Consider the following 288,358-nt stretch of genomic DNA (forward strand, 5'->3'; position numbering starts at 1 on the left):
CTCCATGTCTATCGACGATGCTTCCCAGATATGTGAAGGATTCTACATCTTCCAGAGTTTCGCCATCAAGGGTGATTGGATTGCTGTTCTCCGCTTTGAATTTGAGGACCTTAGTTTTCCCTTTGTGTATACTGAGGCCTACTGATGCAGAGACTGCTGCTACATTGGCTGTCTTTATCTGAATCTGTTCACGTGTACGTGATAGGAGGGCTAGGTCATCTGCGAAGTCCAGATCGTCTAATTGGTTCTGAGCTGTCCATTGTATTCCGTGTTTTCCTTCAGATGTCGAGGTCTTCATAATCCAGTCGACCACCAGAAGAAAGAGGAAGGGAGAGAGTAAACAGCCTTGTCTGACTCCGGTCCTTACTTGGAATGCATCTGTCAGCTGTCCTCCATGCACTACTTTGCACTGTAGTCCGTCGTATGAGTTCCGGATAATATTGACAATCTTCTCAGGAACTCCGTAGTGTCGAAGAAGTTTCCATAATGTCCTCCTATCTACACTGTCGAATGCCTTTTCATAATCAATGAAGTTGATGTATAGTGACGAGTTCCACTCAACTGATTGTTCGACGATGATCCGTAGTGTTGCAATTTGGTCTGTGCACGACCGATCCTTTCGGAATCCAGCTTGTTGATCTCGAAGTTGGGCATCTACTGCATCCTTCATCCGGTTCAGTAACACCCTGTTGAAGACTTTCCCTGGTATTGACAGTAGTGTAATGCCTCTGTAGTTTTCACATTTGCTCAGATCTCCTTTCTTTGGAATCTTGATGAGGTGTCCTTCTTTCCAGTCCATTGGCACTTGTTCCTCCTCCCAAATCTTTTTGAATAGAGGGTAAAGCATGCTTGTGGTTACTTCGACGTCTGATTTCAGTGCTTCAGCTGGTATGTTGTCGGGTCCTGCTGCTTTCCCGTTCTTGATTTGTCTGACGGCCATTCTAATTTCTTCCGTCGTTGGTGGGTTGACATCTATAGGAAGATCTGTGTGTGCTACTTCGATGTTCGGTGGATTCATTGGAGCCGGCCTATTCAGGAGTTCCTCGAAGTATTCTACCCATCTGTTTCGCTGTTGTTGAATTTCAGTGATTGGCTTGCCTTCTTTGTCTTTGACCGGCCTCTCTGGTTTACTGTATTTCCCTGATAGTTTCTTCGTTGTATCGTAGAGCTGTTTCATATTTCCTTCTCTAGCAGCTTTTTCTGCCGTCGTTGCTAATTCTTCCACGTATTTCTTCCTGTCGGCTCTAATGCTCCTCTTCACTTGTTTGTTTGCTTCTATGTATTCAGCTTGTGCTTGGACTTTCTCTGCTCGTGTTCGGCTGTTGTTAATTGCTGTCTTCTTGTTCTTCCTTTCTTTGATCTTGTCCAGTGTTTCTATAGAGATCCATTCCTTATGATGGTGTTTCTTTAGGCCCAGAACCTCTTGACACGTTGAAGTCAATGTTTCTTTGATGCCTTTCCAGTTGTCCTCCATACTAGTTTCTTCTCCCTTCAGTAGATCTTGCAAGGCTTGGAATCTGTTGTTGAGAGCTATCTTGAATTCATTGAGTTTGTCAGTATCTCGAAGGAAGGCTGTATTGAACCTTTGTAGTTCTGTTTGTCCACTTGTCCAGTTCTTTTTTAGCTTCAGTTTTAAATTGGCTACAACTAGGTGGTGATCTGAAGCTACGTCAGCTCCTCTCCTGGTTCTCACATCTTCCATTGTCCTTCGGAATTTTTTTGATGCAAATATGGTCTATTTGGTTCTCTGTAGTGTGGTCCGGTGAGATCCATGTAGCCTTGTGTATACGTTTGTGTGGAAATATTGTGCCTCCTATGACTAATTTGTTGAATGCACACAAATTTGCAAATCTTTCTCCATTTTCGTTCCTCTCTCCCAGTCCATGTCGTCCCATAATATCTTCATATCCAGTGTTGTCTATTCCGACCTTGGCATTTAGATCTCCCATCAGAATGGTGAGGTCCTTTCTTGAGCATTTCTCTATGATTGACTGCAGCCGCTCGTAGAATTGATCTTTAATGTCGTCGTTGCTATCATTGGTGGGTGCATAACATTGGATAATATTCATTAAGATCCCCTCCTTCTTTGTTTTGAATGATGCTTTGATGATTCTGGATCCGTGGGATTCCCATCCTACAAGTGCATTTCGTGCTACTTTGGACAGCATTAGAGCAACTCCCTGTGTGTGTGGAGCATTTTCCTCTTCGTGACCGGAGTATAGCAGCATCTCTCCCGTAGCTAGCCTTTTCTGTCCAGCTTGAGTCCAGTGGGTTTCGCTGATTCCCAGTACTGCCAAGTTGTATCTCCTCATTTCCGTTGCTATTTGGCTGGTCTTCCCGGTTTCCCACATTGTTCTAACGTTCCATGTACCTATAAAAATTTTTGCTCTGGTTGTTAGAAGGGGCATCGGCCTCGTGGCTTCCGAAGGAATTCGGCTTTCACCATGAAGCGTCATAATTCTTCTAAATGAAGACCTTCTAACTCTCAGGGCAGAGTTAAAATGGTTTGAATTATTTTTTCTGGTAAGCGTTTTTTTAGCGAGTTAGTTTTCTACGGGATGGGGACGCTAACCCCATGCCCAACCCTCCTCCTTTACCCGGGCTTGGGACCGGCAGTAACTGTAGAAGAGCTACAGGCGGAGTTAAGGTCAATGTATGGCTCAAGTAAAATGAATAGAATGGGATGTCCGAAAGCTAGAATAAGGTATATGGGCTTGGCATAATAACTGACACTACAATCTAATACTAATCATAGATGCCATTCCGTTTAGTAAAAGTTTGACAATATCTCCTCTTAAATAAGAAAATGATGCTGATTTCAAAAGCTAAGTTTCCCGATGACTAACTGACTGACTGGCCATGATTTTAAAACAATACGTGAAACTCTTGTCTAGACAGACATCTATAACCATTATTATAAAGGGTTTGAATAATCCTGTTGTTGGTATTTTGGACTCAATTTTGTTGGCTTATATGCATCTGATGAAGCGTGCCTCAAAATAACTATTTTGTAACAAGTTTTAGAGAATAGATGGATTATAACTAACAGGGAAATCCAGGACAGGTGCCTTGTTCGATTCAAGACTTTTCAGCTTTGTATATCCACATCCTGGTTTTGTTTTTCATACTGAGACAAGAAACAAGAACCTTTCGGTACAAAGGCGTTATCAGCCGAGCTATTAATTCTAGATAACCACTAACTTGTTTAATAACTTTGATGTTGAAATCAGTAATTGCGTACTGGTGAATGTAGCTGATGAACCCTTAATGAGACCGAACAGGTGTCCTATATTCCACTACTGACTATAACCAACCTATTTTATAGGAAAATATCTTTGATGTGTAATGATTAACCAAGCTTAAATTACCATTTGTCGTGATGTGCACTGCTGAGGAGTACCACAATAGGACGGAACGATCGTTCAGTGCTTCCAGGTTTTCCATGGTAGTCTAGCTTCAATTGACTCATGATCTCAACTATTAAAAGTTACTATCATAACCACAAAACCCCTTCTCATAATAATCATCGTATGCTCACTAGTAACTGGCTTCAAGAGGTATTTTCTTGAGTTCTAGTAAGAAACAGTAATCAGTCTGTTGTCAGATAGTAACTCACTGATGACAATGGTGGATGTGTCGCTGAATTTCGTGGATTAGTTGATGTTGACTCAGTGGTGTAGAGTTTAAGCGTTCACATGTGAGACTAATAGGTCCTGATTTTGAATCTCGTGGGTGGCGGGATCGTGGATGTGCACTGTTGACGAGTCTCACATTTGGATGAAACAGCCGTCCAGCGTTCTAGCTTCAATTGACTCATGACCTCAACTAATAAAATTATTTGAAATATATTAATTTTTAATTTATTTTTCTCTTATTCTAAATTTTATTTAATATTTTAGTGTATAAACATAAATTATGAAAATCTAATCAAATCAATTCATCACTGTTGATTGATCTTCTTTAGAAAAGTATTTATAATCATAGATCATTTCCCATTCTTTTTCCTTACTATAATCATGTAACATCATTCTATTTTGATGCCAAATTGATATATGAAATTAAAATCTAATTTAACTCATAACATAACGAATATCAAAATTAATAAATAAAATATATTGAATGTTGTACACATAGACACACACACATACACATACATACATACATACATACATACACCAGGTCCAAACGCGCATTTGTCAATTTTTCTCCGTTTTTTTTCTTTAATGTTTCGTTTTGTTTTTCTACTTCTCCTTTTTTTTCAACTTTATCTCTAGGTAAGTAACACTAGTGATAACAACGAAAGAATTTTCAAAGGAAAAAAATTCTAAGAATAAATAAAAATATTGAAAAGTTGAATTATATCACACTTTTTAAATGAGCCAAGTAACAATAATCAATAATTTGTTACATAGTTTCTAAGCAAACTTTTAGTTTTATTAATAACCAGTTTTTTGTTGTTTTTTTTTATTATAAAAAAAGTATGTTCCTGTTGAGTTTTCCATTCTTTGTCTCTTTTCCTTCTTTTTTTTTGTTTTTATTGAAGAAAAAGCAGTACATACTGCTATGGTTTTATTATTTCTTCTCTTTAAATTAATGATGATTCAGTTGTTTGGAATCTTATCTAAAAATGAACAATTTTTTTTGTTTTTCATTTAGGAATTATTTATATTGTTGATAATCATTTGAATGACTACTTTTACATTATGTTTAATGATGATATGGGTAAATTGTGATTTTTAATTATAATAATAAAACAAAACAAAATAAACATTTATTATGAAAATATGTAAATGTGATTTTATATTATTTTAGCTTAATAGTAATGAGGTAATAATATTGATATAATGAGTTTAATTAGACTGATATATCTTGCGGATTGAACGCTATATTCGTTTCCTAAGCTCTTCTGTAACCCCCAAGCTAGAACTATACAGCGACCTGAACACAGAAGAGAAGACGCAAAATATGCAAGAAATACTTTACTCCAAGGTTCATTTTTGTACAGAAAAACACGGGTATTTATAGATGTTAACATTTATTAAATCAACATCATATTTTGGCCAATCCGCTAAAAGACATATTATGCTATTAACCAATAGTAGCACGCCATGTGGACATTCTAGAAAGCTCCATCATGCCCTGATTGGCTAGGACTCTTCGGCTCCTTTAGGGTTTCTGGAGGCTCCGTTGCAGTTCTCAGAAAGCCCACTCAACGTAGACATCAATCAAATGATAAGCGTTTGTTATTGTCTGAAATTCGATTATCTTTTCTAAAAAATGAGACACATAACATTGGTTGGACGTGTGGCTTAAAATTCCAAGGTATATATATATATATATATATATATATATATATATATATATATTCAGCCAATGAAGATCTGTTTTCACAATTATCGGGCTCCACACTGCTATGTTTGAAGTGATTACGAGTTCATCTAATCTGCAAATGGAATAAACACTCTATGACCAAAGACCAAATAAGCTAGCTATTTTGATGTATCCGAGTCTCGTTAATTAGAGAGAGAAGTTCAAGTTCGAAACGGGAAAATATATTCCACAAGTAGCCAGAAGTACAAGCAATCATGAACAAGTTTAGTTGGAAATACACTCATTTATATATTGGTTTGTACATGCATTTTTGATTGGTAAGGAGAGTAAATAACATATATGAAAAATAATCCATACAAGATTATCGTATATTATACAAAATAAATTGTCATACAGGGAAAACGAAACAAATACTATACTGAGTGATTATCAAATTGAATGAAATGGAATTAATGTTGAATAAAAATCATAATGAGTAAGTCAATCTAATTTTCACTTTTCATCCTGACATAATACTCACTCAAATACTCATTTGAACTTGTATATTGAAAGCTTCTGTATCAGTTTTAGAACCGGACATGAAGACGATAATGGACAATAGATATAAATACTAAGTGAATATTTCGCAAACTATTGAAATAAGCGATAAATTGGTCCTTAAAAATCTCGAAAACGTGATACATCAAATATAGTGACTGTTACCGTAATCAATGGACAACAGTCTAATTATGTCGCTTTTAGTGGTGTAAACCACGATAATTTTAAAGCAGCAACGTGGACTATTAAGCAATACAAGTGAACACTCACGTTAAGTAAAAAAGAGCTCTTACAGCCATATAATAATATATAACATAAATATAACTGGATCTGTTATAACTGTCCAGGTGTTAAAAATATTTTGGATTGGTCCATTGTCCATCCCTTTTTCGTGTATCTGCTATACTACTCAATAATATTCAACAGCTTATGTTTTAATCAATCATTCTTGGAATTTGTAACGCATCGTTTCTGTGCTGCAATATACTGCTACTCCTAAAAATTTGGGTATACTCCCTATGTTTTTACCTATTATTCTATTGTAATAGTATCTCCTTCTCACTTTTTTCGTTTGTTTTCCATTTTGTGTATTATTTATTAAAACTCCCAAATTTTGAGTATTGAAGCCGTCCACTTCAGTTTTGAAATTTCTACTGGTTGCTTATGGTAGTAATTTACAGTATATGTTGTTACTCTGTCTTGATAAAATTGTTTAAAAGACTCATTTTCTTATTGATAATTCTTCCGACACATTTACAGTCCATGCACTACTCATGAGCCTTGGTCTGTGAACTGTTTTGTTCACGTTTTGTTCCTCTAGTAGTATCGTCTTCTAGAAAAAAACTATCTTGAGATTTCCCCATTGCACGAGCTAGTGGCTATCTGAACTCAGTAGCTAAGTGGATGGTGTGATAGCGACTCATCAGCTGGATGTACCAAAGAGGTTGAAATGAGTTTCCTGGATTTCACTGCTAACCACTATCCATCTCTGTTTATAATGCTTGTGACTTAGTGGCAGTATCGAGACAATCCGAACAAGATGTACATATGTCAATAAGAAACCGATCAGTTACAGTCCTAAATATCAGTGGTAAAATCCAAACAACCAATACAAGAATGAATTAAAAGTTTATTTGATTTGCCTAAATACTCAATTGATATCCAATCTGAATGATGAAGTAATTAACTATACAAACACTTGTTTTATGACAGATTCAGGAAATCGATATCAAGTAATGATCATCTCTACAGGTGAATTCAGATCACTTCATTTACCATGTATCTCACATAATCAGGATAGAAAATTTTATTGGATCAATTTGATAAGCTCTGCACAGATTGCGTTATGTTTTGGATGAAAATTTAATTAATGGTTGACATAATTTAATCTAGTACACCGGTTTCTAGGCTCTTATGAAATTACAACCGTTGAATTCAAAACTTACTCGTAAACCTACATGACATTTATTTATGAGACCAGTCAAAGAGTATTTATGCAGTCACCAGTATACATGGGTTTTGGAAACTTTCACAAAAGATATCAACACTAGTAATAGTTTAGAGTCTGGTTCAATCATGTTACGAACGTAAATAAACCAACCTATGAATTTTATCAAGAATTTTCAAAATACCTTCGCTATGATAAGTGTAGGGTACTTTTCAGCTTCCCTTATGACAATTTGGTAATCAGAATAGGCTTTTGGATATACTACAATAACCAGCGGTGTTTTGGATAGCCAAGTACACATACTCTATATATTTTTGAGATCACAAACCGATGTAAGTTAGACATCCATTGGAAAACTAGGCGCATCGGACAGCTATTTCTCCACAGTATGAGACTTTTCAGTAGTACCCATCTACGACTCCAACACCAAGGATGGAACCAAAACCCTCTGGTCTCATGGTGAGACCATATCATTTACAACACTGGTCTACATGATTTCCATTGTCTTCAATGAGTACCTTCCTCACATTCGATACGACTGGACTCCATCCATCATGGTTTCTCATTAGAACTCTGGAAATTCCCTTGCTAAATTAGCCACTAGTAGGCAAGTAATAATAATCATTACTTTTCTGCACATTATAATAGTGATCTTACTTTTTTATAACTGAAACCTTGACTTTCAATTTGATGGATTTGTTATAACTTGTGACGTGTGTGCCCTGTTAATGTATAACGTGATGATATCGCCAATTGGAGAACAGTAATTTGTCGATCGAACCAGTGGAGCATACAAATCCATACGAGCGGTCTAGAGTCCTTATCGGTTCTGCTTCCCGCCTAGCCCAGCCAGTTAAGTCCAGAACACCAATCTCAGCCTCTGCGATATGAATCATTTATTTCAAACACACTGGGTTTCTATACCAATCAAACAGACCACATCATGCCATAAAATAGGAAATACACATTTGTATAAGATTTAGCCAAAAGTGGCAGTGAATGTGGGAGGTACTAATTAATAGACTAGACATAATTCAAGAATGGCAAATCGTATAATAACAGTTCATAGGTTAAAATAAAACTCATAATAAGAAGAATATGAATATGTATAGTTTAGTTATTTAACAATTATACGATATTGGTATTGGTCTATAAATTGGTCCCAAAAGTTACCATTCATTATTCTCATCGGGATATAACGGAATTAAAATAAAACAGTATATGAATCTTCTATCGTAGCCATCATAAACTACATACTGTATGAGCTTTGACATATATATATATATATATATATATATATATATATATATTCAGTTATTTTTGTTACAAGACAATATCCATTGTGTAGTGAATTGAATTCATTTTAGTCTGTTCTTTTATATTGTTTAATATTTGTTCTATGGCAACTCGAACTGATGTACGTACGTACGAAGTTCTACGTTGCTACTGACTGACTTACTAATATTTATCCATCTATCTATCTATCAGTTTGTTTCATTTTTCTTTTAAAGTCCGATAATAAACAAATTGTGTTCACTGAACTTGTTGGTTTATTCACATTTTTTAAAGTGAAATTGTATAGGAATAACACACTTTTTTGTGATTATGTGTATTGTTACCGTAGTCACTTTTTACTTTTAATTCATTTCTGATCTTGAATATTTAAATGGAAGTTAATATGCTGATATAAGAAATTTTTTTCAGTACTGATATTCAATAAAATAACAATGACCTATTTGATTAACACGGTCTAGCTTATACTCTATCCAATGAACATAGAGCAACTCTACTACAATCAATTTGGATTATGGTTAATGTTGATTAAGCACTTTATATTAACTTACTTAACAGACAATGTTATTTAAACAGTAACAATTCACAATTCGTATATATCTCTCTCTAGCTTAAGTGTTGATAGCTTAAATATCGCTCAATGAATCATTCTCTTCCCCACGTATATATGTACTCGAATCCTTTTAATAGCCTTTGCCTTATCTTATGTGCCCTTATTCGATTTGATTATAAATTCGCTTTTGCTTCAAACTCGCTAGATGTGCTCGTAGGTTTGTGATCCGTGCTATCTGCTACCTGTAGTCACCGCTTCTTATTGCCTTCTGATTTTAAAAACCGTTGGGATTTATGTAATAACGGTTATCGAGGAGATCGGTTAACGAGGCTAAGCCACTACAAACATGTGACATGAATAACTGAAGCTGTTAACTATGATTATGATTGAAAAAAATAACGTCACATTGTAGTTAAATGTGAAATCATTTTGATTCAGTCTGACCTTGATGTTATACCTTTACTCAATTAACAATTGATGAAGGTTGTAATTTGTAACTATATTCAATAACTACGAGAACTAAGATTATACAAATTTCATTTTATAAAATATGCAAAGGTTCGTTCATCATGGTGGATTATCTTCTTTTCTCACCATACATAACTCCCCGTGTGAATAGACAAGGAATCTGAAGAAGCCAGTTTATGGATAATTCGACCTTAGTTTTTGTACAACAGCTTTACACAATGTTGGTTCGAGTATTATTTTGAACAGAATGGTACTTTGATTCAAAGAAAAGAATTTTAATTCATATACTCATAACACATCTTGGGTTTTTCTACCAGTCACTTACTTGGTATTATGTTCTTCAGTCTGTAGCAGCGTTACCACATGCTCAACATAATATATATACTACTTGTATACTGAAAGGGATAACTCTTGAGTTTTTCATTCCTTGTTCACTTTTTGAGTTTATACTAAGTCAGTTAGTTGTTTAGTGATCTTTAGCTCAGCTTTCGAAATTCTCCCAGCAGATATCAGCTCATAACGGGAATCACTTTTCAAATATATTTTAAAAAAACTCCCCTAAACTATCTAATTAAGTATATTTGATATTAAACTACGTTTGTGCAAAATTTGTAAGTGGTATTTATCATGAAACGATCTCAGCTGGAATACTAGGAATCATTAGATAATTGTTCCATCATAGTATATGACTATATAGTAGTTCACAAACGTGACCCCTTTCAAGGTTCAAACTCACGACATCTGAGAGATCATATATGGCAAGCGCTTAATCACTGAGTTATAGTCCAACAGTACAAACTTCGTATATCTATCATTTCACAAAATAATATAATGAACATTTGGTAGAAATAATGGCGACTATCTTATTATCAACTTATCGGATCTACGCGGTTATAACTACTCACTAAAACTTCAGGAAATTATCTCAAAGTAAATCAGTTTTGTGCTCATAATTATGATATAAATTGTTTACTAGTGAATAAAGTGTAAGCGTGTGGTGTGTATTACTTATATCCATACAAGTAGTATATAACGGTGGTCAGGCATAGAATGTATTTCAATAGAAGGTCGATGAAGAATGAACTGGGACGTAGAGCAATCGGTATGAAAAAGTATGAACAGTGAAATCTGAAATGATGGACTGATGTTTGCAACAGGAACAGTCAAATTTGAGACGATGGATTGATATTTTGCAAATTAACGATTTACTATATGGCTCTCAGATTTTATTGAGATGCTCTGTAATTTTGTGCTTAAGTACATCCGTTTGTCCCCACTGGTGTTCCGTTCGCTACAAGTGAAGAATAGCTTTCTGTTCACTTATACTCAATTTGGTTTTCATATAAAACATTGTTCTATATAAGTGTTCGCGTTTTTATGATTTATTGATCGAACAAAAATGTGAATGTACGAAATCACAGATTTGTGTCATATATATAGATAATTTATTGTTTCATTCACCGAATCGCTTACTGTCCATCGGACCTTTATATTCCAACCGTACTTTATAATCGAATATTGTAAAACAAACAAACAAACAAACGAGCACAATAAACAATTTTATTTATTCAATAAATTATGTGCTAAACTAGTGACTTTTAAGTGGTCAATTTTTTTGTTTAATAAAAAGTATAGATATTTTGAATGAAATGACTCATTTTCATCGGCATAAAAGGAAATAGTAATTTTATTTGTTAAGATCATGAATTCATTGAAGCTAGACTGAAAACATTGGACGGCCGTTTCGTCCTATTGTGCGACTCCTCAGCAGTGCGTCTCCACTTAGTGGTGATGATCGAGCTTCAATTGACTTGTGATCTCAACAATTAAAAGTAATTTGTCTATTGATAAGGTTGAATTGTGGCTATCAATGTTATTGAGAATGCATTTCGTATTAATGAAGACTCATCAGAATGACATATTAATTCATCTCTCAGTGTTGATATTCAAAATAATATCAAGCCAGTGTAATAAGCTGCTTCAGTAGACTCCTATATTCTGAATAATATCATTGTAATGATCAGACACTTATAATTGGCGGTCTTAGCTGATATCGTATAAAAAAGCAACTATATCGATCCCTTTGTAAAATATGGAAATCATACATTAAATAAATCATTTGCATATAACCCTTCAGTTATCCTCCACATACTCATAATGAGTATACTGAACTAGGCAGTACTTGGCATAAATTGGTTAATAACTCAATGGATGTAAGTAATTTATAGCAACCGTGGGTCAAACTGACCTAAATACTACTAGTACTCCCACTTCTACTACTACTACCACTAATAATAATAATAATAATAATAATAATAATAATAATGACAGTAACACTCGTACAAGTACTAGTATCACTTTTTTGGTATTGTTTATTACTTTAAGTCCTTGTTTTTTCACCTCATCATTTCCTTATCCATCTGAGTAGACACCAGACTTTTTATAACTAGTCTACCACAGATTTATGCTGTCCAGAACTTTTCCACATCGAATATAGCAAAATTAACTCATTCTATTTAGTTCTCTAATACAAAACGCATTACACTAACAAGTGTTGGGGGCGACAGATCCCCAAACTCATATTTTGTAATTTTATCTTATCGATTAAATGTTTAAATATTTGAATGACAGTCAATTGATGAACTTATCGATTAAATGATTACAAACATTTGACTATGACAATATCGATTGTAAATATTCATATAAATACGCTTGACTTGTGTGTCTGATTGACCTGACCTGACCTGGTATCTGCTGGTTGCCTGTAGAATACACTTTCTACGCCTTACCAAGACTTGTTGATCGCGTTAGCTGAGTCGGGGACAACGGATCAGAATAGTCTATCGAGATTCTGAATCCCTTGATCCGATCGATAAATCACTGCCCTCTAATCGGCGGCCTTTTGAGATATAACAATAAGACACAGTTATCTTTGACCTCTTGGTCAGTTGGCATCCTATATTTCATTCACTTTAACTAAGTAACATCATAAGTCCATCAATCAGATTTCTATCTAAATTACAAACTTTCAAATTTGTAACTGTAACGTCATAGCAAAAAAGTTGATTATAGTTTCATATTTAAATTAGTCACTTGTAAAAACAAAGAAAAATCAATTTCAAATATTTATTGATCAATGAATGTATTTTAAACAAACTTAATAAAAACAGAAAAGAATTAAGGGTCAAATCGTTGCTATGTCAATTGAAATGTTTGTGTAAAACTTGATTATTACTTAAACTACTACAAATAAGTAAATAGTCTTTACGTAAAACTGAACAAAAAGTCCTTACAAAAGCATGTTACCTTTTTTTAAACAAACTAATTCAGTGCTCTAAAGGTTAAATGTTCGCCTATGAGACTGAAGATCGTGGTTTTGAATTCCAAGTGCAGGATCATGAATGCACACTGCTGAGGAGTCCTGTACTAGGACGAAACGGTTATTCAGTGCTTCCAGGTTTTCAATATTGGTCTAACATCGATCATTTCATAATCTCAATCAAAATCGTAATAATCTCCACAACCTTACACTGATATTTCATATACCTGGACAATGTTTCAATACATTTTTTCTTAACTCTTCCGAAATACACACAATTTATTAGTGAATAAAACATCAAATAAACTTTGATAGAAACAAACACATACAAGTTTAATATCTTTGTTCTTTTTTTTAGAAAACGGTTTCAATGTGACACATTGCCTTGTTTTTAAATTTCATTCAATGTGATCTGTTTGTTTAAACGATGTACCTAGTTGTATATATATTACTTTAGTAGTGTTGTTTAATTTATTCACATGAATATCTTGTCTTACCGACGGTGAACAATCAATACAGACAAATGTGAGAACAATTGAACTATATGATATATAGGTATTTGTGTAATCTATGCAAAATATCTTGCATAAATTGTTTTGATATGGTGTTAAACTAAATCATGGAAGTATGAATTTTCTTGTGTCGTCATACTTTCTAAATGTTGAATATGACTGATAGTTACATTGAATGGATTTCAGGAAATGTTACGATTTATGATGTGGGTACTTTATCCGAGTATCGATTAAAATACAATTTGAGTAATCTGATGGGTTAGTTCTCATTTGATAACCATTAAAAAGAAGATTGAGTGAATGTTTAACAAAAATATCATAGGTAGACAAACTTGAGGGATTTTTAAAATGAGCTCATGATTTATAATTCTACCCATTACTTACTTACTTATGCCTGTTACTCCTAATGGAGCATAGGCCGCCAACCAGCATTCCCTAACCCACTCTATCCTGAATCTTTCTTTCTAGTTCTATCCAGTTCTTGTTCATTCTTCTTAGGTCTGTCTCCATTACTCGGCGTTATGTGTTCTTTGGTCTTCTTCTTCTCCTTTGGCCTTGAGGATTCCATGTGAGGGCTTTCCTTGCGATGCAGTTAGGTGCTTTCCTCAATGTGTGTTCTATTCCACTTCTACTCATTAGCCAATCAGTAAATAATTTGTATAAACTGATAGTATTTTACAACAGAAATAATCGCATATAATAAATAGTTGACAGTTTTGAAATGTTTATTGGTTTTCCAAGGCTTCTTATTACGTTTCAAATCATAATAGACCGGTATATATAACCTTACTAGTTTGATTGCGAATTTATTCACGATAAAGTTTCTTTCTAAAATCTTTTTCATATCTATCACATAGTTTTCTAAGAAATTCATCATTGCCTATAAAATCCTTATTATTTAATAAATTCATTAGAGTTACAGAGATGAAATTATAAGTGGTGTATCTTTGTTAACATTTCGGTCATGTGAATAAATTAAACTTTCATTTATTTTAACATCCTCATTTCACCAGCCTGCCTTATTGTTTATTGAAATATTGACAGATTGGTTTCTGTTATATCCTAGTGAAGATTAAATTACGCGTAACTTTTGAGAGCTATTAATCGACTAATATTATACATATATTCCTATTGTATACTTACTTGTAGGGACAGCTTCCGAGGACTACGACGGAGCCTCCAGAGGCTCTAGAAGAGCCGGAGTTTCATGCAATCAAGACGCACTGGAACACTCTAGAATATCAACGTGGCATGCTACTATTAGTCAATAGCATAACATGTCTCTTTGTAGATTGGTTGAATTATGATGTTGATTTAAAAAACGCTAATATCAATAAATACCCATGATTTCTGTTCATTTTTATTCTTGCCCGACAAGTACTTTCTTCAGTCTTCTCATTTGCTACTTGGGAGGGTTCTAGCGTTCGAGTGCTCAAGTAATACGCGGTATATTAAGAATCTAAGAAAGAGTATGGTGATTATAAAATGTTATCAAGATCAAGAAATGATCTAAGTTAGATATCCTTTAAAAATTACGAAAAGATGGACAGCTTTTAGTGGCCTGTGATCTGACTCCCATAATATCGTATGAATAATTGTTATTGAAGTACACATGTCGTCAATCCTTGTATATAATCATTAACTTAATCCGCGTTAGTGAATAACGGAATTAAATAAGTCAAATACGAGAATAGATTTCGGAATGCGTATATTTTGTACACTCACTGATCTGGACAGGAAATCAGAGGGATGAAGCGAATAGAAGAGAACGAAGTGAAATGACGTGCAGTGGAGAAGACGTGTGAGCCAACTCCATTTAAGCAAGCGTTAATCAATAATTATAGTCACAGAAAAATAAGCTACAGACATATAGTGAATAGGATGAGAAGTGTACACATATAGAAAAGTCAAGTTTGATAAGTGAATAATTAACAAGGTCAACACGTAACTCAAAAATAATGGATAAACTGACCTGTCCAGAAGCTAGAATAAGGTATATGGGCTTAACATAATAACCGACACTACAAGCTTCATCGTCCTAGTATGAGGATTCTCAACAGCGTGTATCCACTAACCCATCAACAATCAAACCCAGGATCTTAGGTCATACGTGCCATTGAACCGGAATCCAACTGTCAACATTTCTATCACCAGTCAATTCATTCTATCGTGCACCTCGATAAATTCACTTTTTACGCCTCTCAAAATTAGTCACTATAACAAACAATACGAATACATCGAATTGATGTATAATAATTAATCGATCAGACATTATTCTCATTCAATGAGTCATATTGACTAGAAAAATAGTAATTCGTGCTGTTTTAAAGTGCGTTTTTTTCTTTGGAAAAAATCAAACTAATTCAGCCACAAGCTGTTAAGTCTGAAAAAAAGCATCATGAAGATGGATGGTTAAAATGTAAAAAAACACTTAGAATTCGCTATCATCACACTTGAGACGAGTAATTTTAATAAAACCAGTATAGTTTTAAATAGTTGCTATGTCTGATTTACTTCAACTCAAATTTGAATTGTATTATCATCTTTGCTATTTTATAGTAGGTCTTAGATGTGGACATATTTTAATTTTATTGAAATCATGGACCGATCAATATCAGACCATCATTGTGTGACGACGGACCACCAGTGAACTCGAGGAAGCTGTAAGAGGCTCAGAAGGAGCCGAAGACGTTTCATCCAATCACCTTTTGGAAGAATATTCTAGAATTCCAACATGTAGCTTCCCGATTGGATAATGCTAATAAAACCCTGTATGCGGATTGGAGGACTGTAATGATGATTTCGTTCTCACTAAAAACTATAAATACCTGACAATTCTGTACTATGATTGACACTGTTTGGAATAATATTCATCTTGTTAGTCTTCTGTCTTCTTATTGCGACTTGGAAAGGTTTTGGTGTTCTAGTGCTCTGTTATACGCGGTATATCGAGAAAAGCAACTTTAAGGTATAACACATTGAAAACCTGAAAACACTGAGTGGTCGTTCCGTCTTAATATACAACTCCTCATCAATGCGTATCTGTAATCCGACATACATGACTCTCTATCCTATAATATTTAAATTCTTTGTCAATCTTATTAATCGAACATAAAATCAGGATTTATTTCAGAACAATATTCGAGAACTTTCTACACTTAAAGACTCATTAGTACAAATAACTGGTAACTAATACAAATCATCATAGATTTTTGTTATTAGACTTAACTTAGAAGTTAAACCTCAGTTTTTCTTTTTAACCTGTACCTTGTTTAAAGTTCATAAGTTGTAGATTCGTAAAACTTTAGACACTTGTTAGGAAATCACTGTTTGAAGTGTTCGATGTATCATATAGATTAAACAAATAACATTTTAGCATAAATCAGAATTTGCAATCTAGGCAAAGTCTATTAAATAAAATCAGTTTAGAATAAAATTTTATTGTTAACAAACCTTTCAATACAACATCTAACTAAAAAGAAATACAAATTTTGCCAGTATAGGGAGTTTGTATAGGCTATTGAATTTTGAAGTTTGCATCATAAATCCACATTAGTTACTAATTACTGAAGGTGATTGCTGAAATGATTGTGAAAAGCTGTCACTAGAAGAGTTTAATTAAGTTGGATGTGAAAGAGTTACCCTTCAAAAATAACGAACGACGTTCATATTGAATACCTATTCGATTAAAGTCATAAATGTGAAATATTGAGTGACAACTCAGCAGTCAAGAGGTTAATCGCTTATTGAGGCAATTGAAAGGTATAAGTTCGATCCTAGTTAGGATAGTTAGTGTTCATTGTTGACTCTCGTACTACAGTGAAACAACTGTTCAGTTATTCTGACTTTAAATGGTTGTCGAATTGTAGTCAATCTATGTTATAAACTACAAAGTATAAATTTCTACAAAGTATATCTTCAATTCGCTGACTGATTACCACAATACAAATGAGGGGATATATTTGAAATCAGCTCATAAATCTTACAAAAAAGTCTACAAAACGAAATATAAAACACTATTATGACTCAGTTATTAATATAAAATAATGAATATACTTAAAAAAGGTCAGACTGATTATTTACTCTAGAAAACCAAACTAATAGATTTCAGAAAACCTGATCACTGAATCTACGTGAATGTAGTAACAGGAAATAAAAGCTACTATTTTCCAGACAAAATATCTAATTTCCCAATAGTACAAATCAGCATTTAATGCCATGTTTACCTTAATGATAACTACATTCTGTCAATGAAATTATAAAGTGGCTACAAAGACTGACCCGCACTTCTTTGTGGTATTCTGGGGTTAGTGAACCCTGTTCACGCGAGAAGCTAAGTAGAGATCGGACTGACCACTCAGTCTGCTACACAAATGAAGATCAGGCTAATTAGTCACTCTTTTTACGTGAAATCTGATTAATATAAAGAGGTGTTTCTTTGTACGGATAACCGAAAAGGTAGTACGGGAGAAAAATTTCATTTTGGAGCCTGACCAGACTTACTCTGACAAAGCTTATTAGGTTTGGCAGGGGCGAGTCAGAGAGAAGACTATAAACTGTGCCGTCACCAGTGCTTAGGGACAGACACTAAACTTGCTTGTGACATGAGCGTGATGAGAGCACATCGTCAAATGAAGACATACAGCCCAATTGATTTGATTACTTGTTATTCATTCAGGGTTTGATAATAGCTGGGCTACGGCATAGAGTGAACCACGTCTATACCCATGTATATATAATGGGATGTGTAGACCTCAGTATACATATACATGTAAAGCATAGCTGTGACAATACCACGTCCTATACTGGTATATTCATAATAGGAACAAACGTTTCCGGGTTGTTATAGTTTCCGAATGTAATAAAAACGTGTAGACTGTTAAAGTGTCCATCCGCACTACAGAAATCTAATTCCCTACTTACATACGAAAAATAACAAAGTAAACTGTTAGCGTATCCATTTCACTTACTTTCTCCAGTGTTAGTCTCGCATTCTTTGGAAAATCTATTTTCTTTTCCTGAATACTCTACTTACTTCTCCTGCTTAATTGGGTAGAATTCACTGACTAACTAATAAGTCTAAATGACTCAATACTAAGCGAAATATATTTTGTTGTAAGTTATTAGATAAAGTGAAATAATAGAAAGCATAAGATTTAGGTGGCAAGACTATAATTTAAGGATGAACCAATCAGATTTTGGATAACAGGTCTTGAATTTTGGCACGAAATTCATTCATCCATTTGGTTACAGAATGTTTTAACATTTTAGTTGATTTCAGTTTGTGATGAAAACTAAATCTAATTCCTAAACCTAACTACCAACTGGAAATCATAATCTTTATTCTTCACACAAGTTTATAACTCTCATCTAGCCCTAGTAAGTATGTGAACATTATCAAGTTCACTTTAGAGTCCCTCAAACGTCATCCATATATTCTAATCTCACCAGTTTAAGTTTCATGCTTGTTGGAACCTGTCAGTAAGGTATATTTGTAATATTGTAAGCAATAATATTCAAGATGAAATATAGATTGAATTTTTCCTCACCAATTAACTTTAACTGTTTGACAAATTATATAATTTTAAATTACTTTTTAGGCAATAAATAAATATCAGAATGGGTTTTGTGGAGATTTTAGAAATTTCACTGATTGAAATCATGAAATCATGAACTCACTGAAGACAATGGTATACAGTGGCGCAACTTCGTGGATTGGTTGAAGTTAGACATTAACACCACTGGATACCGGCTCAGTGGTCTAGTTGGTTAACCGCCTGGTGCGAGACTGATAGGTCCTGGGTTCGAATCTCGCGGGATGCCGGATCGTGGATGTGCGTTGCTGAGGCGTCCCTTACTAGAGCGAAACGGCCGACCAATACTTCCAGGTTTTCCATGGTAGTCTAGCTTCAATTGACTCATGATTTCAACAAGTGAAATAAATAAATAAATAATCAAGTATGTAAAATAAACATCACAAGAGAATCAATTAAATTTGTTACTCGAGTTCATTTTTCTACATTTTAAAAAAGAAAAACATTTTCATATAACAAAGTCTCAAATTTTGTAACTGGGTGAATTGAGTTAGAGTCCCATAATGAGTACAGTACTTGAATCAAACAAGGTCTTCCATCAACTATATGTTATCATCTAAACATTGAAAGAAAAAATCAATGCTTTCTATTTATCATCGAACTAGATAAAATCAATAATTAATAACCGATTATATCAGAAAGTAACTGTTATATCATGGAAACATTTCAAACATTGATACATTCTTAGTATACAAGTTAGTTCTACGCATTTGATTGTATCGTTTGTTCATTCTTGTCACATAAATATTTTATTTCATTATTATGAATTTTTGAATTTACTCCAAAATAAAATGTAATAATAATGGAGAGTGATTATTTTAGTTATACTGGTGTTATATTGAGTTTTTGGAATTATACAGTGTAACTATGAAAACTTTCATTATCATTCTAAAATATCATTTTGTATTGTGTATTTGATTCTTCCCATTGATGTTTAAGACGGCAACTGATCATTCTCTTATTGGCATATATGCATCCTGTTCTGATTGACTTGATATTGCTTTAAGTCATAAGCATTATAAACAGAGATGGATGGTGGTTAACAGTGGAATCTAGGATATCAGCTGAATGTACCTGGATCCAAGAGTTGATGTTTATTCCAGGAATCAAACCAGGTGATGAATCCGAAATAGGACGAAACAAGTGTTTTGGATTCCACTACTAGCTACCATCCATCTTTATTTACAATATCATTAACGTTTAATTCAAGCAGAATGAAATTATTCTAAATAATTCCACAATTAATTCATTAGTCTATTCTGATGATCTTGCTTTCACATACAGTTACATATCCGCTAATTTGTTGAATCGATCTCAAATCATATCATCAGTTGGTCATTTCTCTACATTGATTAATATGTCGCATGATACATGTGTCATGCTTGAATAAATTTATGAATATTCATAGAATTTCTTTGATTCATACGTTTTTCCCAATCATCTATAGTTCTCTGGGTGCATGTGAATAAGTATCACTTAGCGGCCATCTATGTTATAATGCCAAGGAAGTTTATGTGTTATCAAGATAGTTTAATCTCATCAACAGTTGGGTTAAAGTACAGAAAAACTAAGTAACTGAATGAAATGCTGAGGGATGTGACACATAATCATCAAACAAGGTAGAAGAGTCATATATTAGTATGAAATGGTTGTTCGATACTTCTTGAATCTCAATGAATTTCTTGTCAAAGTCACTCCATGTTGTAAACAATAGTTCGATCTTTTACACCTCAAAAATCCATATCACAATGAACAAGATAACATTTTGGAAACACGCACAATCTCTTAAACGTCAAGTCTTTGAAGATAATCAACGCAAAATGCTACTTTGAATTTCATGCTAATTGGTTCTAGTCAGCAAAGTACACTTACAATCCTTGGATTACTAATGTTACTTAGTGGATTCGAACCCTAACCACCCAGTTTCATAATGGAAGACTTTACCTAATACAGAAGGTCATTCGTGGTCTGAACAACTTTATGACGTGTTAGACTGGAACTAAACAACCTGTGTTCGAAACTATTAGGAAGCATCAGTTTCATTAAGATTTCATGTATACCTTGCTGACAAGTGTCTAGTAACACGAATTTTAAGTTCAAAATATCCTTCTGAAAATCTCCAACCATTTAACATCAAAATACAGTACACGTGATATCGATTCATTTATATTAGTGGTCATTATTATAATCTGATCGATAGAATTTGATCAGAGCTAAAGTCTAGACAGACAATGACACTGGTCACTACTCAGTATTCAATAACTCACTTATTTCAATACTTTCCTTTTTTTGAAAAACAAGAAAAGAAAACTATTCACAATTCAATAATAAAATGTGTCACACAGTGTCTAGTTCATGTTACCAAGTAATGTTGACTAAATAATGCACTAGTACATTTTAATCATAAAAATTTTACAAAACTATCCATGTATAACTGATTAAAATTATGAGTCAATTGAAGCTAGACTACCATGGAAAACCTGGGAGCACTGAACGGCCGTTTCGTCCTAGTATGGGACGCCTCAGCAACGCACATCCACGATCCGGCATCCCGCGAGATTCGAACCCAGGACCTATCAGTCTCGCACCAGGCGGTTAACCAACTAGACCACTGAGCCGGTATCCAGTGGTGTTAATGTCTAACTTCAACCAATCCACGAAGTTGTACCACCGTATACCATTGTCTTCGGTGAGCTGATATCTCACAACAGACCTGGTTGGACTCCAATGGTAACGACTTCTCACTAGAACTTCAGGAGTATCTCTTTAAGTCAGTCACTAGTGAGCAGATGAGTCCCATACTAGGATGAAACGGCCGTTCAGTACTTCCAAGTTTTTCAGGGTGGTTTAGCTTCAATTAACTAATGATTTCAATCAGTGAAATTTCTAAAATCTCCACAAACCTTTTTTGATAATATTCATGTATAAGATAAACAAAATTATTAATGGAGTGGGTAAAACGTAAAAATAGTCAATGATGTTAATAATACTAGCTATTGAGACATAATTAGCGCGAAACAAAAGAGTACGACCAATCTATACATTGTTTTGTCTATTAAAACATATGACATGATACACAAAAGTTCAACATGATTTCTAGTTTTTGATCTTGTTATAGAAACAAAAAAAACCTCATTCAAATTAGATTATTTTAATGAGATTAATATACTTTCAAAGTTAGACTTGTATAAAATTTAAACAAATTAATGAATACATACTTTTCAATGTGTTATATCTTGTGCCCTATTAATAATATGACGTAATGATACTACCAATTAGAGAACAGTGATTTACCGATCGAATCAATGATACGTAAACCCATACAATCAGTCCAGAGTCATTATCGGTGCTACTTCCTGCTTTCCTTGTCTGCCTGTTGAGTTCAGAACACAAATCTCAGCCACCGCGATACCAACCATGTATTTCAAACATACTGGGTTTATGTTACAAACCAAACAGACCACATTGCACCACAAAATGGAAAACAAAATTTGTACAAGATCTAGTCAAAAGTAGCTATGAATGTGGGAGACACTAATTGGTAGACTGGGTATAACTCAAGAACAGTAAATCGTATGATAAATAAAGCTTATAATTTGAGGAACATGAATATGCATGTTTAGCTACTTACTAGTTGTACAATAAAAAATATATATTGTATTGCTCCATAAATAATTCTCACAAGTTACCATTCATAATTCTCGTCGAGATATAACACAATCTTGTTTATGAATAATTCCCTAAGAGTTTTCTGTTGTGTGTTAGTCATTAATCTTGAAGTAATTATAATTTGTGTTATAACGGAATAAATATAGATAAAATGGTAACTTTTCTGAATTATCTTATGAAAGGATTATTAATTGAGATCATAAACTGATAAATGTTGGACTACCAGTGAAAACATGGAAATGCTGGACGGCTGTTTCATCCCAGTTTGAGACACCTCATTAGTGTGCATCTACGATACTGCACACCAAACTGAACATACGCCCAGCTTGTAGACCATTGAAATGTCATCTAACGGTGTTGATGTTTAATTTCATCGCGTATCGTTATACACTGGTTACTGGGTTATCAATCTTACAGGAATAGTATAAATTAATCCATAATCGAACTACCTCTTCCATTATTATGAACTGATTACAGGGACCCCAATACTTTTTCAGGAATGTTTTTTTGGTGATAAAACATTTTGATACAGCAAGATTTTATGGACTATACAATAAGTGGGTAAAACTAAAGTACAAAAATGAACATATAGTACCTTTGAATTGAACTTGGTGAAGTTTAGCCAAATTATATGAACTAATAGTTATGAAAATGATTGACCTTTCATTAAAAAAAGGAACATTTTTGTGCAATTCACGAGGTTTAGAAAGTTTATGATTTACATAAAAAGAATACTGCCATATATATATAAACATAATTCTTCTTTCTACATTATTCTTTACATAGAGGAGGATAGATTTTGAGTCATAGTCAGAAAACCTAAACTTTGGTTGAACGGACTAATCGTAACTTTACATAACTTTATCAGCTGACCATAATCATAAAAATGGTATTGAAAATTAATTCCTTTTCTTAACAATACGTTTTTATTGAGTTTTCGCCTAAATGATCAAACATATGATCAATAATCAGCATAGTCATATGAACTGTGATCTTGAGACCTCATCGTGCAATCCCATTGGCTCGTCCTCTCACCTGTCAAAAAGCAGTCCTATAACCTAATAAAAAAATCAGTTATATTTATTGATTATAACAAGCGGTGAATTGTGTTTGCATAACGAGTTATTGATTTTTGTGTGGTCAAAAAAGGTTTCTTTTGAATAATTTAAACTAGAAGTCAATCGATATCAGGATAATTGAAATGAAATAACGAATCAGTTTAGTTTTTGTTTCACATCAATCTTAATCTATGTGTTTTTCTTATTTCCCTAATGTTTCCATTCCCAAAATGAAATATAGATAAGTCAGGGTGAAACTGGATTAAACATGTCCTGAATAAGCAAAGATGGATAGTGGTAAGCAATGGGATCCAGGACACGCGTTTCGTCCTAATTCGGACTTGTCAGACGGGTGTACCTGCATCTCAGAGTTGATGTTCACTCCGAGACTCGAACCCAGTACCGTTCGCTTCAAACTCCATCTCGTTATCTGTTGTAACGTGTGTGGACTGCAGGTTTTTGATAAGCAGCGTATTTATCGATCGCTTCTGTGACAGTGACATGGAAAACACGTAAGGACGACCTAGTGCCCTGACTCGCTGTCTGTCCCAGCCAGTTGAGTCAAGAACACAAGTCACAGCCTCTGAGTTATGAATCATTGTATTTCAAACATACTCTATTTATATACCAAACAAACAAATCACATCGTACCATAAAATAGGAAACAACATTTGTACAATATTTAACAAGTGAAACAAATATCGACCAATAGGTAATGTACATTTAAAGTCCAAGGCCACCATAGACTTAACACGATAATTATTGGTATATTTTTCCGACTATCCTAACATTATCCACTTAGCTACTGAGTGCTGATAGCCATTCGCTTGTGTTATGGGGGGAAGTTTAAATTCACTTAGTATTGTTTAATTGAATCTTCCCATTGATATTCAGGACTGCAGTTGATCAGTCTGTCATTGGCATATGTGCGTAGTATGAGTATTGCCTCAATATATTCCCACTACTCACCTTTGCTTATAATGTCTGGGAATTAAGGCAATATCGAGGCAATACGTATAGTATGCACATATGCCATTAAGAGATTGATCATTTGCAATCCTAAACATCAATGGAAAGATTCAATTAAACGATACCAAATGTGAATAATTAGTGGTATTAATCAATAAGAGAAATTCAGTTAATTTTCTTGACTTATCAACAAATAACTGTGTCATATTAATTAGTTTTACAGCAACTTTTGATTGCATTATAATAATTACATGTTAAGTTATGAATAGTTTTTATAATTCATCATTGTATACATTATAAGTTACGTAAGATCCAAATGATAATCGATTTTATGAGGTTGTGAATAATCCATACAAATCATTTTCGATCATAAAATTTAATCGTATTTATCTTGGATTTGACCATTTCTTACATGAATTTATGTAATTTTGCTACGAAAAACCCTTATCCTAAGGAGGAGTTATGTGTGAAGTCATGTAATAATTCGCACAGCTTTTTATTATCTAGTTAGTTCGCATCAGAAGTGGTTTTGTGGAGATTATAGTAATTTCAGTAGTTGACATCATTAGTCAATTGAAGCTAGACCACCATGGAAAACCTGGAAGCATTGGATGGCCGTTTCGTCCTATTGTGGGACCCGGTGGATTTCAACCGGGTCTGTTGTGTTATTAACTGACTGAAGACAATGGTGGATGTGTCGCTCAATTTCACGGATTAGTTGAAGTTAGACATTAACACTGTTGGATACCGGCTCAGCGGTCTAGTGATTAGGCACTCCCACGCGAGACTGATAGTTCCTGGGCTGGAATCTCACGGGTGGTGGGATCGTGGATGCGCACTGTTGACGAGTTCCACGATAGGACGAAACGGCCGTTCAGTGCTTCCAGGTTTTCCATGGTGATCTAGCTTCAATTGACTCATGATCTCAAATATTCAAATCTAGTTATTTCTTAGTCATAATCAACCTGCAGCCAACCATAAATTTATGTTGTCCCAAGTTACCATACTACATCGACACAACGAAATGAAAATAGCACGATGGATTGTTAAGGAAGCGAAATACTGCGATAATGAGAAAGATTAATCGCTAAGAATATGGACCTGAAGCAAAATAAAGAGTAAATGAGTCTTCTTCATTGTGACCAATTATGAACTACATCATTTGATGTCTAGAACCACTGATGGTTGTTATAATATGGACTCGAGCTACGTGATCTACATTCAGTATGACTTAACAGTCAATAACTTTATAGACTTATATCACTTTAGTTTGGTCAACTCTAGATTTCATTCATCCTACTATTACACCAACATACATCAACCGTCAGAATGGCTTTCGACACTGCTTCGTATAATATCTCATTTTTTTAATTAGTCAATATGACTTTCGTTTCACATCCAATTCGTTGTGATCTTTTTTTGACTAATAACCAACAGCCAACAGTGTTTGTTTTAATTCACTTTTGTATTGGTTGTTTGAGTTTTCCCATTGATATTTAGGACTGCAATTGATCAGTCTCATATTGACATATGAGTATCCTGTGCGGATTAGCCTCGACATTGCCTGAAGTTCATCTCCGCCAACAGTCTTTGTTTTGTCTTTTGTGTTGAGTGATATCACAGTTTTTATTTTCACGTTCTGAATAGGTTTAAAACATTTTACTGATCCGTTGCTCTCTGATTTGTTATCCATTTAATGAAGGGCTTTATCTCGACAAAATTTCCTCACATTTTATTCATTACACTGATTCAAACAATAAACAGAAATCAGATAGCAATATACAATATAACAAGTTCGAATGAGAACTAGTATTTAAAACTAATAGTTACTAAGGTAAGTTATAAGGAATTAAATCATCTATTCAAGTAACTATCTTGAAGAATGTATTTATTGGAGATTTTATTAGAAATGATATTGTACACAAAATGATGTCGTCTTATTAATTTCATTTTTCTACTCCAGTTACCTATCAGTATTAGTGTGGTGAACGAGATCTCAAGTGGGGACAACCAATATGTTGTTTAATATGAAATGACAGAGCTGTTTGGTAAAACATGAAAACCATACAATAAATACTTTATTTATAAATCTTCCATCGATCGTCTCAAACTGCATTGTTCCTTCATTGCCTTTATAATAACTCTCTGTTTACATCCCCATTCTCTTAAATTCAACCTTCTTACCATTCTGATGCCATGCATTCCACTTCTGATTAATGTTACATACTACTTATGAATGTCTCAAACCTTGTCATAGAAAAACCATAAGAAGAGGGAAAAATACAAAGCATATGACCATGTCATGTTTTTTCTACTCAATAATCAGTTAGCTATTGATATTTAATTCCTACAAGATATAATTCACTATACAAATAAAATATTGGTAAGATCCTGGACTGTAAAACCGAATGATGTAGATCTGAATTCTACAAATGCAGCATCAGTCATTCATAAGATTAAATGTATGACTTGTTGACAAATATCATATAGAAAGAAATATTGGTCGATCATGATTTCTTTCCAACTTCCTCTAACTAATCAACAAATAAATAAACTGTTCACATTTCGTCTTGATCTGCTGATGATGATTAATTTTGACACAGTACCGACTGCACGATTAAGATTACTCTCTCAACAATGTATACATAAGAAACCGACTGATTAAATAATAATTGTCGCGAAATGACCAAGTATGATTAGGGGTAATAGTAATTATAAGACTAATAGAGCTGATTCGTGTCGAGTGTGGGGCAGTTACCCACCGAAGACAGCCAAGGATAGTCGAGCAATGTAGTTTGGTCGGGGCAAGACATTAATATTGTTGGATGATCTAAAGGTTGAGCGTACATGCACATGACCGAAAGTCTCGGGTTCGAGTCTCGCATGCAAGATCGTGAGTGCGCCCTGCTAAGGAGTCCCGTGCTAGGACGAAACGGGCATCCAAGGTTCCCAGGTTTTCAATGGTGGTGTGACGTTGATGGGTTCATGACTTTAATTAGAGTAATCTTGAGTTCAATTTTTTTTTCGAAATCAACGATATAACATCCTTGTTCACCAAGATATCAATTCTTGAAACCATTTACACACTTTGTCAGTATTCTGATCTCCTACCTTTAGGAGTACCATTATTTAAATTATTGTTAGGTATGTGCATAAAAGATGTTCCTTTTCATTTGGAGTACAACATATTCTCGTTAAATGGATAGTGTAACAATGGGAAGTTTATCAAATTCAATTGTGGGAAACATTTTTGAAGATTACCTTGAACCAAACAAAATAAATTAATATTATTACGGTCAACTCTTTATTCTTACTTTTTCAAAATCATACCCTATTCTGACATCTATCAATTATCAGTATGGTAAATTACAAATTTTTAAAGAATTTTTCATTGTATTTACCTGTGAAAAAAACCCCGTATTAAACAATTGGACTTTGTACTGTTTATTTTGTACCACTGTATGTGTGTGAAAATTTGATTGTTTTTACGGAAAGTTGATTACGTCATAAGCACAAATGATTTATGTCGTTACTATTGTTTAAATTTCTCATATCAAAATTTCTTATTGTGTACATGAGTGCATTTGTGTATGGCATATATTGTACTGCTTGTATTCGTACAAAATTTATGTTAGTATAGACCTAAGAAAAATAGTCTTATGTTTATTTAAGTTAAGTGTTTACACATGAGTCAGATATTATCAACACGTTCACCATTATTATGTCGCCAATGATATGTATAGTATTTCACACAATACTTAGGTTTGGGACATTTATGTGTAGATAACTAGGGGACGCTTTCTTCCTGTTTCAAACTCTTAGGTTCTCTTGAAGATTTCGCTCGCAAAGAAAAGAATCTCTACTCTGATGATGTCGAAGACAATGGTAGATAGTCGCTCAGCACCACAGATTGACTGAAGTTAAACATTTAAACCATTGGATTCCAGCTCAGTGTTCTAGAGATTAAACATTCATGCGCAAAATCGAAGGTCCCGAGTTCGATACCTAGTAACGTCGCGGGTTTTCACTGATGAAAAGTCCCATACTAAGATGAGGCAGCCTTCCATCGTTTCTAGGTTTTTTAATGATTATATAACCTCGGTTATTCGATGATCTCAATTACATTCAACTGAATCTATAACCCCATAATGAGAAACTAATAATCCCTAATCAATATAGAAAAGGATCATTTAATCTGAAGTAATACTTCATACTAAAACATTGAATAAATGTATTCCTTTTATAAAAAAAACTAGTCCAATTGATACTAATCACGGATTAATTTGACAATCATAATAATAATAATGTGAATTCAATGAAATATTCTTTTCTTAATCCATTTCGTATCTTTAATAACACGTTCTCATTATTAGATTTTCAGATGTTTAATTATTTCCTAATATTTGAATATTTACTTAAAATGTTTGTACATGAAATTCTTTTAAAAGAATTGTGTAAACAGTTAGCCTTTAAATAAGTTTGATATTCGATGGTTGGAAGTAGCCAACAGAAAACCTTGCTTGGCCTAGTTGACACTTGTGAACATTACGTACCTGTAATCATTTCGAGGAGATTGATACTTCGTGATAAATTCGGACTTCGGTTACCCGGTTATATTGTCGATGGCGTTACCATTGAGCTATTCGGGATTAATTTATCCCAATAAATTACGTCAACTAGAGATCACTTCAGGAATGAACACTCATCAGTTCCCACACCATCAAACACAATATCAAATTTTACAATGAACTCCAAGCCTTTAAATCAACAAATCCTAATTCCAAGGTTCACATTCACAAATTCAATTAATTTGTGATATCGTGAGAATCCGTATTTCAAACAGTCAATAAGTTGTTGCCTTATTTCTGACTTGATTTGTCCCATGGGTACTTTAGAAATGTTGACTGAGCTGACCTAAAACAACATCAAGATTCACAGTCTGAAATAATAGGGTTAAGTGTATATAATTCACTGTGCCTGTTCGATTGTTACCAATAAGACTATCTAATAAATTCATGGTTGAAAGGTTACCAAATCCATGAAGAAAGCATCAGTGAATTTAATTAAAAATGTTATTTGGGCGTGAAACAATCATTAAAACTTAATTATTAGCAAGGGTTTGAACTAACTTGGTGTTGAGATTTATGACTGAACTTTTACCAGTCTGTTAGGATATGCGCATCCTGTAAGGATTGTCTAAATATGAGCATTGCGCCACAAGTTATTTATAGTGAATGGATTATGTTTAACAGTGAAATTCTGAATTCGCATTTCATCAGATTTGGGACTAGTCAACCGTATTTACCTGTATCTCAGTTCAACGTATACACATAAACTCAAACCTAGTACCCTTCATTTCAATTCCCAAACTCATTATTGAAGAAGCCAAACTCAACAACTCAGTGGTTGACATGTTGGAGACTAAAACGGAAGGCATAGTAGTTTAAGTTCAAATGTGAACATGAATACTGTAATACAGTTATGTATAACAAATTAATCTCAAATATGACAAAATAGGCTTCCTGGATAGCATTGTTAACTATAATCTATCTATTTTAAGTAATTTTCACACGCAACAACCAGTGTAGCGGCAGTAGGTCTCAATATACACAAAGGGAAAAGCAAGATTATCCGATACAACACAGCATGCAACAATCGAATCACAATTGACGGAAAGGATTTGAAGGATGTAATAACCTTTACATATATGGGCAGCATCATTGATGAACATGGTGGATCTGATGCAGATTTGAAGGCGCGGATCGGTAAAGCGAGAGCAGCATATTTACAATTGAAGAACATCTCCAACTCAAAACAACTGTCTGTCAACCAACACCAAACTCAGAATTTTCAATACAAATGTCAAGACAGTTCTACTGTATGGGGTGGAAACCTGGAGAACTACAAAAGATGTCATCCAGAAGATACAGGTGTTTATTAACAGTTGTCTACACAAAATACTTCGGATCCATTGGCCAAACACTATCAACAACAATCAATTGTGGGAGAGAGCGAACCGGATCTCAGTGGAGGAAGAAATGAGGAAGAAGCGATGGAAGTGGATAGGACACACATTGAGGAATGCACCCAACTGAATCACAAGGAAAGCCTTTAATTGGAATCCTCAAAGCGAAAGAAGAATAGGAAGGCCAAAGAAAATATTACACAGGGAAATGGAAATAGACATGAGAAGAATGAAGAAGAATTGTATAGAACTGGAAAGGAAGGCTTAGGATAGAGTGGGTTGGAGAATGCTGATCGGCGCCTTATGCTCCATTGGGAGTAACAGGCGTAAGTAAGTAAGTAAGTAAGTAACTTTGAGTAATTTTAGAATCCAAGTAAATTACCTAACACTATACTCAACTTTTAATTATGTTTCATTTTGAGAAGTTATAAACTTCTTTTAACATTTATACCATTCATTTTTCAAAAAAAATATTTTTACTTAAATTCACTGTAATATAATCAATAATCTTTGTTCTGTTTTATGATACTATTTTCATCCAACTATTTGACATTAATTTAGGTTACATTTCTGGCACCCAGTAGATAAAGTAATTTATGGTTTTCTCTTGTAATACTCTCAGTATACATATATATATGAATGACTTGTAGATTCTTTCAATGATCACTTTAAATCATTTAAAATTATCAATAGAATAGATAATATAGAAATTAAGTATTTGCTCAAAGCTACAGATTTGGCTGGTAAGTATTCATTGTACACATAAGCATATATACATACAACAGTTAGTTGAACAAATGAATTGTGAGTTAAAGATTGTAGTTATTTCTTCTGTAGTTTAAAGTAACCATCATAGTTAGTTATTTTCTTTATTAAACTGCCAATAACAATGGCGACAAGATCAGTTATTATTTGGCTAATAAAACAATTTATTTTATAAATAATCTTCTTTTTTTAAGTATTGAGATTCGTACATACACTTTTCAAGTCCAAATAAGAATGAAAGTAAGATAAATGCTGGCGTACAATTAAACTTGTGTATTGCAAAATATCAAGATATATATAATGATTGTGGGATTTATAAAGATTGATGTGATCTATAATCTGGTACAACTATGAATATTTCGTCCAAGTGTGTGGAATTAGGAGATAAGTAACGTTGAAAGATCTATTCGCTAGATAACAGTAGATGAATTTCATGTATATTTGTGAGTAGTTAGGATAACCTAAGTAATGTATATGTTGGAGATAACTTTCACTTCGTCAAATAATCAAACTGTTCACTATGACTCACTGACACATCAAAAAAACCTTGACAAGCCGAGAAACATAGTGTAATAAGGTTTGGTTACGATTTGAGTCGCTTTACATAAAATATGAGTGCATCGGTATTCGAGACAATTTGTGATTGTAGTATACCAACAGCTATATAGATGTTGGTTTACTGTAGAAATACTGAAAACGTGAGAACTGTTTGTATTTATTCTAGTGTAAACAAATCTATAAGTTTCTCAGATGGAATAGATCTGGGCTTTTATCTGAAGCCAGTCGATAAACTTGATCAAAAATTTTTCACAGTAAGTAGACGTTATAACATCCTGTGTTAAAGTAAGTTCGGTTTAGGATAGGGAAGCTAGCAATGTAATGAGGAAGTAGTGAATAGCTATTTCACTCTAACATAAAACCTTATATCAGCTCTTTTCTACAACCCAACCGTAGATCGAACAGAGAACTTCTAGGTCTATTGCTATACCGATTTCAAACTGAATGATACATAGTTCCAACGCAGTTAACCATATACAAATGTAACTTATGATTAAAATCCCCTCAAATAGATTATATAGATATATTATCTCCGTCACAGTTTTTTCTTGAGTTTGAGAGTTTTCCTAGGTAATTTCGTTCATCCGCAGTGTTCAAAATGGAAATCATCAATTTGGACAACGCGTATACGTTGTCAATTACTTCAGCGAGAAAAAAAAACATTCCATTCTTTTACTGGTTTATAAGTAGATTATCATGATATATTTTGCATAACACGTTACCGAAACTAATGAAATAAAGTATATTCTTTAAAAATTTCTAATGTATTGGAGAATTACTTGACTATGGATAAATGTAACTTCACCAACATGAAAACTAACTGTAGTAATTCAATCAAGTTCCAATTCATTTTAAATGTTTTCAGTATGGGGTTGTGGATACTATTGAATTTAAGTGAAATTATGAACCAGTCAGTGTTAGACTACTACTGAAGACCTTGAATTACTGAACGGATGTCTGTCCTAGTATATGATTTCTCAGCAGCGCTCAACCATGACCCCATGGCCAGGAAACATACCCAAAAACATCGGTCTCGAGTGTGCATGCTTAAACTCTTGACCACTAAGCCGATATCTAACGATGTTAATATCTGTCGTTGGTCAATCCAAAACATTGTGTGACCATCTTCCATTATTTTCGATGGGTAACTGCCTCATATCGAATTAAAAGCAAGTATTTTTAGGAAATAATGGAGGATGATCGCGTAATGTTTTGTATTGACCGACAATAGATGTTAACATCGTTAGATATCAGCTTAGTGGTCAAGACAGACGTCCGTTCGATACTTCCAGGTTTTCAGTAGTGATCTAACTTAGATCGGTTCATCATTTTGAATAGTTTATCGTATCAAACTACATATTTTTCTGTGAGAAATTAACGCTACTACAATATATATATATATATATATATACGATTTATGAGGGTTGTATAAATCCCCTATTAGTCTATATTGAAATGCTTCTTTCTAGTCAATTAATCGTAATGGTGGATAGAAATATTCTTCTAATGTAAAACTATTTCCTAGACATACTGTCATGTATTCAACTGTTACATTTATTGATAGATAACTTTGGACTTTAGGTAGTGTTTCTTCCTACTTATCTAATTTTCTTGTCTTAATCAACTGGAAATCGATATATTTTAAATCTAGTCAGGTTTCGATAACCTCAGTTTAAGTATTTATTTGAACAAGCTAAGAAAATTGTAACTTTCATCAATGAATAATCTGACCATAACAACAAACCAATAAAATTAGAGTGACTAAGCTGTGTGTGTTTAATTTGTAATATTATGACTGGTTGTTTATTGCATCATGTTTATAAGTAACAATGATAAATGCTTAGTCCACATGTCTGTTGGACTGACTTTGTGATTGCGTAACAATATCTTTGATTCTGAGACTAGAAATAGTGTTTTTTCTTAAATGATTTATTACATAAATCATATATGCTTATTCAATGAAATTACCTGGTAATACAACTAAATGAATCACGTAAATAAGATGTCATAACTAGTATACCCTAATTATGAGACGTGAATAAAATTGTTCATGCTGACAATTTCATGAATCATGTTTAGAGAATAAATATAGAAAAAGTAACTTGATACTAAAACATGATTGAGTCATCAATTAGTGATCTATCAAGTCACAACATTTAAATGATTCTGTTCAATTAGTCGCAACGTAGGACTAGACACATATATGCATCAGTTTAAGTTGGCACATCTTATTATCACAACAAGATGAACACCAAATTTATATAAGTAGTCATTTCAATGGTAATAATACATATAAGAAAGATTGCGTATAAGGATATAATACAGGAAGAAAGAATTAGATCGTAGAAATAAAGTTATAAAGCAATTTCAATCTCACGGTTTAAGGACAGACAAACAGTGTATACACCTACGCTATTGTGATCAATTCTGAGCAATATCACCCAGAGATTCTAACGTTTGGTTAAAAGAAACTGGAACCGAAAGAAACGGAAATACTTGTGTTGTTGAGAGTTTATGTTGAAAGCGTCTAATAGATAAATTTGGTTTTATTCTCATTATTTGTTAATCAGTAGTATATGTGTGTATATTTAAAAAATCGAGAAGAAAATTGACGTTACTACATAGTTTCTATTGAATGGTTGTTGGATAAGACACAAATTTGTTCAATTTATAACAGAATTGTACGCACTGATTAGTTAATAGGATTTAGTCTGTGATAATGTTTAAACAGTGTGAAATAATTGGTAAGAGATCAATGAAAGTTTTCTGCATTGATTTTGTGAGAAAATATGAACAATGAATAAATATGCGGGTGTTGTAGAATGATTGTGATACTACATTTTACAGTGTAAATTATATACAATCAGATGTTTTGTAGCTTCTACAGGTTGTCTGTATATAGTAAGACGTGTGAAATTAAATAAAGTTGACAATATCTTCCCATTGTTATTTAGGACTGCAATTGATCAGTTTCATGTTGGCATATATGCCTCCTGTGTGGATATCCCCAATATAACTTTAAGTCACAAGTTTTTCAAGCAAAGATGGATAATGGCTAGCAGTGGAATCCAGGACACGCGTTTCGAGTCCCGGAGTGAACATCAACTCTAAGATGCCGCTATATCCAGCCGATGAGTCCCAAATAGCACGAAACGCGCGTCCTGGATTCTACTGCTAGCCATTATCTATCTTTACTTAAAAAGCTTGTGACTTAAGGCTTTATCGAGGCAATCCGCACAGTATGCATATATGCCAGCATGAAACTGATCAATTGCAGTCTTAAATAACAATGGGAAGATACAAGTAAAACAACACTAAGTGAATTTAAAGTTGACGATAGATTATGTTGTTAATATAATCGTGTAATTAACATGATTTTGCCATAGTTATTCAAAGTATAAGAGGGGCTAAATGAATCAAAGTGACATAAGAAACAATTATGAATAAAATCACGAGGATAAGAGAAATAATTCTATGCATTTAGTTCCCTTCATTATCTTAAATAAAACAAGAACAAAAAATTGAGTACAACAACATGAATTCATTTTGTGTCATCAAAATCTCATTAGCTGCTTACAACCTATAATATTTAAAATCAAGATTATTGTGAAGTTTACAGACTTATAACAGTAAAAATGGATATGTAACACTGTGGTGGAGTAGTGAGTGCGAAGACATTTAATGAGCGTTGTAAATAAATATAATATGTGAGATTAAATTCTGTATCATCAGACATTGTACCACGAAATCATAGAGGCCAAATAATTAATCGATTATATAATGACGTACTTCAACAAAAATTAATAATCAAAGAGGGGGTTTGTGAATATTATAATAATTTAATAGTTCAATTTTTGAGTCACCGCTGAGGAGTCCCACGCTAGGAGAAACAGCCGTCCAGTACTCCTAGGTTTCCCACGGTGGTCTAGCTTCAATTGACTCATTAATTCAACTATCAAATAAATTAATGACAGTTAAGAATAACATAAGTTTAGGTCAGTCAGTTAATGAGGTTATGACTCCGAATGTAGTAATCCAATGAAAATAGGAGAGAGAGAATAAACTGATGTCATAAACTGATGATAAAATCACCACAGTAAGGAAAGATTTACAAATGTTTCGTTTTGGATACATTGGTTCGGCTATAGTCGTTTGATGACTATGACTTCGGAGAATGTGAGAAGGACGAAATTCGACTGTCGATTGATAATGCTGAAAGATTTCAGTGTATCAAACTGACGCCCTGTATCATAAAGATGCTTAGCAATAATACTGCTAAAAGCCTAGAATCTCATTAACCTGACACTTTTTGGGATCAAGCATAGGCCATTCTTACTGTTTTACCGATTACCATACTTCTTTATTGTTCATATTTGCTCATGAAATTAATACATAAAAGTTTCATTGATCTGTTATCAATTAAGTCACACTGATCAAACTTTATCACTGATGTTCGTTGAGTATATTTTGATTAATTAGAGTTGACGTGTTTTCGGTAGGTGAATAAGATCTGCGATTGTTATCAGTCTTTGTCATCTTACTTTCATAGTAGAGACATGAAATAATTTTATTATAGTCATATCAACTATCCAATCCAATCTAATCTTTATATTGTATAAATTAAATAGTTATTCATCATCCGAATTCCTGCAGAAATGAAAAGATACAGCCTAGAGGTACTTGGAATCAGTGAGAAGAGGAAGATCAAAAAACACATTATGCCGAGAAATGGAGACAGGCATGAGAAGAATGAAAAACAATTGGATAGAAGTAGAAAAGAAGGCCAAGGACAGAGTGTATTGGAGAATTCTGGTCGGCGGCCTATGCTTCATTGTGAGTAACGGCGTAAGTAAGTAAGTACACATCATATAATGAAAAAAGTGTTTACTTCATATTGAACTAGGTTTCAGCTGTTTAATAAAATCTCCAACTAACTCCTTCTACAAATTATTTACCGTAAATCACGCATAATTAGATAATATTTTATTCATTAACCAGAAGAAAATCTTACTCTTTCTAAGATCGATTGAAACTTGAAAAGGCTTCAATTGATTACGTCTATACTCTTTTTAATTTGCATATATACATATACCTTTAAGGCCAAATATGTGATACTAAATTTCAGGTCTCTTTTAACTAAGAATATGATTACCGTTTATTATCTATCAAATGGTTCATTTTTCAATATTTTTTTATTGTTTCATGCGGGTTGGATGAAGGTTTCAAATTCAAATTCTGACTTCATATGATTATAAATATTGCTACCATGTGAATACTATAACTAACATCAGTGCTATAGTATCAACCTACCTACCAACCTATCTATCTATCCATCTATTCATATATATATATATATATATATATATATATATAGAGAGAGAGAGAGAGAGAGAGAGAGAACAACAGCACCATTATTAATATTTAAAAGTCAAGGAACAAAAATCATGATTAGAACAATAACCAGATCAAACTTAATGTAAACTGATAATATTTTCCAAAAAAAAGAATGTGACTTTGAACACACAAAAAAATTCAACGGAATTGTTTAAAATTTACTATCGAATAATAATCTAAACTACCTTTAATCATTACAGTATTTAGATAATAAATAAAGACAATTCAACTAATATAACTTATGTACATATAAACAAGAAATAAAGTGTTTCTTATATTCAGAGAGGGGTTTTAAGGAGATTGTAAAAAAATTAATAATTGAATTTATGAGTCAATTGAAACTAGACCACCATGGAAAACCTGGAAGCACTAGACGTCTATTTCATCTTAGTATGGGACTTATCAGTAGTGCTCATTCACAATTCCACCCCGCGAGATCCGAACTCAGAACCTATCAATCTCGTGCGAGAACGCTTAACCTCTAGACTACTGCCTAACTTCAAACAATCCACAAAACTGAACCACCATTCACCATTGTCTTCATTGAGTTACTATCTTACAACAGACCCGGTTGAACTCCACTGGTCACTGCTTCCTGATACTGTGAGTAGTGTGATGCCTCCGTAGTTCTCACAATTTTCTGAGATTTCCTTTTTTGGTATCTTGATAAGTTGTCCTACTTTCCAGTTCATCGGCACTTGTTCTTCCTCTCAAATCTTCCTGAACAGAACGTGAAGCATACTTGCAGTTTGAAGTTTATTGTTCTTTCATTAGATCCTGTAAAGCTTGAAACTTGTTGTTGAGAACTGTCCTGAACGACACAATAATTTTATCTACAAGAGAATAAATCTCATTACTGTGGTTATTAGTTTGTCAGTGTCTCAGCAAAATCGATAATGAAGACCTAATTTATTTTCATTTTCTGTTACTTCAAGAAGTTAATAATTATTAATACGGTATTAATGAATATGATCCTCCAGAGAGTCTTTAACACCTTTATTCCAGTTTAACATTAAGTCCCTAACTCATTTATCATCTTTTTCCTATTTAGTATTTCTGTTATTATTTCACGCTGTAAAAGTTAACTGTTAACCTTTTAAAATGCCTATACTTTAAAACAGTTACCAAAAATTTTAATCTACAAAATATCATTTATAATAATCAGAGATGGATGGTGGCTAGCAGTAGAATCCAGGATGCACATTTCGTTCTTTTTAGGACTGGTCAACTGGATGTGCCAAATAGGACGAAACGCGTGTCTTGGATTCCACTGCTAACCATCATCCATCTCTGTTTATAATGCTTATGATGTAATGCAATATCGAGACAATCCGATCACGATATACAAATGTCAATAAAAGACTGATCAATTTCAGTCATAAACATCAATGAGAAGATTAAAATATTTTCCAATCCTACTGATATATCATAATGCATCTCAAGAAGTTTACTAAATAAACAAATAATACTAATACGATTCTTTCCATTTATAGGACTAATTAAAGAAGGAATAAATATTGTAGCAGAATAACATGACTTCATTTTATTTCATGAATTCTCTTCAATTGCTTACAACCATTGTATAAATTGTTAGAAACAGAATGAGTGTACATTATTTATACAACCATTGTCTTGAATAAATGGAGTGAATATGTGAAAATAGAATGATAGTAAGAGAAAATACATATAGGAGAATTAACATTGTTCAAATGCTTGCTTATTTATACATTAAATAAACAAATATTCTAGAAGGGTATGATAAAGAAATAGTTTTCTTCGATCGAAGATAGATTATGTGATATCGATTAATTTAGTGGACTTCAGAAATAAAGAATTGAAGAGATCAAAGAGTTTTTGATTAAATTTTACAGAGAAAAGTCTTCTGTTATAGTCTCACATAAATTAGGTCACTAGGGTAATAGAAACTTTGTGTTTCTTTTTGAATAAATGAATTTGGTTTGGTGAAGTGTAACAATTTTCAATTTCTTAATTTATTGATTATTTTAAAGCGTTTCTACACTTCAACATATATACGTACAGATGGTACGTGGAGAAGGCTATACGTGAACGTGTTTAGCATTTGTCTGACAAACTACAAAAGATTTTGGGTTAGAATACTATTCAACCGTATACACAGATTATGTTCTGTGGATAGAATTAATGAGGAATCAGCTATGGTTGGACGATATGTGTAAATAGATCTAGACTTAACTTATCCTATTAAATGTTCCCTTTGACTTTATTAAAATAATCTAGATAATGATGAAGCCTGATATGTTATAGTCTAGATGTATGAAACTCTTGTTTTAATCGTATAATTCACTGTATCCTAACTGTTTATTAAATAATCTCAGTTTCCTTATGCTCAAAGAATCTTTAAATCAAACTCACCATATCTTTAAATTTTACATAAGCAAATAAGATTTTAATATACGTTGGTTCTGGGGCTTCTGATTATCACTTCACTAAATCTCTGCAAGATTGGGCGTGGTTAGTATTTAACTTCCACACAAAAAACAATTGTTGTCGCTTTCAATCTCCTTCAAGTAAATTTGATTTAATTAACGCTTAACAACTGGGAGATATTACTTCATTTGTAAGTCAATTTTTTGACTAGGTTATACTGTTGTGTATGCTACTTATGTCGGTCGACATAAATAGTATGTGACACCAATCAGAAGAGGAATGCACGGCAGCAGAAAGCTATGAAGGTCGACTTAAAGAAAACATAAATGGAAATAGAAAGCTATTATGAATTGGAAGAATCATACAGAATGTAAAGGACAATTCATAGAAGTTTTGCAGATGAAATATTTAATCTATGATTCTCATATGTTAACAAGATTTTCTATAAATTTGTCTACAATAATAAATTGGTTGTCCCTACCTGAATATTCATTCACTACAATACGACCATTTCACTCTTTAACTAAATGAATATTCCCAGTCATTTATCCAAAGAAGTCTTCAATAGCTAATATCTATATTCATTCTAGTAATCTATGTATAAACATGTTTATTAGTTTCAAAATTGGAGAACATTAATTCTTATATTATGAAAATTTCGTCATTATTTACATTCGGGTTACCATGACTCCCATGAAGAAAATTAATTCTGTCAATACATCTATTTGTAATCAAAATCTGATTAGTCAATAATTAACCAATCATATCACTGATCATCGATAATATACTATCCATAATAAAGTATAACTCATTTAATTTCTTTTAAATCTTTCAATGATAACAGAACAGAAAATGAAGCTGCTATTTAGATCTATTATCTAGAACTATTCATCAGAATAAACAAATCCTTTTTATATATTCAAGAAGTATAGTTTACTTTATTATACATTGAATATTGAATAGAACCTTATCACTATATGATCATAAATCAAATAGTTACTTCTTTCAATCCGACATTTTATTTGAAATGTTTTACTAGAAACTGTATTGAAATTACCTCATCAGTGGAATATTATTTTTTCTCTCTCAAGAACAAACAACGAAAACAATAAAAACAACAAAGAACACTAACTACTGTCCTGACCAACTTCTCAAAATTTTATGCGTAGGTGTTATATGACTGATTTTATTGATTTGTGTGTGTGATTTTTCAATCTAACTTACATTATTTATTTACTTACTTAGTTACACTTTGTACAAACAATATCATATTCTATGTTAGGATAGGTAGATATATATATATATATAAACAAGCACAAATGTATGTACCTATATGTATATACATGTTATCTGATTGTATATACAATATGTACTATGTATATATGGTATAAATTGCTTATGGTAAGTTACAATATATTTGAAAGAGTACATATTAAAGGAAGAAAAAAAGAAGAATGCTTACAATTTGAATAAGACATTCTTGGTTAAAGTTCAAATTAAACTCATCAAAATCATATTTGTTTTGTTTCTATATAAAAATCAGTCAGATAAACAAATGTTAAATGGAATCAAAAATTTTGATTTGTTCAATTTCCATGGAGATTTGTTCATTTATACAATTCTAATCAAAGATTAAATGATAGAAACACAGTGATTACTACTTTTTTTTTGTAAATAAATTCAATCATTTATCATCATTGTTGTATGTAAAAAAATATGTCAAATTTATCTGAAGATATAAGTATATCTAAACGACCAAGAATATTTCGTGGTAGAGGTGCTCAACAAAGAAGTGATGTAAAAAAGAAAGCTAGAAGAAATCAAAGTACAGGTGATATTATTCAAAGTGCTAGAGAACCCACCAAAATTGAATCAAAAGATGAAAATGTAAATCCCGGTAAAAAAGTTCGAAGATGGTTACGTTTATTAAAAATGACTAGTATTAGTGCTACAACTGCAATAACATTGGATGGATTAAGAACAGAGAATAATCATTCTTATAATCAACAAACCAGTCAGAATCCTCATCCTCATCAGTATCATCATCATCATCATCATCATCATCATCATCATCATCATTATCCTGATAATTCTAATTCACCTCCACAAGAAATGCAATCTTTTCTTGGCAACTTAGGTATTGGAGCTTATGTTGGTGATGAAGAGAATGCATTTGTAAATTCGGATAATTCAGAAGAAATAAATGTTGATCAGTTAAATAAAACAAATAAACCTCTTTCTAAATCAATGATAAATTTATCTTCAGTTAGTTTATGGCCACCTAAACGTAAGACAAGTGATCAAATTGTTGAACCAGAGATATTGCTAAATGATGTCAGTGAACATTGTAGCCGTTTATCATCCTCTCGTGTTAGTTGTCTATCGAATAATTCGTTGTCATCACCTCAATCAACAACATCGTTTACGCGTTCGCAAAAGAAACCATCTATTTCAGAAATCACAAACTCATCAACATTTGACAGTGGGATGAATCAATTCAATCAAACTGAATTCTATGAATCAATGCCTTTAATACTTAAAACTGTGATAAATCAAACATCCTTGTATAATAATATTCATTCTATGCAGCGTTATAATGTAAGTGAAGGATTTGCCTCGAGTAATTTAACACCGAAACTTTCAACAAGTACTATTACTGCCACTAATAGTCATCATCAAAGTGGTGAGAATATTACTGTCAAAAGAGCTATTCATTATCCAGCTTGGATGATTATTAGTGATGAACAATTACAATTGGATACAACTTATTCAGTAAGTATATTATTGGAACTAGTCACTTAATTTGTTAACAATATTTATGTTTGCATGCATGAATGGACTGACATTTGAATCAAGAGTTTCGCTGTTAAAAGAACATGCTTCCAAGATATTCTCATAAGTCAAATATGATATTATCTATCCCGTTTATTTACCTCATAAAGTACTTGCAACGATATTGTAAGATTTCTTCAATGAATACGTTAGAGTAGGCAGTTAGCCCCCTCCAATATCATCAGTAGTATATATAGAAGTTAAAAATGATTCATTAAATCTAATTTCTCATTAGACATAAATAGATTTATTATGATCGTTTCTCAATGTTCGAGTTGAGAGAGGGGAGCAGAAAATGAATTTATCATTATTGCTAGGATGAATATTTAAAGGTTTTTCATAAGTTAACTGCAAAACTTACACTTTATTGATACAAGATTTTTTGATGAAATCAAAAATTATAAACTAGTTCTCGTGTTAAACATTTTAGATGGGTTAGTATAGTACTGATTAACTAATCAGAAAATTAAGTTCATTTGAATCAGATGACAGCATAGACCTTATTTTTTTAATACTTGATATTCCATTGTTTTTCGTCAATTGCAAATATCAACTGATTTTCATTGCAATTACATGAAAATAGCTGCATTCGTTGATTATAGTCGGATGAAAGTTAAACTGATAAACAAATGGGAAATTTTTTTATTGCCTATGAATGTTTCACCTTATTGGAGACTGGGTGAAATGGCTCAGAATCGATCACAATGGTGTCAGTGTATATACTCTCTGTCTTCCTTTAAACTGAGAGATTAAAATCGCTTCATATCCTTCTTTTTATGCACTAATTCTTTCTTTCTGTACTATATCCTTTCATAAAATCTTTCCTTTATATATTACACCATTGAGTTAACTGCTTCTATGAATCTGGTGTTCATCTTGCTGTGCTAATGAGGTGTGACAACTTGGATCGATGCATATATGTGTCTGGTCCTACGTTGTAACTGACTGACTGACTGTTTCACCTTATATCCTCTAATTACTTATGTCAAGTCACAGGATTATGGAATTTAATATAAACGTACATTTAATGTACGACAATAAGCTGTCTAATTTAATTAATGCCTTGAATATGATTAATTGATGGGAGAAATTGATGACATAATAAACTTGAGATGGTCAAATGGTGTTATCTTATGTAAGGAGTTGTTTTTTTAGAATAACCAGTTTCAAGTATTATATGAGTTTGTCCATGAAATCTTTAGATTTATAGGAGAATTAAATTTACCAAGTTTAAGATTAAGAATTAAGAAATTAGTGAGCTATATGACTTGAAATCATTCTTGAATTTTTCTCTTGTATACTGGTTTGATTTAACTAAATATCGCACTAAGGATTCTTTGTTTGTTACTCTTTGCTAATTATCGACGTAGATTTATTCGTTGGAAACACCACACATCTCTGTCTCATCGACTAAGATGGTTGGGCCACGTGTTACGTATGCCTGAACACCGATTACCGCGACGCGTAATACTGACTAGTGTTGGGGATGGTTGGAAGAAAGTTAAGAGCGGCCAAACCAGAACGTGTTAGTAGTGCTTGAAATCAATAACTTATAGTCTTAGTCATGTTGTTAGATGCAGACTACTTGGTTGGGATCCGCGTGACTATCGTAATCAATGGTTGAAGACTCCGAGTGACTTGGCTCAGAATCGATCACAATGGCGTGAGTGTATACACTCTTTGTCTTCTTTTAAATTATGAGACCTGTCAGCAGTACTCATTCCCAATCTCACTGATGACCGAACCCAGGACTTCTGAGTCTCATTACGTTCGGCTAACCTCTAAACCACTAAAACCATTATAGTCAACCCCATCCATAAATACTATTTTGAAAACTTAAACTTTTTCTTTAGCGAGGTTAGGAAGTAGTTTTTGTTTAAAAGTCAGTGAAATTACTAGAAATATATATTTATGTGTAAGCCTCAAGATGACTGACTGTAACTAAACAACCATTAAAAACCAACGAGCAATGAGAATCTGTTTTGTACTAATATGAGTCACTTCATGAGTTTAATCACAGATTAAATTCAGTATTTTCAGGTCTCGTGGAGAGCACTTTGTTTCTAATATCAATAAGTTATCATTCAACTCTAGTCAAGTTGTAATTATGTTCATAAATGCGACTGACAAAAACTTAGAAGTCTTAAGTTTCACCCCTAGTAGTGATATCATAGGTATAGACTGTAATATTTAGTACTAAGAATAAAAACAGTTATCTCCTGATTTCAATCTTATTTTTTCCTTAGCTACAGTCAATCCATTTCGTAAATTACACAGTGAACATCCTCAAGAAATGATTAAAAATTTTCTTTTTTGTTTCCATGAATCCAAATACATCAACTTTTGATAACGTTATGTTGAACTGTACTCTGATAGTTTAATCATGATAACGCTTTCTCCATTGTTTTAATCAACACCAATCCATGTATATATTACAATAGAATTGAGATTTTGTAAAGTATGATTCCATAAACATTAGATGGATCTTATTTCAACTTGATTGTCATTTTGACAGATATAAGATGTTATAAGACTTAAGGGATAATTTACATACAACAACATCCAACATAATACAATTTCAACGTAGTCTGCTACGTATACCAATCATTATATTACGTAGAAATAATAGTTTACTTTTCTACATAGTGATAAATAAATAACTCATAGTTTACGCACAAATGGTTATCAATATATGTCGTTACTTATTATAATAAGTAACATGATGACGTGTAAAATAGTGTTTGTAATGAATGACAATCTATAATAAGGAATAAAAAAAATCACTTTAGCTATCACTAACTACTTAAATGAAGGAATTCGTTTGTTTTAATAATTTCTTTTTTGGTTTTGTTTCTTTTTACTCATTTCCAAGTGTTTCAATATTAGTTTGTCAATACAAATTCATTGAATTAAGATGTATACACATATAATCGATTAATCACATGAAGTTATACTAGTGTATAGTATTTACACAATACCTTCAACATTATTGATTAATGGAAAAAATTGATCACTTTCTAAAGTATTTTTTTTTGATCCAAGAAACTAAAAGATTAAGGTCATTAAGTATACAATGATAAAATTGTCCTAGTAGTATTTTTCTCTAATTGGTTCTTATTGTATTGAGACAATTAGTGATATTGTGTTTACTATGTGACATACATAGATTGTAAATGTCCATAACGTTTTTTAAATGTTTAATATGGTTGTTATATTTAGCATTTTCAGTCACTATTTCATCTTACATGATGAATGAGTACAGTATATTGAAACGTAATTCTCATTAGAGATTTTATTTTAAGCTTTGAATTTCATTGTATTTGTGCTTTTCTGTCTATCATTGTTGAGTTTCACTACACTGACATGTTCATAACGGACAGTTTCAGAAAAGTTCAAGTGTGTTTTATAATGAAATCTCTAATGAAAATTACTCTCCAGTATATAGTATTCACACAATAAACGAATGAAAAACAAGATTAAAAGTCCTGGATACAACAAACTTGAGAAAAAAAATTGAATGTTACGGACAACCTCAATCCATTAATGTAATGTATTCATTTAATGTACTGTCAGCTTCAATTAAACTACAAATCAAACTATGTAAATCCATCACCATAATAAAAAGGATCTAGAAATTAACACTTATTTGTCATTTTTGTCAACTTAATTCAAAAATTATTACCATTTATCATTTGTTATATATACAGATTTGTTTAAAGAAAATACCGTAGCAGATAGCCTACAATCAATTTCGATTATGATTAATTTTGGTTAAGCACTTTCTATTAACTTATTTAACAGACAACGTTATTCAAACAGTAACAATTCACATATTTCTTTGTACTATTCTGATCACTGCCATGTCTGTATAAACATGTACGCTTGATCACATAACAGCTTATGCAAATATCTCTCTCTAGCTTAAGTGTTGATAAATTAAACATCACCCAATCAATCATTTACTTCCCCACGTATATATGTACCCGAATCCTACTAATAGCTTTTGCTTCAAACTCACTGGGTGTGCTCGTAGGTTTGTGATCCGTGCTATCTGCTAATAAACTGTAGTCTCCACTTTTTTATTGCCTTCTGATTTCAAACACCGTTGGGATTTATATAATTACGGTTATCAAGGCGATTGATTAACAAAGCTAAGCCACTACAATACCAACATACATAGTACTCAGATCTCATGGAATTAAAAAAAATAAGATTGTTCATAAAAGTGTCTATACTCTTACGAAGTATCCAGGATTAAACTTGTTTACACTCAGACGACTAAGTTAATGCAATGAAATTTCTTCAATATACAAATAGAATACTCATTCATTCATTCATTCATGTGGAACGTAGAATCTGGAACACATTTTCATCAGTCCGAGGTGCTATATCATATTAGTACAATGAAATGAAACTATCTTCACAAATACCAGAGCAGTAAAATAAATAACAGTAACAATGGCAATATAAGAGATTTTGATGGAGTTTTGTTCTCTGAGCTGGATGGTTTGGTTGTGAAGCTTCTATCTGAAGTTTGTACTGATGACGTTGTTCAGAAGAACAATGAAAGCCCCACGACCAAACCATCCAGCTCAGAGAACAAAGTCCATCAAAATCATTCACCCGAGCTACAAATCTTCGCCACTATCTCAATATAAGAAAATAGACATATACAATATGATTAGAGACGTAAAACGTATGGGATGATTTTACAATTCAACAACTAGGAGGGGTCGATGAGGAGTGAATATATCTACCCCATTGCGATCAGTTCTAAGCCATTTCCAATGCAATAACTGACTACAAATATTGGAAAAAATTGCAAACATTGTAACACTACTATACTCTTTCAGGTCTTGTTACTTTTCCAGATAAATATTCCTGGTTTACACTAACTATTTACTGGCTGACTCAAAATTTAGGCATAAATTAAAAAAGATCATTTGTAGTAGTTTCCCTCAAGCTTATCAAAACAGCATAGTCCTATCGATTTTATTGGTGATCTTATTATAATTAGTCAAGTATACAAAACAACTGTTCGATTTATAAGTTGTCAACACCTCAACAGCGTTATCCATATAATTAAAACATGGTGATTAGACAATTTGAAACAGAAATAAATAAACTCAATCCTTTTAACAGGTTAACAAAAATGTTAAATAGAATGGAAACCTTAGAAAAAATATTGGTTAACATCTTTTCACTTAGGTCAGTCGTCAATTATTAAATGTTTAAATAAAATGGTTTTGCGGAGACTATATTAATTTGTAATTGGTATTTGCCACAGATTAATTTCAGTTTGAGTACCAGTGATTACTTGACAACTATATTATCCTAGTGTAGGGCTTCTCAACATTACAATTAACATTTAGACCATTAAGTCAACATCCAAGAATTTACAGTTCTAACTTTAAACATTTCGCATTATTCAACAATTATCTATCAATAATCAAATACGGGATCGAGTTAATTACATTTCTTGTATGGTTTCAGTATTTTTTTAAAAATTATGTTCTGAAAAATTGCGTCAAAATTTTGATAAATAGTTTCAAACTTTATTTTGGTAGGGTTGCTTTTACGTATTTTGATGTGGTTGTCATAATCTTGGGACAAAAGTTCATTCCGACATGAAAACCTAATATTTCACAAAACGGTAAAATAATCAACAACAAAAAAATAAGCAAACAAAAAATTAACCAAAATTGTAAGTTGAACTAATCAGATTTTGTTGTAAGAAAATTTAATCACGAAAAGGCAAAAAAATTTAACGACCAGTTTTTAACAGTTGAATTCACGAGTCGATCAAAGCTAGACCACGATCGAAAACCCGGTAGCAACGGACGGCTGTTTCGTCCTAATATAGGACTCCTCAGCTGTGCTCATCCACGATGTTTAACGCCGGACTCGAACCTGAGACCTTCAGTCTAGCGCGCGAACGCTTAACCTCTAGACTACTGAATCGGTAATATCTAACTTCAATCGACCCATGAATTTGCGCAACCCATTATCATTATCTGAAGTGGATAACTGTCTCACATTCGACACGGGTTGAACTCCACTAATTACTGTGGTGTGTGCTACTTATATCGATGTAAGTAGTACATGACACTAGTCAGGAATAGAATGTCTGGCAGCAGAAAGTCAAGAAGATCGAGAAGGAAAGAATGATAACAGAAAGCAATTAGTATAGAAGTGGAGGAGCAGTGAAGTCTGAGATGATTGACTGATATTTTGCAAATTAAGTATTGACTGTATGATTCTCAGATTTTATTAAGAGATTCTATAATTTCGTATTGAAATACATTCGATTGTCCCCACTTGTGTTCTCGTTCACTACAGTTACAGCTTCTCATTAGAACTCCATGAAATCCATCTTGAAGCTATTTACTAATGAGCACATGATTATTACCAGTTTTTAGTTGTTCAGTATAAGAACATTCATTGTTATAAATATTTTTGAATCTAACGGGAAACTTTTGTTTGTTTGTTAAGATTGATGAATTATTCTCATATATTAGTGAAAAATGAATAATCTCTTTCTAAATTACATCTTTTTAGTAAGTTTTGTATAAAATCCCATTCTCTATTATTCTACACAGTTAACTATGAAAAATAAAATTGTAAACGGGGTTATTCATAGAATATTTCTACTGAACTTTATTCACTTTAATTAATAAAAGGGTGGAATTTTAGATAACTCTATCATTATCTTTGTAACAATTTTATCTAACCGAATGGATTTGGAAAGCTCGATTGAATTTTATAACTTACGTCATTTGTGGTGTAGGGAAGATGACAACTAAATGAATGAGTTTATTGTGCAGCAATTAGGTCTGTTTTACTTTATATAAGTGGAACACGGCCTTTTGAAAATAGAAGAGACTCAATCAATGCTAGTGTCTAACCATAGGTATCTTCATAGCATTCCGCATATACGTTATAGACATCAAGTGAACGATGCTAAGGTTATACTTAGTACACGAGTAAAACATAATAAATCGGTCGATGAGATTGTCCTTTTTTGACTGAGGTGGATGGGATTGTATTACATATACCAAACCACCACCTACTCTGATGCGCGATGATGGCTGGTGCAGGATTAAGCCAGAAAAAATGTTAAGGACAGTCAAATCTAAATATAGAATCAACCGATGAGATCACTAACTGTTAGATTGAGCCATATAGGTACGCACAGACTGTCTAGTTGGGGTAAGGTTAATTTTTGTAACCGTTGTTTAGATACTTGGGTTGATATGGCTCAAAATCGTTTACGATTGAGTAGGTGCATTCATTCTTTGTTTTACTTTTGAACCCAAGTTACTAAATCATCTTTAGAATTTTTATTAGTATTCCACAAATCCATATCTTTTTCTTAATAGCATATTGTCTATGCCTAATCTTTTTTATTACCACGGATACTATTACTATCGCTATGCTGATAAGGCAACTTGATCGATGCTCATGCATGTTAAATTCCATATTGCATATAACTGATTGACTACTTGGTATTAATCTATAAAGTTTTGGATTTTTTTAATATTAATTTATAACTGAAACTGTTACAATTCACTTAAGTTAAATGATGTTCATTAAAATTCACCTTACTTAATTTTCCCAACTTGAATAGACGATCTAAGAGTTAAGGATTTATGATTGGTAGGAGTATACAAAAACTATTTATGTATTGTTGACCTACTAAACTGTAAGAATTTGCATGAAATCTAACTTATATCGGTTTAATACTATTTTAATACTCAGTCATTATTCAGTTTAGTATACTTGACGATATAAACTCTTGGTTGAAGAGACCATATTATATATATATATATCTTTTCCGATCGAAATCATCCCAAAAGAATAAATCAATTAACAGTAAAGATGTATTATATCATTGACCTTCAGTTACATTAAAATGAACTCTCAAATTATTTGGACCTGGTTATTTGGCTAATAAACATAAAGTTCTAGATCGAATCAATAGTTTCTTCTTGCTAAAAGTGGTTATGGTGTCTTCAAATGGTCTTTTTAAATACGCTGGAACTTTTTTTATTTTAAAATTGATTTTTTTCATCTCCAAATCAATGAACTTTTAATTACAATCTTTCATTTGTAAAAGTGTTGTGGTTAGACATTAACACCATTGTATATTGGCTCAGTGGTCTAGAGGTTAAACGTCCGCGCGCGAGACCGATAGGTCCTGGGTTGGAATTTCGCGTGTCAGGATCGTGGAGTCCCACAATAGAACAAAACGCCCGTCCAGTGCTTCCAGGTTTTCAATTATGGTCTAACATCAATCAGTTTATAATCTTAATCAAAAAATTTTTTCTTCTTGAATGTCTTGTAGGGTTAATAAATAAATTTAAAAGTAACTAACTGAGCCCCCACAATTGTTGTACCTATAAATTATTTAAAAGTTGATCGAATTGTATTACAACGTAGGAATTCGAGAATACCATATACATGGATACCTTTATAAATTTATGTATCTGCATACCATGAGGATGCTTATTATTCTGTAGCTTATTAATAACTTGATTTGTTTGGAAGTTTACTCTAAACAAACGAAATTCGGACCAGTCTTTGTTAGTTTACATTGTAAGAAATAATATATTTCTCTCGCATGTATTTATATCCACAGTGTTATATCCTGATAAGATTTATGAATGGTAACTTTTGAGAATTATTTATGGAGCAATACAATACATTTATTTTTGTCGTACAACTAGTAAGTAGCTAGACTATGCATATTCATGTTCCTCAAATTATAAGCTTTATTTATCATACGATTTACTGTTCTTGAGTTATACCCAGTCTACCAATTAGTGTCTCCCACATTCATAGCTACTTTTGACTAGATCTTGTACGAATGTTGTTTTCCATTTTGTGGTGCAATGTGGTCTGTTTGGTTTGTAACATAAACCTAGTATGTTTGAAATACATGATTGATATCGCGGAGACTGAGATTTGTGTTCTGAACTTAACAGACAGAGAGGGCAAGGCAGGAAGTAGCACCGATAATGACTCTGGACTGATCATATGAGTTTACGCATCATTGGTTCGATCGATAAATCACTGTTCTCTAATTGGTAGTATCACTACGTCATATATTAATAGGGCACAAGGCCATAAGTTATAACACACAGTGTATATTATACTTATCCCATGGCATGATTGCTCACTTTTCTTGCCAAGTATTTGTGTTTAATGCATTCTACGAAAATATGTGATACAAAATCATTCATTAGCTAAATGAGCTAGTTGGTATTTGTTTTGAAACATTTATTTGGTGGAAATTAAAAATTCATATATCAATCGGTTGCTTGGTTTTACTTATGTATCAGACAAATTTTATCATCTGTTTAACATTTGATTACATAATGGAATAATCATAGTTTATACGAAAATGTATTTCTTGGTAATGATGATGAAAATATTCAATCTTTTTCAATGGATTACTGACAAGTTTTGGGTAGATAACAAACAGATAAACAAAATGTTAAGCAGATATAAATGATGACTAACTGTGAGATCCAGAATGCACGTTTTGCCGCGTTTGAGACTCAGGTGGATTTAACTGCATCCTAGAGTTGATGTTCACTCTGGGACCGCTACTCACTATCGTTAGGTTGCACGTACATTCGACTGATGAGTACCAAATAGGAAGAAACGTATTTCTTTAGTTCCACTGCTTACTTCCATTGTTAACCAATTAATCTATTTCTTTTTTAATGATAAACTATTATGTTCATTGTTTACAAACTAAAAATCTATTCATAAAAAAGACAGAAACGCACTTACTTACTGACTTATGCCTGTTACCCTTCGTCAAGGAGTGTAGGCCACCCACCGGGATTCTCCATTGAACTCTGTCTTGGCCAATCCTTTCCAGTGGCTATTCATCTTTTTGATATATGCTTTAAATTTCCGACTCTGTATTCTTTGGTCTTCCTCTTTTCCTTTGCCCGTCAGGATTCCAACTTAGCGTTTGCATTGTGATGTATTCACAAATAATTTTTAAAAAAAAAACAATTATTTTAAAAGGTTTTCTAGTTATCAGCAGTTTCTCAATATGAATTTCTATCAGGATATATTTCGGTTAAAGAAAATAAATGACTTAGCAACGTTGTAGAAAGAAAAAGTTGGCTTGAATTATTCTATTCATTTTCCACATACTTACACCCACATGTATTTGTATTATTAATGACAAGAACGACACAAAAAGAGGAAATTCAGTACACTGGTATAAACTCTCTTCATATTTAGAAAATCTATTGTATCACTGACTGTTATTGTTATTATATTTACCTTTATGAAACTAACTAACTTGTTCAGTATTCAAGCCCTATAATTCAGTTGAATGTTGTATAAGTGTTTTTTTCTCGTTATTGATATTCAGCACTAACATTGGCTAGTTTCTATGGCCAATTACATGCATCCTGAAGTGAATTGGCTCTTTATTGTCATTTACTCACAAGTTTGAGTAAAATTGAATGGTGGCTAACATTGAATAGGATTCACAATGCACATTTCATCCATCCACATTGGGATGTTGGTACATTTAGCTGGTCAGTCCCAAACATGACAAATTGTGTAATGTGGATTCCACTTGTAGCAACTATTCACCTTTAATAAATAACAATTCAATTGCTAAGATACTAAACTAGTGGTTGAGGAGGCTATCAGAGTAAAATCAATTGATGACACTGTCGTTTTATTTCAATCCTATATATTATCTCCATATTGTAGCTGTAGATTCGTCAGATTGGATTTCATAAACTATTCTTGATTCACTTACCTAACTCAAAAAAAGTTATCGAAACTTTCTATGTTTTAGTCAATTAAACCCAGCATAAAATATGGCATATGTGTAAATCGGTTGAAGTTGTCATATCTCATTAGCACAGTGAGACGACATTGTCGGGTCAAATCTCCGAGTATTAGAAGTAGTAAAAGTATTAATGGTAATAAAATAGATTAGCCATCCAAGATACAATTAGACAATAAACTACAAACTGGTAAAATAAAAAAACAAACTTATAAGGGATTTATAAACTCGGGATCTAAGAGAAGACAAATAGTGAATATATCTGCACCATTGCAAATGATTTTGAGTCATCTTATTCAGAGTCTCGAACCATTGGTTTCGATAATCCTGTAGACCCCGACTAGATAAGTAGTCTACACCAACCTACATGGCTCAGTCCACCAGTCAGTGTCTTCACAGACTGATGGTTTAGTCACACATGGCGTTCTTCCAACCTACGAACGAATCAGCCATCATCGCTCATTGAGATAGTCAGTGAATGGACATACGTAATATATATTTTAACCATCTCAATCGTTAAAGACTTACTGCCTCATTAATTTATTTGCACATCTACCTAGTACTCTGCGTTCAACCTCAGAACTGCTGATTCGATGGTCCTAAAATGAACAGGTAGAATCCACTCAGATCTAAAGATATTTTATTTGACTTGAAGTATGTCAGTTATGTTGGTCAGCATCGCCTCAGTGTTAATGTTCTTATTAAGAATCGAAACTGTAATTTATCCTTCTTACTGTCTGTGTTATTTATCTGACTACTAACTAACGTTAGCCGCCTTTCTTAATTATTATTCAATATATTTGTAGCTTGTAAGTTTTAGAATCAGATTAATCATTCAATATTGAGATAAATAATTAAATTAAGAATAATAGTGTAGATGAATTCGTTTGATAGAACACTTGATATTCGAAGGAGTTGCCTGAAAGTGGTTGGAGTTCTAAAGTTCAGATATAAATTAAACAATAAAAAATGTAGCTGAAAGTTCACTAGATCGCTCAATCGAAGTCACAAATGTTTGGTTACTTAAATATTGCAACTTTAGATGTCTGCCTTAAATTCTCTGCACCATGTGTTCTTGTGTCTTTTCCTTTTGCCTTCAGGATTCCAAATTAGGGCTTGCTTCGTGAGACAGTTTGGTGATTTCCGTAATGTAAATCATATCCACCTCCAGTGTCGTTTCCTAGTTTCCTCTTCAGACGGAAGTTGGTTTGTTCTCTCCTACAGTAGACTATGGCTGATGGTCTCCGGATAATGGATATTGAGCATCTTGCATAGACAACTTATTGTAAATACTTGTACATGTTTTATGATGGTTGTAGTAGTTCCTCAAGTTTCAGTTCCACACAGTAGAACTGTTCGTATTGAAGATTTTCCCTTTGATATTGGCTTTCAGACAGTTGTTTTGAGTTCCATATGTTGTTCAATTGTAGGAATGCTGTTTTTGCTTTGCCAATCTTCGCCTTCACGTCTGCATCCGATTTTCCTTGCTCACCGATGATGCTGTCTAGGTGCATGAAAGTTTCCACCTCATCCAGAGTTTCTGCATCACGTGTGATTGGGTTGGTGTTCTCCGTGTTGTATTCGGGGATGTTGGTTTTTACCCTTGTGTATGTTGAGGTCTACTGATGCAGAGGCTTCTGTTACGTTGTTTGTCTTGACCTTCATTTGTTGATGTGTATGGAATAAAAGAGCTAGGTCGCATGAATTCCGGATGATGTTGAAGATCTTCTGAGGTACTCTATAGTGTCAAAGAAGTTTCCATGAGGTCCTCCTATCCACGCCGTCAAACCTCCTCATGGTCAAGGAAGCTGATGTAGTGACGAGTTCCACACAACTGATTGTTCAAAAACTATCCGTAGTGTCGCGATTTGGTCTGTACACGACCGATCATTATGACATCCAGACTGTTGATCTTGTAGTTGGGCGTCTACTGAATCTTTCATCCGGTTCAGCAACACTCTGTTGAAAACGTTTCCTGGTACGGATAGTATTGTGATTCCTTTGTAGTTCTCATATTTTCTGAGATCTCCTTTCTTTGGTATCTTGATGAGGTATCGTTCTTTCCAGTCCATCGGCACTTGTTCTTCCTCCAAAGTCTCTGTTACCATGTCTCCTACATATTTTCGCTTGTTAGATTTAATACTCTCCCTCACACGCATGTTTGTTTCTGAGGATTCGGCCTGTGTTTTAGCTTACTCTTCTCTTGTTTGACTGTTATTGACTGCTATCTTGTCTAGTAGTTCACTTAGAAGAAATAGATGACAACTACCAGTATCGAATAAATACACTCTATAGTTTTTGATAGTTGAACTTTGAAGCCTTCCCTCTATTTTTATGTTGACAAAAACTTAGAACACTCAAGATTTAAAATAGGATATTTTTCAATTTATTTTATCACGTACTCACTAGCTACCAGATTCAATGTGCGATTCCTGGGAATCTATTGAGAATCTATGAACAATGGACTTCAACCATGTTGGTTGTTAGACTGCTACTCACTGTACACAGTTGGATACCGGGTTATTAGTCTAGGGATTAAAGGTTTGTGTAAGAAACGAATGGTTCTGCGTTTGGCCCTCTATTCCAGGGGTCATAAATACCCACTATCAGTGAAAAGTCTCACATTAAAATATAATAACTATCTAATGATTCATGGTTTTTAGTAGTTCTCTAGCCAAGATCATTTCATAATTTAAACTATGAACATTATTTCATCTTACTTTCTCTTGTTAAATAGACTTTTGTCAATGTAGTTTAATGTATGGCAGTTAGAATCATGTGGATTGTCGATAAAATTTTCCAAAATAATGCATAAATAATTATGTATCTCATAGAAATCACATGTCATTATTTATCATCACTTAGCTAGTTATTATCATAACCGGTGTGATATATCTATATGATTCAGTGAGAGAAAAATGAAAGCATATTGGAAGTACTTAATTGACTACAATTGATTAGACTATTTATTATTACGTTCTACACTTCATGTATGTCATCATATAGAACATGTATAAACTATTTTTTTAAAGACAAATTTATGATCATCTTAGAATATCATTTGTTTTTTGTAGGTTTTGATTTCACACTAAGTGGTGTTTAGTATAAAATGGAGCATTTTATACTGTTTTTAGTTTTAATGTATTTGTTATGTACTTAGTTATATAATATCCTGGACTCTTGTTTCACTTGATTTGAGACTCGCCAGTTGAATGTACATGCATTTCAATGTTGATATTTAAATTGAAACTTGTTAGCGGGACATAGATTGGATTAAAGCACATTTCGTGTACGATTGTGTTGTTGCATGCTGATTGGCTACTTCGTATCCAATCAGCGCTTGTCGACACTTGGAGAAGACTCTAGAATCTTCTCATGTAAAAACTATAAATATACTAACGTTTTTCTTGTTATGCTTCCTACTTCAATCTACCCTTCTTATTTGGAATACAATTTAGTTATTGTTCAACCGTGTTCTGATTTGGGGACTTTTCGATTGAATTAGTGTCCAAGACTACTAAGTAATAGGAATAGCTGGGTCGTAATAAGAGAAATTATAACAAAACTCAAACTTATTACTTTTCACTTTAAACGCTTAATATGTTATTAACTTAACTGATAACTGTAAATAGTCATTAACAACTGAGTTCCAAATAAAAAGAGTCCACTGTTAAACACTTGTAACATAATGCCAAATTGTTTAAATTTTCAACACTTATTTTTAAATGATGTGAAATTTACGTTATTCACATACTGACACTGGTAGACCATTGCTTAAAACTGATTTTAACAAATCGGTAGGACAAAAGTTATGGAACAGAAAGATTTAGATGTAAGTCGTAAATTACATATAACAATAGAGATTAATTAATTACAGTTCTGAATATCAATAACAGGAATATGTAAATCCATATTAATACTATTTCAGTGTCCATTTTATGAGTCCTTGTTTTTATTTTCATATGTTAACTAACAGAATAGCTGGGTTTTTTTTATTGATTAACTCAACGATACTTACATCTAAACTATTTATATTTATAACTATACTCATTAGTTAGCAACAAGATCTGACCCTGCCTAGCTACTATATCCTCATGAAATATAGATACGAAACTCATTTTGTTGACTACCTAAAACATAATTTCAATATCATAGGGTCGCTCGTATGTAATTCATCAAAACTTGAAGACCTTTATCACCATGATGAACTATCAGTAATTTGAGCACCAATTAAATACCAAAAAACAATATTATCTCTCTTTAATCAAAGCTTCTTTGCAGTAAACACATGCAACTACGTAACAAGTAGAATTTTACACTTTCATGCCATATTATAGATTGAGCATTACTTAGATACTAGGAATAAAAATCTGTTTCCTTTTCAGCCTAGGACAATTTTAAAAAAATTATGATAAGATAGGGAAATCCATATTCATTTTTATAAGGTTTACGTTTTATTTGGAATGTAAAATCAATACTCTTGAATCCATATATATATTCAACAAATCAATGATATTGATATTTGTTGTTCCGATTGATGTGTTCACATTCACTAATCATATGATCATGAAAGTAACAATTGGCTTGAAGGTGATCTAAGTAAACTATCGAAATTTATAACAATTATATTAAAAATTACACATCACAATCTTTGAAAGTCTAGAATTTTTGTGTAAGATTCTTTTTTCTTAGATGGGATTATCAACTTGATTTCTAACTTCTGGATGAATAAGGCTTAAAATTTAGTGTTTTTTTGGAGGGGGGAGCGGGAGATGAAATGACTACTTTCAATGAGTTACTCTTAATGATTCAGATGTATTATTCAAAATATATATGCTTTACCTCATGAATTTTCTTTGAAGCGACTGTGAGATCAGGAAATCTTTTAATATGGTCGCATGATCAGATAATGTCAATCATTAGTAAACAATTAAGACTATGGTAACTGTAGATTTTAGATAGTATTTTATAGTATATATCAAAGTTACCAATTATACGAGATGATTCAACGTGAAAGTAACACTAGGTTAAGTCTTAGATTTATATTCTTGATTAAATGAGTCACTCTATTTGAGTAACTTTCATTTTAATAAAAATAGGTCCATCTGACATGGTAGGTGGTTAAAATTGTACTTTCCGCCTACTCTAATTATCATGAATCCACTAACTCTCATACTACATATACTCCAACGGTCAATAAACCCACATAAGATTAACACGTTCTCAATCCGCAAATTAGGATACTAAGAGCCAACACCTCACGTGCTTATCTATCTATTAATTATAAGAAAAAGAAGTATGCCAAAGAAAATTTTAGATCAAACTACATGCATAAATAGGCCATTTTTTATACATAAAACTGGTTAATACATTTAATAAGTAATTAACTGGTAAATTATGTAAAGTAACAAATTTGACAAGCATCAATGAGTCAAAGAATAGCTTACTACAATAGAAGCGGCATGAATGCACTACTCATCAAATGAACGTTATACATTATACAAAGTGATTCACTCAAGAATAACTCCACATGTTTTATTACTTCTAGTTCCTCGTCTCATACTAGAATGAAACGTCCGTTCAGTGTTTACAGGTTTTCAATGGTGGTCTAGCTGAGATCGACTCATGAATTCAGCTATTAAAATAATAAACTTCTCACTTATTTGTTTTGTCACACAAACAATCTATTCACTCCTATTTATCATCTTTGTATTTATATTAAGTGTTCTAATTAAACATTATTTGTTTGTTTTTATAAACCTATTCTTTCTTTTTTTATTTGTTTGTTTCAAGTTTTATCGGATAGCAGATTATTTAAAAGAGTTATATTTAGCTGAATCTTGGTTAGAGAATCTATTAATATCTGATATTTTACCAAGTCGTAGTCATTCACCAGTAAGACAACCAACTGATTATCGATCACGTCGAGCACGTCTTGAAAATAATCCAATAATGTCGCATAAAATATTAAAGCGAACATGCAGTGAACAACGTTATGATGAAACACAATTAATTGGTGGTTTATGGGATAGACGAGAGATGGATCTTATTCAAAAATTAATTCGTCGAGCAATCTCTACAATTGAATTGAACATATCATCTAGACAAGTAAGTCTTAAATCATTATTTTCTTTACTTAAGTAAACATTCATTTCTAATATGCGCATGCACAACTCTACATGGGATTAAACTACAGACGTTCTAGTGCTTAACTCTTAGACTACTGAATCGCTACCCAATACTACTTATTTATTTGCAATTTTGTATATCCGAATAGTATCACAGCCTGATAAATAGGATAGCCGATGGGATTGTAATTGAGTCACTAAGTTATAGTAAATTAATTCAATTACAGATCTTAACAACAATAAAAATGTTTAAAATGCATTGTTAATTATAAAGAGTGGTGTACATTTTATGGCCTGTTACATATCACGTGATAAAAGTCACCAATTAGAATACGGACTTCTGTAACCTTGTCTCTGTACTAAACCAATTATGCATCAACACAGCGCTAGTAGTCTTGAGTCAACTCTGAATCCTCACTGGTCCTTGATACAGTAGTTTCTCGCATAGCTCGATTCGTTCAGTCCAAAACGCCAATATCAGACTTTGCTGTATGTATCGTGTATTTCAGATATACTTGATTTACATGCAAGCCAACCAGGCCACATTATACCATAAATAAAAAATAACGATTGTACGAGATCAAGCCAAAAAATATGGCTGTGATTGTGAGAGACTGTTATTAGTAAACTAGGTATAACTTGAGAATAGTAAGTCGTATAATAGTAGTCAGTAGGTCAAATGAAAACTTATAATGATATATATATATAGTTACTTAATAGTCATACAATAAGAATATATATAATAACAGTCTATAAATAGATCCTAGCAGTTACCGTTCGTTAATTCTTCGTTCAGATATAGCAACTGTATTGTATGATTTATTCATTTGTTTATTGTAAATAACCTGAGTACAATTTTGTTACATTATAAAAGTAGATTAAATGGCGAGACTATAATTTATGAACGAACCAATCAGGTACGAGATAACACGTTTCGGATTTTGGCACGAAATTCACTCATTCATTTGGTTAAATAGAGTTTTGGCATTATAGCTGATGTTAGTTCGTGATGAAAAAACCCTAAATTTAATTCCTAACCTTAACCATTAACTGTAAATCATAACCTCACTTGATCTTAGCTTTTAGGTGGATACTTTCAAGGTCACTTTAGCGTTGCTCAGTGGTTATCCATAAATTATAGTCTCACCGATTAAATAATGGAAAAGAATATTTAATATAAGAATTAGATAATCAGAATTGACAAAGTTATTTTTCAGTTAATAATAAACATTGGGAAACTAGCAAACTATTGGGGAAACGCAGAAAATTCCTTGAAAAAAGGTTCAAACGGGCTCTGAAAACTATGGGAAATATTTTATTCAATTACCATTTAATCGAAATTTCTTAAAAACATTTAGGAAGTTAAGAGTTATGTGTCACATTTCTGATTTGATAATTAACTCTCTTACTACCATTTTTAGAAGGATTCCAGGACATAAACGACTACTGAAGCAAAGCTCTTTTTTTATATATTTCTCGCCTTTTTTCTCTTGTTCAGTTTTGTTTGGGGTTATTAGAAGAGCTTAGGAAACTGATTCAAGCGTTCAATCAACAGATTTATTATAAACTTTCTAGAATAATTGAATTCTAACTAATGTTTCTTAGTTCTACCACAAAACACATTCGATGTATGGGAAGTTCCTACTGACTGACTTGAAAAAAAGCTTTGAAATCACATAGTTATCTTAATATAATTGTTCAATTTCTTTCCAATGCTATAACGTTTATCTTTATTGACGTCAAAGATATGTAGAAACAAAGATGTTTTGTTTCTCTTATTCAATTTATACAGATAGACGAAAAGGAATCGTCATATTCAGCAACAACAACTACTACAACGACACTGAGTGCTATAATTTTTAGAAATGCTTCAACTGAAAGAAAGTAAGAGTATATTTTTTTGATAGATTTTCTGGTGTTTTGATGGTTCACTATTTTAGATTTATTGATGACGATGATGATGATGATGTCAATGATGTCTTTCTCTTTTGTTCTTTCCCACTCTAATACATACATCGAACTATCTAAGTTAAGTGTAATCTAGATACATGTATTTGTGATTTATACAAGTAATTGATTTGTAGTTTGGTCATCATCAGCTGTGAAATTCGTTGGTACTATTGAAAAAACTAAATAACCATATATAACAGTAGATGTACTGAAAGAATGAAGGGTGAACTTGAGTGGTTCTTTAAATGGCCGGTAGAAATGTATGACTCCTGTATTGAGTTAATAAAGAAGAAGTATAAATTATGATATAATAATACACAATATAATGCATAACATTAGGATACAGAGTTTAACAAACAGAATCAAATTTACAGTTTAACAGTTTGGATTATGATTTGGATAATGTTTTGCAGTTGGAGTCTAGCAGTGTCTTCAAACGTTATCCCTAACTCTAATGCCTTTCGAAAATTTTAATTCTAAACCTGAAATTTCAATCATTATCTTAAGTATTAGAATCAAAGATGAATGGTGGCTAGCAATGGGATCGAGGACTCACGTTTCTTCCTGATTTAGACTCGTCAGTTGGATATACCTGGATCCCAGAGTTGATATTCACTCCAGAACTCGAACCAGCTGACGAGTACCAAATAGGATGATTCCACTGATAGCCACAATCCATCTTTACTTGTAATGCTTGAGACTTAATCCAATATCAAGGCATTCCGTACAGTATGCACATATGCCAATAAGAGACTGATTAATTGCAGTCGCAACTATAAATGGGAAGATTCAAATAAACAATACAAAATGAATTTACATTAACTTAAGTACCTGAGATGATTTTCACTGCTGAAAATATATAATATATATTCGACAGACTACGTTCTATTTTGGCTTTTAATGAATCTGACTTATTTCTGAATGGTTGTTCATTGTTTCAATCTAAAGGTTTATTGAACAAGCTAATAGAATTGAAATGAATAAAAATCTGTAATTTAGTCTGACAAAGTTACACATGGAGTGGGGTTGTGGAGAAATAAACATTCACAAATTTCTACTACTTTGGATGACGAATTCATTTGTATATACATATTTTATACAGAAATCATTTGGATTTCCATGAATGTCTTGTATTATGTAAATGGTAGGAAGTTACATTCTCATAAGTTTTCAGTTGTCTAAGGAGTTCTGTTTGCGTTGAAAATCTTACACCAATGAATATCTCTCGGCAAATCATATTAGTTCCCCGTTGACATGAACTGATATTGCCAAACCAAATTAGGTACTCTAATGGGTCCGATAATAGGCATTTTGTTGGCCTGCTAAAACGACAGTTTTGCTTGTTGATAGGTTACTGGTGAATGGCGGATGGTGAGGGGGGAGGAAGTCGGAAGTATTAACACTAATTTCATAGCCTTATGTTGGGATGACTTTGAAAGCATGACGAAGCCTCTAGAGCCTCTAAAGAAACCGAGAAGATCCCATCCAATTAGAGCCTGACATGGCGTTCTGGAATATTTATGTAGCATGCTACGACTGGACAATAGCATAACTCGCTTCCTCGCAGATTAGCCGATGTTATAACCAATGCCAATGACTATAAATACCCACATTTCTGACTCCTAAATAATAATCATTTCCCCTGCTTTTTCCGTCTTCTGTTTCGCTACTGTGGGTTTCTATACGCTCGAGAGCCGTTAGTTGTATATCGTATTCTACCATAATCAAGTAGAAGACGTAACATCTTTAAAAAAACATTCCCTTTCAAAATAGTTTACTCTGCAATTTCAATTCATAAAGCAGTGTACTTTAGTAAACTTTACATTTAATGCATACCTACATTCATCTGTATATTTAATGATAATGATAACCAGTCTTATTAAGCCAAATTAATTTCTAACAAATTTACCAGGCTTTGATTACTTACTTAATTAGGCCTGTTTCTCGCAATGGAGTATAGGCCGCCGACCACCATTCTCCAACCCACTCTGTCCTAAGCCTTCCTTTCCAGTTCTATACAATTCTTGTTCGTTCTTTTCATGTCTACCTCCATTTCCCGGCTTAATATGTTCTTTGGTATTCCCCTTCTCCTTTGGCCTTGAGGATTCCAAGTAACGGCTTTCCTTGTGATGTAGTTGGGTGCTTTCCATAATGTGTCCTATCCACTTCCATCGCTTCTTCCTCATTTCTTCCTCCGCTGAGATCCGGTTTGTCCTCTCCCACAATTGATTGTTGTTGATAGTGTTTGGCCAACGGATCCGAAGTATTTTGTGTAGACAACTGTTAATAAACACTTGTATCTTCTGGATGATGGCTTTAGTGATTCTCCAAGTTTCCGTTCTATACAGTAGAACTGTTTCGACATTTGTATTGAAAATTCTGACTTTAATTTTGGTTGACAGTTGTTTTGAGTTCCAGATTTTCTTCAATCTTAGATATGTTGCTCCTGCTTTGCCGGTCCGCCTCTTCCCTCGTGACTTCTGAAGGAACTCGGCTTTCCCCATGACTCATAACTCATCTAAATGAAGACCTTCTAACTCCCATGGCAGAGTTTAAGTGGTTTGAATTGTTTTCTTCTCGTTAGTGTTTGTTAGCAGGTTAGTTTTCTACGGGATGTGGTCGCTAACCCCATACCCAACCCCCTCCTTTATCCGAGCTTAGGACCTGCAGTAGCCACAGAGGGGCTCCAGGCGGATTTAGGCTTTGATTACAACTCTAATATGAACTGTTTAGGATAAACTGCTAAGACTCAATGATGTTGTAAATAAATAATGATACTTTAGTGTTTTGATTGATTTGTTTCAATTTTGAAACTTAATACACACAAACAAACAATTAGACATGAATACAACATTGAACTACTGAATCTGTTACTTAGGTGAGATAATTATTTTTGAAATTTCTGATTTGTTTCCAACATCAAGATTAAATGAATTCCTTTATTAAATCGTCAATATTGTTCAAAATTTAATAGTGGATAGTATATTGTTTTTATATATATGTATTTCAATAGACTAGTACCATGCAGAAGAAAGTCAATATTGACTTTTATAGAAGCTAATCAAAACAGGTAAGAGGATATTATCATAATAAAAATATATATACTCTTCATACTAATAATGCTACTAATATCGAGATTGAACGACTGTTTAAAAACAAGACAAAACATGGACTTGTGACTTTTATGTTTGGCAGTTCCAGAAAACTCGAAAAATGCCAGCAAAGGCTCTGAAAACACTGAGAAGCATCTTATCTAATCAGCATTCACTAGAAGTTTTGCCAGAGACATCTATAGTGTAAAAAGTCACATGTCGGGTTTCTGATTGGATGATTACTTATACTGCTAATATGTTTAGTATCAATCCAGAGTTTTCCGGAAACCCAAGGACATCTAGAATACTATAAAAATCCTAGATGTTCTGTACGTAAAAGAACCTTTCGCACCTTTCCTCTCGTGTTCAAGCTGCAGTGTAGATCTAACCTGGGGGTTGCTAGAAGAGCTTAGGAACCGAATCTAGTGTTCAGTCATTTTATACGTTCCTTGCTATTGGCACACAGGATAGATCATATGTGAATTAATCGTCAAAATTTAGTGACCACTAAAAGTTTATTGGGTTTTTCTCTTCAGGATTCATGAAGTTATCATCAAAGTTCACTCTCTCTTTCTTTCTCTCTCGCTCTATCTTTCTCTAAATTCACTATTCAATAAAAATAGTTATTCATATGAGTGTGTATGTAAATCATTATTGGCTTGTATCGTTTTTGATGGAGTTTTGTTCTTTGAGCTGGATGGTTTGTATCGTTTATGTAGTAATAACCTAGATTTCGAAAACGTTATAATCATTGAATTTCCATATTATATGTGTGAGTGTGCCTTTCGACTTTTCAAATGATCGGAATAAACCATTTTGCTGTACTAGTACCAATTATCTCTGTGTATATCATTTACAATATGATTTATTTACGAGTCAAGTAAAAACATATTCCCTATAGTACTTATCAGTGTATAATGTCGACAAAATTTACATCAGAGCAACTAGTTAGTTTTGTGTAATTATATAAGCAACGTAAAACCTGACACATTAATTCATCAGTCCAAGTTCCTACACTAAATTTAAACGACAAGATCGGATTATCAAGATGGATCATAAAGTGATCGAATTAGTGTTGGCTGGCTGATCGACCTACTGACTAATAGATTGATCATGAGGGAAACGACCAATATATATTTAAAAACTAAACAAAATGTTTCGTACTATAAAAGCTCAACCATCTTCACAACCCCATATTAATATTTATTACTTTGTTTGTTGATGCTATTATTTTGTTTAATTTTGCACAGAATTCCCATCTCTTTACGTTCATTTATTCCGGATTGTGAGAAAATCACAGGGAACAACGAAAATATTATTAAATTGAAAAAGATTTACGCTGAAGAAATTGTAAATATTGTTAAAGTAAGTCAAGAAAATCTTTACACCTTGATATTCATATTGATTTCTTGTTTATTCATTTTCAATGTGCTAGATCATTATTTCCTATAAATTACTTACTTACGCCTGTTACTCCTCGTGGAGTAGCATATGCCGCCCACCAGGACTCCCCATCCAACACTGTCCTGCGCAATCCTTACCAGCTCTTCCCAGTTGTTATTCATCCTTTTCATATCTGCTTCTATTTTTCGACGTGATGTGTTCTTTGGCCTTCCTCTTTTCCGCTTTCCTTCAGGATTCCAAGTTAGGGCTTACCTCGTGATGCAGTTTGGTGATTTCCTTAATATATATCCTATCCATTTCCACCGTCTTTTCCGGATTTCCTCTTCAGTTGGGAGCTGGTTTGTTCTCTCCCAGAGAAGGCTGTTGCTGATGGTATCCGGCCAATGAATGTTGAGTACCTTTTTGATGATGGTTGTAGTAGTTCTCTAAGTCTCAGCTTCGTACAGTAGAACTCACTGTCTGGATGTTCGTATTGAAGATTCTGACTATAAATTAATTCAATGAAAATATCTAAATCTATCAAGAAGATCTTGAATTATCAAATCTTTTTATCAATAAATGAAGTCGTTCTGATATTAGGGTTTCTATTTATTGCTAAGTAAAACATAATTTGTTCTATATTAATAATAATGTTGAGCTTTTTGACTTGTGTAAAATGCTAAACAATTTCTACTTGAAATCGTGACTTCTTTACCTCTCTCCTCTCTTACGTCATCAATTGATCAATTGTTGGTGAGGTACTGTATACTAGTTGAATTCGATCAACACTTCAAGATTTATACAAATATGATACTGGTTACTAACTATTTAATAATCAATTACACCGCAATAGTTTGTCTATACTTAGGAATTCTTCTTTAATCCACTTTATATTCCTTGTTCAACTAAATATTTATGCTACTATTTATCCAGATGATGACAAACAAATAAATAAATAAGTAAACAAACTATTATTGTGTTCCCACTCCTTACTTATCTGTTCCACATACTAATAACACTGTAATACTGTTTCACTGAATTATTACATAACAGTTCAATAATATTTTATGCATTTCAGTGAATTTACAAGCTAATGAATTTTTAGTTTGATATTTTCTTAAATTCATATTCTACTGTGAATGGGAAAAAATGACATTCTTTAAGCATTAATCGTCTTAATTCACTTTTGTATTGATTGTTTGGATCTTCCCATTGATGTTTAAGACTGTGATTGATCAGTTTCTCTTATTGGTATATGTGCATTCTTGTGCGGATCGCCTCGATAGTGCCACTAAATCACAAGCATTCTATTTCCTGTTTGGAACTCATCAGTCGAATATATCTGCATTCCAACGGTACTGAGTAGGAGTTCCTCAGTAAACATCAACTCTGGGATGCTCGCACATCCATCTGATGAGTCTTAAATAAGAAGAAACGCAGATTCTATATACCACCACTAGCTACCATCCATTTCTGCTTATAATTGATCATTTTAAATGCAAGGAAATGTCTTCAGTAACAAATTCACTTTGAAATATTTGAAATTCTTGGATTCAATCCTCAATATGATCGTAATCAAGCTTTGTATGATTAATTATTTTCTCTAGTTCTGTTTATGTTCTAACTGATAGATAATTCATTAAAAACAAAGGCAATTATAAACGAAGAATTTAATTGATAGAATCTAGCTCAAGATTATTTGAAACATTTTCAATTTTTCTATAAGTATGTAGTATTCAACAGTTCCGCTTATTTTTCTATTCATTTAATGGATGAGTACTACATATTAGAACATCATGTTCCCTAAATATTTCATTTCAATCATCTGAAAGTTATTTGTATTATATCGTGTGATGCTAATCGATATCATGTGTTAAAGTTACCAGTTAGAATTCCTATTATCATTATTTCTATGCTAAATCTACTATCTCTTCTGTAGACTAATTTTCTGAACTTGATCAATTATACGTCTTACCCACATTTTTAACCTTGAGTCGATGTAATCTAATATCATCCTATTGGTTTACTTTCCTCTGCTTTAAATTCAAAGAAAAGTCAGATACCAGGTTCGATTATAATAAATTTTTAAGTATACGTGGGTTTATACTAAAAAGATACTGGACTACATTACATGATGAATTGAAAAATCTTAACTATGCATGAACAAGTCAAAAGTCGCTTTGAATAGTGCTATGTTCGAGGGATTAAGATATCACCTAGGACCGGTGAACGGAACGAAAGTCAGGAACACAACAACAAGATAAAATCAGATATTCTTCTTCGCCTCAGACCTGATAATTGGTGGGAAAAGACCAAACTCAGCTGGGAAAATATATAGTCCCATAAACAATCTACGAGAGAGAATGACATGCACAAAACTCATGCGTATATATTCAATACAAAAATATCCTGGAAAAACACTACAGAATACAGTACTAAGAGAGAAAACTGACCAATGACGTTTAAGGTTCTTCGAGCCGGAAAACACAAACTGAAGGAAAAATGGGCATTTTGGTGCGAAAATGAAGAAATCGAATTTCCATAATTAAATTACAAAAACGAGAAGTTTATCAAGTGACTTCCGGGGATCTAACATCCCCAGCAAATAGGATAAGCTGTAAATAATTGATTACCAATAAATAAGGAATAATAAACAGTGTAATTATGATTACTACCTTTCATGAGTTATCGTTTCTTTAATCTTCGCCTTGTATCATCAATTCTCAACTGTTTACTACGAATAATTGAGCTTGAACACTAACTGTTGTGACTTTTAGCCCGGCTAATTATCACGTGGATTGTCACGCCAATCGGAATACCAGTTGTACAATTTTAACACTGTGCTACAACTATGACGTATTGACTGGTATGAGCAACCTAGCGTCCTTATTGATCCTTTTTCCTGCCCAACCCTGCCTGTTGAGTCCAGAACTCCAAAAACAGCATCCACTATGCGAATCATTTATTTCAAACACACTTGGTTTATATGCCAACCAAACAGACCTCGTCATACCATAAATAGAAAATAACAGTTATACGAGATCAAGCCAAGAAAGTGGCTGTGAACATGGGAGACCGTAATCAACAAACTGGACATAACTTAAGAACAGTAAATCGCATAATAATGGTCTATAAGTCAAAAGAAAGCTTATAATAAGAGGAACGTAGATATAAATAATCTAGTTACTAAATAGTTATACAATAAGAATATATGTATCATATTAGTCCATTAATAGTTGTCAGAAGTTACCTATAATTTAATCTTCACTAGGATATAACACTAATTAAATTCATTGTTCGTATCTTTTTCACACTTTTTATCAGTTAAAATAAAGAGAAGACCATATTATAGTGAAATATATTAAGTGAAAAAAAACACTATAGTTAGTATGTAATTAATGGATAAAAGATGGTTTCCTCATTGTAACGATTCAACTTTTTTACTTCTGGTATTATTCTGTCTTAAGATGGTTTCCGGTAATGGTACGGTTGATGTCATCGTCTCTCGGTGTTTCGGAATGGCACGAACCAATTGATACAGTTGAAGGGTTGTTCTTTTACAAAATTGAATCTATACAAACTAGATAGACTAAACGTTTAATATATACAGCACTTTGATAATAATCCATCACTTCTTATTAGATTAAAGGCTAGAAGCTTGAGAAAAAGCTTACGACTCAGAACATTCGTAATTGCAATATAATGAGTTTCTTTATGTAACAATAAACATGAATGTTTGACAAGAAATTTAACAAGCTAAAAGGATAAACAACCAATCCGTTAACAGTAAAGGTCAGGGAGGGGTTATGAGTTGAAAAGGTGTTATTGAGGACTTCCTTGTACATCAAATCTACCACTGGTCAACAGAAACAATCGAATTAGATAACTTGAGGTCTTCTTAGCAGTTAATGATGAATCAAGTCAAACAAATATATAAACTCCGCTAAATCTTATTTCACTCCTAATCTGTCTCATATTTGAAGCAGTACTAGTTTTTGAAACACTGTAGAACACTATGCTGAGTACTTAAAGCTTCAATTTGTCTCTCAGTTGGTAAATGTGAAAACAACAGATTTCAATTTATGGAATTTTTAGGCTGGTATCAGAAGTTTGACTTTATGATGAATGTACTAAATAAATTGAGTCCCTTCAACTTAGAAAGATATATACTGATATGTATTTATGTATAGCCAAATTTTCTCAGATTATATTAATAGGTTGTAGATTTGCAAATACATAATATCCCCAAACTTAGTGAACAGTACCCTTAAGACATCTTCAAAAGTATAATAGTAACCAAGTGCACTACACTGATAACAACCTTCAGAGGTTCTAGAGATAACCCTGAAAAGGTAAAATCAATTTCAGCCATTCAGAATACAAATGATATAAATGAGTAATTTCTTGCATGACTTAGGGTCTGTGTATAATGATGTATTGGTTAGAATTAATGATTAGGAATAGAGCGAGAAAATGCTTTGTACAAATGACTACTTATATAGTTATTTGTTTCGTTTTAAATATCAAAGAAAAATAAACGAAAAAAAAGTATGGGAAGAGTTTGGGAAATAATAAACAAAGTCTTTTGCTAAAGTTAATTCGGCTAAGGAAGAGATAAAGGGGTTACAAATTTCCTATGAATACAAAGACTTGAATCGTTAGCTTGAATCCCTATAGCTTACAATATGTATGGTAGACGAGATCGAATCCCATGACGAAAACCAGCGGTAATACGATAAGTCAATTTTAAATGACCTATTTCTGTCTACTATATGACCGCCATCGACGAAGTGTGATAAAACAGAGCTTTGTATTGTTTTGACTATTACCCTTTCCCAAACATTAAGAGGTGTTCACTAACTCGTTGGCTCAGTTGTCCGGTTTTACGCCCAATATTCGGTCATGATTGGTTTACTATGCGTTAATGTATGCATATAAATATTGCTGCATACTAAAATATATTAGAATTGCGGAAATCACCAAACTGCATCACGAGGCAAGCCCCAACTTGAAATCCTGAAGGTATAAGGAAGAAAGGAAGACCAAGCAGAAGTCAAAAGATTGAATAGCAACTGAGAACAACTGGAAAGGATTGCCCAGGACAGAGTTGATTGGAGAATCCTAATAAGCGGCCTACACTCCTCCACGAGGGGTATACTAGAATAAAGCCTGATGAAGATCTAATTGAAAACAACATTGTTCGCTTATATATGTTGCTCTAAAATAAAAGTTGCCATTGCATTCTAATATAATAGCCTCTGTTTTAAATATGTTTGCTCCATCAGTAAATTAAACTTTTACCATAATGGTTATTGAAGTTGAAGGTTTTGAGATGGTGAAGATTTGTAGCTCAGGTGGATGTTTTGATGGAGTCTTGTTCTCTGAGCTGAATGGTTTGGTTGTGGAGCTTTCATCGTTTTTCTGAACGGCACCACCAGCACAAGCTTCAATAGAAGTGAAGTGTTCGAAATTCTCCATATGCGTTTCACAGCTTATCCTGTACACCTCGATGTTGATTGGTTCTTAATGACCTTAAATTTGTCATTGTTTACTTCTTTGTTTTGGTTGTGTCTCCCATCGGTTTGATTTTTGCTCCTATATTTGTGCATAATTATCCTGATTGGTTGATAAATTGAATCGATTTCAATGTGCTTCTTGATTGCTGATTGACCTGAGTGCCAGACTTCTAAAATTGGAATTTCCTCTGTCCAAGATTCACACATTTTTCCAATCGAATGAGTGTCCGCAGTTGTCCACGTGTATTGATATAAGTGAGGAAATATCATGGCGTTTGACTGCTAATTGATGTTCATGTAGGCGAAGGTCAAGGGGGCGTCCGCTTTGTCCGATGTAGTGTTTTTCACAGTTGGCACAACTGAAGTTTGTGCTGGTGATGTCGTTCAGAAGAACGATGAAAGTTCCACGACCAAACTGTCCAGCTCAGAGAACAAAACTCCATCAGAAGTTGAAGGTTATTTCCAGGCAGTCGGTTGGAAGCTATAAACTTAGGTTTCATACTAGCTGGCAGTCGTCAGTAATGCGTATCCATAATCAAGGGAAAACTGCTTCTCTCAGTCAGATTCATCACTCAGTTTGTCAGCCACAGTCAGAGACGCATTGCCAATAATCTACTCGTACTGTAAATAACATTCCGTTGGGATTGAAATGTAGAGTTAAATGTTAGAAATTCTTAATTGGTCCATCGATTTTCGTCTATTTCAGCTTCCTCGTTATCCTGTTGAACAACATTTAAATTTAGAAACTATACATCAATCACAAAAATCTACCATTTTTCTTTGTTCTGATCATCTTGTCTTAACACAATGGCCATTAGATCCACAATCATTTGTATGTAATGGAGATTTGGCGCATATTATTCCATTCTATGAATTATGGTGTGATACAATGAAACTTGATGGATTATTATGCATACGATCATCATCAATATATGTGTCAAAATCATTAAAGCACCATAATAAATTCAATCCTAATAGAAAAAATTCCGAAATTGACAATGATCATTTAAGCAAATATAATATCTCTTCATCATCCGGCATATTAGAAGAAGATGCTGATCTATTGAATAGTCCTACTTTCAATGAACAATGTAATCAGTTAATTAATGATACAGAGGTAATAAAAACATCAAAATCTTCTTATTCATCAAATGATAATCATACACTTAATAATACTGATATGTTATTATTAATTGGGCATCCACCAATGGAAAATTGGGCAATCCGTTTTTCAAATAATAATCTTTGTGAAAAATGGCGACATATGATCAATGAGTAAGTTGATTTAATTGTTTTGCTCATTTTTATTTTTATTTTTCGATTTATATGTTTGTCCTTTAACAGTTGAATTTACGATTCGATCTAAGCTAGACCATCATTGTCAACCTAGAAACATTGGGCGGCCGTATCGTCTTTGTTTGGGACTCCTCGGCAGTGTGCATCCACGATCCCTAACCAAAGGAACTCCAACCCGCGAACTTTTACCTCTAGACCACTGAGTCAGCATCAAACGATGTTAATGCCTAACTTTAATCTATTTATGATCTTGCGCAACCCTTCATCCATTGTCTGAGGCAGATAACTATCTCGTACCGGATAAGGATTAAAATTCACTGGTCACGGTTTCTCAATACAACCCCAGTAAATCCATCTTGGAGCTAATCACTAGTGAGTACTACTGAGGAGTCCTATATTAGAACGAAACGACCGTCCAGTGCTTCTAGGTTTTCATTGGTGGTCTAGCTTAGATCGACTAGTGAATTTAATTTTTAAAATACTACGGTTTCCTCACACACCCTACTGATTATATATTTGTGTTCAGTAGAAGTTGGTAGGTAATTAATTGGGTAGTTTAAGTTACAGTTCATCAGACTGATTATCAAAATAAGGTCATTTAGACACGACAAAATATCTATAGCGATGCCAAAATATCAGTGTGGAATGTGAAGGAATCACAGATCTTTTACTTTCGGAAAAATTAAAGTTGATTGCTTAATATACACAGAACAGATTAAATGCCAACTATAAGTCTTATTTTAGTATTCAATCTATAAAATACAAATGAACACGTTTGATCAGTGAAAATAATTATTTTATTTGAAGGAGTTTTGCGTTCAATCTGTAAGTTGTATTTGTTATAGAATACTCTCAGTTAGAGCACAGGACAGCTGTTTCATCTAAGTATAGGACTCTATAAGAATGCATACAAGTACGACTAAACCACAAATTGGAAACAAGACCATGAGGTTACGCAGAGAACGCTTGTATCGGTGTATCGGTACTCATCCCCCATAAAATATGAATTAAACTTCATTTTCACATTATAATAAAAACAGTTTTATAAAAATCTCGATAGAAGGTTGTTCAGGAAAATTAGACTGTAACAAAGGATATGAACAATCTTTCTTATGAGTACACAAATTTAAACAAAACATTTATGCATAAGTTAAACTGTTGGTTTAAACTGTGCTGGTAGGTGCGGACTACTAGATTGAGGTCCTCGCGATTATTGAATTCAATAGTTAAAGATCCTTAGTGACATGACTAAGGATGAATCACAATAACCTGAATCTATTCACTCTTTGCCCGCTCCTAGATTTTTAGTTTTAAAATTATCTTGAATGAGATCTTCTGTGTCTAATCTTTTCTACCGTCAATAATACTGTTATTACTCCTACGATTCTGGTATATGTCTCGTTAATTCGACCTCACTGTATTGGTGTATTGTGGGAAATCGGATCGGTACACATATGGGGCAGGTATTACGTTGTTTGTGACTGACCTGCGGATATATGTGAGATGGTTAAAGATAATCGATAGGGAACCCTGGTACTATGTTTTGTACTATTTGGTACTGATTGGTGAAATAAATCTTCAATCTTGAAATAGATCATCCATTCTCTTTATGGTTGGAATATACACATCTGTCTAACGAGTGTTAAAGAGCACAAAATATTGATCCATAACTTAGAAAAGATTCCCTCAAACCAAATAACATCAAAATATAGTGTACGCATTGTCTAGTTACTTAGGCTATTAACAACATTTCAACTCGATTTACGAAATTCGATCAACACTTTAAAGACTTGAGACGAACATGACATTTATATTACTATCAGTTGATTATTTAGTCTGATTTACATAAATGTAGGCGTAAATTGTAGTCAGATTTTTACTCAAAATATTTATTTATTTATTTAGACACATAAACATTGGTAAAAGGAGGCACCAAGTAGATATGCGCCACATAAATCATCCGATTTGTGTGAGGGCTGTGATACTGCCCGGGTGCCCAGACCGAAGCAGGTGGTTTTCTTAGGGGGCCACACCCTGAGCCTTTGACCTAAAGGTCTGACCCGTAAGGCAGTGGAGCATCGTAAGGAGATGCAGTCCCATGGTAGCCGGTGACCAACGATTGGTTCATACGCCATTTGTTCCTGCAGGATACTGGAGCCCATGTGGATCATTGGTTTGGTATCCGGTTAAAGTGCCGGACATTCGCTTTTCGTCCTCTCATTTTCATAAACAACACCCCCACCACGAGAAGGCAGTGAGTAGGACTTCTCTGGCAGAGGCTGTATACGCGTGGCCGTGTGAGAGTATTTCGAGAGGGAGGGTGGACCCATCCCACTCTCGGCCATACCAGGGTATTTGGGGGCACTCAAAATATTATTCTGTCACCGAATCACATGATCCCCTCTTTCTTCTTTTCATACGATCTACACGTATAAATCATAACAAAATATAACATCTATTACTTTACTAATTTAGATCTATTCGAAAAAGTCAACAAATATTCTATGGGAAATCGATCAATGTGAAGGTGATCAATCAGATAATTCCAAATCATCAAGTAAGTTCACCTACGTTGATCAATAAATCGTTTGTGACAAGAGTAATTTTTAGTAGTTACATTTATACTACTAAAAATAGTAATCATATTTTCACCAATGATTTCTAAAGGTCATTTCGTGTTGTTTTATTGAGAAGCAGTGATCTATGGAGTTCAACCATGTCGACTGTGAGATAGTTATCTATCAATCATGGTGCCATCGGAAGATACTTACACAATGTCATAAACTGATTGAAGTTAGAAATGTAGTCTTAGGCGTAGACACAGCAGTTTAGGGATTAAGAACTCACTGCGATGAAACCTAAAGGTAGTGAGTTCAAACCCTTGGGAGAATGAGGGTCATGGGTTCAAATGACTAAGGAATTCCATGATAAGACCGAAGTAAATATTCAATGCTTTCTAATTTTAATGGTTATTTTTTCATAATGTAATTGTTAGAGATTCTACATTAGACATACTTGAAAGCAAGACTTAACCGATCAATGTTTGATCACCATTAAAAACCTGGAAACACTAAAAGGTCGTTTTGTCCTAGCATGGGACTCCTCAGCAGTGCTGATCCACTACCCCACATAAGGGGATCAAACCCAAATCATCGGTTTGGCGCGCGAACATTTAACTCCTGATTCATATAACTACTTAATGAAAAAGTACGAATAGACAAACAGCTGAAAATGTAACTGATACATTATCAACAAGACAAATGAAAAGAACAAATATATTAAAATTTTGACCTTAAAATGAAATCTTTAATAAGAATTACAGGCTGAAATCCAACATTGACCCAATACATGAACGCAAAAATGATGAGAAGTGTAAGAGACCACACGTTTATTAAACATTGACAATATATAACCTTATGCTTGTCAAAACACTTGAATATTCACTTCTTATACTTAACGGTGAGACAAATGAATAAATTCAATGTATTATTGTCATGTTTACATTGAACGACTGTAGTATCATTTGTATTATGTCTTGTGAATCCAATGACTGAAACCATGTGACAAATGATGAATTAGCATCCCGATTCTCAGGATTCTTAAGCTTGTGTGTATACGATCTTGATATATAGCCTTTTTATTTTAAAATTTATGTCTTCTGTCATATGATTATTACTATTCTCTTTTATCATGATAACATGTTGCTATGTGTATATAAGTCAAAATAATGTTTACAATTTATTCAAAATGTATACTGTTATTTTCTAAGACTTCATTTTCAATAAATTATTACATAAATGACTTATTACGTATGAATACGTGAAAAAAATTATTCACATGACAACTAATAGTTGTATTAATTGGAAGGAAATTAATTCAATTCACTAGTCATTGTTGATATATAATTATCATTAGTAAGAATTTGATTTATCCAATTGTTGATAAGTACGGTTGAATGTTGACCTATCTTTATTGGGTTATGTGATACATGTATGATCAGAGTGGGTTTTGTGGAGAGTTTTCGAAATTTCACAGGTTGAAATCATGAGTCAGTTGAAGCTAGATCACCATTGAAAACCTGGAAGCACTGGACGGCCGTTTCGTCCTGGTATGGGATCGTGGATGCGCACTGCTGAAGAGTCCCATACCAGGACGAAACGGCCGTCTAGTGCTTCCAGGTTTTCAATGGTGGTCTAGCTTCAACTGACTCATGATTTCAACCTGTGAAATACATGTATGAATTATCTGGATTATAAGAATAAGTTGGTTAGTACAAATTGATTCTTATTAGCAGTTAATGTTTATTCGAACTTAGTTAGTTTGTTTGGATGAATAATGAATTGGTGTTTGTACTGAAAGGTACTAGATTCGAGTTCTGATATGATCATAAACATCAGTTTATAGGTGTATTCAATGGATGGGTTGTGAATAAAATGAAATGCACTTCTTGGATTACACTGTATACCACAACCCATCTATTATAAATTGTTTCCTCCACTTAAGTTATTATTATTATTATTAATGGCTTTATTCAATATTATATTTTGGTACAGTATAGAATTCTCAGCACAAATATTAAGAAATAAAAATATTATTAGCGTATTATAAAACCTAAAAGTGTAGTGTGCATGTGATCACTGTTGTAGATTTTCAAAATTATTTCGGTGGTGAAATGTTCCTGTAGACTTTCATTTAAATCATTTGAAGTTAATGGTTTTGGTCACAGATTTTAAAAACAGATTCAGACCTGACCAATAAGTTTCCAGTATGGGGTTGAGGAGATTATTAAGGTTTTGATTGAGATCATGCACCGATTGATGTTAGACAACCATTGAAAACCCAGAAGCACTGGACGGCCGTTTCGTTTTATTGTGGGACTCCTCAGCAGTGTGCATCCACGACCCCGCCTCGAGGGATTCGAAGTTAGACATTAACGCCGTTGGATGCCGGCTCAGTGGTCTAGTTGGTTAAGCGGCTGGCGCGAGACTGATAAGTCCTGGGTTCGGATCTCGCGCGCTGATTTCACTTTTAATACCAACGCTTCATCCAATGAATTACCAGCTTGCTCAATGACTAGTATTATGTTCATAACATTACTAGTTAGTCTCAATGTGAACATCAACACTAGGATATAGTTAGCATCCAATTAACGAGTTCATCTTTAATCTCAGTACATCTAATCTGTAAAACTTATAACAAAATGTCTTTTTCAGAGAGTTAATTCTCATCACAGAAAAAACAAAAAAGTAAACTTGATAGGTTTTATGACAATTAAAGCTCTAATTCAATAGAGTAAATTGGTAAAAGTATAATATACTAATGACCTTGAATTAACCAATCAGAATTAAGGAAACACGTTTCACATTTTGCGTGAATTTTAAAGTACAGTGGTAGATAATGTGCATTTTATTACTTGTCAAGTGAAAATTGACATTATTTGGTACTTTAAAATGCTTAGAATCAATGAAAATATCTAATATGTAACTGAAAGCTGAATTTTAGATGATGCGTATGCTAGATTACGTAACATACCTTTATGTCGTTCGTTGCATAATCCAGAGTTGAGCCAGATAATGTTCTCCTTTTCTTACTCTCTCTCTCACACTCTCTAAATCTCTATCCTAAGTTTCTAAAGTTTGCAAATCTAAGGGTGCCAAGGCATTAGATTTCAGCTTAACCCTGACCTTAATTTATAAATCTTAAAAATCTAACTCGAACGTTTTTGTTTTACGACTGATGTCAGTTGGAAACGAAAGCTCTACGGGTTTGATAATCCTAGCTGGCAACACTAGTCTGACTCCTAATATATGAGTATATATGCAAACTTACTCTCTTACTACAAGAGATAATTTGACTTGTGAATATTAATTATTATCAGAAGGGGTTCTGTGGAGATTGTAGTAATTTCAACAACTGAGATTATGAGTCAATTGAAGCTAGATCACCTTGGGAAACCTGGGAGCACTGGACAGCCGTTTCGTCCTATTGTGGGACTCAGCAGTGCGCATCCACGACCCCGCCTCGTGAGATTCGAAGTTAGACATTAACACCGTCGGATGCCGGCACACTGGTCTAGTTGGTTAAGCGGCTGGCGCGAGGCTGGGTCGTGATGCGCACTGATGAGGAGTCCCACAATAGGACGAAACGGCCGTTCAGTGCTTCCAGGTTTTCAATGGTGGTCAAGCTTCAATTGACTCATGATCTCAACTGTTGAAAATATTAATTATTACAATAAAAGCAGTTATTTCATTACTTAATATTGTTTATTAGTGACTATATCCTAATTGGCTGATAACTCGCTCAAGGTCATCACTATAATGTACTTTTACCAGTGTATTTCATTTAAGTTCACTAGATTGATACTCATATATAACAATATTATGACAAAGGAAAAAGATATTGATTTGGTCTCTGTTAACACATCGTTACAAATCAAAATTGTATCATAATAAAGAACATCATATTAATTGATAAGTGGTTGTCTTTGTTAATCACCAATCAAATCATTAAATGATCTCTATGACTAGAAGAAATACTACTACTAATAATAATATAAGCATTATTTCTTATTATGATTTGATCTTAAACTCATCTGAAAGAACAAAATCAATTGTTTTAATTAATTAATTAATTGTATTTTAATTAATTTTTTTCTAGGTAATATATAAATATCATAATATTTCTGTTGATATGACAATAGATCATTTAAAAGATAAATCATTGGAAGGACTTAATATTAATGTAGTAAGTTGATGTTTAAATGAATATCATTTAATGATTATGAATATTAACGAGTAATGTTGCCATTTCTCTTATTATAATTTAGCTAATCTTTCTTATTGCTTAATATTCTTGAACATGAATTTAATGGACAAGTCCCCAAATTAGAATATAGTTGAATAGGAACGTAATCAAATAATAAATAAGAAGGCTGGATGGAAGTAGGAATCATAATAAGAAAAATGTTAGTATATATTTATAGTTTTTACATGAAAGGATTCTAGAGTCTTCTTCCAGTATGTGCTAGCATTGATTCGTTTAAAAAGAATAGCCAATCAACATGCCACAACATAATTCTTCACTGGACATGCTTTAATTCAATTGATATCCTGCTAATAAGTGGATTATGTAACATTTTTTTAATGAGATAATATAGTTTACATATGTGTAAAAAATCAGTTTATTTTGAATGGATTACAAATATCTAATAAGTTCAAGACAGATATTGTTTCATTCTATTTTGAGACTATTTGAACAACAGGTATCCATGATCTTGGACAAGACGGTGGGGGATAGGGAATGAATTCTGTAGTTTTAGATTTTTCATGACATTTAAATAAACAGTATATTAAAACTCTGCTCTACATGTTTAACAAATTTTATTAATAACAGTGAATAATAATGTAAACCATCTGAAATTAAAAAATGCATATCATTGGATGTCAATTCAGTGATTTAAAAAGTAACTGTTCAGCTGAAGGTTTAAAAGTTCTGAATTTGATACCTGATGAACTTTTGAATGTATATTGGTGATGAGCCCCATACAGTGATGGAACTGGTATTCACTACTTCTGCGTTTTTAGTGATGGTCTGACTAAAATCAGTCAACTCATGATTTAAACCTGAAGGTTATAATTATATGATGAATGATATTATCAACTCATTGTCTATCAGTAAATGGTTTTTAAAAAATACATTTGTTAGAATCTATTTTTGATAATACCTATGATTTCGATGTAAGAATGAGCATACGGTGAGAATTCTCTAGTACCGTATATAAACTTATAAAACAGTTTTCTTATAGTTGATAGGTAAGAAAATTTGACAAATAACTCTATATGTGTAGATATTATTCAAACAAAGTGAGTCTTATATAAACTTGGTTAATTTTAACCGGTCTAATGAGTTCATAAGTAAACATTATAGTTATAAAAAACTACACTCTGTGAAACCTGTTAATAAGGGTTTATAATTTCCCGTTATTGAAATTCAGAGATTGTAATTAGTCGGTTAGATGGTAACTGTCTATACTCAGTTGTAGTTCAATATAAACTGCGCAAGGAGCTTGAGTCTCAATGTAAACACAAACATTAGGATTTGGCTGGTATATGAAGCTGAAAAGTTCGAAATAAAAAGAAATAGGCACCCGGGATTCCTCTGGTATCTATCTGTTACAACAGCCTCCTCGAAAAAAACCCCTACCATTTAAATTAATTCTAAATTTTTATGGCCTCATATAAAAAAACACAAGAGATGGAATATTATTCACTTGTTTAAAGGTACAATACTCTTTTATTAAAAATTAAAAAAAGTATTCAGAATGTACAAAAATGGAATCGTGGGATATTTAGACATCGTTCCTAACATCGAGAGTATACAACCACAAAGGGCAAGTTCGTTTATCTAAAAAAATGAACTGGAAACGTACGAAAAAAATATATCAAAAATGAAAAAATAAATGAATCAACTCACAAGTGAACAATCAAAGTCAGGTAATCAAGATAGCAGCCGTCAAAATAAGAATTTAATCAAAATAAAATAGCCATCATCAAAGAAATACCAAGAAGTAAAACTGAGACGACTGATCAAACATAATTATAATTAAATATATGCAACAACCTTGTTTCGAATCAAATATGGTACACAAAAATGGATGAATGAGAAGGGTAACTTTATATTTGAGTAGAAAAGAAAAGTTGGTGAAATGTACTACATACATATGAGGGGGAAGGGTGAGACTATAATTTATGAACAACCTTTGAACGAATCTTAAGTGACCCTGAGAAATTTCAGTCAATTTGAAATAAATTTGGTATAGAGAAAGTATATGTTATACAAAGCCAAAACATTAGAGTAGATACACTTCTTTGATATGGTCTAAATAATTTTTAAGGTCAGAAAGAGTCTCTACAGTTCTCAAATCGCAATGCATAAGGTACAGGAACTCCAGAACAGTCGACTTCTGGAACTGTGATAGTGTCGCGAAAATTATTTTACACTCGACCACATTCCTTCCATATTGTTGGTTTGTACTCCGATTGTGAAGTCTACAAAATTTATCTTGTAAATAAAGACACGATGCATATAACCAAGTCTTGATAGGGATGTACATGCTCTCTAGTCCTATGTGTATATTATAGCACCCGGCTTCACATACCCTTTTATAATTAGTATCAGCGTTGCAGACTGTCAGTTTCTAACGTGCTGAAAATTTTCTTTTTGTAATAATCTATAATATATACCAAAGACCTGCTAACTATACTTAAAGGAACTAAAGCATATTCAGTCTTCTCGAATACTTCTCCCTCTATTAAATATGTGTTTTCTATCGGCTGTTTCATCTATTTCTACGATTCCTCCAAAGGATTGATTTAAGCTCACCAACTGTATTGAAAATATATCTCTATAGCGCTCATACTATTGAACTGCCGGAGCTTCAGCAGCATCTGAAAAGGTTGCAGACAGTGTTGCTGGTGCTTTTATTATCCAGTTTTCAAAAATTATCAGAACCTGTCTTAGTATCAATTGGGATCGAGTGAAAATATTCCTCATTCTAACAGGCTTCTTCCAACGTATATTACATCGAAATACAACATCTTCACGATGGTCTGCACAATGTCCAGCAGTCATTTGAACACCGAAATCACTAATGAAGGGACTCATCTGTTTTAGTCGCCCAACTATAATGTCCTCCTTGAAATCCACCGTAAACCGATCGTACGTGTGAATTGGGTACTGAATCTTGAAGTCACTTACTCGCTTCTGAATAGCTCGTCCGCAAATCATAGTCTCGCTGTAAAGGACTTTGAAATAAGTTTTCGTGTTGAAGGATATTTCAAGTTATTTGTTACACATTACAAACCAATAAAAATGGTTAAATACATTTTAATGTGCTACCTATTGGATAATAAGTAGTATAGTTTAGTACGTCATATCAAGTCTTCGAATAAGGAAACCGCAATCGGTATGTTGATAAAAGTATGAGTTATTTAGTACCTGTTTTGTGATGTGACGCAATCACAGTGGCCATTGAGAAAATCGAAGATGAACGGAATTATGATTCCATTTGGTTACAAAAATGTTTTTTGAAAGTTTACCCCCGACTATTGGGAAGCTACTATTTCATCAAATTGCATATTGTTTAATTTACTGCTGTTTTTTTCAAGAAAAAAGTATGAATTTTGAAGCTGTAATGATTTGCAAATACATTGATTATTTTTCTTCACCACAAGATGATTGTATATAGTCGAAAGGAAACTCTCCTTGACCCGGGTTTTTTACTAGTTGGTGCACAGAAGTAAAAGTGTACTTGTAATATTGCTTAAACTGATTTTCTGTGAATGATTTGAATCCATCCCACATAAATTCTCAGTCTGAAACGCTACCACTAAGTCAGTCGGTCCATGATTAGCCTTCTGTAGAACTGAAATATTCACATTGATTAATAACTGCATATTGGTAACTAGTGTCCTGTTTCTTTGATGCTTTAATTGCTGAACAAATTCTGCCCAATCAAGTTATAATATATCCCGTTAGTTTACTGAACTCATTGTTACGTTAACTTCGTTTTTTATGTTAAGTGGTTGAGTTAGTCGATGGGAGATTATACTTGACCACTTATAGGCCATGCTACATCGTGATCAGATGGGTTCAATCAACACTAAATGACTAAATACAGTGATATCGCTCGTAAGTACTACTACTACCACCACTCAGTACTCAGTCCATCAATGTACACTAGTTTACTGTTTTCATATATATAATCTGAAAGCAGTCAATCTCCATTTTGTGAGATTGTCCGAAAATATCCCTGGACAAAGTCTCTAGAAGCCCAGAAAACGCCAAGAAAATTTTATATAATTCTCATTAAATAGAAGCTTTTCAGAAAAACCTAAAAAAAAGAAGGATCTTGTGTCACATTTTTTGATTGGACCATTTCCTATACCGTTACTCTAGTTAATATGTTTCCAGGATGTCCTAGAAAATCAAGGCCACATGGAATCCTATAAATACTCGATTTTCTGTACATAGACTAATCTTATAGTTAAATTTTTACCCATATTTCGCATTTTTTTTTCTATCTTGTTTAAAATTGAAGTATAGAATCAGTCAGGGGGGTGGTATAAGAAGTGGTTAAGATGTCAGTAATAAGCATTCCCCTAGCACATTTATCACATTTATGATTAATAATAATAGAGAATAATTGAATAATTAATTTTCACTAAATATAATTAACAATAATCCTAATAAGTAATATATCGTTGTTCATATTTATTATTACATAGAATAATACAAAAGCTGATTTATATCTACGCTATACTGAATCAAATGGAGAAGAACGTGAAATACTTATGTATGGTAAGTATGAATCTACTGAATTAAAAATTATTAAATAATTAACTTGTATACAATACACTGTAATGTGGTCATTCATTAATAATCTGTACTATGCATTGGATTGAAGTGATATAATATATTTATTGAATAAATATATTCACACACACACACAAACAAACAAATACAAATGATTTCACTCTAGTACTCATTTTTACACACTTTACATAATCTTCAAATAATAATAGACAGGTAACAAGTGTACACATGATAATAATAATAATAATAATAATAATAATAATGATAATAATGATAATAATAATAATAACGCATACTTGTGTATATTTGTAGCATTTAGATAGGTGAAAAAAAAACTTGGAAAGAGTAATCAAGGTAATTGAAGCTACCATTTGTTTTGTTGAGATCAACTCAAGATAGATAACTATTGTAAAACAAGATTCTTTCTTGTGCCGATCTGAGACACATTACTAGTGCATAGTGAAGAGCAGCATATTTACAATTGAAGAACATCTCCAACTCAAAACAACTGTCTGTCAACCAACACCAAACTCAGAATTTTCAATACAAATGTCAAGACAGTTCTACTGTATGGGGTGGAAACCTGGAGAACTACAAAAGCCGTCATCCAGAAGATACAGGTGTTTATTAACAGTTGTCTACACAAAATACTTCGGATCCATTGGCCAAACACTATCAACAACAATCAATTGTGGGAGAGAGCGAACCGGATCTCAGTGGAGGAAGAAATGAGGAAGAAGCGATGGAAGTGGATAGGACACACATTGAGGAATGCACCCAACTGAATCACAAGGAAAGCCTTTAATTGGAATCCTCAAAGCGAAAGAAGAATAGGAAGGCCAAAGAAAATATTACACAGGGAAATGGAGATAGATACGAGAAGAACGAAGAAGAATTGTATGGAACTGGAAATGAAGGCTGAGGTCAGAGTGGGTTGGAGAATGCTGATCGGCGCCTTATGCTCCATTGGGAGTAACAGGTGTAAGTAAGTAAGTAATCGAAGACCCCATCTACGGTCTAACCCAAGACTCTCAGACCACGGAGCGAGTAGTTTGGCTTTCGGGTCACTGAGGTCAGCATTCAATCATGTACTTGTCTAACTTTAATCAGTTTACAATATTGTGTGGCCATCGTTCAATATCCTTTATGAATAACTACTTAACACCTGACATGGTTGGACTCCACTGGTTTCGGCTTCTCACTAGAGTGATGTGAATCACCAACTGAAATTAGTTACTAGTGAGCATATTATAATTATCTGTATAGAGATTTGTGAAAATTGTTGGATGATAGTACTGGAGTAACGAACCCACCTAAGGAGTGGTTCCATATTAGAACGAAACACCTGTCCAGTGATTCTTGGTTTTTATTGACTGTTTAGACTTGATTGGTCAGGCATCTCAGTAATATTCGAAATTCTCTACAAAGCCCTGTTTTGATAATTGTCATATATGTATCCGTTTATCACATTTAACATAACCATTGTCGTGTGTGCTACTTATGTCGACATAAGTAGTATATAACACCAGTCAGGAATGAAATGCCTGACAGCAGAAAGTTGAGATCGATGAGGGAAGAACGGGAATAGAAAGCAACCAGTATGGAAATGCAGGAACAATGAAGCCTGAGACAGGTAATTAACATTTTGCAAATGAAGAATTGGAGTATAATTTCCCTATTTTATCAACTCTATAATTTTGCGCTAAATATAATATAAGTTGTCGATCAATGGTGACCCACTAGTGCTGGCTGTGAAGTTTACCAGGTTGTTGCGCCGCGCGATACCAAATCTGGATGAGGAGTCAGGCGTACAGTTGTTGGCGTTGCAGTTTATCGAGAGTGTCTGCCGTCGTTTCCCAGCAGCTGAAACTAGTAAGAGCCGCACAACCCATGGATATCAGTGAACCGGCGAAAATGACCCGACAGTTGATTACCCAAACAGTAGCTCCGATGGGTGCGGGAGTCAGGAGATAGACAGTCTCGAGAAGAATATTGAGGAGCTACAGCGTGAGATTGCTTCAATACGAGTGAATCATAACAGGAATAATAAGTGTTACGCCTGTGGAGGGACAGGATATTAGGAGATAGACTATCCAACAAGACGAAGGCGCAGATATTTTAGACGTTATAACTCGTGTTCTTTCTACCCAAGGAATCGGGGGGTTGTTGTAATATCAAATAAAGGGACGGTTTACACGAAAGTAAGCATAAACAAATGAGATTTAGTGTATCTGATTGATACAGGCAGCAGTATCATAAATAGGCAAAGAGCAATGTAAGAGACTCAAGCCATGTACATTAGCAGTTAACATCATTGGAGGGCACATGTTAGTGTTGAGTATGTCTAACGGTATCGTGAAAGTAGGTGGTGCGGAGATAAATTTCCCGTTTGTAGTAACCACAAGCCTATCGAGACCGATAATAAGAATAGATTTCCTAAGAGAAGCAAAAGCAATAGTTGACTTAAGAAGCAGTAAGGCGGTCACAAAGTACCGTTCATCCACAATACATGAAAGTAGCGAAGTAGCTGAGATAAGAGTGGTTGTAGTTGTGTAGTTGTGTACAACCATACAGAAACAGATCACTCCAAACATGTGGAAGTGATCTTAAAGTGAATTGAAGAATTCAGACTTGGAATTAATGAGGACAAGTCTCAGATAGCGAAAGGTAACGTCACGTTGGGGCATAAACTGCTACTGGAGAAAATTCTAAGGATAAAGAACATTGCAGTACTTAATTCGAAAAGAAAATTGAGACAGTCCCTAGGAAGGGCGGCGTTCTATAGTCGGTTCGTCAAAAACTTCAATGAAACATCAGCACCCCTATATAAGTTGTTGAGCAACACTAATTTTACGTAAACACAGACCTCTCAACAAACGTTCTACCAAATCAAAAACATACTGGACAACCGCCAGTTGACTCTCAGACTGCTTAAACCTGAGAAACAGTTTACAGTGACCACAGATGCAAGTGATCATGGTATAGGTGCCATCTTGAGTCTGTCTGACAGAGTGGTGGAATACGCGAGTCGCGTTCTTATGCCCGCAGAACAGAAGTATTCAACGATCGAAAAGGAGTGTTTGGTAATTGTGTCCGCAGTAAACAAATGGAGATCGCACTTTTTAGGTAAACGATTTCACATCGAGACTGACCACGAACCCATACGGTGCTTGAAACAGCAAGAGACCCCGTGGGAAGTTGGCTCGATGAATGATACGTTTGCAGGAGGACGACTTCAGTATCGGCCATGTTCCAGAGAAGGAAAGCGTAATGGCTGACTACTTGTCGAGACCAGACATGGGAGCCGAGCCTCCACTGGTAGCATACAAAGTGAACAATATAGAGGGAGGCCTACTAGGACTTGCCGGGCAGCAGAAAGCTGACCCTAAACTTCAAAAGGTAATCAACGTGATAAAAGAGGGAGCAGAAGTCGACAAACGAGCAATCGACGAGGAGACAGCAATATTGCTTCGGCAAAAGGAAAGATTGGAAGTAAACGCATATAGGGCTCTGATCTAGCAGGATGATGAAGAAAATTCGGTGTCCTCATCTGCATTCTCCTTAATCACAATAGTTATTCATTACATTTTTTACGTTAAGGATTGCCGTTAGTTTATTGTTTGTATAGAGATTTTTGTGGGGATTCGGTTTATAATTTGATAAAATAACTTTCACTAATTGAAATCATGAGTCAATTGAAGCTAGACCACCATGGAAAATCTGGAAGCACTGGACGGCCGTTTCGTCCTAGTATGGGACTCCTCAGCAGTGCGCATCCACGATCCCTCAGCCGCTGAGTTGTCTCATACTAGGACGAAACGGCCGTCCAGTACTTCCAGGATTTCCATGGTGGTCTAGCTTCAATTGACTCATGATTTCAATCAGTGAAATTTCTAAAATCTCCACAAACCCCTTCTGATAAAATAACTTTCGTTAATGATTGAGATCAACAATGACTACCTTTAGATGAAGCTGTCCGAAGTTACTAGCTGAAGTCATGTGACGTGAAGTTCAGACATATCAAAAGCAAGATAATCATTATCATCAGTGCTATTGCGTAACTGTTAAGTTTTTGTAGTGAATTTATTGAACTCAAATGTATGGACCGATAAGTTTTAACTGAATGTAGTCGAATAACATGTGATACGAAAACTAGGTCAAGCAGGAATTCCCGTCAACTATCTCCAACCACCTAATATCTAAGCGACTTGATTGATAGAATTCTATCAGTGATAATGATTACCTAAACGTAACATTAGCTACTAATCAGTAATTTATTTATGGTAGGGGACAAGATATTAGCGTCACAAAAACGAATAAAGAGTATTATGGAAGAATAAAAAAAGACGTGGACAGTACAGTCAGTAAATAACCAAACAGAAATGATGCCTGATGAAAGATGCAACTCAATTAAGGATACTCCAGAGAAGACTTCTTGTTAAGACCATTTCACAATTATGAAAAGTATAATAACACGGCCGCCAATCAATCATATCTATTAGTGTTTCAAGTTAGTGAGTTGTACCATCACTGGGGCTCCGACCATAGAGTTGTGATACATCAACTAAGACAAATCCTAGTCCTATACAGCTATATTTCATACCATGATACTATGTTATAAACTAATCACTTCGCCACTTTTTCACCCAGTCCTTCAGGGCCTTCAGGGTTAACAAATGATACACGATATGGTAGTCGGTGGAATAGCATTCGTAAAACGTGGCCATTTCACTCGAATTCGGTGTTTTAAGGTGGTGATATTAATCGAACTACTCTGTCAAAATACATATTGTCGGACCACGGTATTACTAAAATATTGTTCCCAATGGATGTGAGCTATCCTTTATAGACAACAGTGATGGAACATAGAAAGAGTGAATTTCACAGGAGCAGCGAAATTGCCGAATGATTAACCCACTACATATGTAGTTTGAGTAGAAAACGATAGTACACACTAAATATCCCAGCAAATTATTCGCTTTATAAACTAGACTTATTCCTTTATCCTAATATTTTTATCAATGCAAATATGAGTACTTGATTTCAGGTGAGCAGTTTCTATACAAATGTATAATCTTGTGGCAAATATTTAAATATATCATAATATCGTGAATTGATTGAAAAGTCATGAGTAGTCAGATTTTGGACATGTCTGTTGGGAAACAGTTACCATCAAAGACATAAAATTATCATCGCACTATATCGCTAATTGGTTGGTGTTAAAATTGTACTACTAGACGTCGGCTCAATGGTTCTAGTGGCTAAGTGTCATCCACGAATCCTGAATGTTCTGGGTTCAATCCATATTGGCACCTTATTGGTTTTCAGTTCTGAACAGTCCCATACTAGAACGAAACAAATGTAAAATGCTTTCTGGTTTCAATGGTACCTCAACTGGAATAAATCTATAATGAACACAACATACAAATAATTAAATGATCTTTTCCCTTTGAATACATTCATAAAATAAAATATATTTCTTTCCATCTACAGGTCCAGAAAACCCATTCTTGATAGCACTCTCTAGTGTTCAACTGAATACTACGGATTCTTCATTCAGTACTCCTAAATCAGCAACAACTGTTTCTAACACTACCAGCAATACTACTAATATGAATAATACCACCGGGAATAATAGTCCAGACAGTAATACTAATCACTATAAAGATATATTGGATCTAATAAAGAAAGTCTCTTTATCACCACAATCGGAGAATAGAACAACTGATCATAACCATAACAACGGTAATGACTACATTATTTCAAGAGATCAAATTAAAATTAGTTTTGTACTTCGTCCTGTAGACAAATATTATTCAACTGAAGATAATCAACATCAACATCATTATCAAAATTATCAAAGTGAGATATACCTAATTAATTCATTCAGTAGATTTTTTGCCTCTAAATAATACATTCATCATAGACTGGTCACAATAATCAGAGATCCTAGTTTTAATTCTTACTGAAATCAGTCATAGTTATGAATTTCATTGAGTAGTGAGAAGGAGGAATGTCACATTGAGATTAGACAGCTATTCAACTGTTTTTAGTTTTCAAATAGGTGTATGTAGAAAAATAAATGAAACATGACGAACAACAGAAGCTATTTTGGGGGACATTATTTCACTTGATTCAAGGTTTGTAAAGTAAATTTAGTTTTATCCTCAAGTTATACTACCAATCACAAGCTGTCGTTTACTGCAAGATCCACTGCTATACTCTTTTCCATTTCAAGCTATTGTGATTTAAATATAACTTTCTGCACTCTGTTTTTCTACCCTAATGTTTAGTTTCAACATAATTGCATTTTTCTGGATACTTTGTGCGTTGTGGTCATGTTAGTCATCTGTTGATTCACGTATCTTTTTACACTTATCTGAATCGGAAATCGGCAATCAGGAATCGAGTAGTGTTCCAATTGACTCGTCATCTCTCTCGCTTTGCAACTAATAAAGTGATAGGAATTTTTTCCGTCTCTCTGCCTAAATTCGTTAGTCTCAATTCGGAAACGCGCATTTCTAGCCACAAGGTTGAACTAGTCAACCTATCGTGTCAAGACCTTAACCTAGATCGAGACAAATCTTCCCCTGTAATATTATTAGGTAGACGGGTCAAGGACGTAACAAAAATATTATCAAGAATGATTTATTATTATAGTACTATTGTAGTGAACAAGAATACGAGTGGGGCAATCGAATGTATTTGAACATGAAATTACAGAATATCTCACTAAAATCTAAGAATCATACAGTAAATACTTAATTTGCAAAATATCAATCAATTGCCTCAAACTTGACTGTTCTTTTGCAAATATCGGTTCATCGGTTCATTGTTCGTGCATTTCATACCAATTGCTTTCCGTTCCCGTTGTTCTGTTCTCGATCTTCTACTGAAATACATTTTATTCCTGACCATCGTTATATACTAATGTGGATATAAGTAGCTCAAACCATGCTATTAACAGTCGAAACTTTTATAATAGTATGGTTATGAAATAAAACTTAACCTATATACTGCTGCTAGCTGAAGAATTAAATTTTTTTTAAATCAGGAAATGTTCATCAGCAATTCCTTGATTATATTTGTAGATTATACAGAAAAGTACATACTTCGAGATCGGTTGGTGTTTAACCATTGACGATGATACTGTGACTGACAATCACGGTAAATCTCGAACTGATTAAAGTTCTTATGAGAAATAAATCAGTGGATGATTCCCTATTCATGTTTTAAAAGTAATTCATTCGTCTTGATTTCTTGGATTCTGTGCTTGGTGACTGATTGATTTTACAATAATGTACACATTCTTAACAAGTTTTATACTAGGACAGAATAATTGTGTAACGATTTTTTTTGCTTTGAATGGTTCCTTACTTCTCTTGCTCAATTCGACATTAGTTTCTTTATTAAACCTCTCTTCCTAATTTGCCTATTTGTACGGCAAAATTATTTTAACCAAATAAAGAATATCTGCTGAGGACTTGTATCTTCCCGTAATTGATACTAAAGATTGTAATTAATTAGTTTCTATTAACCTATATGCATTCTAAGCAGATCACCTCGATATTAACATTTAATCACTAGCTTTAATCAGGTCGCATATTGGTTAGCAGTGGAATACAAGACACGCGTTTCACCTAACTTGAAACTTGTCAGCTGCTGTATATCGTGTTAACATTTGGAGTAAAAGGTATTGGATTCGAGTAAGTCTTAATGTGAACATCAACATACTGAGATGTGACAAGTGCATCCAGCCGACGAGTCCTAAACAGAAAAAACTCACATTGTAGTTACCCACTGCTAGACATTATCCGACTTTAAGAATAAAGAATCTTGCCTTAGATTATATTCAATAAGTCATATGTACTTGATTGATTCTATCTCTTAGAATCAGTTATACGCACAACATATGCATGCATATCTCAATCACATCAATCATATTTTAACTCCAACACTGAAAATTATAAACACGTTTAAATATATATGTACATATGCTAAGCGTTTTCAACGAATTCATTTTCATAAGTGAGATAAACATGATTATTCACTTGTCTGTTGTTATTTTTCCATTACAAAACACAAAGATATGCATATAATTTGTAATTTTCATTCCTGATTAGAAGTTTCAACAAAATCTGATATGAAATCTACAGAATATGTGAGACAAGAACGTGGACGTTCCACATCGAAATCATCTTCAGCATCAGCATCAAGAAATCGTCGAAATGATATGACACAAAACAATAATATGATGACTAAATCCAGTATATTCTTAAACCATAATAATACAAATGTTAGCAAACAAAATACTAGTACTAATGTACCATTGCGTGGTGCAATTAGTACTAGTTCACTTCAAATTGGTACAGCACAAGAAATACAGTGTGGGCAAATTTTTGGACGTCTACCTGAACAATGTTGGCCTGATTCTCAATTACCGGAATCTTTAGTGGTAAATTAGTTATCTATTTTTTTTAAAGCTGTGCGATTTTTCTATCGCTAGAGATTCGAATCGATATCACGTAGTATATTGCCAGTCAGACCAGTGACCTGTTTCTTGAATGCATACATTAACCAACGGACGACAATCAGGATCTTAACGCTGATTAGTCCTCGGCTCCTCCTAAAACGGAAGTAGGTAGGAAGCAGATTAGTTATCTATGGTTAGCGTTTTATTTAGCAAGGTTGTTTTCTACGTGGTAAGGTTGCTAACCCCATCCCCAACCTTCCTTCTTTATCCGAGGTTGGGACCGGCAGTAACCCTAGAAGCACTACAGAAGGAGTTATTTCTCTATGTTATACAATTAGATAAAAGCTCGAATTGTATGAAATAATGTCTGACTACACAGGATAGCACACCAATAAGAAGACACACTTAAAGCACAATTGTACCAGGAGTGGTGGAGGGCGAAACAAGCAGTACAAGGTTAGTCAGCGATAATTAAAGAATAGCACTAGACCCATTGAAAGTTTACACAATAAAGGGAACATTTAACTGCAACAATAATGTTGTCTACCAATTATACAGTAAAGAGGTAATAATAATCCGGTAAATAGCACCGAGTTTCAACTTTCCCAATATTCGTCCCGTCATAACAATTTCACTAAAAATTTAAAATGAACAGTATAATTTGACGTTCATACACAAATTTTCATTTCAGTATTCATCTACTGATAAGATAATTACCAGAAGGGGATTGTGGGTGTGGGATCGTGGACGCGCACTGCTGAGGAGTCTCATACTAGGACGAAACGGCCGTCCAGTACTTCCAGGTTTTCCATGGTGGTTTAGCTTCAATTGACTCATGATTTCAGTCAGTGATAAGATAATTATTTGAAAAAATAGAGTTAACCTCTATTACTATTCGAAACACATTTTATTCAGAAATTGTTTTTTCTGATGGGACACTATTTGATCATCACTATATTTACTCGTTGTATATAATGAGAACTGCAATTAATCAATCTCTATTGGGATGTAAGGAGCTTTTGCAAATTGCCTCAATATAAACTTTTTGTAGCATGTTTGACAAAATAGATAGAATACGTCTAGCAACATAATCCCGGCTAGCTCATTTCTACCTATTTTGGACAAATCACGTGGATAAACTTGTAACCCACAGTGTTGATGTGGATAATGAGATTGGAACCAAATATGCTTCAAATGAAATGCTGATACTTTATACACTGAGCTACTGGGTCTGGGTGGTTTTACAATATCATGAGTTGATTAAAGCTAAAAATGCAAACCATTGGATGCCAAATTAATAAGTTAAGTGCCAAGAACTAATCTGGGTTCATTTCACGGTAATTTCATGAGTGAACACTTCTGGGGATCCCTAGGTTACGATGAAACAGCTGTCTGTTTGATGTAAAGCAAAAATGAAGCGGACTATTGAGCTATATTGTGATCCGTGTAAACATGACGCTGTTGTGTAAGCAATTATATATCCTAGTGTGATTATTAATTAGATCGCTTTCTATTCACAAAAGGACGCAGTGGTCAATGAAAAAATAATCAGGTCTCTAACACCTATCGGTCTTTCAACTCTTTCCAACCTATTGTCCATTAAGAAGACTAAGATACAAGACATTCAGTTTGTTTTGTACTCTTCTTAGTCATGATTCAAAAATCATACAGTGTTATACCTAGTTTATCTGATCACACAGCAACACGAATCGAAAATCCTGATATTAAAAAAACTCATTCATAATTGGTACAGAGAAGACTAATAGAAAAATAATTAGTTTATGATCATTCTGAAACAATTAGACATATAATAATAATTTATGGGTTGAATGAAAACTAACGAATAGGCAAATATAAGATCAAGGTAACAATTACACGACAAAATTCCAAACAATGATTTTACATTGAAATCATGAAGCGAACAATATTAGACCACCATTAGAAACCTGAGAGCACTGGTCGGTCGTTTCGTCCTGGTATAGGGCTACCCATCAGCCGGCACCCACGACCCCGAACGTGAGGATCGAACCAGTCTCCCACATGGACACCCAACACCCAGACCACCGGGTTAGCATTCAACGGTCCTCAGTTCAGCTCCCGCATGTGGAGTCATGGGTGCTGACTCCTGGGGAGTCTCACACTAAAACGAAACTGCCATCTAGTGCTTCCAGGTTTTCAACGGTGCTCTAAAACTGATCGGCTCATGATTTTAATGAAACTTAACAAACTTCACACCTGCATACTAATATTTTTTTCATTGAGTACCTTCTTAAGTTTAGTCTTTCCGAAATTCACTTCTGCATGAAATCATTACTTACTAGTGTCGAATGTTTATCCAACTAACATTAGTTTGTAACTTAACTGTAATTGGAATTAAAAGTAGTGTGCTTTTACCGAGTTTTTCTCTTTTCTTGTCATCAGTAAAAGAAAGTAAATGGTGATAGTTTTCTTTTTTTGCTATTGTTACCTTCATTTTTAATAGAATCTATTTGCTATTGTATATTATAATGGGGTAAATGTTGAAGGAATATTTCGACGTACAGCTGTTCATAGTCAAATTGAATTGATGAGAGCACGTGTAGATGAAAATATTCAAATGATTACACCGAATAATTGTAGTCCAATTTTAGCATCGTGTGTTTTAAAGGTGAGTTTACGTAAATATACAGTTATTATATATACATGTGTACCTGTGCAGTATGTACTACTTGTGTTGACAGAAATAAACACCATGTAGCAGCAATCGGAAGTAAGTTGCCCTCCAGAAAACGATTGAATTGAAGAGAAGAGAAAGCGGAATGAAGAGCAATTGGAATAACAACAGAATTGACAGAATCATGGAGTATGTATTGGACAACTGAAGGAAAATGTGCAAATAATGTATTTCATGTATGATTTCCATATTTCAAGAAGACATTGTGTACTTTTGCACACAGTAATAAATTAGTTTACCTCACCTGAACTCTCGTTTACTCCACTTGTATGTATGATTACTATAATTATTATTGCGTTCGACGGATGTAATTCATCACTGATTGACATTGATTGAGGTAGCACTGAAATTTCGAAGCTCTAGATGTTTGTTTCATTCTAGTATATGTAACAGTGAATACAACAGTAATCACCAATATCATTGGTTGTTCGTCACACAATGTTACAAATGATGTAATGTTGAGAATGATCACTGTTGCTCATCAATCCAGTGAATTACTAGTTAAGTGTGCTCTGAAAGATCTAGGAATTTTTAGTTTTGATGAATCCCATACGTAGATGAGACAGCTATTCATTATTTGTGGGTACCACAATTGATGTGAGAAAGTGATGAATGTCATCTTCAAATGTGTCATATGGTCGTGTTGTGTTCCCAGTAATAGTCTGTGCTTAATAGTCAGGGGAAGATTGAGAGTCGTCTCAGTATAATTGATAACCTTGAGGTGATAGGTTGCTTAATACAATCTTGAGACCTGTATCGCATAAGTTCTATTTGTGACTGTTCGGAGAGAAAAGAAACTATCGTACCACCAATAAATGACCTAATCGCTTCGGCAACAAGAGAGAAAGTTCGGTGGGGAATGCTCGTGGGCGACCAGTTTTCCTTCATTAGGGGCAACAGGAGTACGTATTCTATTTCTTTCTTCATAATTAAAATGAAATCGATCTGTATTAATATTCATTTCAATAAGAGCATTTTCTTTTTTTCCTTCTTTTTTCTTATATAATAGAGGTTTTTCTGTGAAATACCTGGTCATTTGTTAATCGACTCTCATTGGGATGAGTGGGCCAGTTTAACTGAAATTAGTTCAGCATCAGAACGTTTACAGGTTCTTGAAAGGTTAGAGTTGATTTTTTTCTAATTTTTTCTTAACTTTCCATTCCAAATTTATGACCGAAAAAAAGACACTATAACTAGTTCGTTTTTGTATTGGTTGTCTGGGTCTTCCAATTCATGTTTAGGACTGCAATTGATCAGTTCCTCTTATTAGCATATGTGCATCCTGTGCGAATTGCTTCTATATTTCCATTAAATCACAAGCATTATAAACAGAGACTGATGGTATTATTAAATCTTGTTATCAATGTGAAGGCTAGACTTTAGTAGTTCCAGACCACGATGAACATATGAAACCGTAAAAAAATGAACAGACACAGCCAGTCACATATGAAGCGAAGTGAGCGAGAAACTATGTAAGCTAAATCTGCTAATCACATCAAAAGATGAGGTTGCAAGTATGATATTAATTAGAGACTTTAATAGTGAAGATGAATACTAACGGAAGATCTATTGGACAAAATTAAACCCCAATAGAAACTTGAACTGTAACCGCATAACAATTAGCTAAGTAGATCATCATAGTGACTGGAAAATTCAACTAATCTCAATTAGACCGCCTACTCATATATGTAGGAATGCTGTTTTTGCTTTGCTAATCCTCGCCTGAAGTCAGACATCGAAGTAACTAAAAGCATGCTTTACCTTCTATTCAAAAAGACTTGGGAGGAGGAACAAGTGCCTATGGACTGGAAAGAAGGACACCTCATCAAGATTCCAAAGAAAGGAGATCTGAGCAAATGTGAAAACTACAGAGGCATTACACTACTGTCAATACCAGGGAAAGTCTTTAACAGAGTTTTGCTGAACCGGATGAAAGATGCAGTAGACGCCCAACTTCGAGATTAACAAGCTGGATTCCGAAAGGATCGATCGTGCACAGACCAAATTGAGACACTACGGATAATCGTCGAACAATCAGTTGAGTGGAACTCGTCACTATACATCAACTTCATTGATTATGAAAAGGCATTCGACAGTGTAGATAGGAGGACATTATGGAAACTTGTTCGACACTACGGAGTTCCTGAGAAGATTGTCAATATTATCCGGAACTCATACGACGGACTACAGTGCAAGGTCGTGCATGGAGGACAGCTGACAGATGCATTCCAAGTAAGGACCGGAGTCAGACAAGGCTGTTTACTCTCTCCCTTCCTCTTTCTTCTGGTGGTCGACTGGATTATGAAGATCTCGACATCTGAGGGAAAACACGGAATACAATGGACAGCTCAGAATCAGTTAGACAATTTGGAATTCGCAGATGACCTAGCCCTCCTATCACGTACACGTGAACAGATTCAGATAAAGACAGCCAATGTAGCAGCAGTCTCTGCATCAGTAGGCCTCAGCATACACAAAGGGAAAACCAAGGTCCTCAAATTCAAAGCGGAGAACAGCAATCCAATCACCCTTGATGGCGAAACTCTGGAAGATGTAGAATCCTTCACATATCTGGGAAGCATCGTCGATAGACATGGAGGTTCAGATGCAGACGTAAAGGCGAGGATTGGCAAAGCAAGGGCCGCATTCCTACAATTGAAGAACATATGGAACTCAAAACAACTTTCAACCAATATCAAAGTGAGAATCTTCAATACGAACGTCAAGGCAATTCTACTGTATGGAGCTGAAACTTGGAGAACTACAACAACCACAATCAAGAAAGTACAAGTATTTATAAATAGCTGTCTACGCAAGATACTCAACATCCATTGGCCGGATACCATCAGCAATAGCCTTCTGTGGGAGAGAACAAACCAACTTCCAGCTGAAGAGGAAATTAGGAAAAGACGATGGAAATGGATAGGACATACACTACGCAAATCGTCAAACTGCATCACGAGGCGAGCCCTAACTTGGAATCCTGAAGGAAGGCGGAAAAGAGTAAGGCCAAAGGACACATTACGTCGGGAAATAGAATCAGATATAGAAAGGATGAATAACAACTGGGAGGAGCTGGAAAGGGTTGCCCAGGACAGGGTTGGATGGCGAATGCTGGTGAGCGGCCTATGCTCCTTCACGAGGAGTAACAGGCGTAAGTAAGTAAGTAAGTACTCATATATATAGTGAACGACAACATAAGTGGGGTCGGTCTAATGTATTACAGAATCTCTTGTCAAAATCTGAGAACCATACAGTAAATACATAATTTGCAAAATATCAACCAATTGTCTCAAACTTGACTATTCCTTCTGCAAATGTTAATTAATCATCTCAGACTTCACTGTTTCTTCCTTTCCATAGCTATCATTCACTGTTGTCGTTTTCTTTTCTTCGATCTTCTTAATTCTCTGTCGTCAGGTATTTCACTTTCGACTGATGATACATACTATTTATATCTATTGACATCAGTAGCACACACCACAATATGTATTTAACTTAAGTGGAAAAGGTGTCAGAAAGGAATAATCATATAACTCAGTAAATTAGTTACATTTTTCGATGTTAGAAGTCTAATGTTATGATATTGTAGATTGTATTCATACAGTAAGTTATTGGTTCAATAATGTCAAGCGTTATTGAGTTTCATTTTCGTTGGACTTTGATAGTTGATCAGTATTTAGAGAAATATGTCAAAGCAGTTATATGGGCATGGAATTTTGATTTTTTTTTTAGTGTATAATCAATTTAATATATGTTGTCTATAGGCAATGGAGTTGAGAGGTCATATAAAGTAGGTGGGGAATGATTGGTCAACTCTTTATTTGATCTTCATCAATAATTCTCCAGGTTATGATTAGTTGTTGTTAGTGATGAAAATTGTCTTGATGTTGGGCAGTGAATTTTGTGTGTTGATCAACAGCATTCGATAAGCACTTAAGACTAGGCAAACATTATAGTAGCCACCTTAGTTTGAATAAGTTAGTCCCACAGAAGGTCTATCATATTCTGCTTAGCTTAGCTATAACGTGACGTAGGTGAAGTGTTCCATCTGCTAGCCAAAGGACAAGTATATTATGCATCAGTTCACTCCGTTCTACTAAATGGGTGTAAAACATTATCATAACGAATAGTGAATATTTGTGGATTGCTAGTATTCGATCATAGATACTTTCAAAGCATTACTCATATATTTTGAGACCAACTACTTCCTACCTCGAACGGCGATGTTTGTTGGTGTAGGTCTAGGTTGGAGAAAACTAGCGGCGGCTAAATTAACACATGGCATCAGTTCATGAAATCATTGACTGTTGGACTGAGCCATGTAAGTAGGTGTAAACTAGATGATTGTGGTCCTCACGAATATTGTAACCACTGGTTGGAGATGTTGAATAAAATAGCTTAGAATCGCTCGTTATAGCACAGATGCATACACTGTTAGTCTTTCTGTAGATCTTTAGTCCTGAAATCTCTCTGTACTTCCTTTCTATACCTAATCCTTTTTAGCATTATTGACAATGTTATTACTTTTACTCTGGGATTTGTCACGATATTTTTTCTCTGTGCTAATGTGGTGCGGCAACTTCAGCTGTTGCACACATCTACCAGGTTCTACGTTGTAAATGAGTGAGTTGAAGCATCTCAAAATCAGAGACTGAATGACTGGGCTTCGAATCCACTGTGGAGCAACTTTCTCCTCAAGGTTACTGATATGCCCTAAAAAATTGACGAATGTCAACTAGCATACAATCTAGGTTCAGCGTTTCCAACTGACTACCTCTAAGGACTACCAGTTATTTGAGTATTTTCTCAAAAATTGCTATTTGCTACTGATGAATACTTTCTATGAGCATATATCTCTTTTCATTTGATTCGTATATATCAAATTTCAGATTGATTCGTAATCTTCCCAAGGTTAATCAGACATTATTGGCCTTGCTAATTTATTTACTTGCACATATTCGTGATAATGAAGAAATAAACCGTATGTCAGCTAGAAATTTGGCGGTTGTATGGGGTCCAAATTTAATTCAACGACCAAATTCTCCATTAGCATTATCTGATTCTATGATAACGACACAAATTATAACTTACCTGTTGGAACCGGCAGTAACAAATTTCTTATTAAGCACTAGCAATGTTAAGATGGAATTGAATCAACACTTTTCAAATATTTGGGGAAATTTTCTAAAAGACTCTAATAATAAGACAAAAGTTCAAAACACCACTACCACATCAACAGCAACAACAAATACTGACTCATCAGATGATGATAAAATTTCTAAACAAGATTCTGATTTCCATTCTGAACGGAAAACAGCGAAACAACATCCTTCACGAAGAGGATATTCTGTTTCAAGTAAGTATTAAGAGGAATGAAATGTTATAATTTGATATTTGTGTCAGCAGTGTATAGTTAGATTCTTGACCGAACTGATGCCCGAATTGGGATCCTAACCTGACCCCATAGTTTAGGTAGAACTTTATCACTGAGAAGTTCAGGTAGCTACTGGTCTCCTCTCGGGCTGAGAAATATTTACAAATGATTGGCCACTAAGTAGTCGTCAATGTCACGTTTTTTTAGGTTTTTTCATGCTGATAGGATTCTATCGATTAAGCGCATAGTTTCCTGTCTATTAGGACGTAAATATACTCCCTCACCAAAAACCGACACAATCCAATAACAATCAATAGTAATAATAAAGATAGGAGAATGTATAACTCATCTAACACCTGTCAGATTATCTACAAATCTGACTAAACAAACAATCAATCATTATCATCCTCGTTCATACATCATATTCATGATACTATTTAGTATAAGACTTGACTTTTTATGGTAAAAACTATGATACAATAATTTTATTCACCTACTTTTTTTCTATTTTCTATTTTATGTACATGAATTTTGTAAATATGAAGATATACCACCACAGATAAGGTGAGTTCTATGGATTATATTCATCAATGTATATACCATTTCCCTTGGTTAAACTTAAATTACATTTCAAGTACTAAACAAAATTTTTAAAAAAAACAGAACATCAATAGACAAAACGAATGGCAATTTATTGTTCTAACTAGGTCCTTTCATTAATGAACAATTTTCTCACCTCTTCCCCATTTGAACTTCTCAATTCTGTTGAGTGATAATAATCTTATTTTACAAGTAATGGAATCATTGTTTTAAGATATATATTACATCTAAACTGTTGTGCACTGATTACATTTTTAATCATGATAACATCTACTAATCAAGCTTTCATATATTGCTAAGGCTAACAAAACAAAAACAAACAAAAAAAGAATACCCACAGTCGTTTCAATATCCATTGAAGATTATTTCTATGGTTTTAAAAGTTGAGAGTTTTTTGCTGCCATACGTGATGATCTTAAGTTTATTCCCGTGTGAGGTCGAGAATGCTAATTGTTCAGGAGTTTCATATTAAGAAAACGAAGTTTCCTATCGCAACCCAATTTTTAAATGAGGTAAACTTGGAACAAATGCTATGTAAAAACTTTAGAACTTTTGTTTAAAAAGTTTACAGTTAATCAGCTTTAACTAACTAGCTTAAATCCTACGGAGTTGAAGGTCGTCGACAGGAAACCCTAGACTTGGGTTTCATGTCAAATAGGTGTTTTGTGTTTCCTGGTGTACTCAATCCAGTGTCAACCGGTTTAACAGTATTATATGTTGCCACTGACCTATTCAGGTGGCAACTGACCTCCTGTAGGATTGAGATGTATTTACGATTAGTTGACCACTGAATGGTAATGAATACCGTGTTTACCTAGCTGATCAACCTCGGGAGAGATATTTGTATAAAATGGAAATCTGGTCTGGTATTTCCAAGTTTTCCCTTTCTAATAATAATTCAATTATTTTTGTTACATTGTTGTTGGGGACGTTAGATCCTCAGAACTCACTTGGGAAAGGACCTAATTTTGTAATTTTATTTAGAAAATTTGAATTTCTTCGTTTTCGCGCCAAAGGCGCTATTGTCACCTTCATGTCGTATTTCCCACTGGGAAATATCTTGAATGCTATTGGTACGTTGCGTCTCTTAGTATGCTATTTCTTAACTCTCCCCAAGTACGGTTTTGCACTGTATATATACGTTTTGAATTGTGTTTGTTGGGATCGCTCGTTTCTGGCTGTTTTGCAGAATATACTTCCCATTCCAAGCTTGGGACGCATCAATAGCTAGCTTACTGATCTTTGATCACCGAGTCTTGTTCTCGTTCGCAGATTAAGTGAATTCGTGTTAGCTTCGAACCTAACAGTTGTGGAAAATATGTATGTAAGAAAAACGGTTATCCTACTGTCAAACAATTTTATTTTACTTTAGTTGAATTCCACCTCATTACTGAATGTATTTTTTTTTGACAAATTGTAACCATCATCTTCAGTTCCTACTGTTTTTATTTATCTCCTCTCTTACTTCTAGTTCTCTGGAAGTGGACAATTCATTGATGAATGAAAAATTAGGTAATTCATTATTGAAAACAAGTGAACAACATCAACATACTGAACCGATAGTAGTAAATAATTCTTCTTTAAATTTATCAATAAATAATAAATCTAATCATCAGTTAAACATGGAAAACCCATCACAGTCATCATTAATGAAACGAAGAGGTGCTGGACGTATGCATAAAAAAAAACATAGTTTTTTTAATCAATTAGCATTACCTGATCAAACAGGACCACCTAATTCTACTGGTAAACTAAATAAACAAACGAATTGTTTATCATCAACAGATTTGATTGCAACAGAATTAAAAAATATTATACGATCAAGAACTACATCAAGCATAGTATTACCATTATCATTTTCTGTAACAGCTACAACAACAACTTTAACAAATCCATCATTAACTTCAACAGTATCAGTAGAGAAACAAGAATCTATGAAAAAGACAACTCCTTCAACAACAACAACATCATCATCATCATCATCATTATTATTATCTAGGCGTTCAAGAAACACATCTTGTCCGCCGAGTACAAATAAAGCAACAGTTTCTAATGATAAATTTAGTATTCCTTGCCCATTGCCAAGAAATCAAATTAATCTGGAAGCACCACCTGTCCCATTAAGAGGTCAACAATTAACACATCAAGATGTTCGATTAAAACTTGCCAATAATAATAATAATAATAATAATAATAATAATAATAATAATAATAATAATATGAATCTGCCAAAGAATAATTCTAATCACTCAAAACCAATCAGTCATAATAATAATAATAATAATAATAGTAATAATCGATTACATGACGAAACAAGAATGCCGACTCCCACTCCCAGTACTCCAACTACTACATCACCTATATCACGACAACAAAAACCATTTCATCGTAGATTTCGGTCACAAACATCGACCATTGAAATACCAGATGTTACTTTACTGCATACTGATACATATAGAATGCGACAAAACAAACTGAGTACTACTGCTACTACTACCGCTACTACTACCACTACTACTAATAATAATAATAGTAATAGTAATAATATTACTTATAAAAGACAACTTTCCATGGACTGTCCATTTAGTTATACTCAATTATTTTATGAACCATTCGAAAATGATCTATCAGTAAGTAGTCATGCTACTACTACTACTACTACTACTACTACTACTACTACTACTAATACTACTACTACTACTACTAATAGTGGTAGTAGTAAAACAAATGAGTCTACTGCACCAATTAAAATTATTTCAGTATCGTCTAGTAGCAAAGAGAGTGTTCCATTGAAACCTCATAAAAAATCATCATCTAACCATAGTACTAATGATTACTCTATCAATGATGGTAATAATCATACGACAAAATCCAGTAAATCAATCCATTCGTCTACTGATCACCGATCACGTAATAATAATAATAATAATAATAATAATAATAATAATAACAGTGTCAATAACAATATAAATACTAATAATAGCAGTATGCCACGATCAGAAAGTGATATGAGTATGATTTCAACAGATTCTTCATTATTATCCTTTTCATCCAATTCATCATCATCTTCATTACGTAAACATAATAATAATAATAATAAAATAAGGGACGATACAACCGATATTACCACAGGAATTCCATGTCCAGTTGTACATCGTCCAGAATTTAATACAACCGGTTATATTACTAATACAAAACGTAAATTCAGCCAGAATACAATACAAAAATCCAATTCACCTCAATCAATTAATGATTATAAACAATTGAATAAATCCACATGTAAACATCCATTATCATCTCAACCATTTATTACGCCATTACACTCAACAACAACATCTTCATCGTCATCATTTTCATCATCACCATCACCGACATCATTTAGTAGTTCAGATATTGGTTATGTTACATCACATCATGAAAATTTAGAAAATATTATTCATGAAAATAATTCTAAAATATTAATTAATTGTGTGAATGATGAAAATCGTAGTAGTGGTACCACAGTTAGTCGAATGAGTTCACATGCTTCAACTATATCAAGTGGTTCAGTGACAGTGATTTCAACATCAACAGAAAAATAATTATTATATTATTTCAAGTAGTTTATTCTTCTTTTTTTCGTTGTTTTCTTTCTATGTATCGTTCCTTCCTATACCCTATATCAATTTAGACATAAAACACAATTCATTTGGAATTACATAACTGTAATATGATATATATGAATTATTTGTATGAAAGTCTATGAAATCATATATTGAATGAATATGAGATGATCATCAATCTATGCTTATTGTCATTCACATTTGATTGAATTAGAAACTGGGTTTTTTTTAAAAAAAAACAAAAAGAGTACAATATGAAATAGAATACTTCATATAACAAAATTAACCATTCATGTATATACGTACAGTATACATGAATACATTCCACCAGTGATGTATATCCATATAGTAAAGAGAGAGAGAGAGAGTGGGAGAGTAAAAAGGAGGAAAAGAGACAATATTCCCTTACTTTTAACATTAAACATTCCTTTGTTTCCTTTTATTTCATTTAAATTTGCAAAGATAGACAATCATTAATTAATTTTATTCATTACGATATCCATATTGATCAATCAATCAATCAATCAATCAATCAATCAATGAATTTTGTCTACTTTCAAAATGATAACAATTGGTGTAATAATTGATTTTTAATACTTACTACTGAATTGTATTGATTATTGGTTACTTTTCTTTTGTTCCTCTTTTATGTACATAATATTTGGTATTTATTTTATAATTTGTTTACAGCATACAATATTAGTTTTGTGCTTCTCCTTTCCTAACGTGTCATTATTATTATTTTTTTGATCGAAAAAATTTCAATATGGAGATTTATAGAGATTGTAGTATTTTCACAATTGAATTCATCAATCGATCTAAACTAGATCACTATTGAAAACACGGAGTCACTGGACATCCGTTTCGTCTTACTATGCGACTCCTTAACAATACACATCTTCGATCGCGCTACACGATAATAGAGCCATGAATTTTGGGTCACATGGACGGACGCTTATTCTTTAGACCACTGGTCCGGTATTTAACGGTGTTAATGTTTACTAGGACCAAATGGCCGTTCAGTTCTTCCAGGTTTTTAATGTTGGTCTATCTAAGATCCGTTCATGATTTAACAACCTCTACAACTCCTTACTGACCATTTTGAAAATGTTAGCCTCTTTGGTAAGTTCACTTAAACGAATCATAAGATTATGGAGTCGACTGATCACTAGAGTTCGGTTATGTTATAAACAAGCCATTCGCCTTGGCTTTCATCATTTAAATAAATGACTAAAAATATAACCGGGAAAATCTCATTTCTACTAGTTCAGTATAATTTCTTCTATTCCTAGTAAACAGTCAGAAGATGAAGATAGCAAGCCGATAAGCATTCTACAGTTATGAATCTCAAAACGTAAAGAATTGTTACTTTATATCACGTGACATATCACCAATCAAAATAATGAATCTAATGGGGTTTATTATATGTCCATAATTTACTCTATGGCTCAGTGTCTCGAATTTTGCCAATGCACATCAGACCATGACTAATAACCTTGAGTCAACAGCTAGTTACTATTGATTCACGATTCCATGGATTTTCTCTGCTTCGCCCTTGATTATAAAAGTCCACAATTGGCTCCTACGATATTTATGTTTCAAAAAGACGTGGTTTATAGACAGACATACCGAAACGCATATCACCATAAAATGAACAACAACTATTCTTGAACAAACCGAAAGTGACTGTAACTTGGTAAGAACGTAAATGATAAACTGCGGACTGATTAAGAGTAGTACATTGTATAGTAGTAATTGATCAGTTAACCGAAAGCCTATGAAGAAAAGAATATATACAAGTATAATAATCTAGTGCTTTCATAATTATATATAGCATATATAAATATATATGGTGAGAGAGAAAGAGAATCCACAAATTAATTAACATTCCTTCAGTCTTTGTCCTGATTTAACATTTACATACATTAATTACCTGGTCACAATACACCTCAAATAAGAAATCCTGATTTGTATAAAATCAAGTTTCGTGGATGATTTTAAAAAGAAGGACGATGAGTGGTTAATAAATTAATGATAATTCTGAGATGATGAAACATTTATAACGACAACTAATCACCCAAATGAAAGTTTATCGTGACGACGGACCACGGGTGAACTCGAGAAAGCTGTAGGAGGCTCAGGAGGAGCCGAAGATATTCCATCTAATCTTCTTTTGGAAAAATATTCTTGAATTTCTACGTGTAGCTTCCCGATTGGACAATGCTAATAACCCCTTGTATGCAGATTGGAGGACTGTAGTGGTGATTTCATTCTTACTAAAAACTATAAATACCTGACAATTTTGTACTATAATTGACACTGTCTGAGAATAATATCCCTTTCATTAGTCTTCTGTCTTTTCATTGCGACTTGGAAGGGTTCTGGCGTTCTAGTGCTCACGTTATACGCGGTATATCAAGAACAACCTTCTAGATATAACATATTTAGGGTAATATGAAGACATTATCAAAACAAATGATTTAGCAACCATACACTAGTGAAATATGTAATAATCTATCCCACCACTCTCACATATTCACATCTATATAACAGGAGTCCGTGACTTCTTCAACTCATCTGTATGAAGATGGTTTTTGATACAAAATGATATTGATAAGATGGTCAATCATGAGCCATTTGAACCTATGACTTTTTATGATATTGAACCCAAGACTTTCTACTTCTATGATACGTATGATAATACTTGATTTTTTATAAAGAAAAATGCACCACTAAAAATGTGAGATATTTTCACTCTGATGAGGAGCTTTCATTGATCAGTTAAGAATTATTGGAAGATGATTATTCGCCATCAGAAAATGTCTCAATAAAAGCTGATACTGATCAAGTTAAACTGTTTAGATTATTTGCATTCATGTAAATTGAATTATACAAAACTTTGTCATGAATCGTATCGTAATTTCTTGTGTAAGTTTATAGGTTCAATTCGCAATGGATGATTGAATAAAATCAAAACGAAACTGCCAATTTAACATCTATACTTATTATTGATCATTAGTGAGATGATTCTGTGGTATTGCACTGATGAATCCCTCGCCGTGGGTTCGAAATTACAGTACACATTGTTGCAACCAGCAAGGTAGGTTTCTGAATTTTGAAAAAAAGCACTACATCTGTCATTCCTTTCAGAAAAATTATTGCTAATTAATGTGAATGAATACGTTGTTTAAATTGAGAGCTTCCCTAATCAGATACTCTATATTATCTAGCGTAGAATAAATTAACCTTTCATTCAAGTACCAGCATATATCGTGGCAATAAACACATATATATATTAGAGATATTTGATGAATTGACATAAACTTATATACAGTCCAATAATCTCCACAGACTACACTATACTAATAATAATTATGTGATTACTCTTGACCAATTTCTAGTGATAATTCACAGTTTTATTGTGAAGCCATTGTCAGGGTAGCCTAACCATATCGGTTGTGAAACAGTTATCCACAAGCGGCATCAACATATGCTTGTGAAACGAGATGCAGAGTTTTTGGGTTCTATCTTCAGTCTGGTGGGAAACTTGCACTGTTGAGCTTTCCTATCTAATGATGAAAGAACTATTCTATGCTTCCTGATTACCAATGATTGTCTAAGGTGAATTCTCCATGTAAACTATGGAGTTGATACAAGTTAAACAAGAAACTTGATAAGGTATAATGTATATGTTTTAAATCAAATTCGTCATTTCAGACAGTGAACAGAATGTTCAGAGTTTAAGCTTAATATGCGTAAAATTTATTTTAAAAAATCCCACCATGATTTAATTAGAAACGTTAGGACAATATCAGTCAGTATATGTTTTGTGAATTTTGTTTATTGATAAATCTTCTAATTGAACGCTGTTCTAGTAACCCCCAGGTTAGATCTACACAGCAACTTGAACGCGAGAGAATAAGCGCGAAATATGGAAGAACGACTTTACTCCAAAGGTTCGTTTATATACAGAAAATCTAGGGTTTTTATAGTATTTTAAATAACCTTGAGTTTCAGGAAAATTTTGGAACGCTACTAAACAGAGTAGCAGTATAGTTAATCATCTAATTAGAAACTCGACATGTGACTTTTCACTTTCAATATATTTCTGGCAAAACTTCTAGTGAATTTTGATTAGATAAGATGCTTCTCAGTGTTTTTAGAGCCTATGTTGGTCGTTATCGAAGAATTTTCTGGATCTCCCCAACACTGTGTCAGCTACAATTTTTCATATATTCTACTAATATTACACAATTTGAAACTGTGTTATTAGTTTATTCAAGGAAAAAATCTAAAATTCCAGTATGTTGTCTTCAGTTTTTCATGAATTCCCACTGAAATATGACATATACAGTGAAATTAGAAAAGAAATCGCTGTACTAATAATTAATCATTCATAGGCATTCATTTTATTCATTATAATAAACTTAGACACAGGAAAGTATTTTTGACAAAAAAAAAGATTATACAGCATTACAGCAAATTCCTTATTGTTATAACTTGTGTCCTTGTGCCATAATAATATATAACGTAATGATACCGCCAATTAGAGAACAGTGATTTATCGGTCGGACCATTGACACGTAAACCTGTACGAGTAGTCAAGAGTTATTGTCAGTCTTTTTTCCTGCCTAGCCCTGCCTTCGCTATATGAATCATGTATTTGAAACATACTGGGTTTATATACAAATCAAACAGACCATATCACACCACAAAATAGGAAATAACATTCGTACAAGATTTAGCCAAAAGTGGCTGTGAATGTGGGAGACACTAATTAATAGACTGGGTATAACTCAAGGACAGTAAATCGTATAATAATAGTCTCTGGGTCAAAATAAAGCTTATAATAAGAGGAACATGAATATAGATAGTTTAGCTACTTAATAATTGTACAATAAAAATATATGTATCAGTATGGGGGTTGTGGAGATTGTTAAGTTTTTTTATTAAGATCATGAATCAATTGATGCTAGACCACCGTTGGAAACCTGGAAGCACTGGACGGCCGTTTCGTCCTAGTATGGGACTCCTCAGCAGCGCACATCTAGTTGGTTAGGCGCCTGGCGCGAGACCGATAGGTCCTGGGTTCGAATCTCGCGAGGAGCGGGATCGTGGATGCGCACTGCTGAGGAGTCCCACACTAGGACGAAACGGCCGTCCAGTGCTTCCAGGTTTTCAACGGTGGTCTAACATCAATTGATTCATGATCTTAATCAAAAAAATATATGTATTGTATTGCTCCATAAATAGTTCTCAAAAGTTACCATTCATCATTCTCGTCGGGATATAACACTTATCATACATTCATGTAACTTGTGAATATTCATCAAAAATATGTGTTTAATTCATTTCTACTATGATTATTTGTTAGTCAGTTATACAACTGTTTGTTGACGTTTCTGACCAGGGTACTATCACTGTGACATTTTTATAGCCTAATACATAATTGATGCATAAATTTCAAAGACAAATAACCTCTCACTTCTTTTATGAATAAACAAGAAGAAATCTATAGCGACCATCGTAGTATTCATATCAGTAAATTTCAATATTAAGCATAGCTAACATTTGTATGCCTCTCACTAAGGTATGTCATTACATTTATTGTAAGCTCTGTGTGGATTAGACAAATGATGATACAGAAATTTGAGCAGGACATCATTCGATGAGAATGTACATAAAAAGTATATCCATATAAGTTTTCAAGAATATCTTTAACAGTTTATGACCTGATACGAATATTTTCGTCCGTCTATTAAGTAAGAAACAAAAATTATTGTTTATGACATTTTCCATTTACTTATGGTCAAATGAACATTGTATTCATTTATAAATAAAGATAATATATTTGTCAAATCCCAATGAGTAGAAAAATTTGATTTTCTGACGTTTCGTGACTTAATGTAGGCCGCTTCTTCAGAGAACAAACAAATGTTAGAAGGGGTTTTGTAGAGATTTTAGTAATTTCAATAGTTGAAATCATTAGTCAGTTGAAGTAAGGCCACCATGAAAAACCTGGAAGCAATGGACGACCGTTCCATCCTATTGTGAGACTCCTCGGCAGTGCGCATCCACAATCCCGCCCCCCGCGAGATTCGGACCCAGGACTTATCAGTCTCTCGCGCGAGCACTTAACCATTAGACCACTGAGATGGTCGGCACCCAACGGTGTTAATGCCTAACTTCAACCGATCCATGAAATTACGCCGCCGTACACCATTGTGTTCAGTGAGCTGGTATCTCGCAACAGACCTGGTTGAACTCCAGTGGTTAAGCGTTCACGCGCGGGACTAATGGATCCTGGATTAGAATCTCGCGGGGGCGGGATTGTGGACGCGCAATGCTGAGGAGTCCCATACTAGGACGAAACGGCCGTCCAGTACTTCCAGGTTTTCCATGGTGGTTTAGCTCCAATTGACTCATGATTTCAGTCAGTGATAAGATAATTATTTGAAAAAATAGAGTTAACCTCTATTACTATTCGAAACACATTTTATTCAGAAATTGTTTTTTCTGATGGGACACTATTTGATCATCACTATATTTACTCGTTGTATATAATGAGAACTGCAATTAATCAATCTCTATTGGGATGTAAGGAGCTTTTGCAAATTGCCTCAATATAAACTTTTTGTAGCATGTTTGACAAAATAGATAGAATACGTCTAGCAACATAATCCCGGCTAGCTCATTTCTACCTATTTTGGACAAATCACGTGGATAAACTTGTAACCCACAGTGTTGATGTGGATAATGAGATTGGAACCAAGTATGCTTCAAATGAAATGCTGATACTTTATACACTGAGCTACTGGGTCTGGGCGGTTTTACAATATTATTAGTTGATTAAAGCTAAAAAAACTAGATGTTCTGACGTTTTGTGACTTAGTGTAAGCCACTTCTTCAGGGTCTAAATAAATAACCAAGTCAATATTAATCCAAGTTTAAATAGTACATACGGAACAACACGAATATTATGTGATCAGTCAAAAAGCAGGTCTGGATAAATCAATGACATGTCATTTCGGTCAAGGTGATTCATAAGCGACATGTATGCAAATTTGTGTATATGTAAGTGTGAACTGTTAAGGGTGAAAAATGTGTGACCTTTATGGTGAGACAGGATCGATTTTAATTTGTGAGATAATAGTGTGAATTGTGAATAATATCGGACTACGTGGCTAGGACAGATAGTTAATGTATGATGTATGGTAAGGCCTTCTTTTCTATTGAGAGCAGCAGGATTAAAAATTATGTGGAACGCTTCAGCTACTCTCCTTTCTTTGTAATTGAAAAAGCCTTTTCGTAATATTTTTACATTTTTGATGTCGAATTGTTGGTCGTTGAAAATGTCATGAACTGCTATTGCTGATTTAATTTGAAGTCTATCCAGTTCTACGGTATTATTAGGAGGTTTCTTTGTGTACCTAATATGTTCTTTGGCACGAGTCAGGATTTCGCGTGATGACTCTCCAATATAGAATGCATCACAATCGACACAACCTAATTTGTAGATGCAGTTCCGTGTTGGCATGAATGGGATTACTTTGATGTTCAGATTTAATTTTCAACAGAATTTTATGGCATGACCATACTATACTGACGATATTCAACGAATTTGGCTTGGCATTGAGATTGATCAGTCAAAAATAATCAATCAGAATTCAATCTTCTTGCAAGAGATCCAGAACATAGAAAAATCGTGAACTCACATAGGATTAAGAGCTTTAAAATGATAAACGAACCTATTAGTGCTAAATGTCCGTAATTCAGGCTAGATATCATAGTTACGCAGTCAAGATCTAGCCTAATCCTTGGCTCTACATTTAGTAAATCCCTAACAACCTTGAAATACCTAGCCCCCAGCTTCCAGCCCTAAAATTCGTAAACCTTAACACCTAACTCTATTACTCTTAATCTAAACACTCATTGACCTTGACAGTTCATTATATAAGGAAACCATTATCCAATCCTTTTGAAATACAAAATATAATAAAAATCATGAGTTTTAATAACAAGCTATTCGTTACGGCAATTTAAATTCGCTCATTGGCCAGCTCAATTGTGATTGGTCGATCATGGCCCCAGGTATTACCAATTTCACTTGTTTTTATAATTATCAAGACTAGTTCTTTGCTGCTTCCAAAATATGAAATAAAAATTTCACCTTCGGTGATCTTTTATGACATTCAAGTTACACTACTAACTAATTGTTAGTAGCAAAATTATATCAGATACTTTTTTCACCGGTCTTTCAAGCATCCGATTGAAATTATCATGAATGTTTTACTGATCAATAATTGATTGCAATACATCATCATGTAAAATTTTCTTGAATTTTTTTCATTGAAAATACGACAAAGATCAAAATATACTGTTGAAAACGATATATATTGATGATAATGTAAGATTCATCTGAAAATGAATTCTGTATTTTATTTTGTGTACATTAATACGGGTGTGAGTATTTCCCACGGGTGAACTCAAGGAATCTTTAAGAAGCTCAGAAAGAGCCACAAATATTCCATCCAATCACCGTTTGGAGGAATATTGAAAAATCTCTGCATGTAGCTTCCTTATTAGACAAATGCTAAAAACCGTTGTATGTGGATCGGATAACTATAATAATGATTTTATTTTAATTAAAAACTATAAATACCTGAAAGTTTGTACTAAATTTGACACTGTTTGGAATATCATTCCTTTCACTTGTCCTCCGTCTTCTCATTTCAGACTTGGAGGATCCTAGCGTTCGAGTGCTAAAGTTGTACGTTGTATTTTAGAATCTAACCTCTAGATATAACAGGGGCTATTAATTTAAATGCGCGTATAATCGTATGAGTATCTTTGTTTATGTGTATAATTTAACCTTCAAAACACCTATTCTTGAATACTTCTAACTTTCACGATCGAAATACTTCGAGGAATTGCGGATCGATTTGGAAATTACTGTTTAAACGTTTAATAATTATACATGATTTGTCAGAAGCGTATGTCAAAATTCATGAACTTAGTTAAATCAATTACAATCCAACTCCAAAATCAATCTTAAATTACTGTTATTTGAAAAATGTGTAGTCAGTTTGACTGTTATTATTATCATCATATTTTCACACCATTTCTCCTCACTTTTTGAACATATTCGAAACACCGTATGTCGATTCCCAGATTTTTTCTTAAGATAACCAACCATGTATCCCATAGAATATGATTAGTAACCACAATTGATTGATCACTGGGTGGTGATCAATGTCATGCTTGTCTAGTCCTTATTAGTGCAGATCGAATGCTATCGATCATGTTGCAATGTGGCCACCAGTCTAGGTGACTCGACAGGAGGTTAGTCACGGCTCGGATAGCTCAGTGGTAACGTCTCTGACTGTGAAGCTGGGTGACACGAGATCAAATCCGCCAGGCAGCACCAGTTCCCTCAAGATTACAGGTACACCTTGTTGACGAGTGCCAAGTAGCACGAAACCCGGGTCCAGGGTTTCCTGTTGACTACCTCCAACTACCATCTAAATGATTAGTAACGCAATCTAAGACAGGTGTCCCATCCTATTTGGGAATTATAAGTTAAATGAATCTGCTTCCCATAGTTGGTTTTCATTCCATTCAGTAGCTAAGTGGATAACGGGATAATTTTTAGGGTAAACACTACAAGATTCGAGTCCTAGATTGAACATCAACTCTACAATGTAGGTATATCCAACTGTCAAGTTCAAAATAAGACGAAACATATGTCAGTCACATTCTATCTGTCTTATGTAAACTTATAGTAGAATGTCAATAATGAACCAATCCATACATATACCAATTACAAACATGTATTCTTACAAATATACTTGTCATAGTTGTTTCTGTTAAAATATTAACTTTTTGTTAGTTTCATTTTTGTCTTGGAGAGAATTAGACAAAGAATACATTTATTTATTTAAACGACAAAGCACCAAATAGATATGTGCCACAAAAATAATTTCATTTATGTAAGGGTTTGGATACTGCCTGGGTGCCCAAACTGAAGCAGGTGGTTTTCTTAGGGGGCTACACGTCGAACCTTTGACCTAAAAGTCTAATCCACAAGGCAATGGAGAAACGTCAGGAGATGCAGTCCCATGGTAGCCGGTGACCAAAGATAGGCTGACTCTCTCCACTCTCGGCCATACCAGGGTATTTGGGGGTAGACAAAGAATACAAGGCATAATTTAAGTTGCATTTAGATGAATTATATGTGTTTGATTAAACTAATTGATTTCCTAGCTGACATTTATAAAATGATCTTAGACAGTTATTGAAAAACAGAATTCACTGGACATCTATTTTGTCCTAATGTGGGGTTGTTTAGTATTGGTCATCCACAACTTCGTTAAAGATTTAACCCAGGACTTTTCAGAACTCTTCACAGCTATCCAAACATTAGAACCATGGTACATTTTCAATTTGAAGCTATTCTTGATACTATGTAACCACTTTGTTATTCTATCTTTAGGTAATTGCCTTTCACATTTGACATGGTTGAGCTTCAGTGGTCACGGCTTTTCACTAGAGTCCTTGGAATTACCATTTGAAATTGAGCACTTGAAAGTTTTGTGTCTGAACTCAGTGGAATCAGGGGTGCACACTCCTAAGAAGTCCCATACTAGGACGAAATCGATGTCCATTAGTTCCTAATCTCCAAATTTTGTCAAATTAAGGTCAGTCGGTGATAATAGGCAATAAAAATCAACACTTTCTACAAACACCTATAGTATCATTTAATTTAGCTTGAACATTTAATAAAACTTTCAAATAGTATAGGACCATTATTATTCTATTAGCCATGTAAAATTTAAACATTTTGTATGGAGGAACTTAATTGTCAGTCTTATGATTATTCTTATAGAAATTACTGTCCTGAAGTACAATAGTTTATGACTGTTACAATAATTAGCAAAGTAAACGGTTAAGTCCCTGTATTGTAAGTTTCAATTTTCTTTTTTTTTAACTACTCATTCATTTAAATAAACAAGGTTGTTTAGAGATTATTTTAATTGATCATTGGAATACTTGACCACTGAAGATTAAACATGTCTAGTGTGAAATATTTGTTATCATTGATACCGGAGGTACGATTGATATTCTCAAATCTTTCAGAATTATTGGCAGGTAAAAATCACTAAATCTCTTCGAGTTGCCAAGGCAGTAGCAGTTAAAGAACTCATTAGTTTAATTAACTAAACATTGTTTGCATTATGTTACAGGTCTAATAGTTCGATTGTAATGTAACACAAAATCAAATCAACAAGGAGGCACCAGTTCTATCAAGACTATATATATATTTCAATAGTGATTGGAAACTAGCATAAAACCTAGGTTGAGTTAAATATTCTGTAGACTATATTCAACCATCTATCATCAATCAAACACTGTGCATCTAAAACTCCAGATACATTTGTTGTAAACAATATGTCTACTCATAAGTAGACAAGATTTGTATATTAAAATACGTACTATCATTACTTTATATGGTATTTCGTGAATTCAGAAATTTCTTCCACTATTGTTTTCATCATTTTCTTTTAGGCCAAATAGAAGATTTTTAAAAACAAGGGGATATACACACACAATTATAATTTTGACCTTTTAATGACATGAAATTGGTGATTTAATCAAAATAACTATGCTGTAACTTGCTATTGATATGTTCGGCCTAATATGGATTAAATTATTCCAAAGGTCAGGACGATTTTCAGAAGAGAACTTAAATTCACATTTTACTCACAGCTATGTGTAAGAGCTTTGATGAACAGTTTTAAGTTTTATTTTAGTGAGAACATTTTAGACAGTTAACTAACTGTATATTAGTTGGTAGATGAATAGCAGTGGTACGATGTAACCGATTAGAAATAATAATAGTTCTGTTTGTGTAATATCCTCTACTTGATTATAACAGAATACAATATATAACTAATGGCAGTCAAACATGTAGAACCACACAGTCGCAAATGAGAAGAGGGAAGAAACAGGGGAAGTAATTATCGGATAAGAATCAAAAATGTACAGAAAAACATGAGCATTTATACCTGTGAGTATTGATCATAACATCATTAAACTTCAGCTAGTCCTCAAGGAGACAAGCTATACTATCGTCCAATTGTATCATGCCACCTTGATATTCTAGAATGCTCTAACAAGTTCTGATTGGATGGAATCTCTTTGGCTCCTTTAGAGACTCTAGAGTCTTCGTCGTGCTTCTTGAAGCCGTTTCAACAGTTTGTTATGGTACTCCCCTATCACTTATGGAATATTTTAACACATTTATGTTCATCAAACATTGAAAAATTTCATTATTCAAAATAAAACAAAAAAACATTTCGAAAATATTTTTCGAAGAGTTAGTGTGAAAAGTTTCCTACGAGTGCAGATGTTACAACTATTTGTTTCATATAGGATAATATTGATTAGATGAATTACAAATGTACTATTGCAGTGTGTGCTACTTATATCGACATAAGTAGTATATGATGTGAGTCGTAAACAGAAGGTCTGGCAGCAGAGAGACAAGAGCATCTAACAGTGAAAAATGGAAACAGGATGCAATTTGTATGAAAATGCAAGAACAATGAAGTCTGAGTCATTTTGAGACAATTGGTGGACGTTTTGGAAATTAAGCATTTACTTTATGATTGTTAGATTATATTAACAAGTCCTGTAATTTTGTGCTAAATACGTCCGATTGTCCTCACTGGTGTTCTTGTTCATTACACTGCCATTTCATTTTCTTAAAAGTATACGGAAAATCCCGTCAATTAATGAAGTGTTTTTGTTTGAATTGTTCACTGTTTTTGTACAGTAACAGATAATAAGATTTCTTTGACAATATTTGAAGTCTATACATTCCGTATTTATCATTATTCAATGAAAATAAACTTTAAACAGGCAGGTCTATTAAAATATTTCTACAGTTGTGTTATAACTTGTAGTTTAGTGCCCTATTAATATACAATGTAATGATAACGCTAGTTAGAGAACAGTGATTTATCGGACGGACCAGTGACGCATAAAACCCATACGAGTAGTCTAGAGTCATTATCTAGCCTTCTTCCCCTTAGCCCTGACTGTTGAGTCCAAACCACCAATCTTAGCCTCTGCTATATAAATCATGTATTTCAAACATACTGGTTTTATATACAAATCAAACAGGCCACATCACACCACAAAATAGGAAATAACATTTGTACGAGATCTAGCCAAAAGTGATTGTAAATGTGGGATACACTAATTAATAAACTGGGCATAACTTAAGAATGGTAAATTGTATAATAATAGTCTCTGGGTCAAAATAAAGCTTATAATAAGAGGAACATGAATAATCCATAGTTTAGCTAATTAACAACTATACAATAAAAATATATGCATCGTATTAGTCCATAAATAGTTCACAAAAGCTACCATTCATAATTCTCTTCAGGATATAACAATTTGAAACATAGATTATTTGAAATTTTGATTAGACCACTAATAGTTAATGACGATAACTACTTAGTATACATAAAAAGAAGAAAAAAAACGGTCCAAATGAAGTGTGATTACTTTAAAATATCCCTTTATTTCTTTTTTTATATTAAAAACAAATACATAAACAATGATTCTTGTTTATTACCACAGTTCTAAATTCAATTAATTGTTGCTAAGACAACAGAAAAATTTAGGAAAAAACAAAATTTCTAATAATAATAGAATAAAATTACTAATATTTAAATGATATGTAATGTAACATAAAAATTTATGTCTAATGAGTATAATAATTAGAATAAATGACGGAACTATAATTTATGAACGAACCAATCATATTTAGGATAACAGGTTTTGGATTTTGGCGCAAAATTCATGTACTCATTTAGCCAAATAGCATCTTGACATTTTAGCTAATATCAGATCATGATGAAAATTTGTAAATCTAATTCTTAATTCTAACCATCAATTGTGAATCATAATCCTTATTCTTCAAATTGTTTTATAACCCTCATTTAGTTTTATTAAGTAGGTAGACAATTTTGATGGAGTTTTGTTCTCTAAGCTGGATGGTTTGGTTGTGGAGCTTTCATTGTTCTTCTGAACGACATCATCACCACAAACTTCAGATAGATAGACACTCTCAAGGTCACTTTGACATCGCTCAAAGGTTACCCATAAATTATAGTCTCATTAAATTCTTTCATAAATTGTGAAAATTATACATTAAATACTTCATTTGCAAATTTTACATAAATTGCCTTAAACTTTATCATTCATTCATTGTTATTACAATTAATCTTTGTTTACATTCTTGTTCTTTTCAGTTTGATCATCTTAACCTTTTGCTGCTCGGGATTCCATTTTCGATTGGTGTTACATACTACTTATGTCGACAGATATAAGTAGCATACACCACAGATAGGAATCAATTTCTTAAGTGTTTACAAGTTAATTATAGTAACAATAATATTTGAGTAAGATAAATTTAAATGATGGAAATACAAAGAAGAAAGTTTCTTGCAGAGAAACTAGTCAAATTATATCATCTTAGAATGAAGAAGACTATTAAATTATTCAAACTAAAATGAGTCCTTAGATGTGTTTCATCGATATACAAAGCTCCAAAAACAAAAAGAGACAAATGACCAATAAAATAGGTGCTTTTCTCTCAGGTTAATTATCTGAAATATTAAGCATGAAAATAATGAACCTTAAAATAATAAGTCTTTGAAACATGGACAATGATTCAATCAAATTAAGACTGAAATCAGTAGATTGATAAGTAAATCAAGTCCAGTGATTTTTATCTTGAATCATTGACTTGGTATCATCGTTTTATTGTATAAACTCAACTGTTGTTTGGTCTGTTTATTAAAACTCGATGAAAATGGTCTATAAGATACTGGAGAAGATTTATAACTTAAATGGGTGATTGTGATTCATTGAATTGATTGGTTTAATGGTGGAACTTTCATAATCTTTGTGGATAACATCATCATTAAAAAATTTAAATGAGATAGACTTCTATCAGAAAAACAATAAAAGTCTTTCGATTTAACCAACTAGATCAAAAATGTAAAAAGATTATTTTTGTAAGTTGAAATTTATTGTTTACAAATTGATTAGATATCTAAACCGAGAATCGTTAGGGTGATGACAAGAGCGATATGAAATGTAATCGTGATGATCAATTCTTGGATGATATGATCTGGTGTGTGCATTTTGAATACTAAGTTCACACAACTTTGAGCGAATCATATTTTACGAAATTAAAATAGTATGTGGCCTTAGTTATTATTTTGCAATATGGCAACACATTGAAGGTGATCCACCTGAATAATTGGGCGCCCTTTTCTCAAGTTTACAAATATTGCAATAAACCTATCTGTTTCAGTTTTTTTTCTTCAACTGAATAATTATCTTAGTGGAAAGTCAAGACTATTGGTTTTTAGACGTGTCTACTATGAGGAAAGTCTCTAGCAAAGAAGCAATGAAAGATTGTTACTCAGTATCCCTGATTGATTGAGGTTACACTTGTATATTGCTGGATCTCAACTCAATAATTTAAAGGTTTTATGTTCATATGAATCACCGAAGGTTCTAAGTTTGATTCCCAGCGACATGATCGTTGATGTTTACCACTGAAGAGTTCCATAGTAGAGTAAAACAGCTCTCCAGTGCTTATTGGTCATTGATGACTATCTAACTTAAATCAGTTCATGATCTCAATAAAATTCAACAGTTTCCACAATCTCTATACTGTTTCTTTTTTATTATTATTTTCTTTATTTCTTCTTATCAGTACAATCTATTATTCACTTCTTTCATTTAATAACCCTTAATAGCTTACTTACTTACGCCTGTTACTCCTAATGGAGCATAGGCCGACGACCAGCATTCCCCAACCCACTCTGTCCCTCCGGGGGCTACTGCCGGTCCCAAGCCCGGATAAAGGAGGAGGGTTAGGCATGGGTTTAGCGACCCCATCCTTTAGAAAACTAACTCGCTAAAAAAACACTAACCAGAAAAATTATTCAAACCCCTAATAAACTTCATTATAAATCACTGATCTACCTGTTTTCCATTTTCAAAGAAAAAAAAGAAGAAAGAAAAGAAAAAAAGAAATCTAATTTACCATGGACATTAATCAACTTGAAATGAAATATGTAGCTGTTTGTCATGTCACATTTTGATTGGTTCACTTGTTCAAATATCATTGTCTCAGGTATATATATATATATTTATTTAATATACAGTCACATGATTTTAATGGACCAATCAACGATGAGGTTAACTTTTCATCCAATCTCCATTAATCTTATTTTTAAAGCTGCCAATCATATTATGATTGAATAGAGGCACAACACAACACAACACAACACACATACACACACACACACAATAAAATGATGTCTACTGAAATCGTTGGTGATAATGATAATAAATAAATCAAATATTTTGTAAACAATTCTGATTATTGTCATATTGTACAAACAATATTTATTCATAAGATAAATAATCTAGTTAGTTAGTTTGTTTTTTGCGATCTTTTTCTGAACTAAATTGGATCGTATTCAATTCACATTGATCAAATGATGATCTTAATGAATAATATATCAATGATAATGATTAAAATCTATGTAAATCAATAAATGGATTTTTATGAAGTTATCATATCATGTATATCCTTTATTTGACAGGAATATTGTAAATTATTAATATCATGTTAATTATATTAATTTTACATAGTTTATGTTTTAAATTAATTCATAATAGTCCTACATCATCAACAACAACAACATCAACAACAACAATTTATGGTCAACAACGTTGTATGAAACCGGTATTAATACAAATACCAGAATGTCAAAATACATTTTATAATTATACTGGTATGCCAAATTTAATTGGACAAGAGACACAATTTGATGCAAGACATCAATTACAAACATTTAAACCATTAATCACTTATAAATGTTCATCAAAATTAAATTTTTTCTTATGTTCTATTTATACACCAATGTGTGATGTAAATACACATTATTTAATTGGACCATGTCGTCCATTATGTGAACATGTACGTGCAAGATGTGCACCATTTCTTAGAGTATTTGATTTTAATTGGCCAGAAAATTTGAATTGTTCACGATTTCCTATAAAAAATAGTGTTGGTGGTGCAATGTGTATGGAAGGTCCAGAAGATTTAGAAGAAGATATAAATTCATTGAAAAGTGCAATCAGTAGTAGTAGTAGTAGTATTAATAATAATAATAATAATAATAATCTTCAATTGAATGACAAATTCAATAAACCAAATCATAAAGATCTACCATTAGATCCATCTATGAAACAAATGTTACAAGTAATCAGTTTAAACAATGAAAAAATCAATAACAATGAAATGAAACAACAAATAACAATCAAAGAAACACAAGAGAATGAAGAACAATTAGAATTAAATCAAATTATGGAGAAATTAACCGGTGAATTTTTAATCAATAAACAATTTCTTCCTAATACTTTAATTACATCACATTTAAATAAATATCCATTATCATTGCCACAATTAGCTCAATCCATACGTTATTGTTCACATTTTAAAAAATCAATATTTTATGTATATATTAATCGTACTGGACGATGTGCTCCATTATGTGAATCTAATATACTTTATACAACAGAAGCTAAACATTTATCCATTATGTGGACTAGTATATTAGCTGGTATTTGTAGTTTAATGACAATATTTACATTAATACGTTATATAATGAATTTAAAAGATTTTCGTTTCAATGAAAAACCAATTATTTATATTGCATTATGTCAATTATTTTATGCATTAGGATTTGGTTTAAGTTTAATATTAGGTCAATCTAATGTAATATGTGGACAAGATTTAGATTCTGGTCAAAGAATTCGATTACAAGAAGGTTTAGATAATGGTCTATGTGTATTTATATTTATAATACAATATTTCTTTTCTATAGCTAGTTATATTTGGTGGACAATGCTTGTTATTCATTGGGCTTTACAAAGAATCAGTATGATTACATCATGTATTGGTTGTTGTAATACTCATCCATCACAATTAAGTAATAATAATAATAGTGGAAATATTTGTAGTAATGATAATAAACAATTAAATCATATTGATGAACTGAATACTGAATCAAATTGTTATTGTTTCCCAATTAATTCATTTTGCTTCTGTTCAGAAAATTCGTTAAATTGGAATCAATCAGAAATTATTATGAATGAAAGACTGATGCATCCTTCAACAAAAAAGCATCATGCTAGTACTAATAATAATAATAATAATAATAATAATAATAATAATAATAATACTCTAAACAATCCAGCGTTAAATACAACACCTACAAATGTAAAACAACAGTATCAACCAAATTTTCAGAATACATTGAATCAAACAATAACTAATGGTATGAAACGTGATAATGGTAGTTGGTCAACAACTATAAATCATCATTATCATAATCATGATTATTGTCAACAACAAAGATATAGTATGATGTTCACATCGAAATCCGATCAAGTTTCAGCTTGTTTAACTAGAGAGCATGTAGTAGCATGGTTGACAGCTGGTTTATTTACTGTTGGTGTTCTTGTTAGTCGACAAGTAAGTCAATTTTTTCGAAATTGAAAATTTAAATTTTTCAGTTTGAAAAAGAAAGGTCATCATCGTATTAGATTAAAATTGATGATTATTTGTGTCATTCTCCCTATATATATATATATATATATATATATATATTCGAAATAACTTAGAGGTAGTTTGTAAACTTGTCAGTACATAATAAATGTGACTTTTAAAAAGCACAAATCGATCTAAGTTAGTAAACTATTGACAAGTGGGAAGCAATGGATGACTGTATGGCTCCAAAACCGGTAATTAGAGCCAATCCCTTCAGTCTCATATATTAATTTTTAACTACACAACGACTGATCCAGGATCCAATGGTGTACAAGTCTAATTTCAATCAATCTCATACTGATAGTTATTTTTTTTTAGAGAAAAAGGATTTTTATCAGATGGGTTTTGTGGATATTATAGTAATTTCAATGGTTAAGATCATGAGTCAGTTGAAACTAGATCACCATGGAAAACCTGGAAGCACTAGACGGCCGTTTCATCCTATTGTGGGACCCCTCAGCAGTGCACATCCAAGACCTCAACCCTGTGAGATTCGAACCCAAGATCTACTGAGTTCGCGCGCGAGCACTTAACCACTAGACCACTGAGCCGGCATCTTAACCATCGAAGAAGGATTTTTACCTATCAATCCAATCAACAATAAATATGCGTGAATATTAACATATTAGGATGTAAGTCTATTCAGTTTTCTGATTCGAAATGGAGTTGAACGTATGTCCTAGATTCCATTACTAGTCATCATACCAATATACTGAAATTTCTGTTAGAATCACCTGAAACATTTGAATGATCTAGTTCTACTAGGTTAAGTTTATTTCAACATAAAGTTTTTATTTTGTGCACATAATATTTTTTATCTGGTTTATCAATAAATAAATCGTCTTGAATGTAACGATTAACATTTTTCTTTCTATTTTTTCTTTGGATCAAAAGATAAGATCAACTCTGAACAAATAGTGACATATTGTTACATTGACAATAAATCTTAATTCTTCCTCGAGAGAAAGAAAAATAGACATTCCTAGAAATGTAGACTTTAATAAGATATAACTTAAAATTGTATCATGGCATTATTATTATTACTTTTTGATAACATTCAATATAAATCAAATCATAATATATTACTTTTCATATATTTCAATTTAGAAAAAAGGAAATTCACTCATCCCCCCTAAAGAAAACAAAAACAGTAGTTGAACCCATGAGTCAATTGAAACTAGACCCATTGTAGGATTCAGCTGTGCACATCCACGGTCCGACCTCGCGAGATTCGAACACAGGACCTATCAATCTCGTGCGCAAACGCTTAACCTCTAGACTATTGAGCTGACCAGCATTCAATGATGTTGAGGTCTAACTTCAACCAATCCACGAAATTGCTCCACCGTCCACCATGGTCTTCAGTGATTTACTATCTCACAACTGACCTGGTTGGACTCCATTGATCACTGTTTCTCATTAATATTAACACCGTTGGTTGCCGGCCAGCTCAGTGATTTAGAGGTTAAGCGTTTGCGCGCGAGACTGATAGGTCCTGGGTTGGAATCTCGCAAAGCAGGATCGTGGATGCGCACTGCTAAAGATTCTCATACTAGGACTAAACGACCATCTAGTGTTTCCAAGTTTTCCATAGTGGTCTAGCTTCAATTGACTCATGAATTCAACTGTAAAAACAATAGTGTTGAATATTATGTTTAAAATAGTAGCAGCAATTGAAGTTTAAATAATTCTAGCGTTTCGTTCAATAAACTTGTTTGGACTTCCTCAGGGTAATAACCTATATAATGACTTCTCTATACTCGGTGCCCAATCCTTATCAAACTATTCGTTCTAATATTGATGATTATTCGTATAAAGTGTTAAATATTATTTATAAATGAACAGTTAAAAGATGAACATTTTTTAATAGGTGAATGATAATTTAGTTATTTAGTATAGTAATGTGCAAAGTTATAACAAAAGGGTTATAGATATAAACTCTGATTTCAATTACATTCATCTGTTTTAATTAGATAGATTCACTAATTATCGTACTTTAAGTGTAATTTGAAATCGATTATATAAATCTGTACTTGATAAATGAATGGTTGACATGTGAATTGTAGTGTTAATCATTTTTCTCTAAAATACAACATCTTCCATTGTGTATAGTATCCCAAGGTTTTTTTTTCTTTTTAAAGAAGATCCCTCAGTGCAATGATTTTTGTCTCTGTTTTAGATGAGAATAATGTATTTAAGTTCAGTTCATACATGTGATGCAAATATTTTCAAGATTCATACATAGATTCATACGTAGAAAAGATATATAATAATTAGTCTATTATAGATTTCCGAGGAAATATAGTTTATCATGAATTAGATGCAATTGATATATCCATAATCAAGTGTACACACCATTTGGATGAATTCTACAAACATACTTCCTAAGCCTGAACACTATGAAAAAGTTGACCATTATATTCATGTAAATTTTAGTATAATCTTTAGCTTTCCAGATATATTCAATAATAAATGTTCATCAGAGATACTCCGAATAGCAAAGCATCTACCCACGACAAAATATATATTGTATAGTTATTAGCTTAAAAGTATAGTTTTGTAGAAAGCATCTTTATTATATTAAGTAATCTTAAAGTTTCTAAGCTTTTCAACCTTCTTGTCATGTCCAGGTTCACTCCTCCATTTACATCTTAACCAGTAGATATAAATCATTATTTATTAATTAATTACACTTGATAAATTCATCATTTGAATTTAATGTCGTTAATTTAAAAAAAAAATAATGAACTTTAAAGATATGCAGACATTAATTAAGATATTATTATTATGATGATGATAAGTAGTATATGACAGAAACTGTCTAAATTCTAATTTCCGCTATAACTTCATTATACATACGTATAATTTATCTCCAAGTTAATCACTAACCACTATGGTTACAAATATTAACATACTTTAATGGGTTTTTTCTTTGTAAATAAAGATGTCTCATTTGAAAATTGCAGAGATTTTTTTTAAAAAAAAACATATACTTTTACATTTTGAATAGTGGAACCACGTAGAATAGGAAGGGATAAGTAGTATTTCATGATCATGTTCCTTCAACTCTCATTGACGGATAAATTATACTTGTAATCATTTCTGAGATTGAAATTCAAATAATTTCAATCTTTCACTTAGCGAATTGGTTCATACTTCTTCAGGGAAATAGTAAACACATCGATATCAGGATTATTTCAACTAAAAAATATTTTTATAATGCTTTTACAATTGATATAAACCTAAAGAAGAAGAATGTTCAGTAAAATCTCAGCGAAAGAATTTGAGAATTTACAAATACATTCTTCTTCCTCTTCTTCTTCTTCTTCTTCTTCTTCTTCTTTAATGTCTCACATTAACTCGGCGCCCAAATATTATGAAACTATTCGTTCGAAAGTTCTTATTTATTACATAAACGTATTACGAAATATCGGAAATTTTTTACAAGATGAATTATATTCTACAGTCGTAATGTTATTTTGCTATCACTGACATTACCATTACTACACACACTACTATTATTACTACTGTAATGAATGAGAATATAGGTGAGGACAACCAGTTGTATTGTAACACAAGATTACAGAATCTGGTAATATATGAGAACCATACATTGAATACTTTATTTGGAAATTTCCATCATTTATCCTTCACATTCTATATGATTCTTCTGATTCACAATTCTTTTCTAATTCCATTTCTGTTTTCTTCAAGTCGACCTTCATAGCCTTCTGCTGCCAGGTTTTCTACTCCCGATTGGTGTTACAAACTACTTATGTCTGTTGACGTAAGGAGCATACACCACACTACTATTATTTCTACTACTGCTACTACTACTACTACTACCACTACTACTACTACTACTACTACTACTACTACTACTACTACTACTACTACTACTACTATTACAACTACTAATCCTACTATTACAGTGACATTTTCGTCGCTCTGTGTTTATATGATGATGTTAGCTTAGACCGATGTGTGTATATATATCTTAGGCTCTAAGTTATTTTTAGCTGAATAGTAAGACTTGTGACAATATTATACTGAGTTATTTTATGGATTTATTAGCTATTGGTTTGAACTATATTAGAATAAATGTATCCCCCTCGGTAAAAATAAACAAGTCATTACAGTAATTATAATTTGTCATTAGAGACTTTGAATGACATATTCCTTAATAAGGTGCGTGTACGTGTGTGTGTGTTGTTGTTGTCACATTCTCAAAGTGAATATAAACACTCGAACAATGTATGTGCATCAAACGAACGAGTTCAAATTAAAGTGAAACATACTCCTTGGATTCTACTACTGGATACAATCTATCTATTCTAACGAAATCCTATTTCCTCATCTTAAACACTACTACTACTACTGATCATATTAAGGATTTTTCCTAATTTCACTTATATACTACTAACCAATAAATTATCAATAATACTTGTATTAACTAGTCATTTTTTTATTAGCATATTTAAATGATAATAAATGTGTAATTTATGTCTGACACTAAATTATTAATGACAGTCGTAATAATAATAATAATAATAGTATTCATGAAGGTGGTGCTCGTAGGAATTTCGGGACTGGTTATAATTATAAGTCAATAATAATAATAATTAATGTTTGTAGTTGAAATTCATTAATTTTAGTAAAACTGACTACTTTCTTTATTACCATTATTCTTTACTTTAATTAAACAGTGGTTTATATTATTTACAATACTGTTGTTAGGTTGCTGCTAAATTTATTTACTGGACATATATAGATATATCCCCGACGGGACTGTTTAACTCACTGACCATCTTTTAAAAAAAAGAGGGACACAATTGACAAACTTTCAATGTCAATGAATAGTGGAAGTGTTTGGTAGAGCTTTCTTATGTATACATATTTGTGTGTGTGGGTGTGTGTCTGTGACTAAAAGAGGAAGCAGCTTATTTGAATAAATGTATCATTTGAATGATGATACGATTACTGGAAGCGATTGTAATTCAATGATTTGACAATACATTTTTTGTTACATTGACAAGAAATAAGAGAATTGAAAATTGATTACACAACATTTAGATAGTTCAGTAAGAAAAATTTAATATTTTCTGTTTAAAAACATTAAGGTAAGATAAATATGGTTTGTATGCTCACTCTCTCTCTCTCTCTCACACACACACACACAAAAGCACAGAAATACACACATAAAACATAAAGCCAATGTATTTGAAATTTTACTGTAATAATATCCAGGAAATAGAATTCACAAGTTAACTTTAAAGGAACATTGAATTTCAAGTGATAATCATTACATAATATGACATCAATTGTCATTTTCACGTGTACCTATTCTAATTAAATTTGTAGTGAAAAAATATGAGACTATTTTTGATGGAGGTCATGAATTGATCGATGTTAGACAACTATTGAAAGCCTGGTAGTATGAGATTGTCATTTCATCCTAGTATGGGACTCCTTTGTAGTACTGATCCATGATCCCGCACGCGGGATTCGAGCCCAGGACTTTCGGCCTCACGCGCGAACGCTTAATCTCTAGACCATGACCGTCCAGTGCTTCCAGGTTTTTGATGGTGATCTAACATCGACCGATATATGATTTCAATCAAAAACTTGACAATCTTCACAATCTCAAGCTGATGAAACTATTTTTCTTTAATTGGTTCATTTTATTTTGACCACAAAATAAGTTAATTACCTAGAAATATATAGATAAAATTATAGATAAGAATTTATATCCATCAGTTCAATCAAGTCAGCTAACCCTCATGTGGTATAGGCCTCCGACAGGGATTTATGTAGAATTCTCACCACAAAATTGGAAAAAAAAACAGTTTCTAAGTGGTTTACTTTTAAATATTTAAAAGTTATTTATAAACAGTTGTTAGACAACTAATAGCAATCATTCATATCTGTCCCTAATTATTTAAATTTATCATTCATGTCTTCATTATACATCCATCCACCATTGAATAGACTATTTGGCACATGAATTGCATAGTAATCATTTCTTGTTCCTTAAAAATACAAGCAAATAGGTAAATATATAAACCATTATGGTGATACATTTTAAATTATTCGATAATTAGATTCAAAATTGACTGGAAAACTTTTATTGAAAATATGTAATTACTATGTGATTAACAGATGTGATGGATAAATGGAATCGTACTCAAAATAAGAAGATTGCTAGCATTAAATATGGACAATTAGTTTGAGTAAATCGTTAAATAAATCTTTAAAATAATGAATCTTTTAAAAAGCTGAATTCACGAGTCGATCTATGCTAGATCATCATTGAAAATCTGTAATTACTGAACAGCTGCTATTAAGTATTAATGGTTCATCATCAAAATTAACTTCATCGCCTTATTAATGCTCACGCTATAGATTTCTTGCTGAATCTTGTTGAATATTTATTATAGTTTACAAAATCCTCATTTAATAAATAAGCTGAATAGTTACGAAGGTGAAATATTAAGAGAACTATTACTGTCAGAAGGGGTTTTGTGGATATTATAGTAATTTTAATAGTTGAGACCATGAGTCAATTGAAGATAGACCACCATGGAAAACCTGGGAACAATGGACGAACATTTTATCATAGTATGAGACACCTCAGTAGTGTGCATCCACGGTCCGACCTCGCGAGATTCGAACTCAGGACCTATCAGTCTCGCGCGCAAACGCCAACATCCATCGGTGTTAATGTCTAACTTCAACCAATCCACGAAATCGAGCGACATATCCACCAATGTCTTCAGTGAGTAACTGACTCACAACAGACCCGGTTGAAATCCACTGGTCATTGCTTCTTACTAGAACTCCAGGACATACCTCATGAAGCCAGTCACCAGCGAGCATATGTTAACTAGAGTTATGACTATACCGTACATTAACAAATTTCAATATGTTCAACAACAGAATATTTACGGCATAAAAATGTAATTTAAAAGGAGTATATAATTAAATAATTGTGACTTATGAATCGAAGAATGTACACAGCTATTGATTTCGTAGACGAAATCTTCTAAATTTACACATATTAACATATTTGCCCAATCTAACAACTTAATAACAGATCTTTATAAGTATCATGTAACTTAAAGGAATGGAATAGTTAGAAATTTCTGCAGCAATTTAGAAAACTCTCCCGGCCTCCTACGTTGTGCGAGCATGTACCTAAATTAATGGTTGCTCTGGTTGTCAGAAGGGTAGAGTTTAAATGGTTTGAATTATTTTTTCTGGTTAGCGTTTTTTTAGCGAGTTAGTTTTCTACAGGATTAGGTCGCTAACTACATGCCCAACCCACCTCTTTTATCCGGGTTTGGGACCGATAGTAGCCCAAGAAGGGCTCCAGGTGGAATTAATAGTTAGAAATTACTTAATTTTATTGATATAAACTAACTTCAGCTGTAAAATCATTTAAAGCTTGGAAATACTGAGTTTATTTTGTTTTTAATTGGAACAAATTTATCAATGTTCAAATTAATAGGTTCGAGTTGATTCAATTATCTGTATTAGTAATTGAAGACATTGAGTAACAAGTCACAGATACATTCACTCTTGAGTTTTAAAGTGATTGTATACTTTGTTTTGAATTCCATAAATTCATTCTTTCTTCTTGAATCATACTGTTTATACTTACTATTTTCAACCACCATTGATACTCACACTAATTCTACTACTCTGAGATTTGTCATAATATTTTCGTCTGTCTACGGTGACATGACATGACAACGTAAATGAATGTATATTTATTTTAACCTATGACATTCGATATAATACATAAATAGACTAAATTTGAAATTCAAAATTATTGGATTTTAGATAGTAGAAAGATTTTGTAGGTTTCGACTGTGACTCTCTTTAATATTGTAGTTGTATACTACTAAGGAAATCCAAAACTAGGATATATCAACTGTTCAATTTATTTCAGTTTGCAAGAATTCTCCAATTTATATTTGATAAAGATCTAATGTTGAATTACCATAACGCTCCTTTAATATGATCTGCCATATATAATCATAAGTAATGAGACAGTCAAAAGAATGGAGAACTTATTAAACTTAGAAAATTGACACTGATAGTTGATTGAAGTAGGGAATTTATTGAATTAAAAAGGCTTTTTTAAGATGAAGAGTAATTGATTGAATTTTTTTTCTGTGTGGTATATCTCATTCGGCAATGTTTACTCATGAAGAATTTAGTGATTACATCCTATATTACTCGTACTAGTCAGAGAGCTGAATATGAGCTTATCGTTTCGTTACAAGAGGCCTATGATGAGAGGTGATTGACAAGAAACGCTGTTCGACCATCTTTTTATCTTAATTGGAACTCATTAGTAAAGCTTATTGATGGAACTGATGCTGCCTGAAAGATTCCAACCCTCTTTAACCGGCGTCATTTTCAAATGCATTACCACGAAGCTACCTCCAGCAATATTTTATACAATCCAGGGACTTACAACTCAGTATTTTCTATGAATTCAGTTATTCATAATTTAACCTTTGAATTTCATTTCACTCAATAGGAAACTTTCCAATCATAATATGTTTCTATGCAGATACTTCATGGTACAACATATAGGCCATTCAATCAATTTGACGTTATAAGTTGTTTTTTGTACGTCTTCAAAAGTAACAGTTAAAATTAGGTTCAGTACAAGATATTTGTCAAGGAGAGAGAGAGAGAGAAAGAGAAGAATTTTTTTCCATACTACAACTGATCACTGAATTCTCGAAATACAATCTATGTTAGTGAGATATCAGAATAGACAAACAAACAAACCAACTGACTAACTAATTTACAAGTCAGTCTAAATGTGGTTAACATGCCAACAATTCTTACTGATAATATGTACCATACACATCAATGTCATTTGTTACGTGTAAAATAATATAAGATGATCTATCATGGTACTACTAAACTTATTAGTATGTATTTATATTATAGAACTTAATACTTACATGGAATACATCATCACTTATGATCAGTTCTGACAAGTTTTATTTATTAGAGGAAAAAATATGTATGTGTTATATGTATATTGTATGTTTGTATTCACTTAAATAATTGACTGCTTAACAAACTAACTGATTGTCCAATTCACTTGTTTTCACAGTTTTCTACTACACACTAACAATAATATCCATGGTAAATAAACACATGAGAAAATAGTAATGTACAACTGTCTACAAACTGCTACTCTTTTTCAATTCATGTTATTAAAATATTCAGTTTTTTGGTATTAATATGATGATGTTGCTAATAGTTTGTAAAGTTGACAGATAGTACGATTTTAAAAACTGTCATACTAATACTATTTATAGTACGACAATAACCATTATTATTACTGTTACTACTAATGGTAATATTCTAGTTGTTACTAACATGAATTACATAAGTTATTTATAAATTAAACCAACTTATAATGTTCAATTCGTGTAAGGTGTGAACACAGTAATCCATCGCATGAAATAAATGAAGGGGTTGTGCAAGATCATGGATTGATCGAAGTTAGACATTAACACCACTGGGTGCTGGTTCAGTGGTTTAGAGGTTAGGGATTTGCTTGCAAGCACAAAGATCCTGGACTCAACCTCCTGGAGCAAAATGATGGATATACACTACTGAGAAGTCTCTTACTAGGACGAAATGACCGTTCAATGCTTCTAAGTTTTCATTGATGGTTTAGTTAACATTAATTCGTGACTTGAACTGTGAAAATACTACAATCTCCAGAAATCCACCATACTAAAATATAATGTGTATATATGTACTTATCCATTAATTAATATGAATGTATTATTTAGAATTAATATTAATGCACTTGTTGTGTTATCTCTAATCCATTCTGAGAGTTTTCAATGGAGATAATTCTTAATATTATTCTGATGAATATGTCAATCATAGTCTGATGGATAAGTATTATTATCATTATTATTACCATTATTATTATTATTATTATTATTATTATTATTATTGATATTGGTCGTGACAATGGAGAGCAATAATTGAATAATCACACTGACAACATCCATTTATACATTAAATTTTCTCATTTTATTCTTTGTTTATTTCCATTTTCATTTATATTTATCTTTATGTCAATGTTAAACTTTAGCTCGAAAAAAAACACAACAACTAACACAATGTTAGTTGTCTCTTGTTTACTCGTCGACTGTCGCCCTCCTGATGAGTTTTCTTTGTGTTCTCCATTTTATTCATCTATTTATCTATCTATCCATCCATCAGTAGTATGTATTTGTGTGTATGTGTTTAGTTATTGAACTTTAGAAGAATAAACAATCAGTGAGTAAATACACTGACAGATGGCTTTCGTATGCGTGTGTATTTATGCACAAAGAGAGACAGTGAGAGGGAGGGGGAGTGGAAAGAGAGATGATTACTTTTTTGCGTTTCAATGTTTGTTTATTAGTTTATTAAAATTTCATCTTTTTTTTCAATGAAGTAAAATTTTTAATCGAGAAAAAAAAACCGTTCAATGTTCAGTTATAGACAGGATATATATATACTTATGACCTCAGTTTTAACTTTTACAGTTTCTGCGCAAACAACACAACACTATTCAATATGTGGTACATCATTGAATGTTAATTTTCTTTTAGTTCAATAGTGAATTTAATGATTAAAACAGAAAGCTGATGAGGTGGTTAGTTTTATTTTAAACAGGAGTTTTACTTCGTAATTATAAAATATGGTCTCTTACTGTAGAGGATATTTATAGGTTACTTGTATTCAATCATATTGTATCTTCGAAGGGTAACTTGGAAATACAAGGACCATCGAGTGAACAGCCTTGATGTTAGAAACAGAGTTATAACAGTGGCGAGTCGACTAATGTGGTAATGAATCTTGATCAACTAAGGTAGTTGAGACGTGTGTAACATATGCCCAGCCACTATCTACCTGGATGTTTGTTGGTGTAGAAATTAGGAATAGGGTAAATAAAGACGTGGCATTAGTCCATGAAGTTAGTGACTGACAGACTGAACTGTGTAAGTAGCCACTGAATATTTGGTTAGAATTCTGCTCGATTATAGTGACCTATAGTTCGAGACTCTGGATAACATAGTTTAGAGTTGATTTTATTGGTGAAGATACATTCACCCATGGTCTTAAAATACCTATACTACTTATATTGCTGATTTATTATTTCCTATCGAATCAATATTGTGTATACATAATTTTTCTACTGCCGTTTATTATATTACTACTCCTACCTATTCGGAATTTGTCTTGATAATATTATCTTGTATTGGTATTATGTGGTATTTCGAACTGATATAAATAGGTGTATCAGATTCTGCATTGTTTATAACTTCATTTAAGATTTGTTGGACAGAATATTAAAAGTTTGAAGGAAATAATGATGGTCTCATGCTGATGTTATTTTGCTGAAATCGCTAACCGATTAAAGTTAAACAACCATTGAAAACCGGGAAGCACTAGACAATGGTTTCATCCTAGTATGGGACTTCTCGGTAGTGAGCATCCCTTTCTCCCCTCTATAGGAGTTCAAACCCTGAGCTGTCGGTTTCGTACGCTAACGCTCAACATCTAGGCCACTGAGCTGGGTATACATTTCTAATTTCAATAAACCCACGATATTACACGACTATCTTCCACTGTCCTTTGCTGTTGTTTTGCCTAGAGTAATAATACATTGTGCTAGAGGTGCGTTAAACACTGAAAATCTTGATCAATACGGAGTTATTTCCAACAAAGATCTGCGATTTTAAAAACGAGGTAGTTGAACGTCAATTGGATAGGATGATCGGTCTTCTATATCAGAAATTAAAATGGAAATCATTAAATGAAGTATCTATCTGTCCCACCTTCATTTTCATTTCAGTTCAAATATCTTTTATTATTTATTTGAACACATAAACATTGGTACAATGAGGCACCAGATTCATATGCACCACATAATAAAAATGAGGCCAGTAGCAATTATGTTTGATTTGTATGAGGACTGTAATACTGTCCTGGGCGCCCAAACTGAAGCAGGCAGTTTTCTTAGGGAGCCACACCCGGAGCGTTTGACCTAAAGGTCTGATCCATAAAGCATTGAAGCAACATCAGGAGATACAATCCCAAGGTAGCCGGTGACCAACAATGGGTTCATACACCTTTTGTTCCCTCAGGACTTAGGAGCTCATGTGCACCACTTGGTTTTAAATCAAGGTTTTTCACCTCTCCTAGTTAAACCCCCAATTACCACCAACCCAGTTAAAGCGTCGGACATTCGATTTTCGTCCTCTCAATTTCGTAAACAACACCCCCGTCACGAGAAGACAGTGAGTAGAAAATCCCTGACAGTAACTGTATATGCGTGGTTATGTGAGAGCATTTCTAGAGGGAGGGCGGACTCTCCCCCATTCTCGTCCATATCAGGGCATTTGGAAGCAGTTCAAATATCAGTTCATGATGAAATGAATGATCTTGAGTTTTACAAGGATAATTGATTATTGTCAGAAACGAGATTTGGGAGATCGTAGTAATTTTAGTAGTTGACTTCATTAGTCGGTCTAGGCTAGATCACCAATGAAAACCTGGAAGCACTGGATGGCCGCAAATCCTCATTCAGGGAATAATAATGTGCTCACTAGTGACTAACTTCAAGATGAATCTCTCGGGGTTCGAGTAAGAATCCGTCACCAGTGGAGTTTAATCAGTGTCCGGTATGAGACGGTTATCTACCTCAGACAGTGAATGAAGGGTTGCGCAAGATCATGTATTGATGGAAGTTAGATATTAACACCGTTGGATGCCGGTTCAGTGGTCTATAGGTTAATCGTTCGCGTGCGAGATCGAAGGTACTGGGTTGGAATTCCTTTGGTAAGGGATCGTGAATGCACACTGCTGTTGAGTCCCGTGTTGGGATGAAACGGCCGTTCAGTGCTTCCAGGTATTCAATAGTTGTCTAGCTTAGGTTGGCTCATGAATTAAACTACTAAGATAATTGATCAATTCAAGTATGTATTGAATTATTATGTCCAAGTTATCAAATGTTGAATTACTTAACTTGTCAACGTCAATAATAACCAACAGTAATTGAATTGTTAAAACTGATAAGTTTAGCAACGTGATTGTACTATGTATAAGTTATTCTGTCTTTGTTTTATCTCATTAAATATAAATTCACCTAATAAGATTTGGGTAATATGCGTTAGACTATAATGAGTAAACAAGACAATTTATTTACTAGGATAAAATGTGAATGATCTATGAATTATTTGATTATGTAACTATTAGTATACAATGTAATTTCATTTTATTATTGGTTACAATTAGATAATGTGTAATGTTCATCATGTGATTGTCGGTTTGAAGTCAGTAACTTGTTAGATATTGCGTGTTGGACTTTCAAAGTTGAATTTCATGAGTTCAAATTCTGTTGTGAACATTAACACTAAGGTGTATCAGGTACGCGTAACTAATGAGTCCCAAATAGGACGAAACAAGTGTCCTGGATTTTACTGTTAGCCAATATTCAACTTGAATCAAAAATAAATAAATAAATAAATGGCAGTTATTGCTTAGACATTGTATTTTTTTTTCAAGTAGATTCTATCCTTTATTATACTGGTAGTCTAATGTTAGTAACTAAGACTTGCTTTCTATTTTTAATTTAACACCTTTGAATAGTAATATATCTTTCAACTGTCAAATTAGATATATCATCAATTAGCACTTGGTAATATTCATTCTGTAATTATTGTAATATAAAGGTTGACTTTTAATGGTCTGTCTGTATGTGTATATACTTGTGTGCATGTGTATATGTATGAATATGGTTCCCGTGAATAGATTCTCATATTTACACATTAATTTCTCCATGGATTAGACATTTTAGTAACTAATATGAGAGATATTATTTGTGTATTTTTGCGGTAGGATGTGAAGTAAACTTATTTACAACGACAATAATAACATAACAGTATCATCTTTAACATTTCAACTATTTAACTAGTATAAACTTATCAATGTTGCTAAGTTGGTTACCATTGTGTTTGCACACACGCATACACACATAGAGAAAGAGAGAGAGACACAATACAGTACATGTTTCTAATGTATGTACGTGCTAGTTGTCAAATTGTCCTTATTAATATCAGTCATTTATTAATAAATTACGTTTTGTAGTCAACTAACTAACTATATAGGTAAGTGACTAATTTCTGCTCTTCTCTTCCTCATTCAAGTACATAAAACTCTAGTAATTTCAAACTGCTATTACCATTAGTAGTAATGATGATGATAATTGTCAAAATGAAACCAAAATCTTAAATATTCTTAATTTCTTTTTTCGTCAAAATATCTATTAGCTGTTTTCACTTATTTTTTTCAAAATTTTAATCATGGTGGTTGTCTTAGTGATTAATTTTTTTTAAAAAAAATGAAGAAAAGAGGAAAACATGTCTATTTACACAGGTAAAAATGACTGATTTGTACATATGGATATTTGTTCGTCATTGTACATTATATCTTACTTAGTGTATATGTGTGTGTGTGTGGTACAGTGTGTATGTTTGTGTGTGTGATATTAAACGGTGTATGTAAATAGTACAAATTTGTAATTTGATGAGATTGTTTGAATGTAATAGGATATTTACTCAATACATATGAAGACTAATAATTACTGGATAAAACTATTCTACATTATAGTGTCTAAAACTCTTCAACAGTATGTACTAACAAATAACCCAGGTAATTGAACTCAAGATTTATGAGTCTTGGAGAGTGAATGTTCCACTTTTAGGGCAATGAATATGAATACCATAATACATGTTTACAGTTCTAGTCAATACGTAATGTAAAGTATGGTAATCAGTATCATATACTTATTAGTGACTAACTTCTGAAGGTAATTTCTGGAGTTCTAGTGAGAGACCATGACTAGTGGAGTCCTGTTATTGTCAGACTTGATATATGTATTACTAATACCAATGGATGATGATTGCTTAGTATTGTGATTTAACTGAAGTTAGAAATGTCAATTACTAGAGGTTTGGGTAGATGATCTAAAGGTTAAGTGAACGTCACGAGTTCTATTGAGCTTGGGTTCGATTCCTAGTGAGGTTATATAAGCACACTAGTGACGGCCATAATATTGGGAAGAAACAACTATTCAGTTCATTCTGATTTTCAACTGTAGTCTCATTTAGGTCAGCTTGTGATGTAGAACTATAAACACCAAGATTATTGATTCATGTAACTTTGTCACAATTCAAAGTTTCTACAAACTACACTTTATTTTAAACATTTCAATAGTATTGACTGAATCATATTATTGCATGAACTAGGCAAAAAAATATCATTGAGAAGAAAACACTCTCTGTCTTCCCTTAAACTATAAGATTAAAATCCCTTCATATCTTTCTTTCTATGAACTAATTCTTTCTTCCTGTACTATATCCTTATGTACAGTCTTTCTTTTATATATTACCACCATTGAATTAACTACTTCTATGAATCCGGTGTTCATCTTGCTGTGCTAATTAGGTATGGAAACTTGGACCGATGCATATTTGTGCCTGGTCTTACGTTGTAGCTGACTGACTGGCTGACAGACCAGTCAGATAGTTTCACTAGGTCATTCTGGAGCTCTGAACTATCACCTTTGCTTTGTATTGCTCTCCACCGTCAGCATATAGCAAGACCGACGATGACTGGAGACGAGGAAGGCCGTTTACATACACGAAGAACATCACTGGGCCAAAAACTGTACCCTGAAGCAGTCCACCAAGTACAGTTTTTCAGTTAAACAACTTTGAGTTCAGTCGTGCTCTTTTTTGACGTGCAGCTAGGAAGTCCTTCATCTACATAAATAAATCGCCTCTAATCCCTATATCACTCAGCTTGGTTAATAGCCGGTTATGAGGAACTTTGTCAAAAGCCTTATTGAAGTCAATGTAGGCTACATCTATGGGTAATTTTTTTATCTTTAACAGCGCACCAACTTTTACGGGCTACTAATAAGTTTGTGAGACATGAATAAGCTGCTCTACAGCCATGTTGCTTTGCAGAAACAATCTGGTTTTTTGTCTCTATACTTAAACAACTCTTTCAGAATAATCTTTTCCGATTTTATGCTTCTTGGCTTTAATGCTCTTTATGAGATTTGTATCCGGATCACTCAATATCACAGATGATAACTTTATCACTGAGCTATTTCGAATTGTAACTAATTTATTATGGCGATGAAATAATCAAATCAGTTGATTACTGTGTAGTAGTCAATGTTATGCTTGAATTCATTGATAAGTTATACCAACCTAATTATTGATCATAAATCAATTAATCATCATTTCTATTCTGTTAATCATAGGGTGATTTACTCATCCGTCTTTGTTTTATGCAATAAATATGAATTCATGAGATAACTGAAGCTAGACAATCACTGAAAACCTGAAAACACTAGGCGGCCGTTTCATCCTAGCATAGGACTCCTCAGAAGAGCGCATCCGCGATCCCGCTTCGCGAGATTCGGTCCCAGGACCTATCAGTCTCTCGCACGAACGCTTTACCTCTAGACCACTTGACTGGCATATAACGGTGTTAATGTCTGCTAGAACGAAACAACCCTTCAGTGCTTCTGTATTCTCAATGATGGTTTAACTTAGATCGGTTCATGATTTCAACGCAATTCAACAATCTTCACAACCCCTTAATGAGAAATTTGCGTTACGTTTTTGATGTTATTCGAAGTTTGATAGTGGCTAGAAGTGTAATGCAAGATAAGCATTTCACCCAATTCGGAACTCGTCGGCTAGATGTACCAACACCCCACTCTTGATATATACATCGGGACTCCAACACATTACTTGACTTAGGACGCTCATTGTGTTAACCGTAATAATAAAGACGGGAAGACTCAAACAACCTTTATAAATGGATTATTATTCAGACTAATTTGTTAATTCTATATCATGTAACTATTTTCCTACACTTGCTTTAGATAAATTTATATATATATATTTGATGGTTGTTCATTGAGTTGATTAAGAAATTTATAATGACAAATAATTGGTGTTACGTCATATAAAATACATAATGCAATTAGGAGTCAAATCCGTATAATTCTGGTGTAAAACACGACAATAAGCAGGAGGAATGTCTGTTTATTGAGAGAAGCTACAAAGCATTTACTTAATACATGTAAATAGCCATCAATCATCCATTTCCATCTTTCCGTGTGTTCTACCTCCTGAACTGTATTTTTGTTTGGTCTCCAAGTGTTCTGCAAACGTCGTGCTTCGATGCGCTGGAAGTCTTTATAATTGTTGCAACTTCAACGCCACATCCAGCTTCACAGTACTTACAAATGTCGTTGTGAGTAGTGTCCATTACATTAGGATTGTGATCTTTTGTAGTTATTTAACAAATAACAAAATTATTTGGTTCTATGATAAAGATGCAAGTTAGTTAACAAGAAAAAAACAGGAAAACGCGATAATTTTTTGTGGTAAAATCTACTGTTATAAGATTTCATCACTAAGCAGTTATATAAAAAAAGTTTGGTCACAAGATTTAATGCTTTTTAACTGAACCGTGAATATGCAGTAACGTTGAGAACTTCATCTTTTCATAATCGGTTACGAAAATTAATTTCAGCCTAAATTTTAATCGTCACAAACCTGTCATTTAATGAGCGGGTTTGGTAGAGTTAGTTGAATTTTTGTATTTACATCACAGATTAATATTAGTTAGGGTACTACAGAAAATTAAAAATCACTGAATAACTATTTCATTTTAATGTGCAACCCAACATTCTCAACGACCCTAATGGTCAAACCTATGATCGTTATGTTCCATAGTAATAACCTAATCTTATATAAATGACTATCTAACCGTCATTCAGTAGTTATTAAATCAATCCCATTGGACGTTAACTGCCTATATTCTAAAAAAATGTTCTGTTACCATTTGATTGATTTACTTTCAAATGAAATTTATAAGCTTTCTGTCCAGAGCTCAAAACTGTTCTATAATTATTGATCAGATTTTTCGTTGTACTTTATAAGAAAACTATTTATTAAAGGGTAATTTCAAGAATGTTCTTTTTTTGGATCGTTTTAAATAACGTATAGTTCTATGAATATTACTCATATATAAAACTATTTTACAAATTTCACTGGTTGAAATCATGAGTCAGTTGAAGCTAGACCACCATGGAAAACCTGGAAGCACTGGACGGCCGTTTCGTACTAGTATGGGACTTCAATTGACTCATGACTTCAACCAGTGAGATTTCTAAAATCTCCACAAAACCCCTTCTAATAATAATCATCTGCTCACTAGTGACTGACTTCAAGAGATACTCCTGGAGTTCTAGTGAGAAGCCGTTATCCGTGGAGTTCAACCAAGTCGGTTGTGAGATATCAACTCACTGAAGACATTGTTGTACGGTGGCGCAACTTCGTGGATTGGTTGAAGTTAGACAATAACACCATTGGATGCCGGCTCAGTGGTCTAGTGGTTAAACCGATAGATTCTGGGCTCGGATTTCTCGAACCGGGATGGTAAATACGCACTACTGAGGAGTCCCACAACAGGACCAAACGGTCGTCTAGTGCTTCCAGGTTTTCCATGGTGATCTAGCTTCAATGGACTCATGATTTCAACTATTAAAATTACTATAATATCCACAACACCCCTTCTGATATTTTACAAATGTTAAAATGGCGATTTCAATAGTAAAGCAAATAAGAGTACATTGTAGTGCAACATACATTTATTAGTTAATAAACAATTCGATATCTCTTCAATGTTATTCATTAATGAAGTAACAGACTGGAAAATAAAAATAAAAAAATAACATCATTGTTCTGAGCGTCAATGATTTCGTCAGTGAATACAAAATTGTTTCAACATAATTATTAATACTGTAGTGAACAAAAACACGGGTGGGGACAAACGGATGTACTTGAACACGAAATTACAGATCATTTCAATAGAATCTGAGAGCCATATAGTAAATAGTTAATTTGCAAAATATCAATCTATCATTTCAAACTTGACTGTTCCTTTTGCAAATATCAGTCCATTGTCTCAAATTTCATTGATCATACATTTTCATACCAATTGCGTTCCCTTCCTATTCTTTCCTTATTGATCTTCTACTGAAATACATTCTATCCCTGACAATCGTTATATACTACTTATATGTGGATATAAGTAACCCAAACCATAATATCACTCAAATTCTATAAACTATTTATTGATATAGATCACTTTGAATCAGATCCAAAAATACTTCCAGTTTCTAATTTTTATTGTTCAGAAAAAATAAAAATAGAAAACTGAAATGAACTAGAATTCTTCTTTCATTTTCCATGATCTTGCCGTTTGTACTGTTATCAGAATGAGTTTTCGTGGAGATTTTAGGAAATTTCACTGATTGAAATCATGAGTCAGTTGAAGCTAGACCACCATGGAAAACCTGGAAGCACTGGACGGCCGTTTCGTCCTAGTATGGGACTCCTCAGCAGTGCGCATCCACGATCCCGCACCACATGGGGCTCGAACCCAGGACCTACTGGCTTCGCGCGCGAGCACTTAACCATTAGACCACTGAGCCGGTACCCAACGGTGTTAATGTCTAACTTCAACCAATCCACGAAGTTGCGCCACCGAACACCACTGTCTTCAGTGATCTGATATCTCACAACAGACCTGGTTGAACTCCACTGGTGACGGCTTCTCACTAGAACTCCAGGAGGTTCTCCTGAAGTCACTCATGATTTCAACCAGTGAAGTTTGTACTTTTTTCAATCGATCAGATTACTTTTTTTAGAATAGATTTTTACCCAAGAAATCAATGATAAACAATATTGTTTCCATGTATATATATATATATATATATATATATATCGATGAGACAGATAAGCAAAAATAAAACAGCTGTGAACATTTATGTCAAATATTACTAACCATTATCGTTTCTTTTTTAACAATCATTTTATTCTCATTATTCTGTGAGAATTCTTGATTGATGCGATGAATAATTACCATCTTCAAGAACCGATAATAATCAGTATTGAGTGTTACACAACTATACTCACATTAAAGAGTAATATTCTGATGAATGCACACATAATTAAATCTATAGGGTAATGAGTTATGTATAAGTTGCTTAATATAGTTAATCAGTACAGACTATATCGAATGAATATATATGAGATTACTAAATTAAATATTTCTATGGATAATTTGATAAATTAACATTTGTGAACTTAAACTGAGTATCTCAGTTCCGTTCATGATTCTGATTATCCGTTGATAGACTTCAGAAAATCATAAGAAATATGAGTCACTTCTTCATAAAACATCATGCATATATATATATATATATATATATATATATATATATATATAGGGATTATTTGGCGGAAATAATAGGTTTTAACATCATCCATTTTCAAAAGTATATACCAGACCCTTCCCCGTCTTAATTGTGTTCTTGTTCAGTATGTTTCTGAATTGAATAAATTATCTCATTTTATCAGAATGCGGTTTGTGGAGATTTTAGTAATTTCAATGGTTGAAGTCACTAGTCAATTGAAGTTAGGCCGCCATGAAAAACCTGGAAGCACTGGACGCCCGTTTCGTCCTGTTGTGGGACTCCTCAGCAACGCGCATCCACAACCCCGTCTCGTAAGTTTAGAATCCAGTACCTATGAGTCTCGCACGCGAGCGTTTAAACATCAGACCACTGAGCTGGCCGACATCCAACGGTGTTAATGTCTAGTGCTACCAAGTTTTTCATGGTGGTCTAGCTTCAATTGACCCATGATCTCAATTATCTCATTTTGTTCAAAAACGAAATCCCTTAGCAATCTGTAGTGTTTTCACTCATATACAAGGTGTTTAGTTACAATATTAATGGTTATTGACTAATTAAAATTTGATCAATAGATTCTGTTATGAAATAACAGTCTAACTGAGAACAAAATGACAAAGTTTATTTAGATGACGAACTGATTTAAGTTAGACAATCATTGTAAATCAGGAAGCACTAGACAGTTCTTTCATCTCAGTATGAGTTTGCTCAACAGTGCTCATCCGCGAACTCACCATCAGTGATTGAATAAAAGAACTATGACCTCGCAAGTGGACAATTAACCCGTAGACCTCGGACATGGAATTGAGTGGTGTACAAGACTAACTTCGATCAATCCATCGATTAAACTGAATTTTAATTGAGATCATAAATCTATCAATGTTAGACCACCATTGAAAATCTGTAAATATTGGATGACCACTTCCGCCTAGTATGGGACTCATCAATAGTGCGCATCCACGACCCTGTGTGTGGAGCTGGAACCCAGGACCTTCAGTTTAAGTTTTTATTAGTAGTCTAACTTGTCAACTTTTTTACAAATCAACTGTTTGAATATCAGAATGGCCCAACTTGGTAGAAACAAAAGTGTATTTCTCACTAAATTTTTGTTACTGAGCCACAATAAGAATTTGTAATTCAGTAAATCTGTTCTATAAATAGTGAGCGATGATATTCGATCAGCGTTAAAATGAGTTTGAGAAACATAACATTGCTCACTACTCTCAGTCCCATAGAAACATATATCGTAATGCGTGTACATTTGTCTTAATCAATAACTCATTCGTACAAGCTTATCTTTTTTCATTATATAGAAGCATAACGAGAATGTTAGGTGACTGGAGATAGTCGACAGGAAACCCTGTTCGACTTAGATTTCATGCTTTTTGAAATTTATCTTCTTGTATAACAGTCAGATATATTGTCACTCAGCTATTCAGTCAGCGATTGACCTCCTATAGAACTGAATTACCATACACATAGTTTCATTTAACATTTTGAAAAGACCAAGAACAAAGATTCTAGCAGAATAGCATGAATTCATTTTATTTCTCAGGTTCTCATCAGTTAAATTACAACCTGTGATATTTAAAATCGTAATTATATAATGGGTTTAAATTACTTACATGTAAGAGTTTGGTTGGAAGTTATATTGAAGACATGTTCGTATAGTATAGCAAGGGTGTAAATAAAATTAGTAGACTAAATATTGTAAATATATACTGTAGATCACCAACGTAGATGATCTATGTCGAATGATCGAAGGCCTACTCGAGTTAGACGGGAATGGTGTGACGAACCAGCTAACGTCGAAGTCACACCTCGTGGTCAGCCCTTACGTGGACTACCCCATTGACTTATCAAGGTATTATAGATGTTTTGAAGACTGCAGAACACAGAAGACGTTATTACAGAAATCTATTATTTAAAGTAGATACAAGCGAAGGTAAGGCCACCAGCGCATGGGCCAGTCCATGGCGTACGATTAACTGATGCGCGTTGGTTGTCTTTGACCTTGACTAGGATCAATGATTTATTTGATATTCAATGACCCAACTGCCGGATGATTTCGCTGGGGCTCACTGAAATTTCACTGGCCCTACAATACCTTATATGAAAAAACATTCTACAACACTGATTGTGACAACAGCTCAAACGTCTAGAAACAAGTGATTACTTAATGAATAAATATTGATGGGAATATAGTGAGTAGAACTCAGTTGATAAAATAAAATAGTTGAAATAAAACTCAATGATGTAATAAATCCAAGGAGGAGTTTAAAGAAAAAAAAACTTTTTTGAAGATGCAGCGAAAGAGTATTTATCACCACGGCAAAGAAAGTTTAGTAACCGTCTCCTTTTGAACACCTAATTCTGATTATTGATTAATCATTAAGTCCTAGTAATCAATGTCATATTTAATACCATTAAAAGTTACAATATAATCACTAATTTGACTAAATTGACAATAGATCCACTATATTTTCTTCAATGTTAAATGGTTGACACTTGGCTAATTTCATTCTAAACAATAAACAAGGTAATTGTTATGATGAATTTTTTTTTGCAGTGAAATATCATAAATGCAACAATAATTCTATCCTAATCCATCTAATTCCTATTCAATATATGTATACATATATACAGTAGGGAAAGAATACTGATTTCTTATTAACTGACAGATTTTTCTTCAAGACATGTATATATATCTCTATTAACTAATGTAATAAATTGTCATTTAGACATTGATAAATACAACATTCAACGATTCAACAAATACATATACAAATAATATAAACTGATATATTAGTGACAGGAAAATACATACATTATGTAAGAAAGGTATAAAAAAGGTTAAATTATTATTATTATTATTATTACTATTACTATCATTAATATGGATAGATTAAATTATTATATCACTGTTCTTCTATTTCTTGATTAAATTATGCAACATTCAACTTTGTTTGTATACATATATAGTGCATCTATGTATATCTGTATCTATGTATGTTCAAATGTGGGTATTTCAACTAGACTAATGACAATCTCATCATGTGTCATGTATGTATGTATGTATGTATAGTGTATATGTATGTACAAATTGCATGTTAGTTATTCATTTTGTTTCATTACTGACAAGTTATAAGTAACTGGTAACAATAATTAAAGACGAGAATACTAAAAGAAAACGCACAAACTTTAAAAAAAAACATAAATCTTAGAAAGGTGTTTACAAACTGAGTAAAAAGTTCATATATTTTCAATTTAGAACATGTGTGTGTATGTGAGAGAGATTGATTATTACATGAAATAGCACGTATTTAACGAATCCTTAAGTTTAATTATGTAGATATAGAAATAATACTGTTATATATATATATGTATATATTACTGATTACAAGATGAGTAATACATTCCCTTTGGGAAAAAAGTCATAAGAATGAAGTGTTGGTTATCTGTAAATAATCAGTAAATTAAACGTGATGATATATTAAAAAAATATTAAAGTAGATGAAACGATTATTTCCGACATCATGAAATATTTAAATGTACGTGTTTATTCATGTGTATATGTGTATGTGCGTGCAACAGAGCAAGAAAGAAAGAATATAGTTATGATTACGTGTTGATCAGGATTTACGTAATATACAGTATCATCCATTGAAAAGTACTCAAGTAAACTAAACTGATAACATAGTTCTTACTCACCTTCGAAAAAAAAATAGACACTTGTTAAAGGATAGACTGACCGATTAGTAAATCTCAATCCTCTTTTTTCTTTAGTAAAATGACACACGTTTATCTGTAAAACACTAAAGTAAACATGAACAAAGGTTATTTAAATTAATCTATATAGTAGATATTAGGCCATACACGAAACCATAGAACTGAGCCTGAGCAAAATTCCCAAGTATTGTATGACATATCAATTTTACTTTTATAGTTAAAATCATAAGCTGATCTTAGCTAGAGAGTCATTGAAGACCTGGAATTGCCGGATATTTGTTTTGTCCTAGTATGGAACCCCTCAACGGTGCGCATCCACAACCTTATTACTGGCGGTTGAATCAAGGACACTTGGTCTCTCGTGAACACTTAGTATCTAGCTCACAGAGCCGGGAATCAGTGGTATGCATATCTAGCTTCAATTCATTCATGATAACGCATGACCATCTTCAATACTTAAACTAAGATATGCATATATTTCTAGGTCTCCAATAGTTGTTCAACTGGAAATTGTTGTCCATTTGTTTTGTTTCGTCACTAGAATTGAATGCCAACTCAGTGATCTGTAGGTTTAAAACTCAGTATGAATCTTTAAGATTCGAGATTCGATCCACAGTGGGGTTGTGGATATAAACCACCATTGAGGAGTCCTATATAAGGATGAAAAAAACTATTCAGAACTCTCAGACGTCTGACGATTGTCTAAATTAAAATCTCTCCTCCATGTAAAAATGCAAAGTTCGAATGAAAACCAATTTGATAAGAAAGAAAACCAATTGACCAACGAAAATTATTTACATTATACAACGGGGTTTCTTGAATGAACTTCTTAACTAATTGAAGCTCTTGGGTTTGAATCCAAACAGATGGATAGTAGATGCGCGCTACTGAGTAGTTTCATCCTGAGAGGAAATGGTCATCCAATGACACCAATTTTTTTAATGGTAGTCTAGCTAAGATCAGTTGAGGACTTAAACTATAAGTAAACAAATCTTGTTTACCAATTCTAACTGTATTATAAATCAAAAGGGATTTGGATAAATTATAAAACTCGATAATACTTGTCGAATAGTAATGAATTGAATTGAGTATTTCTTTGACTTCCTTTCATAGTTACGTACAACTAAATAAATTTAATCACTAATAGGAATTTTAAATCGAATTCTTAAAAAAGGGATTCTTTATATCAATAAATATTTAGAATAATAAGTGGAATATCATCATCCATACAGATTAGTTAAAATACCATTCAGAGATTATAAAACAAATGCTTCATCCTAGCATTAGATTCCTCTTTAATACTCATTGATAACCTTGACAGAAATCATACCCAGTATCTTTAAGGTCTTATGGCGAGCCCATAAACATGGGATAACTGTCTTCTTAACAAATAAAAATAAAGATCAATTAGTGAGTGAATGACGGGGGAAAATTCACCGAATTTCAATCATGAATATGAAAACACAACTTAACATTATCAACTGAAGATTGATACTATTATTACATTATTAAAATTTTGACTAATTATTATTGTTTCCAATAGAAAACTAATTGATTTATTGATCAATAACTAATTCTAGTGTTTGTTTTCATGGAGGTGATTGTATTGTTCAAAACTCAACGAATTAATGTAATGTTAGCATGGTGATGGTTAGGTTGTATGGCGGCCTGCTGGAATATGTGAGCTACCTGTTCCTGCCATCTAGATATCTCAACAAGTTATCTGTTTTCTTGTTTGTTTTAACATATGATTATGCCCTATTAGTCTCATAACCTATTCAGGCGCGTTTATGAAAAGTTTACGACATTTCACTGTACAAGTTACATAAGAACCCAATCACAGACATCGTGGTTGTTGGCAGTATTCAGATGTCGATTACTAAACTGCTAACATCTAACTGGGGACCATTCAATATTTTATCGTTAGGATCAATCAAGAAATAAGAAAAGGAAAATTGTTATAAATACTTTGTGCTGAAAATTCAATATTGTTCCAAAAATAGAATATTGAATAAAGCCACTAATAATAATAATAATAATCCGACGGTATCAATTGATTGACTATAGAAAACAGTGGACGATTAATCAATAAATTGATGAATTTGTAACTCTCGAAATGAATTCCACTTATAATGAATGTTTAGTGTATTTTGTTCAGTTATTTTTCCTAATTTTATTGCTTTAATCAACCATAATTAGTTAATTAAGGACAGTGTAGGTTATTTTACATTATCGATGTATGAACTTCAGTATTTGATTTCCACGCTAACCTATTAATATTACATATATATGATGAGAAAAGTGGCTTTTCTAATATACTATTGTGGTGTACGCTACTTATGTTGACAGACATAAGTAGTATGTAACATCAATCAGAAATGGAATGTCTGTCAAAAGAGGGTTGAGAAGATTGAACTGAAGAAAACAGAGAGGGAAACATAAAGGAATTGAGAATTGGAAGAATCATGAAAGATGTAAAGGACAATTGATGGAATATGCTCAAATGAAGTATTTAGTGTATATTTTTCATATTTTAAGAAGGGACTCTGTATTTTTGCATTGTACAGTAAATAGGTCTTCACCAACTGAGTGTTCGTTCACTACACTATAATGATACAAGATATATTTTGAAATTGACCAGTGGAGTATTTTTGAGTTATATTGAACATATCTAGCAAAAAAAACTGAATAGTTTTCATTATTTTACTGTTAAGAAAGGGCATTAAACTATTCTGAATGTTCCGTATATTTCGAAGAATTTAGAGAAATTCTAAGAAGACAAACATGGTAGCTGTTTTTTATGGTGTAAGTTTTTTATAGTTTTTCATAAAGTAACATGGTTAGCAACCGAAATAAGCATCAGTTTTAATTTTAAAGTGCATTATATATCAAACATTTATCCATTTTTACCTATTCTGTAACATAAATTTCAACTTAATTCAACTGTTTTCAATATTATTTATACTGATAACTAGATTTTTCATTTATAATGTCACCAGATAATCCATGACCACCATGACTAGTGTTCCATGGTCACAATGCTATGAATCTTCTTGTAGATCAAGTAAAACAATCTTCTAGAACTTTTATCATTATCTAATTACTGTCCATCTGATTAAGAAGTTTCAAACATATAGAATAGTTTGTTTGCTATTAAAACAACTCTATGTGCTGAATGGAGTGCGGGGGGGGAGGAGAAATACATTTGAAGTTAACCATCAATACTGGTCAAGTAATGTTAAAAAATCACATGATTAATGAAGATTGTCTAGATCATAGTTTAAATCATGAATGATTAGGTTTTTTGGTACTAACAGATTGTGGAATAATACTACTCATTAATTATAAAAAGTAGTATAGAGCCTCGCTTCTAATATATTTTTAAAATAAAATTTGGATCGTAATTAATTAGATAAAATAAAACTGTTATACAACTAGAGGCTATCTTCTGTGGTGGACTGTTATTCATATATTATGAATAGATTATCACTACATATTCTATACAGAAATAATTTATTAATTGTTATTCTTAGTTTGATAATTTAGACACTGGGTATGAAGGAATAGTCTAATTGTCAAGTTTAATACTTACTTACTTACGCCTGTTACTCCCAACGGAGCATAGGTCACCGACCAGCGTTGTCCGACCCACTCTCTTCTGGGCCTTCATTTCCAGTTCTGTCCAATTTTTGTTCATTTTTCTCATGTCTGGCTCTATTTCTCGACGTAATATGTTCTTTGGTATTCTTCTTTCCCTTTGGCCTTGAGGATTGCAAGTGAGGGCTGGTCTTATGACACAGTTGGGTGCTATCCTCAATGTATGTCCTATCCACTTCTGATTTCTTTTAATAGAGAACCCAATATTATTCTATCCGCCTACTCAACTTTCGAACTGTGGGTTCAGATTAACAGCAAGAATATTCAGTGGTTTCAAGATATCACATACTTCATTTGTATCACTATAGTCGCTAATAAATTATGCAGTTTCTATTAATGACACATTTGTAAATATTGAGTTTACATCTAACGATAACATCCTTTTAATTTGAAATATTTATGGATAGTTTAGTGGATACAGTACTAGTCAGTTTCTTCATGGTCAGTGTCAAAATGACAATCGATATACTTTTTGTATAAGAGGTGTGTTGATGAAACGTTCATAATATGAGTATTGAGTAGTTTATTATCTGAGAAATACACAGATTAATTATTAATTGTGCCTTATCACTTAAATTTACAACAAAACACATTGAATGAATTAAATTTTACACGAGAAAAGAGTTCCTAAGATGAATGATTAATGGAAATTATGTTTCATTTCCAATCTTTCAAATTACTATTCAAGTAATTAATGTCAATATAGATAAGACATTCAAAAGAAGACATCATGGAAGACCTTAGTCTTTTTTTTTAAAAAGTACTCCGAGTTTACTAAAATTGTAATGAAATCAATACATATATACACAAATATAAATTTCAGAAATGTTACATACACCTATAAATAACCATCTAGTCTTCTGATTGATCATTTGAGAATCATTAACCTTAGTTATTACTAAGTAAGAAGTCATGAGTTATATAATCCATATTATGTGTGCATGTAATTTGTGTGTAAGTGTATACTTTGTTCACTGAAATGTTTCAAGTTTGATCGGAATACTCACTATCTTTTAAAACCAATTATATGATGTGTATTGTCATATTGAGTAATTTTTGTTTTGTACTAAATTATGCAACAATATAATATGTATATATATATTCTTGAATTTGTATCTATTTAGATATAAGAATACGTTATAGTAAACCTTTATTTTTTATTGTCTCTCAGCTGAATTGATCCGTAACATTCTCAATGTTTAATAGGTGTGCCAGCCAAGTCTAGGATTTTCGTTCATTTTTTTGTTAATTTATTAGGTGAATACTGCAAATATTGGAATATAATTTTTCATCATGTATCTATTTCAAACCTATTTGCTTACTTGTAACTGTATACTATGAACATGATAGTGTAGCCGTATAAGAAGCACAAATACAATATTTATTTAAACTATGAGTCAATTGAAACTAGACCACCAGAGAAAACATGGAAGCACTGAACAGACGTCTCGTCCTACTGCAGGACTCCTTAGCATTGCGCATCCACGATCCCGCCTCGTAAAGTTCGAACTCAGGACCTATCGTTCTCGCGCACAGGCGCTTAACATATAAGCCGCTGAGTCGGCATCCAGCAGTGTCAATGTGTAACTTTAAATAATCCACCATCCACCATTGTTTTCAGTGCGTTACTATCTCACAACAGACTCGGTTGGACTCCATTGGTCACTTCTGAGGAGTCTCACAATAGGTTTTCCATGATGTTCTAGCTTCAATTGACTCATGATCCCAACTATTAAAATTACTGTAATATCCACAAAAGCTCATCCTGATAACAATAACAGTTTTTGGAATGAAATCTTCAATGGAAATTATACTTTAATATCGAGCATTTTTCCACTGAATTAATGGAAAAAAGATCCAGAAGTGCTGGACACAACTCACTTATTGAAGATGTTGAAGATAATCACGACCTTAAAACTATTCGTAAATCAAAGCTTAAATTTGCCACACTATCATAATGGGTCGGTTCAAACAAAATATTGTATCTGTATGGTTGTGTGTCGTACCATTGAGATTGAATATCGAGCACATATGTATATATGTCATAATAAAATGTAATTGATTTCAATCGATAAATGGTATCGATAATAAAGGTTTTTCATGTTTGGATATAGATATATGTACACATAAAAATTTACAAAGTGAGTCGTCATGTAGTAATTGCAAGGCAAACTAAAAGGGTCGTAAACATAGATCCAAAAAAAGTATATAACTGAGGCGAGAGGGCTATGGAGATTGTTAGTTTTTTCTTAGTTTACATCATAAACTGATGTTGGTTAAATACTTTTTGTAAATCAGGAAGCACTATACAATTTTTTCATCATTTCATGAGGCTACTCAGCGCTATTGTTCAGTGATTCCAGGTTTTCACTGTTTTAATGTTCACTCTAAAAAGCTTTGCTAAGATCAATCTGTTTATTCATTTAATAAGAGCAAAATCTGAATGGAATAATATATATATATATAGAGAAAGGGTGTACCATAAAATTACTTGTATACTCCATTTCTATCACGTTATTTTTAAGTTACATTTCTAAACACTTTTTATTTGTAACAACATAAGTGATGTACATACTGGAAATATCTTCATACTTTACTAGAGGTTTGTATGTATAAATTGATTTATCAAGGGAAGTAAAATTGTTTCTCTCTCCTCCATAGTTTGTCAACATTCCTGACATAAAGCTGAAAACTTGAATTTACTCTCAAAATTAATGATCACACTAAAACTTAGATGATAAAATTCAACTCTGTAATTGATTACTGATAGACAACCAGTTATTCTTATAAGATTTTTATAATGATTTATTTAATTTCTTCATAGTATCATTTCAATTGATGTCAATTAATGAAAGTGTCTCATATCATGATGAAGTAACTGTTTAATACTCTGTAATTTCCTATAATACTCCAACTAATATCAATGTCATAGTGAATGTTAACTATAAATGAATTATATTCATTCAGTCATAGATTTTGTAAACATTTAATTGATTGAATACATTCCATCTTAAATGTTACTGATTGGGATCATGAACCGATTGATGTCAGACCACCTTTGGAAACCTGGAAGCACTAGACGACCGTTTCGTTTTATTGTGGGACTCCTCAGCAGCGGGCATCCACGATCCTGCCTGCGGGATTCGAACCCAGAGCCTTCGGCGAACGCTTAATCTACTGAACCACTAAGTCGGCATCCAATGGTGACAGTGTTTAACATCAACCAATCGACGAAATTGCGCGACCGTCTTCCATTGTACTGAGGTAGATACCTGTCTCTACCCGACATGGATTAGCTCTCTCTCTCTCTCTCTCTCTATATATATATATATATATATATATATATATATGGTTGTGTGTGTATGTGTGCATGTGAATATGTATGTATGGATATATTAGTAAAAAATGAACAATTCTATTTAGAATTTATGTTGATTGAAGCATAAATGATAAAGTTTTTTTACACAATGATACAAATAATCATGTATATTACCAATCATTATTATCATTTCCTAATGAGTAAAAATTATTTTTTGCCCATATTATTTTTTTAAATAAAAGAAATATATATAGAAACGGAAATTGACATTTAAATGAACAAATGTTAAAAATAGAACACATATTTCCTTGTGTCTATGGCTATCTTACTCGCCTCCCCCTCTCTTGCTCCCTTTCTGTTTGTTTCTTTGTTTTCCCTAATTTTATTCACGGTCGAAACACATGTCATATATTATTATTATTACTAATGGTGAATACTATAAAAAGATGAAGTTATTGAATGTCATTAAAAATCAAAATCTTGTTTGTTTCAATGTTTCAATATTTCTTCATTAAGAATATTGAACATTGAACGGAAATATGGATGAATTATTATTGTCAAATGAATTGTTTATTAAAACAAGAACAAAAAATTAGAGATAAGATAAATATGTAAGGCTTTTATATTGTTGTTGTTGAGGGGAAAAAGTGTCTAATATTATACATTTACACTTGAGATGATTATTTTCAAATGATAAATAAATGAGTATTCATGTGTATAAATAGGAAATGTATCATTTATGAAAACATGATTATAAACATGAAAGCAATGGATGGTTGTTTCATTCTGATATGAGACTTCTAAGCAGTGTATATTCATGAATCTGTTCTCAGGAATCAAATCTAGAACCTTAGGTCTTGCAAGCAGACGGTTAATTAATAAACCACTGAGTTGGGTTGCTTTTAATGATGACTTAACTTAGATCAGTTTATGACTTTAATGAAATTTCTGTAATTGTTTTAAAGAATTCATAATGAAAAGAATAATTGAAGTTCATTAGTCTAAAGATTAAGCGTTCACATGAGAGATCGTGGATGAGCACTGCTGAGGAGTCCCACAATAGGACGAAACGGCCGTCCAGTGCTTCCAGGTTTTCACTTGTGGTGGTCTAACATCAATCGGTTCATGATCTCAATCAAAAACAATAAGATTTGTTTACTAATTGGTTACATGCTTTACAATGTTGTATTTAGTCGAGAATTAATTATATTACTTATATCATTACTGTTCAAGCTAAGTCGTGAAAAGATTGACTTTTTCTCGACCGTGGTATATTCCATTCCGTTTGCTTTAGTTATTCTATACTTTTGTAGAAAGCTATTGGTAATTACGAGATAGCTGAATTCATGAGTTGGTCTAAGCTAGACCACCATTGAATACCTGGAAGCACTAGACGGCCGTTTCGTTTCAACACCGAACTCCTCAGAAATGCGCATCCACGATCTCGCATGCGAACGCTTAGTCTTTAGACTATTGAGCCGTCATCCAACGGTATTAATGTCTATAACTTCAATCAACTGATGATCTTGAGCAATCATTCATCTATTGTCTGAGGTAGATACCTGTCGGGTCGGACTCCACTAGTCACGGCTAAGGAGTCCCACACTGGGACGAAACAGCCGTCCAGTGCCTCCAGGTTTTCACTGGTGGTCTAGCTTAGATCGACTAATAAAGTCAAGTTTTAAAATCATTACAATCTCCACAAACCTTCACTCTAATAATAATTATGAGATAAACAAAAGTGTACAAATGCCCACTTTATATTACCTTCTTTTGTATTTAGTAGTTTAGGTGTACGTACCAAAGAATTTACATTAGAAGAATAGAGGTACATACCATAATGATTAAGAATAAAACAGTCAACATGGCTTTTAATAATTAAATTGACTGTCATCTGTTGGATAGTGGTTAACATGTTGATATTTTAAAATCTTTCGAAATAATTAACAATTAAACAATTTTGAATTTATTACATTTCACAAAGGCCACTAATGAAAAACAAAATTAGAATTGAACATACACATTGAAAGGGATACAATTGTCAATCTTCTACTTATCTGGTGACTTTAATTTCCATTATCAAACTACGTAATATATATATTCCCTTATTATAAAACTTTATTGCCATGTAATTCAGAAATTTCTCGTATAGAATTGTTACATAACTATTACAATTCGCTTTTTCATATTCATCTCAGTCATTCTTTTCATGTTCACTAATGTAATATAAAGTGTTTAGACTGATTTTTAAATACTGTTTCTAGGTTGTAAATCAGCTGATGAGAAATCATGAGATTAAAAATTAATTCATATATAATTCTGATACGTTTGTTATTCTTGGTTTGTATTAAATTTCTCAATGGAAACAATCGTATTAAACCTAAGTATGTAGAAGGTATGTAGTGCTCAGTGTTACACCACTTAATGTTCTGGTACGGCCAAGGGTGCGGAGAATTCACTCTCCCTCTTGAAATGCCCCCGCATAACCACGGCTATACAGACACTGTCAATGAGGTCCAGCTCACTGCCTTCTCAAAACGAGGGCGTTTTTACTAAACTGAAAGGACGAAAAGCAAATGTCCGATGCTTTAACCGGGTTGGTGGATATGGGGGATCTAACTAGGAAAGTTGGAATACCCTGATTCCAAACCAATGGTGCACATGGGCTCCAGAATCCTGAGGAAGCAAAGAGAGTATGAGCCTATTTTTAGCTACCGGCTACTATGAGACTGCATCTTTTACAGTTTCTCCACTGTCTTGTCGATTAGACCTTTAGGTAGAAGGCTCGGAGAGTGGCCGCCTAAGAAAACCGCCTGCTTCGGTTTGGGCCCTTACATAAATCGAATGACGAAATGTGACGGATGCATATTTGGCGCCTTCTTGTAACAATGTTTATGTGTCTAAATAAATAGAAAACACAGTGTAATATCATACTAGATTCTTAATGTCATTAAAAATGATGCTAACTAGAAATGTGGAAATACTTTTTTAAACTTCATTCATTGTTCTATGACTTTAAATTTGATCCGATATATTGATAAAGTATAAGTACCTGACTTTCACCTCTTCTGTCTTTTATTACAGGTTGATGCAGATGAATTAATTCCAGTTTGTGGTGTAGGTCGTCAAAATACCAATGTTCTTGGTGCATTTATTCTTGGACCTCAAACCGTTCTAATCACTTTAGGAGGTGTTGCGTTTACAATTGGTTTCCTGTGTTTGTTACCATGTTTTCGCAAACGTAAATGTTTTTATTGGTCACATTGTAATACTAATGGAAATCAATCAAGTCGACATCATTCTGTTCAATATAAAAAACAAAATTATAATCATGGGATAGATGGTCAACCTACTGACAGTAATCATACATTGACAAGATCTATGGTCAATAGATCTCATCATCACCATCATCGTCATCATCATTATCAACCTACATCTCATAATACCCATCAACCTCATCATCATGCATATGATCATCAGTCTCATCCACAATTCCATAATCATTCTTCTCGACGTTTTCATCAAAATTATCCTCAACATTTATGTTATACAACCTCAGTGTCATCATCTTCATCATGTGATCCAATGGAATTTCGTATTGGGTTATTCTGTTTTCTATATTTAATCCCATTAATTTGTATGAATGCCTGTGATTTATACGAATATTTATATCGTGATAAATGGTTAACTATTCCCGATTATAAACAACATTTGAACGATCATAATACTAATACGAATACCAATAATTATAGTAATAATAATATGAATAATAATGATAATCGTAAATTAATGAATAATCGATATCATAACATTTATGGGACAAGAAATCATCCAGAGTTAATGAATTTTGCATCATATTTATGGAATATTAATGAAGTATATGGTCCAAATCCAGAATTATTTATGTTACGTATATTTATGTCACTTGTCACTGGATTCACATGTAGTTTATGGATGTGGACTGTGAAAGGTTGTTGTTGTTCTTATTTAAATTATGATTGTTGTTTATGTGTAACAAATAATATTGGAACATTGAAACAAAAACGGTGGGAAAATCAAAATTTACTGCGAAATTCAAAAATAGTCGAATTGACTAAACAGAACTATTTATGTTCAAATGAATTGATTAAAAATAATGACAATAATGGTAATAAGCATATTTTAAAATCCAATTTTACACGTACACCTGATGGTACCACTTATACACTACATCCATATGCAATTTATCAACATACAAAAACACCAGACAGTTATCATTCACAACAATTAGGAATAAATGGACAATTTGATCATCGATTTCCAATAATTGGTTGTTGTAGTAGTACTAGTCATACTAATACTACTACTAATCCTGATAAAAATTCTACTAATATACCATCTGTATTAACTAAAGGTCATTTAAGTCAATTAGATACAAGTTTTGTTGTACGTGATTTTGAGCATTCAAATTCTACTACACCGGGTTATTATAGTCATGCAAAAATTAGTCCAAATATGATTATTGACTCAATGAGTGAAGACGCATCGGCCTCGTCAATTCCACCACCTTTACCACCATCTAATAGTCGACCTCCACGTTTACCTGCACGTGGTGATCCGTGTGTTGGAGCATCATCGAGTCAAGTATTTGGATTAAATAACAAAATGAATACAGATAGTTTAGATAATCATATAACTAACGCCACCATGAATAATAATGTTATTAATTTTAATAATAATAATGACAATAGTGAAACTGAAAATTATAGTTTAATTCAATTTCAAATCACAAGTTAATATGAGTAGTATCATATCATGAAAATGTTTCTAAATCACAATCACACTTTGTTTATGTAATATATTTACTTATGCAAGTGAACAATATGATCTTCCACATCGATTTCTTAAGGAAATCTTAATTTCTTTCCTTTATAATTTCGTTCTTATAGTTGTTATTGTCATCACCGTCGTCTTCACTATATATATATATATATATATAAACAGATATATGTTTCATTGTTACTGGTGTTCTACCAATAGATGAAGTCTATGTAAGTTTTGTCAACCTCCGCCTCAGTCCCCTCTCCGACCTACCCCCTCAATCATTGTGATAATTTAAATTGTTATTATTTTATCTTTTAAATCGCATTGTTTTATTTTTTTTAATCATTTATTTCTCAAATGGTAGACATGCATTTATTTGATTGTGTATTTAATACAGTATTCTCTCTTCTTTTTCTAAGTGTATATTCATAACAAAACTTCAAGTATATATATGTATTCGGTCTTACAGGGTACATTTACAGTTATCAAATGGTAGTCATTATGTAATATATGTTGGCAATTAATATGTGAGTAGTCTAGGAATCTAAACTTGCACAAATAGGCTACACAAAACATCTTATAAACAAACAAGTTATTATTAGTGGTGGTGATGTGTGTATGTGTAAGAGCATGCTCATGACAATCCTTCTGTCCCATTTTGTTCAATCTTTTCTTGTACAATGTTCTATGATCAATAATAATCATTGAATCTCTCTACATGTATTATTTATCTTTATTTATCGTTCAATTATATTCGTTTGTTTATTAATGATCATTTGTGAACAATAAGAATGTTAGAAAATAACAACATGATGATGATGATCATGATTGAACAAGGAATGTTTCATATGTACAATATCTACATAGATCTATTGGATAGTGTCTTTGAGTATTTTGGTGAAGTGCATACGTTATATATATGACTTTTAAATTAATATTATATATTCTTCACTTTACTAATCAAGTAGAACTAGTGGAAAAAATAAAAAAAAACAACTGATGGACAGACAGACAGGCAACAACGTCATTTACCCCAAACTCATAATAATTATTATTATTATGTGTTTTTGTTCCCTTTTCTTTATGGTAAATAAATAAAATAGATCAACAAATATGAGTATTCATTGACAAAAAAATGTTTTGACCTATTCTTTGTCTTGATTTCATTCTTTTCTGTAGTGTACGACAAGATGTTCGTCTGACAATCAAAATGAACGAATATAATGGATAGCATTATAAGCAAAGATGGATAGTGGTTAGCAGTGGAATCAAGGATGAGCGTTTCGTCCTATTTGGGACTCGTCAACTGGATGTACCTGAATCTCGGAGTTGATGTTCACTATGGGACTCGAACCCAATACCGTTCACTTGAAACGCCATCACACTATCTACTTAGCTACTGAATGCTGATAGCCACTTGCTTGTGCAATGGGGTGAAGTTTAAAATCGCAATATTAAGTGAATTTACAATGGATAGCAGTTTGTTCTGTCCTATGTCGTATCTGAGAAATATGGTCTGTAAAAGAAGACAACGTTTGTAGATTATTTGTAGTAAATCATGGGTATCTTTGAAATGTTTCTGGGGTATATTAGGAATACTGAGTGAATAACTTTGATGTTAGAATCATAGTAATAAGAATGGTAAATTTACTGATACAGTAGTGAATCTTGGTTGGGATTATTATTCACTCTTAATCCAGGATATTGGATCGACTGACTGAACATTTTAGGGAATAGTCCAACACCTCACCTCATTTGCTCACTATCTTCAAGCAATCTGAATGAAGAATTGGTATAAATCCTCCAACTCTTGGTGGGGTTGAAATGACTATAGGCATTCTAAAGTGAGGGAGAGCATCAAGGCCCGATGAACTAACCCTTGAGATTTTAAGGATGATGGCCCAGTTTTAGAAGTTAGGTTGACTGAGATCTTAGCTAGAATCTGGGAACTGGACCTAATCTCATCTGACGGGTCTCGATTGGTGATCATCCTAGTTAATAAGAAAGGATAAAAGTTCTCTTGTGACAATCACAAACGAATCCATTTAACCAATATAGTGTCTCAAGTATTAGCCTCAGTAATACTTCGACGTGAAGAGTGAACCTAAGGAAGTCAGATTGGTTTCAGAGCTGCACTTGGATGTATAGACCAAATATTCACCCTCTGGCAATTTCTGGAACAGAGACACACTTTTCAACGTCCGACTACAGTTGTATTCCATGACATTAAGATGGCTTTTGACTCCGTTGATCGTGGATTACAGTGGCAGTGTCTGTCGTTAAAAGGCATTCCAAATAAGTACATCGACATCTACTCGAATACTACTAGTTGACTCAAAACTTATGAAGAACTGTCATCGGAATTGGTTACTTCAAGTGGTGTTCGTCAGGGTTTTATACTTTTCCCATTTTTACCTAACTTTGTCATAGACATGCTATTAAAGATAAAACCTTCGTCGTCTGTCTTTTTATGGCTTGACCTTCCTGGAGATTCACTTGTCGACTTAGAGTACAGATATGATGTAGTTCTGTTTGTTGAAGACTCTGACAATATGCAGGGTCTTTTGACCAACTTAGGCAACAATGCAAGCATATTTGGGATATAGTTCTCTCCCTCCAAATGCAAAATGTTAATTCTGGATTGGGTTGCGTCGTCTGCCGATTTAGTGATAGTGAGTAAAGTAGTTGAGCGCATCGATCGCTTCACTTGTCTTGGGAGCGCCATCACTATTGATGGTCTGGTGTCTGACAAAATCTCGTCATGGATTCGGAAGACTCAGTTGGCTTTTGCCAAGTTGCATCATTTGTGGCTTAGGCGAGATATCCGTCTGCCAACCAAATGGCGAGTTTACTGCACAGAAGTTCTCTTCGTTCTACTTTATGGATGTGTATCATGGTCATTAAGAATAGAGGACATTTACAGGCTACTAGTATTCGACAATAGGTGTCTTCGAACACATTGCTCGTGTGTTTTGGGACCACTGAGTAAGCAATTTTAGGGAAGGTCGCTGGATAAGGATCCCAAATTAATTGAAAAGGTAGTAAATCTTCATCAACTTAGGTGTTTGGGACACGTATTACGTATGCCTAACCATCGCCTACATTTATGGGCGATGTTGGCTGGTGTAGGGTTTGGCTAGAAGAAAGCTAAGGCCAGTGAAACCAGAATTTGGGATCAGTTCATGAAGTTATTACTATCGAAATGACCCATGTACTCAGGTGTAGACTACCTGGTTGAGGTTCGTGTGATTATCGTAACTTTGAATGACTTGTCTCAGAATTAGTCTCAGTAGAGCAGGATTATTAATTGTTGTCTTCCTCTAAATTTTAAGCTTCTGAATCTCTCGTACTTTTTTTCGCTAGTCTGTATTTTCTTGAATCATATCTTGGATGCCTGGTCTTTTCTATTACCAATAGTATTGTGATTACCTCTACTTCTCTGGGATTTGATCTGATAATTTTGTCTCTCTGTGCTAATGGGATATAACAACTTGATCTGGTGTACATACATACCAGATTCAACGTTGCAACTGACTGACTGACTTAGTCGACTGAATTGGTTGGGCGATGTTTATTGGTGTAGGAATAGGTTACAGAAGAATTAAATGAGGGGTAAACGAACACGTGGCATCAATCCATAACATCACTAACTGTTAAACTAACCTATGCAAATGGGTAAGAGCTATCGGGTTTACATCCACTTAGTTATCTTTTCCAGTGGTTATAGATATTGGATAACACGGTTTAGAGTCGGTGTCAGGTTATACGTTATTTATGACAGTCTGACTAACTTCAGTATCAATGTCTACCTGTTCAGGTTTAGCTTTCAACTGCACAATTATAATTAGAACTAGGATATTCGAATTTTTATATAGAAGATATTAAAATCACACTAAGTCTTGGGTAACTGTTTAAATTTAAAGGAAATTTTAATCATTTAACATTGAATTGTTCTCCAACTGATAATTGTATAAAACCACTACACTAATCAACTATAATCTTATAATTTTAATAGTTGAAATCATGAGTTAATTGAGGCTAGACCACCATGAAAAACCTGAAATCACTGAATGACCATTTCGTCCTATTGTGAAACTGCTCAACAGTGCGCATCGATCTTATAATCAACTGTTGATTAGTTTTGTAATGAATTTCAGACTGAAACTTTGATCCGCAAAATAATAATTTGTTCATAATATTTTGAATGGGGATTAAGATGTATAACAGATTAATTGAAGTTTCTAAATGGAAGATAATAAATAAACCAATCTTGAACCCTAAAATATGCACACACATAAACAACAACAAAAACTTATTTACCTCTGATTACTTTTCAATGACAAATTGATTTATGGTATAAAAAAAGTCTATATTTATGACTTGGTAACAGAATAATTATATATTGATAGAATATACCAAAAAAAGATATTTGGCTGGGAATTTAATGGTAAACCATTAAACATTTAACTAATGGATAAATTTCATTTAGCCCTGCAAAATTTTGATATTTTTCAGCTGTTTTTTCTTCTTTATCAGTTGATCACCGTCAACATAATTGTTTTAAGAAAAAAAACAGTATGAAATGAGTTTTTCACTCAGTAACTAATACAATAAAAATGAAACAGTCGTACAGTGCATCCAGGTTTTCCATGGTGGTCTAGCTTTAATTGACCCATGATTTCAACTATTAAAAATTACTATAATATCCACAGAACCCCTTCTGATACTAATCAACATATGCTCACTAGTGACTGGCTTCATGAGGTATTTCCTGGAGTTCTAATGAGAAGCAGTGAACGGTAGAGTTCAACCAGGTCTGTTGTGAGATAGTAACTCACTGAAGACAATGGTGGATATGTCTCTCAGTTTCGTGAGTTGGTTGACGTTAGACATTAACACCGTTGGATGTCGACCAGCTCAGTGTTCTAAAGGTTAAGCGTTTGCGCGCAAGACTGATAGGTCCTGGGTTCGAGTCTTGCAGGGGGCGAGGTCGTGGATGCGCACTGCTGAGGAGTCCTACAACAGGACGAAACGGCCATCCACTGATCTCAGGTTTACCATTGTGATCTAGCTTCAATTGGCTCATGATTTCAACTAATGAAATTACTATAATATCCACAAAACTCCTTCTGATACTAAAAATGGGTTTTTCTTAAAAATGGTCTAGTGAATTATCACTTACTAGCTTGTATCCAAGTGAAGATTGTTACAAGTTATTAGCCTATAATGGATAAGATTATTCGAGTTTGTGTTGAACTTTAAATCGATCAATAAATAAGCTTGGTACAAGTTATGTTGAATCAGTTGGGCGAGTGATCCTAATGTAATTTCATTGATATAATTCGATTAGCCTTAAAAGGACTTGATAAATGTGACATTTTATTCAGTATTCAGTGATTGATCAACATAAAAATTTAAGTCGTACATATGGTCAGTTCTAGTTCGAATAGCTCAGTGGTAGCATCACAGACTGTACACAGACAGTACATGATATGGAATTAGTTGTTTCTGGAAGCATCAATTGCATCAACAAATTATGCGAAATTTGTTAACAAGTGCCTACTAATAAAATGGTCTTCAGAAAAAAATAAACGTTCTTGTTAGGATATGGAATATGTGAAGTTGCTTAATTGTGAATGCAACAAGTGTCCCATGGTCATTATTTTTTTCAGTTTCTATCATTCTGTTTAATGTTAACTAATTTGAAAATGAGTAGTTTTCTATTACAAATACCTCGTCATTCTGATAACATCTCAGCGTATACTCAGTCGTTTGCAACTGGCTTCAAGGTGAAACAGTAGTCTTTGAAGCTTTAAGAAATATTCATGACTACAGTAAATCTTATCTACATACTGGATAATCGTTTAATAATACTGAATGTAGGTTAATGATATTGGAAATGTAAATAATTCAATATAGGTTTACTGGTCTAAAGCTGACGAGTTGATTATTAGTGACATTTGAAAGCTGTTATTTTGATCAATAGTTTTTAGGTTCTTAAGTGTACATTGTTAAGAAGAGTTTCAAACTATAGACAAACAAATGTCTCATGCTCTCTAACTTTGATTCGCATTAAGTCTTGATGAAAACTTGGTATTAAACAAACATCTTGTTAATTGATTTCTGGAATACATGGATAGTAATTAAATACGTTGTTTGAGGACTACAGATCAGGGCACAAGAATAGAATTCCTTATGAAGCTTACGTGTTAAACGCGATATCAGCAGCTTCACTCAAATTTTTACTAAGATTGAGTTATGGCTGGTAGTAAAAACCAGAGCTTGCGTTTTGTCTTATTTAGTACTTATCATATGAATAAATCTCCATCCGGGACTCGAACTCAGAGCCTTTCGTTTCAAATATCCGACCTATTGAGTCCAAATAGTCACTTATCTATTCAGTGAGTATGATGTTTTTATGATTATTCTTAAGTGTTTAGATTATTAACTTGTTGATATTCTTAACTAACTTGTGAATATTAGGAATATCTAGTTAACTATCAGTTACTTTTTCAAATCCAAATGAAACTAAACCTTTTGGAATTCCAGTATTATTCACTAACTCTATTATCTATTTCATCGAGATTATACATGTGTATATAACATATTTTTAGCTATATATATATATATATACTATAGATGCTGTCAATCAAGTCATTTGGGAATAATAGAGGCCAAGAAATAAAAAAAGGGAGAAATTCTTCAATTTAATCCTCTCCAGATGTGTGTTTACTGTTGTTTTTTCAATCATTTTTCTATTGTGTTGTTCACTTGTCACTCAATAGCACGTTCACTCACTCACTCTCTCTCTCTCGCTTGCACCCATGCGCTTGTACTCTCTTTTCTACTGAGAGATAAAAAGAAACATTACCGACAAAATGTAGATAATAGAAGAGAATAGAATAATAAATATAAATGAATTAACAGTAATTTAGTTTAGAAAAACAGTAAAAAAGAAACAGAATGAGAAGAAGAAGAAGAAGGAAGAGGAGAGGGAGAAGAACGAGAAGAAGAAGGACTAGTGTATTACAGTGAAAAGAAACAGGTAAACCACACACGTATATACAGATATATATGTATAACATAGAAAATCTAATCTGTTTATGTGATATATAAATAAATATCTGCATTTTAAAAAATCTTCGTACCACTTGGATAATGAAAAACTGTACATTTATAGAAGGATAATAAAACGGAGCATGGAATCATATGGAATTCTATATAGTTTTAAATAAGTATTTTCTATAAATATATAAGTTGATTGAATGAATTAGGGGAATAAACTTATCAACATAGTTCATGTTGAATATGGAGTTAGTTAGATGTAGAAAGATGTTTATATATGTGATCATTAACGATATATAAAATTTATAAACATGTATAGAGATGAATAAAAGTATGTAATTGACAGAATAATAGTAATAATAATCATAAAAGTAGTGTAAACAACATGTATGATGAATGTTTACATTTATCACATATTATGAAAGGAATTTAGATTTACACTAATCATACGACATTACATATATATAAACATATATATACATCTCCGCCTGGAATCATTCCGGAGCTATTGCCAGTCCTAAGAATGAGTAAGAGGAAAGAGTCGACCGTGGACTGAGTAGCACCAACTCATTAAAAAAAAACAGATAACTAACACTACAGAATCGTTAACCAGAGAGAATTAACTAAACTTTGTCGTGCGGGGGGGTAGAAGAGTCTTCATACAGAAAAATTATATCGCCATTGAAACTCTCTGAAAGCTATATAGTTGACTCCTTCTGATAACCATAGCAACAACAGACATAAAGGTATGGAATACGTGAATAATATAAAAGACTAGGAGGATCTTTTAAATGACCGTAGAAACGAAAAGATACAAACTAGCCCTACTTGGATATATATCGTTATCTACAAGGCGGCCTGTTTGAATATCTGGGCTACCTATTCTTGCCATCTAGATATTTTAACAAGTTATCTGTTTCCTTGCTTGTTTTAATATATTATTATGTCAATTGTTTGCATAACCTATTCAGTTGTGTTTGTGAAATGTTTACAACTGTTCTCTGTACAAAAATGTACAAACGGATACATTGTGATGCCTGGCAATATGCATTGAAAAGAATGATTATTATTCGGATGCTGACTTCTGAATTGCTAACATCTAACTGGCGATCACTCAATATTTATCGTCAATATTGATCAAGAAATAAGGGACAGAAATTCGCTGAGATACTTTGTGCTGGGAATTCTATATTGTACCAAAAATATAATATTGAATAAAGCTTATATATATTCGTTACTTAATATTTAGTGTGGCATTAGCATACTATGAAGCTGATGACAGTTTTAGGTAGGTTGTATTTGTCCCTTGATTGATATAAGTTAGAGTAATATTAGAAACTAAAGAGTATTGGGAAGCCATTTTACTAAAACTACTCAGCACAGCTCAACTGCGAACACTCTCCAGGACAATTTTAACAATCTGACCAAGTTGGTGTTCATCGGTTGAAGGTATTCAATGGGGGAACTTTATTTAACTTAGATTACGTGATAGTTAGTACGCGTCAACAAAGCATGCTTGTAACTGTGTAAAAACCGATGTTTACTATTAGAGTTGACTCCCTGTTATCCAGGTCCATGATTTTAGAAGGTCTTGGGTTCGAATGCTGTGAGCGGGATCGTGGATGCGCACTGTTGAGGAGTCCCACAATGGGACGAAGCGGTCGTCCAGTGCTTCCAGGTTTTCAATGGTGGTCTAACATCAATCGATTCATGATCTCAATTAAAAACTTAATAATCTCCTTAACCTCATACTGATAACAAGTAATTGTTGTTAGTAGTACATTAATTTTTAATGAATCTGTTCTGATCACCTGGACGAAGTTACATTCATTGTTGTAAAGTATGATAGTAAGAATGTGTGTAGTTAAATATTAAAACCAACTTATTCCTAAGTTACTTCACTTCAGAGATCACATATTCTTATCGTAACTTTGAGAGAATACTTGTCAAATGCTCACAACTTCAGTGGATTTCGGTAAAATATTTTTTTGTGACTGAAGCCTGAAACTGTCTGGTCTTCGATAAATATAATTCACAAAAAATGTCTTATTTGTGATAAGAGTTATTAACTAATACTATATATATGAAATGAACAATGTATCCCAGATCAAAGCATCTGATTAGAGGTGAGAAAGAGAGAGAGAGAAATAGAACATAGAAACAGGAAATATTTATAACTGAAAAATCAGAATAATATACTCGCACGTATGTCACGTAATTATTGTTGTCAGTCTATCAATATCATGCGCCGTAAGTTTAGTCTAATAATAATGACATAATGTTATCGTTTAATGTACAGTTCTTTTCAGTTGTTTCTTTTCTTCTTTACTTTAACTTATCTCTTTGTATACTTTGATTAATCCTATCTAACTTCGACTTATTTCATCCATTCAACTAATGTAAGCCTCTTGATTACTTTACAATAATGACATCACATACATGTATGTTGCACAACACATTATTGCCGATTTTAGATGTCTACAGATTTCATATATATATATTTATATATACATCAACTGCTTTGTTCTTTGGTAAGTTGTTCATTTCATTGAAAAAAAAAAAAGAAATACATAAATATATATTGATAGTCTCAATCTTAACAACGATGTTCATCAATGTCATTTATTCATTTTGTTTATTTTTCTCGCTTTTTTTTCTTTTATTATCGAAAAGATTCTTGGATTTGATTGTTTTAATAAAAGATGACAGCCTAGTTTATTTTTTCCAGTCACACATTATTATTATTATTACAGTTAATTAAGATTGTAACCTGTATTAGATGAGATAGTCAGCTTATTGAGCCAAATTTATTATTGTTATAATAATTTCAGTAAGAGTCATAGTGTTTCTTTATAAGTAGTATATGTAACATTATTTTATTCATTCCGGGACATGAACCAGGTACCGTTCGCTTCAAACACCATCGCACTATCCACTTAGCTACTGAGTCCTTTTAGTTACTTGTTTGTGCAATAGGATGAAGTTTAAATTCACTTGGTGTTGTTTACTTGTATCCTCCGATTGTTATTTAGGACTGCAATTGATCAGTCTCTTGTTGGTATATGTGCATCCTGTGCGGACTGCCTTGACATTGCCTTAAATCACAAGCTTTACAAGCAAAGTTGGATAGTGGCTAGCAGTGTGATCCAGGACGCACTTTTCATGCTGCAGAAGCAGGTGGCTATCCGGACTCAGTAGCTAAGTGAATAACGCGATGGCTTTCGAAGCGGAAGGTGTTGGGTTCAAGTCCCAGAGTGAACATCAACTATGGGATGCAGGCACATCCAGTTGATGAGTCCCAAACGAAACGAAACGCGTGTTGTGTATTCCACTGTTAGCCACCATCTATCTCTGTTTATAACGTACGCAATCTTTTGAATCAACGAAAATAACAACAAAAGAATCAATCATATCAAGTTATTTCACTCATTCATTGAATCGACTGCTCATTTTACCATTTACTTATTTGCACACTGATTACCTCATGAGTTGTTATGTTGATTACATAGTATTTCTTCATATAATATATTCAGCCTTAATAATAAGAACAGAAGGTTGATAAACATGCATTAATCATTGCGGTTTGCTTTCCAGTGGAGATCTAGTTTCTCCTTAAAAGTTTTTACTGATGAGACTGATATCATTTATTCGGGTAGGGTGTTCTAATTGTTGACCCGTTGACGAGAAAATTGAAGCCCTACACTGAGTTTATTTGATCGAGGTTTTTGAAGCTTCATACATGATTAGTTATGGAGAGAGTAAGGTAATAAGGCATGTTAGCACTCAAATCATTATTTAATACATGGCTTTTCTACATAAGCATACACATGAAAAAATGCAGATAAAGACAGCCAGTGTAGCAGCAGTCTCTGCATCAGTAGGCCTCAGCATACACAAGGGGAAAACCAAGGTCCTCAAATTCAACACGGAGAACAGCAATCCGATCACTCTTGATGGCGAAACTCTGGAAGATGTGGAATCCTTCACATACCTGGGAAGCATCATCGATGAACAAGGAGGTTCAGATGCAGACGTAAAGGCGAGGATTGGCAGAGCAAGGACAGCATTCCTACAGTTGAAGAACATATGGAACTCAAAACAACTTTCAACCAATATCAAAAGTCACAATCTTCAATACGAACGTCAAGGCAATTCTACTGTATGGAGCTGAAACTTGGAGAACTACAACAGCCATCATCAAGAAGGTGCAAGTATTTATAAATAGCTGTCTACGCAAGATACTCAACATCCATTGGCCGGATACAATCAGCAACAGCCTTCTCTGGGAGAGAACAAACCAGCTTCCAGCTGAAGAGGAAATTAGGAAAAGACGATGGAAATGGATAGGACATACACTATGCAAATCGTCAAACTGCATCACGAGGCGAGCCCTAACTTGGAATCCTGAAGGAAGGCGGAAAAGAGTAAGGCCAAAGGACACATTACGTCGGGAAATAGAATCAGATATAGAAAGGATGAATAACAACTGGGAGGAGCTGGAAAGGGTTGCCCAGGACAGGGTTGGATGGCGAATGCTGGTGAGCGGCCTATGTTCCTTCACGAGGAGTAACAGGCGTAAGTAAGTAAGTAAGTTTTCTACATAAGGTCACCCCGCATTCCACGATTATATAAGAGGATAAGGTCTAATCGTTTGTGATAGAAGAGTTGGGAGTAACTCATCACTAAACCAATTCTCAAATATTGAATACGCTCAATTGTGTTAGCCTCCTTAATAAAACATGTACTCGCTGCTTGGATTTAGTATTCTAGATGAAGTCTCGAGTAAATGAGGCATGAAATCTGAAATATATTCGCTGAAGCATCTGAAAGCCTTACAACGTGAATAATGCACTCGGGAACTCTTGACAGCTGCTGAATCGCAATTCTCAGTTGTTTTCAGGTCATAACTCACTGTTACTGCTAGGTCTTTGTATTCTTGCACGTGTGGAAGCGGTGTACCATTGACAATGAACTGACGAACATTGCCATGTTCAATGTGTATTTTCTTTACTCTTTTTGAGATTAATCTCGAAACCTCAATTTTGGAACCATCTAACTAATTCGTCTACATAAACGTGCGGATCAGGATGATTTATTTTACTACGTATTTTTCTCCAGACTTTGACATTATCTGTAAACAATAGTGTCGACGACATAGGCAGTCTTGGTAATTCATTGACTTTTAGAAGAAAAAATAGGTTACCTAAGATGACGCCTTTAAGTATACCATTTTCAAATGGTTTACATCCATATAGTATCTCATTTACCTTCAGTCTTTGTTGCGAGCAAAAGCGAAAGTTTCTTATCCACTCTTGCATGATACCTGTTGTTACAAACTTGGAGAGCTTCTAAATTAGACATGAGTAAGACACATTACCAAATCCCTTGCTTTGATTTATAAATATCACATGAACCGATAGACCTTAATCTTGGGTTGCTGTTCAATTCCCTTTCTCAGTTAGCCAGTTAATTATGAAGGCTTATCCCGGAACCCATGTTTTTCAGGAGTTGTACGTGACTTAGTTAGATACGGTCTCTCTTTACACATTTAAATATATTTCTGATGATGGCATCTTTACACTCCGTAGGGAATTAAACTTAGGAGAGGAACATATCAAATAAAACTATGAGTGGACTTTAAATAATGTCCCTGAGAGACGACATTAATCGTGGATGTAACCCATTAGGGTCCAGTAACTTATCAGGTTTAAAGTTACTAAGTAATTGATGAATAGCTTCCTCAGTTACCAGCACTGGTTTTGTTGTTTGGTAACTCAGCAGTGTATCTATGAAAAGTGTTGATAATAATATCTTCGCTGAAACAGTTTAATAAGCTTTCAACTTTGATCACATCTTATACAACAAACGTATCTGAATTCTCCCAAAACAGTAATATCTATTATTAACGGTAGACATTCACATAACTAATTTTTTTTAAATAAGCTTATTTTAAATACTAAGATTAAACAGATAACAAATGATAAACGTGATTTAGTCGATAAAAATTAAGTTCTAATTTAGGACCGTTCACTAGTAGTAGTAGTGTGGTGTGTGCTACTTATATTGACATAAGTAGTAGATTATGTTAGTCGTGAACAAAATGTCTGGCAGCAGAAAGACAAGAGGATCGAACAATAAAGAATGGAAACAGAATGCAATTTGTATGAAAATGCAAGAACAATGAAGTCTGAGTCATTATGAGACAATTGATGGGCATTTTGCGAATTACGTATTTACTATTTGATTGTTAGATTTTATTAATAAGTCCTGTAATTTTGTGTCAAATACATTCGATTGTCCCCACCCGTATTCTGCTCACTACAGTGGTAGTAGTAGTAGTAGTATGAACTTACTATTGAAATAAAAGCTGAATCCTAGCATTAGGATTTTCCCAAAGATATATGGTATCTTTATTTTTTGAAATGATATAGTGTTATTGCTGTTGATAATTGAATCTTTCATACAGCTTCACTTGATCATTTCCATTAAAAGGATTCCATGAATAGTAAATGTTATTTTATAATAGACATTTCAGTAAAAACATAATATATAGATGAGCAAAATAAAGAGGGGGTATTTCCGAGTTCATTGTACGAAATTTAAAGATGATTACATGGTAGAAATACTTCTGTATAGTGTTCATAATGTTTAAAACCATTAGAAAAGAAGTTGCTCTTTATCTTCATATCTTGAAAATGGGGATATTAAGCATATCAAATGTTAACTGTTGTGAAACAGATCGTTTGTTACATAATATGGGGATCAATAACTTCTTAGTTCTGTTTACTTACTTACTTACTTACTTACGCCTGTTACTCCTAATGGAGCATAGGCAGCCGACCAGCATTCTACAACCCACTCTGTCCTGGGCCTTCTTTTCTAGTTCGATCCAATTGTTGTTCATTCTTCTCATGTCTGTCTCCATTTCTTGGTGTAATGTGTTCTTTGGTCATCCTCTTTTCCTTTGGCCTTGAGGATTGCAAGTGAGGGCTTGTCTTGTGACACAGTTGGGTGCTTTCCTCAATGTGTGTCCTATCCACTTCCATCTCTTCTTCCCCATTTCTTCCTCCGCTGGGATCTGGTTTGTTCTCTCCCACAGTACGTTGTTGCTAATAGTGTCCGGCCAACGGATCTGAAGTATTTTGCGTAGACAACTGTTAATAAACACCTGTATTTTCTGGATGATGGCTTTCGTGGTTCTCCAGGTTTCTGCCCCATACAGTAGAATTGTCTTGACATTTGTATTGAAAATCCTGACCTTGATGTTGGTTGACAGTTGCTTTGACTTCTAGATGTTCTTCAATTGTAAATATGCTGCTCTTGCTTTGCCGATCCGCGCCTTCACATCTGCATCAGATCCACCCTGTTCATCAATGATGCTGCCCAAATACGTAAAGGTTTTTACATCTTCCAAATGTTCTCCGTCAATTGTGATTGGATTGGTGCATGCTGTGTTGTATCGGAGAATCCTGCTTTTCCCTTTGTGTATATTGAGACCTACTGCTGCTGAGGCTGCTGCCACACTGTTCGTCTTTTCCTGCATCTGTTGTTGCGTTTGGGATAGAAGGGCCAGATCATCTGCGAAGTCTAGATCGTCCAACTACATCCTAGATGTCCATTGTAACCCGTGCTTCCCTTCAGCCGTTGACGTCTTCATGATCCATTCGATCACCAGGAGAAAGAGAAAGGGTGAGAGTAAGCAACCTTGCCTAACACCGGTCTTTACTTCGAACGAGTTTTTCAACTGTCCTCCATGCACGATTTTGCAGTTTAATCCATCATAGGAATTCCGTATGATATTGACTATCTTCTGAGGCACGCCGTAGTGTCGAAGAAGTTTCCATAGTGTTGTTCTGTCCACGCTATCAAATGCCTTTTCGTAGTCAATGAAGTTGATGTAGAGTGATGAATTCCATTCAATTGATTGTTCCACAATGATCCGTAGAGTTGCGATTTGGTCTGTACACGATCTATCCTTATGGAATCCTGAGTTCTGTTTACTTTGTACGTAATAATAAACTTGTAAAAACCAAAAAAAGATAACTGGTAATATACCTAGAAAAGCCACTGAACTTTCTAAAACTCATTAGATTTTAACAAGTCTCATGAATGAGAGAAATGTAAACATCTTATATATAGAGTTTTTATCATATATATGTGTAAGCAATGTGTACAAATTGGGTTTTGTTTCTAATTAAGAATAAATGAGAATGGAAAATAAGCGATTGAATGGGTTTCTGAAAGATACTAAACAGTATGAAAGAAAGAGAATATTAGGAGCTGATGAATAAAAGTCTAAATAGAAATCTTGACTAATTCTTTTTTTTAAATTTTCCATGTACTTGCTAATGATAAGCTTCTAAATACAGTTCTCAGGAGTTCTAATGAGAAATTGCGACCAGTGAAGTTCAACTATGTTAAGTGTGAGATAGATAATTGTCTAATATTGGAGTTAGACATGTATACCATTGGATAGCATGCCCAGTGATCTATATAAGACTAAAAGTCCTGAGTTCGACTCCACGTAGTGAGCGTTGTGACTGCACTGGTCAGGAATCTCATATTACAATGAAATAGATGTTCAATACTTTATGGTTTCCAGTGGTAGTCAAATTAAGATTGAGTCGTGATTCAAACGATGAACATTCTACAATCTCTATAAATCCTCATATATTAATGAAATCATATAAATAACGAATTGTTTACCATTTTCTTTGTTTATTTATTCTCAATTTAAAGTGGTTTTGCTTTGGTTATTTTATTGTTTATTCGTTTATCATAAAAGAAATTAAATTCACTCAGGACAAATATTGATTTATGTTTTTTATACTCTTTTCTTTAGAGCAAGGATAGGCTGTCGATTGTTTTCTTCCCACTTTGAATATGTAAAGAGTGTAAAACACTTTAGAGAGAGAGAGGGAGAGAGAGTATTAACTACACTGAATTATTCTATGCCTATGTGTTGATAAACTTGTGTTCTATATTTTGGATAAATGTTCTCATTTTGTTTTCAAATATGCCAAATATTATCAGTTAGTGTTACTTCAAAGTTGTTTATGTGGATAGATGAGTGTAACACAGTCTGTCTCGTAGCATAAATGTAACGTGACCAGTAATGGAATCTAGGACTTCAATTTCGTTCCATTTTTTGACTTGTTGGCTGAATGTGCAGTTCACTTTATATTCTCATTGACAAGAATTAACTAGACATATATAAACAATGAAGAAGATTTTGTAAATGTTGTATTCTTTATCCTGAATGGTTTTAATAGGGAAGTTTTCATTATTCTTTCAGACCAGTCACAGAGACCGTCATCAAAACCTATTGAGGGTTCAGATGTGGAATAAGTAACTAGTTTACTCTTATTTGAAGCAGGTAATCGGCGGTGACGTTGTCTAGAAAGATAATTTAGGTTTTACAATTAAACCGTTTAGCTCAGCTTACATAACAACTCTAAAATATGTAAATATTGTTTAAGTGGGATTAAATTATGTGTAGAATAAAGGTTAAAAAAGTTTTGCAGTTATATTAATCAAATTCAAACCAATGATGGGAAGAATGAAAACTGGCTTTATCTACTTTGGTTTCAGTGATCAGGTAATATTATAAGCCTTTTCATATAAATGTGAACAGAATACAAAAGGCGGGAACTATGAAATGAAGCTTATCTGTGATCTTAATCGGCAGAATTCGATCGGCATTAAAGGAACTAGATAAACTTGATATTGCTTAGTACTCAGTGATCGTGTGGTATAACTATTTCAGCCATGGTCCGAATGTCTCAATGGCAGCCTCAGATGATAAATTTAGGAGACCTGGTTACAAATCCAGCACCAGTCTCCTCAAGAATACAGACACTACTTGCTGATGAGTTTCAACTGGTACGAAACCCAAACAGAAAAAGTTTTCCTAATGACGACCTTTAATCACCCCCAAACTTTTAACAATTAATTAATTAACCCAAATAAACTGCAATCTTTACCTTGAACTAACACGCTGAAGTTGAATTTACGAAGACCCTTATGTGATGTATACATTAATTCTATTTGAATCGAAAATACTTAATATATAATCAACTCATGTTATTGATCAGACATTAGCACTGTTGGATGTCGGCTCAGTAGTTTAGAGGTTAAGCGTTCACGTGTGAGACCGAAAGTTATGGGTTGGAGTCCCTTTAATGCGGGGATCGTGGATGTGCATTGGTGAGGAGTCTCATACTAGAACGAAACGGCTGTCCAAGTCTTCCAGATTTTCAGTGGTGGTCTAGCTTAAATCGACTCATGAATTCAACGATTAAAATTATTACGATCTCCACAAATCCCCATTCTGATAATAATTTAATTAACGTAGATCTCAATGATTTTGTTATAAGATGGAAGGTAAATGACTTATAGTTATGTAGACACATGTACTCAACCACACAAACAAATACGGACAAACATGTAGCAAAACAAATAATACACATAAAATACATTGATCAATTGCAGTCCTAAACATCAATGGGAAGATTCAAACAAACAATACCAAGTGAATTTAAACTTCACCCCATTGCACAAGCAAGTGGCTATCAGCACTCAGTAGCTAAGTGGATAGAGTGATGGCATTTGAAGCGGACGGTATTGGGTTCGAGTCCCAGGGTGAACATCAACTCTGAGATTCAGGTACATCCAGTTGACGAGTCCCAAATAGGACGAAACGTGTGTCTTGGATTCCACTGCTAACCACTATCTATCTTTGCTTATAAAGCCTGTGAATTAAAGCAAAATCGAAGCAATACGCACAGTATGCACATATGCCGACATGAGGCTGAACAATTTCAGTTCTAGACATCAAAGGGAAGATTCAAACAAACAATAACAAATGAACTTAAAATAGAAAAGTTTACAATTATTTTGTACAAAATTCAAACACAGTCAATCATTACTATTTGTTTTATGCAGCATCAGTATTTCTTGTCTAAATTATTTGATTGTTGGCTTTTATCCGTTCTTCATTTTTCTTTCTTTCTTTCGATTCAAGTGCATAAAATGTTGGTAATGTTGTTGTTGTTGTTGTTGTTAATGATGATGATGCTTTGGATGATGATGATGTTGATGATGACGATGATGATGATGATGATGATGATGATGATGATGATGATGATGATGATGATGATGATGATGATGATGATGATGATGATGATGATGATGATGATGATGATGATGATGATGATGATGATGATGATGATGATGATGATGATGATGATGATGATGATGATGATGATGATGATGATGATGATGATGATGATGATGATGATGATGATGATGATGATGATGATGATGATGATGATGATGATGATGATGATGATGATGATGATGATGATGATGATGATGATGATGATGATGATGATGATGATGATGATGATGATGATGATGATGATGATGATGATGATGATGATGATGATGATGATGATGATGATGATGATGATGATGATGATGATGATGATGATGATGATGATGATGATGATGATGATGATGATGATGATGATGATGATGATGATGATGATGATGATGATGATGATGATGATGATGATGATGATGATGATGATGATGATGATGATGATGATGATGATGATGATGATGATGATGATGATGATGATGATGATGATGATGATGATGATGATGATGATGATGATGATGATGATGATGATGATGATGATGATGATGATGATGATGATGATGATGATGATGATGATGATGATGATGATGATGATGATGATGATGATGATGATGATGATGATGATGATGATGATGATGATGATGATGATGATGATGATGATGATGATGATGATGATGATGATGATGATGATGATGATGATGATGATGATGATGATGATGATGATGATGATGATGATGATGATGATGATGATGATGATGATGATGATGATGATGATGATGATGATGATGATGATGATGATGATGATGATGATGATGATGATGATGATGATGATGATGATGATGATGATGATGATGATGATGATGATGATGATGATGATGATGATGATGATGATGAGTGGGAGGATGAAGTATGAATGACTGATTTGTTTTCTCTTTAACTGTTCATTTCATCTTTATTCTTACACATACGCACATTACACATACATGTACTTCTAACTTATCTTTAATCTTTGGTTTAGTCAAAAATTAAGCTATAGTTTGAACAATAGAATCAATTAATAACATATATAACAAAGGAAAATGCGTTAGGAAAAAAACACATCATAGAACAGGACAATCAATAGCACGTTCGAACAACATTAACACCATCAATGTGATTGCCACTTGGATTTTTATTTACATTGAATGTGTTACTTCACATTAATCCCCTTATTATTATTATTATTATTACTATTTTTCATAGTCTACTCTATGTGTATGTGTGTGTGTGTTGATCACTCCATGGATGTGTATTGTCTCGTTACTATATTTATTCTGTTCACAGAAGAGATTAATATGAAATGACATAGACTAAACCATCATTATTATCTTTATCATCATGAAAATAAATTATATTGTATACATTTTGTCAATAAATAACTTAATTGTTACATTTTTTTCAATTAAGTAGTCAGGAATTCATTATGTGATTATTCATTCTCATATGTTATTTCATCTATCATTTTTGTTACATGAATAGTTGTATTTTCTTTCTATTGATTTAGTTCAATAGAGAAGGTACGAATATGAATGTTCTACTCTTAATAAGAAGAATAAATATAAGGTAGATGGATGGGGTAGGACATTGGATATCAAATCAATCTTCTTAAAGTAATACACTCATTGCAAGACCGAACAATCTCTTTTATATCAGTTGTTTGAATCTTCCTATTGATGTTTAGGATTGAAATTGGCATTTATGTATTTTGGATGATTTGCCTCAATTTTATCATTAGTTCAAAGAGATTATAAACAAAGCTGAATGGTAGCTAACAACGGGATCTAGGATGTATTTTTGGTTTTACTTGTGACTTGTCATTTGGATGTAATTGAATCCGAACTGATATTCATGCTCTTACTCAAACCCAGTGCCTTTCGCTTTAAATACCATCACATTATGCAGTTAGCTAATAAGTCCAGTCCTAAGCGCAAATGGGAAAATTCAAACAATCAAGAATATGAATTAAAATCCACCCTATTGCATAGGATGGTGATTATCTGAACTCAGTAGTTGAATGGATGATGCGTTGGCGTTTGAAATGCGAGGCACAAAGTTCGAATGCTTAAGTAGATATCAACTCTGAATGCAGATATGTCTAACTGATGTGTCCTGAATAGGATGAAATACGCGTTCTTGATTCCATTCCTAGTCACCATCCATCTCTGCTTAAAGAGACCTAGCAGTGTTAAGGATATTTATAGCTACTGAAAAGTTCTATGCGAAAAAACGTAATGATCATCCAGTGTCTCTTGGCTTTCAAAAATCCTTAGATCAAAGTTATGTAGACTATCTTTAAATGGAATATTTACTGTAAATTTTTTAATTTAAGACAAACTACACTCTGATGGTAAATATTTCGAATTAGACAGCCGGAAACCCTTATGACCACTCGTCATCAAGGAATAGCTGTAATCTTGAGGACACGGGTGTTCCCTGTGAGATAACTCAACATTCACAGATTATATAAGCTCTGATCTAAGATTAAATGAGACTATTATTTTTTTCATCTGAAAGATGATTTCCATCATACGTTGACACCAGATAACAAATCACTGAAGGTAAATGAAGACTCGAAATTCTATTCCCCCTGTTATAAAATCTCTTCTTAATGCTTACCCAGGGATAGAGCATGGAATACCCATATATTGTAGCGAACATATAATTTGGGTTAAAATCCTACACTTGACATTTATAACATATCAATTCATGATATACCAATCAATAATCGAATACTACTGATTGGTTCATGTATAATTCCTGATGAGGTTAGAATTTGGTTAATCATGAATTTTCGCTATTTGTTCACCTGTATTTCATTATTTATACCGAATTTTATCACGTTATTGCGTAATAGTCCTAATTTAAATGTACATGACCGTTGAGAGTAACTTAGGAGGGAACTAATGATAACTAACGCAGATTGGGACATTGTGACTGAATCATTGCATATCAGGACTATATTTTAGTCACTCAACGATAGATGTGCTTGCCGATAAAGTCTGGGTCTCATTAAAACTATGAAATGAATCAGATTTCAAACTATTTTGAAGCAAATGAACAAGAGTTTTATTTCACCAAATATAAACAAAACAGTAAATTATGAACCGTGAGAAATTGATCAGTTATTTTATAATCATGAATTAGCTCCTAGTTTAATTACGTTTACACAATAACTATTTAATTTGTATCAGATGGGTTTTGTAGATATTATAGTAATTTCAATGGTTAAAGATCATGAGTCAAATGAAGCTAGATCACCATGGAAAACCCGGGAGCTTTGGACGGCTATTTCTTCCTATTGTGGGACTCCTCAGTAGCGCGCATCCGCGACCTCGCCCCCTGCGAGATTCGAACCCGGAACCTACTGGTTTCGCGCGCGAGCACTTAACCACTAGACCACTGAGCCGGCATCCAACGGTGGATACATACCAAGACCATCATGGGATTGAGTCGAGTTTGAACTTAAGTTAGATAGCAACACCATTTTATAAAATTACACTTAGTTGAAATGTAATCAATGTATTTTCTGTCTTGTATAGATTTCAGAAGATGAAATAAAAAAGTTTTGATGATTACACTGATGTAATGTAATTGAAGGATATTTGAATATCCGATTACCTTTTTTTCCTCTTTATGTTGTTTATGTATAAAAAATAATATCTCTCTGTAAGAAATTTATGATAATGTTTATTTATTTTTTCCGAAAGAAATTAAAATGTTATTGATATCACTCATTGATCTAAGCTAGACAACTATTGAAAACCAGGAAGTACTGGGTAACTGACATTCAGTCTTAGCATGGAATTCATCAGAAGTGTGAAGCTCGAACCTAGGACCTTCGGTATCACGCGCTAACTCCTAACTTCATTAGTGACTCATTTTGAGAGGTAACTCATGAATTCTAATGAAATCCCATGGTCAGTGAATTTCAGCTATATGGAGAGTGAAGGGGGTAGTTTGTGATGGATGATTTTTACTTAATATCGCGAATTAACTGAAATTACAATATGAACCACTAGATATCGTTTCATTGTTTCGAAGATTAAACACTTGAAAGATTTACAAGCCTGGGGTTCTATCCGTAGTGATTTAGTGGATGCACACTGCCAGTTAGAAGTCTCATACTAGGACCAACCATCTATTCAGTAGTCTCTTATTTTCAATGGTTGTCTAACTTGGGTTGATACATGATGTCGAAAACTTTCAGTACCCTACACAAACCCGCTATTACTGAGAAACTGAAATAGTTTTTTTATACCTAAAAGTTTAATATATATATCTAATTAAATTTGTAGTGAATAAAACGTCAACTGTCAACCAAAAAAAAAGTCAGAATTTTCAATACAAATGTCAAGATAGTTCTACTGTATGGGGCGGAAACTTGGAGAACTACGAAAGCCATCATCCAGAAGACACAAATGTTTATTAACAGTTGTCTACGCAAAGCACTTCAGATCCGTTGGCCAAACACTATCAGCAACAACCTACTGTGGGAGAGAACAAACGAGATCCCAGCGGAGGAAGAAATGAGGAAGAAGTACCGGAAGTGGATAGGACACACATTGAGGAAAGCATCCAATTGGATCACAAGACAAGCCCTTACATGGAATCCTCAAGGCTAAAAGAGAATAGTAAGATCAACGAACACAATACGTCGAGAAGTGGAGACAGACATGAGAAGAATGTACAAGAATTGGATAGAACTCGAACGGAAGTCCCGGGGCAGAGTGAGTTGGAGAATACTGATCAGCGGCCTATGCTCCATTAGGAGTAACAGGTGTAATTAAGTAAGTAAGAATAAAAGGTCAAAAACATTTTTTCAATATTTCCAATGAGTTATATTTTTTCTTATTTTACTACATCAAGATTGAATATTCAATGGAAATAATACATATTTAGACGAGGTATTTTTTTCTCTCCAAAAAATCTTTCCATTCTGACAACTGTGATAATTTAAGATTAAACGGATTTCCAGCTTTAATATCTAAATTCCTGTTGTTAATGTATGAAAAGTAGAGCTGTTTTTTTTACTTTTCAAAAAAAGGGTTCTTTCTTTTCGTTTTACTTAGTTTGAGATGCTAACCCTACGTTTATTCTCTCCTCTCTTCTATCTAGGCTTTGAATTGGTAGTAATAAACTTTTTAAAAAAAACTCTAAACAATGTTGAATTGGTAAGATAGTAAAAGAATAATTCAACTTCATTGTAAATCCATTAATTAGTAACTATACTTCATTGTTTGTTTGTTTGTTTTGAATATGAGATATATTTGATTGTTTGTATCAGTTATAATTTAATTACATATCATGATCGACACATACATACATACATACACACATACATAGGTACTATGTAAATCCTAATATCAATAAGAGTTAGACAATAATAGAATTTGATGGATTAGTTATCAGTGAACTAAGTGGAAGGTAAAACTAATAGATTTTTCTTCTAAAATCTTGAATGATTACTTCCTTCATTTTCACATTAATGAACCTGTCAAAAATAAACAATTGCATTTATATCAGAGGGGCTTTTATGGAGATTTTAGTAATTTCAACAGTTGAAATCATGCGTCAATTGAAGCTAGATCACTATGAAAAACCTGGAAGCACTGTACGGCCGTTTCGTTCTTGTATGGGACTTCTCAGCAATGTGTATTTCCTGGAGTTCTAGTGAGAAGTAGTGACCAGTGGAGTTCAATCAGTTCTGTTGTGAGATATCAGCTCACTGAACACAATAGTGCACAGTAGCACATTTTCGTGGATTGGTTGAAGTTAGACATTAACACTGTTGGATGCCGATCATCTCAGTGGTCTAATTGTTGGGCGCTCACGCGCGGGAACGATAGATCCTGGGTTCGAATCCCACGTGGGGTGGGGATGGGATCGTGAATGCACACTACTGAAGAGTTCCATACTAGAACGGAAAGGCCGTCAAGTACTTCCAGGTTTTCCCCGGTAGTCTAGCTTCAATTGACCCATGATTTCAACTATATTGAAATGATCACTAGAATTTCAGGAAATCCCTCACAAAGCGAGTCACCAATAAGCACATAATTATTATCAGAATTACTTTTTTTATACAAAAAATATTAATCAAAATAAATGTGAAAAATTCATTAGATTAACACAAAATACACTATTTGTAATCATTTTTTAAAAATAAAAACAACTACATTTTTGAAATGCCGGTATTTTATCATTGTATTTCAATGAAACATGTAACATATGAATTACATATTTAAACCTTGGCACATTGAAGTAATGAAATAAGAGAAAACACACTACATAGTGACTAAATAATGATAAAACAGATGACTAAATTGTCTGTAGACCAAAGAAAACAACAAAAAAACAGAAACATTCTTTTGATGTGTGTGTGTGTGTTATTATTATTTTCACCTTAACCAATGAGTAAATAAATAATTGTAATCATTACCTATAATTAATTAACATCTGTCCAGTGAAAATGTTATTGTATACTTTATATTGTATCTATTCTGATTATTTCATTCCTTTTTTTCCGATGTTACTTATATACTTTTATACCTTTAATCTATCCTAACTTATGTTAGTTGTTTGTTTTTTTAAACTTACGGTCTACATATGGTTCATCAAAATATACATTAATGTGTAGTATAAAATCAGGTCAATTCAGAGGTGCATACTCAAACACATATGTGTTGTATTAAAGTAATTTGAAAAAAATAACCCACAGTAACAACAGTATGTTCTTTGTAAGACTTTTTCAATTGTTCCAATAAGATCATTTTAAATTTTGTTTGAAAGTAATAATGTGTGTTTATCTGGGTGGTTTGTAAAAATAAAAAAAAACAACAGATTTTAGTCAATTGTCAGAAATAATCAACATAGAGCCCAGTTTATTTATTTATTTGAACACATAAATATTGGTACAAGAGGGCACCAAATATATATGCGCCACACTTTTGTGTGGGATGAGATACTGCCCGGGTGCCCATACCGAAACAGGTGGTTTTCTTAGGGGGCCACACCCTGAGCCTTTGACCTAAAGGTCTGATCCACAAGACTGTGGAGCATCGTGAAGAGATGCAGTCCCATGGTAGCCGGTGACCAACGATTAGTTCATACGCTATTTGTTCCCGCAGGATACTGGAGCCCATGTGCACGTTTGGTTTGGGATCCAGTTAAAGCGTCGGACATTCGCTTTTCGTCCTCTCATTTTTGTAAACAACAACCCCGCCACGAGGAGGCAGTGAGTGGGACTTCCCTGGTAAAGGCTGTATACGCGTGGCCATGTGAGAGCATTTCGGGAGGAAGGGAGGGCCCACCCCACTCTCGGCCATACCAGGGCATTTGGGGGCAAATTCACACCCACGGCGCGACACGAACCCGCAATCTTCTACTTAGGAGGTAGAGCCCAGTACATGAAGTTAAGTAATTAAAAACTTATTAACACAATAAGATGTTACTATTTTTTTTGCGTAAGTAACTTGTTGAAATACCCTGTGCTTAGAATTCTATATTGTACCAAAATATAATATTGAATAAAGCCATTAATAATAATAATAATAATAATAATAAACAAAATAATTGGTGGTAATGGGAAAGTTTTTAATGGAGTTTTGTTTTTTGAGTTAAATGGTTTAGTCGTGAAGCCTTCATTGTTCTTTTGAACAACATCATCAGTGCAAACTTCAGGTAGAATATTAGCAATGGGAAAGATCGAATATTAAGAATATGGTTAGAGAAGTTTTAATGAATAGATATGCATGAAAGAATATTGAAATTGAATATATAGAATAAAATGGAAAGTAAGTGAATCTGTGTCAATATGGCCCAATTCTGTTTGAATTATATAACAAAACGTCTTGATCTATTACCCGTATGAATCCCATCCTAGTAGTTTGGTGATTTCTTTAATGTATGTCCTATCCACTTCCAACGCCTTTTCCTGATTTCCTCCTCAGTTGGAAGTTGGTTTGTCCTCTCCCATAGTAGGCTATCGCTGATGGTATCCGGCCAACGGATATTGAGTATCTTGCGTAGATAATTGTTCATAAATACTTGTACGTTTTTGAGGATGGTTGTAGAAGTTCCATACAGCAGAACTGTCTTAATGTTCGCATTGAAGATTGTAACTTTGACATTGGTTGACAGTTGTTTTGAGTTCCATATGTTTTTCATCTGTAAGAATGCTGTTTTCGCTTTGCTAATCCTCGCCTTCGTGTATGCATCGGATCCTTCATGTTCATCGATGACGCTGCCCAGGTATGTGAACGTTTCCATCCCTTCCAGAATTTCTTCATCAAGTGTGGTTGGGTTATTGTTCTCTGAGTTGTATTTGAGGATCTTCAATGGTTGAAATCATGAGTGTGGACTTGTGAATGAGTACTGTTAAGGTGTCCCATACTAGGGCGAAACGATCGTCCACTGCCTCCAGATTTTCAGCAGTAGCCATATATAGTTTTTTTCATTTCTTCAATGTGTCAGGTTTTGAACATGTAAATCATATGAATAGCGGCTAGCAGTGGAATCCGGGACGCGCGTTTCGTCCCATTTGGGACTCGTCTGTTGGATGTAGCTGCATCTCAGGGTTGATGTTCACTCTGGGGCTCGAACTCAGTACTGTTCGCTTCAAATGCTATCACGTTATCCACTTAACTACTGAGTTCTGATAGCCACCTGCTTCTGCAGGATGAAATGCGCGTCCTGGATTTCACTGCTAGCCATTATCCATTTTTGCCTAAAAAGCTCGTGACTTAAGGCCTTGTCGTCGATGTGCATTGCTGAGGAGTACCACAATAGGACGAAATGGCCGTCTAGTGCTTCCAGGTTTTCCATGGTGGTCTAGCTTCAATTGACTCATGATCTCAACCTCTGAAAATTCCAATTTTGCTATAATACTATTCTACTGATTATGACTTGACACTTTACTCCAAGTCACTATAACTTTTAGTAAATGACCGTTCTAATTTGCAAATAACACATTTTTGAAGTATATATGTCGTAACAGATGCAAACGTTCACCATTTTTAACATGTACCATTGTTATATACATTAATATATGCCTTGTTTTAGCCTTTGTAAAAGATCACAATAACTATGAACTTATAACTGTAGAGCCTGATGATGAAGTTATTGAAAACAATTGTTCGCTCAAATATTCTTCATTTTTTGAATATTCTATGGGGATATTTAAACTGCAAAAACAATAAATAAATAATTCTGATAATAATTATGTGCTCACTAGTGATTAGCTTTGAGAGAAATCTCTTAGAATTCTACTGAGAAACTGTGACTAGTAGAATTCAGTCTGTGTCAATTATGAGACAGATATTCACAGCGAACAATAGATGAAACTTTGTGCAAGATCATGAGTTAATGGAAGTTATAAACATCAACATCGTTAGATGTTGGCTCAATTGTCTAGAGATTAAGCGTTTATGAGTGTGATTAAAGCATCTAGCTTCGAATCCTAAATGTAAGTTTATGGATGAGCATTATTAAGGACAAAACAACCAACCAGTACTTCCAGATTTTAAAATATTACTCTTTAATTAATCAATTCATAAATTCAATAAAACAAATTTAACAATCTCTACAACTTCAAAAAATTGAAAACAACTCCTTTTCATTAATTATCTTGTTGAGTCGGCTTTCGGAGAACTTCAACGGAGCCTTCAGAGGCCCAAAACCAGCCGAAGAGTCCTAGCCAATCAGAGCATGATGGTGTATTCTAGAATTCCAACGTGGCGTGCTACTATTGGTCAGTAGCATAATATGTCATTAACGGATTGGCTGAACTATGATGTTGATTTAACAAACGTTAACATCTATAAATACCCATGTTTTCTGTACAAAAACGAATCTTGGAGTAAAGTATTTCTCTCATACTTTGCGTCTTCTTTCTGGTGTTCAGGTCGCTGTATAGTTCTAACGTGTGGGTTATCAGAATAGCTTAGGAACGAATATAGCGTCCAATCAGCAAGACTTAACATATTTAACATATGAATTTTATTAAATAAACATGATACAAATTAGAATGATCATTTTGGTTAGAAAATGGGACATTGTTTAAACAACCTTTTTTTAAGGATAATTTCTATTATTATTATTATTATTATTATTATTATTATTATTGTTATTATTATTATTACGGTATATAGCAATAATAATAAAGTTTCCTCTATATTTAGATAATATACACCGGTATTTTATATGTTTATTCAGTGTTCAAATTAACACAACCATACAAATGTAAACTCAATTGTCCATCTAGAATTATTGAAATGTGAAAACATACAATATTAAAATATTTCCAAATTTATTTATTTATTTAGTTAATAATAATAATAATCATACATTTATGATTAAGTTAACTTTAGTAAGTTGAACTCGTTTCAAGTCTCAAATAGAATGGATACAAACAAAATACTGTTTGTTTGTTTGTTTGTTTTCTCTCAGTCATGATCGATATATTTTCTTTACTAAATAATTGACCGTTACATTGACGATAATAAATGTATTCATTGCTCGGTGAGACTATAATTTATGGACGACGCTAAAGTGACCTTGAGAGTGTTCACCTAATAGCTAAGATCAAATGAGGGTTATAAACAAGTATAGGGAATTGTGATTATGATTTACAGTTGATGGTTAAGGTTAGGAATTAGATTTAAGGTTTTCATTACGAACTGATAACAGTTATAATGCCAAAACTCTATTCAGCTGAATGGATGAATGAATTTTGCGTCAGAATCCGAGACCTATTATATTATACTTGATTGGTTCGTCCACAAATTACAGTCTCGCCCATTTCTGTTTAATTCTTAGTTGACAATTCTGATCTTTGTCTACAATGGCATAGCATTTATACTTGATAACAGGCATTCAGTAGAAAGCCTTGGATAGTTCTTGGTTGTTTTTTTAAAGTAGAATTTACCTGGAAACTGGAGGGAATAAATACTTTTCGGGGGTTACGGACTCATATCCGTTAGATGGTAGTATATCCATACACACACACACAAACTAAGCTACTAAGGTTGTTAATTATGGGCATAATCAAACTTTGAGTTAAGTTAAATAATGTTTCAAAAATAACTTTCGTTGTTTTTCATTGTTTCCTTGTTTCTTCATATCATTTACATCGAACTGGAATGAATTTCACCACGCAACAATCAAATATCATTTCATTAGAAAAACAGTATAACTTATGAGTTACTTATCAAGTAACACAAATATCCAGGAATAAAAATCAACGTTAAATCATAACCTATGAAACATTACTTTTCATACATTGTATTCCGATTATTCGCATAGCTGAATACATTAATTTCTGTGTGTTTTTAAGCTCAGAAACTTAGAGTCATTTAAAAGTTGAAGTATTATTATACACTCTAAGATGGAGAAAAAGATGGATGGATGGATTTATCTATCTATCTATCCACACATCTATCTATCTATCTATCTATCTATCCACACATCTATCTATCTATCTATCTATCCACACATCTATTTATCTATCCACACATCCATCTATCTATCTATCTATCCACACATCTATTTATCTATCCACACATCTATTTATCTATCCACACATCTATCTATCTATCCACACATCTATTTATCTATCCACACATCTATCTATCTATCCATCTATCTATCTATCTATCTATCTATCTATCTATCTATCTATCTATCTATCTATCTATCTATCTATCTATCTATCCATCTATCTATCTATCTATCTATCTATCTATCTATCTATCTATCTATCTATCTATCCATCTATCTATCTATCTATCTATCTATCTATCTATCTATCTATCTATCTATCTATCTACAACCTGATTACTTAAATGATAAAAATAAGGTACAACCCATACAATACGGACATTGTATAAAAAAAACTGATAAATTGTAATTTTTATATTAACCAGGGGTAATTACAAATCCCCATAAATTAAATTTGTTCAATTGTGTAAGTTTATTTCCAGAGAAAATTTGAAAAACATTTTTTTACTAAGAATAAATTATCAGAAGTGGTTTTATGGAGATTATCGTCATTTTGTAGTTGAATTTGCGAGTCAATTGAAGCTAGATTACCAGCACTGAACGGTCGTTTCGTCCTATTGTGCGGCTCCTCCGCAGCGTGCATCCACGATCCTGTTCCGCGGGATTCGAACCTAGGGCCTTTCGGTCTTACGCGCGAACGCTTAACCTATAGACCACTGGGCAGATATTTAACGTTGTTAGCTTGAACTCCAACCAATCCACGAAATTGAACCACCGTCCACCATTGTTTTCAGTGAGTTACTATCTTATAGCAAACCCGGTTGGACTCCATTGGTCTTTGCTTTTCACTAGACATTGACACCGCTGAATGCTGGCTCAGTGGTCTACATGTTAAGAGTTCACGCACGAGACTAATAGGTCCCGGGTTTTAATCTTGCGAGGTGAGATTTTGAATGCGTACTTCTGAAGAGTCCCACAATAGAACGAATCGTTTGTCCAATGCTTCCAGGTTTTCCATGATGGTCTAGCTTCAATTTACTCATAAATTCAACTATAAAAATTACTAAAATCTCCACAAAACCCCCTTCTGATAATAATAATAATAATAATAATAAGTTGTTGTTTATACAAGAAGATATTATTTATTACAATTTAAGATTTTAGCTATCTTATTATTATAATTGTTACTATCAAAAGAAAACATTTTATTCACAACTGTTTTCTTTTAATTAACAAATGTTTACATTTACTTTTCAAAAACAAAAAAAGAAACTGATAAATGGAAATAATTGAACACTGAAACATTTAACATTATTCAATATTCAATTAAAAAGGGTATTTTTTTATTTAAATAAGCCAATAAGAAGTGGTTATCTATTGGATTAATGATTTTTAATAACCCCCTAAAAGGGGGACAATAGAAAATAGAATAATATATAGAAATATTTTTTTCGGATATTACTATTTTTATGTTAAAATTGTAAACAGAAGAAATTTTTTAAGATGATCGAATTCGAAAAAAAAATCAATGAAGTTTGAACACAATTCTTTTTTATACATGTATTTATTTTAAGCAAAGATGGATAGTGGCTAGCAGTGGAATCCAGGACGCGCGTTTCGTCCTGTTTGGGACTCGTCAGCTGGATGATGTTCACTCCAGGGACTCGAACTCAGTACTGTTCGCTTCGAACACCATCGCGTTATCTACTTAGCTACTGAGTCCTGATAGCCGCTTGTTTGTGCAGTGGGGTGAAGTTTAATTCCCTTGGTATTGTTTTACTTGAATCTTCCCATTGATGTTTTGGGACTGAAATTGATCAGTCTCTTTCTTATTGGCATATGTGCATACTGTGCGTATGCCTCGATATTGCCTTAATTTACAAGCATTGTTTTGTTTATTATTATTATTCTTTTATTATGACTCTTCTTTTTTAAGTCAGTTTTGTTGTTGTTGTTGTTGGAAATGTTTACATGTCATTTTAATAAAAAGGGAAGAAATAAAACTAAAAATTAAGAGGATGGTTTAGTAACCATGTACAATACTAGTTAAAAATGCATTTTATATGTACACATGATATTTAGACTAATTAAACATTATCCTTATTATTTCAAATTAGTTGTCATGACAACTGTTGAGTTCTAAGTTACATTTGTTATTATTGTTGACTCATTTTGATTAAATCAATAATTGGTATGTTTATATTTACATAGGGATGTGTTTGTATAAAAATATGCATTTCCATATTGTTTCGATTTGTCTAATTAATCTTCTACTATCATCTATAACTTGAATAGACTTGAATGTTATATTATACAGTATAGTAAATAAGTATAACAGATGTAAGATAAAATAGGTATCGGTTTGAAAGGAAACACTTCATAATAGATTAATTTTCTATTCAAATATCTATCATGTCTCAGTGATTAGATTACTGAAAGGTTACTAGAGAACAGTCTGTATTATTATGTAATGTTATTTCAATTTAGTCAGTATTTTAGTAATTTAACATTATAATCCTATTACATAAGAAGGTAAGTGTAATTAAATGAAATAATAGAAGAAAAAAATAAAGAGATTACTTTTTTAGTGTGATTGATTAACAGTGAATTGATGAAAATTGTAATAAGTTGGTGCAGAAAGATATCGATTTTTGTACTGATTTACATACATCAAGCAACAATATATAGTTATCAATTGTATACTATGAGATTTACTGCTAATTCAATGAAGTGTTACTGTTTTTGTTAGAAAAATCAGTTTTATTATGGAATTGCTTAAATTTGTTTTGTTTGTTTGTTTTTTCGTTCAAAAATTAAGTAATGTAAATAATACAGCATAGCAACCAGACAGTGAATACTACTTAATAATCATAAGTAGTATATGTTTCGTATTTTTGAAGTTATGTCTAGTAACACAACGTCAAATAATGACAATTCATGGGTAGATTAAATGAATTAGAACAACTATGCATTTCTACTTCATAGGGTAACATTTTTAAATGAAATAGAAAAGTGACTCACAGTAGAACAGTACATCTATAGCCTATATATTAATGATTATCATTTTTAAATAAATTTATGACAAGCTAAAGGATTCAAATAAATTACTTCATTTTAAAAGAGATTTTGTTTATCATTAAGATACTGTTAGCTGAAGAAGGAATAATGGAAACTATTTAAGATGGATGGTGGCTACCATTGGAATCCAGGATGCGCGTTGCCTCCTATTTGAGACCTGTAAACTGGATGTACCAGCATCCCAGAGTTAATGTTCACTCTGAGACATGAACCAAGTACTGTTCACTCTAAACGCCATCGCGTTATTCGCTTAGCTACTGGATCCTAAACAGATTAAACGCGCGTCTTGGATTCCATTGCTAGCCACTATCTATCTTTGCTTACAATGTTTGTGACATCAGGCAATATCGAAGCAATCCGTACAAGATGCACATATGCCCATAAGAGATTGATCAATTGTAGTCTTAAACACCAATGGTAAGATTCAAACAAACAATAAAAAATCAATGAAAACTAGTGTTAAGAATAAAACAAATAACTAATTCAGTGATGAATTATATTATACATTTAAAATGATATGTAGTTAATTACAATTAGTACTATGGATGTCGTTTAATCAATGGTTGGTGCATAAATCAATCTACTTAAGAAACCTGTTTTTTGTCCTTGTGTCAGTCAAGTAGTCTCATGCTATTGTCATAGATTAACATGTAGACAGATGGATTACAAAATGATAGCAAACAACCGTCTTAATAGTAATAATCAGCATTTAGTTCAAGTTAACATTGACAAATCAGTGTTTCTTCAAGCCCTTAAAACTAGCAATCAATGGATTAGATGTAATTTGGGATTCTCATCTTATTTTATTGAAAATAATAATAGAATTAATAATTTATTTAACAGTAACTGGTTTAGGGAAGTAGTGATTAATGGATACTTACTGAGTCAGTAGTGAGACAAATATATCCATTTATAGTAGAAAATGATCATAGAGTATCATGAGTTTACTGAAATAGGAAATATGTACTGACCTTCAGTGACTGGAGGTAGGTGATAGAAATTACTCTTCTACCTAAGTTCCATGCTAGTTGGAGTACGTTCAATGATTCTTTTGTTTTAATAAGGTCTCCAAGTTTTGGACTTGATCATTGGAATGGTTGTCTAGATAAATTTATATGGTGATTTAAACAGGGAACTTACATTGACTGGTTGCTCAGCAATCTCCAATGTCATATTTGCCTAGTCCTACTTAGCAACGACTGAATTTGAAATGTATCCACAAGTCTAAATGATTCGATGTCATAGGATATGTTTTAATGTTACTCGACCTACATTCCATGCAAGTCAATGCTAGTCAGTAAGGTGTACATAGAATCTTCAAGGAATCAGTGCACTCTAGGAGATTTGATTCCGCATCATTGAGATTAGCAGTTTTCATTATCATTTAACAGTCGATATGTATTTTTACTGAGAGAATTTGTTCACTGACTACAACTTGAATGAATGAAATAGAATTATTTATCTTACATTTCACATTAAACATTATTTTAATATGAAGGTTATTTATCATACGAAATGGCTGTTATATTGCAACATTCAAAAGCAAAATAACCCGGATTATTCAGCGATTTTTCTTCCAAAAAAGAACTGATGTAAATATCTAAAAAAAATTTGCACCCAAAAATTAAGTCGAACTTATACACAAATAACTCACCATTTCAAATGATTTATTCACAGTCACATTATTACTCAGATTTGTATAAATCGAACTGAGTAGTATTAAGCATCAGTTAATTCATACATCAATTTCTCAACACATTTATCACATCATACAATTAACGATCTACAACTGACAGTTACAACAAATTCATCGAATTATGTAATATTCCCTTTCCAAAATATGATTACACGTCATAGATGATTAGAGGAACAGTTAGCTCCACATGTCCTACACATTCCAATCGGTTATATTATTGCTCGCCATCTAGAATAACTATGAGTCAAAATTACAAATTAGTAGAATTTTCTTATACATTTCGTTATACATCAACTGACATGATAATTGAAAAGACGTCAACTTGAAGAAGATACATGTTTACAGTTGTGGAACAGACAGCATTCACCAGAATTATATCCAATATATATATATTGATTAGTTGTTGAGATTCATAAAAATTATGAATTGTCTCTAATTGTACCACAAACTCTTGTTCCTACCTACCCATCCACCTCATTCCTCTCATTCTACCAAATTATACAATTTCACTACCACAATTCATTTACGTAATTGTTTATTATTTACACTCTCCACTTGATTTATGCAGAGAATTAAACATTCCACTTCAGACACTTTAGTGAAATAAAAGCTTTTAATGGACTCAATTTTCGCAAATTAGTCTCCTTTCTCTTCATCCGCAATCGACAAAACAATTTCAAGTGTTACGTTGATTCAAACACATACATATTTGCATAATAATAATAATAATAATAATAATAATAATAATAAATGTTTCTCTCTTTCTGTGATGCATCACTTGATTGTGTTTGGGCACCGATTTCAGTGCATATCTCCTGGAACACTGTTAATACGTGCATCATCAATAGCACAATTACCAATAGTACAAATACATCAGAACGTCGAATCAAAAGACTATTACGACGCATCCTCACTGGATGCACATTCACAAATAGAGTATGATTAGTTGTTATGCTGAATACAACACCCACATGAACAATCAATTCCAATTGTCTCCATTACACATTCGTGTGAGTCTACCAAATCTGTGTCTCAACCATCAAACGAAGTACTTTCGTCATGAAAATTATACAAGTAACTCGTAACTCATAACACGTACACACTGAGAACTACATTCAAGAAAATACCAATTCATTTTGAAAATAGTGAGTACCTGAATACACTTCTATATTACACAGATATGTTCACGTTGATAAAAGTAGGAGGGAAAGAGATTGTAGACAACCAATATGAGCACATGACTAACGAACATCTGATTCATCAATTATTTTGATTGAACAATTGTCACAGAATTGTTGATCGTGTGAATTACAAGTTGTATGCAACATGCATTAGTAGTATTACAATCATTTTACAGTGTAACACCAACTACTTCATCGTACACATCCATCATACTCGTCAATCTTGTAAACACGCGGTTAATTTTATTCATAGATTAATACGATAAGTAGACGGGACATATACGACCTCATGTGTGACATCAAAACTCACAGAAGTATCTACATGTGGACAGATGTTGAATACAATAAGAAATTGAAATACATGAAGTTGATCGACTGTTAGAAGGATTGTATTAAGATTGAACTACATCATAATTCAACTGATGTTGGGATGTTGAGATCGAGTAACTGTAGATGAGTAATTTGTCGAACAAAGAAACCTGAATGCTTGGAAAATTCAATCATATACACCATCCAGTTTCATTTCCACTCTCCATTTCATGTTCAGACATGATTATTTGGCCAGCAATATATTTATTCCAATTCATGTAAACACAAATTTCTAATGGATCTCAATTGACAACTCCCTCGGTTTTTCAATTATTAATGGAGAGAGAAGACAGCTAAACAGTGACAGTACTATTCAAAAGTGTTGTTCACATTCTTAGAAAATATCGAGACAAACAAGAGATAACTGAGATTGCCAGTTTCCATATCAACATGAATTGATTTCACTCACACAAACTGTGGTCTAACAAACCTAGCGAAATCACTTCAACACATCAATCTCAGTTGATACCAATTTATCTTTGATGAATTTCATCAAAACAGTATGGTGTTGTGAGTAATTTGATGTAGACAGTCGGATTTTGAACAGTTAGCATCTCGAGTTCGAAGTATGTTCATTCAGTTTGTAACAATGATGGATGAATTCGAATGTAATCAATCATTCAGTAGTCAAATACACTGTTCATATTATCGAGTTGTACACATTGTTAGTCGATGATAAGCGTATGTGTACATATTACAGTCTAAATAAATGGGCTTGTTTGGAATGAGATTGATTGACAATGCAGTCATTCAACTGACAAAATCAATGTAACAATCATTGTTACAAGGATTTATTTCACAATACACAACACTAGTTGTTTAATTCACATCACAGTTGATTTTGCTATTGTGAAGGTCCAAAATCGAGTTACTTGTGTTAGTTTGATTTGAAAATACACACGCAACCACACACACAGAGTGAACAAGTGGAGCTGATCTCGTCATCATTTTACATCAGTTTACATCCAGATTAATCAACCAACTCAACAAATTCCACAACCAATCTTATCTTACCACCTCATTCCAATGTCTATAATCGATGTGTATATTTGCATAATTTGAATATAAAATAATCAAATGGTCATCAAGTAGTCCACAATCGAATTTCACTAGATGCACTCTGTTAGGATGATGTCGAATATAGATGAAACAGTTGTGTAATGTTCGTGTCCATCTGACTGGATTTTAATCTGATGACAACAAGTGGTGTAACCGAACACATCTGAATAATTGTTTCCAGTTTTCATCTCTCGTTTCTTTCATTTAATGATCAATGAACGTGTTTATATAAAACTGTATTGAATACTCTCAGTTATGGAATTTCTGGATGATGAATACAGATTGATGATATTGTCATAGAATTGTATGAACCAATTTATATGTATTTACATTCATAAGTGGATCCACTGCTCGTTGTAGGAAGTAACATCATACTACATAACTTGGCAGTATATATGTGAATTTTAAAAAAATTTTAAAATATGTCCGAGTTAGATCGTTATGTACAGACATGAATATTTACTGTTGGAGAATCAGTAACTAGAATGAACTGAGGCTTCTCATATACTCTGTTACTATCTCGTCACTCAAGTGAATTTCATCTGTAACTTATATTCTAATGGTAATATTGTTTAGAAACAAAGAACCGATCTAAATAAATCACTATTCAATGTCAAATATTTTATTCACATTGGAAAACTAACAGATTGAAAGTTTCAATTTCATTAAACTTGTGATATTTTCGTCTGTAAATGATAACCATCCAATGGAATAAACTCGTTATGTTGTGAAAAACACGTTGTTTATGTTTTGTTTAAAGTTTACTTACTGTAGGGAGTCTAATAATCAGTATCTACGATATTGCGTCAACTAGATATAGTTATATTGACCTAATTAACTACTCATTTTGATTCTACTATTTCACGTAGATTTACTGGATGGTTGTACTAGCTAAAGACAGAGAACTTAGGGTTCACAGGTGACACCGTGCTGAAGATTGTATTAAGGTGAGATGACAGTACAAAGTTCTTTTCTGGAAAGTAAGATCACTAAGAATGCACCCGTCTCACAATAGAAAGAGGGGATTAAAAATATCTAACACCGGAATAGCGTTATTGACCTAGCCCTAGGACTTTTCGGTGTCAACAATACGGAATGAAAAGCATGAAAATGTATTCAAATAAATATCATGTATAACTGACCTTAAAGTAATGGGCTTTGAGTTCACATTCAGAAGTTGACAAAACCAGTAATAGTTCAATTCCTTTATCAACTACTTTGATAATGTGTCAGGAACTAAAAAATAAAAGCCACTTGGACGCCTCAAAACACAACCATAATCATTCTTGTTTATTTTTAAACAAAAGTATATCATCACAACACAAGTTTACTATTCTCTTGAACTTCTGATTTAACTACTACTACTACTACTACTACTACTACTACTACTACTACTACTTTTACTACTACTACTGTAGTGAATGGGAACACCAGTGGGACAATCGTATGCATTTGAACACAAAATTGCAAAATCTCTTAGTAAAATCTGAGAATCATACTGTAACTACTTAATTTGCGAAATGTCAATCATTTGTCTCAGACTTCACTGTTCCTTCACTTCCATATCGATCGTTTTCTGTTCCATTCTTTCCTTCTCGACCTTCTGCTACCAGACATTCTATTCCCATTAGCGTTATATACTACTTGTGTCAATATAAGTAGCATACACCACACGACTATTACTAACAATAACAATACCAATAATAGTGATTGAATGCATTGATAAGTATAAATATATCTTCCATATACCTTAATTTAATTTTGTCTCTTCATTCAATTGAAGCCTAAAAGAGGAAAAAAATTTTCCATGTCAGAATAAAATCAAATTCTTAATGTTATTCATTCTAATTTTTCACCTGATTTGTTTATCGTACTTAGTGTTGTTTACTTGTATCTTCCTATTGTTATTTAGGACTGCGATTGATCAGTCTCTTGTTGGTATATGTGCATCCTGTGCAGATTGCCTCGATATACCCTGAAGCCACAAGCTTTATAAGCAAAGATGGATAGTGGCTAGCAGTGGCTATCAGAACTCAGTAGATGAGTGGATAACGCGACAGCATTTGAAGCGAATGGTACTGGGTTCGAATCCCAGCGTGAAAATCAATTCTGAAATGCAGGTACACTCAAATGACAAGTCCCTTACAGGACGAAATGAGCATCAAACTGGATTCCACTACTAGCCACTATTCATTTTTGTTTATCTTATATATTTCATATTAGAAATTAAAGGGAAGGTTAAATATGAACAATTGTTTTGTTTATTTTTACTTATTAAGATTGTTTAAATGATTAACACTAATGATATGTTGTTCAATGTACAAGATTCATTTTAAAATTCATCATTATAATTGTTCAGTTGTTATTTACTACTCATTTTTATAAATGAACAATAGTATACATTATAATAGAGGAAATACATGGGTTGGGTTGATCATATCATCTGACATTTATTTAATAAATAAGTAAATAGATAAACAATATTGTTTTTTATTAAGATTTAATGTTGTGATAAATAAACAGGGGAGAAAAACAACCCGTTGGGTTTAACGTTAACGATTCATACAATGATAAATATATTGATGATAAACAATTACTACGTTTATGCTAATTTCCTATAAAGATATAAATATAGTAATAATTATTGTAACCGTCATATCAAGTTATGGTGAATGCTAAATGTCATTGAGATCATTAAACAATCTATGTTGACTAATAGTTAATTGTGAGACGAAATTCCGGGGAGTTTAGTCAGAAGGTATGATGAGTGAATTTCTATTATGCTAGGTATGAGATACTTATCGAAAATAACGGAAGATGGTTGAGAAATATTATAAACTAATTGTAGTTCAATATATGAATCATTTTAATTAATAATGGAAATGGGTGTACAATCAATATATAATGAATGTATTCTCGACTAGGATCGTTGTGATGTTTTGTTGTGAATAAATCTTCACTTGTACCAATCAGTATCAGTGTTCATACTTCACATCGTGGGAACTGCAATGCTTTCACATTTTCTTTTCAAGTGTAAATATTATACGATGAGAGTATAACCATTAGGGGTTTATAGGTCAAATTCTTAGTGTGAACCCCGAAGGTTGTTGGTTTAATCCTAGGTGAGATCATAGGTGGGTACTACCATTTAGGAGTTGCAAACTAGGACGAAACAGTTTTCCAGTGCTTTTCGATTTTCAGTGGTTGTCTAACTTAAGTCTATCCACTATCTCAATAATAATAGTAGTAATAGTGATGACAGTAATAATTATTATAGCCTTATTTGACACTCGGAATCCGTAATGAAATATTACAACCGATATCTGGTTAACACTACATTAAAAAGTGTAATTACGTAAAAAAGAGTATTGTTAAAATGTTTTGTTTTAATCGTTATTATTTGTCAGCATCTACGATTACCATTTCTCATTAATTATGTATAAAATTTTAAAAAATCCAAGCAATTATCTCCCTTTTTTCCAGGAAGTTCCACCAGGAGGAAAGTATGCTAACAAATTCAGTGTTTTCGTTTGGGTTTTATGACATTTAATACCGTAACAATATATTAGATTATTATAATAGCGAATGACTATCGAAGTATCAGTATTTATTGATTTAAACGTGTAAATATTAGTACATATGGAAACAAAAATATATACGTGCCGCACAAATCATTGAAGTTGTGTGTGTGTTGCGATACTCTTCGGTTGCCCAAACTGTAGAAGGTAGACCGATTACCTAGGTTTTAACTCAGAAGTTTAATCCACAAGGCAGTGGACAAACGTTAAGAAATGAGGTCCTGTTGTTGTTAGTGATCATGAATAAATTCATACTCCATTTGCTTCTTTAGGGTTTCCCAACTCCCCTCGGGTGAATCATCGGTGTCTAGCAGCCTGGCGTAAGTGCTGAACATTCGCTTTTATTCCTCCTGATTTCATATAAAACACTCGTGCTGCAGGAAGCCAGTGATTAGGACTTTCTTGTTAGTGGGTATATACACCACATGAGAGCATTTCGTGAGGGAAGGCAGACTACCCCCACATCTGGCTATAGCATCGTATTTATAGAAACAATATGGAAATATGTTGGCCAAACATTTCGGTAAAAAGTCTTTGAATGCTAGTTAATCATTATTTCATGCAGTATTGTGTATTACCAAACTCATACAAATGGGTCAATCTTACTAATTAGAAAAGTTCCACTGACAATAATAAAACCATTAAAAATACTATATACTCTCTAGAATATACGAATTGTAGACAGCCATGGAATCCAGATCGCAAATTTCATCCTATTTGGGTCAGCATAATTCAAACATTCACTAATAACAAATAAATACTATACTCATTGAATATGTTAATGACTAACTGGAATTAGTGTCTTGATGTGTAACATATTGACTTTTGAAACAAAATATACCGGGTTTAGAGTCTCAATATAAGCATCAACATCAGTGTGTAAGATATCTATCTGATGAGTGTTAAATAAAATGAAAAGTCCAACGTAAATTTCACTGTTATTCAAAGTCTATCAATTCTAAAAACTTATTATTATATATATAAAGTAATGACAGTTTAATTGTGAATATTAACAACGGGACATTTTAATCCCATGGTAGTAAGAGTAGAAACTTTATACTCATAAAAGAAAAATGACTTCATGTAAAATAAACAACAACAAAAATACGATTTACTGATTGAAAGTTCCTAAGAAAGCGGTAAATCTTATAAAAGGATACATAGAATGAAGAAATAATTCCTTTCAATTAGTCCTTCATTATACCTGGACACTAATACATGTATATTTTCAATCATAATCACAATGATTAAGTTAACACCGACTAAGTGGGGATCTACGACATAACATTAATAAATAATTAATAATATAAATGAATTGAAATACTTGATAATAAAATTGACTGATTGTATAATCAGTACGAAGAAGTAATCAATGCCGAATTCCCATAAGAGTTTCGATAGTGTTACGTATGAATAAAAGGATAATGATTAAAGTCATGTAAGCATATGAAAGAGACTAAAATAACTAAAAAAGAACTTGAAAATGCTGTCAATAAAAACGAAGTGGACATTAATCGCTTAGACTAGTAGTTACATTACAATTTATTCGATAGAAATTAAAGAGACAAAGTTCACCGAAGGGATCTCTTTTCAACGAATTTATTAACAAGCTGTACAATCGTATATATATAAATGAAATTTTATTGTTAAAGCACTAATTCCGTGAGGAAATATGAACGTGAATAACCAAGATGACGTAATAGAACTATTATAATACTAGATTAAGTAATACGAATAATGACAATAGATTTAGTGAATATAATAAGATAATGTTTTTGTTGCAATAATTAAAGGTCATTAAAGGTCATAGAGGAGTAAAAATAAATAAAGTGATATGATAAGCGACATTAACACCGTTGGATGACGGCCATCTCAGTGGTCTAGTGGTTAACTGCTCGCGCGCGAAACCAGTAGGTTCTGGGTTCGAATCCCGTAGGGGGCGAGGTCGTGGATGCGCACTGCTAAGGAGTCCCACAATAGGACGAAATGATCATCCAGTGCTTCCAGGTTTCCCATGGTGGCCTAGCTTCAACTGACTCATGATCTTAACCATTGAAATTACTATAAAATCCACAAAACCCATCTGATATGCTAAGCATTTATGAATAAAATAATGCGAATATAAGACATAAGTAAAGGAGGAATGAAGTGATAATAATAATAATAATAATTATTATTATTATTATTAAGGCCAATGTAACGATAAAGATAGAACGTACTTCTTTTGTTTGCATAATTCTGGTTTGAGCTCATGGATGGTAAGAACTTCAGCTATTTTTAAAATAGAATTCAATCAGCCCTAAAGAACTAGAAAAATCTGACATTATTCAGTACTTCTCAGTTCTATATTCAATTAATCGTTACCTAAACAGTTCAATGCTAATGTTTAACATTACGAAACTAATTAAAGCTGAATTCAAATCCACTGTGGAATATCAATGACCACCAAAAAAAATTACGGTTGAACCTTATTGACGAGTACTAACTAGAATAAAATCAAAGTTTCGAGATTTTTGTAGACTATATTCAACTATCTAATATTAAAACGTAGTCTAGATGTTTGCATTGTAATCTAATCAACAGAATGTGATTAGAACTTAATAGACCATACAAGGATGACATTAGTCACCATTACTTACTAATCAATCAATGGTACAATAGAAAATTATTTTCAGATTGGCTTTGTGGATATTATAGTAATTTCAATGGTTAAGATCATGTGTCAGTTGAAGCTAGGCCACCATGGGAAACCTGGAAGCACTGGATGGCCATTTCGTCCTATTGTGGACATCCACGGCCTCGCCCCCTACGAGATTCGAACCCAGAACCTACTGGTTTCGCGCGCGAGCAGTTAACCACTAGACCACTGAGATAGCCGTCATCCAACGGTGTTAATGTCTAACTTCAACTAATCCACGAAAATTATTCCTAATTCATTTTATTATCGAATATTCTATTAAGTAAGAAAATATATATATATATATTCAACCGGATTTCTCTGATAAGAAAATATAATAAATTCAATTAATTAATTGTTTTTTTCATGTTCAACTTCATACCCCCCTCCCTATATTTGATTATAGTGTTAATTTGTTCAATAATAATTAATTACTTGACGGACTATATACCCTCGTGTGTGTATGTGTGTATGTGCATGTGTATATATAAGCGTAATTTATTGATTTATTTACTTACCAAAACAAAACATTTTTTTAAATTTTCATTTTCATTTATTCCCATTTCGTATTTATTTTTTAATTTCAAACATTAATTTCCAAGTGTTTTTTTGCTTTTTTTCTTTGTTCTGTTTTCTTTCTTTTTTCAAGCTTCATCGAATCTTTTGTGTACAAGTGAATGATTTATAATGATGAAGGAACAAATAACGAAATCAAACAAACAGTAGGTTAAATATTAAACAGTTAATAGACAGTTTCTTTGTGTTTATATATATGTTAAATAGTATTAATGAAGTACACACAGAAAGAAAAAAAATCATTTCTGTTTCATGTTTTTTTTATAAAAAAAATGAGGAATTCGTTTTTCCTTATTAGAATTACTCAATTTATATAGACTCAATTAGTGTAAAGGTAGAGTAATGGTTTGAGTTTCCCTCTTGTGTGTATATATTATTTCACTTATGTTTTCGTGAATAGAAAAAATTATTGATTACATGCAAAAGGTGACCTTGAAGGATATAAGGTAAAACAAAGAAGGAAAAAAATGATTAAATAAAGAATAATTAAATTCTTTGTGTAAAAAAGTATATGGAATGTTTATTGTATATTAGAAATATTTACAAAAGTATAACTGATATATTGTCAATCTGATAAGTAAATTGTCATTACAAAAGGGAATTATTGGAGTTTCTGGTGAGAAGTCGTGACCAATGGAGCTAATTCGTGTCAGATGTGAGGTAGTTACTTACCGAAGACAATGAAAGATGATCAAGGGTGGTTGAAGTTAAACACCGTTGGACGTCGGCTCAGTGGTTTAGTGGCTAAGCGTTAGCGCCCAAGACCGAAGGTTCTGAGTTCGAATCCCGCGTGAGAGGCCGTAGATGGGTACTCGTAAGGTGTCCCACACTAGGGCTAAGTGGCTGTCCGGTATTTCCAGGTTTTCAACCGTGGTCTAACAATGATCGATTCATGATCTCAATATATATAAACCGAACAAACAGGGAATAGTTAACTCGATTTTATGTACTTGTATTTATCCAATCTCATTGTACAATCTAGTTTGTTAGAGGTGGTCATATCAACATATGACATCGATCTATGAGGTCATTGATTGTAGGATTCAGTTGTGTAAGTAGATACAGATTGGCTGGTTGAGGTATGGTCGATTACCACAACTAGTTATTGGGAATGATGAGAGATATAGCTCAGAATCGATCGCAGTGAAGCATATGCATTCACTCCCTATATTACCTCAGATTTTGAGATTTAAAATCATCTCATACTTTACTATCCCTCGAACTTATTCTTTCTTCTTGGATTATATTGCCTATACATAATATATTCTATTACTACTATCACTACTCACATTACTTACTACTACTACTCTTCTCTTTGTTTGTCCATACTTCTTCATATAACATATACGTATACTCTTTTCAATTTTATTAAATAATGGCTTGGTGACTTATCAATTAAATATGTTTTTCTATTTCATAAATTTAAAGATGGTTTTACCCTTCTATCACATCCCTTCTCCACACATACACACTTATAGAGATATACTCTGTCTATCTCTCTCAATCTTACTGACATGAATTATCTTAACCAATCTTTATAATTATATGAAACTTCTAATTTGTAATTAATATATGACAACTTACAGACTACTCTAGACACAAGTAATCAGTAGTTCAGTTTTATCAAGATTAACTAACTATTAACATGTTTACATTATTCTACATAAACAGTAAAACTTCCGTTATTCTATTTTAAAGTCTTATTGACAAATTAGAAGAATCAGTTAAGTGGGGGGGGTGGTTGGTAAGGGAAATCAACAAATAAACATGAGCTATTTTATTTTCATCTAAAGTTTTAAAAGAAAAAGTAAATGAGATACTTGTCAATAAAATACATGTAACCATTTTTTTATGCTGTTAAAATCTCTTCTACTTCCTGTACTGAAATTGTTCTTTTTATAGTAGTAGTACCAACTTAGTGCATATCCAGGATAAAATCGATTAATTTTTGTAGTAATATATCACAAATTTGATGAAGAAAATATTATTTTTTTTAGAATTCTAATTATGGAGTGATCTTAATTAACTAACATTGAAAACTAGGAAGCATTGAATAGTTATTTCATCCTGATATGGGACTACTCAATAATGAGTATCCACAACTTTATTACAGGATGTTGAATCCGGGATTACCAGTTTAGTTCTCAAACACTTAACCTCTAAATCATTGAGGTCAATATTACGAATTGCTTAAATCTACAAATGGACATTAATTGGTGATGGGCTTGGTGGTCTAAGAGATTAGACATGTTGGCTGTGAGGCGTCCAAATATCTGCATTATTGCATGATGATTTGGTAATATCGAGAGTTGATCAATGTTAGAAATGCTAACCACTAGGAGTAGGCTAAATAATCTAAAGTTCAAGCTGTTATCGAGAGATCGAAATGCTCTGGATTCAGTCTCCATCAGGACATTGAATGTTAACTACTGAGGAGTCCGAAAATAGGCTTAAACAGATGTCTAGTGTTTTCTGTCTTTCAATGACTGACTACCTTAGTAAGATCGGTCATTGATGCAATCTAAAAAATTTACTAATCTCCACAAACTTGCCGATCTAAGTTCGGATATAATGTCGATTAAATATGGGGATAAGTGATCTAAATATTGCCGTTTCATTGGTCAATTTAAAACAATTTACAGTATTGGAATAATTTTCTTTATCAGAACGGGTTTCATGGAGATTTTAGTAATTTCAATAGTTGAAATCATGAGTCATTTGAAGCTAGACCACCATGGAAAACCTGGAAGTACTGTACGGCCGTTTCGTCCTAGTATGGGACTCCTCAGCAGAAGAGTGTGAATGTGAAATGTGGAAGAATCTCAAGTTGGGAACAAATAATTATATATCTAGTGCACACTAGTATTCAATGGTTGTTTACCTGTATGACGAAAATTCTCCAAACAGTAAACTGTTCTCCACAATCTACTGGATTACGTTACATTATCGGTTAATATCATCAGTAATTGATTGAAGTTACCGATAAAAACCACAACACAACAAATTTGTGGTTTAAAGGTTAAGCGTTCACCATGGAACCTGAAAGTCATGAGTTAGGTCCCTGGACGATGCATGATTATTCATTACCGGTGATGAATCTCATTCTAGGACAAAACAACCGTTTATTGTTCCTTGGTTTTCAACACACATCTAACTAGGATCAGTTGATGATATAAACTGTTATACCAATCTTACTGAATAATCTTCACTCGATTAATGATGGTAAGATTCATACTAATTATCTACAACATAATTATTTAAATAAGGGAATAATTATTCGTGTTTAAATTATTCTTTGTATTTTCTTTGAAATATACTACTTACTATTATTTTGATTAGTTAGTCTACATAATTTATTATCCATATTATCATCGTAGTATACTACTTAAATTATAGGTTATTAATAATTAGGGTAATTATATTCAATGTATTATCTCACGTTGCATGTATTAATCCCAATGAAAAAATTTTTTTCACTTCTCATTTATGTTATACTCTTTCGTGAGAATAAATAAACAGTAATAATTTAGGGAATGTTAATTCAATCAAAAAAATCATTCATGTAGATACACACACACACATACTCAATACAATAACCAAATGTATTTATTTTTTAAATAAAGTTATCTTTATAGAATACGATTGGTGATGCTAATATTACTACTACTACTACTACTACTACTACTGCCACTGCCACTATTACCACTACTACCACTACTACTAGTAGTAATAATAATAATAGTAATAATAACGATGATAATAATAATAAAGACATCTGGTACTTTTTTGTCATATGTCACTATAATTAAACTTTTCCAATCAGTAGCCTTCATATTTCCTGATATTGAAGACTACATGTATACAACACATAGACTCAGTTTTATCATATTGACCGTGAGATTTCAAAGTTTCATATTCAATCCTGTAATTGAAGATGCATTCTACAGCTGGTGACTTATAGTGATAAAAAAATATGAAAGGTTTGAAAGTCCTGGATTGATCAAAGATGGTATTTTGGAGATAATAACCTGTGAATTCTCATGATAAGATGAAATATTTATCCAGTGCTTCTTGAATTTTTATATGGTTTCTTAACTGAAATTCATTTATGATATAAAATTAAAAATTTAAGAATCACAATAACTCTTCATTAAAGAAAAATTACATTAAGAACTATTCTACCGAAATCAACTATTCCACTGATGATTTATTGTATACTACAGAGAAATATTAGTCAACAACATAGTCAGAGGCAAAACAATCAGTTTAAATGAAATGAAACACAATAAACACGACACCTATAAAAATAACGTATTACAAATAAGGCCAGTAGAAGAATCGACTGAACACGTTTGACACAGGCAATAAATTAACTTCTACAGGAAATAAGCATTGATGACTTTACCCCAAAAAAGATAATCAAAACTACAATATTAGAGCATCTAGCTAAGAGTATTCAAGAAAGGAAATTTGTCCAATACCATCCAACTTTCGCTAGTGACTGGCTTCAAGAGGTATTTCCTAAATTTCTAATGAAAAGCAGTGACCAACGGAGTTCAACGAGTTCTGTTTTGAGTCAGTTACTGATTGGAGACAATGGTGGAAGGTGGCTCAATTTCGTTGATTGGTTAAAGTTAGACATTAACACCGTTGGATGCTAACTCAGTGATCTAGAGGTTAAGCGTTTGGATTCAAATCTCGCGAAGTGAGATCGTGTAAATACATTGCTGATGAGTCCCACACAAGGTCAAAACGTCCGTCCAGTGCCTCCAAGATTTCCATGATGGTCTAACTTCAATTCACTAATGAAATCAACTATAAAAATAAGATTTTCTTAGAAAGATTCAATTCATTTATCAAATTAGGATCATCTCTTTGCTTAACTCTTTTATATTTTGAAAGATTTTTCTTTCTCATTTTATTCATAATAATAATAAAATTAATTTTCTGTTAATTTTTTTCATTTTTGTTTAGTTTAAATAGTAAATGAGGGATATATTTTGAATGATTAGCGGATTTGTTTCTTTGCTTGTTTCCCTCCTCTCTCTTTTGTATCCTATAAAGTTTTCTAATATGTACATTGAATAAGATCTCTGTGAAATCTATTAAATTGTGATCTTTTTTCATCTTTTTCTATTATTACCTTTTTCTAATTAAAAATAGTTTAATTTAGAGATTGTTTAGACATTAAATGATTTGGACATATGTTTCTATGGTTGGTAAATTTATTATGTAATTTCGGGGAGACTATAATATATGAACGAACCAATCACATATAAGATAACTACTCTCGGATTTTGGCACGAAATCAACTCATCCATTTGAATAAATATAGTTTTGGCATTAGACGTGATGTCAGTTTGTGATGAAAACACTCAGTCGAATTTCTAACCTTAATCACCAAATGTAAATCATTATTCTAATTCCTCACACTGGTTTATAACCCTCATTCAGTATTATTTATTAGGTGAACACTCTCAAAGTTACTTTAACGTCCTTCATAAATTATAGTCTCATCAAAAATATCTTAATTATCAGAATGGAATTTGTGGAGATCATAGTAATTTGAATAGTTGGATTCATAAATCAATGTAAGCTCAATCACTATTGAAAATCTAGAAGCACTGGACGACTGTTTCGTTCTAGTATTATGAGTTGATTGAAGTTAGATATTAACACCGTTGGATGCCAGTTCAGTAGTTTAGATGTTAGGCGTTCGCGTGTAAAACTGAAGGTGATGAGTTGAATTCTCTTTGATGCGTGATTGTGGATGTACACTGTTGAGGAGTTACATGCTAGGATGAAACGGCCATCCAGTGTTTCCAGAATTTCATTCGTGATCTAGCTCAGATCGTTTCATGAATTCAACTATCTAATATTTAATTGTAAAATTTTGTAAATGCTGCAGTGCTGATTGGTAACCAACATTAAATATACACAAATTCCTTTGTGCTATTTAAACTTGTGTTAATTTATTTCTGTTATTTATCCATTCTGAATAGGTAACTTACATGAAGTCATGAAACGTCAGAAATACAATTATCCTAAACATTGGGATATCACAAAAATATAATTGTTTTATTACTGTTATTATTAACTTTCTACGCAATGCTCAATTAATCTAAAACGATCACTCAAGGGTCGTCCATAAATTATCTTCTCACCGAATGTTTTTCTTTAAAAAACACCAGAGCACATATGAATGTTGGTTAGTGGTGTAATCCAGGATGCACGTTTCGCTCTATTTGGGACTTGTCGTTTGAAGCGAACGACACTGGGTTCGAGTCCCGGAATGATCTTCAGCTCCGAGATGCAGATCCATTTAGCTGACGAGTCCCCAATAGGAGGAAACACTTGTCCTTGATCCTACTACTAGCAACCATCCAAGTAACACGAAATCCATGTCAAATTAAGTATCCTAACCAAATATCTTCAACCGTATAATATATAATCTGTTTTGTGACAAAAAGAAGAACAAGTACACTAGTTTTCATAAAGTTTGGGCAAAATAAACATGCACAACAATATCTTATGGGAAATTATTTTAAAGACTCAAATAGACATGAGAAAAGATAAACGTCTTACTTATGACATTGAATTATCGTTGTGCTACATCACAAATTGATTTTGTTTGATAATAATCATCATAGACTCATTAGTGACCGGCTTCAAGAGGTATTTCCTAGAGTTCAAGTGAGAAGTAGTGATCAGTGGAGTTCAACCAGGTCTGTTGTGAGATAGTAACTCACTGAACATAATGGTTGATGTGTCGTTCAATTTCGTGGTTTGGTTGAAGTTAGACATGAACACAATTGGATGGTGGCCAGCTTAGTGGTCTTATGATTAAGCGCTCGCACGCGAGACGGAATTTCCCGGGTTCAATTGCTTTTAGTGCGAGGTCCTGACACTGACTAAAAGGTTATAATGGCCACTTATTTTCCGGTACACCTGAAAAGCTTTTGTTCCGATCCTTGGTAAGATTATGGATAAGAAATGTAGATGAGTTCGACGCCTAGATAAAATAGCTACCCACCGCTAACAGACTTTCAATATAACACCAACAAGAATCAATCTGTGATGAATGCTACCTGTAAATCTGAACAAAATTCAAAATGTTTACTTCGTATTATTTTACACATATAATGAAAAACAAACGCAATCAAACTTTTAATACGTTGTATTTAACCTCCTTTCATAGTCTGTAAGTCATTAATTCATCAAAAAAAATTTTAATGACTGAATTTTTTTAAAAAGAATAATATTTTTATTACCTTGTTTCTTATGAGATTAATTACGATGTGTCCATAATAAAAAGAAGACTATACAAATGATTTTTATTATGGGTTATGAGTAATAATTCACTTGTCAGTAGTAGATTATTTCAAGATTTTACTTCCCTTTATAAAAAAATATACGAGATTAAACTGGAATGAGAAAACAATAAATAGTTATTTTGTTTCATTAATCATTTATATTGTGGTAAAAATGTCGAATATCCAGTTTCAAAATGAAGTCTCCATGCTGCGATAAGATGGTGGTTGGAGGTAGTCAACAGGAAACCTTGGATCTAGGTTTCGTGACACTTGACAATCGTCAGGGAACTGATGCTTCTTGAAGATTACAGATACACTTTGCTGACGAGTACCAAGTAGCACGAAATCCAGGTCCAGGGTTCCCTGTTGACTACCTTCAACCACCATCTTATCTCAACATAGTGCATGCAATGTCGAGCCACCTAGACTAGTGGCCACATTGTAACTTGATCGATGTGATACGATCTGCACTAAAAAGGACTTGACATACATGATATTAATCACCACCCAGTGATCAATCAATTGTAGAAGTTTCCATGTATTCTACTTTACAAAAATGGTGTGTTATATTGCGAACATTAGCATTAGGATAAGGTAGGTAGATGACGAGTCCCCAATAAGCTATATTATGATTGTATGATTCTACTGTTGATCATAATCTATTTACTCTATGAAATGTGCTACAAGAGAATGTTCAACTTTTGGTTAATTCTAGCTAAAAGGTTATGTTTGATAACCGCAGTTTTATAAAGAGTTTTCAGTCTGTGTCAAAGAAAATCATTGTTCAATTGAAACGGTAATATTTGTCACAATTAACATACTACCGTTTTCAACTTCATTTTTAAAGTCGAAAAGCGATTAAATTCTAGTTCTTATTTTTATACTTTGAAAAACTTTAGAGATTATAGTCTTCTGCTGGATTTGAAAACTAGAGGATATAAAAAGAGTCCGTAGCTAATCTACTTAGTTTTCCTTTAGTTTTCTAGTTCATTTCATAAATAAATCTTTAGGTAACAATTTGGTTTTAAACTATTTTTTCCAGTAATTTTGAAAATTTTAAAATTGTGCTTTAGTTTTAATTGATTTTTGTATTGGTTATTTGTATCTTCCCATTGATGTTTAGGACTGCAACTGATCAATCTTAAATTGGCATATGTGTATTCTGTTCGGATTACCTCGATATTACCTGAAGTCATCATTTACCTACAGTTATGATACTTGTGACTTAAAACAATATCAAGGCAATCAGAACAGGATACGTATTTGCCAATAAGTGACTAATCAATTGTAGTCCTAAACAAACATGAGAAAACTCAAACAATACGAAATGAATTCAGATTCATCCTATTGCACACACGTGTGTATCAGGACTCAGTAGTTGAGTAGATAACTCGATGGCATTTGAAGCGGACGGTATTGGGTTCGAGTCCCAGAATGAACATCAATTATGAAATGTAGGTACATCTAACAGACAAGTTCAAAATAGGAAGAAACGTGCATCCTGGATTACACCACTAACCAACATTCATATGTGCTCTGGTGTTTTTTAAAGAAAAACATTCGGTGAGAAGATAATTTATGGACGACCCTTGAGTGATCGTTTTAGATTAATTGAGCATTGCGTAGAAAGTTAATAATAACAGTAATAAAACAATTATATTTTTGTGATATCCCAATGTTTAGGATAATTGTATTTCTGACGTTTCATGACTTCATGTAAGTTACCTATTCAGAATGGATAAATAACAGAAATAAATTAACACAAGTTTAAATAGCACAAAGGAATTTGTGTATATTTAATGTTGGTTACCAATCAGCACTGCAGCATTTACAAAATTTTACAATTAAATATTAGATAGTTGAATTCATGAAACGATCTGAGCTAGATCACGAATGAAATTCTGGAAACACTGGATGGCCGTTTCATCCTAGCATGTAACTCCTCAACAGTGTACATCCACAATCACGCATCAAAGAGAATTCAACTCATCACCTTCAGTTTTACACGCGAACGCCTAACATCTAAACTACTGAACTGGCATCCAACGGTGTTAATATCTAACTTCAATCAACTCATAATACTAGAACGAAACAGTCGTCCAGTGCTTCTAGATTTTCAATAGTGATTGAGCTTACATTGATTTATGAATCCAACTATTCAAATTACTATGATCTCCACAAATTCCATTCTGATAATTAAGATATTTTTGATGAGACTATAATTTATGAAGGACGTTAAAGTAACTTTGAGAGTGTTCACCTAATAAATAATACTGAATGAGGGTTATAAACCAGTGTGAGGAATTAGAATAATGATTTACATTTGGTGATTAAGGTTAGAAATTCGACTGAGTGTTTTCATCACAAACTGACATCACGTCTAATGCCAAAACTATATTTATTCAAATGGATGAGTTGATTTCGTGCCAAAATCCGAGAGTAGTTATCTTATATGTGATTGGTTCGTTCATATATTATAGTCTCCCCGAAATTACATAATAAATTTACCAACCATAGAAACATATGTCCAAATCATTTAATGTCTAAACAATCTCTAAATTAAACTATTTTTAATTAGAAAAAGGTAATAATGTCTAACTTTAACTAATCCACGAAATTGAACGACACATCCATGATTGTCTTCAGTGAATTAAAATCTCAAAACTAACCCGGTTGAACTCCACCGATCACTGCATCTCACTAGAACTCCAGGAAATACCTCTTGAAGCCAGTCACTAGTGAGGATATATTGTTTATTATCAGAAGGGGTTTTGTTTAGACTGATAGGTCCTGGGTTCGAATTCCGCTAGGCGGGGTCGTGATTGTGCACTGTTGAGGAGTCCCGCAATTGAACGAAACGGTCGTCCAATGCTTCCAGGTTTTTCATGATAGTCTAGCTTCAATTGACTCATGAATCTTGAATTATTGTTCAAATTTTATTTCATTTTTATTTAGCTTCAATTTAATTGAAGGAAAATAAAAGATTTTTTTGAGAAAAACAAACCAGTTAACTAATTTGGACATGTTTACATTTTTACCTATCAACTGTTTTTTTGTTTCACTTACGAATATTGTGTTTATGTTGTGTCCCGATAAGAATAATGAGTGGTAATGTTTTGGGATCCTTTTATGGACCAATACTGTGCATATATTTTTTTGTCGTATAATTGTTAATTAACTAAACTATTCATATTCATGTCTCTCTTATCATACGCTTTATTTTAACCTATGAACTCTTATTATACGATTTTCCGTTCTTGAATTATTCCCTGTTTATCAATCACTACCTCCCACATTTACAGCCACATTTGGCCAAATCTTGTACAAACGTTATTTCTATTTTATAGTACGATGTGGTCTGCTTGATTGGTTTATAAACAGAATATGTTTGAAATACATGATTCATGTTACAGAGGCTGAGATTGGTGTTCTGGAATTAACTGGCTGGGCTAGGCGGAAAGCAGGACCAATCAGAACTCTAGACTGCTCGCATGTGTTTTACGCGTCCTTGATCCGATCGATAATTCACTGCTCTCTAGTCGGCGGTTACAAGTTTTAACAGTTTATTACATTGAATGAATAAAATATTGAAATAGGAAACGATATTCTATGTATGTGTGTGTGTATGTATGTATGTATGTATGTATATTATCGCTCCCAAATGCCCTGGTACGGCCGAGAGTGTAGAGAGTCAGCTCTCCCTCTCGAAATGCTCTCACATGGCCACGTGCATACAAGCACTGCCAGGGATGTCCTACTCATTGCCTTCTTGTGACGGGGTTGTTATTTATGAAATTGAGAGGAGGAAATGCGAATGTTCGGAGCTTTAACAATGTTGGTGGATGCGGAGGTTCCACCTAGGGGAGTTAAAAAATTTTGATTCCGAACCAATGGTACTCATGGGCTCCAGGATCCTGAGGGAACAAATGACATGTGAACCAATTGTTGGTCACCAGCTACCATGGAACTGTATCTCTTAACGTTGCTCCACTACCTTGTGGATGAAACCTTTAGGTTGAAGGCTTCGGATATTGGCTCCCTAAGAAAACCACTTGTTTCAGTTTGAGCACCTGAGCAGTATCCCAACTCTCACATAAATCGAATGATTTATGTGGTGGATATCTATTTGATTTCAATTTGATTTCTTATCTATCTATTTACTTGATTTATTAATCAATCACCTTGACTACTATTACTTCTAGATCAAAATTTTACTTGTATAAATACACATTCTACATTGTTTTCTTTCCTTTTACCTTAACAACAAATATAAATTATTCATTATGTAATTATCATTGTTCACTTGATTGAAATTAGAAAAGAAAAAAAACAACCATTTTTCCCAATTGTTCTGTTTAATTACTTAATTGATTTCCGTTTGTTTGTTTGTTTTTTGTTTCATAAAATATATTTTTAATTTAGAAAAACAATTTTAAAAAAATAGTGATCCGGTACATTTCGTATCTATACGTGGATAATCCTATTTAGAAGGGTATTGTTTCTACCATTTATAAATCATCTATCTAACTATGGATAAGCTTCAAGCTAGACTGATGTATGAAGTCATATATAGTAATGTAGTGAAGAGTTTTTGATATGTTCATGCATCAATTCAGTATATTCTAATTTGAATAATAATTTAGACAAATAATGTTAACATTTGCTACTTTCAAAACCATTTAATTCTTATCAGTAGAGATAGCTGATGTTTAGCAATGGAATCCAGGATGTGTGTTTCAGTTGGATGTACTTGGATCATAGAATTAATGTTCATATTAGGACTCGAACCATGTACCATTCACTCTGAATGCCTTCATATTATCCACTTCTTAGTTTAGATCATTGAATAATAAGTAATTTCTTATCTAATCAAATATTTCACATCATAAATTATATACAAAGCTAATAAATGGTTATCAGTTATCAATAGCGTTCAAGATATTAGTAGAATAATCAAATTCAGTAATAATTTCGGTCTTGAGATGGTAGAAAAGATTTGTAGTTGCTGATATCGTTTAGAAGAACGATGCAAGCTCCACGACTAAACCATGCAGCTCAGAGAAGAAAACTCCATCAAAATGATTTCGGTCTTCTATAGTTAACCTCATAGATATATATAAATATAATGCTTTTTAAAGTAACAGAACTGTTAAAAAAATATTATAGCTTTCAGTAGTAGTAGTAGTAGTAGTGTAGTGAAGGAGAATACGGGTTGGGACAATCGAATTATATTTAGCACAAAAATACAGAGCTTGTTGGTAAGATAGAAAAACCATATTATAATACTTGATTCGCAAAATGTTCAATAATTGTCTCGAAATTCGTTGCATTTCCATACTAATTGCTTTCTATTCCCGCTCTTCCTTTCTTGATCTTCCCCATCTTCTGCTGTCAGACATTATATTCCTGACTCGCGTCGTATACTACTTATATCAATATAAGTAGCACGCATCACAGTAGAAATAAGTAGTAAATAATGGTAGAAAATTAATTCTTATTATTAATAAACATTAAATTGGAAATAATTATCACAAAATATTATCATTGTACAAATAACTTACCATAAAAATTAAATTCTTTAACGAAAAACAAAATAAATTAAGATTAAAAATAGCGAAGTGGATTCTGTGAGGTTAAGCGTTCGCGTGAGAGACCAAATGTCTTGGGTTCGAGTCCCATAAGTGAGGGATCGTGGATGCGCACAATTGAAGTGACACACACTAGGACGAAACGGTTGTTCGGTGCCTCCATGTTGTCAGTAGTGGTCTAGCTTACATCAACTCATGAATGTACAGCTTAAGTAAATGATTTCGTCGAAAAGAAAATTTTCTTCGCAGAATTCTCTTTTTTCTTATTAAATGACACAATGGGTTATTTTAATTATCAGAAGAAATGACATTATCGATTCGTGATCACATATGACGTTGCATATGTCTAATCGACTTGTCTTACGAATCTATGAATGAAATTAATTGTATGTTAACAAGATTGACGAGTATGATGAAATAAATGGTGTTGCACTGTAAAATAATTTTAATACTACTAATGCATGTTGCATACAACTTGTAATTCACACGATCAACAATTCTGTGACAATTGTTCAATCAAAATAATTGATAAATCAGATGTTCGTTAGTCATGTGCTCATATTGGTTGTCTACAATCTCTTTCCCTCCTACTTTTATCAACGTGAACATATCTGTGTAATATAGAAGTGTATTCAGGTACTCACTATTTTCAAAATGAATTGGTATTTTCTTGAATGTAGTCCTCAATGTGTACGTGTTATGAGTTACGAGCTACTTGTATAATTTTCATGACGAAAGTACTTCGTTTGATGGTTGAGACACAGAATTAGTAGACTCACACGAATGTGTAATGGAGACAATTGGAATTGATTGTTCATATGGGTGTTGTATTCAGCATAACAACTAATCATACTCTATTTGTGAATGTGCATCCAGTGAGGATGCGTCGTAATAGTCTTTTGATTCGACGTTCTGATGTATTTGTACTATTGGTAATTGTGCTATTGATGATGCACGTATTAACAGTGTTCCAGGAGATATGCACTGAAATCGGTGCCCAAACACAATCAAGTGATGCATCACAGAAAGAGAGAAACATTTATTATTATTATTATGCAAATATGTATGTGTTTGAATCAACGTAACACTTGAAATTGTTTTGTCGATTGCGAATGAAGAGAAAGGAGACTAATTTGCGAAAATTGAGTCCATTAAAAGCTTTTATTTCACTAAAGTGTCTGAAGTGGAATGTTTAATTCTCTGCATAAATCAAGTGGAGAGTGTAAATAATAAACAATTACGTAAATGAATTGTGGTAGTGAAATTGTATAATTTGGTAGAATGAGAGGAATGAGGTGGATGGGTAGGTAGGAACAAGAGTTTGTGGTACAATTAGAGACAATTCATAATTTTTATGAATCTCAACAACTAATCAATATATATATATTGGATATAATTCTGGTGAATGCTGTCTGTTCCACAACTGTAAACATGTATCTTCTTCAAGCTGACGTCTTTTCAATTATCATGTCAGTTGATGTATAACGAAATGTATAAGAAAATTCTACTCATTTGTAATTTTGACTCATAGTTATTCTAGATGGCGAGCAATAATATAACCGATTGGAATGTGTAGGACATGTGGAGCTAACTGTTCCTCTAATCATCTATGACGTGTAATCATATTTTGGAAAGGGAATATTACATAATTCGATGAATTTGTTGTAACTGTATGTTGTAGGTCCTTAGTTGTATGATGTGACAAATGTGTTGAGAAAGTGATGTATGAATTAACTGATGCTTAATACTACTCAGTTCGATTTATACAAATCTGAGTAATAATGTGACTGTGAATAAATCATCTGAAAATGGTGAATTATTTGGTATAAGTTCGACTTAATTTAGGGTACCAGTTAATCTTTATTACCAGTTTTCGTGTTCACATCATATGTCATCGAATTGACGGTTTTCAATATCAAGAACTGGTCATTTAAACACTTTCGCAAATATAACAATTACTCTTTGAACTTACATTATTATTAGTAGTATAGCTGAGTATTTGGAAAATCGTTATTTCAAAAGTGAACTCATATCAATATATCCCTTGTCGTTCTATACGATATCACCGAAGTGTACTTCAATCAGATGTCCACTTTTCTGCATCAGTTAACTAATCAATTGAAAAGAGACTATTTTGAACAAACTAGCCAGTAACAGTACAAAAACATACAAAGATGACTAAACATGGGATGGAGTCAGTCATCTGAACAAAACTATTTGACATTCATAAATAATATTCGATATTCATCATGAACAAATTTTGATAGAAAGGGATAAAAATCCTCCAGATGAAAATTGAATTCGACCAGAGAATTTATGTAGGACAGTGGTATATGTAGGATAAACAATGGAATACGGATCCCGCTTACTGTTTGAGTGATCATGCTTCTCATGAATTAGTCACAATACAGTTTTTCAGCCATAATAGACAAGCACATTTTTACACGTGTAACTGGGTAAACAAGACAAGAGAACACAGGAGATCTAGTATGAAAAAGTGACCAGTTTATTTCAACGAAGTTGTGTGTGAAACAGTTAGTCACCACGAGGAGTGGTAGATCATCGTAGCATGCATCGAAATGATTGAAGTCAGGTAATGTGAAGCATTGGATGACAACTCATTGGTTTGCAGGCTGAGTGCTCACGGCTAGATATCAAGGTGCTGGGTTCGATTGTCAGTGCAGTCATGAATGTTTAAAGCTAACCAGATAAGTCATCGGACTGAACAGCCATCCACTGCCTCTTGACATGCAATAGTTCTCTAACTAGGATCAGTCTGTGATGTATACCACGAAAACTGAACTATCTTCACAAATTACCCACCCCAACTGTGGTTATATCAACGACTTCACTTTAATCAATTGTGATTGTACTCATTCGAGATGAATACTGAGAACTATGTTATCCGTACCAATGAAATAATTATGGAAGTGGTTGGTGAAAACAATCATTGCTGCTGACATCAGAACTACAAAATCAATCAAAATCTGTATACACAGATATTCTACTATTTAGAGGTAATGAATTATGACAGGTCTGTTTAATCACCAACAAAATTCACAATGTAATCGAGTTGAATTGGGAAGGATATGAGAAAGTTTTGAATCTCACAAGGAATATCATTTTCTTTGCTACAGTTAAATGATAAACAGTACAAAATCTAATTTCACAACTTCCAATAGATCATCCCTAACAGAAAATAACAAACTGGTTCATTTTTAATTATCAAGTAATGTTGATCATTTTTAATTTGCATTTTAAGTGAACGTATTTGTTGTACTCTGTATGGTAAACTGATTCATGTAACAACTTCACAAATATTCATTTTGATTTATTTCCTGACTCGTCATTGTGAGTGGGTTGTTTTAGACAAAGATATGAAGTAGAGTAGTAGTAGTAGTAGTAGTAATAATAACAACAATAATAGTTTGTTTATCTACATTAAGGAAAACACTTTTCGATGGGGGTGTTTATGATTATTTGGTAACAAGTAAAACCACAAATAATCAAATGGTCTATTATATTTCATCCCGAATAAACTGTAGGAAAGCTCAGTTTAAATGGGGAAGACTTAAATGTGTATTCACGTGTGTTTACGTGAATGTTTGTGTGTGAAAGAGAGAAAGAGAAAGAGAGTAGTAGTAGTAGTAGTGGCAGATGAGTCAGCATGATGCTCACAGAAGTTGATTACTTTTGATGTGTAAATCATTTGGGAATTCTCTTTTTGCATAAACTGATAGAATTTCTCCCTGAAAAACAGGTTGGGAAAAAACTAATGGAAAACCTCAGTAGGTTGTTTACATTTTGTTTATTCAACAAACAACTAACAGATTTCATGAATTGTATTCTTCAATAATGGTTAACAGTAGAATTCAAGAGGTGGTTTTGGTTCTGAGTGGAACGCATCAGTTGGATACGTGTGGATGTTCGCACCCACCCTGCCGCCAGAATTCGATCTTGCGCACGAAAGCCTAACATCTAGACTACTGAGCTGGCACTCATTGATGTACAATTCCAATTTTAACTAATCCATAATATTGCGCAGCCATCTTCCATTGCATTTGGTGGGCAGCTTTTTCACACCCAACAAGATTTAACTTCACTGGTAACGACTTCTAATTGGAAGTTCGGAAATTTCTTTCTTTAATGGTTTGCACTCAATTGCAAATGTCATGGATCCAATTCCCACATGCGAGTTCGAGTATGCCCACCGTTGATGAGTTCCATACTAAAACGGAATGGCGGTCGTGTTTCCAGGTTTTCAGTAGTTGTCTAACTTTGATTAATCCGAGATATTTTGTTTAACTCCATAGTTTGACTGTCTAACGTTTATAATTCCCGTATAATGTACGTACTATTCCACATCTATTTTCAAAATACTATTTTTAATATAGAGTAAAGGTAATTGTAAAATCTATTTTCGTTATTGTTGTTAATTTTATTGTCACTGATTGATAAACAGTACAATTTTTGATTCATTTGGTATTGTTTTACTTGAATCTTCCCATTGATGTTTAGGACTGAAATCGATCAGTCTGTTATTGGCATATCTGCATACTGTGCGTACAGTTTTTCTACTTTGTAGGTAGATAATTAACAAATCAAATGTAATAAGGAGGATAATCTAATAAGGAAATTTTTGACAATATTATACTAATCATAAATGAATGCAATCTCGTTAGAAAGGGATTAAATGTGCAAATATGGATTAATTCAGTATGATATCTAGACAGTACGGCAGTTAATTGTTTCCATATAACTTCAGTTATTAATACAATATAATAGTTGTTTTAGTTGCTAACTTACCTATGCCTGTTACCCTTTTGGAGGAGCATAGGCTGCCCACCGGCATTTTCCATCCAGCTCTGTCCTGAGCAATCCTTCCCGGTGGTTTCTAGTTGCTATTTATCCTTTTGATTTCTGCTTCTAATTCCAGACGCAGTGTGTTCTTTGGTTTCCCTCTTTTCCGTTTCCCTTCAGGATTTCAAGTTAGGGCTTGCCTCGCGATACAGTTTCGTGATTTCCGTAATATATATCCTATTCACCGCCTGCATCTTTTCCTAATTTCCTCTTCACTTGGAAGCTGATTTGTTTTCTTCCACAGTAGATTGTTGCTGATGATATACAGCCAATGGACAATGAGTAATTTGCGTAGATAATTGTTTATAAATACTTGTTTAAGTTATACTTAGACATATCAATGTAAAATAAATCTGTCTACAAATGAGTATAGTCAGGTATTATGTGATTTTTTGAATAGAATGTTTGTATAGCGAAATAAAAACTTCGTTTCTTATTACTGTTTGCATTTCTACTTTTTCTTATATGTTGAGATTAATCAGTTCCATTTAAGTAATAACAATTCTATTTACTCTAATAAGATAAAGTCACATTTCAAAATATGGCTCATTAATCAGATAGATTGTTTTGTGTACGACAATTTGATTTGTAATAGTTTAAATTATCTCATTGTTGATATTCAAGACTGAATTTTGATTATTCTAAGTTGGTGTTTGTGCATAGAATAGACTATCATTCAAATCATGAACCGATCAATGTTAGACCACCAATGGAAACCTGGACGGTAGCTTTGTTCTAGTATTGAACTCCTCAACAGTGCGTCTCTACGATCCCTCACGCTAGAATTGGGCCCAGGACCTCCGATCTAGCGCGCAAACGCTTAATCTTTAGACAACGGTGTTAATGTCTAATTTCAACCAATCCACGATATCGCGTGACTAGAAGGAATGTGAGATAATGACTTAATTTTGACGATCCCTATAGGAATCATATATGACACCTAAGATTGATCGAAATCCACTGTTGAACATCGATAATAGGATAATCCTGATCACTATAAATTACAATAAATTTTATACTCGGTAAACAAATGAAGGACTATCTGGACTCATTAACTTAGTGAATAATGAGTTGTAATTCAAAGCCAAAAATAGTGTATTTCAATCCCCAAGTGAACACCAAATCTGGCATATAACATGTATATCCAACTGACCAAACCCAAAAGTACCTGGAATGGTCTTTACATGAATTTCAATAGTTTTTGTCTAATCAGTTACAAAACGGCTTTGATCAAAACATCATTTTGTAAGGTAGAAAATATATATACCACTGACAAACTAGAAGAAGAATTGATGAACGTTGCTACGTACAGAAATTTATTGACAAATATAAAAAAAAATCTGAAGGACGCAAGACAGATATGACAACAGTCAATAAAGAAACAATTTCTATAAATCTCAACTTCAAAGGTGATGACGTCACAATCACAGTCAGTAGACTGGTTGACACTGCATTAACTAGAACTTACCAAGCAGTCACACTATTAATTCTGTATAAAACAACATGTTCAATAACTTAATCAAATGTTAACAAGCACCCCCTTCCTTGTTACCTCCAACCGCGTTTATAAATTGACGTGTATCTGCCAAAGTAGCTAAATTGACCAAACAGAAAGGTTGGTATATCAAAAAGCCTTGGAATAAGAGAATAAGTTACTTTAAACAGTGTAATCACCAAGCCTCTCTTGGATACAGGACATCAGTTTGACACTTTTCATTCTTTCATGGTAATTAATAAACAGCTAAATTCCAGTAATTTGAAGTTTGCTGAAGCCGTTGCTATCAGGCGTCAAAGACCTGATTTATATGTTCAAAAGGAGATGGTAATTAACCTTTCCTTACCTTAGTGATAAATATTCCTTCGGTGCATCTTTAAAAAAGATTTTCGACTCTTTCATTTAATGACATCACAGTGTCTTTTTATTTCGACTATCTTCTAGATTAATAATCTTATTTTAGTTAACTGAACTTTACTCATTTTATTCTTACTTGTTATCAGTGTTTACTCATTACATAATCACTTGTTTATAGTCATTTGACCTCTTGTTACATTCAATGTTGCAGAATGTTCTTTTATATAATGAGGTACATATTTGCAATATTATATTTAGTCTATTAAATTTGTTTACACCCTTGCTTTACCATAATGATGTCTTTGAAGTAACTTCTAACTAAACTCTTTGATGAAAGTAATTTCAGAAGGGGTTTTGTCGAATTTTTTAGAAATTCCACTGATTGAAATCATGAGTTAATTGAAGCTAGACCACCATGAAAAACATGAAAGCACTGGACGACCATTTCGTCCTAGTATGGGACCCCTCAGCAGTGCGCATCCACGATCCCGCAACTCGAGAGATTCGAACGCAGGACCTATTAGTCTCGCGACAGGCGCTTAACCAACTAGACTACTGAGATGGCCGATATCTAACGGTGTTAATGTCTAACTTCAACCAATCCACGAAGTTTTTCTAAAATCCCCACAAAATCCCTTCTGATAATAATCATCTGTTCACTAGTGACTGATTTCAAGAGATACTCCTGGAGTTCTAGTGAGAAGCCATTACCAGTGGAGTTGAACCAGGTCTGTTGTGAGATATCAACTCACTGAAGACAATGGTGCATAGTGGCGCATTTTCGTGGATTAGCTGAAGTTAGACATTAACACAGTTGGATGTCAACCTAATGGTTTAGAGGTTAAGAGATTGTGCGCAAGACCGAAGGTCCTGGGTTCGAGTCATTTTGGTGCGAGATCATGGGTGAGTACTGTTGAGGAGTCTCATACTAGGACGAAATAGCCGTCAAACAGTGCTTCAAGGTTTTCAATATGGTCCAGCTTAAATGGACTCGTGAATTCAACTGTTGAAATAAAATAAATTTATGTTATTCTGCTAAAATCTTTGTTCTTTCTCTTTTCACGATGATAAAGGGAACTATATGTGTAGAATATAAATATTGGTAATCACTCACTATTCTTTTCTATTTGTCCTATTTCGATTATGTAATTGTTTTTATCTCAAATAAGAAGTCACGAAATTAGTTTATTATATTTTGTCTTTTTTTTTCTTTATGAATAACTCATGTGAATATATAATTACTCTGTAACTAATTCGTCTATTTATTCACTCAAGCAAATGTAATGGATTATGTGAATATATACAAATACACATGCATATACACACATAAATCAGCGTATATATATATATATATATATATATATATATATATACCAGTCCATGAGAATTCTCACATCTTGTTCATTGAATAACAAAGGAAGAAGACAAAAAGATACCTTATGCCATTATTATCATTATTTTGATATTACAGATGTTTATTAGTTCTCAGTTATACTAATTAATTTCCTATACGTAAAATGTGTCATTCAACAGACTAATATAATGAAGATGATGATGATGATATAAAGAGACGGGAAAACAACTGATTTATCTTTCATGCATCACACACATACAAAAAAAAACATTAAAAGGAGTTCACATGATATAAATTGGTCGGCAATGTCATCAAAAATCCTATTCTACTGTTTTGTACTTTTGATTTGTCAGATTGTTTCACTTTCATATTAATGTGATTGTGAATTGTTATCGACTTATTATATCCTTAACTGTGTTCGCATCTCTGTGTGCTAATTTCTTCTCTCTCTCTGTCTCTCTCCTTGTTTCTCTTGTTTTCTGTTTTCTAGACTTTTGTAATATACAGGCACATATACACATGGATACATACACACAGGCTAAATAAGAATCTCTACAGTCATTTGAAGGTTATATGATGCACCCGGTTCTTAAATTAGTGTTCAGTTCATGATTGAAGAATCCATAGGTGGATAGTGTTAGGACGATCCCCGAGTGAAGTTAATGAAGCTCTAAGAAGCTCAGAAAGAGCCGAAGACATTCTATCCAATCATATTTTGGAAGAACATTTCAAAATATCGACGTGTAGCTACCCGTTTGAACAAATGATAAAAACCACTGCATGCGAATTGGATGACTGTAATGATTTTGTTCTTACTAAACTCTAGATATAACAAATAGACATCATTTGATTCGTTGTTTTTTCTTAGTTCTTTTGAATAGAAAACCAGTCTTAGTTAGATAATCGCTGAAAACTAGGAAGTTCTCAGATACAAAAGACCCACTCAAGAAATTGTGATCAGTCTAGTTCAAACATATCTAATGTGAGACAGTCACCTACTGATGGGAATAGATTATATTCATTAATTGGCTGAAGTTGAACAAACAAACCATTCAATACTGACTTATTTAGTTAAAAAAATTCAACATTTGATGTTGAACTTGAATAACTTAGGTCCAATCTCAAATGGTGTCATGAATGCATTCTGGTAGTACTGAGGAGTTTTTCAACTAAACAATACCAAGTGAATTTAAACTTCACCTCCATTGCACAAGCAAGTAGCTATCAGGACTGAATCGGTAAGTGGATAACACGATAGCGTTTGAAGTGAACAACACTGGATTCGAGTCCCATAGTGAACATCCACTCCGAGATGCAGATACATCCAGCTGATAAGTCCCAAATAAGAAGAAACGCATGTCAAACTGAATTCCATTGCTAACCACTATCCAACTTTGCTTAGTATACAAATGATAATTAGTTATTTGTATAGAATAAATTTATAGACAATCTAGAAGAAAATAAGCAAACTATTGAATTCATTAAAAAAATTTAACAATCATCAAAATAATTTTAAATATTAAGATACAATTTTTTGGACAGATTTAACTAATAAATCTTGATGGTTGAATAGATTACATTTATCGATGTAAATATTTAACACAGTTAGATACATACATAATTATATATTGTATATATACTACTAACTACTAACACTACTCTATGACTATCTTCTAAAATTGTAAGAATTTCTCCCAAGATCAATGATGACAGTTGACATTTTGAATATTTTCTGTTTTGTTGTTGTTTTTTAAAATCATATTATAACAACAGTCCACCCCTCCCCTTTTATTATTATTATTTTTTGTTAACTAGTGTTTTTCTCCGGATTCATCAGTCTAATCTAAACATAGTACACGCAAACACGTACACGTACTGATATCATCTAAATGTGTATACGTGCACACGTAATTACACACACACACACACATACACACAAGTATACATTCATAAAATTTGATTTATATACTAACTAGTGTAGTCTGTATTCTTACACAGTGGAAGAGACGATGATGATGTTGATATAATAATAATAATAATAATAATAATAATAATAATAATAATAATAGTAATAATAACTCAATAACGAGTTGATTAGTCTCAAAATTATTTTTAAAAAATTTGTAACATTCCACACTAAATAGAACATTGTTGTTGTTGTTGTCGTTATTTTTTACTTATTAGAAAAACACTATTATTACTCCTTCACAGGAAAATTTTGAACAAGAAGTCATTTTTAGACAAATAATAATTTCAGCGAGAAAATGAATACTAGAAAGAAAAAAATCAAAAAATCATCAATATATATATATATATATATTAAAATAAGTGATGTAAAAAAGTGTTTGTTGGGGGGTGGATGCACTCAATATTTGTTCTGTTACCTTCTTACTCGCTTTATATATATATATATATATATATATATATATATATATATATCGTTGTCTCATTAAAGCTGATAATGACGATAGATATTATTACGTTAAAATGGTCACTATGAGAAGAAGTCATTTGAAATTGCCATGATACAAAATACTGAAGTATTTTACATTATTATTATTAGTAGTAGTAGTATTAGTATTATCATTAGTAGTAGTAGTGATAGTGTGGTGTGTGCTACTTATGTTGATGTAAGTAGTATACGACGCGAGTTAAAAACGTAATGTCTAGCAGCAGGAGATGGGGGAAGATCAGGAAATCAAGAGCGGGAACACAATGCAATTTGTAAGAAAACACATGAACAATGAAATGTGAGACAATGGATTGATGATTGCAACAGGAACAGTCCGGTTTGATATGGTGGATTGATATTTTGCAAACTAACAATTTACTAGTGTTTTTCTATTTTACCAAGTAACTTTGTAATTTTGTGCTACATACGTTCGGTTGTCCCCACCCGTGTTCTGTTCACAACAATAGTAGTAGTAGTAGTAGTAGTAATAGTTGTGGTGTGAATAGTAGCATTTATAATGCCTTAAATTATTGTATTTAGTAGTCATCAGATATATTTAGGACGTAAAATACTACTAAATTCTATTTAAGTGGTATATCGTAGTTATTTGAACTAAAGTCTCCTGATAGATAATTGTATGAATATTTTAATTTGAATATAGTGATAGAGAGATAAATACTTAGTTCATAATTTATGGTTAGACAACTTGGTCAGGAATATCCGTTGACTGAGTTTATTAATGGATCATTTGGCTATGATTAATTAGTTTAAATTAAGCATGCTTACAATAAAAAAACTGAAAACAAATAAGTTCCACCATGTTTTACTGAGTTGGCCCCAAAATGATTGATTTCCATACTATATGGTTCGGACGGTTTATGGAGTTTACTATAACTCATAATGAATAATTCCAGTACTGTTCTGGACTGTCCTCTGATTGGTTAACTTATTTTTTTAATTTCTTATCACGTTGTGCTCCCCAAGGACGTCGAGATGATAGATGAACTGATTAATAAGCAGTAGAACTGCTTTGTGTCAAGGTTCAGTTCCCCCAACTTTTTATCGTTGGTGTTGTAGTGAGTACGGTTGAATTTTGTTGCCAGTTAGCAAATATTAAGTTTATACAAAAAAGAAGTATAGCATCATAGTTTATAACTAACGAGTTAAAGAATACTTTAGGTGAGCACCGTTGAAAACTCTGTAACGAAGACAATTGTGTTAACACTATCTACCTTTGATTGTACTCTGGCTGGTGTCAGCTTGTGACGAAAAGGCCATAAAACTAGTACTGTTGTTGTTGTAGAGATTGCTGAATGTTCACAGTTTACATCACGAACTGATGTTAGAGAATCAGTGAAAAACAGGAGGTCTTGGACAGATGTTTTTTCCTAGTGTGAGACGTTTGACAAGTATTCATTGATGAAACTGCAGAGAAACATACCCAGGTTCTTTAGTCTCGCTGTGAGCTCTTAACTTCTAGATCCATGAGTAGCTATTAAGCAATGGTTTACATATTTGTTTTTAATCAACTCCAGGCTCTGTGAAATCATCTGTCATCTACGGTAGTGTGACCACTTATGTACTGATGATTCTTAATCGATATTGTCATTAATGAATGATTTTAAGGAGTCCAACACTATTTGTCTAACTGAAGTTGATCATGAAAATTGTACGATTGGAAGTTAAACATGAAGATACTTTGAATATAATAGAACTGAACAATTATAATATGCAAATATCTCAAAGATAATGCATATCCTAAAGATAAACACAGAAGAAAACAACAACGTTTAATACAAACAATTTATTTGAACATAGCCAGCATTGAATAGTAAGATTGTTTTCTATGGGAATTATCTAGAGGAGTTGTATTGGGTTTTGGCTACAAAATTTAATCAATCACTTTCATCTAGTATTATGTGTTAAATGATTTCAATACTTATCATCAATGTCCAATATTTACTTACCATCATAACCATACTGAATTGTCACAAAAAATTTTTCAAGAGTTCAACTAACGTTTATCATTACAAATATCACAGAGTCAGTCTCAACAATTGTATTCATAATTTAAGTAGGTTACTAAGGCTTTTGTTGATTGCAGAGTTGTATTGCTTTGTGTATGATACTGTAAAAATTTTTTTTACATTATTCTTATGTTTTGTGTAATAATAGTTTTTTTTCCAAGACACTTTTTTACCCATTCTATGGAGTCATTTTAAATAAATGACAAACAGAGAGAGGGAAGTTGAAATTGGGGAATATAAATGATTGATTTTCACTTCAATAACTATGTGTGGCAATCTATTATCCTATTATCCTATTGAAGTAATTTTTAAGTTCAATGCTATATATATATATATTGCTAGGCTTTTTGGTTCGTTTTGCTGCTAAGATATTCTATATCGCATCGAAAACAACTGTTCAATACGTTATTGTAACTTAACAACAATTCAGTTGATATTTGGAGAGTCAATTTTTAAATCAATATATTCATAACTAACATTTTATTCAGTAATTTGTAAGTTGTATTCAACACAATTTGATTTCAGTTGTTGACATATGTCCTGTCATTATTCATATATTTATTTTCACTACCTTCCCTTTTTCTTTGACCTGATTCTTGACTTCCTACTTGTCATTTGTAAAGAAATTCCCAAAGGTGATCTGAAATCTATGCTGATGATAATCTCATTGTGTAGATAGACAATGAAATTTTCATGATTAAACTGTCCAATTCAAAGAAGATAACTTCAACAAAATCCTGTCTTACTAACCCCACCTACTATACTCTAAATCATCATTTACGATTTCATTGATAAGAATTATCATGTACCGAAAATTTCACTTTAAAATTAATTCACAACTGGGAATTAAATATTTGATTTAATTGTTAATTAAGTTTTGTTTTCATTTGAGGAAAATAGACCAAATGAATTGTTATGTGTATGAGTGTGTGTGGACGTGTGCATTATTGAGGATCAAGAGAAAACGAATAGAAGTAGGCGAATAATTTGTCACATATCTATAAAAATTCAGGAGTAAAACAAAAGTGATTTGTACTTTTTCCGAGAAAGAAAAACCCACTTTCACAATTGATTGATTACTGGGTGATGATCGATGTCATGTGTGTCAAGTCCTTATTTAGTGCAGATCGAATATTATCGACCATGTTGCAATGTGGCCACCAGTCTACGTAACTCGACACTGTGTGCACTATATATTGAGATTAGATGGTGGTTGGAGGTAGTCGACAGGAAACCCTGGACCTGGGTTTCGTGCTACTTGGCGCTCGTCAACAAGGTGTACCTGTAATCTTGAGGGAACTGGTGCTCCCTGGAGGGTTTGATCCCGTGTCATCCAGCTTCATAGTCTTCACACACTTTTTACTATAAAATACGTGTCTATTTTACGATGGTAAAATAATAGAGAAAACATTCTTTTGATGAAAGTCTATAGAAGATAATTACACCAGTAATTGTCTTCCCAAAAATTTCCATTTTTCAAAACAATTTGTACAATTTTTAGATTTATTAGTACAGGTGTGTGTGGGTGAAAGAATTTAACCCCTTCATGGTTTAAATGAATGACGATTCAGTGGTTTAAAAGCAAAGTGTTTACACAACAGATCGAAGATCATAGGTTCATTCCTTCGTGGTGGTATTATAAATGCGTATTGTCACTAACAAGAAACATACTAGAACAAAACAACTGTCCAGTAGCTCCTGGTTTTCAATGGTGGTTTAGTTTAAGATTCCTTTGAGATTCAAATTATGAATCTATCAAATGATATTATTATTATTACTTTTAATGACTTTATTCAATATTATATTTTTGGTAGAATGTAGAATTCTCAGCGCAAGGTATTTACAACAAGTTTCCGTTTCTTATTTCTTGATCCATCCAGATGATGAATATTGAAATTTTGTAATTTACTGAGCAATCGTCTTGTAAATCATTTAATCAGGATTTTTGAATTCTGATCACACCACAGTTACGATAGATGTTCACACTCAGTAGGAATCGAAGAAAGTCCACCTCGCCAATTGCTGATCGCCAGTTAGATGTTAGTAGTTCAGAAATCGATATCTGAATAATGTTTACTCGTTTCAATCCATGTTCCCAGCAACCACGACGTCTCTGATGATTGTACTTTTTTGTAAGTTGTACAGTGAAAGGTCGTAAACTTTTGATAAACGCACTTGAATAGGTTACGCGATTAATAGACATAATGATGTGTTAAAACAAACAGAAACAGATAACTTGTTGAAATATCTAGATGACAGGTACAAATAGCCCAGATATTCAAGTACGCCGCCAAATTTGTATGCATATGTATACACATGCACATACATATATACCACTGTATAAACGCCCTCATCAATATTCTCAAAAACATACATGTTGTATGCCTGTTTGTCCGTAATAAGTAAAATTATAGCATTGAAATGTTAACAAATCTTCATCAAACCATTCCTGTTGTAGATTGAATTAATATTATACACATTTACGTGTTTGATTATTGTCAATAATTCAACCATGCTTATATATCACAAATATAAATATTTAGTATGATCTCTCTTTCAGAGTCTAGTTAAAACACGAGCTGTGGTTGATATAACTGAAGTAAATTACATAAATGTTTTTTTAAATTTATAAATTAAGACAAGTTAAATAAGAATTGACAGACTATTTTCAAAACAGATAATAACTCTAGAAAGTTCGGTTATTGTTAGTTTTGTATCTAACCTGAAGGTGGTTTATATGTTTGAGGAAGTGTGAGGAGCAGTATGTGAGTGAATCCGAACTAGAAAAAATACAAAAGAAATTGATAGTTGATCACTTAGTAAATACACAGGTAGCATTTACATTTTATCATGAAAGCAATTGATAACAATTAGAAACAATACATCCATGAGATTTAGACAATCTGATTATCCAAACTAGAAGTTGATAACTGCAAGGTTTCAAATACGTTACAAGTCAATCCATGAAGTTAGCTTTCATGAAATCTTGCCAATACACTTATGGTTTGTAAGTGGAGCAAAATAACAACACCATATTAAAAAATGACACAAGTATCATCGATGACTATGGAGATGATCGTCAAACTGGCTTGGATTAAAACTCAGTAAACTAAAGACTATAAACTCCGTGTAACATCTAAAGATTCTGAATCCAATAATTGAAAAGATTAAGATTGGACGCTAATACTGCTTTTGATACAAAGATGATACAAGATCAAATGGCCCCACAGTTGAAATCAGTTTGTGATAAAATGCAGTCTCAGTTGATTTTTTATCAACTCACTAACCAACTATCATTTTTAATTTTTAGGTTGTTTTGGAGATTGTTGGATTTATCAGTTTTCGCATTACATACTGACTTCAGTTTAAAATCATTAAAAATCAGGGGACATTAAATAGTTATTTGTCCTCGTATGGAACTCCTTAGCAGTGAGTATTCACAGTCACATCGTGGATCAAGCCCATGACATTTTGACTTCAAAAAGAGAGCATAATCTTTAAACCAATGAGTTTGTGCCCTAATGATATAGATTTATCCAGCTAATTTGTGAATTATCATTTACCTCAATGATTGTCTTATCAATTTAGAATAATGAAAGAGCTTCAAACAATTATTCTGAACACAGGAACTACCTAACAAACCTAGATCTATTCAATTATGCCAAACTAATTTCTTCTGTCATTGTATACAAAACTTCCCTGAGTCACTCTTAATCAAGAGTTACATTAATACACAAATTTTCTGTGTAATTTATACCGTTTAAATGATGTACAGCAATAAAATATCTCAAAAACTACAATCTGCTTCAATATTACTGCTCTCAGTGTAAAGTCAACGGTTTCTCCATTACAAATTAGCGTACCAGACAGAGTAAAACTACAAATTGCCTGAGAATCAGTAAAGCATATTTCCAATTAAATCGAATTAAAATCTTTCAACCACATGAATCAAATTAAACTAGACAGTCAAAGAACAATATCAAATAACCGCTACACAGTGTGACCTTGAGTCCAGTTAAACAAAACCGTATAGTCAGTAGTTCGGTACTGTACAATAATAAAATGAAATAACAGAGGCAAATCTTAACTAAAGTTAAACAATAAAGGTTCAAGTAAACGGAATAAACTCATTGAGACATAAAATAAGAAGAGTAGAATAAACAATGGTATGAAAATATTATTTTTTTTAAACAGAGGAATTAATAATAGTTTTATTGTTAATGGTTTCAGTATTCATCATAAAGATAAATACAGAAATTATATTTAAACAAGGATGGCTCAGCATGATACTGGCTCAATTGTCTAAATGTTAAGCTTTCTCACATGAGATCTAATGTCCTGGTGATAAGATCATGGATATGCAGTATTTAGGAGTTCGATGAAACATCCATAAAGTGTTTCCAGATTTCCAACGGTTGTTTAATTTTGATCGGTTCGTGATTTCAAATACAATTCAACCATCTTCATAACCCAACACTGCATATAAGTTTTATTTAAATAGTTTATATATTGAATATTACTCCATGACTTAGTTATATTGCTTCAATCTATTTCATTTAACTGCTGATGACTATAATGATGTATATTTCATGAAAGCAAATAAATTATCAGTAATTACACTTTCGAATGATTTTTAAGTGTGTGTGTGTATATATATGTGTATGTCTAGCCTTATGTGCATTAGTGAATGCATATATAGAGGAAAGAGTGAACGAACAAATGAGGGTGCATGTGCTTGATGACATTCTCGATATGACAGATAGAAATTAAATTAACTGTAACGAAATTAAAATAAAAACTAATATTTATACCCTTTTTTTCTTGTGAATAGAATGTCTTTTATTGCGTATGTCAGTTATGTATTCATCTCAGACACATTGGTAAACATATATTGTTCTCCCCTCTCTTTCTCTCTCTCTCTATCATTTAGGAATTGTGTACTTCACACACACGTGCACACACGTACACACATTTTTGTTATGTATATTTCTAACTTGACCTTATCAATATTTCTGATAATATGAACATCAACTATGATAAGACAGTTGACAAATATGCCACGTGTATGTATATCGATTAATGGATAAATAACAAGTTATGGTGCATCTGTTTTTATACAAGTCAATGCAATATATATATATATTAAAATATAAAATATACACACAAACACATACATAAATATATCATAAATATCAATGGGATGACAGGTGAGAAGTGAAAATAAAGAATAACAGTCTATGGAGGGGGAATAACAATAATAATAATAATAATAATAATAAACATTGATTAGGTTTCTGTGACTTCATTTAATTATTTAAAACATTTTATGATTTTGACAGAGTTTTGTTCTCTGAGTTGGATGATTTGGTCGTGGAGCTTTCATCGTTCTTCTGAACGACATCATCAGCACAAACATCAGATAGAAGTCTTCTACCATCCAGTTCCAAAAACAAAACTCCATCAAAATCATTCACCTGAGCTACAAATCTCCACATTTTATTATGTTGGCAAACAGATATGAGTTATCTATCTTAGCTAAAATGTGTATACTTACCATTTCAACAACTGTGTACACATCCAGGATTAGTTTAGGTCAAAATCTAGCTTGTTTGAAGTATTTATAGAAAAAAAATATGTCTATATCTTCCAAGAAAGGTCTACTTGTTTTATTCAATCATATTGAAGGGACTGAATAATTCAATAGAACATGTGAATTGATTATTTAATAATTCAGTACAAGATGTACTTGTAAAATGTAATCAACTACAATTAATAATGTACACATGTGAATGTAAAGATATTTGAGAGGGGGGGGGAATCATTTGATCGAGTCAAATTGTAAAATATATAGATTTGCATTTTTCTAGAACAGATAAAATTTATCAAGTAGCAGAGTTCAAGTTATGTATGTATCTTAATTTCAGTGTAGATGTTCATGCTGAGACTCGAAGTTACTGTCATTATCTATAAAGTTAATTCCTATCTGGTCTCAGTAGCTTAGTGCATAAAATATCCATGTCTGGAGCGAAAGATATTGCTTTCGTGTCTTAATGTGTACATAAACGGTAGGATAAAGGTACCTCCAAATGATGAGTCACAAACAGAACAAAACATACATGACGGATTTCACTACTAAAAACAATTCATCTTTTCTCAAGAACTCGTGACAAGTTGACCATATAATAACAATTTACACATATAGCAACGGTACAGTCTTGAATATCAACAATGAGATAGTTAAAACCCTTTACTAACTGTGATCTGGATTTAACTACTACATACAAACAATATATAAGCCATTGATTGAAGTAAGTCAATCAACTGGTCGGGATAGTTAGTTAGGTGAGTTATCATCTGTGCCAGGTTAAATTTAACACTGATGGATTATAAATAAGTTTGAGCAGGTTTCAATTACTGATATCAGGTAATTGTTTTTTCTCTGATTAGGGTTAGTAATCGGTCGGGTAATAACCCATCGGTTAAGCTGGAGCAATGAAACTGGGGCCAAAAGACTAAATGTATCTCTGCAAGCTTTGTTGACTATGAAATGGTTAGTGATTATTGAATACAGGGTGATACAGTCTTAAATCATAAGACGAGAATAATAAGTTTCTTCATTCTCTAAATGATCTAATTCAGTTGGTACATAAAATTAATCTCCTTAAAGTAAAGGTTTATAATTCCCTTTATTTAGGTATCCAGGACTGAAACTGATCAGTTTCCGTTGCCAGAAATCGAATTGACTGAACTCTTAATCGATATATTCAACTCAGGATATATATGTCAATAGGGATTCGTCGGCCATAGTTTTTAACATCAACAAATAGAGCTTACAAAACTTTACAATAACTTCATACTCTTTAACCAAGTTAGATGGTTATTTGAACTCAGTAGCTTAGTGGATAACACATTTGACGTAAAGGGTACTAGATTTAAGTCCTAATGTTAACATCAACTCTGAAATTAAGTGTATACAAAATGCCTTCAATTCCACTGCTTTTCATAATCCACTTGATTGAACAAACTACTTTGTTGAAATCATGAACCGATCACAGTTAGACAACTACTGAAAACCTAAAAACACTCTACTAAAGTTTCGTTTTAGTATCATACTCCTAAGCAAAGTGTTGGGTATGCAGAGGAATATGCCAATAATTATTGTGTTAAGTCGAATGGTGTCCTTGAACGTTAAATGGACATTTCCCATTGGTCGGTGTTTGTTTCACTTGTTAAATATTGTGTAAATGTTGTTTTCTATTTTATGATACGATGTGGTTTGCTTGGTTAGTATATAAAAAGAGTATGTCTGAAATACAATGATTCATATCTCAGAGGCTGTGACTTGTGTTCCGGACTCAACTGGCTGGGTTAGACAGCGAAGCAGGGCCAATCAGGGCACTAGGTCGTTCATACGTGTTTCCCGCGTTACTGTGATGGATCGATATAAACGCTGCTTACCAAAACCTGCAGTCCCACACGTTACAACACAAAGCACATCCACGATTTCGTCACTGAAAACCGAACATAGGACATTCGATCTTGGTAGCGAACACGTTCTAAACACTGAACTGAAATCTGATAGTGTACAAATCTAATTTCAATCAGTCCACGATAGTATGTGATCATCTTTCTTTATCTTCACTGGGTACCTTTCTTACACCAGACACGATTTCGCTCCATTGGTCACAATTTCTCACTAGAATTCTGGTAATTTCCTCTCAAATCTAGTCACTAGTGAGGACATGATCACTATCAATATAAAGTTGTGGAGATAGTTGAATTTCATTGAAATCACGAACTGATCAAAGTTGAACAACTACTGAAACTATCCTACTTTCTACTACACTTCAATTATCTCATTAAAATTAAGACCTAGAATAATAATAATTTTTTTGTCATCTACTGATGAGTTTATTCAAAGGATTATTCGAAATATCTTGTATTTATGCAACATAAATTAACATGGTAATTAGATTCGGGCATAAATTAAAACAAATCACATATGCCACTGAAATAATTTCCAAGGATATGACTCATCATCATCATCATCACCATCAGTAGCAGTAACCTTGGTCAATTCATTTTGAAACAGATTAGCATGAATGACTTTTGTGTTTTAGTACTTCACATTGGATTAAATATTAAATCTCTAACCTTGACTAAATATAAATATAGAAATTTTTATCTTGATAGTAATGATGCTTATTATCAGATTAATCTGTAATGTTAAGTGGCAAAAACTAAACAACAGTTCCAATCAAACTAAATTGAAATATAAAGTAATCTGAAGTGACAGATAGGAATTACTTGATGATATAAACATTAGTTAGTGAATAAAGAAAAGTGTATAAAGTGTAGTGTGAGTTATAAAAATGAGTCAGTCATGTAATTTGACAGGAAAAAAAACTGTCCTAGGAAAGTAATATGAAAGAATATTTGATAATGAAATGTTAGCTGTCGACAAAGGTGGATGTCCTTGGTTTGACTCTTTGTTACGTTATGAGTGTTCATTACTGAGGAGTTATATGCTGTTGTAAAATAGTTGTGCGATGCTCCTTTGTATTCAGTAGTTCTCTAGCTATCACTTCTGACCATAGAGACTATTCAGATTTGGTGGTCGATCTGCCTTAATGTGATGACCAGGTTGGGCTATATTAGCTGGAACACTTATTCCTTTTGCTCCTGGCACCCTAGAAATGTTGGCTGGGAGAAGGCTAAGACCAAAAGCAACAACTTAAGGTTCAAGGGTGAAGCTGCACAGACGGTTGTACTGACGTTAGATATCAGTAAGGTGTTTACTTCAGACAATAAATAATTACAACAATCTGGCTTCCCTTTATCTTCAAGGTGTTTAGAAGTAGTCAGTAGTAATCTCTTCTGAACCTATGTTTTGTACACGTTGGTATTTGTCACCAATGGACACCTTTAATTCATAAGGAATTGAACCTAACAATTTAACTCAAATTCTCAAGATTTCTTCTTATCGATAGGTATTAACCTTTTTAAAACTTACGTCTAGAGTTACCTGATGACTTCCTCTGAACATCTAACATTAAGAAAATAATCCCAGTGATGTCAAGTTATTTAAACTGTTGATATTAGTACTATAGATCAGATCATTAGTCAGTGATCAATTGATGTAACTCTATATATTCGTTTGTCAGAGATTTTTAGTATTCACCTACTACTTAAATCTACATATTAGTAGTTTAGTATGAATGATAAAATCTTCACTATATAATGCATAATCACACAGAAACAACTATTTCAATTGATAAGATTATAATCCACTATGTAATTGTGTTTAACAACACTTAACATTAGCAGGAAAGAAATATATCCTATAAATCCCTTTCAAATCTTACTAACTAATGTCAGTAAAACTATTTTATGTACAATTTCAAAATAACAGCATACATATAAATATGTTCATATATGTGTACCACTACAATCAAATCTTAAAACTCACTTGACGAGTTGTCTGTTATACTGTCAAAAATGACAATAGAGTTATATGCATAACGTTAACAACAATGTATGTTTGTTCTTTTCAAATGTTAATTTTAAAATAGATAATATATGGTATATTCATATATTATACTGGAAATATGTCTGTTTACTTAAATAAATGTAAAGCTTGTGAATTAAGGCTATATCGAGGCGATACACACAGTATGTATGTATACTAATAACAGACTGATCAATTGCAGTCTTAAACCTCAATCGGATGATTCAAGCAAACACAATACCAAGTGAATGTAAATCTTTGATATTTAGTAATTTAGGATATTAGTTACTCTGACAGATGTTTCTTTAACTTGTTTAATAAGGTCATCAAATATAATGTAATATTATAAGAAAATGAATGTAGATTTATATTGGACACTATTTGTTAAAATGGCTATAAACCTTACAATGAATGCTAAAGATTATTTAAAGTGTTTGTAGATAATTGATATTAAGTTGGGGTATGACAAGAAGATAGTTCACTAATACACTAGACGAGGAAAATTTGAATTGGATGTGGGCAGCATCAGTTTCCTTAGGTATACCTTGTAAGTGAACATTAATATACACTAAAATTTTGTGATCATGAGTTAATTGAAGCTAGACTATCATGGAAAATCTGAAATCACTGGACGTCCGTTTCGTCCTATTGTGGAACTGCTCAGCTAACTTCAATTGACTCATGATCTCAACTATTGAAATTACTATAATATCCACCAAAAACTCCTTCTGATATTTAAATTGTATTAACTTTTCCTGCCAACTACCAATAATCACTTCCTATTTATACACGTATTTTCCCTCAAGTAATTGACCTTCAGCTAGAATTTTTCCATGATGATCTAGTTTCTCTTTTAAATTCAGTCATCACTCCATTATAAGAGATTTTTGGAGATTGTTGAGCTTCATCATTTATATCATGAACAGATTTTAATTAGATATTGATTAAAATATAACAAGAAATAGATAGTATGAAACTCCTCAATACCATGTACTGAAAAGTGATTAGACAATATTACAATTTGATTAAAGCGAGAAACTCAAATTATTATTTGTTAATTCAATGGTCTAAAAATTAAGCATTCGCTTAAATGTCCTGACCAAGAACGCTTGTAGAATTAAGGTTGTGCAGTACTACTAAATAGTATCATACTAGTACTGTGGTGCGTGCTACTTATATTGACATAAGTAGTAGATGATGTTAGTCGTGAACAGAATGTCTGGCAGCAGAGAGACAAGAGGATCGAACAGTAAAGAATGGAGACAAAATGCAATTTGTATGAAAATGCAAGAACAATGAAATCTGAGTCATTATGAGACAATTGATGGACATTTTGCGAATTGCGTATTTACTATTTGATTGTTAGATTTTATTAACAAGTTCTGTAATTTTGTGTCAAATACATTCGATTGTATCCACCCGTGTTCTGTTCACTACAGTACTAAACAACTATTCAATGCTTCCTGATTTTCACTGATTCGCTAACTTATGTCATATGTAAACCACAAGAATCATTCTATCGTTTTATCTCTACGAATTATATAAATCATATTTCTTCATTAAAAAAATAAAAGAAGTAAAGGATTTAAACTTATTATAATTGAACAGAATGATTATCAAAAGATTCCTTTTGAATGAAAATAAAGTAAACATTCAATCAAGATTCCTTGTGTTCTACATCAAAAGGTATTCGATTGAATTACACCGACATTTTCTTTTATTCATTAATTTGTGTATACTTGATGATAATAAATCTTAGATAATAAATATATTTGTCGATTGTGATTAATTACACTTGGTATCATACATATGTGTGTGCACATAAATATTCAATGTCGACGTCTAATGTCCAAGGTGATACATTTAAAAAAAAGTAACAGTGTGAAGCAGAAAAATGGTATACACTAAACACAATGTGGAAAGGATAAATTACTTATTTTTTATAAAAGAAAAGAGGAAAACTGAGGGAACTTAGATAATAGACATGAATAGAAGTTTTCTTGGGACTAGAAAATTAATTAATTTAATTTCATTCTTTTTAATTTATTTTTTTATAAGGTGGACTAGAAAATGAAAAGGAGAGAAGGTGGGCAGAATGAAGAAGAAGAAGAAGAAGAAGAGGAAGAGGAAAATGAACTGAAAGAAGGAAAAAATTACTTGGAAAGACATCGACACGGACAGTCGACACAACAACAACAACGACAAATAAATAGTAGTCTTTGAATAATCTTTCTGTTTAATCAACCAGAGAAGAATTAATTTTGGACGGGAAAAAATTTATTTTCTTAAAATTAAAATGCTTGGCAAAAGTTATATAAAAATAATAAAAAAAGACAGCGTCACATCATTAGTAATCAAGCTTCTTACACGCCTACCTACACATACATACACGTACAAGTACATCCAGCTAACATACGTGTACACATTTCACAGTATCTATATGAATGGATTTAATGAAGAGAGAGAGAGGGGTGGAGGGAGGGAGGGAGGTAGAAAGAGAGAGAGATTGAAGTAAGAATTATTTCTTTGTTTAAAATGTCAAATGTCAAATTTTTGACAGTTTTCTAATGCCTCTGCAAATAAATTAACCAACAGTGAAACAAATAGATGATTGGAAAAAAATTTGATACATATATACCTGAAAGACAGAGAAAATCCATGAAAGATAAAGATAGAAAGTGTACAAAATTAATACAGATAAAGAATTTTTATTTCTGTGCTTCTTTTTTCTCTCGTTATTGAATTCATCAAATCTAAATCAACTTTTTAAAAGTACAAAATCAAATTCTATGACTTTAAAAAAGAAAAAGAGGAATATTATTATAAATGTATTTTCGTAGGAGGATATTTTGTATCCTTTCTTTAGTTAATAATTTTCATCATAACAGTCGAATGTAGACATTTGATTCGTAAGTGAGAGTGAGTGCGTAAGAGAGACAATATATGACAGTATACAATCTAATAATGTAACAAGTAAATTTTGAATCATGAGGAAGTAAGGAAATTATTAATTTAATTAGTTAATCAATTATTCAATAGTCAACCAATTAGTCAGTCAATTACTTAATGACTTTTATCAAACGAGGGAGGTTTTTGGAAATTGTTAAGTGTAGTTAACGTTACAAGCTAACGTTAGTAAGAAGACTACAGCGAAATAAGAAGCACTGAACATCTGTTTCATCCTACTGCAGGACTCCTCAGTAGTGCGCATTTACCATCCCACCAAGGAACGAACCCAGGAACTTCAGGATTCATGGCTAGACCCTAACTTTTAGACCACCAAGTAGGCAAACAATGGTTTACGCTTCTAACTTTAATTAATTCGCGATACTCGGCAATCATATCTGGATAAGCATTGTTAAGGAGTTTCATACTAGAATGAACCAGCTGTTCAGCACTTCTTGTTTTTCAGTAATAGTCTAAATTATGTCAGTTTGTAGTGTTAACTATCAAATGGATTATTTATTTAATGGTGAATATTATTTGAATGATTTTAGAGGAGCAGTGTGACTAGAATTGGTGAGATATACCTATTTTGGAGCAGCAGACTACTTTACATTCTCCTTTTAGAGGTCACATAGGTTAATTTTATGAGATGTATTTGAAAAGTGCTCGTTCTGTACAACTAATGTGATATATTTCATAAAAGTAATTAAACTTATGTGATAGACGTATTAATGTGACCCAAAAAGGTAGTTTATTCTTAACACATCCATGAATAATAGATTAACTGAAAAAGACAATCAAAAGCTTTAAAGAATGGAAACTTTTTCTTAAAGAATTTCAAATTAAGTTTTTCAAGGTTTCCCCAGGAGTATCTCCTTTAAATTCACTTACATTTTTCAGTGGTCCCAGCACCTATCCTTATTATTTATTTATCTTGTAATTTCTTCTTTTCTCTTCCTGTTTATCACAGATTATTCATTTGATACTTTCCTTTCTGTCAAATGAAATGTATCATAGTGTATTTATTATTCTATGAATTATTTATGCTGTTCAGTAGTCAATTTGATGATATGAATACTTCATTGACAGATATCTTTGAAGTGTAAAATGTAATATCCTAAGTTAAAGACCTAATCGGTATTTCTAAAGATTCACACCAATCAGGACTCGGATTTTGCTAACCTGGGTATACTGTTTCATATACAGAATAATATCCTATATTTTAATCAGTGATATATTTAGGCAGCACTATTAACCTTGAGTTGATATACAGATATCTTAAAGCTTATTGGTTCAGAGCACAGGACTTCTATTTTCAGGATTGAATCTGAACAAGAGAGCACAGCAGGCAAGTTTTTATATTTGTATGTTTTAAGCACTCAAGTTAATATCTTTAAACTAACAAATACGAACCGGTTGTTACTTGGTAAAATTTTATGATAAAGCTGAAGTGTATCAATGATCTTGGTAGGATCCCTGTACGACCTGGACAAACTTTTAACACACTGAACCAATAAGAATTCAGTAACTATAAATGAGCGATTAACAACCCCATGGTTAGTGTTTTTTTAGCGAGTTCGTTTTCTATGAGATGCGGTCGCTAACCCCATGCCCAACCCTCCTCCTTTAATCGGGTTTGGAACTGGCAGTAGCCCCAGAGGAGCTCCAAGCGGAGTTATGACTAGAACTTAGGATTCAAGTTAAGGTTTTATAGTTAGTGATTAAGGATTAGGATCGAGGATGAACAGTTTAAGTTTTAGAGTTGGAATTGGGATCCACAATTTATAATTTAGGGTTTAGGATTTAATATTCGTTATTAGATTTGTTTAATTCTAAACTCTACGTACTAATCCTAACCAAACATTGTAATGTACATCCTAATTGTCATTTAAACACGTTACAAAGTAAAATTTTATATGATGCAGTGAATTGACGAAAGTGACTGTTATTCCATCACATTCCTCATCCGTTGACGAAATGTTCATTTGGTAAATGCATCGTGACACTGAAACGATTCACGTATTCACCATTGAGTTGGTTTTATAGTTTGGCTTAGCTAATATTGTTGAAGAATGGATTTACGTCAATTAGTTCTGATATGAATGTGTCCTGTTTAGTAATCAAATATAGTAATTCCGGATAACAATCGATTTAAATATTTTTCTTATATAAAACTGAATTTAACCGAACTAGAATAGATAGATAGATTGATATACATTGCATCAACAGTAATCCCCAGAGTGGTGGAAGGAAGATATCAGGAATTCAAGAAAATACTTGATTTTTCAAAGAAATCAAAATTGTAGTAGAATAACTGTGTGTATTAGCAACAAACTTGAACGTGGGTTACAATAAACTAAAGGTGATAGCAACCAATCAGATAATAGCAAAGGTTTATGGGATAAGGTAAAGTGGAATAAAGCAAAATGTAAAAGCTATCAGTTATTGACAAAAAAACTAGATATCGTGAAATCTTGCTAACGGAATATAGTAAGTGTTTTTGAACTAGTGATTACATTAAATTCATTGTCATAATTTTCTTGGGTGATTGTTAAGTCATGATAAAAAAGCTCATGTCTATTATGCTTCTCGGTTGGCTTGTGGTACTTGTATATTAGGGAACGATTAAATTATTCTAATCGCAATAGTTCTATTGAGAACTTGATGATGCCAGTTGATACACAACACTTCATACAATTAAGTACTAACACAGAAAGAAAATTGAATATCGAAAGAACGTGTTATTCAAGTAAGATAACTTAAAACAATGTAAATCAGTGGATATAGTAACGATAGTATAATCTCCAAACACAAAGATAATTAGTGAATTAAAAGTCGTGGCAACTAATCAGGGAAAGGGAAAGGTTATTTGAAAAATCGAATCAGTGTAGAGCACACATGTTAATCGTTACCAGTAAGATGTTAACATTATTGACAAAAATTAAATAATCTGCTTAACAATGGTTGATCACTGTTATTATAATTATTATTCAAAAAATTACCTTCAACTGTAACTTATCAACTTATATCACTTACGTCAGTAGGATGAAATTCGAATGGTCAATTTTGTCGTGTTCTAAAAAATCAATACTATCACATAAGTTTGCCCAAACTGTTATGTAAAGGTGAGGAAACTGAAGAATGATCGAGAAGACTAAATTGACAAACTGAATATAATGCACACAAGTAGTGGTTAGAAACACACATCTTTCCTTCGGACACAGGAAAGAATGTAAAGATTGAAATATTGACTAATTGATATCCTGGAATGTGGTATATCTTCTTATTAATTTCACCTCTCTTGTTTGATCTTGAGATGATATTTGAATCCATACATGTGATGTGCTTCAATCGTTAAAAACTAGGAACCACTGGATGGTCACTTAGTCTTAGTATGGGACTATTTAGCAGCAGCCACTTACGACTCCTCAAGCAGGAGTCAAACCTAATAACTTCAACCTAACACACGAACGCCAAATCTCTAAACCAATAAAGAGACATTCAGTGATATACAAGTCTAACTTCCATCAATCTACAGAATTGGTTGACTGGTTAGAGGGGGCATGGATACACACTGCTAAGGAATCTCATTATAGAACGAAACAGATGTCCAGTGTTTCCAACTTTTCAATAGTCGCTTAGCTTAGGACTTATTCTTACGAATAATGAAACTATTAGCTAATATAACTAGGGATCGACTTATTATTATCTGCGATTCACATCTTTCATTGGATTTATACACACTTGTAAAAGGTTGTCTAAAAAAATATAAAAGTCTATTCATTTCAAAATGAAAGTTTTCTTACCTGTTTTCTCAATGATGACAATTGTGGGAAAAATGACAACATATAAAGTTTGTAATTTTTAAATAATTTATATATCTAGCTAATATATATTATCTGAGAATGGAATTTCTTACAATACATTAATGTGTTTGCAATTTGAAAGTACCAATTTTTTTTTTATAAATCTAGACATTTCATGTTGCTATGGTTAGAAATACACAATCAACAAACAAAGTAGATACAAGAAATACTTCCTGTCTATAGAATCGATGAATACAAATAATTATTAAACTGATTTTTATCCGTTAAAAGATCTAATCTTATAATCGATTATTGATAGCGGCTATTAGTAGGGTCTAGGACATGGGTTTCTTCCTATTTAGGACGAATTAGTTTGATTTACCTGTCATGTCCTAGTGTTGATGTTTACACTACAACCCTAACACGGTATCAATCTGTGATGAATGCTATCTAAAAATTAAATCGATTTTTTTCTTTAAAGCCCCATCAAATAAAATATTATGGCCACTGAATGAGCTAATAGCTATCTTAACTTTATAGCTTTGTGAGTAATTGAGATATTTAACACTTGATTTAAGTCAAAATGTGGAAATCAACATCAGGATACCGATGTATTCATCAAATGGTCTCAAATAGGTTGGAATTTATGTTATAACACAATTACTTAAATATTATTAATTTATCAGATTAAATTATATTCGAAAATCCATGAAAAATATTAATTTTAAGCAGAATTTCTCTTCCAGTTTTCTGAGTTTGGATTCACTATATATAGCTATTTCGTTAGTGTGAGAATCATCAATGTCAGAGTGCATATGTGACCCTAACACAAAGGAGTGAACTCAAGACTTTTAATCTCTAGCACCAGCACTTGACCGTTTGCGATGGAAGATAGTTGCTCATTAGCCAGAGTTGATTAAAGTTAGATATATTAGCCATGGAATGTTACTTCAGTGGTCTAGACATTAAATGCTCGCAGTGAATTCTCAGAGTCCTGAATTTCCACAACTGAGTAGTCGCATAGTAGGATGAAACAGAAATTCATTATTCCCTGGTTTTAAATGGTGGTTGTTTGACTTAAATAGGTCTGTGATGTATTTATTCTCTAGTTATTATTTGGAATGTCGGTAATGTCATAGATTGTGAAGTTTAACATTTCCCGATTAATTATTTATAGCTCTGAACTATCATTTTCGTTGTTCTGTTCACTGAAACCTTTGGCATTACGTATTTCCCTCCTTTTCGTCTCTGTTAAAGATAATCAGTTTATCACGTGTTTTGAAAATGATATATTGTCTTTTTTAGATACCTGAATGAAGTTGGTATAAAATCTTTGGCTTAGATTTTGTACTGATTACTAGTCGTCAGTAAGACGTATAGGTATTTTGAAGAATGTGATACTCCCTGAGAGATCTTAATCTGTACCATTCAATTTCATAGTCTTAAACATTACTAATAATCTATTCGGGACACGACTGACCTCTTTCATAATTGAAATATTTAGATTGATTGATCAACCATCAACCACTTAACACCAAAATTTAATGGACACTAATAAGAAACCACTTAGAGTACTGAACAAACTATATCTTGGTTGATAGAATACGATCAACACAAAGGACTAAATAAACATAATAACAATCATTATATAATTATCAATGAAGGGATTTTAACTCTATACATCTAAAGACGATATATATATATATGTGTTTGGGCATTTATACTTAGAAATTCATAACTTAATTTGTTAGTTAATCAACTGAGATTAAAAAACAGAAACAAAAAACAAACACAACCGACTCACAATTGAATATGTACTAATATCAAATATATTGTTCAGTTAATCAACTAACCAGATTAAACATTCAATCATGATTATCGAAATGGGAAATAAACAGAAAAATTGTTTTTCCTCACAATAAAATTATTCCTTATGATTACCATTCGGTTTGATTACTTTAATACGTTTGCATGTGTGTGTGTGTGTGGGTGCATTTATATGGTTGGGATGAAATTAGAAATTTACTTACTTTCTACAATTTTTCTTATTTGAATTAACTTCAGAAGAGAGAAAGATTACAACTTGGATTTGATTGATTAGCATCGTGAAATATATGAACAATCGAAAGTAAAAAAAATAAACATGGAAAAGACCGTTATTATTTAGTTTGTCGATAATGCAAACCCTTTTCTAATCATGATAGAAATATCTAACCTGTTAGGCAAATGAGTGATTATTTGGAATGTTATAACTGGTCGTCTGAATGCTACTTATTATATCTGGTCGTCGTTGATTGTTATGTCGGAAACGCATATCACGTATACTCGAAACGATGGACCTCGGCAATTTCCACGACGCGAAAGTAAGAATACAAAGACTGGTATCAGTGAAGATTTATCGACCCCAAAACACGACTATGACGATCCTAGTAGAAAATACACTCATTTATATATTGATTGTACACCCATTTTGATTAATAATTAGGATGAAATCACATATATAACAAATCACATACTAAGCATAGTTCATGTCAATCGAATACAAGAATATCCTATGTTATAGAGAATAAAATATCATACGAGAAAAGAAAGCAAATACAACACTGAATAATCATTACACTGCATCAGTAAGGAAGTAATGTCGAACAAAACTCATAATGAGTAAATCAATCGAAAATTGACTTTTCTTTACATCTTATCATAGAATCAGTAGTTTAAGGGTTAACTCGTTGACTGTATAAAGCCAAAGGTACTAATATATCAATATATCTCTGCCCTATCCAATAATCATCGTTTTCTTTCTTATATATCTTCAATATATCATTCTTAAGGTGTATTTAATTATCAACACTGCTCGATGATCACATATTTAGAATACGCCCTTATTTTCTAATAAGCAGTTATCTTTAGTGCCAATAATGTTTGAGTCCATTTTTACTTTGTTCTTTCATCCAATTTTATTTACTACGCTTTTTGTGTGTACTTTTCCTAACCTCATTCACTATCATATAAACGAATAATGAATTTCGTTTTTAATTCATTTCTTTATTACAACAACTAAATGAATTACAGTATTGAATTTCTTTTGTGTTTTCTTCCTTTGGGGATTAAACTAAACTACTCGTTTGTTTTCTTTTTCTTTTGACCAAATAAACAACTTATTATTATTATTATTCCTGGAGATAATTAGGTTTTCGTTTGCGTGAAAAATGAAAGAAAATTGACAGAAAAAAGGCTACATAATTACTTAAAATTATACTACTGAATTAATTTCAGTAATAGTCCGAGGGAAGAAAGAGATGGTTAAAGAAATAAGTTATTTAATTTGAAGCATCACACAATTGATTCATTCTAGATATAGTTTTCTGTGTATTAAGGTGTAATTATGAAACATGGTGTGTGAAAACAGAAGTTGTTAGGTTGGAAATATTTGATCATAAGTATAAACGAGAGAAGTACTCATGTATATGATGAAGTCACCGGATGAGCTATGATGAAGTTGTAGACGGAAATGGTACATCGGATTATAAGGTTGTTATAACTGATTGTCTCCCGTGTTAAAATATGTTTTACACATGTCTATTCATTTTCTAGTATGAAAAGTAATGTTACTTGGTACAAAAGTACATTGAATGTAAGCCAGAAGAGATCCATTGAAAGGATAACATAACTTGTGACGCTTCGGTACTTGCTAGCTTTCAGATAGTTCGCCTTGCAAGATAATTATAACTTGTAGTTGTAGGTGTTAAGCAATTCAGGCAAAAACGAAAAATGGATAACTTATGAGAGAAAACATATATTTTCAAGTGAATTTGTAATAGGTAAAACTTGAGTAATTTATTCTAACTTTTGGACAGAGCAATTATTCTAATTTTTCCGGTTATTCAACCATTCATATATTTGCTCTTATCAGTCAGTTGACTTTGAGCGTTTTTTAAATGTATACTGGCAGTCTGCTTGAATATCTGAGCTATTTGTACCTGTCGTCTAGATATTTCAACAAGTTATCTGTTTTTGTCTGTTTTAACACATCATTATGTATACTAATCGCATAACCTATTCAAGTGCGTTTATGAAATGTTTACATTTCACTGTACAACTTACAAAAAGGTACAATCATCAGAGACATCGTGGTTGCTGGGAACATGGATTGAAACGAGAAAAAATTATTCAGATATCGATTCCTGAACTACTAACATCTAACTGATGATCATTAATTGGCGAGGTGGACTTTCTTCAATTCCTACTGTGTGTAAACATCTATTGTAACTGTGGTGTGATCACAATTCAAAAATCCTAATTAAATGATTTACAAACTACAAGATTTCAGTATGTATCATCTGGATGGATCAAGAAATAAGAAAAGGGAACTTGTTGTAAATACTTTGTGCTGAGAATTCTATATTGTATTAAAAAATTAATATTGAGTAAAGCCATATCTGTGTATGTCTATAATCTATAATTGGTTTTCTGTGGTGTTTTCGTCTTATATAGTGATCGACTAACTCTTTGTTTATCGATAACGGTTAGACTGATAATTTCTACATATACTCTGTTTATCTACTGAATATATGTACTTATGAAATATATGTATCCAAAATACTTTTGTGATTAACTTTTCATTTCCTGTTTCTGTCAGCGAGAATAGTTGACAGAACATGTACGAAGTAAATAAGACTCTAGATCTAATCATTATTGATCCTAGTCATTACGGAGTTAATGAAATGTCTCAAATTAAGCGTTCCATTTAGTGTCATTATAAGTCTAAGGATGTTCATCGATTTCGTATGTTGATGACAACATCGAATATGTACTTTTTAATCACTATTTCACTGTTTGGATTGATTTCTGAATTTGAAGAAATTATCTGTCTATAGATTTAATGAAAAAAAATCATCAAATGATAACGTAACCGACGATTTTGACCCTTGATGAGTTTGCAGTGTTGGATATTATGTCAAGTTCACATAACTTATTCTAGCTTTCGAACAGGGCTAATCTATTCAATGATCTTGAGTCACATTTTGACCTTGTTAATTATTCGCTTGTCAACCTTGACTGTTTTTTATATAAGCATATGTGTGTGCATTTCCTATCTTACTCATCACATGCCTGTAACTTATTATTATCTGAATATAATTATCTATTGACGTTTGGTTAAACCGAGTTGGCTTACATGCCTTTTCCACCGCGCCTCATTTCGCTTCGTTTCTTCGATCATTTATCTGGATCAACTATTGTATGAAATATAAGTATTCAAAATTCATTCTCATATTTGGTTTATTTAATTCTGTTAATCACTAAAGCGGACTAAGTCGATAATTATATATGATGATTGACGCATGTATATTTCGATAGCAATCATGTTTACGATCAACCTAGAGTCAGATATTTGAGGGCCAAAAAAGTTCCAGGAATGCTTTACATACCGAAAATGGAAAGAGAACAAATGTATTACCAGAAAGATAAAATATTTTCGATAGAGATAACACTAAGATAGGTCAATTAAAAACATCAATATTAAGAGTCCTTGAATTAGAATCAATCTTGGTAGATATTTCTTCACCTTAGAAGTCAAGTCCTATGAAGATGGGTCACCCCCACCTTCTCCATCATAGCAGCTAATATGAAACCATGAAAGAAAACGTATCCATTTTAGTCTATTACGTTTATTTGCCTTGTTCTATTCAAATTTAAATATTTGCAAAAAAGGACAGTTTGTTCAAACAGAAAAAAGCGCAAATTATAATTTTGGACATTTACATCATCAAAAATAAACACAATACAAGTTAATAAATAATGTAAATAACAAGGAATGATCTCATTGGGCAAATATCGAAAAAAGATATAATTACATTTAACTTAATTTTGAATAACATTCCTCTTTTTTAAAACAAAATTGAGTATATATATGGATGTATATTGTTTAAACACTGTCTTCAATGAAGTGGACAGTTACCATAGTAACAAAACTTTCCACTAGTATCTCATGAATAATTAATGTATCAGGTAACAGTGAAGTAATGAATTCGATAGTGATAATGACTGTTGTGATGGTAATTGTAAAACCGCCAACAATGTGTAGGGAAATGATAGAAACAAATAAAACTCCTATTATCGCTATGCATTGAGACAATAGTTGATGATCATCTACGGTAATTGCTAACTACGTAAGAACTGAACTTATTCCAATAAGGATCGGTTTTCTGACGGACTCGATACAATTTCAACTGGCATACAACAGTACTTCATTAGTAATTTATTATCACAAAAGGACACAATTACAGGAAAGCTTGGTATTCAAACAGACAAATCGAAACAGTGAAACTTTGAATACTTATATTAGAAAAAGGATAACGTTAAAGTAGCGAATAAGTTAGTAAACCATAAGTAAACAACATGAACTGATCAATTTTAGATCACCATTGACAACCTAGAAGCAGTGGATTGGTTGAGGTTAGACATTAACACCGTTAAATGTCGGCTCAATGATTTAGAGGTTAGGCGTTCGCGAGCGAGACTGAAGGTTGTGGGTGCGCGCTGTTGAGGAGTTCCATGCTAGGACTAAATGGTCGTCCAGTTCTTTTAGGGTTTCAATAGTGGTCTAACACTGATCGATTCACCATCTCAATTAAGAACTCAACAATCTACACAACCCCGTACTGACATAAGTTGATAGTCATAGCCATTTTTTATAATTTTCCTAAAAGTTCCGTATGTATCACATTTTTAAACAGTAAAACAGTAACAAATGATAAATTTGATCTAAATCCATTATAAGACAACATAAAACTTTCCGCGAAACTTGTAACAAAGTAACATTTTTAAGACAGTCCTCTTAGAAAGGACATGTATTAATTAAGACTGATTAATTACAGTCATTAACATCAATAAAGGGAAAAATATGAACCATTGTGGATGAACTCATACCTGTTGAACAAGTTAATCACTGTTTAGAATCAATAGCTTTGTGAAATAGTGAATTCATGTTCAAGTGTTAATATCAAAACTTAGAAGTGATAGGTAAATCTAACTGACGAGTCGCAAACCCCCACCCAACAAAAGAATGAAAATTACACCATTTCATCATACAACTTTAATAAGAAAATTTCGCGTTATTTTCTTTCATTACAGAGTAGAATTAGTAAATTTGATAAGTTTTATTTTCCATAGAGTGATAACTGATCCATAAAACTCGAATACATCTTTAGTGTTATATCATTTTCTGTGGTTTTAATATTATATATATAACCAGTTATTAGAAAGGAGCAAAATAGATATGAATCAGTAATTTAGTTATATTTCATTGAAGTCATGAACTGATCTAAGTTAGATCACCATTGGAAACCTGGAAACACCTTACGGCCGTTTCGTTCAAGTATGGGACTCCTCACCAGTACTCATCTACGAACCAGCGAGCGAGAAACAAGATCAACATCAGCGATCTCGCGCGTGAACGCTTAGTCTACAGACCATTGAGACTGCATCCAATCGTACAGTTGTCTAACTTGGATCAGTTCATGAAATTGTGCAATCATTATCGATTGTCTTTGGTGGGTATCTGGTTCACACCCGACATGGATTAACCCCACTGGTTGATTGGTTGTTAGATGCATGCTATTCAATTGTCTGATTACGTACATATAAGAGAAAAGACAATCGAATAGATATCCTCACACACTTCCACTGATTTCATCACTAATATTCTCAGAATCATGAACACTACTACAATAATAACAATAAATCTCAACACACTAAACCGATCTTCAATGAGGATATACATTCACATTGTTTCACATTAGAGATTAACATGAAATCAACAACTGTTCCAGTAATTACATAATGCATAATTTACATATATCTAAATGAGGTAGTAATCCAATGAACTTTTTGGACGAAAATTAAAAGCTATCACGAATGGTCTCATCATGAATTGACTTGATCGAACGAAAATATTATTGAAATTGATTGTCTAATAGAATGACATTACTTGAAGTAAGCATTTTTAGATGATGGTGCCTGTAACGTTCGATAAAACCGAAATTATAATTTTGTACTTTTAAAGTATCTTAAACTGATTGATGTTAGATTTGTATATAGTTGGGTTACGGCTCAGTAGTTTGGAGGTTAAGTGTTTACCCAAGGGAATGGAGGTCTTGAATTTGGCTCTCAGTTGCAGAGTCGTGCATATACACTTCTAAGTAGTCAATTACTAGGAAGAAACTAGCATTCAGTGCATTCAGATTTTTAGTAACTGTCTAGTTTATGTCGCTTAGCGATTTTGATTGAATTCAACAATCTCCACAATTCCATACTGACTAGTTCTGAATTATCGATTATTATTATTATCATTATTATTAGTACAAATACTTCGTTGCGACTGTTGATTTTTTATGGTTCACATTACAAATCCATTTAGATTAGAGATCTATTGAAAACCAAGAACTGTATTGTTAAAAATGTAAACCATAGGGTCCAGGCTCATTTTATAAAGGTTAGATACTTGCTGCGATGCCTGAAGGTCTGCCGCCTTATCCCAGGACGTGGATCATAAATGTGTGCGGTTAAGAAATCCCATACTAGAACAAAGCAATTATCCAATTCTTTCTAGCTTCCAATAATAGTCTGACTGAAGTTATTTTACTATATAAACCATAAGCTTTTCAATCAAACAATTTTAGATCAGTTAGCAAACTAATAAATAATTGATTTCTACTGTGTGATGAACTGACGAAGTTCAGTGTCGATAAAATCATGAAACTTCATTGTTACAAGATCTGACGAATGCCATTTGGAAATGAGTAATTTAATATATCTCTTGAACTTTAAAGTCGTCGAAGACAAAAGCAACTATACTATGTAGTATGTATTGAAAGTCCTATCTAATTCCTCAAAAATGTCTTCGGAATGTTGAAAAGTATCTTTTATAAACTTCCAAGAGAGTTCGAGGAAATGATGGATTGTCTTCACTATTATGTCTGAATAATTATCGACGTTGTTATGTTCTCTAGAAGAGCCCTAGAATTTAAGTATCAGACAGTTTTACAAATACTATTTTGCCCACAAAGCCGAAAAAGATTTGAAACTCAGGTGGGCATTTTTTTATTGTACTTGTGTTTCCTGAGCCAGTATATAGTTCAACTGTTCAGTTAAACGGCAATAAATCCTGAGAAATGATCCTCCGTGGCAGATTCGATCCCGTGTCATCCAGCTTCATGATCACGGACGTTACCACATATCTATCTGGGAAGTAACAGATACTTTGTAACACCGAGATACATTTCGAATTGATTGATCACTGAGTAGTCACCAATAACATATGTACCTAGCCCTTCTTAATGACTCGTAATGGGATGGAATCCTCAAAGGGGAATCAGTTTCCTCAAGATTGCAGATAAACCTTGCTGACGCATGCCAAATAGCATACAACTAAGGTCGAGGACAGTTTCCTGTTGGGTACTGTTGTGGATGCGGAGGAATAGACCAATAATTATGATGTTAAGTCCAATGGTGTCCTTGGACTTTAAATGGACATTTCCTATTGGTCGATATCTGTTTACTTGTTGAATATTGTACAAAATGTTGTTTTCTATTTTTATGGTACGATGTGGTATGCTTGATTGGTATATAAACAAAGTATGTTTGAAATATAATGATTCATATCTCAGAGGCTGTGACTTGTGTTCTTGACTCAACTGGCTAGGACAGACAGCGAAGCTGGGCCAATCAGGGCGCTAGGTCGTCCTTACGTGTTTACGTGTCCACTGTCACAGAAGCGATCAATAAATACGCTGCTCATATAAAAACCTGCAGTCCCACACGTTACAACAGGTATCTTCAACCATCATCTAACATCTCAACATAAAGCACGCAATATCGAGTCAGTCAGACTAGTGGCCTTACCGCGACTTACTTAGCACTAAAGAGGTCTTGACATACATGAAATTGGTGATTAATTAGTGATCAATCGATTGTAAAAAACGTGTTCTAGATTAAACTGTCAGCCAGGATCTATTTATTCCATGAAAAATAATAAATTTTGTGAGTTTTGTTCTCAAAAAGAACCACACGTGCATACACACTCAGAATTGACATACTAAATAATATAAATATTCGTTGAACAAAATATCTAAATGAGAAAATGTCTCACACATTTACTATTTATCTGCTTCAACACTAGATATTCAGTTATTAAAAAATATCGAAAAACAAATAGACAAAAAAAAACAATATAAATGTAAGAATATTATTAGAATCAACTCATCAAATGATGTAACTAGAACTGCTCATTAGTTTAATAGAGTGAATTGTTATTCGAATCGATGAGCCCACTATTGTTGAGGGTGTCCTACTTGTTCTTTTCATTAAGACGATGATAATGGTGGTGATGAGGAGGAGGAGAAAGAAGAAGGAGAAGAGAATAACTTCCGTTTATCTCTCAACCCATACATACAATATATAGACAAGTAGACATAAATGATAATTTAACTGTATCAAGTTTTTAGAGTATTGATTGAGATTTCTAGTTTTTTTAATGATGGTGATTGTCCTTCTCCATAAATGTGCCTAACTCCCCTCTCTCATTCATTCACTTTCTCGATTGTTCGTTGTTACTGTAAACTTGATTATTTTTGTTATATAACTTATACAGACTTATTTTCTATGATGATAGATAGAAAATGAAATTTCAGTTAGTCAGTTTAAAAAACTGAATTAATCGGCTTATAATCTTTCTTCAGGAAGAAAAACATCAATTTGAAAATCTACTAGTTGATCTAAACTAGACCACTTTTTTAAACGTGAGAATACATCACGGCCGTTTCGCCCTGGCATGGGACTCTTCAACAGTACGCATTTACGACCTCTTACGCGAAACTCGAACCCAGAATCCTAGATCTCGCGCGCAAACGCTTAACGTCTAAATCAGTGATCCTGTATCTGGCGGTGTTAATGTCTAACTTCAATCAATTCATGGTCTTGCGCAACCCTTCATCCATTGTCCGATGTGGATAACTGTTTCACATCCGTCCTGGATTGGACTCTACTGGTCACGGCTTCTCACTAAAACTCCAAGAAATCCATCTTCAAGCTAGTCACAGGTAAGTAGATCATTATTATCAGTATGGGGATTTTTGTAGATTGTAGTATTTTCACAGATGAATTCATGAATCGATCTAAGCTAAACCACCATTAAAAGCGGCCATCTATTGCTTCCAGGTTTTCAGTGGTGGTGCGTGCTACTTATATTGATATAAGTAGTATATAATGCGAGTCAGGAATGTAATGTCTGGCAGCAGAAGATCGGGAAGATCAAGAAAGGAAGAGCAGGAATAGAAAGCAATTAGTATGGAAATGCAATAACAATGAAGTTCGAGACAATTATTGAATATTTTGCAAATTAGGTATTATAGTGTGGTTTTTTTATTTTACCAAGTAACTCTGTAGTGTTGTGCTAAATATAATTCGGTTGTACCAACCCGTGATGATGATACTTATATCATTAATAACAGTCCACATGAGTTTCTCAAGTTCTTATTAGTTTAATAATAGTACAACTAGTAGTATAGTTTTCAGTAGTGTATCAAGAGGTTGTTTGTAATTATTTAATAATTTAATGTATCATCATTGAATAAACATAAATTAAATTTAAAGTGTACTATAATACTAGTTACTTTGTTTCAGCATATTCATTCATAAATTTTACGGAGATATCCCAGCATAATGTCTATAACTTGTGCTTATACAACAGAATTCAAAAACTATGCTCTGGAATATTCATCAAAGTCGTATCAATGAGATTTACAGAATAATCAATACTACTATTATTTATCCTAATCTATACTACTTATATTTCCGGTTAGTTTCTTACTGTCACACACATACACACATACTGTATTTCTCATTGTAGATAACTTTCTTTAAAATCTAAAAATATCCACCTGACATTTGTATATTGGTGTCATTGTGTTTGTTTTTTTTCAAATCCCCATCTGTCAACTGTATGATTATATATTTTATCAGTTATTCATACAGTTCTACATTTTGTTGAAAAAAACTTTCTCGTTACATATGTACACAAAATCTTGGCTACGTCAAGATGGTGCCTATGTTCATGTGTGTCTTTGTACCAATGTCATATTTTGAGGAGTAAAATAAGGCTTTCTATGAACTATGACATTTTATGAAATATTATCTGACAGCCGAAATAATAGTAGTTATAGTAGTATTAGTAGTAGTTATAGTGACAGAAATATTGACGTTGTATAAATTATTTGACTGTCAAACATTCATACTACTACCAATGATAAGATTAGTAGTAATCATATCAAATAAATGCATATTAAATTAAGTATCAATATATATATATATATATATATATATATATATATATATGAAATGGTATTTTATGCCTCCGGAGATTTTTATTATCAATGTGATGAATGTTTGCCTAGCAACTGAAATTATCAGTCTAAAAATATTTTATTTGTTTGCTTATTTGCTATTTTTTTTGGTTGTCTAATGAAGAAACCAAAATGAATAATTACTGTAGTGTATACAGATTGTTTTGAAATACATAGAAATTTCTCTGGTTGGAATCATGAGTTAATTGAAGCTAGACCACCATGGAAAACCTGGAAGTACTGGACGGCCGTTTCGTCCTAGTATGGGACTCCTCAGCAGTGTGCATTCACGACCTCGCCTCATGGTGGTCTAGCTTCAATTGACTCATGATTTCAACCAGTGAAATTTCTGAAATCTCCACCGAGCCCCTTCTGAAAATACATAGAAATTAAATTTTGAAAAACAAGACGATTTGAAAGTTATTACTGACAAAAATGATGAACAGGATAATCGTAAACACGAATATTGTAAATAAAATGTAGAATAAACGATTGAAAAGCCTATTCATATGAAATGTATTACAGATATATATATTGATCACAGTGTACACTTGAAAGCGTCACTTTCAAGATGGTACAGCTTGTGATATTCTTGAATATCGACTGACTATATCTGTTGAAAAGATATTTGACATTATCAGTTTGTATATCACTTTCTCAACTAAATAAATAGTCATGCAACGAATAATAATAAAATTAAATGTTCATATGTCCAATTGACTGTTTCAGTTATTTTTATAAGTCGACTGACCTCATTTAGACAGTCATTGAAAATCAGGAAGCACTTGACAGATGTTTTGTTTTAGTATGAAACTTTACACTAGTGAATAACCACAACCTTGTGACGGATCAAGACTACAACTGTCTAGAGCTGGCTTGGTTTCCAGTAGTTGTCAAGCAGTCGAATTGAATGTCCTACATTATCAACATTATTGACCATCAACGGATTATTGTTGAGTCATTAACATTTTTCCCGCAGAAATTCACATATCAAAATCATTATTATTAAATCACGGATTTAATCTCTGACATATTTGTGTATGCCTACAAATAAGTTCAGTAATAAGATGAAACACTCGTCCAATAATTCCGTGTTTCCAATTGTTGTATATTTCTAATCAGTCCGAGATATGAACTAAAGTACTCAGTCACTTCTGAAAATTCTTTATTTTAATAGGAATCGATAGTTTCATATGAGATAAGTGAATGTTGTCATGGTGTCTTTAATTTTCCAAAACAATTTATTCATCCGTCAATAGTACTCGCTACACTTTTCAACCAACTTCACACTTATTACATAATGTATTCATGATAATAATAACAATTATATTGATACTATCGTCATAATTATTAATTCTAATAGGTTATCACTGTTTATAATGAAGAGTTTCTGTTTGTAAAAATGAAATATTTGATGAGATCGGATGTTTTCTCATTTATTATTGCAATCTATTCATTATCAACTATTCATTCAGTGCTTATTATCATCACATCACAATTACCGTTATAGTGATTATAAGAATCGACCACATTTCATTTCCTACCGAATATTTGCATTGTGAAGTAAGAAAACGAACGAATCAACAAATGAACAAACAGAGAAGTGATCGGTTGAAAGAGAAACGTCCTGTGTTGTAGGTGAAGCAGAAGTATTATAAGTAAGAACGAGAGAAAAAGAATGTTGGATTATTTTATTTGATCATTTCATACAATGTGGTTATGTGAACATGGACATGACGGTAAGTGAATAAACCATAGTTTATGACCGATTCATGAGTTAGTTTACTCTAATCATCAGTGTTGTGGATTTGATTGCATAATTGGGGAAAGAATAAAGATGTATGTTTTGTGTTTGCACGTGCTCCTCCGCACAATTGCTGATAGCATGATAGTGTTACCGTTGTTAACTCCAGGTATTGTATGAAATCCGTGAGTTTGTGTATTCATACGTATTGACACTTGTGTGTTTGTCTGTGCATTTGGAACAGTTGTTGATTTCATGTTAATCTCTAATGTGAAACAATGTGAATGTATATCCTCATTGAAGATCGGTTTAGTGTGTTGAGATTTATTGTTATTATTGTAGTAGTGTTCATGATTCTGAGAATATTAGTGATGAAATCAGTGGAAGTGTGTGAGGATATCTATTCGATTGTCTTTTCTTTTATATGTACTTAATTGGACAATCGAATGTGATGTTGCTAAAATTTAAACAATCAACGAATCATTAACCCTAACCGCACGAGACGGGGTCGTGTGTAAGAACTGTTGAAGAGTCCCATATCAGGACGAAACGGCCGTAAGGTGTTTCCAGGTTTTCAATGGTGGTCTAGCTTCAATTGACTCATGAATTCAACTATTAATAATTATTGTAATATCCACAAAAACCCTCTCTGTTTACATATATATCGTTACCACAGTGGTAAACAGTCGTTATGATATATTTGAATGTAGATGTCTAAATAGACTCTTTAATAATTTAGTTGACTTTTTTCAATTAATTTTCATTGATATGATAGAGCTTAATATATCATTTCTCTACTTATTATCCACAAATTCAGATTAGATTATTCTCTAACATCTATTTGAAGATAATTTTATATTCCTTCCAAGCAGTATTTTTAGTGAATCTTTTAAAATATAACTAAGGAATTATGAATTTAAAGCAATTAGTCCCTTTTACAAATGTTGATAGAGCAATGTGAAGACGTAGTTGATGTGATAAATGTGATGTATTTGTATTATACATTTCGAACAATCTGGTAGCGCATAAACTTGTCAGGGGGGGCAATGAAGGTCAATGAAATGAAAGTTCAAGGGAACAAGAAATTAACATCGTATAAAAGGAATAGAGAATAGTGTCTACTGAATTTGGACATGTAAACTGTTACTTACATCTCACTACTCTGAATGTAACGTTTCAAACTGACACGGTTAATATCGTATATTCAGACGTTTGCGTGATTTAGGATTAATATTGTTAAAGAGTTTCAAATTAAAATGAAACCATTGAGAAAGAGGATTAATCTTCTCAATAAATTCTTTTTTCAGTATTCCAACTAATTTGAACATAGTGAACAGTACATGGAAAATAAAATTCTCTATTTTAAAAAATGGATCATTATAATGATGCTCCTAATTATAAGGTGGTAAGCCTTTATGACACATGAGTTAATAATCAGTATTCTCTTTAAATTGTTTTGTTTGAAATTATAAATGACTATGAAGAATTATTCTAATGTAATGATGAGATCATTATTTACGAGATGATCATGAATTGTACTATTTTCTATCTTTCATAATCATTATGACAACCAGGTAAGATAGTATTCGAAGTTGCATATCGAAGGGGGGGAGAAATTATATCTTGAAAATATTTATTTACAAAATATGTAAAGAAAGCAAACCAACGTAAACACCTTTTTTGACAATCTACACAGAGATTGTATCATTCTCAACTCTACATTACACAAAATGAATAATTTAAATTTTCTCTTGTTAACAAAATAATGTAAAGCAATAAACTATGAATGATATTAATGAACGATGTACTTGTATCTTTGAAATTTGGGTAAATAATTTGTGATGTATTGTTCTGAAATTTTTTAGTCCCTATTTTCATATATGTATCCAAGGCTAATTGGCTCGAAATGGTCGTTTAAGTTTCAAGTTGATTAGTGGCTAACCACTAGAATACACATAGCGTTGTATGAGCTTAGTAGCTGAGTGAATAAGTTATTGGAAATTGAAAGCGAAAGGTTTAAATAGGTCCAGGCAACGAGTCCTTAATAGGACGAAACGCTAGTCTCAAACTTTACTACTAACCACTATCTAACTTTACTCAAGTGATTTATTAATACTATGATTATACATAGAGATGGTAACTCTATTGATATTTATTTGCAATTAGTCAAAATAAATATACGTATTATACGGAAAAATTCTATCATAATTCGCATAAAACTAAATCTCAAGAGAGTTGCAAACGGTTAGATAGAGGCGTTATATTAATTCAGTTGGTTGTTATTAATTGAATTACGCTGTTTCACCATTTGAAAATTTCTTGTTCGAATAGACTGAAAAAATTGGAATATGTATATGATCAGAATCTTCATTACGAACGTCAAGACAGTTCTACCGTACAGAGCTGAAACGTGAAGAACTACTACAACCATCATCAAAAGGTACAAATATTTGGAAACAAGGTACTCAATGTTCGTTGACCGGATACTATCAACAACAGCCTACTGTGGGAGAGAACAAACTAGTTTCCAGCTGAACAGAAAATTAGAAAAAGATGTAGGAGGTGGATAGGATATACATTACGAAAATCATCAAACTGCATCTTGAAGTAAGTGCTAACTTGGAATCCTGAAGCGAAACGGGAAAGAGGAAGACCAAGTAACAAATTACGTCGGGAATTAGAAGCAGAAAGCAGAAGGTTGAATAACAACTAGAAAACACTGGAAAGTATTGCCCAAGACAGAGTTTGATGGAGAATGCTGGTGGGCGGCCTATGTTTCTCCGCGAGGGGTAACAAGCGTAAATAATATAGTTAGATATTGTTTGCATGCCATAATAATATTTCGCTATTTAATCCTATTTTATACTAGTCAGCTCAATGTACTTACATTTTGGTATGGACTCTTGTACAGTTTAACATGAAACTAGTGTTGATTACATTTTAAACATCTACACCTCTTAACCGCTAATTTAACAAGATTTAATTGTCAACAGTCTGTCAAATAATAATGAATACTAACTAATAATTGTTCTTAGTATCGAAAAAATAGAAATATATAAAAACTTTACAAATGAATCGTTTCTTTATATATTTCGGTGATGCTGCTCAGATGAGCACGGTGGATCTGATGCAGATGTGAAGGCGCGGATCGGCAAAGTAAGAGCAGCATATTTACAACTGAAGAACATCTGGAACTCAAAGCAACTGTCAACCAACACCAAGGTCAGGATTTCCAATACAAATGTCAAAACAGTTCTACTGTATGGAACGGAAACCTGGAGAACTACAAAAGCCATCATCCAGAAGATACAAATGTTTATTAACAGTTGTCTACGCAAAATACTTCGGATCCGTTGGTCAGATACTATTAACAACAACCTACTGTGAGAGAGAACAAACCAGATCCCAGCGGGGGAAGTGTGGGAATTGGATAGGACACACGTTGAGGAATGCACCCAACTGCGTCACAAGGTAAGCCCCCACATGGAATCCTCAAGGCCAAAGGAGGAGAGGAAAACCAAACAACACATTACGCCAAGAAATGGAGACAGACATGAGAAGAATGAACAACAATTGGATAGAACTAGGAAGGAAGGCCCGGAACAGGGTGGGTTGGAGAATGATGGTCGGTGGCTTATGCTCCATTGAGAGTAATAGGCATAAGTAGGTAAATTAGTATTATTATCCCTTTTTTTGATAACGTCAAGTCTATTTCACTGATTGATTGGTCGATCGAACAAGAAAATTAAATTGTTATAGTTTAATCTCTTTATATTTTGATTGTTTTTTCTTTCAGATGGTGGTTCTTTTTTTATCAAAAGAATTAAAATTTGGTTATGTATTGAGCATAATATTTGATCTTAGGCATTTGAAAATCTACTGAATATTGGTTAGTAATTTGAATGAAAACATAGACGAAAGAGACTATCGTGTTATAATGATATGATTTCAAGATTAAGGTGTGTAAATCAAACAGGTATGTTGTACATATGAGAAGTATGTTTTATGAATGAAGCAATCATAGCGAGACTATAATTTATGGACGAACCAATTACTTATAATATAACAGGTTTCGGATTTTGGCGCGAAATTCACTCAACCATTTGGATGAATAGAGTCATGGCATTTTAGTTGATGTCAGTTTGCGATGAAAACCCGAAATCTAATTTCTAACATTAACTGTCAACTGTAAATCATAATTTGAATTCTTCACACTGGTTTATAACCCTTATTTGGTCTTAGTTATCAGGTGGACACTCTCAAGGTCACTTTAGCATCACTCAAAGGTCGTCCATAAATTATGGTCTCACCCCAATTAGAATCAAGGACGCAACTTTTTATTATTTGCACAAAGTTCAAATATCATGTATAATGATCAGTAGGAATACATTTGTATACTGATCATAATGTTGAAAGCGATAGAGGAAAAAAACTATTGGTGACCATTAAGTCAAAAATGATACTGTTAGACGTATGGAATGACTAATTCTATTCTTTTTTAGATCATATATAACTGACCTAAAATCCTAATTGTAAATCCATAATTCTGAAACAAACATCAACCTGATAGCACTATATTTTGTGGATGAACTAATCAGACAGTGCCTAACAGGTTTTTAGGTCAAATTTATTCATCCATATGACTACAGTTTATTTCTATATTGTAGCTCATGATAGTTCATGATTAAAATAAAAACCGTAAACCCCAAAGTCTTACCCTAAATACCTAACCCTAACAAGGAACAATGTTGAAAACTCATAAAAGTCTATTTAGGTCCTTAAAAGGATTCGAGATGATGAATAAACTATATTCATTAGGACGAGTTAATGATGTTACTTTTTTTCAATTTAAAGGCAGAGTAACCTGTAGAAAACATTAGTAAATTCATCAATTGTGTAAAAATTTGTTTACACTTGGTGATATAATTGTTTTCTTTCTCAGAAAATATCCATCTATGAGATATATTTTCTGATTGGTTAGAGGTAAGCTGAAAATTCATCACGGTTGTTTTGATGTTCGTCCTTAAAGTATTCTTTCATCACGTCCTTTTTATCAAATAATGCATTTATTGACGAAGGAATTGTTTTCGAAATCTCTTTATGTGTTACTATGATTAAAAAATAAGGTCAATGGTGCATTAATTTAAACCATATAAAGTCATATAATAATGCCATTTATGTTGAAATAACAAGTATGTAAGGGTTGACTCCGGTTTTTATTCATTCAAAAGTGATTCTTAGACAAATAGTGTTTACAATCATAAATTGAATGATACAACACTCAAGAATCATGTAAATGTAATCAAAGTCAGTTGTACAATGTTATCAATATTTTAAAGACATGTGTTTACAAACAGTGATGATGATAACACCAACTATGGGATAAGGAAGATAAAGTAATAAAGAATTACTAATAAGAAATGAATCACTACATCCATGAGTGCTACTTCAACGTAATTTCATTTATATTCAATTCGTAAAAATAGTTAATTCAAGTTCAAGGATTCATATATCCACTATTCAACATTGCTAAAAAGTACTTATAATTAATAACAATATTGTGACAAACGGCTCAGAATACATATGTATGGGGAAAGAGACTGATCAACTATTGACGAATAAAACTAAATAAGTTTATTTTGAAAATAGTTTAAATATATGTAAACTTGAAATTCATTAAAAAAACTCTTATAACCCGGTATTTCTCAGTAATATGCATCCGTGGACCTAAACAGAACACGATAAACATTTTTGAATTCTCAAGTCAGTCAAACAAGATTTTAGGCACTAAGTGACATTAAAACGATCCAAATCATCTGGGTTGTGGTTTGTCTAACAAATACTGAGGATCTCACTAAAGTCTGACGAAATTTTAATTTATATCAGTATCCCACTCTCAAAATACATTTCTTTTATGCCAATAAATTAGTTGTATTCATTTCGATTGTTCAAAATATCCTTACATTCTTCAGAAGTGCTTCTCACAAAAATACGTGATTTATCAAAAATGATGAGGTTTTCAAGGTATCCGAAATTTTGTAAAATATTTTTCTAGTTGATCCATCGTTTTGCCCTTTCCAGCTTTCTGGATGGTAACAGCAGCTTCGGGATGATATATGGAAACCATTTTTTCAACCTCCCAAATTTATTTTAACAATAATCATTCAGATAAATAGTTGAAAGTTGGAAAACATAAAATCCCGTACATATTCAGTAATTCTGTTGATATATGAGGTCAATTTTTGTCCATATTTAGCAAATTTAACAGTTCATTTAATGTATTTATTGGACAAATCATGTAGATTGTTACAAACGTTTTACCATTTACACATTACGTAATAGCTATCATTCCTTACCACTATTCTGTCAGTCAATAAACCTTTTGATGTTGGAGACGGTGTGTTATTAGGTAGGAAATCATCTTTATTTATATACATATTTATTGGATAATAATCCTCCAAGTTCTAGACAGAAACTCCGTATTTAAACTACTGACTAAAATATAAGTAGGTTGATAATGTTTCCGAGAATTGCATTTTTTTAATTATCATCATACAAAATATGGTAAAACAGCATCATTTTAAAAGCATCTGAGATTTGTGAAGATTATGATCTGAGTATAGTTTGTAGAGATTGTAGTGGTTTTTATAGCTAAAGTCATGAGTCGATGTGAGCTAGGCCACCATTGGAAACCTGGATGCACTGAACTGCCGTTTCGTCCTAGTATAGGACTCCTCAACGGTGCGCGTCCACGATCCCACCCCCAACGCGAGATTCGAACCCAGGACCTATCCGTCTCGCGCGCGAGCACTTACTAATTGGACCACTGAGATGGCCGGTATCCAACAGTGTTAATGTCTAACTTCAAGTTATCCACGAAAATGCGCTACTGTGCACCATTTTCTTCAGTGTGCTGATATCTCACAACAGACCTGGTTGAACTCTACTGGTCACAGCTTCTCACTAGAAGCCCAGGAAATACCTCTTGAAGCCATCCATTAGTGAGTATATTTTGATTAGTATCAGATGGGTTCGAATCTCGCGGGAGGCGGGATCGTGGGTGCTCATTACTAGGACGAAACGGCCGTCCAGTGCTTCCATGTTTTCCATGGTGGTCTAGCTTCAATTGACTCACGATTTCAACTATTTAGATTCTTAAATTGTTGTATAAATTTGAAAAGAGAGCCTATTTAGCTGCTTATATAATACATAAATAATCCTGTGCTCTTCTAAATTTTCATCCCCCATTTTATTAATATCCTTATTTCTGTTTGATATTTTGCAAATGTCTACAAAAAATTATTCTCATTAATATTACACTCATAATAAGAATGTATTAGATTTAGTAAAAGCACAACAAAGGGATAATTAAAAAAATAGAAACAAAGAAAAGAGAAAAGAAGAGTAATAAATTAATTTGAAAAGGTTTATTTCTTCTTTCTCTTGACTAATTTATTATCTCAGTAATATTTCGTTACATTCTATTTACATATCTATAAATTCACGTGAAATTTGATCCATTATTAAAAAGAAAAGAAAAGAAAATGTAAACATAGAGATTATCTACACAGATTTTTCAGTTTTTCATAAAACTGAAGGATAGATAAAAAATTCAGTCAAATGTATATTTTGAAAGTAATCGATATATATATATATATATATATATATATATTTTAACACCGTTGGACGCCGGCTCGGTGGTCTGATGATTAGGCGCTCGCGCGCAAGACTGACAAGTCCTGGGTTCGAATCTCGCAGGGGGCGAGATCGTGGTTGCGCACTGCTGAGGAGTCCCATACTAGGACAACAGATTTTCGATGGTGATCTAGCTTGCATTGACTCATGATTTCAACTATTGAAATTACTAAAATCTCTACAAAACCCCTTCTGATAATACACATATAGTTGATAGATATACTGTTACTGAATTAGATATCTTAATAGATAATTATAAGGAAATAGATGAAAGGAAAAAAAATTTTAAGAAGAGGGGGGGGACAAATCGATTATTCATCATTTATTATACGAAATAAAAGAAGATATGAATATTAATAAGTCTGATTTAGATGTGTTATTCATCACTATCCTATTTAACACACACTCACACACACACGTGCGTGTATACACACAATAGATAAATAGAGAGATAGACAGATAAACAGGTATATTAATCCATAGTATGTCTACTCAAACACGTGTTTAATGATGAATCATTTGAATGACAACTAAAAAAAAAATTTTTTTGTATCTAGTCTATCAACCATACAAAGGGTGGCTGTAATAATAATATGACTGTATCTTATATTTTGATGATTTACTTTCATTATTAGTCTTCTGTAATAATATGACCTCTAGACAATGATACGAATAGTTGTCTTTGTTGTAGATTTCCTTGAGGTTGATAGACTAGACATTATATATATATGATGAGTGCGCAAAAATAAATAATATACTTTCTTGACTTATTTTGAAAATGCCGTATTCCCTGTGCTCAGTGATTTAACTGAAAAGAGCTTGGCTTTATCGTCCCATTATCGGTTGACATTAAAGATTACTAATGAATATAATCAATGGGTAAATTGTTTTACTCTCAATTAGATTGACATCACTGAGTTTGGGAAATTTTAATCATCACTGGATTAACCAGTAAGTATATGATTATTTCATTTAAGATATTGGTTTTCGTAGAGATCATGTGTAATTTCAAAATAGTTTTGTTTCATCTGATACTGATATCCACTGGAAGAAAACTGGACATAAAGTGGTAACTCTTTGATTGTGATAGACTAAATGATGAGGGTCAGAATTTCCTAGAGAGCTTCAGTCCCCTGAAAATTTCAGACACATCTTAACGATTACCGACTAGATTGGGATTTATATTAAGTAAAGAGTTTAATCAATTTCTTCCAAATAATAAACATCCGTAATAATGCACGAAATGTCGGGCTACATAAAACATAGAATACATGATGATTTGACCAAAACTTAAAAGTGAAGTACAGTGTTCATAGATAAAATCACGAACTGATCTAAACTAGAGCACCAATGAAAACCTGAAAGGTCAGTTCATGATATAAACTATAAAAATTCTAATCTCGAAAAATCCTCTTATACTGTCTGTAATCATGTGCTTACTGGTGACTAGCTTCAAAATGCAACTTCTGGAGTTGCAGAGAAAAGCTGTGATCAGTGGAGCTCAGTCACATCGGGTGTAAAACAGTTATACATTGCAAGCAATATGAGAGGGTTGTGTAATGTCATGGATTGATTGAAGTTAGACATTAACACTTTTGGATCTTCGTTCACAAGTCTAGAAGTTAGTCGTTTGGGTTCGAGACTGAAGCTAACGGGTTGGGTCCCATAATAAAATGAAACGACAGTTCAGTTTTATCTGGTGTTTAGTGATGATCTATCTATGATCAGTTCATGTCCTAACTATGAAAATCTTGTAATATCCACGACTCTTCATATAATCAGTACCAACAAATATCAACCCACTGCATTCACTGAGAATATTTCTTATTTCACTAAAAAAATTTAAAACAAAAGTAGTTATGCCACTATATCTATCTATCTATCTATCTATCTATCTATCTATCTATCTATCTATCTATCTATCTATCTATCTATCTATCTATCTATCTATCTATCTATCTATCTATCTATCTATCTATCTATCTATCTATCTATCTATCTATCTATCTATCTATCTATCTATCTATCTATCTATCTATCTATCTATCTATCTATCTATCTATCTATCTATCTATCTAATTTACCAGCATCTTATCAGTCAACTAGTTTTTACATGTTCAATTTATCCATAAACCTCAATATCTTAAAAGTAGACTATTGAGAAGCGCTTTCATATTAACATTTTATCGCTCCCGTTTTTTTCCTAATTCTCCCTTCGTTTCTAAATGATTTTTCATTCAGTGTTCAAATATGTTGTATATTTTTTTTAAAGAGAAAAGAATATATTGAGTTTATCTATCCTTCTCCCTTTAGCCATTTCCTCTATGCTATGTAAATTACATTAATGAGGTCATTTTAACACAATGTTTTTCTTTCTTTATGAAGTCCTTTTTCTTCTCTATTCTGTTATTATCGTATATATTTATTTTCTATTTTATAGAAATAAATAAAGGAATTATGTACTGACCTTGGTTGATTTAATCAAATGCTTCTTCTTCCTTTCTAATGTTTAATTTATTCAACGATAAATAAGTGTCATGATTCAAATTATAGGAATTTTTCTCTTCATTACATTTGTTATGATTTTCTACAAAGAAAGGGATTATTACAGATTTTCACAGATTGATCATATTTAAATATTTATTGATAACCAAGAAGTACTGGAGAGCTGTCACTAGTAGATTTAAATCATATCGATTATGAAGCAATTACCGGATCATTGTGGTACATGCTACTTATATTGATATAAGTAGTATATAATACGAGTCAGGAATGTAATGTCTGGCAGCAGAAGATCGGGAAGATCAAGAAAGGAAGAACTGGAATATAAACCAATTAGTATAAAAATGCAAGAACAATGAAGTCCGAGACAATTATTGAACATTTTGCAAATTAAGTATTATAGTGTGGTTTTTCTATTTTACCAAGTAACTCTGTAATGTTGTGCTAAATATAATTCGGTTGTCCTCAACTGTGTTCTCCTTCACTACACCATCACTATCACTACCACCACAGAAACAACAAGATATGATCGTGTAATATCAGGAACTGATTGAAATTAGAAAATATGCACACTATTGAATGCTGATTAAAGTTTCTATAGGTTAAATGCTCACAGGCAGATCTGAATATCTCAAGTACGATCCCAGGTGTTTTTATGGATGTTCACTGTTGGTGAATTTCATACTAGAATGGAACAGCTATTCAGAACTTACTGTTTTTTAGTGGCTATCTGACTAAGATCAGTCCATGATTTAAAACTGTGAATAATTTTTCACTATCTTAAAATGGTTATCGTTTTTTTGTCACATTAAATTATGTTAGCTTAGAGGTTAATGAGTCGATGTTTGAAGTGATAAGTACTAGGTTCATATTTTAAATATGAACATTACCATGGGAATATTTTATTGACAAATGTAAAATTGGTAAGAAACCTACATCAAACAAGATTACTTGCTCGCTATCTTCAACGAACTAATGGCGTATCATAGTGTACATAATGTCATGTCACTTTGACTAATGATCATAGTACAACTTGATCGACTGAACTTATTCAACTCTAAAAACGACTAGACAAACATAACATAGATCGATACTACTACTCATTAATCAATTGATCATAAATTTTCATTATTTACTTCTGCGTTTAATTCAATTCAGAATCGTACTAAGGTAGAAAACATACATTAGAATGGATTTACAGAAAGAGAATATTTAAATTCGACTATCTTTGTTCAATACTCTAGACACTTTTCTCGTATATGACTTACTCTGATTCGCTTTGCATCAGTCTATTTAGTTTTCTGGGATTCCTTGTGCAAAATATGAATCTGAATTAAAATATTCACTTACTAATTTACATATGTACATAGATTATAAACTGGCGAGACCATAATTTATGGACGAATCAATCAGATTTAGGATAAAAGGTCCTGGATTTTGGCGCGAAATTCATCCATCCATTTGGCTAAATAGAGTTTTGGCATTTTAGCTGATGTCAGTTCGTGATGAAAAACTCCAAGTCTAATTCCTAACATTAACCATGAACAGTAAATTATAATCCCAATTCCTCCCACTGGTTTACGACCCTCATTGATCCCTAGTAAGTAGATGTACATTCTCAAGGTCACTTTGGCATCACTCAAAAGGTTGTCCATATATTTTGGTCTCACCCATAAACCCTCTCTTTCCGTTTCGCTCTGTGGTTCTCAATCTTTTCATTTAGTCCATTTCCCCATTATACTCTACTGCTTATTTGCCTAGGACATCTTCTTACTTACCTATGCACCTATATGTTCTCCCAATTGTCCATAAGGTCACTTGGATTGATTTATTAATTTGAATTATTATTAAAAATTTAAAATGGTTGACAACACAATAATAACAAATGTTTTCAATTAATTATCTTTGTTTATTTACCTTTTTCGTAGGGATGATTTCACAAATGAGTAAACCAATTAAATTGATAATTCATGTTAAGCTGAATGTACAAATGAATCATAAATCACTTTATTTTAGAAAAACAAACAAACAGGAAAGCAGGAAAATTGCATTGTCCAGATGTAAATAAACAAATAAATAAACAAATGGATAAACATGTACTTGTATTTTAGTGTACAGAAATCAGTTTGCCTAACTAGACTGTTTTCAAACGATAAACCCATTGAAGCATGAATACTTATGGAAGGTTAGTCTAGTGTAGAGTTCTCATTTTCTACAGCGGATTCATTCTCAAAGCTATACAATCATTGATAAGTCTGCTAAATGAATACTCGATCCGATTTCTCAACCGCTTCTAATAACCCTAGAATAAATCTATACAGTAACTTGAACACAACAGAAATAGTGCGAAGTGCCACAAGGAGCCTTACTCCAATATTAATGTATGTACAGGTAATCATGAGTATTGATACTATTTAATATGGCCTTGATTATTTAGAGAATTCTAGTAGCATACTAAACATAGCAATAAGAGAGTAATTATCTAGTAAAAATCATGGCAGGTAATCTGTTATCCTTGTAGTAGCTTCTATTCAATCCTGATAGCATAGAATGTTTTCAAGTATTTTCTGAGGAGTATTTTGGAACTTCTCAACAACCATTCATATATTCCATAATATGTCTGATGAAAGCATTACAAGGGTGAGATAGATTCATAAGAATTTTCACAACTTAACAGATTGTGAATACTGGTCATTTGGTCAAATCACAGTGAACGTTCGTAGTGTCATCTAAAAAGTCAAAGACAATGTACTTGTATTTTCTGAGAATTGTTTCAGCGAAGAGTTCTGTTCTCGGGTGAATTCCTTTTCTAAACTGTACAATCGAAAATACATATTTATTTTTCAAAATGATAATAATTACAATAATGGTGATAATCAATTTTTTTCTAAACATGGCAACAACGAGGTAAAATAAATAAATAAATAAGTAAATGAACTTGGTCGGTGGAATTCGACCATATATAAGGTCTAGCAAAATAAAAAATTGATCACCTTATTAAAGACCAGTCAACTACAAATAGACTGTCTTCAGATTATCTGACTAACTGATTACCTCACCAGCCATGAAGGCTGATTAAGCCTTCTTGGGAAAGCCGATTTACTTTATTGGACATTTACTTTAATTTACTCAAGCACATATACCTGCTAGACTATGATATATGTTTTGCTAGGGAGGACCACCGAAATCACAGGACCTAATGATAGATTTGCTATTATTGCGCGGGTGAGCTGGGAGCGACTCTTGTTTGGTAAGTATGCATTATATGCACATCAGTAGTACGCAAGTTTGTGGCTCATCCACTCCAAGCAAATACATAAGCATGAATACTATGTTAGTAACCAAATGCCAGCATGTTCGGTTTGTCAAATACACATTACATACCCATCAGGAATAAATAGTCCAGTGTATTTCATAGCATATATATAAGCACAGATGAACTGCCTTTGGTTATCAATGCAAGTATGCCTTACGCGGACCCCCAAAATACACAGATCAGGTCAGTCTATGCACTCCAAGTATACGTATAAGGATAGATGAGCTCTTGCGTTCAGGATGACTTGAAACGTTGTTTATCCAGCTTGGTGATAGAATGGTGTATTAGTTCGGTCTCTATCGAACTCCTAAGTTGGTTTATGATCAAAAGCCTTCAGATCCGTACGACATACAAATTTACCTGGGTAAGATTTTTGAGTGGAACTAACTGACTAACTCATCAGTAATATATACAAGTTATCTGAATCTATGGAACTTAAACCTAACATATATATTCAAAAAAGTAAGTGCTTGACATTTCTCAACTTTCAAATGATAACCAAAAAAACATTGGTTTTCATATTCCACGAAATTTCAAGAGATTATCTAATTCCATTAGATTTCCACCAGAATGTTGTTTCCTAGCTAAAAACCATCTTTTAATGGTATGAGATCGGTTGTATGTGTCGCATTCAATCAGTTCGCTGCAACTCGATTTCGATATTCACACTAAGATTCAAATCAAGTACCTATCCACTGTTAGTTATATATTATAAAACTTATGAATTAACTCTACTAAAGCAATCAACATAAGATGGTCAACTATTTTCCTGAATATTAACAGCTGAAAAATTACAAAACATTAGTGATGTTGAGTCATTTCAATTATTGGGCATTTGGTGACTTGATTGACAGAATTTGATCAGAACCTAAAAAAATTAAAGAACAAATACGATCGATCAAGAAACTCTTAAATCGATTCACTATTAAAGTGATGACTGATAATCTATCGATTTTCAATTATTAAAATACTGACGGAAAATGAAAAAAATATTTTTAATTGCTTACAGTAACTTGATTAAGTGAATTCATTTGTCATAATAACAAATAAAACCATCAGCTAGTAACTATGCTGAAAACTGAGAAAAGTTGATACGACGAGAACAAACAACAATAATAACAGTAAACAATTCAGATAAAACTAACCAAAAAAAACTGTATCAGTAGTGGAATGTGTGTTACCAAATGGTGAATGCACACAAAATATAGAAATGTAAAACTCAAATATTGTTACTATGACATTTTAAGTAAACATTTATTTGTACACAAAAGAATATACAAGTTGATCTATATTCATACAATATGAGATGATTTCCAAGATTAGTTTGTTAATTAAGGGAATGATCAGAGAGAGAGGGTGAGGGTGGTGAGAGAGGTAGGAGTTGGGTGACATGAGAAAACATGAGTTTGTCGGTTAGTTTCACATAAAATCCAGTATTTAAATGTATTTCATATCCATTAAACTACAGTTTTAATTCGGGTTGTTCAAACGATCTGTTCATTTTAGTTTGTATGCAACAATACAAATATGTACACTGATACATATCCGTCTGAACATGTATCAGTAGAATTAACTTATTAATTAATTAAAGATATAGTAACTAGGTAGAATCATATATGGTTATGTGTAGATCATGATTAAAATATGTTTTTCAGAAAGGAAACCTTGAATGAATGGTTTTTCGCCAAAATATTTAAATAACAAGATGACTGAAGTGTAGCGATCAGACAATTAAAGTCACGATCAAAAATGATTAATTGCATATTTTAGTATAGTAGGTTGAAGAGATCGTTGAGTGTTGTAGTCTTATATCACAAATTAACTTTTAGCTAAACAATCAACCATATTCAAGGAGCGCTATGTATTTGTATCTTTCCAGAATGAAACTCTTTAGTAGTGTACATCTACGACCTCATTCGGAATCTATTCTAAGTCAGAGTTCCAGTTAGGTGTCACCAGTGGAGTTCAACCATGCATAGCTTAAGATGAACACTGTTAATGTTAATGGATGATGGTTGTCTAACATTATGAATTGACTAAAGTTTAAAATGAAGACCACTGAATGACAACTCAGTTGTAGTTAACACTCTCTTTGAGAAATTGCATAATGAGATTAATTAAACTTGAAAATTATTCTTATCCCGTTGAAACTAATATTTTTCTTCTTCTAACACGTTTTTATATAAAACTTACTTATTAAGAAATCTTCCAGAGTTTAGTTGTCAATTGTGCTGATTGATGTGGGTTCAAAAACATTGGGGACAAATTATTCCCCTCAAAATTACAAGTAGGTTTTGCTGATGAGTGTGATACAACATACGAAGTGGGTCAAAAAAAGGATCATATCAACTAATTCCAACCAAAGAATATTTAAACATAGTGTGCACGACGTCAAATCACTTACTCAAGAGGTTGCACTGTAACATAAATGACAGGATTCGATCAGCACTAAACAAATATGATATTGGTTACAACTCAGTGATGAATGAATCGTAAATGTGTATTAGCTATTATTCGTAAAGTATTACGTATACTCTGTTGTTCATATGAAGAACGTAATTTTTTATCATTCAGTGTCGATGTCTGTCTAGCTCAAGCGAATACCTCGTTATTGTTTGCAGTTACAAGAATGATCAGTTGTATTTTTGAAAATTAGTTAACAACAGACAACAGTATAAACATTAAAATTGGTTTGCAAGTGCATGCAACCGATGAGTTCCATTTAGAACGAAGGCGACCTCTTGAATTCTACTGTTAACCATTACTGAAAAATACAATTCATAAAATCTGTTAGCTGTTTGTTGAATGAACAAAATGTAAACAACCTACTGAGGTTTTCCATTAGTTTTTTCCCAACCTGTTTTTCAGGGAGAAATTCTATCAGTTTATGCAAAAAGAGAATTCCCAAATGATTTACACATCAAAAGTAATCAACTTCTGTGAGCATCATGCTGACTCATCTGCCACTACTACTACTACTACTCTCTTTCTCTTTCTCTCTTTCACACACAAACATTCACGTAAACACACGTGAATACACATTTAAGTCTTCCCCATTTAAACTGAGCTTTCCTACAGTTTATTCGGGATGAAATATAATAGACCATTTGATTATTTGTGGTTTTACTTGTTACCAAATAATCATAAACACCCCCATCGAAAAGTGTTTTCCTTAATGTAGATAAACAAACTATTATTGTTGTTATTATTACTACTACTACTACTACTACTCTACTTCATATCTTTGTCTAAAACAACCCACTCACAATGACGAGTCAGGAAATAAATCAAAATGAATATTTGTGAAGTTGTTACATGAATCAGTTTACCATACAGAGTACAACAAATACGTTCACTTAAAATGCAAATTAAAAATGATCAACATTACTTGATAATTAAAAATGAACCAGTTTGTTATTTTCTGTTAGGGATGATCTATTGGAAGTTGTGAAATTAGATTTTGTACTGTTTATCATTTAACTGTAGCAAAGAAAATGATATTCCTTGTGAGATTCAAAACTTTCTCATATCCTTCCCAATTCAACTCGATTACATTGTGAATTTTGTTGGTGATTAAACAGACCTGTCATAATTCATTACCTCTAAATAGTAGAATATCTGTGTATACAGATTTTGATTGATTTTGTAGTTCTGATGTCAGCAGCAATGATTGTTTTCACCAACCACTTCCATAATTATTTCATTGGTACGGATAACATAGTTCTCAGTATTCATCTCGAATGAGTACAATCACAATTGATTAAAGTGAAGTCGTTGATATAACCACAGTTGGGGTGGGTAATTTGTGAAGATAGTTCAGTTTTCGTGGTATACATCACAGACTGATCCTAGTTAGAGAACTATTGCATGTCAAGAGGCAGTGGATGGCTGTTCAGTCCGATGACTTATCTGGTTAGCTTTAAACATTCATGACTGCACTGACAATCGAACCCAGCACCTTGATATCTAGCCGTGAGCACTCAGCCTGCAAACCAATGAGTTGTCATCCAATGCTTCACATTACCTGACTTCAATCATTTCGATGCATGCTACGATGATCTACCACTCCTCGTGGTGACTAACTGTTTCACACACAACTTCGTTGAAATAAACTGGTCACTTTTTCATACTAGATCTCCTGTGTTCTCTTGTCTTGTTTACCCAGTTACACGTGTAAAAATGTGCTTGTCTATTATGGCTGAAAAATTGTATTGTGACTAATTCATGAGAAACATGATCACTCAAACAGTAAGCGGGATCCGTATTCTATTGTTTATCCTACATGCATCACTGCCCTACCTAAATTATCTGGTCGAATTCAATTTTCATCTGCAAGATTTTTATCCCTTTCTATCAAAATTTGTTCATGATGAATATCGAATATTATTTATGAATGTCAAATAGTTTTGTTCAGATGACTGACTCCATCCCATGTTTAGTCATCTTTTTATATTTTTGTACTGTTACTGGCTGGTTTGTTCAAAATGGTCTCTTTTCAATTGATTGATTAACTGATGCAGAAAAGTGGACATCTGATTGTAGTACACTTCGGTGATATCATATTGAATGACAAGGGATACTTCACAACTCAATTAAGTTCATAATAATGAGTATAACCATAATTTATTGGAATGATTTCATCCTTGCTAAATCCATTTTATTTCTTTCCAATTATTTTTATGTTAGGACTCCATTCATGTTTATCACTCAGTCATTTGCTAATCAATCCTAATTTATTAAATGTTAAAGTTATCATACATAAGTAAGTTGGTTGCATAACGTAAGTTGCTGATTTGTTTGTAGTGAGGTTTAAATAAACATAATTAATAGAAGTTTTTATTTTCCCACTTGTTGTTATGCAGGACTACAAATGATCAACCATTATTACCATATACCTAGTAGAGGCTGATTGATTACAATCCTTAAAGCCAACAACTGGTTAATGCAGATCCTTCTACATAAAAGATCGTTAAGTAAATTTCGTTATTACAATGAAGGTTATATCTATTCTTTATCGGTGTATGTTAAAGCAAATCAGTGATCAAAAATATTTACTAAAAGTGGTTTGTTAAAATTGTTGAATTTTATAGTTAACATAATTCAAACAGTAGAAGATGAACACTCAGAATTGCAAACTGATTGAAACCAAACATATACACAGTGGAGTGGCAGCTGGGCGATCTAAAGACTAAGCGGCCGGGGCGAGACTAAAGCTCCCCTATTCTATCCCATGTGGGGTTGTTGATATACATTTCTAGGTAGTTCTTTAGTGCGACTAGTCAGCTATCAAGTAATTCCTGATTTCCAGTGGCTGTTTATCTAAGATTTAGTCAGTGATGTTGAATATAGAAATCAATATTATGTCTGTAAAGCCATTACTTATTTTTCAACTATATCGATGAAATTGCAGTAATGATCATTTGTCTATGTGACTCAACTCTATCGTACACTTTTGTTTGTTATTGTTCATTTAATGTATACATCTCTATCTCAGTGGAGGTTGACTGTATCATGAACAGCTCAGTGATTGCTTCTCAAACTGCAGCTCTAAGTGACACGCCGTTAAATCACCACAGTCTAGAATTTTCTTCAGAATTTTTTCAATCATCTATTATTCAGAATTAAATGGGTGAATATAAATTCTCCTTTTGTTTTCAATTTTGACCTCGCACTTGGCAACCAACCAAAATAAAGCGGAAATTATTATTTACACTACCATAATTCATGACGAATGCCAAGTTTCATTCTCTGTCGTTTTTACAAGTTTACATGGAAAATATACAGTTGTCTATGACAAAACTACCACTCCATCATGCTACGGATGTGTCAAGTGTATCACAGTCAGTCATGATAGAAGAAAAATTATAACACAGCAAAAGTGGTACCTATCACAGAAACTACTCCCAAATATCTACAATTGAGTAACTAAAAAACGGAAACATAACCGTAATCACTGATCACGATACACTCAGATGATTTGACAACATAAAGTTTATCCTCAACCAATTAATGTAGTTAAAATCAAGTAAAAAAACTACAATTTACATTTGACTGACTCCACCATAAATATCACCGAATGCCATATTAGATATGTGAGCAAATTCCCTCCCTCTCTCTTTTCTCCCTCTTTCTCTCAGGTATTTATCAATTCTCTTGCTGTAAATAGAAAGAGATTATTTTGACAACTGTAACCGCTTTTAAATGTCACTTACCGTATATGTAATTTTTTTTCCTGTATTTCTTTCTCCCTTTTCTTATAATGAAACATGATCAATTCAATGGATTATAATATTAACCTTTTAATAAGAATGATATATTTCTAATATATGATGATGTAACGAGTGGATTGCACGGTTAGATGCGCAGCGTTTATATTGATCGATTACAGTAACACGTAAGGACGACCTAGAGTCCCGATTGGTCCCGCTTCCCTGTCTAGCCCAGCCAGTTGAGTCTAGAACGCAAGTCACAGCCTCTCAGTTATGAATCGTTGTATTTCAAACATACTCCGTTTATATACCAACAAAACAGACCACATCGTACCATAAAAATAGAAAACAACATCTGTACAATATTTAACGAGTGAAATAAATAATGGCCAATAGGGAATGTCCATTTAGAGTCCGAGGACATCATTAGACTTAACATGATAATGATTGGTATATTCCTCAGCATCCCTAACAGATGAGTTGAAATTTTGATGAGAGAAATGAAATACATTTTTACGTTGAGTTATGTACTAGTTAGTCATACTGTAGTGAACGAGAACACGAGTGGAGACAATCGAATGTATTTGAGCACAAAAAAATTACAGAACACCTTACTAAAATCTGAGAATTATACAGTAAATAGTTAGTTTGCAAAATATCAGTCAATTATCTTAAACTTGACTGTTTCTTTTGCACATATTAATCGATCGTTTCAGATTTTATTGTTCATGCATTTTCATAGCAATTGCTTTCCGTTTCCGTTGTTTCCTAGTTCGATCTTCTACTGAAATAAATTCTATGCCCAACCATCATTATATGCTACTTATGTGGATATAATTAGCTCACACTACAATATAATATATATATATATATAATCACGCATAGAATAGGATCCCAGTTGTATTTCATCGATAGAATATCCTAAATAAGAGATAATCAACTGACAAAAGCAAAGAATACAATATTAGACATTACTAATGTATCAGTTTTAATTTGTATTTCATATATAAAAATAAGACAAATTATATGATTATTAGTCAGATTGAGATCTGAACGTTTTTGGTCTTCATCTGAGTGTACTCAGTCATCGATAATCATTATTAATTAGCTTGAGAGTAAGACGAAATTGTTGTATAGTTTGTTCTGATTTGTTGTCTGTGACTATTCAATTGAGGTCAGTTATTTAATGAGCGTAAACCATCTTCAGGCTGTACAAATAACTTCATAAAAACATCTTAATTCGTTTAATAGTTGACATTTCTCAAATTGAGTCTATTCAGACTTTGAATTTGTGGTTAGTGTCATTCACAAATTGATCAGATCTCATTGTGAATTCCGATTGTACACCAGGGATCATAAGAGAGCTAGTTTGTTATAGTGAGTGATTCATGAGCATTACAAAAATTGATTGAAGTTGAGTGAGTACCATTGATTCTAATGCATAAGGATTCCCTGTGAGACCTGAGAGTCTTGCGCTTGACCCATTCTGAAGTCATGAGTGAGGATTACTGAGGAGTTACATGCTAGATCGAAACATCTATTCAATGCTCCTCAAATTTAAATGACGAGCACAACCTACAAATTAAACCATTCTCTACAAAATTCTTTCAAATATTCGTAGTGTAGTAACACTATCTATTAATTTTATCGGTATACTACACCCTTAACTTACTTGTTCCCAAAACACATCAGTTTAATAGCATTTGATTTACACAGGAGATTGGATTAATAAACAGGAAGAGAGAAACCCAAAGCTACTGGATCAAAATGAATTTTATACTGGATAGCCGTATCGAAAATTTCAAACATCGACAGAAATTTACTAGTCTATTAATGAATTTTAAATGACTAGTCAATGTTTTCTTTTGTTTTCGGGCATTTATCACTTTGAGACAGTGTTTTCTACCTCAAATGTTCAAACAAGTACAATCTATCATTACATTTGAAGATCCTATTGACTGACATCACATGGCTAACATCTTTGAGTGTTTAGAAGAATAACTTTATAAATTTATTCAACCAGTTATAGATGGGAACTTAGATTTCTAGCTTCAAACAGTTTAACAATGAAAGAAATAAATCAAGCTCAGTTACATAGTGCTCATCATAGAGTTAACATTTATATGTGTAGGGTCTAGAGTGTACACTGCTAAATAGTCTTGAAATACGACTACCACCTTATATCAGTTTATAATGAAATTATTTACAAACAATCGGAATAGTCTTAGAATATTTAGAAGACAAAGTCTCATAACAGAAGATGAATTGATACATCATAGTCTTAGGACTTTTTTTAATCGAATTATGGGTATTAATATCCAATATGTATTTAATAAAACAGAACGAGAAAATTAATATTAAGGAGTAGTAGACTCCAGTTGCTTAAAGAGGTGATCAACAAATGTAAAACTGGTAAATTGACTGCAAATATGGATAATGGCTAGCAGTGGAATCCAGGACGCGCGTTTCGTCCAATTTGAGACTCTCCACTATCCGTCTTTGTATATGATGCTTGTGAATTAAGGTTATATCGAGGCAATACGTACAGTATTATCAATTGCAGTCTTAAACATCAATGGAAAGATTCAAACAAACAATACCAAGTGTCAGATTAACTGCCTAGACATAGAGAGAAACTGTCACTTCGAGCACTAGTAGTAATGTGGTATATTTTACTTATGTCAACAGATATAAGTAGTATGTAACACCAGTCGGAAGTGGAAGGCTAAGAAGATTGAATTGAAGAGAATAAAAGGAAAAATAGAAAGGAATTGTGAACTTGAAGAATAGTAAAAACTGTGAAGGATAAATGATAGAAGTTTACAAATGAAGTATTCAGTGTATAGTTCTTATATTTTACCAAAATTCTCTGAGTACTTGACCATATACTTTCATTTAGTTAATTTCATTCAAATTCATGTTTCACATTCCAAGTTAAGTAACTATCGATAATATTTATTTAACTAACTAAAGAAATTATGTCCATGTATACAAACCAGTTAAGATAATACATACTACTACTTACTTACTTACTTATGCCCGTTACTCCCAATGGGGTCGCAAACGCCATGCCCAACCCTACTCCTTTATCCGGGCTTGGAACCGGTAGTAGCCCCAAAGGGGCTCCAGGTGAAGTTACTACATACTAATAACTTTCTAATTTTCTATTATATAACAGAAAGAAAATTAGTTTCCCATTTCATCTTTAAGATATAATTACATGTTTGTGATTAGATTATTTTGTTTCTTTTTTCTTTCTTGGAACAAATGCAACATTTTTCATAGGGGATATATAAGTAGATGGATTTGTGATTGACAAGTTTTTCGAATGTAAATTACACGCATAACCATTAGCTTTGTGTATGTGTATATGTGTGTGTTTCTCTCCCTCTCTCTTCACCTTTACTTCATATATATATATATATATATATATATATAATTAGTATGTCTAATGTATAACATTACAGATAATATCATGTTTGTAACCACAAGAACAAGAAAAAAACATCCATCATTCAACACCTAACATATCTATGTTGATTAGTCGAATGATTATTGAGATATTACGGTTGAACAGGATTATCTTCGTTTCTAATGTTATTTAACATTCAAATGGCTTTTTCGTTGTTGTTGTTGTTGTACGTCCTCTGTCTTTAATTTAAACTGTCAATAAACTCGACATATCACTGATAGTAATAATATGATTTGATGTACTGATACAATGTTATTACCAGTATTATTTTTCTTAGATTTTAAGCATGAAAATGTATGTAAGTAATTGTGTGTATGGATAAATGATCATTTTGTTGTCAGTGTAAACATTTGCTTTCAATCAATCATTATGTTATTTGTTCTTTATTGTTTGAATTTAAAATAGATTTTATACAAATAATGGTACATGATGTGTATACAGTACGATATTGTTCGTCTATAGAGTGTAGACTGTCTTCAAGCACAGCAGGTTTGTAACAACACAGTATGAGGTTATGAATACATTGTATTGGTTTAATACCAACTTATATTTATATATAGCAGAGAAAAAGAATGTATGAAAGCTTTGGAAATTTGAAGAAAGTTAAAGATTTCTAGGTTACTTACTTACTTACTTACGCCTGTTACTCCTAATGGAGCATAGGTTGCCGACCAGCATTCTCCAACCCACTCTGTCCTGGGCCTTCTTTTCTAATTCCATCCAATTCTTGTTCATTTTTCTCATGTCTATTTCCATTTCCCGGCGTGTTGTGTTCTTTGGTCTTCCTCTTTTCCTTCGGCCTTGAGGATTCCATGTGAGGGCTTGTCTTGTGACGCAGTTGGGTGCTTTCCTCAATGTGTGTCCTATCCACTTCCAGCGCTTCTTCCTGATTTCTTCCTCCGCTGGGATCTGCTTTGTTCTCTCCCACAGTACGTTGTTGCTAATAGTGTCTGGACAACGGATCTGAAGTATTTTGCGTAGACAACTGTTAATAAACACCTGTATCTTCTGGATGATGGCTTTCGTAGTTCTCCAGGTTTCTGCCCCATACAGTAGAACTGTCTTGACATTTGTATTGAAAATCCTGACCTTGGTGTTGGTTGACAGTTGCTTTGAGTTCCAGATGTTCCTTAGTTGTAAATATGCTGCTCTTGCTTTGCCGATCCGCGCCTAAAGATTTCTAGGTAGAGTTGAATAATTACTAGTAGTGGGATCTAAGATCCACGTTCTGCTTTATTTTCTACTTATTAGCTGGATGTAATTATATCCTAGTGATATTCGTACAGAAACTTGAACCCAATTCATTTAACTTTGAATGTTAATTTGTTCTCCCCTTAGGTACCTAAATTCACTTAGCCAGTTCGCTCAGGATGTACATATATTAAAAGAGACTGATCAATTGAATTTATCAATAACAACAGTGGAAAGATTCAAATTCGTAAGACTTGCAGCATAATTTGTTTCTAGAAATCGTACGTAAACTCCTGACCAAATTGATTAACTAATTGTCTTCCATGAACAGAATACATATCACTTGAGTCTTCTTTTAAGAAAACCCCCTTTGTGTATTCAAAAACAGTTTGTTCTCACATTAAACCTACCCTGGTAGTATTGACTTATTACCTAGAGTGATTAGGTTTAAAATTGTGTTCACATTATTATTATTATTACTCTTATTATTATCCTTGTCTCCTCTTACTCCATTTCCAGTCTAGTTGACCTCTTATTTTTATATATCAATGTTCTTAACAAGCATATGTGTGAACAGATTGTTCGAAATGTATTGCGCTAATATATCGCATAGTTCTGATAATCTTTGTCGTCTGATTACATTATCGAGACATATCACTTGGTAATTTATTAAAGTTATAACCTGAGTTTTTAGGAAAATGTAACTAAATACCAGTGGATAGTAAATATGTACTATTATTTTAGGAATAAAAATAATAGCATTGTTCTACCGTTTCGTCCTATTATGAGACTCCTTAACAGTGCCCATCCACAAAACCGCACTCAAGATGCGAACCTAGGAACTTTAGTCTCGCTCGTGAACACTTGACATCTAGACCAATTAGCCGGAATCCAACGATGTTAATAAATAACTTCAATCGACCCGTGATCTAGCGCAACCCTTCATCCATTGTCTGATGTGGATAACTGTTTAACACCCGACGTGGATTTGACTCCAACGGTCATGGCTTTTCATTATATTGACTCTTGAATTCAACTGTGATAATGCTATCATCTCCACAAATCCCCATAATATTACTACTAATAGTAATAATAACCGATATTCGTCTTAAAAATCTAAATTTCATATCGACAAATGAACTATTCATTATACTACTGAATAGATTTTTAATTAAGTAGCTGATATAACAGACTTGTTTTAAAATTTTAAATAGTTAATTTCACAAATTTTCGATTTCATATCACTGTACAATAAATATTGTTAGTCTGGTCAAGGAAAATCCAAACATATAATTTGTCTGTGCTCAGAATCTGTCTGAAGGTCGAGTGATAGGTGGGAAGTGATAAACAAAGACATAGTATTGGATAAAGCTGATAATGTACTTTGTCAAGATCTTAGCTCTTATATACATGAGGGACAGATGTATATATTTCCATAAGTTGTGTACACTTTCATTCAATTCGCCAATTATAACTTCCAGGATATTTTGAGTATACTCATTCAAGCAAAATAGACGGTGTTCGATTAATCACTTTCGTCATTTTAGATTGGTAATTTTGTATTTCACATGGTAAAACGAAATAGATGAGCCAGTTTACCTGTAACGTTGGTATGCTTTTACTAAAGTTATAGACAGAGACTTTGTGATTAAAAGAATACAAATCTCAACCACTAAACTAATCCTGCACACACATTTCCCGATGTCCGTTTGCATGCATCTGGGTTGATGGTTGAATAACCGACTCAAGTTTAATTGACTGGGTAGTGAGTAACATTTCTAGCTCACACACGAATAAAGGCAATAGTTTAAAGTTGGTTGTGTGATATGTGTTTGTTAGTATAGAGATGTGGAAATTGTTGGATTTCATATAAATCACAAATTGATATAAGTTAGACAACCATTGAAAACCTGGAAGCATTAGATGGCTATTCCATCTTTGTATAGGAATCCTTAACAGTGCGGATCTACAAAATTTGGAAGCGGTAATCAATCTCAGGACCACTACTCTCGTGTATGAACACCCAACTTCTAGACGACTTACTCAGGATCCAATGGTGTACAAGTTTCATATTAGAACGAAACAGATTTTTAATGGTTATGTAAATTTGACCAATTCATGATTTTATTCGCAAACCGGTTTTTCGTTACTACATAACTAAGTACTACTTCCTTCTTCTCCTCCTCCTATTATTGTGTTTAATCTTTTTATTTCTTAACAACCACTGATACTTTTAATTAACATGATGTATAACTCTTTCATTTTTCACTTCATACTACTCACAAGGAGTTAAAGACATATCTCTAATAATATGGATACATTATATGCTATCAATTGATTAGTATTAATTAATCATGAATAACTTTTGAGTGTATAATTACACTAAATCTACTACATTTAATAACTTAATGAATCAATTTTCATTATGAATGATACTTGTTTGAACTATCCTACAGACTGTAACAACCTTTCATTTCATTAATTCCTATAAAGATTGTGGTTATTTCTTTTATCACGTTACAGTAAACTGATAGATTTTTATAGTATTACTTAGGTTTAATATTGAATTAAGAAATATCATCAGTTTGGCAAAATTAGTTTAACAGAAATGGATTGTATAGATTGGTGAATGTTATTAAGATCATGAACGGATTTCAATTAGTCTTAATTAAATTCATTAATATCTGTAACTCTACACTGATAAGTATCCCTTACTTACTGATGACTAGACTCCAGAATTCTAGTAAGAAGCCGTGACCAGTGGAGCTAAATTCTATAGGGTATGAACAAGTTATTAACCGAAAACAACAAAAGATAGTCTAGAAATATAATGATATGGCTAGTTTGACTTGTACTCCATTGAATCCCTGCTCAATAGTCTAGAAGTTTAATGTTTGCATGCAAGATCAAGTGTCCTAAGTTTAAAACAGTTGGTCCCTTTGATAAATTTCGATAATGCAATGAGAAGATGAAGTTTATCAGAATTATGTGATATATTTGCGCAATACGTTTCGAACAATCTGATCACACATATACTTGTTAAGACATTTTTTAAAGTTTAGCCACTGGATGTGATGTCATGGATGTACACTATCAAGGTGTCTTATATTAAGATGAAACAACTATCCAGTACTTTCAGGTTTCCAGTTGGTTGTCTTATTTAGATCGATTCACAATTCCAATAAAAGTCATTTTTCATTATGAGGATTTGTGGATATTATAGTAATTTAATAGCTGGATTCATGAGTCAATTGAAGCTAGACAACCATGGAAAAGCTGGAAGCACTGAACGGTCGTTCTGTCCTAGTATGGAACTCCTTATCAGTGCACATCCACGATCACGCACTCAGGACTCGAATTCAGGACCTTCAGTCTCGCGCACGAAGGCTTAACCTCTAGACTAGCTTCAAGATGGATTCCCTGGAACTCTAGTGAGGAGCTGTGACCGATGGAGTCCAATTATTCACCTCATCCACTGGATGAAGGGTTGCTCAAGATCATAGATCGATCGACTCGTGAATTCAACTGTTCAAATACTACAACCTCCAGAATTCCCCATGCCGATATATAAATAACTTTACAGTGTATATATATTTCCCAGATGTCTTTTAAATACGTAACAGTTATACACATTTTTTCCTCCTTTAAAATTCAGAGTCCTAAGTCGTTGAGATTTTTTGTAATTATTTAACTAGATATACTAAATGTTTGTTGATCCTGTTTGGCGTCGGATGACAGCTTTTCACTCAATCCCTTTGTTGAAAAAAACGCTTACCACATGATAGCAATTATTAAAACTACTTAGGAGAATACAATATCTAATTGTTTCGTTCCGCTGTTGTGCAGTCAAGTTACACCAGTTTCCCAAGCGCTTATTTAACCTGCTATGTCAGTGAGAAGAGATTAAGAATGTTTCTGGGAACTGTAAATCTTTACAACTGATTGTTCACTGAATACAAGCCAATATCATATATATCCAGCCCTTCTTAGTGCTGATTAAATTCCACCGATCAAGTTGGTATGTGTTCACTAATCTAAGTGAACTGACATCACGTGTACTATGTTGAGATTAAAGGTCTACAGATCGATAGAATTCTATCAGCTTTAAGGACTTAACGTAAATGACATTGGTCACTACTCAGTGATCAATCGATTACAAATAAATCTCACTCTTTCAAGAGATCAGTCGCTTACTAAATATCTCCATTTAATCATCTGTAACTGCGAAGCACGATAAAATGGAATCGAATTTGCCACAAAGCATCAATTCTTAAGATCACTGATCTACCTTCCTGACGTGTACCGAAAAGCATCAATTGTAGGTCCGGGATATCCTGTTGTCTACCTCCAACTACCAAATTACAAACTGGAATTAGTAAACTTAAAAAATGAACACAAATGATTGGCATATATACATCTGTTCCCCTCATCTATACAAGAGATCAATAAGCTGAGACCTTTGCTAAAGGCATAATTTATTTCATTCAATAGTGTTTTGTTTATTATTTACTACCTACTGTCTAACTTTGAAATGAACATCTAAGCA

The 288,358-nt window shown here is 32.9% G+C and overlaps 3 protein-coding genes across 5 annotated transcripts in view; all 3 read left to right on the plus strand.

Annotated features, from left to right (window-relative positions):
* The window catches only part of MS3_00008471 (uncharacterized protein), a 52,067-nt gene extending 47,157 nt beyond the window's left edge, over positions 1-4,910 (plus strand). The window contains exon 12 of the mRNA XM_051216808.1: positions 4,275-4,910. The gene's annotated coding sequence lies outside the window, so the exon portion shown is untranslated. The remainder of the gene's footprint in view (positions 1-4,274) is intronic.
* A 36,317-nt stretch (positions 4,911-41,227) lies between these two features.
* On the plus strand, positions 41,228-107,741 carry WC2_14 (blue light receptor). Of its 3 annotated transcripts, XM_051216810.1 has the most exons (16): positions 41,228-42,610; positions 59,289-59,603; positions 61,416-61,507; positions 64,587-64,643; positions 65,916-66,030; positions 72,271-72,839; positions 75,336-75,417; positions 79,561-79,604; positions 84,146-84,218; positions 89,727-90,095; positions 92,357-92,688; positions 95,189-95,353; positions 96,429-96,538; positions 100,312-100,778; positions 101,342-101,360; positions 102,868-107,741. In XM_051216810.1, exons 9-16 carry the CDS (start codon positions 84,212-84,214, stop codon positions 104,975-104,977), a joined length of 3,579 nt encoding a protein of 1,192 aa, XP_051065425.1. In that variant the 5' UTR covers positions 41,228-42,610; positions 59,289-59,603; positions 61,416-61,507; positions 64,587-64,643; positions 65,916-66,030; positions 72,271-72,839; positions 75,336-75,417; positions 79,561-79,604; positions 84,146-84,211; the 3' UTR covers positions 104,978-107,741. The 3 variants fall into 3 exon arrangements, with proteins under 3 accessions (XP_051065425.1, XP_051065424.1, XP_051065426.1); XM_051216809.1 differs by lacking the exon at positions 64,587-64,643 and having other exon boundaries at positions 79,518-79,604; XM_051216811.1 differs by lacking the exons at positions 41,228-42,610; positions 59,289-59,603; positions 61,416-61,507; ... (2 more) ...; positions 72,271-72,839; positions 75,336-75,417 and adding an exon at positions 79,223-79,267 and having other exon boundaries at positions 79,518-79,604.
* Positions 107,742-121,470: 13,729 nt separating this feature from the next.
* Positions 121,471-160,749, plus strand: MS3_00008473 (uncharacterized protein). The gene is made up of 2 exons (XM_051216812.1): positions 121,471-123,635; positions 157,886-160,749. The coding sequence occupies exons 1-2, from the start codon at positions 121,722-121,724 to the stop codon at positions 159,575-159,577; spliced, it is 3,606 nt and encodes a 1,201-aa protein (XP_051065427.1). The 5' UTR covers positions 121,471-121,721; the 3' UTR covers positions 159,578-160,749.
* The last annotated feature ends 127,609 nt before the right edge of the window (positions 160,750-288,358 follow it).

The sequence above is a fragment of the Schistosoma haematobium genome, chromosome 6, assembly GCF_000699445.3.
Source record: "Schistosoma haematobium chromosome 6, whole genome shotgun sequence".
Lineage (NCBI taxonomy): Eukaryota > Metazoa > Platyhelminthes > Trematoda > Strigeidida > Schistosomatidae > Schistosoma > Schistosoma haematobium.

Coding starts and splice junctions, on each gene's coding strand:
- WC2_14 (XM_051216809.1), top strand. CDS start 41,555: ATGTCAAATTTATCTGAAGATATAAGTATATCTAAACGACCAAGAATA. Junction 66,031..72,270: donor AAATTGTAAATATTGTTAAA/GTAAGTCAAGAA, acceptor CGTCTATTTCAG/CTTCCTCGTTATCCTGTTGA. Junction 96,539..100,311: donor CGTTTACAGGTTCTTGAAAG/GTTAGAGTTGAT, acceptor ATCAAATTTCAG/ATTGATTCGTAATCTTCCCA.
- MS3_00008473 (XM_051216812.1), top strand. CDS start 121,722: ATGTTAATTATATTAATTTTACATAGTTTATGTTTTAAATTAATTCAT. Junction 123,636..157,885: donor GTGTTCTTGTTAGTCGACAA/GTAAGTCAATTT, acceptor CTTTTATTACAG/GTTGATGCAGATGAATTAAT.